Below are 288358 nucleotides of genomic sequence, written 5' to 3'. Positions count from 1 at the left end.
CTCCCCCCGGCACGGGGCAGTTCCAGCAAATTGCGCTGCCAGTGCTTCTGAAAAATGGCATTGAAACGGAGCAAGAATTGGGGCCGTAATGCATAACTGCACTTAGCCTGCGTAAAATCACACAAGTCTCCTAACCTAGAGTCCCCCCACAGCACACAAACACTTTTCTGGCCCTGCTTTTCAGGAGAAACGTGCTCCTGCTCCCATCCTGAGGGGAAAAGGAAGATCTTGTATCTGGCTTCCAGAGGTTTGGCATCCAGGGGGCCCACAGGTGCCCCCAGGGGAGTTGTACCACTTCTCCAGACCGCCTTCTCTCCAGCCAAAAACTGCTGCTAACACAGACCAAGATGCAGGCTCTCTGGCACGCTGGCACTGAGCAAGGGAGCTGCTTTACCTGTGCATCCACACACCGTCTGGCACTCACAAAACACTCTCAGCAGTGGCTCCCTTGAGCTCACATGGAGAAAATGTAAGGACATCACGTAAGGAAAAGTAGGACACAAAGGCACCCAAAAAGTAAAAGCGCTGCCGGTACCCACTGGGACTCAGCTCTGCTGCCCCGTCAGGTCTCCCCAAAAAAGAAAAGGCAGTTTTGCCAAAACAAGACAATAAAACAAGGTAGCGCGGCAGGAGCTGCCGGCCATCAGTAGTGCGCTGAGAGGCCCACGGTCTGGGTTAGCATGTGCATAGCTAACAAGAACATCCCACACAAAATACAAAAAATGGAAAGTTCATGCTTTCCTTCTCTCCCTAAATTTTGCACGTCTTTAACACGACACAGGCACGTTTCACCGAGTCAGCACTTTCAGTGGACACTGCCACACAGCTGCATTGGGCTCACTCCTCAGCCCTGCTTTTAATTCCTTGTCCGGGGCATCGTGTCCAGCACCAAGTGGCATGTGTCCTTCGACCACCTTTAATGCCCTGCCCAGGTCCCTGGTACCTGCCTCTCTTCTGCAGCATTGAATTTTTTTTTTTTCTTTTTAAAATTAAAAATCCCCTTGCTTTTATCATCCCAAACATGACCCAAAGCACCACCAAGCTCTTGCATCTGCTTTACGGTGACGCATTTTATTGCCTGGAGGTCCCCTCTTTATCTTCCCCTAAGCCGCTTTGCTTTGGCTTTGCCAGAGACAGGGTGGGGTGGGAATTACACTGCCCACCTGAGCAAGGCACCTACCCCAAACCTCTCGGTGCCGGCTCACCCAGCGCAATGTTCCCCACCCGCGGGCAGGCGTGCTGCTGTTCAGGCGGCAGTGGATATTTGGCGGGAGCGCTGCAAGGCTCCAGCTGTGCACAGCCGTGTTTTGGCACGTTACAGCTGTGGCCAAAATTGAAGCTGCCAAGGCAGGTTGTCCGGGAAGGGGATGGAAACGTGAGCAAAGCAAAGTGCTGGAGATGGAGAAATGGAGCCCATGCCAAGCGGCTGGTAAAGAAATGACTTGTGGGGGGAAAAAAAAAGCAAAACAAACCACTATTTGGCTATTTCTGTTCACAACATATCTGGAATTCCTTCTCCAATATTGTGTTTTCAAAAGGGCAAAAGCATTTTTCAACTCATATTTCATCATCAAATGGAAAAAAAAACCCCACACGTCTGTCCCCACTCTACCCACAGCTCTGCACCCCGAGCCACGTCCTCGTGCCCGCAGGGGGAGAGGGCAAGGGGCTGGGCAGGGGAGGCAATGGGACGGGGCAGGTGAAGCCGACCCCGGACGGACGGTGCTGCCCGCGGCAGGCGCTGGCAGCAGCAGAAGCAGCCCTGTGCTGTAACGATGGGCTCAACTTTGGGAGAACCAGGCTCCACACACGGGAAGAGTTCAAAAGCCCCGGGTCTGGTTTCTCTCCTCCTCTCCCATGCGTTTGCTTTTCTGTCGGGCTCTGGAGAGCTGCACCTGCCCAAAAGCGCAGGGAGCACCATGCAAGGGAGGGCCCCAGCATCCGCTGTCTGCGTAACGCCGGCCACAGGCGCGTGCAACGTTTCTCCCCGAAACCTCAAAGCAGCAGGCAGCGGTGGTGCGTGCAAGCAGTACTGTGAAACCCGAGTGTGTCCCTCCAGCTTCAGGGGGTGAGCTTCTGCTCTGCTTGTGCTGGGGACTGGGTTTGCATCGAATGCACAGAGCTCTGCTGGGGAGGGCGGGGTGCTCCGTAAATAACAACAGAAATTGTTTTTTCAGAATATACCCACAGAGAGCAACCGCGATCCCAGTGCACTGTTCATTTTTGGGGCCTATAACCCATATAATGAAGATGCAACCCAGCCCAGCAGACAAGCTAAACAGCAGGCTTCCAGATGTCCACCCCGCTCGCCCATCTCAGACTCCTAATCCCCTACTTTGTCTGAGCTCTAGCTGATTTCTGATGCGTTCAGATTATCCAGCGAGCATAACTGCTAGTGAACATCTGAATATTTCCCCCCTCCATCTCACATTTCACCTTGGAGGAGAAGCACTTTACAGAGCCCGGGCCCTTCTTTATCAAGCCAATTAGTGTAACACAAAAGCAGTGAATAGGACCAGGCAAAGCTCGACGGCCTGTAAAATCCCCAATATTTTGAGACAGGCTGAGGCCAAATATGACTGTTTTAAAAAAAAAAAAAAAAAAAAAAAAAAAAAGGAAAAGCCAAGGGTGAGTAACCGGAGCACTGGCCTTTCCAACTGCATTAAAAAGAAAACCCAGCAAACTTGACTAACATACAAGCCAGTTCATGTATCGTTAAGGAAAGTTTACAAACAGAGAGGCTCTAATTCCTTCTATAACATTGGAGGACCAAAGTTTGCGAGGAACAAAAGGAAATGATTAACAGGGGAAATATGCATGGTACAAAAAAGACTTTTTAGTCCAAAAAGGGATGTCCATATTTAGAAACACTTGATTCCTGTTGTCAGGGCCCGCTTTTTCCTGAATGCGTTTCTCCCCCGTGAAAGAAAGAAGTCACAAAGGGAGTTTGTGCACAGCCATGTCACATGCACACAGGGCACCACTGATTTTCCTCCAGGATTTAGGGAAAAATGCAAAGATTCCAGAGCAACCAAATAAATAAATAAAAATAATCATGTCCATATTTAGGAGACGGCTTCCAGCAAACCGGCAGCTCCTCCGGCAGGATCCCCTCTCCCATCACAGGCACCCCGAGCCCGTGTCGGGTGGGCTGCCCCCACGGGACCCTCCCCGCGGGGCTGCCTGAGCACACGCGTCCGCGGCGAGAGGACGGCTCTCACTTCCCCTGCGCTGCGGGGCCGGAGGCAATCCCGCTCTGGCTCATGGAGATTTGCAGCTCTGCTTTGGGAGAGGCTGTCGTCTGCCAGGTCCCCGCTCCGCTGGCGGCGGGGGCAGCTCCGCACCGTGCTCTGGCACAGCCCCCCCACCTCCGGCGACAGCCGGCGAGCGTGGCCTGGGAAGGGGTAAGTGGGGAAGAGACCCTACCAGAGGGCCTCTGAAGGGCAGGAAACTCATGTTTATAGGATGAGAATGTATATGAAGGTGCTTCCCATCCACACATTAATTAACACCCGATCTCACCCCACAGCAGCCTGTTCCTGTTCCCTGCCATGAGAAGGTGTTCCCAGCCCAGCCCAACAAGCACGCTACAGAAACCCAGCACGGTCACGGTACAGCCTAACGTATTTCATCGGCCATAACCATCTCCATGAGAGGCCCGTGCACAAGCAACAGCAAGCATTTTTGAGACCACCCGTTCCCTTTCATCTATACTAGCTGCCGAACCTTATCTCACAGGGATGGCTGTGAAATACAGCACCATATGGTGCCCGACACGGAGAGAGACCCTGCGGGCTGGATGCTGTCTGCTCAAGACCCAGGGACCCGCATCCCTCAGCCGCCTCCTGCTCTCATTTCCCACCTCCATCGTGACCACCCAGCTCCATGTGCACCGGCCGGCCCGGCACGCTCCCGGCCCGCAGCAGCTCATGCATCGTGATAGCCTCCACCCTTGCCCCGATGCTGTCGTGAGCACAAAATCTCAGGGAACAGCACCGGCGGGTGGTCTGAGCTGGCACAGAGCAACAGCCCACACCAGCTGAAGATCTTCCCTAAAGCGTCTGACTAGTGGGAAGTCACAGGCCACCTCACTCTCGAAATTTGGGAGTAAGTTACACCACCTCAAATAAGCCGCTGGGTCCGATTTGCTGGCCACGGTGTCCCCTCCTCCTGCTGCCCCCACCTCGCTGGGCAGAAGGAGAGCTGGGGCAGGGAATGGGAGGAGAGGAGGAAACGAAACAAGTGAAGAAAAGGGTCTTTAAAAGCTAAGAGATCTGTGAAACAGCACCTGGAAATAAGTGTCGCGGGGGCATTTATTTGGAGGGCTTGGGGGGGAACAGAGAGAAAATGGGGTTGGGGGCTTCTTTCCACTTCACACTTGGAAAGACCAGCCTGAACCGCTGCTGGAGAGTTGGCTTTTTAAGATGTCACCTTCCAGTAAATGAGGAGCGTCAAGAGTGATCTTCCCTGGGTCTAGAGGGGTATTTCTTGGTGCTCCCCACAGACAAGTAACTACATGTTAACAGAAAAGGCGAAGGGCTGAGCCTGTGAGGGAGACACCTTCGCTTTCTGCCCAGGCAAAGCGCTCACAGGGGACAGCGACGTACTGCAGAGACGCATGGGGAATAGTAGAAAACAAACAAGGCCAAGTCCTCCTACGTTCAAAACCATTGAAGGCCTTTTGCAAGTCGCCCCAACGTTCAAAATACCAGGTCTGGTCTAGATGATTTTTTTGCTAGACAACTCTCTCTGGTGGGGAATCACCAATGACTGAAACACGAGCGACAGTGAGGAGCGAGGGATCTTTAACTAGACAGTTTAACGCTATCTGGTCAGGTTTTATTCCACTTCCAGACAAGCCCTTGGAATAAATGGTTCTCTTTAAGACTTTTACTGACACCTTGGTCTTTGAGCTTGGTTTGAAAAACTTCCCAGCAACTTGCAAAAATTAAGTTACTATACAAAGCAACGAAATAAAGCAATAGAAGACCCAGCGCATGTTTCCTTTCGCACTCCGTGCTACTTCCCTGCTAGGGGAGCGACCTTTGCCAGGAGCTGCAGGTAGCAATACCTTAAACAACTGCAGAAGCTAAGTCCAGGGAAGATCCCCAGCCTGAGCTCTAAAGCTAAAGAGAACAAAACTTGACCAACATATTTTTTAAGAAAACTGGAGACCAAATTGCCCCTGCTTCCACCTTTCTTGAGCCTCTTTTGCGAGACCATGAATTATTGCTGGTACATCCCAGGTAATACATAGTAAAAGAGCAATCACACAGTAATGAGCAGCAGGCGAGAGGCATTTGTCTCAAGCAATCCCTCAAACCACTTCACTCTTCTACATGTATTAATTTTCTAAAATAACTTAAAGCAATCTTAAGCTTCACAAACAAGCAGTTAAAAACACTTACAAGCAATAAGCTCTTACAACAACAAAGCCAGGCCATCTTTGATTAGTATTTAAAAAAAAAAAAGAGCATTTTTCTGACTTGAAATACCTGAGGGAGCTTTACAAGGGGAGGGGCTGGGAAGAAGAAGCAACTCTATCACTCGTAGCATCCTACCTGCCTCTCTCCTTACACAGGCTTGGCTACAGCAGCGTGCACAGGCATGCGGCACCCATGCAGAGGGGCTGCTCCTGCTCCTCAGGTGTCTTGGCGCGGAGCACCCAGACAGAAGCAAGACAAGGTAGCAGATACGGGTGCAGAGCAGTGGTACTCTGCACTTCAGGGGCTCAAAAGTCAACCGCAAACACCATCAAAAAACCACCCAGTCCCACAGCAAGGCTTGGGTCCCAGCTGAGATTTTCCTGCCTGCTGGATTCAGCCAGGGACATGAAAGTCAACCGTGTCGGGGGACACAGTTACAGGACAGGCATCCCCTTACCACGATTAATACATTTTCATCTCTCAACATCAACAAGACAAAGATTTGCTTTTACACATCCCAGCCTCCAAAGGTCTTAACCCCACCACAGCACCAGTTTGCTGCTCCACACAACGCCCAGGCTCCCCAGTCCTGGGGAGGTCACTTGCCATCTCTGCTCTGGCTTAACAGACAGACTAACCCTGGTTTAACTACTTGATAGCCATTTCTGTGAGGCCGTGCCACATCCAGGAACAAGAGATGGAGGTACTCACCACCTGGGAGACGTAGCTGGCAGCTCTAGCAGGGCTGTGGCTGCTTCCTCCTGCCTAATTTAGGGATCCAGGTGCAGAAGGGTGCTCAGGGAAGAGCTCTTAGCAGTGGACAACTCCAGTCAAGATCGTTAGCACAGGCAAGGAGCCACCCCTCATCCACACCCCGCTTTAGCATGTATGTATCAGACCTATCAGAAGGATGAGATGTTTGCAGAGCGCTTTGAACACAGGTCGCCAAACATTGCCCAAGCAGGGGCAGGCACACACCGTGCTCCCACCAAAGCCCAGCCTGCTGAAAAGGGATGAAGACACCTCGTAGGGCATGAAAGCCCCCATCAGGCATGCTGGTTATTCGGTTCATTCTCCACTGCAAGCTGAAACATGTTTACAGAGCAACCATTTGGTAACGGGGTCTCCAGCACACTTTGTTTTGCAGCACAGCTGCAATTTGCAATTCAGTTTATTGCATTAAAATGTGGTGCAGCCCTAGCAGAAAGAAATAAATATGTCACTTGTCACAATTCCTCCCATTATCTTTTAGAGGAGAGCGAGCTCGGGTGAACATTCACAGAGGGGAGCGTGAGGCTTGTCAGAAAGCGAACAGCAGCACAGCCATAAATGCAGCGTCCTGCTCTCGCCCCAGCAAAGCCAGCGGGGAGGTCCCATCCCAGCCGCTTCTCCTGGTCCAAGCCCTGCTTCCCAAAACCCTCAGCAGAAGGGGGCTTACTTGGGGGATGTTTCTTTGCCTGTGGGACAACAGCCCGAGTGAGCAGAGGGAAAACATAAACTCGAGGTGGATGCCAGAATTGTGCTAGAGGCTGGAAGCGAAAAGCCATTCACCTGCCACCACCTGAGCCAGAGCCAACAGAAGCCCTCGCACCTTGCTGCTGTTCCTGCAGGGTTTATTAGGAGTGAATAAAACTATATAAAAATCAGCCGTTCAAAGGGAGCAGATGAGAGACGTTTTGACTCTGCCTGTATCCCCAGTGCGATCCCCAAAGCAGACTCGCACCTTCCTATGGACCTCCGTTAGAGCTGCAGCCGTTGGCTGCTAATTGATTCAATATGCATTTGGACTAGGATTTTTAATTAATTTTATTACAGAAAAATTAATGCACTGCTTCCCCACAGATGCATTAGGATACCGACATGAGCAGTAGGAAACCATCCTGCAGCACGGTTTTCGTTGTGACTGCTTCTGGGGAGCTAACCCCACACCAGCAGTGGGGCTTTCCCGATGCAGTCCCTCCCCCGGAGCCCCCCCTCTAGTCTAAGGGCTCACTTTCAGCTCACACCAAGTATTTACCACGTTTCAACTGAATTTAGAAATGTATAGGCTACAGAGCAGCGGGAGAGCATCGTTCCTCTGCCTCCCCGGGTCGTGCTAATAGACTGCCGGGCTCGTTTTTGGCAGAGGCAGGCTCTGGCCTGCAGAGAGCAGTTCGGCAGCCCCGATCATCCCATCGCCCCCCAGATGGTTTGATTTCAGTGGGATGCGGTGCATTTTTTGGTAGCGACTGTGTTCTCAAGACTATGTATAGTCCTGAGTGCAAATCAAACGGTACCGACCACGGGCAATGACCTGCATGACGAGGGCCCGTGCTGCCGGGCAGCACCCCGCCTGCCTCTGCCCATCTCTGCACCATGTCCAGCGCCTGCCCCGCATCAGCACCGCAGATGCTTTCCCTTGAGCAAAAGCTCTCACACCTCTGCCACTGTTTTAGGCATCCAGCGGGACCACCCCACCCAGTCGAGCCATCCTCTGCCTCCCCAGAGCGGCGAGCAGGCTTTAACAGCCGCGGTACCGGCACCGTCCCTTTTGCTTAACGGAGCCCCTCGTCCTCACAGCCTGCCGCAGCCTGACTTCAGCAGGCATGCAGGATGCAACAAATCGCATTTTGGGAACACAAGTAGTCTCAGTCTCGTAGTCAGCTCTGTCTAATTCATGCAAGGAAGAGCCTCTCTTCCTCCCTCCCCTCCCTTTCCCCAAATCTATTTTATCATTACCCTTCTCTACATATAATGGAGTTAATAAGAGACATATTTACTCTGCTTGGCTTGGGACTAAAGTCAAACTAGAAGTTTTAGTGGTACAGCAGCCCAAAGCAGAAATGTCTGCTCTGAAACACCACAAGCATTTCAAAGCAGAGAGAAAGAGCATTTGGAGGGTGTTCTATCAAAAAAATGGAGCTGGGTGAAATTAAGCAGTTCCCGATATTTGAGATGACATCTCAGAACACACAAACCAGTGGTGGTGGGGGGTGGGGGAAATAATGTGTTATTTATATACATTCACACTATGGTATTTATCAATGGCAGAGCACTGGGGGAAGAAACATCATCACTACATCTGCAATATCCAAATTTGAGTCCCCGGAGTCCTGCACTAGCATTGTATTGAACAGCATCCCTGAGCCATGCCATATTTTAGAAATTTGCAGAGCAGGAATAGGTAGTGCACTGTAAGGTCCAAGACCTTAATCAAGCCCTGCAACTCGATAGATTTCCAATATAACGAAGACAAAGAGGTGTCAGCTCTAGTTCTTATTTGCTAATACTATCAACTAGGGGCTCAGCTCACTAGCAGTTAATTCAAAGCCAAGCTCGATTTGCACAGCAGTGATCTACACTAATTCCCATATGCGGCTAAGGGAAGATTTTGCCAACTAGACAATAGAAACAGTATTACAGCTCCTGAAATGATGCCATTGCTTTTCTCTTCTACTCCACCACTTCCCCATCAAACATCCATGTGCTGGAATCTCCAGTCATCTCCTCCCTTCCATCAGAAGATGTGCAGAAAGGGTAGCGAATACAAAGGTACCTATTTCTTTTCCAGATGCAGCTTTATTGAGGCTTTTAAAATGCAACTTCCCATAAAATGGGGGCCAATTTCACACAGTTTTTTGAGCATTAAAGACACTAAGAATTGCCATAATTAAGCAATTATAGAAGTATTTTCTAAGTGATCCAACTGTAACTTAGCCTTAAAAAAAAAAGTTGCTGCATGTTGCTATGTTTCATGAAAGTTTATTAGCTTGCTTCCCCAATACCAAGTTTTGCTTGGTTTTGCTTTCAGGTTCTAGTCTATCTCAACACTAGATCAGACTGTTTTGCCAAGATACTGTGGGTGTTGAGAAGTCACAGGAAGCCAGACATGCTACCCAATTAGGCAACGAAGCAGTTTTATCCACATTAGAAGCAGTTACTGCCTGTAAGCCTGGCCCTCATTAATCTGCAGTTTGGCTCAAATGAAGCCGTGGTAGCAGCCCGTACCCACAGTTTACACTAATGAGTTACCCTGTCCTCTTAAGTCAGCTGCACATGGCAGCCCACAACTTTGACCTGCTATTAATGCAAGTATCCTCACACCCCCATCTCCTCCTCGCTGCCAAGCAAACACTGGCTGCTAACTACAGCCAGCACAAGGAAGGAATTCAAGGGTAGCGAGGGGCTGCTATCGTTTTCCCATTCGCGCAGTTTCTGTGCTAAGGAAAAATGAGGTTAGAGTCGCCGTTAAGAGACCAGGTATTACCTTTCCCTTCCAAGGGCTGCAAAACATCCCCAGTTTGGATTTGGAAAGATGGCAAGACTGCAACGCGGCCAGCTGGTCACCAAAGGGGAAAGAGAGACCTGCGTCACTCCCCCAACCCACCTCACAGCAACCAATTCCTATTAAAACCTCCATCGTCAGAGGAAGGACACAGACTAAGTACCTGCGCCAACGCTCCTACTTCAGCAGGGAGTTAGACTAGGCGCCTGGCTCCTGCCACGAATTAAGATGCTAGAAAAAACCACAAGTCTGAAACAGTTTAACACAGGACAAAAAAGGCACATTTTAATATGTACAGCAATGCATTTGGGCTATAAATTTACCCAACACAACTGAAAAAAAATCCAAACTATGCTTTTATACTTATTCCATGGTGTCAGCCTCATTCCTAGCCACCTACCTTTCTCTGCATCTCTGAATGCTGCTATATACACACACAAACAAACAATTACGTCATGAATGTTCATTTAGGCTCCCAAGTTCAAGTAATAAAGTTCAAACTTGCATAGCATCTTATGCCACTCAGCCATAAACAGTTACGATTGCATATTAGCTGGAGCAGCCATCTCTTTCAATTCAGCCAGTTTTGGCTGGCCACCATTTATTTATTTTTTTTAATTTTTTTTTTTTTTATCCTTGAGTCAGAATGTTTCCTAAGTCACCAGCCCTGAGGGATGCCACAGACTTCAAAATGAACCTCTTGCTGTTAAGATCTTTTTAAACCAGAAATTTAGAGTGTTGTCAAGAACAGTTTTAAAAATGTAATACTGTTTATTTTGCTTCAAAAACATTTCAGCATTCTAAACATACAAAAAAAACAGAACGTTGCAAATTCGTTTAAGTACAGAGTGTTTTTGAACTTCAGTTGCTGCACTGGCTCTTCACTTAGTTGACGATGAAGAGATGTCTACAGTTTCAGTTTAAAAACTACCGCACTTAACTAAAAAAATCCATACACTTCTCATGCCAGCTGAACCCCCTTCCACAACTAAGAATGGCAGCAGAATGCTATTTCACTATATACAGAAAGACAACTTTAAGCTAAATGGACGCCCACTGTAGTGTAAATAGATCTACCCTCACAGTGCATGCTTTGGGCCATGGCACCCCAGGGAACGTACAGCCTTTCCAAGTAATCACTGCTCCTCTAAGGCATCATAACTCTAAGCATGTACCACAAGAATCTGTCTAGTTTTTACAAACTATAGATATGTACAGTTTATAACCCAGGATTTTCTAGCCAATAACCATATAGTAACACCACCTTACAAATTAAAAAAATGCTTGAAACATTTTTAAATGCTTTGTTACACCAACAGCAAAGTGCACAGAGTTAGGAGAACACTAGAGCGCCTTTTCATTTTAAAAATGTTTGGAAATATGTACAACTTTGATACAGTTTCAGGGTGCTCACTACACCCATGGCCACTTCATGTAAACCAGTTACAATTTCTAGAGCACTTTTAGAAACTACAACGCGATCGGAATCCAAATTTTTTTTTAATTAAGCCTAATAAGGGCAAGAGACACCATCTCAAATAAGAGGTGCTTCATTTATGGTGTTTCCCCTACTCTATGGTATTCACATGGAGACAAGTATTGTACAGTTTTATTCATCATCATCATCTTCATCCTCCTCTTCTTCATCCTCCTCCTCCTCTTCGTCTTCTTCCTCTACCTTTTTCCGAGCAGCTTTGGTTGCTGCTCCCTTTGCGCCATCAAACTTTCCTTTAGACTTGTAGTCTGCAACATCCTGCAAAGTCAAGGGGATGTCTTAATTTGCTCTAAGCAGCAAACACATACAGCATTTGTACAGCAGCAGGCGTTAACGTAAAGGGACTGGCCTTCCACAGCTGCACCCCCAAAAGGGGAGACAGCCAGCATTACAGCACACAGGTACGCAGACACCTAAGCATACTCCACTGCCTCCGGATGATGGAGGCCTCGAACCCTGCGTTCAGTTATTTCTTTGAGGAGGAGAAGAGAACCCAGCCTCTCTTAAGTTTCCTGCTAACGGGACAAAGCTCCTTCAACAGCACAGCAAGCCCCTTGCTGGAGCAACACGAGCAGCCGCTGCTGCACATCGCTGGGGGAAAGCTCTCCCTCCTCGCTGGAATCTGCCCGCGGCTCTCTAACCTACTCTGTCCCAACGTACGCAAAGTTCGGCTACGTAGCACGCAGCGCAAGAAGAGGTCTGTAAGCTGGAGATGCTCGCTACGCTGGGGCCACCTTAGCTGGGTCCATGTTACAGAAACACATTGACACGAGAGCCGGTATGGAAGAGGCACAAGTGAAAACTAGCCTTACCTTCTCGTACTTCTCCTTCAGTTTAGCTGCCTTATTATTATAAGGCTGCTTTTCACCATCACTGAGGTTGTTCCACATTTCGCCCAGTTTCTTTGCTACATCCCCGATGGATATGCCAGGGTTTGTGGACTTGATCTTGGGGCGGAACTCTGAACAGAAGAGGAAGAAGCCAGACCTTGGGGAGAAGCACCAGAGGACAGTCAGCACCACAGCAGCATGCCCAGGGAACATCCCCTTCCTCCGTCCCTCACCCACAACATTCACACATGCACTCACACACTGAGTACAAACACTTTTTTTTTTTTACTAAAAAACAAACAAAAAACAAACCCCAAACACACCACAAACCCAAATATGTTTTGATTTTACTGGGGCCCAGACCTGCAGCCCAATGCTGTTTTTAATCAAGTGCTGTCTATCCCCCCCACCCAATTTCATCTTAGATACACAAGTCTCACTGTGACCCAGTCATTTCCATGTCTTCCATCACTACGAGTTTAAGGGTGCCAAGTACTGACAATTCCTGTTAGTGCTCTACATGCTAAAGATCGCAAGCTGCCCAGAAGATTTACAAGACAGTACCAGTAAGCTATGAATATTACCAATACTGCTATACCAACAGTATATGCCCCATCTACTTCTTTTATGGAAACCTATCAGCTGTGTTACAGCGTGTGAAAACAAACCAAAATATTTGTGCATTGAATGCCTCCAAGTTACTTACGGTGGTCGTTTTGGGGCATTGGGGTCCTTCTTCTTCTTGCCACCCTTAGCTGGTCCGTAGTCCTTCATTTCTCTATCATATCGTACCTTATCAGCCTTCGCCATTTCATCAAATTTAGCCTTCTCCTTGCTTGACATGGTCTAAAAAACCAAAAAACAAGACACCGAACCTGTGATTACCCAACTGTTCAATAGCTCGCAAACTTTAAGTAAACAAGCCAACACATACTGACTCGATAGGGGAGTTTCGGAATTTGTTTGTTTTCTAACTGGACCACCTTGGGGACGAAGGTCCTGTACCGGGGACCGCAGCCACAGCTGGCATACTCAGCGAGAGGGAAGCAACAGGAATGGGACAAGCACAGCCAGACTCCTCCTCGAGGACACAGGCCTGGAGGGAGGCAGCTGCTGAAGGGCACTGCTTGGGAACAGGAAAAAAGGCCAGGCTGTAGCAAAACCACCTAAACGGGCAGATACACTGGGCTGAAGCCTTCATGATCATTACAGGAGTCAGCAGCACCCGATCAATGGCTGGGACGCCTTGCCAAGAACAGCACACAGACCAGAACAGCACCGGCTCCCTTCGTGTTCAGACACACGCACGTCATCCTAGCAGATACCATAAGAAGTTATCCCTTCAGGGAGCCACAAATTAAGGTACCTTCCACCTCTCCGAGCACTTCTTGGAAAACTCTGCAAAGTTGACTGGAACCTCTGGGTTCTTTTTCTTATGTTCCTCACGGCACGTCTGCACAAAGAAGGCATAGGCAGACATCTTGCCCTTGGGCTTCTTCGGATCACCTTTAGCCATCTTGACTCTGTAGGGAAGAGGGAAAAAGGAGAAAAAACAACAAGTGAATGCATGTATGGATGAATGTGTATATGTACGTGTGTATACATATACAGTGTGCATATATTTATATGCACACACACCACCATCCCCTGAAGTGATGTCCCATCAGTAACGCATCCCTTTCTTCCCCCCAACACCTCCTACCATCCCCAATACAGAGACTTAAATTGGTCTTCCTTGACACTTGGGCTGCAGACTTGAGCCAAGTGAAACTGGTCACTGGATTTAAGTTTTACACTGATAAATATTTACATCATGTCCAAAGACTGGAGACAGGCTATTAAATACACATACTTCTGCCCATTAAGAGTTATGTATGAACTAATATAAAGTATTTGTTTTAGTTGGCTACCACACTGGGGCTTGAGTGGCATGCACGGTGCCAGGCAATGACTTATCCCTTTAGTAGCTGGAGTTCACATGTCAGCAGCTGCCGTCCAGGTAGAAAGGCAGGACAGATTGTTCCCCCCGTAAAAGTGCCATAACCTTTCATATATAAAAGGTGTGCGGAGAGAGGCTAGTTTTACACACAATAGGACCCGCGGAGCTCTGCGAGGTGAGCGGCGCTTGCTCTTGCTCCACCAAGTGACACATGTTCGGAGGCGTAGTGGTCAGTGCAAAGATGTGATTAGCAAGTCACCGCGAGGGTGATGCTAACTTTTGGGCTGTATTTCTCTCGCCCTCTTCCGTATTATTTCCCCCCCGCCCCCAAAAAAAAAATTCCCGCAGCAATATTTCCTATTCACAGCTCCTCAAGCGTTTGAAAATTTAATTTTTATTAGCACGACGTTAATATTTAATTGCGCCTATTAACCCCCCGTGCGCAGCAAAAGCGGCTTCGAGCCGCCCTCTCCCGCCGCGGCCGCTCCCGGAGCCCGGCGGGACCCCCGCTCCCGCCCGAAAGCCCCCCGCAGCAGAGGGGAAGCCCGCCTAAGCGGGGCATAAAGCGGCGGGGCAGGAGCGCGGAGCGGGGCCGGGGCCGCCGCCTGCTCCCGAAGTTGGGGGCGAGCGGCCCGCCGCGGCCGGCCCGGCCTCCGCCGCGCTCCGCTCCGCTCCCCTCCCGCCATCTTCTCCCCCCCAAGGTCACGGCGGCGGCCGGGCTCGGCGGCGCGGGGCGCGGGCACCTGCGGCGGGGCCGGGGCCGGCGGGCGGAGGGGGCAGCGGCGGCTCCGCCAGACGCCAATAATTCATCTTCCATTTTGTGAAAAGCCTCCTGATGAAAGAAAGTGCCCCTGAAATGCGGCGGGGCGGCGGGCGGGGGCGCCGGGGGCCGGGCGGCGGGGGGCGCGGGGCGCCGGCCCGGCCCCGGGCGGCCGGTGCGAGCGGCAGCGGGAGCGGCGGCGGCCGCGCTCCGCGCCCAGGGCCGGCCCCGCTCGCTAAGATGGCTTCTCCCGGCGCCGCCGCCGCGCCGCCGAACAAAGCCGCGCTCCCCCTCCGCCGCGCTCGGCCCCCCGCGCCCGCCGCCCCCGGCCGCCGGCCCCGCCAAAACGCCGCCCCCGCCGCGAAGGGGCTCCCCGCTCGGCCCCCCGCCGGGCGGCGGGGGCGGCGGGGCCGGGGCGCGGGCGGGAGGCGCCCCCCCCCCGGCCCCTGCCTAGCGCAGCGCTCTCTAACAAAGGCTCCCGTGCAGCCATTATCGCCGCCGCTACGCTCCTCCGCGCCGCCAGAAAAAGAGTGCGGAGAGCCCCGGGGCGGCCCCCCGGCGCCCGGCCGAGGGCGCGGGGCGGTGGGGAGAGAGGAGCCGGGGCGAAAGCGAAAGGTTTGAGCCCCCTGCGGGGCGCCGGGAAGGAGATTTCCCCCGCCGCGACCCCCCTCCCCATCCCTATGCCGCTTACACGTCTTTCTTCCCTTCGCCGGGGCTCTCCAGCGCCAGCCATATTAATGCCCACAGCACGGGCGGCGCGGCGCGGGGAAGAGGCGATGCGGGGCCCCGCCGCGGGCGCAGCCCCGCCGGAGACACCTTCCCGGGCAGGGGAAGAGCGGCGGAGGCAGAGGCGAAGGGATCGGGGGAGTTTGGAGGCGGCGGCGGCGAGAAAAAAACTGCTTCGCCGGGACAGACGGGCGCAGCGCGCAGGGTTTATCCCTGTCAGATGCTAAAGCGACAGCCATATTAATGCAGAATAAACAGCGGGGACGGCATTGCGCACGGCCAACAACTTTCCCACCGCCGCCAGCCCCACCGAGCCCACCCGGGGGAAAGGGGCAAATAAAAGCCGAGGGCGCCGCGCGTTTTGCCGTGCGACATTAGGAGGCGGCAGAGAAAAATCCCTGCCCATGCGGGGGAGAAGAGGAGTTAGTCCCGGTGTAGTTGCTGCACCAGCCATATTACTCTCGGCGGCACGGGAGCCCGGCGCGGAGAAACCGGGCTGCACCGGGGACAGGTAGCCCCTCCGCGCCGGGGGGGGCTCCCGGCGGGGCAGGGGAGGAGGACGGGGGGCAAACGCTGCGCCTCGCCCGCTGCCCGCCGCCCCGCCAGCTGCGCGCAGCATCTGCCCCGGCACCGCCGATCCCCTCGCGAGCGGGGAAGAAAGTTTTGGGTGATTTTTCCGATTTTTTTTTTAATTAAAAAAAAAAAACACACCCTCGGAGAAAGGAAGGCAGGAACGGAAAACAAAAAAAAAAATAATAAAAAAAAAGCCCGGGGCAGGCAGAGCAGAGGGGCGACGGCGCGGGGGCAGGGCGGGGCGGCGGCGGGGCGGGCAGGGGGCAGCCGCCCCCCGAAAAGTTGCGGCGGGGCTGCACGTACCTGTATTGTTCGCGGTAGTGTGGACAGGAGCTGGAGCGCAGGGCACGACGCGGGGCTCGGCGCGGCTCAGCCTCGCGTTGGCTGCCTACGAGAGCGGCCTGATTGGCTGCGGGGCTCTGCCGTTTAAAACAACCTCCTCGCCCGCTCATTGGCGCGCCGCCTCATGAATATTAAGCGCGGCGGCGCGGCGGTTGGCCGGCGCGGGTGAGGTCATTCATTCAAAACGAGCGCCCGCCGGGGAAAGGGGAGCTCGGTGGCGCGCGCCGGCGGGGCGGGGGGGGGGAGAGAAAGTTGGCGCGAGGTGGGCGCGCGCCGCTGCGCGCCCCGCGGAACCTCCGCCCCGGGAGGGAGGGAGCGAGCGCTGCGGCCGGTGGCCGGGAAACTGCCCTCGCCACGTGGTCGCGGCTGCCCGGGGGAGCCGGTTGCCCCGTTCACCGCGGAAGGGTCCGGGGCCGTGCGCGGGGTCGCTGCCCGGCGGAGAGCCGCGGCGGTGGGCAGCGAAGGGCGGCTGCGGCTCCGCACGCTGCCCGCGGAGGTGCCCTCCTGCAGATGAGAGCCGCTGCGAGAGCGGGGGGACGAGGGGAGCCGCCTCCGCGGGGAGCCGCGGAGCAACAGGGACGAGGGCCAGCTACGGCAGCGTGCCGGCGGAGAGGGGGAACCCCCGGCCTGCAGTAGCCCTTCAGCGCTAATTTCTGCCCTGAAGCCGTCAGGGCCCGATTCCAGTTTCAACGGCACTGCTTGCAGAGCCGGTTACTACTGTGCGTAAGAGGGAGGGAGCCGAGCCCAAAATAAACTCCGCTGACCGTCCCGGCACAGGATGGATGGAAAAGGAACTACAGAGCAAGAAACTGTGTTTGTTGGGGGGGATCGGGGAGTTTTACCCGCTCATTCATCAAATAAAACACCAGAACAATTAACTTGAATTAGTACATCTAACCTACTTCCACAATTTGTTTGGTATTAACTTTCTAGGATTTGGTTGTTATTATAGAGGCTGGTTGTATACAAGGAAATCCGTAAACATGCCCTTCTGACTGAAACCAACCCAGCGTGGCTCTGGGGCCGAGGGGCAAGGGCTCCTTTGGCTCTCTTGAAAGAGCTATTTCGTATAGGGCGGCTGCCAAATGGTTAAACTGGTATTAGTGGCTGACCACAATTGTTGGTTGGCTCGGAAAAAAGAGCTGTTATTTTAAGGCTAGAGCGGTAAGACTCAGAAACCACCGCATACTGTTACGGGCTGGGCGTAACTGCCACTCTTCTTTTATGATAGCCAGAAGAAACAGTTGCCCTCTTTAAGGAATAGATAGTGAAAAGAAGCCTCCACCCTGGGCTGAGATGCTGGCAGGCAGCGCGGTTTGCCAGATACTGCCCTGTGGAAGCGCTTATGGCTATAACAACATATGGTCACAGGTTGCCTTTGCCGGAAGAGATCAAAACAGAACGGCTGATGAGACATAGAGGAGTGCCAACCTCCTGCTGACAGATCCACTGCGAAGCGTGCAGAATTTCACCCAGGATTTTAGCCAAAGTCCTGCCTGGATTTCTCCCTTAGGGTACACCTTCTCAGCTGGTCTAGCGAGCACCCAAATCCAATTGTCATCCATATGCAGAACTGCTGAGGCTTATAGAGACCTTACACCCGTGTCCTTGGGCTTTCCAAGGCATATATGGTAAAACCAGTCTTACTAGCCTCTCGCCCTATTTCTACCTTCTAAAACCAAAAGCTTAAAACAAGGGGTTCATTCATAAACATTAATGAGGCTACCTGAGGGACTGTATTCCGTAGCATCATCATAAAATAAGACAAGCAATACTACTGCAGGATAATCTCTTTGTAGCTGTCAAATATCCCTCTCACCTATTTTTAGAGATACTTTAAAGTGTTTCAAACTAGTTGAATAATTAAGGCTTTTTTTTCTTGGCTCTGGAGGTGCACAATTTTTTGATCTGAAGCACTTTCTTTCTTGAACCACAATCTCATCCTGCAGAGCGCACCAAGCTGGGAGCATTACAAAGGCGAGGGGTGGCAGCCCTGATGGACTGGCTTGCTTAGGAGCTTGCTTAGGACAGGCATGTGGCATCGAATGCGCAGTCCTGCTAGTCATCTCCAGAGCATCCCTCCCATTTCTCATAGGCCAAGGGAAACATTCCCTAAGACGCTTGTTCTAGGAAGGCCAGGAAAGTTTTCACAGCTGGTCAAGGGGCAAAGGAGATATTTTGGTAGCTGAGAGACAGCTGGGTTGAAGGTTTTGTCCTAGCACTCGCAGCATGGTTTTGAAAGCAGTGGAGGGCTGAGTAGCAAATGGGTGAACATAACCCCCATAGGGAAAGCTTCTACTCACCCCCAGAATTGCCTGAAATTCTCCTGCAGTGCCCTCCGCCCTGCGCATTGCACCTGGCCCCCGCATCTGAGCGCTTTCCTGCAGTGCACCAAGAAAACAGCCTGGAGAGTTGGCTGAGCAAATCTAACCTCTTGCTGCAACCCCTTCCAGGGCATGCAGTCCCACTTCCTCCCACACCCCAGCTCTGGCCTTCACCTGACCCCTCTGGGAGCCAAGGCAGCTCGCTAACCTAGCAAAAAATAAATAAACAAAGCCCAAAATTCATCCTCCTTTTTTGCCGGGTTAGTTTTCTGCTGGATTAGCAGACTGAACCAGCGTACCAAGGAGTCAGGCGAGTACCGGAGCCGAGGCAAAGGAGGGTGCAGAAGCGTACAGCCAGGAGCAGGGACACACTCCTAAAAAGTGTGGGTTTGGCAAATTTTAGGGGTTTTGTTTGTTTGTTTTAATATTATAGATTACTGTGTATTTATGCTACAGGAAGCATGAGAAGAAAACCAAAACTAAAAGAAATTTCAGGATGCCTGGCTCTTGGCACAGAAGGCAGCAAGGTTTGCAACGATGCTAGGAGAGCTCAATGCATAGTCTTGTACCTTCCCTTCAGAAAGTTCTGACCTGATCCCCACCATGATTGCTACAGGCGGGATTTATTTTGCAAACACATGCTACGTTTTTAAGCAACTGTCAGCCATACCCTGCATCCCACAGCAGGGATCCAGGCCAGGCCATACCTTGAATATAAGGACCGAGGCATAAAATTTGGTTCAAGGTCCCATAGCAAGCAGACAGCTTCCAATACTTGCAGTAGCTTGTTGCTGAGAAGGTTGACCGCAAAGTCCTGTCCCAGCTGGCGTCGCCAAAGACTGAAGGCTTCTGGCCCACGTACATCATGTTGGCGCTGTCCAGGAAATGGCAGAGATGCAAACAGCTGAGGCCATGTCATTACGTGCCAAGATGGAATGACATCTCCTCTTCAGCTAGAGAAGATAGAACAGGGAGGCTGCTGTGAAAAAATCTGGAGTCACCAAGGAGTCCTCCAACAAATCAACGGATTACATAAATACACTTTAAATTCAGGGAAGTCATCCATGGTTACAAATTCAATGTCTTCTTCTGCTCCCTAGAATTGCCTGAGGTCTAGAGTAAGTTCACCTATTCTTCAGCCAACAGCCAGATCTCATCTGAACACTCAGCGACAGCTTGGTGGGGTCTGCCTTCTCACAGCCCTGTCCTGCTCCGGTTGTGTCAAATGGCTAGCAAAATAAAGCCCACCACGTATTTAAGCTGTTCAGAAATCAGAAGTGCTGAAAAGAACCAGAGAGATAACTGATCTTTGCGGAACACTGTATGATGGGTGTAGTAAGGAAACTGCATCCTCGCCACCACTGATCAGCTCCACAGCTCATCCAGCCATTCTCACAATGTACCTCGACCATCTCGTTCCCATCGGTGAGACCATGAATGCCTCGGAGGGATCCTGGAGGACAACAACTGTGTGTAAAAGATTGGTCCTCAAGACCTTTAACAAGCTTCCCAGTCTGAATCCAGATTGTCTTGCTGTAGAAAGTTAGCCTGACATTAACTTATACTTGACCTCTTACTAGTTTCACTAGGCATTTGCTCAGCACTTGGGATGATTTCGGCCAAACGGTTGATTTGAATTGATGTCATGTCCTTACTGGGCTTGTCCAATATTGGTTAGAGCACATTGTGCTTGTTGTGTTGGCTATCTTGATCATGGGTAGCCTACTAATAGCTAGGAAGAGGCTGGTATGAATTCACACATTGAAATTTCAAAGCACCTCAGTGAATTAGAAACACACCAGTCACAGAAAAATGACTAGAGCCCTCGATGCAATGAAACCTCAAAATGAGCTACTGTGTCTGAAAAGCTTCCCAAACGTACATGATCATTTCCAGGAAGAATAAAACAGTTTCCTCGTTCCCATTTTGGAGGGGCAGCTCACATACACAGTGCATTGCCAAAGCAGTTTCCTTACTGAGGAGCTTCTTGGGCTCAGATTCGGCGGCATCACTGGGAATAGCCACAGAAGTTCTTCTGGTATGCAGCATACATGCTTGGAGGTGTGCTATTTCACCCCATCAGCCTTCATTTTCCAGTGCTGATACCTGCGTTTCCACCTTCTCTCTGCCAGCCGATGCAGGTATCAGAAAGCCAAGAAAGTCTGCAGGGGCAAGTAACTGCAATGAGGTATTGGATACCAACACAGCATCAGTCCTTTTGCCCTTTACCCAGCTTTGGAATATGTTGAACCCATGACTGTGTGGTTAAATTAGGAGCACCCATGTTGTTGTGCTCCTGACCACCGCACTGGGGAGTCTGTTTGAGGCAAGGAGTACAGGAGGCATCAAGAAATCTCACTGGAAAGCCTGGGGCCATCTGTCTGCTGTCCTCCTAAGCTAAGGAGTAATTTTCTGAGGCCTTCTAGGCCACAGAATGCCGTTGAGTCACAGGAAAAATAGTAGTCTCCCAAGAAAAAAACATGCTTGCTGTTCACGGGGTGAGGAAGTTCAGGAAAACATTTCTGATAAATATTCAGTTCTATCAGGTATGCAACTCCGTTCCCATGAAATGTTTTTTCAAGCAACCTGGACAACCAATGTCAGCACGCTAAAGATGTGCTCAGGGCCCTGGTAGAAACACCGGAGAGGGGGCTACCCCCCTCTGTCGCGAGGGGTTAGCTACAAGGCAGGCATGGGCAGAAGGGTCCTTTCCACCAGCCCCATTCACAGCCCTTCCCCGAGGCTGGGACCGCACCGGGCTCGGACGGTTTGCAGGCAGCTGAACTCCAGCACACCAGCTCTGTGAAATGGTCCTAGCGTAGACACAGCAATCCCGGCACATCGTCATATGTTCCTCAACGCGGCGTATCAAACCATCCTGCCCTTAGCAAAGCCAGTTATTCCATTGTGGTCAGTAAGCTGCAGTTTAAGCAGTATAATTACAACTGCATTTGACGATTCCACTTCTGCCTGGATCGCATCTCTTCGCAACCCTTACCCACTGGCAAAATTCTCTAGTGAAGACTTGACCCGAATGAAAAGGCTGATATAAATACATCCGTAGGGTTCTGCCAGCAATTAGGAATAAGGGCGGGGGGAAATCCCTCCTAGGAATCTAACAAAGCCAGGAAACCTTTTTAAGCAGAACCAGCCTATCAGAGTGACAGAGTTGACATTTAAGGTTGGATGGACAATAGCGACATGAAAAGTGTTAAATGACCTGTTCATCTCAACAGCATATTCATTAGGCTAGCTAGGGGGCTGTTTCAAAAGCCTTCAGTTTGGACCTAGCTTCTCCCATCACTGACCTTCTGTGTTAACATGCAATAGAGATGAAGAGGCTCAATTAACCCTTCTCTAGCTGGTATAGTCGAAAGCTGTTTGCAGAGGTTTGATTTACAAGAGCTTTTTTTTTTTTTTTTAAATCAAGAGTTTGACTTCAGTAAAGATGAGGAGGAATCCCTCCGTATGAAACCCTCCCAGTCTTACAACACGTGGGATTTCCACACATGGATTTTCTGATGCCCACGGCCTGAGGCTGAATTCCAAGTCCTGTAACTATAGTAAAATATTTGTAATTGCTCACTGGGATCTCAGCCAGTGAGAATATTTCCTCTTTAACCTATGAAACAAAAAGAGTTATCTTAAATACGTGCTGAAAGTAGAAAATAAAATTAGCAATGGTGTTTAAGGAGCTTGCCAGCATGTAAGTTCAGAGAGACAGAGGTTAATCTGATCCCAATTCAACTATGGGAAACCTAATGTTCCAACAATTAAAATATTAGTCCAGATGAACAGGTGACCCCCCCAAATCCCCTAATGGGGTGGCACAGCCTGTTATCCCCTGTAGCCATATCCCATTAAGCTGACACCTCTGCAGGAGTAGGATACACTCCCAGTTGCACACACAAAATTAATTATTGTCAAATGCACTTCATGGGGACCGAGGTGAGAAATACAAGCTAAAATAATTGACAGTCATATTAGGCAGCAGTTCAAAACTTCCTTGCAGTATAACCACAGGCAAGATAAACAGAAACTCACGGTTACCTTCACAGGTGGGCTCCCCCCGCTTCTTGTCATGTCATCCCCACTCCTCTCGGCTTTTTTCTTCCTTTCTCTCCCTTCTCCCCCTCCTGTCTTTGCTTCCCTTCACACCTCGGCCCTGGCTCTTTCCCAGCACACGCTGCCAAGCTGCCCAGGGGGTGGCAGGCAGGCAGTTTGCCCCTGCACACCTGCTCCAAGAGATTTGCCACCGCAGTACAGCACCTCCTACGCTACCAGACTCCTGGAAATTGCGTGCCCCCTGCATACTGCCTCCTTCCATTCCCGCTTGTCTCTGCTCCCGCATCTAACACATCCTTCCTGCCACAACACACGTTCTTCAGGCGTCTCCTTCCATCCTCAGCTACCACAGGACCATCTGCTTCCACGTATCTTCTTTTTAAAGAGGCACTATCCCAAACCTTGTAAACCCCAAGCGACCTGGCATATGAGCAACGAGCAAAATTCAACTTCAGAAGGGCGTTTTTGCTTCCATTTTGTATGCAAAGAGCCACACTCAAAAAAATTAGAGGCACTGAAAAAAAAAAAAAAAGCATTTATCTGCCTAACCCACCAAGCCAAATACTAAAAGTAGGAAGACAGGACCACTGGAAACAATCTCTGCAAGTTTCCCATAGAATTCAGAGGAGATGGAATCTAGATGTAATTTTAAAGGAGAAGATTGTAAGTGTTTTCCTTGCACTTTAATTGGCAAGTAATCAAGACCACATTCAATGCAACACAAGTTCTTGCAATCACGCTGTGACAGCAGACCAAGAAACTCTATTAGGAATCCAATCCAATTACAACCCAACAGCAGTCCAGCAAAGGACTAGATATCAAGGGAGGCATGACCCCACATTAGAAAGAAGCTGGTGATGACACGGCTAAGGTGTAGTTCAGACACCACTGAAGTGACACTAACAGAAGCAATCAGAAGGGCTGGTGCTGGGACAAGAAAGCTGCCACCGGATACTTATTTCACAGTCCCGAAATGTTGCTGTAGTTAGAGTTGCTTTCAGATTGTCAAATAACTGTTGCCAAAACCATTAATACCCCCCCACACACACATTTTGTGTTCAGCAATATCTGAACACAAAAGTGTATCCTTTTCTCTTTGGCCACCCTGCCACTGTCCACACTTGAAAACAGGACTAGGGCAGCACACAGCATACAGACAAGATGATACCTTAAAACCACTCACGTTCAAACGAATGAAAGAGGAGAATGTTCTGCAGGAAGCATAATCTTGGTGCTACACTATCTCACAACACGGTTCTGAATGAGGCTTTGGGTCTGGCCACGGTTTGTAACTTAAGGACAGGCTGCCTGTCTCCAGATGCCCGTGTCACTGCTGCGACGGGGAGTGACGTACAAAGCCCTTGGCTAGAGAGAAGGAGGAACAAGTTTTCTCCGCAGGAACTGTGAACCCAGTGCTCGGTCTCTTCCCCGCCTGGTCAGGCTGCCGGGCGATCAGCTGCGGGCGTGCATTGTGCAGACCAGCTGTTCTGGCTGGCATCTGGAGCAGGTTGAAGGTCTGGGTGTAAGAAAACAAGGAGAGCGTTGGGCGATTCCAGCCTGGTGGGGAAACACGCTGCTAGCACAACAGGGCTTTAAGAGGGGTTAAAAATCTAATTGTTAGAAAAGACATAAATGATACAGGTCCTGCAAAGGCGGAGATTAAGCAGGTTTTCTTGATCTGTGACCTGGGACATAAGATCTCCCACTTATTGCCCACTGCTAGGTTATAAGATCTCCAGGAATCTGGAGAAATAGGAATTGAATAGAAATAGAATAATACATTGCCCATGCACATGTAGACTCCCAAAAAGCAAGGGAAAAAATGTAAATTTAATTTCTAAGTATTTACAGTTTAGGAGAACATTTAATTGGTTGTAAAAAAAAACCCACCAGGGTGACACTGCACAAGATGATTCTTGGCTTGTCTTCAAAGGGTTAGGTTAGGACCTTCAGTTAAAAAGGGAATGAGAAACACTGGCTCACGAAAGCTCTCAAAGTCCCTTAAGCTTCCCCCACTCTCCCCCATGACCCCTCTGTCCCCTATACACGTTTTCTTCTCATAAATTTGTTCAGAAAATATCGTTTCCTTTTTGGTATCAGTTTGGTGCTATCACTTCACCATAGCAACAGACAGCAAACAGCAGCTCGAACAACTGGAAGTTGTTGGCTGACTCAGGTAGGCTCTCATCCTGCAGCAGGCTTGAGTGACTCTCTGCTTTTGGAAAAACGATCAGTTGCATAATTCTAGATTTAATTCCACTGAAAGAGAATATACACAATTAACTAAATGCCACCAATTAAGCTATCAAGAAGGCAGGAATATTTTCAGTCACTGCGCTTTGTATGCAGCTACACTGTAATCAAGGTATGACAGCCGCTCCTGTAGACACACCAAGCTACTTTTAAAGTAACTCCCTCAAGTCTTGGAGACAGACGTGGACCACAAACCCCACCGGGGCAGATGAGTCCATCCCAGGCAGTTCCCCTGCATACAACTCTGTGCTGGCACGGGCCAGCTGCCAGCAGTGCCCGAGCTACCAGAGCCCTGGGGGGGAGATTTTGTGAAAGACCAAGAGTCCAGGTCACTCCCAAGCAATGCCCAGCAGTGAGGATGGGTCTGAGCTAAGACACCAGAGCACGATCTGAAGCCGATGAGGCTCCATCCTGCTGCTAGGCCGTGGAGGTATTACACTCAGCAGGACAGCAGGGAGATAAAGAAGTCAACAGGATGATGAAGCAATGAAGGAGGGGAAGGGGAGTGTTGCAATGCACGGTTGGGACTTACATGAATATCTTCACATTACTGAAAAGCATGGGAGAGTCGTAGACTGTGACAAGGTATCCAACTCAGGTTGCTCCCACCAGATGCTTACATCTATCCTGGATGATGTGGAAGGAACAATTTATTTGGGGGAAAATTTAAGAGTAAAGGGTGTAGATTTCTGCCAAGTGCTCCTGAATTGGTCTTCTTGCTTTACATTCATTGAACATCTGCTTTGTTAACATATTTAATCCCTGTTTTGCATAGGAGTGTAGGAACATTACAATGAGTGAATAGCAAATATATTTACAGTGAAATTGCTTTTAAAATTGTATAATTTATGTGTGCATATATTATTTATAGAGACACACATATGTATACATACATACATTGAGAATCGCTTTACAGTTAAAGGAAGGTGAACTTCCTCCAAAAAATTTGCAACTATTTCCATTTTCTATTAGGTTCGTTAACCCATTTTAGGTTTAAAAGACAATGTCTATTGAGATTGGGGTATACCTTTCATCAAAGATTCCACTGAAGTCAATTAACTTTTTTTTTAATTACAACTTCTCATATCAAGACAAAGGTGTTTGATACCATTCTCATAAGATGTCTCAGCTTTGTCCTTTTCCCCAACTAAAAGTAGATGCCTTTCAAAGAAAAACAGCTTCAATCACAAAAGAAAGACAAACATACTGAAAAGATTTAAACAAAATAAAAAAAAATTAAAATCTGCCAAAACTTCCTTCCCTGTATCATCAGAGACAGCACATTTTCAGGATGTCAGCAGCAGCCCAGTGTATCTGGCATTTAAAAATATCCAAATAGCTTAGACCTTGCACAGCCCTGGCTGTTCTTTAATTTATAAACTAGTGTCCAAATCCTGACCTCCAGTTACAAAACCCCACTGAATTCACGAGAATTTCACAGATGAAATTCAGGACAGAATTCACCTTTGTGTTGCTTAATTATAATTGGCCCTTAGTATATTGGTTGGTGGGAGATGTTTTTTTCCCACCACTTCATAAACTGATGAGAGAAAAATTTAGTAACTAAAAATGTTTTTCAGAATCCTGTTTTCCTTCGGAAAAAAGTGTAATTATATGGAAATGGCAAAGTTATTTGGTCTTACTGTGAACATGGTAACTGTGATCTCTGGGTCATCTTGTGCTCTTTCTGTCTTTCCATCAGCTCATTTGTTTTCCACGTGGCTGCTTGTATATATACAATTGTCTCTGGTTATCATATGCTGAACATGATTGTTACGTGCTCAGATTTATTCCCAGCATGAAAATTATTTGAAGACGGGTGGAATGAGGGGGAGAAACACAGGCATCATTTGAGGAACTCACACAGTAGAGTGCTCAAGGGCTTCCTTTCAGATTTGCCTTCCCTGCCAAGAAAAAGCATTGTTACAGTGACAGCCAAGAGGCGTGTGTTACAACAGGAAAATCATATGGGATGCAAAATTAAAATCTCAATCACAGGTGAAAAATCAAGGCAGCAGGGGAGTGTATATACAGCACTGCTCTTTTCTCCCTGCCTCCTAGAAAAAGTTGCAAATGCCTTATCCTTACTGAGGTGATACTGTAAGATGGCCAATGCCTAAAGCAGGGTAGCTAAGCACCCTCCCAGCACCGCATCCGTTCGCAGCACGGTGTAGCTTGGGCTCTGTTCAGAGCAAGAGAGGAGCGACTCTCCAGTCACCGCCTAGCTTCACTGCACTGAGACCTGCCGGTACTCCACCAGCCTGGATCCCTGGTCCTGTCAGGTCTGCAACTCTAACCAGCTGTCTCCCACCTGACAAACTGTCACCACTCGGAAGGAGCTTGGACTGCACCTGCAGCAGGGGCAGCAAGCCAAAGAGGTCACCCCTTCCACCCGGGCAGCAGCCGACGGCCCCTTCCAGCCCCGAGCTCACAGACCACCTCCTCTGCCAGCACAGGCGGACCTACGACAGGTCTTACTGTCCCATCCCATCAAAGGCAGAGCGCGACTTTCCCGTCCCCAAGCCAGCGCGGCCGCACGGGCAGTATTTTGCAGCACGGCTGGAGCGCCAGCGTGACTTGTACGCCATGTCACCGTTTCCGCAGAGGAGCGCGGGGGCCGACACCTACACTCAGCCGAGGATTCGGGTCGTGCCCGATGACAATGTAAGGACAAACTTGTCCAGGCCGTGCAGATCCAGATAGCAATCAGGTGGGATTTCTCCACCCGCAGACCACTGTATTTCTGAATGGCAGATTATGCTCCTCAGCTTCCTCTACTCCCAGCTACTCAGCATTTCTCCCCTGTTGTAGCAATTCTGGCCGACAACCCTCAGTACTACTTACCCTCTTTGGATAATCACACCCTTACAGTACCTCTCGCAGCCTAATGTTTTACAATGAAATCTGAGAAGGTCTGAATAATCCTAATAGCAGTTCGGCAGTGGCACTCGCACAATTATTATATAAAAGGTAAGTGTGCTCCTACCAGCCCTCCATTTAAATTTATAGTGATTGGTTCCATACAGTAACATGGTAAATGAAAAAAATCCCCCAGCCTTCTTTTAAGAGGTTTATAGTAAATAAAAAATGCCGACGGCTGTGTGTTGGCCCCCAGCCTGTCAGCTCTCTGTGCAGGAAGGGGATTCAGGCTCCCTTTCCTAGGCACGCATAAAATGCCGGGTGATATACGGCTCTGCTCTGTGAGGAGCGCGGCTGCAGCGAAAGCCAGAGGAACTCAGGCTGCTGGTCCTAAGGAAACCTCCGCAAATCCGGGCTGGAAGGGCCGAGGCAGAAATCACCCGCGCTCTCCTGCAGCCTGCTTTCCCAGTACACTCCAGCATCTTTTCAGGGTTTGGCGATGCACCATTTCCCAGGTACAAGGCAGCGAGGAGTTGAATCCCTGATTAATTCGATGCACAGCGCCCTTACCGTATTGAACAAAAGCTGGCAACTCTGTCAGGTGTGGCGAGTATCGTCTGAATTATTTTTTGCACAAGGAACACAGACCTTGATAAGGTTTTTAAACTATCTCCAGAGACTAAAGGCCCCTCTGTCGTTCTGAATTTAGACTGCAGGGAAGACAGGTCTTCACTCGTGAGATTTTAATTTCAGTAGCTGCACAAGTAACTTTAGAAAATACGCCTTGGGTCTGATCCTGACTCTTACTGAAGTCAAAGGCCAAGATCCTGTGCAAGTTAATGGGAAGAAAGGTGTGATTCTGCTACACAAAGCCAAGCGTCCAGGGGATGCTCAGCCCTATCGCGCTGCGAAGTTCATTGCTCCTGGGTGAGAACACCAAGGTGCCCGCTCCTCTGTGCTCCTCCTAGCTGAAGCCACCCTGGCAGCCTGCAGGCCCCCTTCTGCCCCGCACCACAAGAGCCCACACCACAGCCTCAGGGGGAAGAACAGCCAGTACGAGCCACGCTGTCCCCAGTTCGTTGCATATGTGGAAGGCTTTGGAAGTACTGATCAGCGAGAACTGCCCACGGCTGCTCCCCCCAGACCAGCTCCAAGAAGGGTCCTGCAGCTGCGTCAATCAGCACAGGCACCAGAGAGGTCTACATCACCTTTACACTCCCTACATCACCTTTACATTGCCTGCATTGCCTTTGTGCTGCCCAGACCTTCCTCCCTTGCCATGAGCCTGCCATCTCTGCTCCTGGTGAGGAAGGAAGGGCAAATCCTTCAGTTTTTCACACCTTCATCAAGCTGTTTCTCCAACGGCACTCAACACCCTTGCACTGCCACAGTGTCTTGACCAAGGGCACTTCCCAGTGGGCTCCACCACCCAGACTGGCCGCAGCTGCTGGATGGTATGTCTCGGAAACTGCCCCTGCATGGAGCCTGGCCACCAGGACCTGCTCAGCAGAGCCCCTGGCCCACATGGGAGCTCAGGAGAAGGTCAGCAGATGGTGGGATCAGCCAAGGGGAACTTGCTCGTTGTCATCAGGGAAGGTGATTCTCTCCCCCAAGACATCCTGTGCTGCCACAGAGCAGCACGTGGGCCAACAAGGACCAACTCAGCAACAAGGAGCCAGAGGTGAGTCGAGGAGTCCATAAGCACTGGCTGGGAGAGAGAACCAGCGTGTCTGACCCCAGGAAGCTCAGTTTTTCCACTAGTTTAGCAGCTGCGGTAGGTCCCAAACCCCTTGTTTTTGTCTGAAGCTGCTCCTGACCATGGCAGGTCAGGGGAGATGCTGGCCTCTCCTTCCTCCCTTCACCACATCTCTGAGATGGTGCAACCAAGAGGACTAAGAGCCATCATCCACCCGGGGCCCACTCTCTCCAGAGCAGTGGGGTTACTGGGGCATCCCCCAGGCTCTGCTGCAGCCTTCCCATGATGGCTGGCACAATGAGTACACACAACTGGATACCACTGCGTTGGTGTGGGACGAATCATTCCAGCCAAGAGTACGCACCCTAACAAGGAGGAAAGAGTCTCCCCTGTTTTCCCATCACGTTCCTCCCCATCCGTTTCCTCCTTAAAATAAATAAACAAACGAAGGCATTGCTGGCTGAGCCTCGACCCTACACAGCCCATACTACTCACAGGTCCCTGCTGCTCCCTGGCGAGGCCCCTCTCCCCCAGACCCGTCAGACCTGCCTCCCTAACCCTGGTGCAGCCTTTCCCCTCGCACACCCACGTAGGGGATATTGCCTGTCCCCTAATTTGTTGGGATTTCACAGCAAGAAGTGAATGCCAGTGTTTCTATGAAGGGGGGGAGAGTCACCAGCCGTGCAACATCCAGTGACAGATCCCAGCTCCTGGCGTAGCCAGCCGTGGCTAGTGTCTACCTGACAATGACTTCGTTAATGCATTTCAAGACTCACCCCATACTTAGAGAAATTCTCCTCTCCCTACAAGAGGACACAAAGCAGAACTGGCCAGTTTGCACCTCTCAAGGCATACTGGGTGGTCAGTGGTGAATCCGAGTGCAGGAAGGGGTCTGCAAAACTGCATTTGTAAATCCCTCAGTGGGAGAAGTTATAGTTCCCCCTCCCCCTGCTTACAGGATCTCTAGCGTCAGGGGCTTTACACTCCAGTGGCACGCTCCCAGTGTTCCTTGCACATCTGCTGAACTAAGGTAAAACCAGACACTGCAGAGCTGTGATTTATATCACCAGGGTAAGGCGCTGCTGGAGAGGTCCCTCCCTGCTGCAGGAGGAATACGCACTCACTTCTTTTCTTTCTCTCCTCACGCATCCTGCCCTTGCGATCACTGCACAGTTGCAGAGGGGAAGCCTGTTGTGAGATTGTCACCGCTCCTCCTCCTTTTGCAGCGTCCAGAAATCCCAAGGCCTGTGGCTACTGTGCAACCCTGCAAAGGCACCAGGCAGAAGAAAGGCCCAGGCATCCCTGCTACAGTCCCTGCCGCACCGTACCCCCAGACCTCAGTGCTTTGGAGCAGCAGAGGCAGCTTCACCTCTCACAAGTGCTAACTGGATGCTCAAAGAGCTCCATCAGAGCTGGCCAGCTAGCTTGGCTGCAAGAAGGGTTAACTCGGTGGAAGAAGGCAGAGAAATAAAAGGCCTTCCTTTCTCTGTTTGTCAGGCAACAGGTCACACACGCTTGCAGACAGATCCCAAAGCCTGTCTCTGCTCTCACATTTCCTCTCTTCCTTTCCCTGACACTTTCCTGATACATCTTCTTGTGCACTTTGCTCAGCTTTCGAAGTAACACTCCTCCCTGCTTGTTCTCCTTCCCACTCCTTGTCACTGGAGTCCTGCTGCTGTCATCACACTCCCATCAGACTTCTCCTTTCAACTCTGCGTTTCCACGCTGTCTCTCCCAACTGTCACATACGCTTCTGGTTCAAACATCTGTTCCTCCCCCTCCCGGGGAAGTTACTCCAAAACATGCTGCTTTCTGTCTGAATGGCAGGAAGGATAGATTTGGTTGTACACGTGGTGCTACACAACCATCCGTGCTGCCAAGTGAAAGGCTCCTCTTCTGTGATTTGGTCACATCAATTCCCAGGGCTGCAGGCTCAGTCCCTCCTTATTCTGCCAGGGTGAAGAACAAGAAGCCTATTTCTTGCATCCTGCAGCCCAGTTGCTCAGGGCTAACAGCCTCTGCTGTGCAGGGAAGCAAAGGAGAGGGATACTTGCTGCCCTGCACAGAAGGAAGGTCTGCACGATCATTTTCTGTAACAGGGTAAACGGATGCCCCTGCAAGAATGACTCAGCTCCGTGGTGGTACAGGGAGGTGCGCGTTTCGCAATGCCAGCAAGGGACTGACCACTGACAGGAGCAATGTGACTACCCAGCGCCTACTAGCTACTGTTGCCCAGTGCTCTCAAAGGGCTTGCGCCCTTGCATGGAAGACTCAGGCCAGTGCTGAATACAGACATAGGGGTTAACCCAGGCAGTATGCCCAGCAAGATGTCCTGCACAGTCTGCGAGCATCTCAGGGCTTGGAGGCAGAGCACATTTCCAGGTCTCTGCAGCAGGCCACGGCAGCCCCGCTGCCTGCACGCCCAGCTCTGCTAGCAGCCCTTGAACTGCCCAGCCTCACTGACGCCACAGGGAGGCAGGGGAGCGATCATGGCAGGAAGAACAACTGGTCTCTGGCCTCCTCCTTGCTCTGTCCCCATGCGCTGGCTGGAGGCACGGCCGTCGTGCAGGAGCAGCGTGCCTCAGCAGCAGCGTTACTTTGTCTCCATGCTCAGACAGACAGAAACCCCAAATCTAGTTCTGCATAAAACCTCAGGGTAGAAAACGACATTCCAGTCCTTGGGTCTTTCCGTCTTTCTCCAAAGCATTCGGTGTCACTCCGCAGAGACAGCGACTGGAGCTGTGGAGGGTCTCTGGTCACACTTCACCCAGTGATCCTCTGCTTCAGGCAGAGGGAGGACTGCAAGCCTGCGCTATACATCCACCATCACACCAGCACCGGCTCCTTCGACACCTCAGCTCAGCCTTCCCCGCGGGCTGGGTATCGGTTGCCAGCACGTGCCACGCAGCGCATGCGAGTGCCCGAGGCCGCTCCATACCCATGGCAAGCCTCTGAACAAACGGTGCAGCTGGTCACGAACCACTTGAGTTCACACAGGTGAAGCGGTCGGTTCCTCTGTTAGTGCGGTCACTGAGAGTCCCTCCTTTCATAGGGAAAATTGGTCTTTCATGGGCTTCAGGCACATCCCCAAACCAGGTGTCAGAACTTAGAGAAGAAGGTTCAGAGGGTTTTTGTTACTGGTGGTAAGTTCTGCCCGTAGCTGCAACCCCAGTGAAGAAAGTGAAATGTAGTTTCTATTCTATTCCCTTTTCAGCTGCTTATAAGTTTCTCAAACAGATTCCTATTCAGGGTGAAATGTTCAGTGCTTGGTCTCAGCTCAGAGATGATTTCTTTTATTTCCCCCTGCAGGAACTGTGAGCAAAATACTAAATGCAGTAGATTTGGAGTTTGGGGAGCACGAGCAATCAGATATTTCCCCCTCGTTCCCTCTGATACCATATGTTCCAGTTGGAAATTTTACACTTGCATACTGGTAACTCGTAAATGGTGGAGATGATAGACTTCAAATGTTCTCATTGAGAAGCAGAAAACAAACCCAGATTTAACAAAATAATTGGTTCAATACTGTTAAGATGAGTTTAAAGAATTCTGATAATGCTTTTCCCTTCCCCGGTGTCCCAGGAGGGACAAGTACACATGTTTTATTTTAATCTACGTGCTATAATTTTAAGGATAGCTGACACAAGGTGGTCTTTGTTAAGATGTATCTATTTGCTTTGAAATCCAAAGAAGTTCAGCGCTTACAGGCTGCCAGAAATCACAGACCTATTATTCAAAGAACTTTTGAGCTCTGCTGTCAAAACCATCAGAAGTCTGTAAGCTGAACAGCTCCCATTCAATGCATTTTTGTGCTCATTTGCAAACTCTTTGGTGGGATTGCTTGGAGCTTTATCCCCCTCAACCCCAAACTAATTTAGAACTAAAGGCAGAGAAGCCCAGTGTTCTTGTACTGGCATGTCTGGAAAACCCAGCCTGCCAGAAGCAACAGCACCCTAATCATCCTCACCCACAATGCTGGCTAGGTCACCTTATATGTCACACACTCGGGGTTTTTTACTTCAAAGTCAGCCCTGCAAGCCCCATGCAAGCTTTGGATAACCTATTCATACTCTACATGTTGGTATAAATACATAAGTTTATAAGACACAGTCAATGAACTTTGAGCGCAGGTACATCCTCATCACAAGTGCTCAATCATTATTAAATTCATTCATGCACGTAGGTGGTTAGATACCTTATCTTTTCCAGGGGCAGGTTTCCTAAGGGGATGTAGGGAGGCAATATCCCTCCGTCCCTTCTCCCATTACCACTGCATGGCATGGATGTCCTTTTGTATGTGGCTGGGGAGTTACTGAACAGCTGCCCAGCCCATCTTGCTTTCCCCGCTCCATCCGTGGTCCTGTTTCCAGCCAAGAGAGTCACTACTGACAGCTCGCACGTATTTAACAACTTGGGCAGCAGATCACTACCAAAACAGAGTAGCACATCATGGCATAATAAAACAGCATACAAAATCACCCTGTTTGGGCAAGGAAGTCTCATGACCTGAAACTCACCAAACACAAGGGCTGGCAGACCATCGAGGAAGCAGATGATGGCTCTCTTCCAATCGCACTGACCAAAGTGACCCAGCAGCCACCTGGAACACAGCAAGAGATGAAACCTCTTTGGCAAGCAGCTCCCAGCCTGTTCTCTGCCTCCACGGCATCTGGCACAAGCTAGTTTCACATCTAGAGCTCTTGATCACTTTGATCTCTCAGATAGTTATGTACCTTAATGATTCATGATTGTTACTCAAGTCCCACCTGCAAGCAAGGAAGCCTCCACACCGGTCTGCTAACACTATGGGATAGCTGTGGGCTCGCTTCCCCAGCCTCCTGGGAGCTACTTCCTTACACCAGTCTCACAGCATGGTGATTCTCTTAAGTGCTATGGATTAATCGTGGCTTATGCCAGTGGGAGGGAGAGAATAATCAAGTCCTGTGTCCTCACCTTCTGAGCTACTGGTACTGCTCTGATCTTCTTCATACTTTGAAGTGGTTTATTCTGGTCAGGTTGGTAGAATTACTTTGCTTCTGTATCCTTAAGCTCTGGTCATTCTTTGCTGTAATTCCTTGCAGCGGCTTCTGGAAAGGTGTTTTTCTCCCTCCACTCCCCACAATAAATGAGTTTGTCACTTGAAATATACTGCCAATGTGTTACATGTCCCATAGTGTTTGTGGTTATATCAGAAGTGTTTGCTTATAGCACCATAATTCAGCAATATCTTGATTACAGGAGAGATGGTGTTGTAACTCACTGTGGCTAGAGAGAATATTATTTTTCTTTTCCTTTAATATAAAATGTTGATTTTCAGTCAATACAGTGAAAGAAAAAAGTGCAGTTGTTGCCCTAGTAACCAGCTGCCTTGTAAACCGTAAGATGTTAGGAGCACAAGGTGTTAATTGTTCCAAGTGCTGCTTGTGGTCAGGGATAAAAGCTAGAATGGGAGAGATCATAAGAAACATCTGGGAAGATAAAGTCAGCTGGTCTCTGCTTGGAGAAAGCCTAGACAACAGCAAGTGGAGAGACCAGGCAAGGAGAAGTAACGCTGGCACCAGAGGAGCAGAATGAACTGAATTGTGGCCGTGTGTGAAAGCATCCCTGAGCGAAGCCTCTGAGAGCATGACACACTTCTGGGAGCCTGACGGGTTTTTACCAGGCACACTCAGAGTTCAGCACCTCCACCACCAGATGTAGCAGCTTTTCCTGCCACTGCTCATTCCTTCCTCCTGACCAGACCCGTCTCCATTTCCCCTTCTGCTCCGTGTCCTGGGGATTCCGTGTGCTGTGCTCCAGGAGGCTCCTTCCCATGTGCTACTCAGCATGAATTGATGCCTGTCCTGCAGAAGGTGCCACCGCCTCTCTGCAGAGCGTTTCCTCCACTGGCGCAGGCCAGGACAGAGCACCCTGCCTGTCACATACCTACCTGTGTCACAACACAACTTCATTGCCCTGCTGAGCAGCTCTTGCTTTCCCGCTCCTTGCACAGCACAGCACGCAACATCTCCCTGGCTGCTCCTGCCGCACGCTCGTCCTGGCCATGCTGTCTGCTGAGAAGTGGGAGCAGTTGATTGCCCGGAGGGCAGACTGAACTCCACAAAGCATCTGTGTTTCTGCCCCAGTCTCCTACAAGACAGAGCCCCTCGACTCCAGTAGGCTGCATGCTGAGGCTGGGAAAGCAGCACCAGAAGGGCTCCTTCTGCAAGAGGCCTCTAAGGGAGAAAGACTGCATGAGGGCTTCTCTCCCATGTCTCTCCTCTCTCTAAGATGAAAGCAAGCTGGCAAGACAGCAGCCTCATGCTCTGCAGCATCTGCCACCTCTCCCTCCCCCCCCGCCCCTGCAAACTGGAGAGCAAACACGAATTCTGCGAGATCTGGAGGAAAGTTTTCTACTTTAGCCCTTTTTAGCCATTTACCTGCCCTGGATGCCCACTGAACCTGCCAGTATCTGCATTCCCTTAGGAAATAAAGGCAAGGAGCACAGAAAAAGCAGCATATTTATAAGCTAAGCCCCTCCCAGGGGCAGGGTTATGCTAATCAGGGAGGCTCTGTCCCCGCATGGTACATGGATTACACATACACGATAGTAACATATGGAGAGGAGGGCTCACGTTCAGCACACCACTGCCCTCTCCGGCACACATGGCTGGAGGCTTTCACACCACGCGTTAGCCACGGGCACTCAAGAACAGAGGGGCAAGGCCAAGCTCCCGCTTTGACCTGTAGAGGAAAAGGATGGGACACCAGGATTGGTGCCCCCTTGGGATCCAGTTTCCAGGGATATATTCCTGATGTCTCATTAACTTCTGGGGGGAATTTTTTCCCCCTGTTGTTTTTATTTATTAACTCTTGGTGTTTACACTTGGTAATAAAGCCATATATCGCAGTGAGCCACACCACAAAGCCCCGTATGCAATCTAATGATGTGTCACTCTGGTGATGAAGACTACGTCTAGCTACACAACCTTCATGTAAAATTAGAGGTACTCTTGCTCCCCCTGGTACAGTTGCCTGTGATAATGCAGCTATCTCCATCTCAGCACAGCCTAACGTAGACCTCTGCCACTGACCAGGGCTGGGATTTCTGCCATGCATCCTTTACACTAAGAAAACACAGTTTGAGCGAATAAAGCTGAGAAACCGTGAATTTTTCCAAGTGGAGAGTGCCTGGGCAGCACTTCATATAGCAGAGCTGCATTTAAATTGGGGTCTGTGGGTAAGACTGAAAAATAAAGATGAATGGGTTTGGTTGGGTAATTAGATAATAAAATTGAAGGCTCTGGAGTTTAGCCCAGGAATATAATCCAGTATATGTGGCTGGTTAGCCTGCTCCCTCTCCTACTGCTAGCAGCACCATCTTAACCTGGCAAGGAGATCTGCCCTTCACATGGAGTCCAAAGACAGAAATGCTTTTGGGTAGCACAGCCCGTGTAGCAGCACAGGATCGGAGGCACAGGATCAATCCTGCCCTCCGTCAGTTTGCCAGCAGCTGGTTTTGTTCCCCATGCGCGAGGCAGGGCTGCAGAGAGGTGCTGCAGGACTCGAGGTGGGCTTGCCTGCTGCTATAGCAGTACCCGTGACTCTGCACAGCAGAACAAACCCCATCCCAGGCAGGGTTTGCAGGAGGCTCTGTGTTTGGTAGGAGCACAGTGCAAGTGTTTAGGGGCCGGCAACCTGGCTGACAGCTTGGGGGCTTCACACAGCTCATTTGGGCACAGTGCAAGTCATCCCATGGGTGGGTGCGAGGGAGACCTCTGCTCAGGGCCCACCAGGGTAAAGCGGGCTCAGGCTCAGAGCTATGTTGGGACAGAGCCGGAGCTAACTCTCATGCATACCTCGTTGTGCCAGTAAATACTAACGTGGCTATGTGGAGGGTAGTGTCTAAGGGGGGAAAGGGCAGCACAGCCAATCTGAAAGGAAAACTGAGGTTGGTTTTGCTTTCTGGAGCAACTGCTTTCCTACATTCAGCTTTCAAATTGCTGCAGAACTGAAAAGCAAAGCAGAGGCAAGTTCTCTTTGACTTGGGAAATCCTTCAAAAATAAAGCAAACCCATTTTGAAAGGCAGACTTTGTCAGCTGCCCTATTTTTAGGATTGACTCCTACAGGTCCTTCCTTCAATGATAGCAGTTTTGCCTGAGCAATGACTAGGGACTGCAGGATTTAGGCTTTTAATAAAGCAATTGTGTAATTAAAAATAAATGGGTCTCTAGTGTCACTATTTAAAAGAAAAGAAAACTTAGATCAAATAAGGCATTTCTTTCTTTTTGGTTTAGTCTACTTGGATCATGCAGAGCTTTAATGACGCAGTCACAAATGTTGTATTTAAAAGGCCTCTTAGTTGCTGAGAAGAGCCCCAGGAGAGGGCTATTAACTGGCCAAATTAGGCTATTTATTTTTGTGAGTTTTGCAAGTTTGAAAAAGAGAGGCACATTTTCACTTAGGAGAGTGATATTTCAAATAGGTCACAGGAAACTCTGGCAGGCGGGGAGCAAAGCAGAGCGTCAGTAGGAAAACATTAACCAGAGACATTTTGCAAGTGCAAGTCGACATTTGGGTTCCTAATGGCTTCTGAAGTCCATTCAAAAATCTTTTCAGCGGATGTAAAATAGGGGCAAGGCACCGCAGCTGTGCAGGAGCCCTGGCCTAATCCTGAAAGCCTTTAAAACGGCAGAGCTGTGCCTGCGGGTGCTGCTGCGAGAGAACCCCGTGCTGTCAGCACAGCCGACGAGCTCGGCAGTAAGTGTTGGAAGGAGACGGACTCTGCCTGTTGGTTAGGAGATAGCTGGTGCTTGCACAGATGGCCGGTCAGTCCTGAAATTTCACTGTACCTTTCCCTTCTCCAGCTTTGATTTTGATGCTTCAGACAATCAATGAACTTAATTTTCCTCTCACATAATCACAGCCCAGAGCAAATCAGGAGTGACTTCAGTAAATCCCGCAAAGCAAGCTGTGTACGCACCTTAAGAATCAGGCCCAATACTTTTTACATGCCTGAGGCTGGTTGGAAAAGGTCCCTCCCGACCACCTCAAGGGGCATGGCACGTGCTCATCAATAGCACACCATTTCCTTCTTTTCAAATCTGCAAACAGAATCAATTAAGTTAAAGTCCACTCCAGAGTGATTCACATGAAGTTACGTTGAAGGACTGGCCCATCTCCCGTTGACTTCAGCAGCTCAGGATGAAGCTACTCAGGAGCTAAAGAAGGCTCTGGGGCAACGTTGGGCTGTCACTGGGTCCTGTCCCTGCTCCAGCAGGGCTGGGGTCCCTTGAGCTGCCCCCACATAAGTGACAAGAGCACCACTGCATCTACACATGATGGAAAGGCTTTGCAGGATCAGGATCAAGATGAGAAAATAAATGATATAATGAGATAATAACAAGCAGTGTTCCTAGAAAGTGATGTCTAATGGGTTCTTCTTGATGGATTGTAAACCCACCAGTCATACAAGTCATAAAACAAAATCAAAGTTAAAGAAAAAGTAACCATATACTTATTAGAGCAATCTTTCTCTTCCTCAAGTTTTTTTCCCATATGAACTGGTTAATTGAGGACTCAGAGGACTGGTATGTCAGAAGCTGCGACTGTCACATCAGTGCTTTGGTCAGTGAATAACAAATCTCTATCAAAACACCTTTCCTTGACTGTGGCGGGCCAGGCCATCAGTAACACGTTCTCCTCCTCCGGCTGGGTAACCATGTGGAGTCACAGGCATTTTGTGCCCCGCATTTCCACAGGACTGCAGGTTTTTACAGTGCAGACGAACCAGCGTTTTACTGGATCAGAATGAGGGAGCTGGCACTGGAGCAAAGGGAGCTGAAAGGGAAATATGGAGCACGCAACTTCACCGAAAACCTTGTCAGTCGATACACAAAACATCGAACGGACCTGACCCCTAGCTTTATTCTTCCCGTAATTGTTGTACTCTGTCCTACTAACATAAAACAAGCCATCCCACCCCACACAAAACCCAACCAAAACCAGGAGGGGTTTCTGGCATGGTGAGGCCACGGGCTGGACTGTGAACACCACTGTATGCTCAGCAAGAGAAAACCAGGGGTAGAGAGAGTCCCTCCAGCCGTGCCAAGAAGGAACCGCTGCTCCGGCCTGTGTCACCGGTGGTGTGTGACAGGGCAGGCATTAAAGCACACACTGTTTTGCAGAGGTGAGGAGGGAATTTATAGGGACAGGGAAAAGACAAACATGTCACTTGTCCATTTGGCATGAAAGGAGCTATAAATATTGTGACAATTGTCTCCAGGAACCCAGGACAACCTCTGCCCTGACTCGCAACCACACGCTGTCCCTTTGGACTTTACTGAAGCTATTCAGGTTGCAAGTCACCAGCTCAGCTGGCTCAATTGTCTGTTATTCCCTTTAAAAATACCCTGGTGAAAGCAGCCCTTTCCAAGGGGATAGGGAGGCTGGTTCTCTGTCTCAGAGAAACCTGCTGAAGCTCCAGTTTTGCTCATCGCCCAGTTGTACGCTGCTGTTCTCCAGCTGGACCTTGTGTCTGCTCCAGTGTGGTAATGCCTCCAGATCTACTCTGCGAATTAGCTTAGCCCGGCAATATTTATTTAGCAGATAAAACTTTGATGCTGCTCCTGTAGAAATAGTTTGCAATATATTAACAAGGCCATAATATTAGTCAAAAGCATTCCTCATGCGCCCTCAAATGTTTGGCATAAAAGAAGCAGCAGATGCCAAAGGTCACAAAGCAAATTGAGTCCTTATGAGAAGTTAACCATTAGATAAAGAAGAAGGATGAGGATGATCTGGGGGTACCATAAACCACTCTTTCATCCAGGACCTTGCAGTTCACAGCGTGCTGTGTATAATACGTGCGAGGATACCGCTTAAAACAACTAAAGACGGGTCCAAGTCCGTCAAGACACAAAGAAATAATTCATCAACTTCCCATGGATGGGCACAAAGCAAACCATGCCACAGTGCAGTCCCGGGACAAGTAAGTGTTTCTGGACGCCTGCATAAACGGCGCACCGCCCACCTGGCTGAGACGGGGCTTTCAGGAAGCCCTGCAGGGATTTGGGTCACTCTTCCTTTCCCTAAACCGCCAGCTCCCCGCCAAGCCGCCGGGACACCTTCTCCCGCCGCTCCCCTCCCGGGCACGGCCACTGCAGCAGCCCCCGGCCGACACCAGCCACAAAATGGTGGCTCCTGGCCCCACCGCCATGCTGGGGGCGAGAGGGGAGGCCCCGCCGGCGGCCGGGCTGCCTTCCCCAGCAAAGGGCAAAGACATTTCTCGTGGCGGCGGGGGCTGGCAATGCCCACTGCAGAAAGCTCTCCTTTGCCTGTTTTCTTTTTGTCTCTGTTTCCCCATTCAGGAAAAAGCTTCTGTCACAACAGCTGCTGATTCATTTTCTGACTTGGTGCCGAGCGTGCCAGACATAACATTCATTTGCTGCCAAAGTGGTAAAAACAATGACTTACCAGCTCATTTTTCTTCAGTTGATTATGTTGGGGGGGGGGGAGGGGAGGGGAGAAAGGAGCTTTAATTAAAATTAGATAAGGAGGAGAATAAATCCACTGAGATGCAAAGAGCAATGCTCTGCAAGGGAGGAAAGGGGAGAGCGTCTGCGGCTGTGCGGGAATACCCATCACCAAAGAAACAACAACAAAGGGGTCCATGTTCAATGGCGAGGGACTCTGTGGTCACTTGCCCTTCACCAACTTCTTCTCTCTACGCTTTCCACCTGTCAGGTGTCAACAGCTTCCCAGACCTGTGACTCTCAGATCCGACACGATGCTTTCCGGACTGAGAGGAGAGAAGCCACCCAAAGTTGGCTCTGATGAGGGCAGACAAATATACTGGTCTTTGATCCTTCCCATCTTTCTTTCCTGACTTTTTCCTGGGATGAAGGAGTCCCACCATCAACATTTATTTGTTTCTTGAAACATTGACTAATGATTTGCCCAGTAGACAGAATCCACACCCAACCCATGTTTTGGAGTTGCTGAGGACAGCGGTGATTGGACTGAGATTTTGGCTTGCCTGTTCGACATTAGAGACAAAAGAGCCAAGTCTGGACCTGATGCGTAAAGGCTGACCTGTTAGACTCTCCAGTGTTTTTCTCAGTATTTGACAGGGTGCTTTGGACACATGGGAATTAAGCTGATCCATATTCCCTGACCTCAGTCATATGCCACAGGTCATATTTGGAAATAGCTCACTAGGTCACTAACTCTCATGGCAAACATCCAAGTGAAGCTTAGATGCCAAGAAAACAATGGCACCCATAGCCTGACCACAGTATTGTCCCACCAATGTTTAGCAACAAATTAATTTCCTAACAGACTGGCCCATCTGCAACCAACACAGAGGAAACAGCACTGTGGCCTAGTTCTGCTGGCCAAAATGGATGGACAATGGATGGACTTAATGGATGGATGGATGGATGGATGGATGGAAAAATGGATGGACTTAAATACTCATGTATTTAAGTTCTCTAATCTTTCTATTACGAGTTAGAGTAGAACATAGCACAGTGAAGTGCTGATCCCCCACCTGAAGGCTTTGGCTCCACCATCTTCAAGTAACAGCCAAACCAAGCTGCTGTCCTCCAAGTAGTTCATTCCCATGGGGTTTGTTTCAGGTCTTATTTGGAAATGAATGGAAGTCAACTAGTGCAAGGAAGTGCAGAAGAGTCATGGTAACCAGAGCCAGGGTGAGGACCAGCTATGGAAGAACCATCCAAAGCCACTATCCCAACACTACCATTATCATCAAGTCTGATGATAAAGAAGAGGCTAAGTCATTCAGAGCACTAGAGGCTGCAAGAGAGATTTTTAAGGCAGCTGAAGAACAGTCATTCCACAGGTCTCTGGCTAACTGTGTGGTGAGACAATATGATTCAAACCAAGGACTCATCAAGGACTCTTTATCTAAGGTCCGGTAACCACTCCAAACATATGAGAAGGAAAAGCCCGACCTTTATACTTAGGAAGCTCTTGCATTCTTTGCTTTAAATGGTTGTTTGCTCTCTCTACTTGAGGGGAGTACAAAGAATGGCTATTTGGGAATGCAAAACCCAGGATCAAGAAGTCATCCTTGTTCACCAGAGGAAATGAAATAGACACTAGAGAACCTCTTAAGTAGGAATGAAGGATTTTCAAGAATACCAAATGAGGCACCTAGTTACCACCAACAAGCCACTGAAAAAGCTGTCCACCTTCCTGGAATATTTTTGGAAATCCACCTCATTATGTCAACTTCTATTCAGAACCTGAAGAGAATATTTTCACCACCATCCTCTCACAGAACAGGGAAGAAGGGGTTTGAGATCTCTTACGTTCTCTGCTCTTCTCTCTGCTACACAACTAAACTACTTTTTGCTTGACTTGATCTACCCGCATCATTTCACAAGGGCTTGTACACACTGTCCCTTGGATGACATTGCTAAATTACTTCACTATAGCAAAATATAAGTATTTAACAAAATCTCCAACTCAACCAACCATGTTATGAGAACACCCACCAAGAAAGATTTCTCCCTCCCATTGCCTTTTGCTGATTCAGATCCTACAGAATGCAATGCTGCACTGCAGAGCAATGCTCATGCTGTGGATCAACATATCTGACCATCCAGAGACACCCTGCTCTTCTTGGCTTCAGTTGGACCTGTAGTTTCTCAGCACCTTTGCAAATTAAGCCTAGAAACTAACACATTAAATTGTATTGCTGCATAAGGACCTTCATTTCCAGGCTTTTATCTGCAGGAATGATATTGCCATTCTATACACTAGACTTGTTTTTGTAATCCTATGGTTCATCAGAAGTTTTTATGTTAATACCGAATCAGAAATAATACACATGTGATTCATAATAATATAACTGAATGGCTGCACTGAATGTATTGTAAGAAATTCTGGTTAGGAAAAAAACTCATTAAAGAAATAGTGACTACTATTATCCCACTGCATATATTGTTCTACTGGTAAGTTTCCTTGAGTAGTTTCTTTAATTAGCAATTTGATATTTTGAAATCGTGTGATCTCCACCACACACAATTTGTAGAACAGACTTGGCTGGCAATACAGAGGAAAACAAGCAATCTTTTCAGAGTTTGCATCTCTAGGGCATATCTTGTCATTTTCTAGCTATTCAGCTGCTGTATATATGTGTATAACATGGTGACACTGTTCTTGTGGGATTTTGATTCTTAAAAGTTACATAGATAAAGAGCTTTTTTATTGGAACAGAATATATTTTCTTTTTTTTTTCCTTGAGAAAATCTGCATAAAAATATTTGCATAACTTTGGGCTATTCGAATAGAAGGTGTTGACCCCAGCTGTGTTCTAGTGAATGAATCATTTATGTAGGAGCTCATTGCACAGAACGTATGGTATTTTATCTTTGCTGGTTTTCTGCCAAATACAGTCTGTAACAATTTTTCCCCTTTGCCACATTTGCCGCTTGATATCCTCTAAAATATACCAGCTCCAAGTGTGAGAAAGCAAAACAGATTCTGGGCCCGCTCTGGCTGAGAGCTCTTTGTATGGATACTCCTGTGCTGGCACCGAGGCGCCCTCGCTTTTGGAGAACATCCACTCCAGATCTGGGATCTCCTTGCACTGAATGCTTTGAATCAACGTTGATTTAAAGTTCATTGAAATCTGCAGGGAACTGCAAAAGCCCAGGAGCAAGCACAGAAACAGGGATACTCTTCATATACAAAATAGGAGCTGCCCCGAAGCAGAGGGACAAACTTCCACTACCTCGAACATCCTAAGCTCTGCACCTGCAGGGAAAGCCTGGAGGAAGGGAGGATGTTTATGCCATAGCTCTACTCCGTTACGACTGTCCTCCAGGTATCACTTAAGTGGTATTTTGGCAAGACATATTTCTACCCGCAAGGGCAGGGAACAAGATTATTTCATTAAGTGACTGAGGCACTGCATGGCCAAAGCCACTATTACACTAGGTTTGATTTGAAACGGTAAGCGAGAGGTCAGACTCTCTCAACACTGATCTCCCCGGGGAGAAGAGATAAGGTGGAGTGCTAAGATTTCCACGCTCCCACATGCGTAGATAAGGTCTGAATGAGCAGCCTCATCCGTAGGCTGCTTCCCTAAGCATTTTTTTATAGCTTACACTGGAAACCCTCATACCTCTCTACACTGAATCACATAATTACGGTTTCCACAAGAAATCCAAAGCAGGATCTCCTCCCACAAAATTTCCTCTCACCTGCACTCCTTTCATCACTGAAGATGACTGTTTGTCAGCACTACCTCTACTGCTGAGAGAGTTCACAAGCAGCTCAATTTAGCAGCCGGCGGAGGCGAGAATATTCCCCCATGTGCAAGCTTCTAAAATGCTCACCCCGATTTTGTATGGCATGAACATCTCCACGAGGAGCCGTTCGTTCAGGACACGTTTTCAGTCTTGGTGCGTTCTCCCTGATAAGCAAGGAACCCCTTTTACAACAGACAGCCTCCATCATCGGGAGGTTACCTTCCAGTTTCCCAGGAAAACCTTGCTCAGGTGGAGACATTGCAGAGGGGATGCAGCCCCATTAATCTCTACCACCCCAGCTTCCTCATGCCTGATCTGTTCTCCGTCATAGGAGGCTCCCTCTTCATTACACCCTTCCTCCCACGTGCAACAGAAACTTAGTAGCCTGGCTAAACCTGACCCTGGGTGAACACTGAACACAGCCAAGATGCTGCTCTGAAAGTCACCAGTTAATTCGTCTTTCAGAAGCAGATTATTTCTGATGTGAAAGGTTTGCTCCCATCCCCTCAAATCAGCAAGCTGGGGTTTATATACAGCTCTGCAAGAAGGCTCTTCCTGAGAGAGTCACCCAAGCCCTTACATTGACACATGTGCCAATGTTATAGGCAGAGTTGAAAGCACTACTGTAATTACAGTTGACTATTGTATAACTCCAGTTTTGGTTGCTCATAACTTCATCTATAATTAATTGTTTGGGCTGAAAGTTTCTCCAGCTGGGTTTGGCCTCAGGCTAAACTTTTTCATTTCAGCTGAAATAGCTCAAGTCTTTCCCAAGAATATGTTTAAGGAAAAATACTCTCTTTTGCCCCTGTTAAAAGGATCTTTTTGTCATTTACTGAAATGCTCTCACATCTCCATGCTTCTAAAAGCAGTACCTTGAAATACTGGCAAACTCGACTGCTGTGAAATACATGTCTCTTCATATTCTCAGAGGGAAAAAATGACCATAATTTGCCTGTTTTCAGCCTCAGACTTCATATATATATATTTGCTGTTTACACATGTGCAGCAGAGATCCAGCGGCTACTTTGACTGTCCTCAGTGCTGAGCAAGCTTGGTGCCCCACTGTGCCAGAGACACCGGTGAGGCAATACATGCAGCATCCGACCGTGACCAAGGATGCTCCTGCGGCTGCAGGGTTTGGTAGGGCTTTCATTGCAAATGTGCCCTTTGGCTGCAGGGCCTCTGTGGTACCAGGCCAGAAGAGGGCTGGGAGACAGTCCAAGCTGAGCGAGGATACGGACGCTACATCTCAGTGAACACTGGGGAAATAACTACTAAAAAGAGCCCGTGATCAGCCTATCTCCAGAGCAAGGTCTGACCTGTAGGCAATGAAGATGACCCTGGGTGCACATGGAGCAGCGAAGACAAGGCAAAATATTCAAGAGTTGTTCAGTAAACAGCTGCTGTCTGTCCTGGTTACCCAAAGAGATGGAGGTGGAGAAAATGAGTACATGATCACTCATTAAAAAGAGCACAGCACAACTCAACAGGCCTGAACGCAATCTGCGTGAACAACCTTAACTTAACATTTCCTTCTTCTGGAATATCTGAACTTGAAACCTTATGACAGACTAAAGATGTTGTACCCACTTTCAGAAGGGGTACGCACCCAGTGACTTCTGGTCATGCAGAAGACAGGCAGAAAGCACGTCTCAGTATGGAGGACAAACCCCAGAAACATGGGAAGGGAAGTCTTGAAAAACCTGAACGAAAAAATGCAAACTACTTCATTAAAATCTGTACCAACCCAATAGAGTCCAGAGATGTCGTTAAGAAAAAAGAAAACCCAGTGCTCAACTGCCTAGGAGCTAACTGGAAAAGCAAAATGGGTCCACTCTAATGCAGAAATTAAAACACTTAGAGACAGTTCTTACTACTCTGTGAACATGAGTCAGTACAAGTGAAAATGGTGCACAGATGGGCCAGCACAGAAGCAACAGAAGTGCCGTGATATTTACAAGGGGGAAAAAAAAATCTTCCCTTACAAGTGTAAATATACCAGAGAAATCATCCACTCGCAGCACAAACCAGGGCTTTGATGTAGCAAACACTCCCACCAGGGACAGCACTGGCTGCGCCGGGAGGAGTAGGGATGGTAGACGTTGCATCTGGAAGACAGTAGGCTCACAGCACTGAGCTTTCCCAAGGAGACACAACACGCAGAAACACGCCAGATGACATGTACCATTTTATAGTCTTTATGCAACCAGCAGCAAGGGGCCAGGCACTGTCCCAGGCCACAGAGAGATGCTAAGAAGGGAAGAACCGTGGTAAGTGTTGGCTCTAACACCTGGCGACAGCAGCGTGAGAGCCCCACTCACACAGCCTGGGCTCCAGATGCACGCAGCCTGTGCACCTCAGCCCAAGGCAGACCGCAGCCGCCCGTGCCACAAGCAATGCAACAGCTTCAAGACACGCGAGTCAAAGCTGGTGTTGTTCCGCACAGAGCCAGGCAGGTGGCATTTGGGGTCCCCCGGCCTCTCCCGGAGCAGCAACAACACATGGGGTCTCTTTCTCCAGCCTCTCCCAGGCTGCCCATCAGTGCAAGCTGCTCGGCTCACAGCACAGCCACGGGGCTCAGCTCTCTGAGCAAATCGCATTTCTCCCCACCCGTCTTCCCCTCACCTGTAAAACGGCGGTAACAATATTCACACTTCTGCAGTTGGCTCAAGATGGGGGAATGAAAACTTAATTATCATCAGTGCTATTCCCCAAGGAACAGCTCACGGCCTGACCGTGGCAGGAACGGCAACAGAGTCCAAAGAGCAGGCTGAGCTGCCAGAGCGGAGCTGCAGGAGATAGCACAAACCTCACCCCAGCAGTAAGAAGGTCTGACAGCTTTGAATGGGAAAGAAACGGCTTCCCCATCACTTATGAACTTGCTTACAGTGAATTATCACAGAATTCCATAATGGGTTTCCAAGCGGGTCAACCAAACTCCTTCCTGTTCAGCTGCTCTGACCGCTGACCCTGCAGAGGCACACGCGCTTGTGTTGTACAGGAAAACCATTTTTAAACAATAAAAACAACTTTCAGAACCTCTCACCTCCCCCGGGTCCCTCTAACAACTTTTGTGGGTTTGTGCTACATTGTCTCACTCTCGAAGACTTTTTTTCCCCTGGTGTTGTGTGAAAGACCAGAGCACAGCAGGAGAAATTAATTAACTGAGCAGACAGCAATTCTGCCATCAAATGAACAAAATGAAAGAGTAACAGAGACTTACACTTATAGTCACCCCTAAGTGTTTCACATGACAACAGCAGGGAAAACACAGTCCAGACTGTTGTTTTAATGTTGATAATATCCCAAAATCTGCAGCGCTTACTAATTTCTCAGTGGAAATAAAACCTTTGACATCAGTGGGAATTCTGTCTGGGCATGGAAGTTGGTTGTTACATTACGGTCTAGCAAGAAGAGTCTGTTTTGATGGTAAGATCTTTAGCACAAAGATAGTTCCTCTCTATGCCTGCCCAGAGCGCCAGGATGACAAGCAGAGGACAAAACTTCGGTCGAATTGCGTTAGACCTGAATACATTCGTGCACACGCATGCTTTCTGCCAGCGCCGGTGCTATTCTGTCTTCGCTACGGGCAGGGTTAATACTTTGCAATCACCTGCCGGCAGCCGGAGTTCTGCCCGACGTGTCAGCCCGCTCTGCTGGGTAGCGTTTGCTCTTTGCGTCTGAGCGGGCTTGTTATTGCCGCACGCATCGCGCTCGAACACAGACCGGGACTGGACAAAACAAGGCTGTTAAATTCCCCCAAAGTCAGGAAGATGTTAAAGAATAGGAGGTGAGGGGGGAGGGAAGAGGGGTAAGGAAAGCATTATGATCACAGCAACAGTAAGAGAGAAAGGAAAAGAGTTAAAATTAAGACAGGAAAAAAATTCAAAGCCGTACGAGCGTAAAACGGAATCACTTCAGGCATATGTCAAAATAGTGTCAGATCTTTTTCTGTTCATTAAGTCAGCAGTTAAACACCCACCAGCTCCGCTTTTTGCTAGCCCTGGAGTTTTGCTGCACCTGGAGATCCACTCTATGCCATCATCAGTAGAACCAACTGGGCTTGTAGGCAAATAACCTCGTTGAAGAGCACGTTGGGTGAACCCTTCCACGCTGACTCGTGTTATCATGAGGTCCACCAGCAGGGGTCAGGTCACATACTCCATTCGGTGGAGACCAGCCCAGAGCCGGGACCAGAGCACAGCAAGAACCGTGGAAAAAGGGCCCGAATTTTATAGATTTTCCTATTTTTAAGTCACACATAATAGCGCTTACTACAAGTCCCCAGGGTTTGATAAAAAGAAAATTACCCCCATAATACTAAGTTGAAAACATCAAATTCATACCTATCCAGCTAATGTGGTAGAGATTACCAGCCTGTAGTGAGCCTGAACAGTCCCAACAAGGGAACAACTGTGCGCTGGTCGGAGAAGAACTTGTCCATCTCCAGCACCGGGGGTTTCTAAATGTCTCTCACATTTACAGGAGAGTCACAGAGAAAGTACCAGACACATGAGCACTTTTCTATAGGGTTTTGAACCTGTGACAAAATTTAATATAAAATCACTGCCCAATTACTAAGTTTTATGGTGTGGTTAAAAAAAAAAAACCCACACACAATAACTTAAGAACAATCCCAAACTTTTTGGATTTTATAAGTGTTAGTTTCCTTTTTTGTACATAACTTCTGTTACACTTGACGGAACTTTTCCATTGCAGGTAGAATGATGAGTAAACAAGCAAAACCTTATTTACAGAAGAGGGCTAACATCGTACAAGACAGAGTGTATATTAGACTGAGACCACAGTAATTTCCTAGGACTGTATTTAGACGAAAGAGTCTGGGTTTTTTAGTGGTTTTGGCCTCAAAACCTTTCCCAAGGGACATGTACAATTTAGCTGTGCTGAAAGTCTCCTTTAGGCTCAGGAGCCAAGAAGATACAGTCATCTCTCTTCTCCAAGGGCCAGCATCCAGGATTTGGCAACAAAACTGCTTTCCTCCCAAGCAGTATCAGCCCTGAGTCATACCTGCTCTCTGCCAGTGCTCACCCCACCGTTGTACTAACCCAGCCACATAGATCATGCCTGTCCAGTGCGAGGGAAAAAACACCAAGCAGACACCTTGATTGCCTGACACTACCTGTTCTGCACTCAAATTTCCACACTTCTCAGTCTGAATAAGGCTGCTTTATGCACCATTTTATTACTGCAGGTAATACTGCACACTCTCAGCAACAGGAACAAAGATTTTGGTGAAAGCAAGTTTGTTTGTTTGAGGGTTTGGGGTTTTTTTCCCCTTAAAAAATAATAAATTCTCCCCGTTTGTAACTATGAACATTCCTCGCCAGTCCTCAGTCAGCCAAAAAACACATGAGGTCTTTCTGAAAAACTAAGTTCTGTGCGACGAAGTTATTAACTGCTGGGAAAGGCAGCAAAGCTCTTTTACAGCTGTTCATTGATCCACTGAACGTCACCTTACACTCTGTAGCCCCTTTTGGATTCTGCAGACTCCTGGAGTAGGCTGAGAAAAAAATAAAAACCTTGGCCAGAGCAGTTACGCTGCTTCTTGAGACATGTTTTCTTTGGGTTCAGGCCTCAGATTGTCAGCCAGCGATTTCTGTCCCTGGTGGAAAATTAAAAAAAAATGAAAACACCAGGTTTTTCTGCTTTTCAGGAATCTAGGGAACAAACATGAGTTTCTAATGTGTTTGTGAAAGATGTGAATTGACCCCAATGCCCCAGCGTCCTTCCATTTGAGATCACAGTTATTCTGAGAAAATAAAGTCCCGAACATCTCTGCCCGTGAGTCCTGCTGCCAGAAGAGCAGCGCAGCGTCCGGCGCTCGACCAGCGCGGTCCCAGCAACACGATGCTGGGAAGCGGGAGAGGAGGCAGCCTGGCCACGCCGGCTCCCGTGTAGCACTGGGGACCTCCAGGCACCCTGCAAGGCACACCCCTGCGCACACGCCGGTCGTGCTGCCATGGAAGGGGAGAGCCTGGTCCACCCAATGCCAAAGTCCCCATCGCTGACACTTGAGCGTGTCCACATGATGGCTTTAATAACTCTCGGAAACCTTTCACATAGGCACCGTGACTTGTGTCAGTTACTCCGGTTTCAAACAGGTGCACGTAAGCCTTGTTTTTAGCAATTGGCTATCATCCCGGAGTAGACGAGGTCAGAATTAATTTTCTCTACTTAATTTACGATTCAACATTTTTATTCTAAAACTGTACACTGATGCTTGGGGACCAGCAGGTGCATTTAATCAGTACATAAACCATACCCAAGCAGTCCTGTTTCTTCTCATTCCTGCACTCTCTAGCACGAGCACACCATTCCTCACACCCAATCTGCTGTTTAGCTTGCTTTCCTCTTTCCCTTTTAAATGGCACAGACAGCTGATGAAGAGCCAGGCACTCACCTTGACCCAGACTCGAAGCTCCATCAGACTTTCTCAGCAGGAACAGCCAGGCTTGAAATGAGAGGTAATGCTTGGCAGGTGCTCCCAGGGGACTGGCCAAAAATAAATGCACTCTCCAGTTAATTTCCATCCGAGTACTACTAACATTTCTCCTTTAAGCGTGCAGCTAAAGCATTTGATTTACGCAAGGCGAGGAGGTTCTGTATTTGTTTGCAGTAGCAGTGGCAGACCCAGCACACAACAGGGAATATTCAGACCCATTTTAAGCACCTGCGTAAGGTGCCCATGCTCCCCATACCGACAAGGGATCTTTTAGGGTGTGATTCAGAGCCCTGTAATTAGGAACCTGCCTCTCACCTTTGATTATAGCAGGAGTCTAGACATCTAATTTAGGCAGAGAAATGACATACTTAAAATTAGCTTGCAAAAATACCTCCCAATGCATCAGTTCTGCAAGGAACCAGACCGGAGGCTCTCTGGGAAGATGGTTATGGCGAGCAGTACTGGGCACCTGGCAGGCGGCGAGAAGCGGAGTAAGTCTGTTTACAGGGAGCTCTACTCAGCCGTGACTTCCACCAGGCGAGCCACCGCAGCCAGCCACAGCACGCCGCGGGCTGGGGGGCAGCCGAGCCCCGAAGACCCCCAGCCGCTTCCCTCAGCTCAGCTGCTGGCATTGAAGGAGGAAAGTCTGTTGGACCTCAGCTCTGGCACAGGACCAGAGCCGGCGGCCCAGCGACCCGCCAGCCCAGTGCCCGGGGAAACCTACCCCTTCCTTCTCCACGGTGATGCAGCTGTGACGGAAGAGACTGGGAATATCCCCGAGTCCTTTAACCGCAGGGCTGCTGGGGTGGTGCAGGCTAAGGGCTATTTGTAGCCTTGCCATCTCATACTACTGCTTGCCTTTTTTTTTTTTTTTTTTTTAAAGGAACCACTTGGATCATAACTTTAATCAAGACTTTAGAAAACAAGGCATTTAGAAAATTTGACCAGATGTGTTCCAGCTTCATAAGGGAATTTAAAAGACCCCCAAATTAGCAAATTTTTTACTTCAAAAAGAATTGTATTTGGAAACAGGGCCATAAAACAACAATACCTCAGGCAGGAGATGGACACAGGTGGAAATGTAATTCAGCCTCTGAAATTGCTCATTTTAAATTGTGTATAGTATTTTCATTTTCCATCACAGATAACTGTGTGGCAAGGCTATGCATTGCTACATGACAGCTCATTCTGCTTTTAAAACAGCAGCACTTCAGTAGCAGCTAAATTGATGCTTTTTATGTGTCCATCACTTATCAAGGGTAATTGATTAGTGCCTGTGAGGGGCTCGGAGATCTAACGGATTACATGTTCTGAGCCTGCTAAATTATTTGAATAGATTTAGGAAGAAAAAGATTCTCAATCAGATTTTTGTCTGACCCAGCATTAGCTCTCCTGATCAGCATTTCCCCTTCCCTTTAAACATGCTTTTGCTCAGAGAGACAAAAGCATGCTAAGCCCAGGGAGCAGATTTTCAAAGGCAGCGAGAGGAGTTAAGCATGATACCTGTTAAAGCATAATGGGAAGCAAGTATATTTTCCCACAGAAAGTTTCTCCGATGGCTGTTTATTCCGCTATGTAAAGATTACAGCTTTAATGTAGCTCGAGAGAAGAAAATGAAAAGGTCATAGCCCCCGCGAGCCTGGAGGAAAGCGATCCAACGGGAAGACGGCACTGCGCTCCTGGACAACATAACGCGTGCGAGGCTCCGGCCTCGGCGCGGGCACATCCTCTGCGGAGCAACTGGAAGGGTTGAAGCCTGGGCTGCCTGCCTTAAACGCGCCCGAACCAAGAATAGCCTGGGCTCCCGGGCACAGGTCAGGCGATGCTGAGTCACTTGCTGGCCAGGCCCCAGGCCCTCCACCTGCCTCGGGCTCAGCCTCCCTTAAAGACACGACTGGTGCCCAGCGCACACAGCCCCAGCTCCGGCTGGGCACGACGGGCCAGCGACGGCACCCTCGGATGTCGGGGCGCTTCAGCCAGATGACTGGTTCCAACATGAATTCCCGGTTTGTACCACCCCGTTTCCCTCCAGCTTCGGAGCGCAGCGCTGCTGCTGCCTTCCTGCCAATTAAATGCTACATTCATACATTTCTTTGTAATTATGAATCAACTCACAAGCATTGGTGCGCGCCCCGGGCTCGCACAGAACGGCAAACAATGTACTGTCATGGGTTGCATCAGCTGCTGCGATGCTCCCTCATGCCTTCAGGCTTGCTAAAGCTGATCTAACTCTAATATAATAGCCTTTTTACCCGCCTCCTCCCCCAACAATTACCAGAGGCTTGGAAAGCCATTGAAATGCAAATAGCTGATGGAGAGGTTATAGGGGAACCAGACTGGGAAGGTACAAATGTGGTCCTGCTACTTTCCTTTAGTTTGACTCGAACGGGACTGTAATCCTGAATTTCTCTTTGTATAAATAGGAAGAGAGGCAATATTGTGAATGCACGGACGGCCTTGTATAGCAGCTGAACTGCATCTTCTCCAGCTTAGCTTCTCTGTAATCCGGGCCCCCTGTTACTCCCGTTAGTTGCTGCAGCAGCAGAGGGAATTGCACAGTACAGAAGCGTCTGCAGCTGCGATGGCATGATACGAGCGTGCTGAACTACGCCAACTTACTGAAAACCGCTCTGGTGCGGGTTTTAGAGACCTTCCCCCCGGAAGGTTTGTGGAAGGCAAGGCACTGGGAGCCACGGAGCCTGCAATCTTCTGCGTGGCCATAGATGAAAATCAGCAATAGAGCATCCCTCGCCCTGCTATCCCACCACATCCTTCAACCTGGGCACTTCTAAAGAGGACTGTAACTCCTCCGCGGTCTGTTTGCTCACTATCTTTTCAAGTGATGTTCCCACCAAGGACCAAAAGTACTGTGCGGACCCAAGGCAGTCCCGACACTCGGCTGGAGCAGCCGGGGCACAGCAGTATCTCCCAACTGCTGTAAGGTGGGGTGGGACTAGGACAACCCAGGCACTTCTTCAGGCTTTGGTCCCCACTAAGGCTTTAGGAATTCCTCCCAAATATAGGCAGCACCCTCACCCCCTTTTCTGTAGTGAAACAACCTATAAATATCAACAAAGAGGATATTTACTGTATTATTAACAATTCCCTCCCTCCATTTAAAAGAGGTGTAGAGAAGAGGGTCCAGCACCTGGTGCACATGAACTACAAGGGGCAGCTTGTTCGCTTTGGCAAGGAGGTGGCCGAGGGCAGATCTAGTCGCGGCTTACAGCTACTTAAGGGCTGTTATTAAGATGACAAAGCCAAACTCTTCTTGGCAGTGGCAGGCAACACAACAGGGGCTGACGGCCAAAGAAGTGGTCTGGGAGGGTCAGACCGGACCCAGGAGAATCTCCTTCACCGGACAGTGGGGCAGCACTGCTGTAGGTCCCTCAGGGAGGTGGGGAGCCTCCATCCCTGGATGTTTTCAACTCCCCACCAGAGAAAGCCGTGGCTGATGTGACCTGCTGTCCGTGGGTCCCGCTCCGAGGGGGCGTTTGGGCTAGAGACCTCCAGAGGTCGCTTCCAGCCAACATTTCTGTGGCTCCGTAACCTCCTCATTAAAAACTTGGCATTGAAGGGTGAAATTGCATCCGCTCCCTCCCCTGTGCTTCTGCGGAGCCCCTTCCCGGGAGCGGGGCAGAGCACCCACGCCCGGCACCATCGCCCCGTCCCGGCACCGCTGCTGCACCCCCAGCCGCCCCTCACGGCTCCCACGGCCCCCGGGGTCCTGCCCGCCGCCCCTCACGGCTCCCACGGCCGCCGGGGGTCCTGCCCGCCGCCCCTCACGGCTCCCACGGCCCCCGGGGGTCCTGCCCGCCGCCCCTCACGGCTCCCACGGCCCCCGGGGTCCTGCCCGCCGGGCCCTCCCCGCCCCGCCCGCCGCTACAGCGCATCACATCCAGGCAGCAGCAACCCAAGCCCCCGCGCAGGCTTCCTGCGCATCCCCTCGTCGCTGCCTGCAGCGCGGATCCTCCCCACTTCGGTGAGTACGTCTGGGGCCGAGCCCCGCGGCGGCCAGGGCACACGCCCGGCGGGAGGATGGCGCCGGGGCCGAGCTGGCAGGGACGGGTCTTCGCCGCGACGGGAAGAGGCGGGCGGGACACGGAGCGGCCCAGCGCGGCAGCCGCCGGTGCCGGGGCTCCGCCGCTCCCCGGAGGCGACCCGCCCCGCCGAGGCCGGGGCCTGGGCCTGAGCCTGGGCCGGGGCTGGTGCCAGACCCGCGGCCGGGCGAGAGCGCGGCCCGGCGGCTGCGGGGGCCGGCGGCGCCGTGCGCCCGCCCCGTCCCGCCCCGCCCCGCCCCGGCGGAGGCAGGCGGGCGCGCCCGCGGCAGAAGCGCAGCCCCGCCGCGACATGGCCGGCCGCCGCCTCCTGGGGCTGCTCCTCGCCTTCGCCGCGCTGCTGGGCGCAGGTAGGGCGGCCCGGCCGCCGGCGCCGCGGGGAGGGGGCGGCCCGGGGGGGGTCCCGCGGGGCGCGGCGGGGGGCGCGGCGCGGTGTGCGCATGATCGCGGCGCCGGGCCCGGCCCAGGCACGGCGGCAACCCCCTCCCCGTGCGCCCGGGGTCACCCCGCAGGATCCACCCCCGAGGGGAAACCCCCGCGGAGGTTGCAGCCCCCCCCCCCGCTCCGCCGTGGGGCTCCCCGGGTTGGATGCACCCCCGGCAGCGGGCAGCCTTCCCCGGGGAGGGGGGGGGGGGTGGTTCGCGGGGCCGGGGAGATGCACCCCCGAGGAGGGTCCCTGGCAGGGGCCCCCAGGAGGACGCACCGCCTCGGGGATCGCCCCTGGGGGGGCCGCACCTCCCCCGGGGCCGCACCCTGCGCAGAGCACCCCGGCACTGCAGCGGATGGCGGGACGCCAGCCTGCGCAGCGGGGCCCGGCCCGGCCGGGGCCGCTCCCTGGTACCCCCGCTTCCCCCCGGACCCCCGCGCCTGGGCTCTCACCGTCCCCCGGTAGCGCCTGTCCCTTCTGCCCCGCTCGGCGGCTGGGGATGCTCCTGCACAGGTATCGGGCAGATACGATGGCTCCGGACCCGTCATTAGATGACGATGCTGGTGGTTAAAGCATCTCCGAATGCAGCCTGTGCCTCTTTGTGAGGAAGTGTCACAGCGATGTTTAAACAAAACGTGCGGTGCTGCAGGTATAAGGCTCCGTAGCAGCCTGTGTCTCGCATAATCCAAAACAGAGGGAGTCACAGAGTCATCGTGAAAGGAGTTTGGTTTTGTCTCTCTGCTTACTGAGCTGTTGGATTAGCGGATTCTCTGTGTGACCCAAATGCCTCTGGCTGCTGGTTGTATTCTCACTCTTTTTTAGTCCCACTGCTATTTCTGCAGATCAGAATAGTCTGACCCAGAAATCAGTCCCAGCTGGATAGCAACTAGGAAGATAGGGAAAAAATACCACTCTTTTTGGGGGGGGAGGAGGGAGGAATTAAAATCAATGCAAGGCTTACCACAACTCTTTGCCTCCTTAAAAAAAAAAAAAAGTACTTTTAAAAAGCTGTTTGTTGGAATAGAAAAAAGTCCTCTTAAAGGTTCTACAGAGAAAATAGACAGCGGTTATGTAAAAGGCCTTGGGAAAGTTTTTCTCAAAAAATCTGCTATTAGGTAGGAGGCACCCATCAAACACAGATCGGTTAAGGGATATTAGCATCAAAACGAAGAGTGAGCTGGGCCACCAGCAGCTTTTGCTGTTGGAAGAGATTAGGTTTACCATGAGTCAGCCTGGAATTAATCTCCGTTTGCGTTAGGTACTTACCTGCTCGTGCACCTGGAAGGGTAGCAGCATGGTACAGAGTTGCTTACGCTCACCAGTGTAGCAGCTATATTTTTAATTGGTGGATATCGGTTTGACAGGCTGTGCTAAGAGGCTGTGCATAAAGTCCTGATTTTAGATTAAAATTTTAAAAAAAATTTGATTAGTCAGCAGTAAAGCTATTTGCATTCTGTGTTGTTTGCAATGTGGGCAACGAAAAATGCTGTTCTGTTTCATTTTGGAGCTCTGGGCTGCAGGGTCCAGCTCTTAAATATCCTTGGCTGTGTTTGTATCAAAATGAATTTCACTGAAACGTTCATAAATCATTCCTGCCAGCGCGAGGCTTCACAGGTAATTGAACAACATTAAGTTCAGCTCCTGTCTGAGCTGCTTTAAATTGCCTCTCCGTGGAAATAACTATATAAAGGTAAGCGGGCTCTGCACTTGCAACCTCTTCTGCGCGGAGCCCTGCTGACACCGGACGCGTAGAAACGAGGTACTGGTGCGCAGCTTCAGCCTTCCCATGTGGCCTCCGGTTCCTCTCCCGGTGTTTCAGTATTTTGGTAGTGGCTCTCTCGACCCACAGGTGGGTGCCTGCTCCTCCTTCTGTCTCCCTCCCAAATGTTTTGGAGCAGTTTTGCAGTGCCCTGACAGAGGCTCAGAGAGCCCTTCCCCACCTGAGCGCTGAACTGGCCTTTTGGGTACCAGGGCGGCCTCCCCACTGTTATCCCGTGCCCACAGGAAAATATCAGGTGGTGGTAAGGGAGCAGGTTTCTGAGACAGGGCTTTCTGCCCCAGCTCCTCAGTACAGCAGCAACAGAAATAAAATTTCTTCATTGCCTCTATTCGCTGGCTTTTTTTTGGCTTCTTGTTCTGAAACAGTCTTCCCAGTTCTGCCGACAGTGGGTCGCAGACAGCCCAGTCTCTTGCAAGCTCGGAGGTTTACAAATTACCAAGAACCAAGGATAGCAAACTAGAAGATAAAATCATTACTTAGTGTGATTCCTGCAGCTGAGGTCCGGATCCACCACTGACACAAGAATAATGTGCATCTTGGCTGCGGCTGTCCAGTAAAGCAGGAACAAACCCCCACTTTTTAATTGAAAAAATATGGTAGGTTTTAGGTTTCCCTTTGGTCAAGTTCCACTGCATTTCCCTTTGGTCAAATTCCACTGCGTTTCCCTTCACATACGACTGTGAGCTTCGGCGCCTGGTGGGCTATAGGACACAGCCGTGCTGCATCCGTCCGCGCATCCGAGCTGCCGTGCTCCCTCCGCCCTCACCGCCCGTCTGGCCGTGGGTGCAATGCTGGAAATAGGAATTGCTCGCAGGGCACCAAGCCGTTTTCCAGTGCTGCTAAACTCCAGCGTATTCCCGCAGTGCGGTGGGGGGCAGAAACATTACAGTATTTTGAGGCGGTGAGGAAACCAAACACCCTGCAGCTGGAGCAGCAGCCAGAGGCGAGCGTTCCCGATGCTAGCGTGTTGCATGATGTTTTAAATGCACGGATCTGTGGCTTTTCCAGAAAGTAGTTCTGTTTGAGGCATCCAGGCTTAGCCACATGTTTGTGAAAATGATAAGGAAAACAGTCAAACAAGGAACTTTCCACGGGCATTTTTTTCCCCTCTCCTGTCCTCACTCTCGTGGTAAGCCAGTACAGAAATGCACTGATGAGTTTTCATGGAAAGATGGCAAATTTGACGTTTGAGGTCAGTGTTCTTGCAGGGAGCGCAAGGTTACCTCTTACAGGCCAGGCAGAAGGGGCACGTCCAGATTTTGTGCTTTAGGTTGTGTAAGAAAAGCTTGAAGAAAAACTTCACGATTACAAACCAGCAATGAGAATAGTTGGGCATGTCCTCCAAAGTTGCAATATCAGCAGTGACAGGCGACTTTGTGTTGTCATCCCGTGTCTTAATAGACAGCGTCTCACAGATCACCTCTCCTCTCAAGTGTGACTACAATATCCCACCAGCAATTACAATAATTACTTAAATGTGAAAGTAATATTAGACAGTATAATTAGCTATTTATAACTGTTGCACAGATGGCTGCAGTCACTGCAGGCAGCTCCTCTGCACAGTCTCTGCACAACGGTGCCCAACCGAGAGCGCACAGAAAGCAGAAAGGAGCCAGCCCTTTTCCAGATGTTTTTCCAGGTGTCCAGGGCTCCACTTTGCTGTGGGCAGCGGTGGATGCAGCTGGCAGAAAAGGGGGTGCCGGTGCCAGGTGACCTGCCGGCTCTGCGCCCGTCACTTGCCAGGGTCGCTCGCCACGGTTGTGCCGGGAGAGTTGCAGGGAGGAATTATTTGGAGTAGAAGCGAAAGCCTTGGTTTGGCGTTGCTGTCGAAACTGAAGCAGATAGCAGCGTTGTGTAAAGCGTTTACCTGTGCTAAAAATCTTAGTTGTAATACATTATTACGTTATTAAATTTATAGTTACTAGGTATCAGCAGCAAGTCAAAGTAATACATTTAAAGAATGATTTGTACTTTGATAGCGTCTTTAGCACATATGACAAAGCGGGAGAAGCTAAATTGGTTTTCTTACAAATTATCTCTGATCTTTGAACAAGTATGCATTAATTAAATGTGCCATGCCCAGATATTTATGTACAGAGCTTTGGAAATAATTAATTTCCATGCCTCTGCTTGTATTTTGGAACTTTTTCGTCTACAAGCCTAGCGATAGCTGTGCTTGGAAATGGCCGTTTAACTCTTGGTTTTTTTCATTCTACAAAAATGTAATTTTTTCCTTACATCTGTTGCAACCGTTTCAGCGCTTAAAGCACATAAAACAGAAGAGTCTATTGATCTCCAGTGTTGACTAGAATAAACTTTTAGGACTGTTCAGTTTAAAAACAAATTTGTTTCTCCTTGGAAAAATATCTCCTGGAGGTTTAAGGCATTGACTTTACAATTAACAAAAGGAAAGACCGGGGTTTTATTAGACAGTGCTTCTGAAGCCACTCTAATAACAAAACATATGTTTAATAAACTACATAACACTGATGGCAAAGAGAAAACCTTTGCAATAATTCCTTTGTAATCTGATTGATATAATTCACAATTGGTGGAAGAACTTGAATAGAGGAAAATGGGAGAAGATGAAGGTGGCATATCAAAACGCAGGACATGAAAGGACGTTTTTGAAAATGAAACTTCAAAGTTAGGGATCCAGATGCTGGATTTGGTAGCTGTGATTTGGGATGTGAGCACAAGAACGCGTTTGCTGAGTGAACGGCGCTTTCAAGAAGAAAACAGAGAGCCCCAATACAAGCCCATTAGCCGCTGCAAAGCGAGAGGCAAACACTTTCTGTACACTTGTGGGGATTTCAGTGGAGCCGCACAGGGTCAGGTTTGGTTTTGATCTTCTGAAGCTCAGCCTACCGGTGTGATGTGGATAAAGTTAATGCTAACGCATACTTACGAAACTGTCATCTTGCCACTCCAAAATCCTTTTTCATTGCTTTCCAACCTTGTCTGGGAAACACTGAAAATTATTGTGGTAGGAGTACCAGGGCCACAGGAAGAAAGCTGATGCTGAGTCAAGCTCCTCTTCCCTGAGATACCCAGCCACATGAACAGCACCTTCAGGGAAGGAGTGGGCCAGGTCTGCTGTAGGGATTCAGTGCTGGCACAGCACATACATGTAGAAACGCCAAAGAAAGCAAAACCAGAGGCATTGGTGAGATTTTGGAGGCGGCGGCTCAGACAGGGAGGTGGGATGCTGTGAACAGCATCATTCTGCTGTTGGAAGGTTCCACAGGCTGGCACGGGGCTATCTCCAACAAACAAAGCGCTGTGAAAAGAGAATTGCTTGGCATTTTGCTTGCCCTTTGAAATGCTCTCCTTGCCCATGTGCAAAGAAATCTGGATAGAAAGAACTTGTCAAAGTTGGAAGAACCTTGCTGAAATCCCGCTTCAGAAGAACACGCTCCTGGCTGGGTGTTTAGGGGTAACTGCAGTGCAGGCTCCAGGAGGGTAAGAGGCAAAAGCTAAACAAGCAGAAGAGGTTTCCAGCCCCAGCTGTGGGTGACAAAGGAGGTGCTTGTGCTGCAGATGGGACGTTAGCTATGTGATAAGATTTTGAACAGCACATTGATCTGTGACCATAAAGCTTTGTCTGCTGACAAACGTGTGCTTTTAGGGGTAGGAGCTTAGGGAAAAGTCTCTAGCTCTATATCAGACCTCTATATGACCTATTGGGGATGAAAGCAAGCAGCTTGGTGGAGCACATGTCTCCATGATGACCAGCCACCTCCATTCAGGTGTCCCTGCTACTGCAGGACTTGGGTTGTCTTTCCAGACAATACGATCTGAGCAAAGCTAATGCCAGACCCCGTCTACGTCATTTGGAGCAAAATCCTCCCCAGGTCCCATCCTGTCATCCGGTACATAGCATTCCTCTCAGAGATTTGCATAATTTCCACTACAGAGCCTGAGCCTACCCTGGGGTACGCTCTTGTGCCATGAAGAGGTAGAGAGACCAAGAATTGGTGAAACTTCCCCCTTGTCCAGCACATTTTCCCACCCTGGAAGTTCTTTTGGCCAGAGAAATCCCCATGCAGCCTGATGCCAATGCAATGCCAGGCTGAAGAGGTTGCAGCCTCCCAAAGCTGAACCATCCGGGCGATGCTTCCAGCTGGTGCAAGCCTGCCCTGAGCATCCCCCTCGCCCCCAGGCAAAGCCCTGGTTTCTGACCCAGGAACAGGCTGGTTTCTAACCCAGGGGCTTCAGCTGGGGCGGGTGTTCAGCCTGGCCCTGCTCCCCGGGCATCAGCTACTGCTGCTGGTGACAGACTGTCTCACGCACTGTCAAGAGGCACTGAGCGGATGCCATGCAGTTTGTGTGTAATTATTTGCCAGGAAACCGGAATTCATTATTTCTAAAAATCCATAGGACAGCACTAAGCTTTGAGCCCATGTGTGTTTTTAAAAGTGCACACAGATCCCAATACATGTCTTTGGCCTCATGCAGAAAAGAGAGCATTTTTAAGTGAGGTTAAACATATGTTTAGAAAAAAGGCGTATTCCTTCTTTCCCTTTTGTAATGGTGGTCTTAACTGAGTGAATGATTTAGATACTTTTGCAGAGGAAATCTCAGAGCCTTAACGCTTGAATTAAAGTAACAGTTTACAAACAGTTGGTTTTCTTAAATGTTGGTGCTATTTCCTCCACAAGTAGGGTCAGAGAGAGCGAGAGACCTGATGGTGGATTTCTCTTTGAACTCAGTGAGCTCCTATTTTTATGTTTAAGTTGTTTCATGCCACATCAATAGCAAATGGTGCTCTGGTTATAAGGCAGCTGTTCCCCCTGGTGATGGGAGGCAAAACCAGGTAGCTGTGCACCTCCTTCATCTAGAAAAGTGTTTTCTCTCAGGATTAAACGTCTGTCTTTCATGACTTAAAAAATTTTAAGTCATGACATTTTAAATTATAGTCATGAAATAATTTTTAAAAAGACCCATGAAATTCTGTGACAAAAACTTTCAGAATTTGTCCTGATAAGTTGTCATTGACTTAACAGAAACACTTTTTTCCTCTGGCAGCAGCATTTCAGCATACCTTTCCCACCTGGATAACAGAGGACCCTGCTTTTGCCTCCTAGTAGCGCGTTTGGGAGGTGATGGGAACACAGCGGGCGCTCCCCAGCCGGATGCGGCGCAGGCTCTGGGTAGAGCTGGCTTTACCTCCCCAGTCGCAGACGCAGCCTGTGCTGGGCACGGGAAGCAGCAGAGGCTGGACGCACACCCCGAACTCTGCTTCCCAGGGGACTTCGCCAAACTCCTCTGTGAAAGCAAGGAGCCAAACCTACCTTATTGAAAATGAGCTGGTGCAAAAGGCTGAGGGACGTGGCACGGCTTCCCGCCACAGGCTTGACCAGCAGCTTCCCTTGCCGTGGGCGAGCCAAGAGGGGTGGTCTTGCAGCTGCCAGGCTGCGTGGGGGTGGCCTGGCCCAGCTGGCCACGGCCGGTGGTTAAAAATCACTGCCCATTCCTGCACCACCTCTCAAAATTACCTCCAGCAGATCTCTGCTGCTGCTTCCTACTTGGGGGGGCTGCAGCCCCCCACCCTGTTGTCTCTCCGTGCTGGAAGCCCCTTCCCCTGGCAGGACGGCGCGGTCCCTTGGCAGCACCGCCTGGGTCTGCGATGCTGCGGGGAGCAGGGAGCCACCTCGCCCAAAGCAGCGGGGAGCGGGAGCGCGGCCGGGCGAGCCCTGCGTGTCCCGGTGCACCCGAGGCGGGGAGGCTGCAGACAGCGAGCAGCGGAGGCTGGATCCTCAGCAAGTCCCCGCCCCGATCCGAATACCCGATATTTGCACAGTGAGGTGCCGTGGAAAGGCAAGCAGGCAGTGGCAGGCGCTGCGCTGCAGCAGCGGCCAGGCAGGAGCCCTGCATTGCAGGCTGCAGTGACAGGGAGCAGACAAATGCCCTCGGCCAGAGGAGAGGGCTGTAACCCCCCATGAACTCCCAGGGCCTCGCTCCATCTGTCAGCATCGCCCAAGTCTTCATTTCCACTGCCGCTCCGCTTCCGATTTTAAATAGCACAGTACGACAGGAGCAGCACATCCCAAGTGATGAACCAGCATTTTTACTGTGTAATTCCCTATTTACCTACTTTTAACTACAGCATCTTCTCTTGATCTTTATCTGATGAGAGCAATCTCTTTCCATCGGGAATCAGGTGATAAGCATTTAATCTCCCGCTTCAGTTTTCTTTGGGCTCCTGCATCGCTGGCTTTGTCATCAGTTGTTCCGTGCTGGGTTATGAACAAAATGCTTTCATGCCACAATTTGTTGTCTGGTTGATAAACAGGTGTCTTTGGCCCTGGGCAAATTTGTAGTCATTACTTAACGTGTAAGCATAAATCAGGTGGCTGATGTGAACGTACCATGTAATGTTTCTGGGAGGACAGCATGCAGGAGAACTTTAGAGCACCTCAATTTTCAGCCCTGCACCCACAGTCATATAAGGAAAAGGAACTTGCTGTGTTTTCTGACCTTCACTGGGGATCACGAACCGAGTGAGTTGGGGTCCGTGTTTCCCCCCCTGCCCCTGGTGAGGCTGGGCTGGGCGAAGGCCGGGGCAGCGCACCTGGACACAGGTGGTGCCAGGGCTGCCCCCAAAGTGGGTTCAGCTCAGATCCTGCCTCCTGCTCCCAGCTGCTTTTCCCTGGCAGGGCTGGCTCTTGGCATTACCGCACCGGGCCACGGCTCTCTGCCCTCTGCTGTGGGAAACCAGGCTGGCACCTGCTCGAGAGCGGGGTCCCGGCACCCCCCACCTCCCCTTCCCTTGCTGCAGGAGCAGTAATCCAGTTCTCCAGTGGACCACTGCACCTGGAGAGGGACAAACCTGAGTCCTGGATGACACTGTTGGTTCTTCTGACCTGAGAAAGTCACCTTTAACCATGCCCTAACCTGTGCAGTAGGGTCAGCGCTAGTTTCCCCTCTGCCACTTGCAAAGTGGTTGGGGGTCTGGGAATAAAAAAAATGATGCCATCCACATCCTTTCCCCTTTAGGTAAAATAAATTGTTCTTCCGTAAAAAAAACCAAACCAAACCAACAGCAAAAGAGTGAAAAGAAGAAACAACTCCCTTTCCCATCAGATGCACCTTTGAATGAGGGTTACCTGGGGTATTTTCCCAGAGTCCCAGGGAGGGTCAGAGATTTGCTTTCTAGGCTCAGTGGCAGAGCTCCTGGTAGGGCTGGGACAGGGTGAGCTCCCCCTGCCCTCATTCGCCCTTGGCCACAATGTCCCTGTACCCAACCCAGGCACAGAAAGCTGGGCATCTTCCCATCCTCATGACAGGTACAGCTGGGCTCAGGCACTGCCCAGAAAGGGAGGAACCTTAAATACTTGTGCTCAAAACCTTCCGGCCTTTTGCTCTTGATGCAATTGATCTGGGACTAATTGAAAGCAGGTTTTGGCAATGCTGCGGCAGAGACCTCTTTGACACAAACCTCAAAGAACGATTATCTTATTAAAGTTGCTTAGAAAACGTCGCCTGCTCTACGCACAGAGATGTCAGAGAGCCTTGGAAACCTTGAAAGCTTTGAGTGCTGATACTGAAGAAAACCGTTTTGATTGGCATCTTGTATTGCCAGAACAGGGCTACCTGCTTTTCAGCCATGCTGGGGTGGAAGAAGACCTGGTGAAATGTTTGTTTCACGTGGGGTCAGAGAGAGGACGATGCTGTGGAGCCAGAGATGGGGCAGAGCTGGTCAGCCGCTGCCGGTCCCAGGCATCATGTGGGAAACGCCGATGCGAAGCCTTTCCTAGCTCTGGTAGCACTGCCCTTGACAGGGCTTTGCTTTCACTCCAAGCTGTCGAGGGTTCGTGCCAGCACCCAGAGGTGTTCGTCTGTCCATGGTGGGGGTGCTGCTCTGGCCAATGCTTTTGGCAGTGCTTTGGGGAGCCTGGGGTGCACGAGTGGGTCACGGAGCTGCTGGTCTCCTGCGGAGCTGCGGGCTCCAGCCCAGCCTGGGGCTTTGCAGCCTCCCGGGAGGCAGAAGCTTTTATTCAGCGGATCAAACCCTTACAGTCCCTGTACCGAGCTTGCTGCTGGGGGTGATGTAGTTCATGGCGCTGTGCAGCCATGCTCCTCCTTGGGGTTGTCCCCAAAGAGTGGGGTGGGAATCGTGTTAAAGGAGACGCAAGGGCCCTTCGCTGTGCCGCAAGCACTGGGGCTGTGGCCGGCGCCCTGCCAGCCTGCAGGGACAGGACGGTCCCTTGGGCACTGGAGCTCCTCCATGGCCTTGCTGCTGCTACACCAACTTCTGTCACGTTGTGTGGCAGCGGCCGATGTGACATGACGCATGGCGCGGGCCCCTCCTTCCCCCCCCACCTTGCACGTGGCCGTGGGCTGGGCACCCCCCCAAACAGATGTTGTGTGAGTGCCCACGGGTGCTCGGTACGTCACCCCCAGGATTAGGCCCTCTCTGAGGGGCCAGCTGGCGCTTGCAGCCCCCTCCCGCTCGCAGCTTTAACGCGGCGACGCGGCGACGCGCCGACACTGACACCAGCAGAGCGGTGAAATGCGTCGAAACACTTCATTTCCCTCCGACAGCAAATTTGCTCCTTTGCATCTCAGTCCCTAAGCGTGTGGAGAAAGATCCCTTTGCCATGCTCCTGCAGCCGCCGAGCCGGCAGCCCTGTGCTGGTTTGAAAAGCAAAATCAAGTGGCAGCAACCGAGCCACTCCGCTAATATCCCTTCTCATCTCATTTTTTGAATAAAACGTGGAAATACGGTAATCACCACCGGTTTGAGTCGGTGGGACTGAGAGCAAATGAAAGAGAAATGTTGGGAAGAAGGAGAAAGTTGGGACAAAAGTTTATCATGAAGAAATGCCTCTGAATTTGAGGGTGCTTTCTGCCCCTTAGGGAGCCGGCTGGGTGATCACAGGGGCTGGTGGGTTTGGTGGTGGAGGTTGGTGGTGAGTTTGGTGATGGAGGTTGGTGGGTTTGGTGATGGAGACTGATGGATTTGATGGTGGAGGCTGGTGAGTTTGGTGGTGGAGGGTGGTGGGTTTGATGGTGAAGGCTGGTGGGTTTGGTGATGGAGGCTGGTGGGTTTGATGGTGGAGGCTGGTGGGTTTGCTGGTGGAAGCTGCCGTTGCTCCAAGAAGGACAGCAGTGGGGGAAGAGCAGCCTGGCGGCAAAGCTCATCCTTCTGCAGACAGGTCTGGAGCAGGGGCTCTTCTCACATGCCAAAATTCAGGAGGAAGAGGCCAGCACCTCTCATCAGACCTCAGCTTTCGAGGTTTCCTTGCAGCCTCCATGCAGGTGCACCTGGTAAATACCACGGGCTCTCTGTGAGCCAGTTACCAGATGTGTCTGTTGGGAAAGAGGAGACGAGGGCGCTTCCCTCCGGGGTTTTAAATCTTGCTGTGGAGGAGTGAGAAAGGCTGTGCGAGATGGCAGCAGATGACAAACTCCTCCCCACGGTGTTTTTTGTCTGGTCTCTGCAGAGTGACCTGCCAGCAGCTCCCAGTGCGGCCGCGGCAGCAGAGGCTGAGCCGCCGGCTGCTCCCTGGGGCTGTGGGACACGGTAGGGTGTGCGGGGCAGTGCTGCTTCTTCGGGTGCTCTGGGAGCAACCTGGAGGTCTGTCCTTCCACCCGAGGTGGGAAGAAGACACGTTCGGACCTTCGGGCAGCCCTTGGCATTCGGTGCCTGGTGGGGCAGCTCCCGGCGAGGGCTTGCCTTCTCCTGCTCGCCAGGACGGTGGCCTTTCTGTCCCGGCCCCACATCGTGGTGCTAACGGTATCTGCTGAGAAGGAGCCTGGAGCCCACCAGATGCAGGCTGGTTTTGCTGGTTGTGTTTTCCTTACCACCTCCATCACTCTTGCTGGGTGCCAAGCATATCGGGTGCTGCTGCCGAATAATTTAAATTACTCCTAGTAAGCCTTGAAATCGAATTGCAACAGACATCTGCTTCTCGTCCGGCTGTCCCGGCGCACAAACGCAGAATTATCCTGTGGCTTAAAAACCCAGCGGAGGTGCGTTGCCCTGAGCTGCAGACAGCAGTGCTTGTGCGGGGGCCGTGCTGCCCGTCCTGCCCCATGCGGCGTGCCCAGCCCGGCTCTCCCCGCCGCTCGGGCAGCCCAAGGAGAGGGCAGAACTGGGGCTGTTGTGGAGCTGAGGCTCCCGGCAGGACCGGGCAGCGCAGAGGGCAGCGGGGGCGACGGAGCCTGCGTGGGTCACGGCGGCGGCGCGCTGGCTTTAGCGGAGGCTTTTAGGCATTTCCTAATAGGTTTCAAACATAACCACCATTAGTCCCTCCACAAAGAGAAAGTCTTCATTATGCAAATTCTCATCTTAAAGCTTTATTCGTGTGCTTCCTGGCAGGCTTTCCTTTAATCTCAAGAGCAAGATTGCTTGGAATTACCATATACCCTTGTTAATTGCATTTAAAAAAAAAATTCAGCAGAGGTTGTTTTTGCCATAATCAAGAGTGATTTTGATTAGTACTTCTGGAAATCAAAATGTTTCGCTGGGAATGGAGAACAAGGACAGCAGCGTTACCTCGTCCCCTGCAAGGAGCAGGGGCCATCCCAGTCGGGGGGCTGCGTCCCACCGCTCTCAGCCGGCCGTGCCCCGGCCCGGGGCCACGTACCCCCGGCGTCAGCCGTCAGTCCCGCTGCCGCGGCGGGTGCGGGGGGCTGAGTTTCTCCCTCACGTCACTTCCCAGCAGAGCTCTGCGTCCCCTCGCCGCGGCAGGCTGCCGGCAGGGATGTTTGTGCAGGGGCACGTCCCTGGGCAGTCTGTCTTCCCTGGCAGCGGCCGAGGAGCTGGAGGAAGTTCCGAGTCTGCTTTTCAAGGCAGAGCTAACTTCAGGAGGGGGTCTGTGTTCAGGAGACAGCCTGGGCCTGTCTCTGGAGAGAAGTGCAGCTGCAGTGAAGCTGTCCTTACCTGCCCGGCCTGCCAGCGCTGCTCCCAGAGACCGTCCGTAACGCCCCAGCTCCGAGGAGCTCTGCTCTCCCTACGCACGTAGAGCTGTGCTTTGGTCTTAGTAGTCAGCAAGAACTCGAGATTTGCAAGCAACTTGGCACTTAAATTTGCAAGTAAATTTCCCGTGTGTTTGGCAGGCAGCTGGGGCCGGTGCCCAGGCAGTGGTGGTGGAGAGCGTTGGCGAGTCTGAAGCTCTGGTCTGTGCTGGCCGGGATCCCGGCTCTGGCCGGCAGCGGTGTGCCGTCGCCTGCTCCAGGAGAGGTCCCTGGGGACCCCCGGTGCTGCCAGAGGCACCCCAGCTGCTGCAGAGCAGACCTGCGCCCGCAGAGGAGCAGCCGGTTGCTCCCCGCAGACCTTTGGGGCTGTATCTTTGCTGAGACAGCAGGAAACGCCGCTGCAAGGATGCAGTCCGGCACCAGCAGCGTGACACGGCCCCGCACCCAAAAACCCTCCATCCCCAGCGCCCTGCCCAGAGGTGCCAGCGCAGCGGTGGGTGCCCTGTGCGGGGAACGGCCTGCCTGTGCCGACACCGTAGCTCAGAGCCAAAAAGACGAGGTTGGTCGCTGGGGAGACCCTGGTGCTTTCAGTTACCTCGGCACACGCTTTCCTCCCGCTCTCCCACCCGCTGCCCGCCGCGTCGCTCCTAAGGTAGATGTATAAAAGTCAGGCAGTTTGAATTACTTTCCGCTGCCCTTGTACCTGCTTTGCATTCTCCCGTAATCTCCCAGGCTGTCAATCTCATACTGTCGCGGGCTCTCAATTCCCAGGGAAGCTAAACATATATATGTATTGCACAAAGAGATCCGTGGGCTGGCGCTAAAAATGGAATACACCTCACTCCGAGTGCTGCAGACGGCCTAGCAATATACTGGGTGTGAATTATGATACTGTAATTCAAGCTTTGTCAAACAGTGGGGCTTAATTAGAATATATATATAATTGTAAAAACTAAAAAGCTGACGAGTACAATTGCGCGTTTGAGCTGCCTGCTACAGAAAATAATGAGGAGAGAATACATTAAGGCACAAAACCCTTCTACCTTCAAAGAGCAGCTAGCGCTGATTAAAAATACCCCCGGCAAGGCGAGGGGACTCGGCGAGAGGCGGGGGAGCCCGTGGCGCCGGCTCGGCCATAACTCTCACCTCCGTTTTACAGCCTTCACCCAGCACAGCTGCAGCCTTGGGGTCCCCCCACCTCCCCGCTCTGGTGTTGGGGGATTCGTATTAGGTACCACGAGATGTCCTGGCTTGGTTTCTTTTTATTGCCATATTAAAGAAAAATATGGAAAACATGTCTTGTTTGCCTGTTTTCCCCCCACCGGAGACCTGCAGTCCCACGGATGCTCCAGCACCGTGCAGCACCGGTACGCGACCGCTTCTCGGCCAGCCGGCGTGCAGGGCTCGCTTCGCCTCCCCGCTGCCCTGGGGATGCACGTTTGCTCCCAGCAGCCAGAGACAAGAGTCCTGCCAAGGACCCAGTGCAAGGGTGGGGAAAAAACACCCCAAACTAGTCTAGTCATCAACCCCGGCGAAGATCCCGTACTGCTCCCTGACATCGAGCAACCAGCGGAGGATGATTTTGCGTATCAGTGATTTTATAGTTCTGTAACAGGTTGCAGGCAGCGTGGGTACATCTTACAGGGGAGGTGAAACGTCAGGGTGTGCAGGACCTCGACCGCTGAGCATGCATTACAGACAAACACCTCGGCAGCGGGCTGCTTGTGAGCTGTAGTACGTAGGAATGTGCCCCAGCTTCTCGCGGAGAGTGTAAACCCTTAATATAAAGATACTCTGTGTTGTGCTTGGGTTCCCATCAGAGGATGGGCTTTGGGACCCCGGGACACCCACTCCTTCGGCAATCGTGGAGTGGGACTGGGACCCCAGAAGCAAAGGGATTTGCATGAGACAGTGCAGGGAGCAGCAGCGCTGCCTCCCGAAAAACTGCATTTGCAATGCTGGTTGGGTTTTATGCGTCTGGCTGTGAAGTGCCTGGTTTGTTACCGCTTAATAACTGCATAAAAGAATAAGGAGGAGAGCGTTCAGTTCTTATCTGTCGGAGTGAGCAGGCAAGTTTGCACGCCTTTGACGGCAGTGCTTGGTTATTGATCCATAGAAGGTGTAATATGTCTCTATAACACCTTTTGCATAAAATAAAGATGTTGTCAGCTTCAATTAACTGGCAATCTATTATTAATCCTTGCCAATGCCTAGGGGATTCCTGGGTTTAGATTTCCCTGGAAAACGATCTCGGTTTGCCATGGGCAGTGGTGGGAAAGCCCTGGGAAACGGGCTGTGCCAAGCGCCGCAGCTCCTAGGGAAGGTTTTACCGGGTGATTCAGGGTGTCGACACTTTCCCTAACCTTCGGGCAGGCTGCGTGCACGCCGCTCCCCGGCCAGGGGATTCCCCCGGGATGCAGGTGCAGCCCAGGACACGTCAGCGGTTGCTGTTTTACATCAGCCCCGCGAGGATGGAGGGCCCTGAGCACCTTTCACCCCCCGGACCCGCTGGGGTGCCAGCTGGCTCTTTGGAGGGTGATTTTGGAAGCGGCACCCTCCTCTCGTCCTGCGGTGAGAGATTCTCTGCAGGGCTGTGGCCCCGCTGGGGGGGCATCTCCATGCAGCCCCGGGAACCCCGTAGCCCTTCAGCAGAGGAGTGGGCGAGCTGCACGCACCCCCACGGCCGCCCGCTGCCCCTCACTTTGCATTTGGGCTCCTACGTCAAAGGTGAAGCACAGGGAGGATGCGCTAACGGCAGGGCTCGGCGTGCAGCAAATCAGTGCCCTTCTTAACATTTACTTAATCACGGAGAGCAGAGGGAGCGGGGGGAGAGGGAAGGGACGGCTCCTAGCATACCAATGCAAGTCTTGGTGCCGCCACCATATCCCTCCTGCCAGCTCGCCCTGCCCGCCGCAGAGGCAGGGGGAACTGAAATCAAACGCGGCGACGGCACATTTCCCCCAGTCAGGTTTGTAGCGCTTCTCATCCCGCCAGAGACGCGCCGTGGTTTTCCCCTTCCACCTTTTTTTAAACACAGTTTAAAATAGAAGGACGAGAATGACGGAGCCCCGCTGGTTCCTGAAAATCCAGTGAAGGCTGGGGAGCAAGCCATGCTGGGAAAGGGAGCCTGCAGGAACTTGCTGGAGTGGCAAGCTTGGGAGGGTTGGCCACAGCAGTAATGAGCTTGTGGGGTCTCAGCAGGGATGTGCTGGTGGTTTGGCAGCACGCCGTGCAAGTGCTAGAGCTGGGCAGGTGGACGGTCTTGCACGTTCCTTACTTTGCTCCTTTGCGCTCGCAGACCACTTGATAACCCTGTGGCTTCATTCGGGCTGTCGGAGCGGAAGAGCATCGCCTGTCTCACAGCACCAATATTTTGCCAGCAAGAAGGCCCAAGAGGCAAATATTTTGGCAAGGGAGTGGAGGGGCGCGCGGGGAGGCTGAGGGTGCCAAGCACAGCCCTGCCATGCTGCTGTGCTGAGCAAGGGGCTCGGCCGTGTGCCTCGCCCCGTGGATTTCACACGGTGGTGACTGGGCTCCGCCTGCCATGGGGCATCGCTCGCTGCCGGCCGTGCCTCCGGGCTCACAGGGGAGTGTTGGCATCCTTCATCTCGAGCAGAAACGCAGGCGTGGGCTGGGACATGTATTACTTACACACACACCCCCAGCAGCAGCTTAACGCCGAGCGCTTTGCCAGAGGAGAGAAGCCCATAGCAACTTTCCAGCTATAAGACCCTGCATTTAAATCACCCCCAGGTTTGCTGAGTGTACATTTAAATAGACGGCAAATGAAATGAGATGTGATGTGTGAGTAAGTGAAACCGGAGCTGGAGGTGTTGCAGTACTTAGTGACCACTCTTGGTAAAAGTTTTTCACCGAAATGCTGATACCTGCTTTCTGATGGACTGGTGCCTTCCTGTTGTTATTGTCCTTGTCAGTAAAGCTTTAAATTTATTCATGAAGCACACTAGAGCTCAGGTGGCAATAGCTAAATCCATTTAGCAGTAGGAATAAGAGGAAAGCCATTTTAATGTTGTCTTGCAGTGCTGCAGTACTTAGCAAACCCAAAGGATATTAATTACTCAGCATGCTCTGAGATGTAAAAGCATGAATTTATCAAGACAAATACATTCAGAACTAGGGTAAGTCAACAGTAATTAACGCGATGCAAAAAAAGACGGAGAAAGGAAGGATTAGCTGGCCCTATCGCAGGAGAACACGGCATAGCACCAAGTTATCCCCAGGATATTATAAAGTGACTGGAGTTGTGGTGAGGCATCTCTAACAAAAAAATCTGCCTGTGCCTGTGAGGTGTATCCCTGGCATGGGGGCTTGGTCCCGGTTTGCATTACCAAGGCAGAATGATGCAGGCGGTCTCTGAAACGCTAAGTTGTGCTCGGCAGCCAGCAGCAGCTTTTTCATACGAAGCCTTTGATGTTGGAAGGCACTTGCGAAGAAGGGGTGCATAGGGCTTTTTTGGTTTTCACCGAATTTGTCTGCGCTGTCCCAATGTTTTCATGGTGTTTAGCAAACGTATAATCGTGAGCACAGCCACAGATGAGTGGCAGCTCGAGATGAATTGGTAGGCTCTCCTTGACAAATTTAAGCGTAGCATGTGTTTTTATACCGCATCCATTAGGGCAGACAAATGGAAAATCCAGAGATGACTGCTCTGCAATTTAACAGTCACAGCATTCAGAGAAGGCCGATGTCTTCCTCATCGCTGATGATGGGTCAGGTTCAGACAAAAGCAGAAAGCCCTTTAAAAACTAAAGCAATTTGAGCAAACGAGTCTAGCCGTGCCGTATGTAAAGGCGGTTCACTTTGTGCGGAGCGAGTACAACCAGTGCTGATTCTTTGTCTCCAGGTCATGGGGACGACTCAGGTGAATTAAGGCTAGAAGATGCCCTGTATGACCTCAGCACCAAGCAACGTAAGTCCCATTTATTTGTTCTTTCTTAAAGAGGAGAAAACAGATGTTAATAGATGCAATTTGTTCTTTGGGATCTGATGGTGGTGGGAGGGTGGTGGAGGATATGGGCTACCTCATCGTCCGCCCAGGGAGATGCAGCTTGGTCCGGGCTTGCCAACGGGTGGGACTGGGATCGTCCTGGAGAAGCTGGTTGCTGACCTTGTGCCCTTCGCTTTCTGATTCCCGTGAGCAAACTGCAGAGGCACACCAGTGCTTTGGCATAGCAACAGCACTGACCACATCTTTTTGGCTTCCTTGCCTGCGTTAGTTACACCTACCATCAACGTGCCCCTGTTTGCCTGGAAGGTAATGCATTAACCGCTCTCCTTCTCCTTCCCAGCGGGTGAGGGCAAGCTGCTGAGCCCAGCCAGGCCGGGGCAGCGCCGGCTCCTTCCCTGGTCCCGCTGCAACGCGGTGCTTGGGGAAAGCAAACGGCGCGTTGGGTTGTTGCTTTGCTTCGCTTAATTTCAAGTGTAACCCGTCAGTTCAAGGAAACTCATTTCTGAAGGGGGTGCCTTGCTGCTGGCATGCTGATGTTTAATATTTGGCTTTGAAATATATAGTTTTTACGTAAGTCGGGGCTGGGCTGTGTCACTGGGGGGACAGTGGTGCCTGGCAGAGCTCAGCCTCGGGCCTGGCAGAAACAGCGGCGAGGTCAGGGGGCTGGCGGGGGGTTTGCACCACCCTGGGCGAGGAAATTCAGCGGAGCAGCTCTCATTTTACACCCAAAAGAGATGACCCAACCGCCAGCGCAGCAGCTGAAGGGAGGAGGCTCGTCTCCCTCCCAGGGGCACGTCGCACGCCTCCCCCCGGGCCGAGGGCTGAGCCCAAGCCGGGTCTGCACCTGGACACGTCCCCGGCTCCCCTTCACTGCCCGGCTGCGGAGGCACCATGGCAGGGTTGCAAACGCCAGCGCCCAGGACCCCTTGCTGCCTTGCCCATCCCTCCCCATGTGGTCCATGGTGACCGTCCCCAGACCTAGCACCCGGCCGGGCAGTAGCGGGGAGCGTCTGCAAGCGATGCTGGCCCCTGTGATCACACAAAATACACCTAGAAGTACTTAAGTGAAAGCTATAACAGGCTTTGAAACCTCTTAATATAGTCTTAACAACACACAGACACTTGTGCTGTGTTACATTGGGGTTTCCGTGGAATAAAGAGTCAGGATGCTCTGTGCATCGCTCCTGCGGCCTGCCGGGTTCAGCAGGAGGGGGATAGGATAGACCATGGGGTATCAGACTTGGTCACGGGTCTGAGGGATCTCATCTAGGATTTTGCAAGCCCTTTAATACAGTATGTGGGGAGACCTGGTTAGAAACACCTAACAGCCACCTCGTGCAGAGGGAAAGCAGCGTTTCCCCAGCGAGTCCCAGCCGTGAGCAGGGGGAAGAGGCAGCGCTCCTGGCAGCCTCCCCGGCTGCTGCATCCCGCTCTGGCTTCATCGCATCAGCCCCAGAATAAAGCAAACGAAGGGTCTGGAGTCGGGTCACATCAAACCGTACTGGCACACTGGAAATGAAGCCCAGCAGAAGCACTCCGGTATTCAGAGACGCAAATGGAAATTAATGGGAATAGAGCAGCCACAACTCTTGCTCATAATTTATTCATATACTTGGTAATGCTAGCCACTATTAATAGATAGTGGTTTACAGGGGGTGAAAAAAAAAAACAAATCAACCCCCCGAAGGCTGACTGTAGCTTGTTTTAGACCAGGAGTGGCCAGGGGAGCTGGGATCTGAGCATCGGGGTGTCACCAAAATTCCTCCAGCTGACAGGGAGCCTCCCGTACATAACGCAGCACTGGAAATTACCTGTCATTTAACTAACCGACTGGGCAGGGGACCACAAAACATTGGCAGCTTACTCTTCTTTTCCACGCTGTTTGGTACATTATCTGCCCTTGCTCTGTTTGCTGCTGTCTCCGGGAGTCTTAATTCAGAGCAGTTTATTACAGCTCTCTGCTTTCCGCGTGGCGGGGTGCCGGCCTGCTCGGCGGCAGCGGTCGGCCCCAGGCGCAGCCGTGCCCCGCGGAGCTCTGGGTTCAGTCCCGCACGGGGCTGCAGCCGCCCGCCCTCGCGCGCAGGCAGCCCCGCGCCCCGCGCCGTGCGCCTGGGGTTCGTGGCTCTGGGCTCTGAGACCAGCAATGGTCAGCTGGAAAGCTCGTGGTGAAATCTTTGCCATTTATTCTCAAACCAGAAGTGACACATTTTCGGTGATGGCCATGACTAACATTTTCCTCCCTGTCTGTTTTGTCACAGCCACTCCCAAGGGCCCCAGAAAGCCGGCAGGTGGGACAGGTGAGACCTTCTTGCGTGCGTATCCTTTAAGCACAGCGTGGGGTTTGCTTCCCATGGGGGTTTGAACCGTGTGAGCCCCCCGTGGGCTGCGTGCGTGTGGCTGGGTGCTGCTGCCTTAGCAGAGGCTGTGGGACACCTTCGCTTGCCGGCGTGCCTATGTGTACTACTCCCATACGGCCGAAGTAAATGCAATATTGATATTTCTGTCCATGCTGAAGGTGAGTGGCAGTGGAGCATTTACGGCCAATGCTGAATTCCGCACACTTTGCAGTATCCTAATGGAAAAGACACAAATCACTGCTCAGCTACACAAGGGCTTTTGTTTCTGGCTGCATGGCACCTGCTAGCTTTCCTTCCAGGAGGGAGCCCAGAGGATATATCCCTTCCTTTTTTTACTCCAAGATATCCCCGACCTCCATGAAAGGCCCAGCCTGGTGACATTTCCCCATCCAGGGAAAAATGTCTCTCCGACTGTTTGTGCCTGTCAGATGTGCTGGCTGGCCGGCTCCACAGCACCTGCCCCGGTTGAGGAAGCTCCCTTAAATTCTCCTGCTTTTCATTGCCGGCAGCTCCTCTGGCTCAGTTCTGGCCAAACATACCTACTTAAATATAGCACGGTCACAAGAGCCGAGGGTTGCTCAACCCCGCCGGAGGAGCCTGAAATAAACTGCTGCGGGGGAACACTTGGAAGTGAATCTGCTTGCCCCTGCATGAGGATCTTGGCACAAATTTAAGCAAATCTGACTGTCCAGCTCCTTGGCCACCGTAGTCTTTGCTAGGGACAAGAAAAGCCAAGTGCCAGAAGCACGCGCAGGGCTTCAGCCTTTGGATCGCAGCCCGAATGAGAGGCCGTTTGATCCAATAAACTCTCCCCAGGAAACAGATGTGTGCCGAGGCCGAGGCTTCATCTCGGCGAGTTTCTTCGTCCCCAAGGAGTGCTTTTTGGATGAGTGATGCCCTGGCCCCTCTCCCGTGCATGCTCTGCTCAGCCTAGGGTCACTCATGGGCGGCCGTGCAGGGAGCAGAGCGGGTCCCAGCCACCGGCTCGATCCCCACAGCACCTTCTCGTCTGCACCATCTCTCAGGAGATGCCACAGGACACCAGCGGGTCTCACCCCCAAACGCATTATTTTGGGGTTGCTCGGGCTGGGAGTGGGCGGCAGCCACAGCTCGGATGGGGAGGCTTGAACGATGGCCAGCTGGTCTGGAGGCTCTGCGGTACGGTTGCGATTGAGCAGCGGAGCAGCTGGACGCCCTTTTCAGCTCCACGGGCGCCGGTGGCCTCCGGCAGTGGTGCAAGGTTGCTCGCACAGCACCCGCAGGGCTGCGCGCGGGGGATGCGTGCTGAAAGCCTCGCACCGTCCCCACAAACGATGGGGGTTTTAACGATCCCTTCTCTCCTGCAACAGGCTTTGATTTGGCTGATTACTTTGACACCCCTCTGGAGACTACCACCAAACCAGCCAAGCCGACTCCGAAGCCCTTCCCCAGGCCAGGGAAGCCAGGTACTGCGGAGCTCCCCCGCGCCCCAGGGAGGGTGCACGTGTGCTTGCCCTCAGGGCTCCAGATGGGGGAAAACGCTCCCCAGGATAACTGGGAGCCGTCCCGGCAGCCGGGAGGCTGGGATCGGGCATTGACAGATGAGCTCCGGCAAGTTTTCATGACCACCAACAGGTGACTTTGAAAAGCGAGGACCAGCTCCTCCTGCTCCGCTGTCATGGCGGAGCCGGCAGAGGAGATGCTCCAGGCTCTCGCTGACATGCCAGGAGGGTCAGCACCAGCATTTCGCCATCCTCCCTCCCTCGCTGCCCACGTGCCCCTGTGTGAGCCATATCAGGGGGCTTCGGCAAGCAGCATTTGTAAAAGGTTTTAACCAGAATGGAGCTGTACGCTGCTACTAGGTGGGAGATTTCATCGCCAAAGTAGCACATCCTTAAGTATCGTTTCAGTGGTGCCTGCTCCTGCTCCTGCATGCCGTGGGTAGCCAGCGGGGGTGGCCCGGGGCTGCCCTCGCGATGGCAGAGCTCGCGTGAGCGGGTGTCAGCGTGCGTCCCGCCAGCAGCGTGTTTGGGGGGTTTTCTTGGCAGCCCTGCTTGTCCCCTTCTCAAATTCAAGCCCCACTGACACGTGGCCTGGCACAGGGGATCCCCACAAAGGTGCCCGTCACCCACACCGAGTGCTCAAGCGTCCCTGGGGCACCAACGGGCAGGGGATGGCCCCGGTGTCGGGGGCAGCTGAAGTTGTGGAGAGACCAGAGCCCTGAACCGCCCCAGCACAGCCACCGTCTCCCTGCGGGGAGGGGTTCCCCTCCCAGCACTTGTGCAAATGCACGTTTCAGAGCGTAACGTCATTTTGGTCTCTTTTTTTTTTCCCTCCCTGCAGACAACAGCTTTTGGGATGTCATCCGCACCACCACGACCAAGCAGCCAAAAACTACGAGGGCCCCCCCCAAGCATAACCCAGGTGAGCGTGAGCTCCCCAGCCCCCGCAGCTTCACCCCGGCTCTGCTGCCAGAGGCTTCGGGATGTGCCGTGAAGGCGGCGCTGCCCCTCGCCCTGCTATTTCCAGCCTCTAGTCTGTTTGGTCACAGGAGACACCTAGGAAAAATAAATAAATAAAAAAACACACGGCAGACGGTATCTGAGCATTACCCTGCACTTCCCTGGTGCCCTCGGCGGCTCCTCGACCGTTTTGCATTCCTCTGCCTGTTTTAAGGCTGTGGGCTTGCTGCCCTCCCCGGCACGGCAGGGCACGGCGCGGCACGGCACAGCCCAGCCGTGCCAGGCTCCACTGACGCACCGGTCCCGCAGGCTCAGGGCACCCTGTCAGCCGGCCGCTTTGCTGCCTGCTCAGGCAGAGTTTTGGCAAAAGGCGCTCCCAGGCTTAAAAAACCAAAAAAGCCATTTTGGATCAGAATAAACTAAGGTGCAAGCTGGCGGGAGGGCTGAGGAGCTCAGGTTGGCTCCGTGCCACGGTTTTAGCCACCGTTTAGCGCAGGCGATAGCTGCGCCGGGCTGCTCAGCATACCAACTGGGCGCTTCACGGAGGAAAATAACACCGAGCGATCGAGTCGCGGGCCGGCCCAGCCAGCGTGCCAGCGCGCGCAGCCGCCTCCTTCCCCTCCGCTGGCTGGGCCCTTGGGAACACCTCTTCGGCTCTGGCCTTTTCTACCCGGCTTGATTTATCCGACTGCCTGCCGCTCAAGCCACGGCGCGAGACTTTCTGCGGGAAGACCACAACGTTTCTCACTGCAGCGGCGCAGAGGCATGAAACAGAATGGGTTCGGAAGACCTGCCACGATGCTGCACAGCAAAACTGGGAGACGCTTGTGTCGGGGGCTTCGTCTCTTGCTGGCACTTTTCCCTGGCAAAGCTGAGCCTTTCCTTGATTAATTGCAGAGTTCCCCAGCCTGCAGCCAGCACTGCTAACCCCCGTGTTGTTTTCTAGCAAAGAATCCTATGGATTTGGACTTGGCTGATGCCCTTGATGATAAGAACGATGGGAAAGATGCTGGGAGGCCAGACGTAAGGCCAGGTGAAGGTACGTTGACTTCCCCTCTCCCTCCTGCTTGCCACCAGCCGCGCAGTCCCCCGGGACCTGCGGGATATCGTGCCCGGCCCCTCCCGGGAAGAGACTCTCACTGCCAGACACCATCCCTGCCAAGCGACGGGGTAAGGAGAAACGGAGGCGCTGCCTTGTCCGAGGCTCCTGCCTGCCGCCAGCACCCCGCCGCCCCTGCCCTGCCCGCGCAGGTGTTTCCGCAGGCAGCGCAGCCCCTTCTCCAGGGCCGCGGGAGGGACGGAGCCCCTGCCTCGACAGTCTGTGGCAGAGAGGGGCTCTGCCTAACGACCTGTTGCCTGTCTGCAGGTTTCTTTCCCAGGGTCTCTTCTGACCCATTAAATTGCGGGGATTGTGTTAAGTTCCCCCTCGTCCCCGTACCTGACAGCTATTTAACCGAGGGCATGTGCTGTTGGGGTTCACAGTCGTTGCCAAGACATAAATCTAGAGCAGGCTTAAGTCCTGGCATAACATACGCTGTGGGCTGGGAGATCTCTGAAATACTCCAGTGAATGAATCATTTGTCTACGAGGATTGTTCCCCTGAGCACTTGAGCTAGAAAACAGACTTTGCACGGCTAGTTTATTGATGTCGAGATGGCCGTATACCCTGCTCACACATGTAATTAATAGTCAGATATTTTATTAGATTGTATTAACTAGGTGACTTGTCTGCACTTTGATATTCTGGGCTTGTTGAGGTTTCAGACTCCTGCAGGAAAGGTTGAGGTGTTGAACTGCTGGAACGTGGCACCGGTCACAAACCAGCACACGCGGTCCCCCGGCATTGCTGCACCCTGGACTGCCCAGGACCTCTCCCGGTTCTGGCACAGTCAGGGTTTATTTTCTTTATACACTCATTACTAAGCCCATAAATCTGTTTTTTGTGGTAAGCTGGTGAATAAGGCAGTCTCTTCCAGGCTGTTAAGGCAAAGGTAACCCTTCCCAAGGCGCAGCGTCGGAGAAGGAGCCTTTTCTGGCTCGGCATTGGGTCTCTTCTCCCATCACGCGCCCCAAGGCTCCCTCTGGGAGTGGAGCCCGGGGCTTCAACAGCTCCACTCATTCAGCTGCTGATTCCCAGACCGTGCTTCTCTGCGCCTATCCTGCACGAATTAAACATTCCCGCTGCAACCGTGTCAGAGATAACTTTTTCACCTGTACCGAGCCGTGCTGGTGCTCCGGTCTTCCACTGGAGCTGCCCTGTCCCTCCGGGAAGGAGGAGGGTCTGCTCCCTGCCTGCAGGGCCCTGGGCCAGGCTGGCGCTGCCAGGGGCTCACCAGAGGCAGGGCGAGGCCGTGCCGGTCCCCGCAGCACGGCCACTGCACACAGAAACCGCTTCTTCCTCCCTCCTCCTCTGCCAGCTGAGGCTGAGCAGCCAAAACGTTTCATGAACTCGTAAATACGTCAGTCATTTTTGTTAAAAAAAATAATATAGTAGTATTTAAACTTTGATTCAGGGGTATTCCTTTCAAGCTAGACAAAGTCAATTATTACCTCTTTTATGAGCTTAAAATAATTTGGGGTTAAATGTTTTGTTAGCATTTGGTAATTGTGAGAGAAACAGAACTGCTTATTAACCAGTCCCTGTTCTCGCTGGGGATGGAGTAGCTGGCTGGCTGGGAGCTGCTGGTTTAAATGGGTGTAAAAACCCCTGCTCTGGGCCCTGCTGCACAGAAAGCCCCACACGGCTCTTCAAAATAGATGGAGAGTTTCAGAGAAAAGACTCAAATGAATAGAGCGGCCTCCGTCTGCCCAGGAAAGAAACATTTCCCCAGGAGCGGGGGTTTGCGGGAGGCCAGTCCCTCCCTGGGTGCGTGATGTGCGCAGGTGACCCCCACCCAGAATCCCCCAAAAGTCCCGTTTCCAGGCCCTGCCCATCCAAAGGCACTCGGTTTTTGGGATCCCTCTCATCCCAGGCAAGGCACACACTGTATTTCCTTCCTGTTCTGTTGTTTTCTAGGCAGCTCTGGCTGCGGTCGCCCTCCCAGGAAGGCAGCTTTGGTGTTTTGCTGGGTGAATTTGGCTTTTGCGGGTTGAGAGAGCGAGCTCCCCTGCTGCCACGGAGCACACGGGAAGCCCGTGCCAGCTCTCCACAGGGAAGCCCGTGGCCGCTGCCTCCCCGTGGGGCCGTGTCTCCCTTCAGGTGCCAACCACCATTTGTTCTTGCGTTATTTTCAAAGCATTTTCAGACGACGACCTGGCTGGCATCGTGGATGGCGGCTACAGCCCGGACAAGAACAAAGGTAAGTGGTGACCTGCGTGCATTTGTTTGCTTTAGCAGTCGCGTCTCGGGCAATAACCACGGTATCAGCCAGCCTCCTAGGAACTGCCTTGTGCAGAGCAGCGCTCGCCTTCTCGACGGGGGCACGCACACGGGGAAAGGGGGTGTCTCAGGGGAACACGTAGTTTTTGGCCTCCACAGTCACGCCTCGTGCCAGCAGTTGGAGCTGCTTAGTTTTGGTCCCGTGGAGGCTGCGCAGCTCCAGCTGCCACCAGGGCAGATGGGACCCACATCTCCCTGCCACTGCAAAAGCAGACGCCTGCCCCTGTGCCGTGAGGGGGCACAAGCCTTCGTTTGCCTTCCACCACGCGACCACTGATGGTTGAAACAAGGAGGAAACCCAGCAACAATCGGATAAGCCTGTGCATTTGCGAGGATCCACAGCATTAAATATTAAAAGCAGTCAAGTAAAGAGATGAACACCACAAGCCCAATCAACATTTAATGAATCCCTGTGCCAAGGACAAACCACATCGGAGGCATTAATACAATGCTGACCTGCTTCCATAAATTCAGGATGCGAGTGACTTGGTAAGGACTGCAGCTTCCAGCAGGAGCGGCTTCTCCTCCCAGCCCAGTTTCTCTGGGGAAGGTGATGTTAAAACAGACTTCAGGCCAAGTGAAGGTTCCTTGACATTATGGAGCTCAGCCAGTCACCTCCCTGTGACGGCACAAGTACGCTGCGTGACTCTGACAATGTTTCATTTGTCCTCTCTTTACACCGAGAGCAGCGCGGGACAGAGGTGAGGTTAGCTGTTGTGCTGGCAGAGGCTCTGCCCAAAGCTCCCCCAAGCGCGGGCGGTGGGAGAGAGGAGCAGCTTCGGACCCCTCTGAGGAGCGGCGACGAGCTGCCCCGGGCGGCGGTGCGGGGCAGCGGAGGCACTGCACCCCACGGGGGCATACGCTCGCCCCCGGCCCAGGGCTGCCCCCGGGGCTGCACTGCCGCCCCTCCCGGCCTGCCTGCTCCCTCCTGGGCTGCCGGCTGCCGTAGTGGGGAGAGCAGAGGGGCTCGGGGCCGCTGATGGGCTCTTGTCTTTTGCAGGTGCCGGGGGCGGCACTGACAGCAACTATGGCGGAGGTAGGTACCGCTGGGATGGGACAGGATGGGTGGTGCGTGTGCCCCTGCCGCATGGCACCCCGCTCTCTCTGCACCCCGCAGGCGGAGTGGCAGAGACAGGGACGATCGCCGGCATCGCCAGCGCTCTGGCCATGGCGCTCATCGGGGCCGTCTCCAGCTACATCTCCTACCAGCAGAAGAAGTTCTGCTTCAGCATCCAGCGTAAGTCCCCCCCAAGCACCTCGGGGGCACAGGGCAAGCACCCCCCTCTTTGCCCCGTGAACCCCACTGCCATTTTTCAGCCTGGAGAGAGGCAGGGGTGTCAGGCATCCAGTGACCTGGAGCTGGCAGAGCAGAGCCCTTCCCTCCCCCCAGCCCCGACCATGGGCCATTGAGCCCCCCTGCCCCGTCAGGCGTTGCACAGGCAGGGCCCCCCAGCAACAAGAGCCCCGGGACCCACTGCCATCCTGGAGGATGCACACAGCCCCTCGCACGCACCCACCGACAGCAGCAGCCAAGGACCAAAACACAGACACCAAACAGGGTAAATATAGAAAAAAACCACCACACCCCAAAATAAACAAACCAAAAACCCCCCAAAATCTCAGCAAGAGGTAAAAACTCACCAGGCAGCAGCAAGGGAAGCACAGCAAGCACCTGCAACCACGGCTGTCGGGCCACGAGCTGCTACAGCCGTGGGTGACACAGCCTCCCCACCCTGCCACAGGGGTGCAGCAGTCGCTGCAAGGAGGTGAAAATTAAGCAGCAAAGCTCCCTATTCCCAGAAAATGCCTTTTGCACGAGCTGCCTCATGAAGTTGCTCGGTATAAGCGTGCAGGAGGTGTCCCGACAGCCTCACCCCACGGCACCGGCCTGGCCACGGTGGGCTGCTGCAGCCTGTTACGGGGTGGCTGCAAACAGCTGGAAAAAGCTCTTTTTAAATTAATCAAATGAAATCTCCTGCGAGTCTCCTTTGCTCTGGGGGAAGGGTGTTCGGGGTTGGAAATTTCTGCTGGAATCCATCTATTTTCCCGGTTGTGCCTGAAACAAACAGGAACATTTTGGTAAATTAGATCAGCGGGAAAAGTCAAATGAATGTGATGGAATGAAACACCCTTGTATATTCCCCCCACTTAAATGATATTTTGGCAAGAATAAATAATTAAAAAAAAAAGAGTAAAGGCTTTGATGAGGGGGAAGCTGAGAGACACAAAGCCCCAGAAAGGCGGCAGGAAATTAAAGTTAATTATAAAGGAGGATTAATTTAAGCCATCAGACATGGCATGCTGGGCTAATGTCAGGCCTTAGATGCATTGCAATGCATGACAGAAATCTAAGAGCTGTCAGCCACTGCAAAAGTGGCTTTTTATTGAAAAACATAAATTGCATTTGGTGTTATCCCAGCAAAACACATGGGGGAGGCAGCGGTGGTGTGTAATGACCACTCGCTTGAAGCTCGGAGGGACAGGCTCGGCTTTTTCCCTTGCCCAGCCGTCCTTCTGTGGTGGCGAGGCTGCGGCTCCGTTTCTTGGGTTTGAGCCCCTTCGGACGAGCATTTGCCGATGCCACTAAGGGATGCGTACAACGCTGCCTCAGGGTCTTTATCCCGCTTTCTGTTCTCACGCCGCCTCTCCCGCTCGCCAGCCGAGCCCTGCGCTGTGGCCCAGCCTCTCCGCGTCCCTCTGCCCTCAGCCTCCCTGCCCGGGCCGGACAGGGGCTCCCGCCTCCGTGCCTTGGCCAGCCCCAGGCCGCACCGTCTGTGCTCCGTGGCGTTTTGGGGGGCTTTTTTAGCCGGTCGCAGAAGCGTGTCTTCTCTCACGCACCGCGGAGGCTGCGGCCGCCCCGTTGCTGCCTGAGGGCTCCCGTCGCGCTGCCTGGCCTCGGCCCGGCACCGTTCCCCGCCTCCCTCCCTCCCTCCGTCCCGTGAGGTGCGGGCGAGCCCCGTCAAAACCTGGTGGCGAGGCACGGCGGGTCCCTGCCGCACCTCGCGCTGCATTTAGATGCATATAAAGTTGAGATGCCTACAAGTTGCGTGGTGCATGGCCGCAGCCTGCCTTTGCAAACCGGCACGGCCCCCTCCCCTTGCCCGCTCCCTCCCTAAGGGGACGCGGCGCTTAGCGCAGCGCTCCCGTCTCCGCCGCTCTCCGGAGAGGTCCTTTAGAGGAGCTGCAGAGGACGACTGAGGTCCGTGGCACACCCCAGGCAGTCTTAGCTCATCTTCTGCAGCCCTGAGCTGGACCGTGGCGAGCGGTGCCCCCCCTTCCCCTTGCGCTCCCTCTTGCTGCGCCTGGCAGCCGCCCCGCAGCGCCCAGCCTTGCCCCTTGGCCTGGGCTGCACCTGTTGCAAACACTGGAAACTTCTTTGCATGTAAATAAGGGACTTATTCGGGATTTGACACCCCACTGGGATCCTGCTTCGTCACCGCAGCCCTGCTCTAAACTGCTTCTTGCAGCTCTGCATAACTTAGCTTTTAATGAGAACGATACCGTCTCTCTACGCTTAGACGCAGCCCCGCTGCACAGCAGTCCCGTCCGGAAGACGAACCTACCCCATGCACTTCTCCTAGCTGAGCGCCTTAGCACGGTAATTAGCCTTGCTGCTTTGCATGATAAAGATGAAGCAAGAGACTCCGAAAAAAGGGCTGCTGCTCGAAGCTGTGCCTTCTAGGCAAGCCTCTGTGGTCACTTTAAAATCCAGCAAGGCTTTCTCAGCACTGTTTATGGTTTACTGATGTGTCTGTACTGCCGTTAATGCAGAGGAGGTTCCGAAAAGGCATCTTAGCTTTTACAGCAGATAGGCCCATTACCGGAGTTTTTAAGGCATCAAAGAAATCATTTTTACTTCCTACCCTCCCATCTCACTGTCTTTATTGTTCCTTCTCAGAGGGACTTAACGCGGAATATGTGAAAGGAGAAAACATGGAAGCTGTTGTAAGCGAGGAACCCCAAGGTGAGAACCTTGCATTCCTTACCCTGTCTGCATCTGGCCACAAAAGCAGCTTTACTGAGGGACTTTAAGAAAGTCCCTCGTGCTGGACTGAGCTGCCGTGTCTCTTTGATGAAGACACCACTTAGGTGATGCTGCAGCTTTTTGTGAAACACCCACCACAGTGGTTTTTCCCCTTTGCTGCACACAAAGGAAAGCCATGGTAAGAGACCAAGGAGCTCATGCTGCAGACGATGGCAGTTCATATTTAGCTTTCATGTTTTCAGCCATCGAGAGTGTCTTATACAAGAAAAGCATGATCCTTCTTTCAGTGACAGATAATCAAGGCTGCTGCAAAGGCTTTTCCAATGTCACATACAACCAACCAGTACTGGGCACCCGTTGCTTGCGCTCTGCTTCCATCGTGTGCTATTGTACTCATTATTTTCCTTTCTTTCTCCCTAGTTAAATATTCAGTACTGGAAACACAGTCAGCAGAACCACCAAAACAAGACAGTGCGAAGATTTAGAGCATGACCCAGGGCTAGAAAAGAATCAGTCAGCAGCAAACGGAGATCTTACATGCTTGTAATTTAGCTTTTTATTTAATTTGACTCCAAAGCTATTCGATGTGTATTTAGGCTTGAACTGGCTTCTTGTTGCTCTAGGCTTTAGGGTTAGAGTGGTAGTATGTGTTTATTTTTTTTAAAGAGGTACATGTTTACATTGAAGTAATATTGTAGGTTTGATGTCCAGTTATATGCAAACCAACAGAAGGTGCTTCAGCAGTCGTCGATTTTCAATTAAGGGACAAGGTCTTTTTCGAGGAGCAGAAGAGCTTACAGGTGTGAGGACAGTGAAGTGCCTGTAAATAGCAATCCAAAGCAAACCATTCAGAGCCCTTTGTAAAGCACCTCCAGCCAACTTCTGCCATCAGCTATGGGCATGTCACTTCCAACGGCGGTGATGAAAACTGCACATTTCCTGAGGGTAGATTGAGGTCCTTAGTGTAGCTACACCTAAAAATAAAGTGCCTATGGGTAGGTCCTCAGGCGGGGCCTCGGGCTGAGGCAGGTGACTCCCTCCTCAGAAGCCAGGAGTTGAGGATGCTTCACCACCACGCAGTGCTGGGCTTGTAACCACATGAAAGGACCCGATTTTCATGCCCAGTCATAAATACAGGTAATAGCAGCGTGTGCAGTGTTCACTTTTAGCAAATACCATTTGAATGCTTGGCTATGCTAGAGACCAGAATGGAGCTGAAGCTGCCCAGTGGTACAGTTTGTCTGTGTGACATGAGATACATTGTCACTGAAATGAAAAGTGTGTGTTTGGATGCTTCCAAGGACAGATCTCATTCACACTAGAACAAATTACAGATCTAACCCAAAAGAAAATAAAGAAAGTAGGTATCCGTTAAGACCTGTGACACTCACTGCCACAAGAGAAGTCAAGCTTAGCGAGATACAGTCCCCCCACCTTCTCCTGCAATCATTAACGCAACCATTGAGAGCACTCCCTGGCACCCGAGGCAGAAAAAGGATATAAAGCTTCGTTCTTTGTGTCACCGACTAACCTTTAGAAAAGGCAGCATCTCCTGCGAGGATGGGTCCTCCATCACCGTCCTGCATGGGGTTCCTGCAGCTTCCTGGGAAGCATCGGGCTGCGAGCGGTGCTCAGCGGGACACTGGGCTACCACCACGACAGCACCCCGACCCCGCGCGGGTGCTCGTGCAACCCTCTTCAATGTTGTGGCACCAGTGTCGAGACCTGACCTTCACTATGTTGCAAGAATTTGTGTTTGTATTTCTCATCTCTCCCCAACCCTTTTTTATCGCTGCTAAAATGTGGATACTACCACTTTCTGATACATTTATCCAAATCAATGATTGCTTAAAAAGCATGCTCTCAAGTGAAGGAAAATTCACTTTACGTGGTGTAAGAGGTACTCATTATTTATCTATAAACCTGAAATGTGTGCATTTTGTACTGTTTTGCAAATCCCATATTTTGTGAATGTGTATTTTAAAAAAGCCTTTCCAGTTTGATGTACAAATTCACAGCTTTCAGGTAGACACGACGTACAGAAGGCCTTGCCAGGAGGTCAGTCAGCCTAGGAGCACTGCTGCCTAACAGCTCCATTTGAAAGGCAATTGCCTAGTAACATGGCTAAGTATTTTGCAATAGCTGCACAATTCTTTATGCTCTTTTTAACACTTGCAGTTTTTAAGCCTTACACTAGCTCTAACAGAACAGCTGCAGTGTTTTATAAGGGAGACAGGTTCTAGGGATATATGGTGCCTCACGTGTATTCAGAACGCCTACGCTGCAACACTACTGCTGCTTTGTTTTATGAATGTGTTTGGACTAGAAAACAAAAATATTTCATTATTGGCTGCTGGGAGAGTGGAAGCGGAGGAAATAGAGATGGGATACACTGTGTTCGCTTACTGCCCGAGAAGGGTTTTCACGGAGGAAGCGTGGTCTGCAGGATTCGGATCATCACGTGCAGGAGCTCAGACACCAACAAAGCCACGCAGCTGAGTTTGTGCATCTCCATTCCCAAGCACTGTCGCCTGTTTTTCTTTCTTAGCCAAACACATTTGAAAACTATAGCATGAAAAATCTTTTTAGAAAGTTATTGTAGATGAAGTGTTACAACATGGCATTGATGAACACTAGGAGCCGTTCTCCTAGCTTAGATCAAGTGACTGTAATTCCGTTTCTCCTTTTGCCGATGATGATGTTTTCTGTAGATGCAGATCATCGGTTTTACTGCATTTCTGCATTCGTGCCCTCCCTGTTTGTCTAGCGGACAGTGCCATGGAGCGTCCAGCACTGCTTAAAGAATATAGTGCCTACCCCTCCTTTGGGAAACTCTTACACTAGAACATATGAGAAACACGTGTCTAATTCACCAAGACTGCAGTTTAAAAGGGGGGGGGGGGGAGACAAAAAAGCTCTTTCACTGAAAAAAACTACATGGTTTTTAGAACTCAGAAGTTGCTCCTTTCCCCAAGGCCTTTTCTATGACTTTGGTGAATATTTACACCTTAGTGTAATTTCTAGGTATGTGGAAAACTATAAATGCACAGTGAAAGGGAGCACTTTTTCAAAAATTTCCAGTAACAGAATTCAAGATCTCTTTCTCTAGGATTTAAAATAGGAAAATATTGACAAATACCCCAGTAAAGAAATTAAACTTGGTCTTCTTTTCAAAACTGGACAAAAGTAAGTCTTAATGTGCTAAATGTCAGTAAAGGCTCCATTGCTTTTTATTGCAGTCTGTCTCCTTCTCCATCTGAACTGTCAGACCAGTCTCTGAGAAAAAGGGAGTTTATGTATCACCTATATTTTAAGTATTGTAGCAACTGAGAGGATTCCTGTGTGTTTTCCTAGTAGTGATCCAAGTTCTGAAACACCTGACCCAGCACTGACCTCTCTAACTACTTCCATTTAATTAGTATCTATTCTCTTTAAATCTGGATATGGAATTTTTAAAAATCCTGCACTTTAAGGTCTGTATACCTGGTATGAACTTTCTCATCCTTTATTAAAAAAGGCCATAAAACACTGGAAAACCGGGATTTTTTTTTCTCATGAGTCCAAAACTCTATATACAGCTGCCCTGTACTTATGTACTACCTGTGCTGTGAGCTCTTATCACACCTCACTTCTTCAGCTTAACTAAAGCTATTTTTAATAACGTGATTCAGAAAAGGTTTCTCAATTACAGAGAAAACAGAGAATTGAAAGAATTTAACTAGCTCTTTTCCTGTTGTTTATTCTATCAATTACTTGCATTTTCCTTTGGCAATACTGCAGTAGTTTCTTCATTTGAGATTTGGCAATACTGTAGTAGTTTCTTTGTTTTAGATTCTTCAGTTGAGAATACTCTGACATGAATTTCAGATACTCTGGCACTATGAACTCAGTCATTTTCATGCAACCCCACTAATGAACCCTTACAAGTGCTATATTGTCATTCTTAACTACACATTTGTTGTGATAAAAGTGGAATTAGTCCATAATACCATTTCAAATTCTGAAAAAGTAAGATGAGTCGACAGGCTAAGGCTTTAAAAATCTGCTGCTGCAACAAAGGAGGTTCAGGAACAAATGAAGTTCAGAAACGGTATTGTGAAATTAGAGAATCCTTTCTTTGCAGTGAAGTCCTTACTTAAAAGCGAGGCATATTGTTTGCTGATGCAGAAGCGATCCATACCAAATGAAGGTTGAACGTTACGCTGTACGAAAATAAGATCCATTTTGCTAATGTGCATGTAAGGATCATGGGGGTAAAAATCAGAATTTGACTATCATTGGAAAACACCGAATAAAACAAGTTGACTAGTAAAACATTTTAGACTTGATTTTTTGTGGGTTTTTTCATGTTGGAAGTAAACTGCAAATGGTGGGCTACATCCTTATTGTACATCACCTCTTCTATAACTACATAAAGACTTTGATTAAAAAAAACCAAATCAGACTGGACTTTGTGAGAAAACAAGTATCATTATGAAAACTTTAATTTCGTGGTAAAAATGAAGTATTCGTGCACGTGCATGCGCTCTCCTCCGGTCACCCAGCAGCGGAACTCCAGGCAGTGGCCCGTGCCCTGGCTGCACTCAGCACGGCTGCCTGCGGGCCCTTTCGCCACCCCAGGCTTCCTCCAGTTTTCTTTGGAATTGCACATCCAGTAGATGAATCTCCCATGCAGCACAAAATAAGCTTTTGACCTTTGTATAACGATGCAGTGCTTAGTCTCGTAGTCAAAAAAGGTGGTTTGTATTTCAAACTAGCCAATTCTGATTCATACTTCTTGTAGAAATAAAATTCTTTCTTCCCCACTGCACAAGATCTGGCAGTGAAAAGATCTCTAATACGATACCCACTTAGCTCAGCAGATGTGATCTCTCAGCAAACGGACATTCCTTTTTGCTTTCTAACATAAATGCTTCACGTGGGCAATACTCTAAATTGCCCATTTTACTTTGTCCTCTGCTGTGGGGCTCAGTGAATGGGAGTTGCTGATCCCTTATTTCCAGCTTTTAGAGAACCAGCCATTCTTGGTGTTACTACATACATACAGCATGTGAATTAGTACAGCTTTTCTTGGAAAATAAGAGAAAAATCAAACACTTCTTGTTTAAAGCTTTAACTCCTTGAGAGGAAGGCTGCCTATGCAGGGAACAAAACCAGGCAGATAGGCATGTTTACCAGCTTTAAAAGCCGCCTTCCATTTTAATGAAACAACAAAAAAATTATTTTTATCTACAAAGGAGGAAAAAGTGTCATTCAGCTCTGAAACAGGACTAAAATGGCAAAGTGTCTGATACTGATGATTCACTTAACTTACTTTACAATCAAAAAATGTTTCGGTTGGTTACCAAGGCTTCAGTCCATTCTGGGACAATAGGAAAACCCTACAGGTCAAATTTAACTGCTTGCTGTCTTTGCAGATTCTCTTTATACTCAGCAGAGTCAAAACCAAAAACCAAACCAAAAGAAGATTCAGCTTTTGAATCAGAAATTAATAGTTCTGTTCCAGGTGCATCAGACAGGGAACGGGGTTCTGCTCTTTCCTCAACCAGTTCAATACTGCCTTATTAAAAAAGGAAAAATAATGACAGAATTAGCTGTTAAATCAATAAGAAAAAAAATCTGATTATCAGGAATCGGACTGAGTACAAAGACAGTCCCCTCTTCAATATAAAACTATACTTTAATTAGCATATACGGGCTATATAATACCTTTGAAAATTTCCGTGCTAAGTACGTACAAAAACATCCATTGTGCTTACACATATTCCAGCAGGACCCCTCCCGCAGTGCTCTCCCTTCAGATCAGAGAAGACTCGCCGAGCTGTGTTGAAACTTGTGGATAAACAGCCAGTCAGTTGAAATAACTGGTATTCTTCTATGCAAAACCGAATTCTCAGATTTTAGCTCTAGGAATCTAAGCTTTAAAAATCTCAGAATGCCCAAGCTAATCCAGTCATCACTTTTATAATAATTATAGAGAAAATGTTGTGATTATTAGCAGCAATAAAGAGGAAAACTTCAAAAGATTTTCTTTAGCACTGCATTTTAGAGATAATGTGCTTTACTTTAACATACAGTTAAAATGTCAAGGAAATGCAAAGTATGGAAGAGTTTAATTCAATACCAGCTCAACATATTTTGGCAATGTAAAATTCACTGCTGGCATACTGTTCAGCAGAACCATTTTTACATCTTTCATCTATTTATAAAAAGCCTGACGTTGATTAAGAGATGCAACATCGCAAGCCTTCCTAAACTTTGTTCTTGTAGGTGAGTATCTATTATAAAACGCATTCACTATAATAAAAAGGACACGTTGAAATACCCTGCACTGCACAGTAAACTTGTAAGACTGGATACAGCACATTAGCCTTTCCAGTTGAAGTTGCAAACGTGCTCAGCAGCTCACCTTACTTGTTAACTATATGCTACATATATGAATGCAGAGAAACAGGAAAGCGCCATCGCATATTAAGAACAAATGTGCACTAATAAACGAATACTCACAGACAGTAAAAGCCACAATCAGCATATAGAATCAATTGGCGCTTAAGAAGGGGGCTTAATTCCCACCAGCAGAACTTGGAGCAATACAAGCACGAGTCAAAAAGCAGAGCTGCAGTATTTAAGTGCCCTAAGGAGAAGAACCCGATTCTCATGAAACACAGTGAGGAAAACAATCCAGGGAAAATTTTCAGCATGCACCATTTCTGGGCCTTCCAAGAAGGCCACTGAATAATTTTTTAAAAGGTTGGATGTTATGGTAATCAAATCTCTCTGATATGAATATTTTTGGGAGGGATGAAAGAAAGTTGGGAATGTATCTTTTATATGAAAACACAGTTAGATTATTCACTTTATAGAAAAAAATGCTAGCGGCAATTTAAAAAAACAAAAAGTCAAGAGGCTTTATTTCAAGAAAACCAATTAAGATCATATTATTTAAAAACTTTGTCAAACAAAGTCATTACAAGTTAAGGTCTTCAAAAGAGTTTGGACAGGCAGGATCCATTTTCTGAACTTACAGCTTAAAACCATGGGAGTATGCATATGTTTAACATCACATACACATGTGTATAAATGGACACAGCTTTGCATTTTGTGTGTACACTTTAAAACAAAACACGCTTAACAAAATGTGGAGCTATACAGACTATACAATTTACACAGCTGGGTGTCATTCCAACCCCAAATATTACCATTTGCTAGAAAACAAACTTTTACTTTGTACAAGACTTTGACATGAGTAAGTTCGCCCCTCGCTCAGGAGGCTGAAACTGCACAATAAGCTAAACAGTCAAAAGACTTTATTTCAACTTGTACAAAAGGCATTAAAAAAACTAAAATACATGCTTTACCAAATATATTACATCATACAAGTCAGTGTGGTGTAGTTGATAAATCCAGCTTCACTTCATCCACTTTTAATGGCATATTTAGTCAAAATGTAAAACTGACTACACTGGAAAACATCTATTTTAAAATCCATTTCCAAGTGCATTAATTACCTAAAAAAAAATAAATTGCTCTAGCGAAAAAAAAAGGTGTATTACTGAGTGAAATAAGGAGCTCCCATTCAGAAAAACGTTCTGTGTTCCGTGTAAGCATCATGTGGCATTTAATCTGATTCTCTCAACCAGGCATGGTACCCTAGGCAGTGTGAGAGGCATTTTTGTCTGCTTGGCAGATGGATTCCTTTTTAGGATGGTTAAATTGTTAGTTGCTCAAAACAAAGTTTAATTTCACAATTGGTGATTTAGCTAGAGATGTCAAAACACATGTGGGAACTGCCAACAAGAAAATATATCACATCTATTGAAGCTCTTTTTGGCCTCATCATGATAATATCAGACACAGAGTAAGGCATGTAGATCATAGCAATTACAAGTCACTCACAATCCTTTTGAGATGGGAAAAGTACTTCACCCTCCTCTCACAAATTTTTTCACACAGCTTTTGTTACACATCACACAGAGGTGTGCACTGGCGTGGCTGAATGGGAAGGAGATGAACCTCTATCAGAGGAGGAAGAAATGGATCGTGTAGCAGCTTCCCGCTGCAAATCTTCAACCTTCTTCTGAAGCTCCGTCCGGATGGTGAGGAGCTCTTTAAGATTTTGGTGGATTGGAACCTGCCGGGTGAAGAAAGAAAAGGCTTACTTTGAATCTCACAGTGAGTTATCTTCTCAAGCATGCTTCCACTGTTTCCTCCAGTAACACAAGGAATCCAACACCTATGAATTTCAGTATATCAATATTTAGGGAAAGTGTTTCTTTAGTCATTTGAAATGAAACATTTCAGCAAACTGTCCCTTTCTAACACCACAGTTGGCAGGAAACCTATCCAAAAGACTGTTTGCAAATGGTCTTGATGGGATACCAAACATACTCCAATAAATGTACTCCTATCCCTTTATCAATACCACTTTCAGCTGAACTTAAACTGCTTCTCCCGGGAGCTATTTCTCCTGCCTGTTGGGACAGAACTTATTTTGTAAGGAGAGTAGAGTTCACAAAGCTGGCTCCATATGGAGCATCTTGTTATTCTTCTAACCAGGCATCTTTCCAAGAGTCTGACCCCTTCCAGCTTGTCAGTGAGAAAAGTGAGCCAAGTGAGTTGTGCTTGTGGTGGACCTCCCAGTCACACTCTGATGAACCTTTCGTAGAAGTGGATCAGGTTTCTGCCTCTACTTCTGACAGTGCCCAAAAAGCACCAGAGATGCACCACTCTGCATCAGACTTCTTGGCATTTTTCACGCTTATCTGGAACATTCAACTATATCATGGCCAAAGGAAGATGCAAGCCACACTGGTTTTTGCAGCTGGATCTGTTATCTCAGACAAGCACAGAGAGACCTCCCCTTCATCCAAATGCCACAGAAAGGCCAAAACAGTTTGACTGTAAATTGCTTTTAATTTATTTTATCCTGTATAAACTCTAATTGTTTACAGCTTTTGGAAAGACCAAGATGGGAAAATAATTTAATTGGGCTGGCGAGACAATCATGGGGAAATGCAGCAATGGGAAATCTATGGATTGCTAGATGTTGTAAGTAATTTATACCCGGGGATTCTGGAATGCCAGGCTCCAGGGAACTGCATTCACCCCCGACTGCTTCCTACTGCTTGAAAGTGATTACAGGGCTGGGATGCACACCTGAGCACGAAATTCTCACACAGTGCTACATGAAGAAGATATCAAAAACCAGAAAGGGTTTCTCTTCTTGCCATCAACTCACAACGCAGTCACAATTTATGTTTTTGTGAATTTAGGCTTTAAAGAAAGTTCACCAAAAATCCATGCATTTGATTTTGACATTTTCAAAATCTAACGCTCGTGTTTCTGAAACAGGAAAATACCATTTCATTTCTAATTTTAGTTCTAACTTAAAAAGAATAAAATAGCATCAAACAGTCTAGTTTAGGTCAGCACCTTTTTGGCCATATGCTTTTTTCTTGTTTGTGGCTTAGCCCATGAACAGAAACTTCAGTGCATTCACAAAGTGCTGCTCCCAGTACTCTGGGAGTCATCAATTCATCCAGCATACCATCTACAGCAATTTTAAAAGCATAACTTTTTGAGTCTTCAGCAGAACAATCGCTGCACACCACCAAGCTCCCAATGACCCTGGGGTCCTGCCTTCGCTGTGCAAACTTCTCCTGCATGAGGCCACAAGTCTACAGACAACAGCCTCCTTCACTATTCAAACACAAAGCACAGCCTCCAGAAAGCCAATCTCATTTTTCTGAGGTGGTCTACAGAAAATGTATATACACCTAAAAAGATGGCAAAACTGAGTCTGGTGATGAAGTTTGTCCAAGATGCTGTAATACACACTACGTAAAATTCAAATTTCACTGAAGACCAAGACTTTCTGGAATTAGCACTCCACTTCTATTTTTTTTTTCTTTCCTCAAGTAAAAGATCCCTTTCTTATACACTCCCACTTCAGATTTCTTCTTTATGAAGACATTTTCCTGAAACACTTAGGTCTGTAACAGAGTGATTTACCATTGGTACCATTAGTCACGCAAGCCCTGGGTCACGGGAGATTTGTACACCTGATTTCTGCACGGCTTAATCATAATTCAGCATAACAGGCCAATTTCTCTTAGACACCTTTCACAGGGGCATTAGCCCGTGTGTTCCACTGCACAATGCTCAAACACTCATAAAAAGCAGTTCCATACAACTGGCTTTTGGGGAACCCACTACAAATCCTTTCAGGATACACTACACAAAAGCCGCTGCAGAACTTGGCACGCTGTGTAAAGTGCTTCAAGGAGGAAAAGTGTGGCTGCACATCTCAATCCTTCTTCTGCATTCCCCCAGAACCTAATTCAACAAGGCACATGCTCAAACTTAGACATAACCGCTGTTCTCCCCACACATCCACCTCAAAGAACAGGACCGTCTTTAAATAAATTAGCTAAATAACAATAATGACATTTTAAAAATCTGTGTATATTCAAGTCACACAAAAAACCTCTTCAACATTAAGGTTGCGAAATTATGCTTTGTCCTGTTTTCGGCTGGGATAGAGTTAATTTTCTTCCTAGTAGCTGGTCTAGTGCTGTGTTTTGGATTTAGCATGTGAATAAGGTGATAACACACTTGATGTTTTAGTTGTTGCTAAGCAGTGTTTATACTAAGTCAAGGACTTTTCAGCTTCCCATGCTGCCAGCGAGGAGGTGCACAAGAAGCTGTGAAGGAGCACAGCAAGGACAGCTGACCCAAACTGGCCAAAGGGCTATTCCATACCATATGGCGTCATGCTCAGTATAGAAACTGGGGGGAGTTGGCTGGGGGGCAGCGATCGCTGCTCGGGGACGGGCTGGGCATTGGTCAGCAGGTGGTGAGCAGTTGCATCACTTGGGGTTTTTTTTCCCTGGGTTTTGTTTCTCTCTCTCTCTTGTTGTTCTCCTTTTAATCACTTATTATTATTATTAATAATATCAATATTATTATTATTATTATATTTTATTTCAGTTATTAAACTGTTATTGTCTCAACCCATGAGTTTTCTTACTTTTGCTCTTCTGATTCTCTCCCCCATCCCACTGGGGGGAGAGAGTGAGCGAGGGGCTGCGTGGTGCTCAGTTGCCAGCTGGGGTTAAACCACGACATGCTCTCAAAAAATTAGGAGGTGTCAGAATGAACATTACTTCTCCAAACTAAATTCAGCCTTCCTGTACATCTGTATAAAATTGTTGGTTAAATAAACATTAAAATACTAGCTTCCCCCTTGTATTCCTCATTTATTCAGTGCACAGTTTGATGCTGTTCAGTTAGTGAGCAGTTATTCAATATTTAGTTTTCTTTGCAGTGTCTGACCCCGTCCTTTATTTATTCTTCTGAAATTAAAACGCTTAGCTTTCCTTTTCTTTACTTCCACCTCGTGTCAAGAAACAAATTTATTTCTGCAGCACCCTAATGAGGTATGGGAGTACTAACACTCCACTTTTACAGACAAGGACCTGAAGCAAGCATCACCTAATTTTGGATAGCTTGATCTCAAACTGGTTTAACAGAGAACTTAGGAATTCCGCAGTTCGGCCTTGTGGGTATCAAGCAGGACACCCAGTAAATAAGGAGCACACACATGGTGACCACTCTGCTCCAGGTGATCTCCCTTGCAACAGAGGAATCCTGTGGCAAAAGCAGGGAGAAGCTTCATTTCTCCAGAGCAGCATCCTGCTCCCTCCCCCACGGGACAATTTTTCTTTGTCTGCAGCCATGCTCCCTCCAGCCTGCTCTCTCAGATTGTATCCCATGGGTTGAACAGAAAGCAAAGACCTCCAACACTTGGAGCATTATTCACTCCTGGTTCCTATTCCCAGTTCGTCACAACTCTCATAGACTCTGTATTAAATCCATCTCTCAGTCCTTTTACTCTCATTTATTCTCAGTCCTTGAGAATTCACGGAGATTGTTGCAGCCTCAGACCTCCAAATTGGATGAATTTCTTCCAGGATATGACCAGGCACATTTCTGAAACATAATCTCTCTTACTAAAATCTCACGTTTGCCCTAGAGATGGAATATTTAGAGAAAAACAGCCCCTCGCCTCAACAAAAGAAGTCTACAATACCAATATTTTCATATGGGAAAACATTTTTCTTAGTCACATTCTCATAAGCAACTGAGCCTTCTTGGATGAAGTTTTACAAAACAATTCAGTCAGACACATGCTTGGTGACTCAATACAAATCATTAAAATCTGGCAAAGCTGTAAGCAAGGCAGAGGAGGGTCTTACAATGGAAAAAAAAAAGGGTCACCTTTAAGATGTTGGCCATCTTTTAATAAGTGCATGTTAAGATGTAAACACTGCAAGACAGTTCTACATAAACATCATCATGCCATTTCATATGGTAGTGTAAACACGAATGGTTTTCTAATGTCAAGTCTTTCCCAAGAAAAGATTCTTGTTCCTTGCCATTTAACACAGCATCATGTAGATGCACATTGATGTAAAACAATACAATTCCAAAAACAGATGTCACAGTAAACTGCTGATACATACTTCAATTTCACGAAATAACATGTCAAATTCAGTCTAGAGAAATCTTTAGCACTTTCAGAGTATTTTCAAGCAGCTGACAATAACTGATTTATTAGTGATAAAGGTCGATGTTAGAATTACATACTCATAGGGTAAGAAAAAGGTGGTATAGGCAGCTGACAGATATAAAAATATATTATAGAAGTTCTTATAAAAAGACCTGAAAAGCAGCCTGGCCTGAGGAGCTGTGTTTTCCCCCAGATGTCTTCAACTCTGCTACCGTAACTTCCCTTTTCTGAAAAAAGCATCAAATTCAAATGTGAAAGAATGAAAAGTTAGACAATGGTGCTAGAGGGAAAAAGGGGAAAATGCCCAAAACAAAGCTCCAACCTCAACTCACGTGTATTATTTTTTTTTTAACGAAACAATTAAGAGAACCAAATAGAACTGGAATTATGCAGCTTTCTGGAAGCCTCCTTCCATCTTGGAAGGAGGAGGAAGAGTAAGAGGACGAAGCATCTTCAAATTAATGCTGTCACAAAAGCCATTAAAATAATAATAAAAAAGAAGTTTAGTTCATTTCCACATTTCCTAAAGACTTATTCCCAGGCAGATCTGTTGCTGCCAGTGTTTCCTCATACCATCCTGTGCAAATTCTTACAGATAACTATCTCCATTTTTGTCACTTCACAACACTATATTTCAGCGTGCGATTCCTCCCTCAAACAAAGCCTTCTTCAGAAGGAAATGGGTCCAACAACCTTCACAATAACACCTGTAATGGCTTGCTGTGAATGAGGTTCTCCTTTACTTTGCCACTGTTTAGAATAAAAGGAAGTGGAAGAGTGACAGATTCTGTAAGGAACAAGAAGTTTGGAGAAGATCTTTTACTGAAAGATCTTGTTACCACCTTAACCCTGGAATTGTATACTCGCACAGCACAAGTAGTGTCTCCACGACAAGCTTTTATTACAGTCTTGTTAAGAAATCATATAATCGATTTGACTGAGATGAATTAGTTGGGAGTTTGACAGCAGATGTACTGTTTTCTACTCTCTCATCCTGCCTCTCAAATTAGGAGTGGAAGCTCAAAAGATGACTCTGGATCCACCACCCAGTCGCATTCAAGTTATTTTTTGCTGCTCTACTCCACTGTATCAATACCAGATTTTCAGAAGAGCGTGCATCCTTTCCTTTGTAACACCAGCTTCCCAGCGTGTTGCCGCAGCAATGCTGCTAGGCGACACCCAGCCGCTACAGCCAGCTACAGCATTTCTGTCCATACTCCAGGGGAAAGCAAAGACCTACTTCTGCTGCACAAGAGGAGCCTACACAGATGAAACCTAACGCGGCAGTGCATCTGCGGTTTTGTTGGGCTGGAAAATTGGCTGGGCCATTGGCTAGGTCTTCAGGATGGTTTTCACATGTTATTTAAACTATTACCTCAATGTGCTGAAAAACAATAAATTTCATTTCCGTTATTTAACAAAATATTCCAGTAAAAAAAAAAAAAAGGTGACCGTACCACAACAGATTTTGGTTGGGTTAACCTCATTAAAAAATTCTGTCATTTGACTATTTATAAGAAATAAAATTAGATTTCTCTAATCACATAAAATTTACTAAAAACAGATTACAAATTGATCAATCCAAAACAAAACTGGCATTTACATCTACTACAGCTAGCAATACAATCCAAGCAGGGACAAGAGTAAGGACTTTGCCAGCAGCACTAAGTAGTGGGGATAAGGGCCTGGATCCTTGGGAAATCTGACCTTGCTCCAGGCATTAACCAAAAGCTGGCCCTGTAAAAGCTGGAGAAGAGTTTACCTGCAACACCTTGAGATTTTTCAGTGGGTTTTTTTTCCTTTTAATTGCTACTGTAATATTGACTCAGAAACTAAGAAGAGTATGACTGACACTGCATGTTGTTCCCCTCCCTAACTCATAACCAACTTCTTCCAGCCACTTACCCAAACCCTGTGTCCCTAGTCCTTTTACCCGTCCTGAACAATACCCTTAGCACTAAAGATATGCTTTAAAGACTTATCCCAGTTGTCTGTGATTCTAGCATCTTTTTGTTTGGTTTTAAGCTCTCACCAAGTTTTGTAGTCCTTTCCCATTCAAATCCCCTTTTTTATTCCATTATCCCTCTCTCACTGAGTTATCTTAAGGAACTATTTTTTTGTAAATAAATAACAAAACAAAATCAACTCATCAGGAACATATTATTTAGGGAAGGTCTTAGGTTTCTCTAGCCTTTTAACAATTTGCATTTTTGCCCATTTCAACATTCTTCTAAGTTTCCAGTCCAACTTTTCTGCATCAAGCCATGATTAAACTTGGGACCTGATCCCCCTCCTCATACAATCTATTCACCTGTATCTACTTTCTACTCCTGCACTTCCCTGGTACTTGCTGCTTCTCCCTTCCCTTCCTTATCTATGATATTGCCAGTTGTACTGTCTCTCCAGAGAGTTTCTTCTCCCTGGTATTAGCAGCCTCTTTCCCCTGTAATGATATGATTCTCCCACTGCTAGTGATACTTGCAATATTTGAAACCCCACACCCAACCAGTAAAAAACAGCAAAATGCTCCAAAAATGAGTGAGCTAAGTAACGTTCTTCACTCAGAAAGAACCGATTGTAGGTTCCTGCAAATTAACCAGTTAAAATGGGTGGGGTTTTATTTTCCTGATTAGCTAGCTTTGCTGCCTATTTCATTCAAAAGCAGATACCTTTCCTACACTTCAAAGATAAGGTACCTACTGCCTATAATGAGCTGAAAAATACTTAGAACACTGCCAAAGAAACATTCCTTATTGCTTAAAAGACCACTGATATGAAACCATTTTTTAAACTGGATTATCCATCGAAAGCAGAACCTGGTGTACTGTAACTCTCAGAATGTGCCACTTCACAGTTAGAATAAATTATTCCTGCTGGGTAAGGACTTGAGGAAAGCTGAAGTTGTTTTTTTTTAATTATACCCACACAGAAACTACAATTATGCTATGCAATATACATACTACAACACATAAAAAACATCTAGACATAAGACAGCCTCATTTCCTAAAAAATGCAAACCTTCCTTTTCACAGAATTACTACAGTTCACTTTCAGTATTGATTTTCAGGTTTTCATTCCCAAGTAATCCTTCAGGATTCTGGAGTGCTTTTTGGATAGCAAAATTTGTCAACACAAGGATAGGTATAAAAGAAATTATAATAGCTACTCACTTATAGTACCGCCAAGTCTTAATTGGATGGATATCTACTGTGTATTACTGTACTAGCTCAAGGACAGTCATTCACATGAAAATTGTTCAACAGTGAATGCATTTTGTCTTGTTGCAAGTATACTTTATCTATTTTAGCAACAGGGGAGAAAGGCTGCAGAGGAAAATGGTTATTTTAAATTCATTGCTTGACTTAAGACTGTCAGTTTTTCAAAACCCTATTCTGTGCATTGGAAAGACAACAGTATCTTTCACTTGAGTTTTTTGTTCCTCTTCATGAAGAGCTGGAACTCTGACAGACTTGCTTTTAAAACCTAGTTAACAGTATACTCATAGAAAAAGGCAATCTCAAATGATGAAAACAGCAGTTTTCAACGATAATCAATACTTCCACACTTATTGTAGAGGTATGCTCCTGGGAAACCAAGCAAAACCCCCGGCCTTCTGGAAAAGCAATGACTAGCAAACAGAAATTATGAATCCTACCATGTGGGAACTGGAACAGAGGTTTTTGCAAACTGCATAGGTTTCCAGACTCAGGAAACTCTACACGCTACAAGCTGATGCCATTGCTTGTTAAAACCTACAGCCCATTTAGGTTTAGACATCTGATAGATTAGAGCAATGCTTTGACTGCTTGCTCTTCAAAATATGTTAGAAACTCCCTAAAATGAAGACTATTTGTACGGTACTAGTTTCTCCCTTTCTGTGCATGTTCTGATGCTGTGCTCATTACAGGATATCAATCTTTTTTTTTCTTAAATAACTACAGATTCTTTCAGCACACAGGAAAAGCAGTTAGTCTTTATTTTATTCCATATCAATTGAATGCTCAGAGTTTTATCTGCAGATGTAAGTTACCTGCAGTAAATCAGACTCTGGAAATCTTGACTTAGACACACAAATAGAGAGAAACTATCAGGTACTGTAAGAAACTTGCCTTGTCTCACAAGAAACTTGGTGGTAAATGCAGGGGTGAAATCTCCTTAGCTAGGGCAACACTCAGCTACCTAACCCACAAGGTGATTCCTTCTCCTGACATCTCCTGCCTCATTCTTTCATGCAAAAAGATGGACTCAAGACCATGGATTGCAGACCAGCAATGCCAGGCACTTCTGGAGCCATATGATGGCTTTGTCTTGCCACAAAATGGTGTTAAATCATATGTATGAACTTTGAAAATATTACAACCAATGTCAACGTGCTCAGAGAAGAAAATGCCGGGCAACTTGACTGAAGGCAGGTATAAATAATATGAACACCCCATGTGCCAGACAGTAAGTTCTATCCTGTTATGTGCAGGATAAAGTATCTCAGTAATTATGTTTTCCAGTTTATTCTCAACAATTTTTCCAGCAATGCTTAGCATCTTATTTGTTCTTTTAAATATGCAATATTTTGTGTTTATTAACACTGAAGTTCAGCTGACTTCTAATCACTCAACTGTTCAACACATCAAATCCTTCTACAATTCTATACACAGCATAAAAAAAAAGCAGCAATCATTGTAACCTATTTATATGCTTTCCAGATCATTTCTGTATATACTGGACAAACAGTTATTAATTCCTACCTTTTCCTTCCTGTTTTTTAAGCCAGCTGTTAACCTATGAACAGACTTTACCTGGCTTTTCATGAAAGCTCCAAAGACTGCCTTTAGCAGACGATCCCATTCCAGTAGCTGAATTGAATTTCTAGGTTATAGATGGTGCTAGCCTTATATTCTGGATGGAAGTCCACACAGACAAAGAAAAGAATGAATTTGAAAAACTTATAGGGATTCCTATGATATTATCTCTAGCACAGCGGTCAAATTTCCAGAACAGAGCTTGAAGAAAAATTAGCAGGCATAGATAAATAAATAAATAAATAAATAAAAACAAGTTTAAGCCCTGTACTCCAAGTGTTAAAATGTCATTTCCTGGAAGACATAAAAACAACCAAACATACCCTAATGGACTATGTAAATTTTGTGACTGAAATACATTCTTTTTCTTGCCTCTCACATAGGAAGGCACAGCTTGAATTGAAAGGACCAGAACTTTTACTCATGCTCTGCATGTATGAATGATAAGAGTATTAGTTCAAAAATACTGCCCCTGCAGAAGTCATATTCAGAAAAATCATTTGTTGTGTTTTCCCCACCTTCCAGAGTTGCCCAAGCAGATAACTAACTGACATCTGGCAGCCAGAACTCCTCAGACCAGTGTAAAGAAGAGGTCTGAATAACTACATAGGAAAGGAAAGAGAAATATATGATATCAACTGGAAAAATTCAAAAGCATCATACAATCTTATCTATTCCAGACTAGTAGGGTCATCTGTAAGTCCAGTAGCAGGTACCCACAGAGCACACACCTCTGTATGAGAGAATGAAAGAGCTTATCTGCCACATGTCATATACAAATGCACATTTCTCCAACCCAAGGAAAGGGCAAATCTGAAAAAAACCCCTCTTCTCAGTCAATGAACTCATAAATAAGATAGGACTAAAGTCTATCTAATTTTCTTGGGACAAGAAGTCAATAATGATCTAACACCTCCAAACTGAAACCAAGGAACTTTTTATTTCACTTAAGAATTAGAATGACCTTGTTGAAGCACAGGTTAGCAAAAAGGGAATCTACAAGATGTCCACATTTAACCTAGAATTTTCCATGCTGTTCACTTCTCAGACACTTGAGCTTTGAACCCTATGGAAGGAGACTGTGTGTCACCTAGTTGCACAGCATCTATTGCAATATGGCTGTAATCCTAAAATGAGGCTCTTGATGCAAATAAACACCATCAAAACCACCAATTCATCCTTCCACAAAACTTAGATAGAACTGAAGATACATAATTATAAGCAATCTTTTCTTTACAGAACATAAGAATAACTCTGAACTCTATATGTCCTAGTGCAATGACTAGTATGATCAGACCTTACTGTACTGTTAGAGGTCTGATGAAACACCAATATTGGAAGACAGTACCACAACGCAAAAATAAATGCTTATATGCAGTTAGCATTCAGTAATTTTCAAATTAAAAAAATTAAAGGTGATATATGCTCATTTCCAATAGAAAAGTCAATGAAGTGCAACGATTAACTTCTCTCAGTCCATTTAAAAATTCAAGCCTCACTCACTAATAAAGCTGAAATTAGAAAACCTAAAATATCGCCTCAAACCAAAAACTGTCCTTTTGCTCTTGCGAGTTTTCTCTCCCATAATATAAAGATTGTTGATAATGGGTATCAAACATCCATTCCAATTATATTAAAGGACTATTCTTCATCTTCCCTTAAACTCATGTAATTAGGCATTTCTCCTTTTTGGTGAGCTCCTAGAAAACAATAAATATTTTCTAGTTTTCTAAAGAAGTTTTTGCAGCTGATAAAACAGTACATGAGGTTGCCTTGAATTGCTATTCATCAGAGAGCTCTTCATTAACATTAAATATTTAACTTTCTCTTATTCCAGTTGAAAAACAAGAACCACATTAAAAGTTATTCAACAAAAACACCTTTTCTCAGTAGGCGGAGATGCCCATTCTTTTAATAAATCCGCTGATTGTTTAAGAAATCTTCTCACTGAAGATAAGTGAAGACCTGCTGGGCGTTGCAATGGTGATTGTCTTTTTGCAGTTACTGAATGGGTGTGAATGTTACTGAATCAGCTAGCAGGGTGTGAAACTAGACCATGCAAATACAAAAGAAAGCAAACTCAGTATATTGTAATTACAGAGACTATTATTTACTTGTTTGCATGAGTTTGTGCTTTCATAATTAGTTTGGAGAACACAATTCTGCAACAAAATTCTGCAATGTATCCAAGTAGATGTGAAACACTTCTGAATATTTGTCACAAATATCACATAAATTCATGCAAGAGACAAGAGGAAAGGCATGATGTATCTTCACAAGACAAAGCTAATGTGGTAGATCTAAAAAGTCAAAATAGTTGTATTAGTTCTTCAAGAAAAGAAGGTGGTAGTAAAGTTAAGGCAGTTACCAGGATCATCAAAGTTTGTTACCTTCAACCTGCTGATCTGAGGGACTTGTTCTTAAAGGCCAATGAAGATCAATGATTCACACGTGCTAGAGTGCCTGACTGCTCTCTAACAGAGAAGCAGTGAGCAGAGTTTGCCACTAAGTATATGGCAGTTCTGATATTTTCTCATTATGTCATCTCTTCCCCGCCATCTCTTTTGGACCGGGACTAGCTTTCATGTGTGTTTACAAAACCTGCTCACTTTCAGGGCCTATAGATCTCAATTAAATACAAGTAATAAACTGACACTGCTGCAGGTAGATTATACTAAAACGTGCATAAACCATGCAAATGTTTTTCAGCAAACTGGCTAAGGGAAAGGTGATATTTTGCTACAAAGTAGTTGACAATTTTACTTTAAAACCATAAAGATTAAAATACACCATCTTTCAAGTTTTAACACATGCTAACACCTAACAGGTACCTAACAGTCATAGGACTACATCAACCAAAATAGACCAAGTAAGGGAAACAAAGCAGCTCAGAGGAAACATCTCAGTGAGAAAGCAAGCAATCCAGATTTTTCCAGGACCTTAAAAGGTATTTCTCAGATGCCTGGACTTCTACCAGTGTACTGTCCTTGAAACTTACCTTGGAACACCATCTTTTACAACAGCCTCTGACTTGTGGGTGTCTAATAAATTTGAAACTCACGTCTCATTCTAACTGCTAGAAGATGAAAGCAGCTTTCGAGCAGTCACTTAATACAGGTAATTTATCATAATATGCTTGGGGGTACCTTGGAATGTTACCTTAATAAAGAGATGGTGTAGCACCCTCAGATATATTATGGCTGTGACACAAACCGAATGTTCTTTCTTCAGACTTCTAAGCATGAGAGCATATGGAGTATTTGTCTGATGAGATTTAGAGATTTATCTGAATAGCAGACATTACTTATAAGAACAAATACTGGATGAATCAAGGAGCATGTATAGGGAGTGTTTAATCTTTAGCACTGCCAGCTTGAAACTGTAAAGGTCAATTGAAAACAAGCATCTATGTGATGCTAAGTTTAGAGAGCCTACAAAATGAGTCGGTATGTAGTCCAATTCTTTCAGAAACTGCTGCTATATTTTATATCATTGTTGGTAAAGGGCAAAACATGATTAAAAACAAAGGTACACTAAACTCTACAAGAAGGTTAAGGCAATAAAGTATTAAAAAGTGTTACAAAGTATTATAGAAGTGTTATAAAAGTAATCTTCTGACAACAGAGACTGTTAATCTGTTACCTTCCACAAGCCAATAAAGTGATATTGTAACTCCCTATTCTACTGGTGACTTTAATGAAAACATCATTTTATCGAGTCTGAATACATTCCGCATCTTCTTCGAGAAAATCACCTTTTTCCCTATCAGCTGAAATACGTGCAACAGATGAGCACTTTTGAAATTAAATACTGCATTTGACACTATGAAAAATAATTTTTTTTTTTACTCTCTGTGCTCTTCACTGAAACGTAAAAGTCATGTGAAAGCTCATACCTGAGGCCGCATCCTTGGGTTCCATCTGACGTAGTAGTTCACCCATAGTTCCAAATGGTTCAGACTGGCAACAGGATACAGAACATGGTTTTCATAGTTTACGTAGAAAGGATTTGTGAACTCATCTAACTGGCTGTTTATATAGGACCACAGCGATATAGTCTTTGTGCTTACCTCCTGATTGAAAAAAAAAAAAAAAATTATATGGATTGCAAAACCTTAAAATATTAGGTTAATATCTACATATCAGTAATTTTGTCTGTGAAATTTACCTTATCTACTAGAAAACTGCAAGCGCTCTGAGAACACTTCCAGTAGCTGATCATTAAACAGCCTTAAAACTTTAGCAAAACATTTGAACACTTAATCTGGTCCAAGGCTAACTGAAAAAGGAGATTCAGGCATGTTATTTTCAGAGACACTAAGGTCTAGTTGAGCAAAAGAAAGCTGTACTGCTTGTAATTTACAGCAATGTTTACAGCTACTGAAATGTATAGTTACACAGCAACTAAAAAAAAAAAAATTAAATTAGCTTTGACAAGAAAATCAGTGAAGAGATATGTAGTTCGGAAGATCCAAAACAGCATCCGTGAAAAATAATTATTCAGTTCTCCCTCTCACACTATTTGCTCCTATCAATTGCTATTATGCTTTAAAATGCTTATTTTATCTTTATTTGCACTTCTGAAAGTTGTATTATTCTAAAAGTAATCAGCATAATCATGGTTAGATCAAAGATTGGAAATCTGAACTTGCATCAGATTTATCTTGCAATTTTACACTCCTTCGTGTTGTAAAGCATGTGTTTCTACTACCGCTGTGTCTTAAATTGCATTTCTTTATTGAGAATTGCATCTGACTATTATTCATTTATGAAAGAAAGCTGTCTGGAAACCCTGCATTTGCTGAGAACATGTTATTCAGCTCCATCTTGTGGTATTTACATGCAACTTTTTCCCTACAGACACAGTAGAGACAAACCAAAAACATAGCAAAGCTAAATATGGCAAGGAATTGTTACTTGCTTTAAAAAATATGAAGTATTAAAAACAACAAAGCCAAAAGTAAGCAAAAGTGTACTTGGAAGATTAAAAAACTTTTAAAAACTTTTTTGTCCAAACTCTAAGTATTTCATTGAGTCCTAACTTCATTCATTTAGATATTTTATATTTCCGTAGCCTTCAACCGTAAGTTCCATCTAATTATGTCCTAAAGTGACCTGCAAAGTCATCCATAGGAGTTCCTTTGGAAATAGCAAAAAAAATGCTAATATAATTTGATAATGATTATTTAAAATTGTATATGTTGGCTAGAAATATCTGAAAGAGGACTTTCTAAAACCCTCAAGAACCCTCAAGAACAGATAATAACTAAAGAAAAGTAAGTGCCACCTCATTTAATAGCAGGGCATTCAGTATATATTTCTGATACCATGAAATTTCATGTCTGCATTGTCTTTTAAGACTATGTGACAAACGTATCCAAAAACACAGCTCGGATGTTCTTAAGTCTTGTATTCTAAGCATTTTCATATAAACTCAACAAATTAAGAATGTGTATTACACTAATTATTTACCTCTTTTAATCTCTCTTTTTCACAGTTGCATAAGAAAGTCCCAAAGAGACAACTATAAAGGTGATCCAGAATGGTGATCAAAAATAACTCGTTGAATTCAAAGGCTGCAGGAAACTGAAATTAAAAAATTGGTAAAATTACTTCAAACTTTAAGTAGTGTAGAAAGGAAGAAACTCAGACACAATAAATATCCAAAAGATTCAGATAAGATTTTTTTCTTATTTAGTGACTATTTTCAGGAAAACTCAGCAATTTCAGTAACTCCCATTGCAATAATACATTTCAGCTACATACTGCTTTATAAATACTCCTCGGAGACAAACTTTACATTCTTTATGCAAGTATACTAGAATACAAACATAGAAACATTAGCTAATGTGAAACTGGTGACACAAAGCAATCCATTTTAAGGAGCTCTAGCAGTATTCTGTTCTAACGCACCCCAAACTGTCTTCAACATGTGCTTTATTTTTGTTACAGGTCAATAAATCGTGGGGGGTTTTTTTGGGGGGGAAGATGATGATGACATTTAAGAGATTTATTTCCTATTCTAACATGCAATGAATTGGATAATAAAGACTACTGGACATACAATGTGCTTAACATATATTTAAAATGTTTCTTTCACTTTCTACCCAGGTAAGTTACTTTTCTCCATTTTACCCCTTGAGTTTACCATCAACTATGTACAATAAGCCTTTAATCCCTCTTCTTTTACATTGGAAAGTAAATCCTGTACATCTGAACTCAAAGAACTGTTATTCCGCTAAGCACCACTACGTATTTTATTTGCAAGCAGAGGTTACCTGGTACATTCTAGGAAAAAGAGTTAGAAATTTGAAAACACTCAAAATGTTTAAGATACATCTTAATCTGTAGCACTCTAAAAATCATAAAGGAAGAAATTAATGCAAACTGCATGGGCTGCTACCTATTCAGACGGAAAAGGTCCTTCTTCAATCAAATTTTATGATAGGACTACATATGGCAACTGCTTGATGTGTCAAAATAACTTTGCATTCAGTATGACAAGGGTCTCAAACAGAGATATGGAATGATAAACATTTAGGAGAAAAAAAATGTAGAAGACTACAGGAAAATTTAAGAAGTAGCATTTCTCTCCTTACCATGAAAGAGAATCTTATAAGAGACTAATTTTCAGGACAAATGAAACAAATTTAGTTCATTCCCACTAAAGGAGTAAATCTTTACAGAAGTCTAAAATGCAAAGTTACAGTTTCATAAGGAAGAATTTCCTGCTATATGGAGAAATCTCAAGTCAGTATTTCAGATCTGAAGAAAGCACTGGTTTCTGTTATGTGCCACTGAAGAATACTGAACACCTTGGCATGAGTGACTCAAGAGCTACTTTAAATAAAAAAAAAACGACGACAAGTATAGCTAGGAGGAATAACAGAGCAATTGGGACTGTGGATGAACTAGCTGATCCAGAAATTCCTCTCAGTGTCATCTGTGATTTATGAAGGGCAAATGTTTATTCATGTTGAAAGTAAAGAGTTGAATAAGACACAATGGGTGTGCTTGTATCAAACCCAGAAAGATCTAAGTTTTAAGCAATGTTATTTTTAAAGAAGATTGATTTAAGTCAAACATTGCAAAAACATTCTCTTTCCAAGACTTCTCAAGCTAAGATATGCCAACTTTCAACTGAAAATTTTGAGTAAGGAAATTATCAATATCATGGCTCACAAAATGAATGGGAGCCTTCCTTCTTCTGACTCTGCTATGGATTACGCAGTGTTCAACAGCACAGCGTGCTCACACTGGGGCTTCTCTCTCAAATCACTGGTTTGTTTTCAGTCACCTAGCCATTTGTTTTCATAAAACATATAGGAACTTAAGATTATAAAATTCTCTTTTTTAGTTAAGTTCAAAAGTTATCACTTACAGCACTTCCTTATCTCTAGGAAATCACGCCAGAAACTCAATTACAATACAATGATGTTAACAACACAGCTATGATTTTAAAAAAGTATGAACAGAACTTGATAAGCAGGCATGCTGAACCAAGTCAGGAGAAAATTCAGTGGGTCTCAGACCTCAGTCTCCTGCATCCAGCCCAAAGCAGCAATCAGATACAGAGAGCAAAAATAATTTGCAAAGGATCAAAATGATATGTGGAAATAACTTTGAAGACAAAGCCTCTCCTAAAGGGACTCTCTTTAACTGAACGCACTTAATGAGCCTTGTCACATTAGGGTTCTGTGTTGTGACGGGTCCATACTAATCAGACGGATGCCGACATGGCCACTATTCCAATCCAGTGAAGCATATTCAAAATTCCATACATCAGTGGTTGCACTCCAACTAATTTATTAATAAGTGATAGCACTTTATTGAAACCCTGTCTTTGGATACAAGAGTTGTACTGTTGGAGCTGATGTATCAAGACTGTAAAGCTTCAATTACCGCTGCTGAAAAATCACTGACCTAAAAATGGTTTCCTCTGTAGTTCCAAGCCCATTAGCGTCTGTTTGAAGATTCAGGTGGAAAAATTCCCCAAATGAAAATTTACTTCTTGTCAAATCCACTAATTGTGAGAGAACACATGGGTCATTAAAATCGCCCACTTGATGCTGCTGGAGTTGTTGGGGGTTTTTGTAAAGGAGGTATTTAAAAGAAGAATTCTCTTGTTTAAAAGTCTGATGATGCCAAGTGGCATCTGATTCAGAGACATGCAAAATAAACTTGCTTTTTAATCAATGAACTCATTCTGTACTACAGTAACATTTAAAGTTGAAACACTTCACGGAACAGTTCTTATGATTGTGAGACTTGACTGAATTTGGTTAACTGAACACTAGATATCATAACAGAGTACACTACTGAAACTAGTGAAAAATGCATCTCTGGCAACAGATGACATCCGGTAACAAACAGGATGCAACTTTCTACCAACTTTAAACATACCTTCCTCTTCTGTGGGTACTGTGCATGAAAGGTAGAAAGCTACTACTTGAGCTGCAATGCTACATGCAAATTTTACAGTTTTGTTTAATTTTTAACAGGGCATCCGTATTTCATCAGATCACATGTGGCCTTTCCAATTTGACATCTGCTATTCAAAATCACCAGAATTTACTAACAGAGGAGGGAAATCACTTCACCATATGTTTTTTATCAAAATCTGATATCAATGTACTTCTCTCAAGTTCTTTATTACTGTATTTGTGTGTCATGAAGACCATAAAAAACAAGGGAAAATACAAGGCTGTCAAGGATTACGTTTCATTGTCTGAAGCTATCCGGAAATTTGTATCTTAGTGGGAAGTTAGAGATTGTCTCACTGTATTAAGTCAACTGTTTTCAGAATGTAATTCTCAGAACCCGAAAGAGAAAATTTGCTTGCTTTGAGGCAATGCCCAAACCCAAGCCCTTACACCCTCCTGCAGTCACTAACACTTATTTAAGCTTTGAAACATTTTGCATATGTTTACCATGGATTCTAAAGCATGAAGCTAGCGCTGTTTTACAAGCAAGTGACCTACACAAGGATAAAACAGAATCCTGGTTTTCATAGGTCCATGTCAAGGTAATCACAATTTTCACATCTATTCCCTAGGTGTTGAAGTCAACTAAAAAATAAAAATAAGTGGGCAAGAACTCTCCAAGAATGACGTTTTCAATTTTTTTTCCTGCTGTAACATTAATGATTTTTCAATGCCACTGCTGTTCATGAATTTCAGAACAGTTTCTGGATCCAGGTTTTGAACAGATGTGGTATTGGCAAAATGTTTCACAGATTCCTCCCCACCCTCCATCCCTTTTTTTTTTTTTAAAACTAGAGGGAACTAAATTGTTTATAGCAAGAAATAGGAGGCAGCAAGGGAGATCACAAAAATAGAAGAGGCTGCTCTCAATTAAGGATCTCCCCAGAGGACTTTTTTTTCCTACCAGGTGTTTAGAACTGCTTCTCTTTGCTATTGTTATTAGCTTTCCTCTGAGAGAGGGGCAGAATTTTTCATTTATTTTCTCCAGCCATACTAAACACCACGTTAATGCTGAAAGCCATACTAAACAGCACACTAATGCTGAAATAGAGATACACAGAAAGAGAAAGTCTTCAAGGGACTCTGGACAAGGGCCCAATATTACAGCAGGGAACTTTCATAAAGCACCAAAGACGACTGTTTTCAATATAAGTTTTGGAAACTATGATGTAAGTTTTTAAGAACCATGTTCAGAACAAGAAGACTAAGGTAAGAGAGGTAAGAGATCTGGGAGTGCTAGCATCATATGGAACCAGACTGTTACCCTCCTCTCTTCAAAACAAATCACATACTGTACAGACTTCAGTATAATAGCTTTTATCATAAGAGTGCAGATCTATGTTAGGCTCCAAGGAGAAAAAAAAAAAAAAAGAGGGGAAAAAAAGGAGTCAAGCACTTCTAATTTACTTGGAAATAAAGTCTTCATGTGGACAACCTATTTCAGTAACCCCATTAAAGAACAGCAATATAAAAGCTCAGAAAAATCTTAAGTTTATGCTCATGGAGGTACAAATAAGGAAAATGAAGGCTAAAGCCTTTTCATAATTTAACATATTAAAAAAAAAATTGAGAATTTTCATATTTGCTATCTTAAATATCACTAATTTCAAAGATCTCCCCTGATCCAGAGGTAAAAGCAGTGTTGGAAGTAAGAAAGCTTATCTGAGAATAGGCTTGTATGTCAGAAATGCTGTCCTGTATGTACAATGATGCCAACATTAACTTTTATTTCACATTTGAGACATACATAGAAGAACCCTCTCCTCCCCTCAGTTCAAAACCAGTTTGCTGTTTCTTAAGGACAATATAAATCCATATGAACATTCACTCCACCAGTGAACATGCAATGCAAATCATTTATCTCATCAATAACCCTCATTTACGTAATCAGAGAATCCTTTGAAAGCCTATTTTAAACAAAAAGGATTCCTGGTATTTTGGTTTCAAGTCAGTACTTCTACTCTAGTTCCTTGTACCTTACTTTGAGCAAAAAGTTTCCCTATGTGTGCATGGTGCAGCCATAGCACGACCAACTTTAGGAAAACACTTCACTGCTCTGCAAAGGAATGTGTTCTCCTACATGAATTACGTTTCCAACATAAAGACTGAGACCCCATAGAAATATACTCTTAAGCATCTTACCTGCTTTGTCATTTGCCAAACACAGTCGATGAACTGAAGGAAAATGGGAGATCTGTCTGCATCAGCATGATCATCATCTCCATGTCCTACTCGCTGAAAGTCAAACCAAACTTTTAATTTCAGTCTAGTGTATTTACAGTACCATCCCAACACTTTAAAGCTGAGTAACTTAAGCTTTAAGTTACTAACTAAAGCTTAAATATGTTCCCATGCTGAACAAGACAAGCAAATCTTCCATAATGCTAACCTGTATTTTTCAACTACCAAAAATGCATCCCAATATTCACTTATGGACGTGCCTTTGCTGTTGAGCAGAGCTGGAAAGACACTTGGTCAACAAAGCTGTGCCAGTTGCTTCCCCATCTTTCACTGCACAGCCATTTATTTCTACCAGTGGGTCAAACTGGTAGGTATTTACTAAGACTGTTCTGAAACAACGATTATTCCATATCCACCTGCCATAACTCCACGTCATTTCTCCTAAACCATCTTAGAGCAGAGCCCACAAAATGTCATAATAATTTATGTCCTAATTCCCCACTAGCCCATGTGTTAAATAAACACTTCAACCTTAAATCAGAGTAATGGTTCCAGCAATTTTACCTTCTAGACACCTTAATTGTTTTCCTTGTTTCTCCATTCATAAGATTGTTAAAGATGAAGCAATGTGTTACAATCCCTCTTCCTCATAAAAAAGCCATGTGATTTTTTTTAACCATTATGTTCAAGCCACTTAATTCTTATTTACTTTATATTATACCTCACACACAGATTTCCTGTTAACAATAAACAGGTCACAATTCTCTGACAAACTCACACCATTAAAAGAAGGACACCTGAGATAATAACTAAAATGCAGCAGAGTACTGTGAGAAAACACGTTTTTCAAAATAAAAGCCTTGAAGGTGACAAACTGCACACTAAATCTTTCAGCTTACCATTGCAAATCGGTGTCCAAAACTTATCCATTCTTTCTCTATCAGAACTTCAAAACCCTTGATAGTTCTGTAATAGCTGTCCAGCATAAGCATAGCTAGTGCAGTAAGCTGTGCAGTTCGATCCCAACCATCACTGCAATGTACCACTACAGATGTTTTACCAGATTCAATTTTATCTGCAATTCTTACTGCTCCGGCAAGAAGCATCTTGAATAAACAAACAAACAAACGAGCATATTAAACACTGACCAAAACTCTACCAAAATAAAAAGTTATAATTTTATATTCTTAAGGTCAATATATTTAAAAATTTCAGATTAATTACATAACCATCTGGATGACATTGCTTTAAATTAGAGATTTCCAAACGGTGGTATGCATACTCCTAGAGGTACAAAAACTGTGCACACTCTGTTGTCCAGGAGAGAGTTCTTACCAGTTCTCCATTGTTAGTAGCACATAGCAAAAGAACCTGGGAATCCCTTCTCTAAATTAAATCTGAAATTCTGTATCATGATGAAAAGACACAAATACTGTAACCTATTCCAAAGGCTGAACGTTCAATGTTTTCAAAGTTCATTTTCACAGTAATCAATCACTCATTGTAATAACATTCTTCCTCAGCTTTCAGGTCTCAACTACTAAGTTTAGAGAAAGGGACAAACCATCCAGCTAATCGAAATCAAAACACAACCCAAACAAAGCCGAAACCCCTGGCTGGGAGCCTGTGTCGATTTGTTGGTGCATGAAGTATACATTGTATTCAACCCATGAGCAGACCATTAATAGCGTGGATTCAGAAGCACACTGGAGAGCAAAGGACAGAGATGGCACAGGACTGACATCACCTGTGTGAACTTGTTACTCTTCTCCCCCACAAAAAAATCCTCTCTTGTTCTCTCATGCCACTCTGTAGTTTTTTAAAAACTTGAATAAACTCTCTCCTGTGAAGATTTGTCTCTGTAACATGATCTATCACGGCACTGAAAAATACATGAAAAAACCCAACCACTAGAACAGGACCACAGGAGAAATTCCTATTCTGCAATCCCACATAAGGAAAACGGAATCTCCCAAAATACTTGCATCTTTCCCTTCCCAGGCATGTAAAAACATCTTCTGGGAAGTAGGAAAGCCAGCATCCACTGGAGAAGCTGTGCACAAGAGCAGTCTTCAAAGCTATTTCAAGAACCACATTTTAGAGACAATTTTCATTGATTATATCTTTCATTGATTGTATCTTTTATGGTAAAACTGAAGGATGCCAGGATGGAAATATCAGGAAACAATACAAAAGCTTCTATGGGAGAACACAGCTTGTGGTCTGAACTAGTTAATTGCCAATTACTTCAGTTACAAAGCTCTACTGCACTAAAAAAGTGCAAATATTAAAACAGTTTAGTCTTCAATAAAAGCAGAAAACTAATCTATGTAACATACAGGTATGCAATAGCTTGCTCTAAATTGTCCTAAAGAGAACACAGATGCCTCTGAAGGAGTACAGCTGAATATAAAAGGATAGAACAGATACAGGCAATAAGCAGAGAATGGGAGACAGAAAACAGCGTTACTATTAATTCAGTAAATATCTGTGGAGTAGGTGAAGCACTTTATTCTACTTTGGACAAAAGCCTTTAGAAAACAGCTTCTTCCACAAACTATTATTATTCTTTATAGATGTTTCAAAACTTAGCAACCATCACAGTGTTTCAGTTAGGGCTCCTAATGAATAACTGGCTTTGGATTGGTTTAGAAAATGTGAATTGGTTTAAAAATAATAGCAAAAGTTCTACCCTGAAAGACAGAAAGTACCCTGGAGGGCATGAGGAAATATCCTGGGTGTGCAAAAAGCACCAAGTGACTCTACTCCTGTTGTTACTACTGTCTTCACACACGCAGAATGTTACTGGTGCCCCCCCGGACCATCTTCGAAGTGCTGGGGGTGCCCAGTGCTAGGAAGGTGAATTTGCAGTAATGCATCGCATTAAACTGGGACACAATCACGCTGGCCTGAGCCCAGAAAACAGAAGATGCGTTAGAGTAAAGCTGTGGATTTGTTAATTGCTATTACAAGCCAAATCAAATAGGCAAGGAAGGCAAGCAATTCTTGGATAAAAGCACAGGGAGATACTATCAACACTGTTACCACAGTAATGGCAGCTTTTAAGAAATCAGGCTGCAGTTTGTGCTGTCAGTGCCGTAACGCAAAGTGTCATGTAAGGGACAGATTCATTAATGTTACATGCGTGTCAACTCTTTAAAATAATTTAAATGAAATTTCAAATTGCTATGCTATTGTCATCTGTGCAACAGTGGTATCACTGTCCACCTTTGACATGGTCTAAGCCCAGGAACCCCACTGAAGTCAATATCAATGAAAGGTGACCATTGGCCCAAACAACTCCACTTTCAAAAACGCACTATTGTGTTTAAGGCCAGGCTGGTAAGAAAAGGTTTCCAGATACTCAGATTCCCAAAGCTGTTTGAAATAGTCCAACTTCAAGAGAACAAGAAAATTAAACTGTTCCAAAAAGATCATTAAATCCGTTCAATTCTTAATTTAAGTGTTTGCTCCCTCTACTGGTTCTCCTGCAGCAGTTAGCAAGCACTAGTTAAGAGGAGTAAAACTGAAGAGCAATCCCAAATATGTTTTGCATGGGTGACATTTGAGCCAGTTGCTAATGAAACAAATTCCACTCCATCCATATTCATCATAAACAGGGGAGTGAATGTGGTAATGAAATAATCTATTCTAAAAGCATTTCAGAGGTTAGTGAAACAGACTGTAAAACTGAGTATGGCAGTGATTTATTTTAATATTATGTTAAATAATAGAGCAGATTATAACCCAGTAGAGCACTGACTATAAACAGCCCATGAAAATGTAGGTGCCCGACACATGAACAGTAACACTGCATTGAAGGAGGGAAGGATAAGAAAGACTGCAGAATTTACAGTCAAGTCCTTTTGGCAGTTGTTCAAATATAATCTGAAGTTCCCAGGGCATTCTTCCAAAAAGCAGGGATAACCCTGGACTGCTCACAAACATTCCCTCTCAAGAAAATAAAACATTGTCCAACACTAAATACGATACTGTGCCATCAGGAATTAACTCGTTACCTACCAATACATAAAACTGGAAATACAAAGTTGTTTATGGAATGCTTAAAATGCTATGATCTAAATGACCATTTAAAAATTAAGCTTTTTAACAAGATTATTCTGATCAAAGCAACATGCTTAAATCTAAACATTATTTCAGTAATATTTTCAGAAATGCAAGTTAAAAATAGGGTTTAAAAGAAACAATTTATTTTTCACATCAAAAGTATTTTACCCTTATATATTCCAGCCAATGTGTGGAGTCCACATTTGATAACCACCGAGTCTCATCAATAGTAGGATAAACTATTTCTTTAAGTTTACGCAGGGATTCTCTCATTACATGTATATTATGAATTTCCAGAAAGACCAGCTCTGCATTTGGGTAGGCACTTTCACTTTCATATCCTCCACCTTTTGCCTGTCATTCAAAAAGTAAAAACAGACAAAGAAAAGAGCATGTACAGGACTCCAGTATGAGGTTGAGAGAGTTATTTTGGTCAGGTTTCAGGATTTTCTGAGAGAAAGGATTATTTTAGCACTAATAAAAACATATTTTTGGCTTTTGTTTTTCTAAGAAGCACTAGGGTATTTTTTTTAGGTGAAAGAAATTCTAATTATAATAGGATACAATTGATAATACATTCATATACCTTTTCCTTTTTACTGCTGAAACCTTTGGTCTTCTGTGGGCTTTACTGCATCATTTCTCAGCTATGTCTTGGTGCTGCTTTTAATTCCTGCTTGCCTTTCCAAAATGCTACAAGCAACTCACCTTCCCTCCCATGCCCTCTTTCCAGACCCTTTTTTATCTCTTTTCAACATCAAGTTCTCCTCATCCTCATCTCTTAGTCAATCTTCAGCCTTGCTATAAAGATAGAACTACTAATGCTAGTTATGATACCAACCTACCTTGTTTGTATCTGCAACACTATTCTGTCTGGCATCAAAGATGATAAGTTTATGTGACTGAGCGTTGGCATCCATTATTGTCTGCAAATATTTTTCATCTTCTTTACAACGCTTATCATTTGGGCCTACTGATGGCTGACTGCATCGTGTTATTGTTGCTTGGCTCTCAGGATGAATCCAGGATAACACCTGGAATAAAAGAAAATTATTTTAGTTTACTACACTACTGTAAAAGCAGCAGGCCAGAGTGCAATCAGATAATCACACTGCCTACATGGTATTATTTCCTGGCAAATCAACAAATGCAAATTTAAGGACAAGCTGATGCAAAACCATATTGACAGCACACTAGCACTGCTCATCCCAAATCTGGGCTTGAAATACAATTCTAATGATTCTAAACATTTTAGCTTTTATTTCTAATAAAAACTAAGCCTGCTACTGCATCTTACTAATTAGAAAAAAAAGAACAACGGAGGAAGAAAAACTGCTTCCATGTTGAAGTCTATGGACCTGTACACTACCTTGCTAAGCAGATCTATAGCATGAAAACTGTCACCATCTAACATATTTAAAGGGATTCTTACGCTACCTGAAAAACTTGTCTATTCTCAAGAAAACCATACACCAAATCAGAACACAAGCTAATATATGAATTAGCATCAGATACCATTGTGACTTAGAAGTGTTAACTCCAAACAAAAATTGATTACACGGCACAATTACCAAGCAATTAGACTCCTATTTGAGTTGCTCTCTTCAGTTCTAAACCCATTAAGCCTAATTCTTCATTCTTGCCCCCCCCCCTTCAGGAAGGAAGCCGGCCCACTATTATTTAAAAAAAAGTCTAAAAGAACTCTGAAAATTTCTTATAAGCTACAAATTTGTAAAGCACTTATATCTCCTTGTAAAAGTTTCACTTACTGGAACTCTGCCTTTTGCTCTAAACGCTGCCACTTTTGAGAGGTCATCATCCTTTACACTGGTTGGCACAACAAGAATAGCAGGGTATGTATCACAAAGCTCATAGGTGCTATTAATTTTGGATATTTTCCAACTCTCATTGGGCAAGCCCTGTATGAAAGCAAAAACATTTTTGTATTTTTCAGGTTAGACCTTTACATATCTGAGTTTGGGATGATGATAACTTTTATATGCTACGTACATTTTTAAAAAAAGCGTGCCCACATTTTTCTTTTCAATAAGCTATAAACTTTAGGACTTCATATTGAACCATAAACCAAAACACTAAAATTCTGTCCTATTTATTATCTCTAAAACCGATATGCAAAATAACCATTTGAATAAGCTGCACACTCAGATAAAAAGTGATCAAATAGTGAAATAAAAATACTTTTGCAACTAGGGAACTGCAGATTTACAACGACAAACTATGGTTACTCATCTGTTTAATGCTGCTTATTCAAACCCAAATTTTTATAAGGCCTATATTTTCTAGAAACAGCACTTGGAAAATATGGACGTAAGAATGCATGTTAAGATAGACCAATTTGTTCAAGTACTCAGCACCTGTTATCTCCATCAACTTTAGCAGGCGCTCAACACCCTCAAAGTCAGGCCACTTGCATTTTATTATCTAAACATGAGATCCAGACAGTATCTGTATGTAGCTACAGATGAAATTTTGAATTTTCTTTAATATTTTTTTTCTTGTTTAAATGGTTCTGGGGGAGATGGAGAAAAGAATAATACACCAAGTACTTATATAACTTACCTGCCTCTTATATTCTGCCATTGGATCATACACTTTCCAGCCGTTAACAGCAAACTTTTCTTTATAGCTGAATGCAAAAAGAGGCTAAAGACAACAAAGGAAAGGCATAAATTACTGTCTGATGGGCTGTATGCACAATAAGCTCCAAAACAGTGAACCTTCTAATATTGCAAACGTAACACTTCTAAAACTCTTTAACAGCAGACATAAAACCTTCAGTCAAGATTGGACAACACTGTGCTAGAAAGACAATGGAAGACAGTTTCCTCCTTCAAGTACATGCTATATAATTAGCAAAATCAAGATAGGAAACAGAGAGAGTTGAAGTTACTTGCCTATGATCATACAACACATCAATGGCAAAGCCAGGATGAGAAAATTGGTCTCTTACCCCCCAACCAGTTCCTTATCCATACAAGCAAATGAAATAGCATTCTGCAGCTAACTAATAATAAGACTAATTGTAATTATTTGTTGTTTTAGACAGAACTTCTAGACTGAATTATCTACTGCAGAAAATAAAGTCAATACATACATATTTTTAATCAGCAACATTAGGCAAATCTAGATCTCAAGGGTCATGTACAAATTAACTAACTTCACCGATAGCAGGACATAGCATGTTTTACGAATTAATGCAAAAAGGAAATAGGGTCAGAGTAGCTTGCCTGCTCTGTAATATATTTTATGAATCAACATTTCAATGTTTGTTATACAGCCCTTGTATTTCCCCACCTACACTTTCCAAAAAGAGGAGAGCCAGTGACAGCCTTCTCTACATCTTAAAACTTACCAGCCCATTAGAAACAGGAAATGCGCGTGTTACAAGGTTTTCAAAAATCTCCAATCTGTTTTGCTCTTCCTGTTTATAGGCCAGCCGCAAATTTCTCATATCCTGTCAAAAATAAGTTACACTACTTTACTCTATGATAAATTTTAAAAAAAAAAGCAGTCATAAGAAATTTCATTGAAGGAAGACATATATGTAGCACTAAGTCACTGACATCATCTAACCCACATTAGAACAGAGTTCTGTAAGCGTTCATATCAATGACTAGGATTGTCATTAGAGTTGCTAGATATCAAAATAGCCATTTTTCCTTTGAATTCACTCTTGAGACAAAAGGCAGAAGTGTTTAAGACTGCAAGTATCATAAGAGGAATTGAAATACATTATCTAATGAAGCAGGGTTGAAATACAGGGAACTGATCAGACAGAAAAACAGCACACGTGCATGCAGATTACTCTTACAGAAAAATGAAATGAAAATACTTTAATATGAATAAATGTCTACCATGCCATACCTTGCAAACTATTTCTATACCACACGAGTTGTCTCCGTGACTCTGTACTCCAATTTTTTCAACTCTACTTATGACTCCAAGGGGAACATCAACAACAAAAGGTGGATCCTGAAATTTGTATATAAAACAAATGAATTTTGTTACATTAGGAGAAACACAAACTAGTATTATTCATGTATGTTTCATTAGAGTCAACTATAATTCCTCTTTAATAGACTGCTGTGGAACATCATACTTCACTTACAGCAAATTTGTCATTTTCTGAAATCTACTTCAGCAACATTCCTACCTGAAACAATATGCAGATAGATAGCAAAGTCTTACCCTTTCAACACTTTTGATATACATTCTGAAGTCCGTCACTGTTAGTGTACCACTGACTGCTCCCATAAATGGACAGATATACATAACATCTTTAGCTGGAAAACAGACCAATTAAAGCTTTGTTTTACTATTACAGACATTTGTTCCATAAAAATCTATTTCCATTTAAAAATAGCAAGATTTTTGCAGTTCCGTAAGATTGTGATGCTTGACCTCTACAGGAAAGCCTACTCTTCAGATGCTGTCAGGACCAAAAGAGCTGTCTTTAACTCAACAATGAAAACAATCAAATTCCTCAGTCCCACTGCTGCTCAGCAACTACTGAGCAACTGGGGCTGGGCTCAGCTAGCAGGGGCCGCAGTAAGGGCAGGTAGGTAACAAAGCACCCTGCTGGTATTCTTAACTGCAGGTGGCTCTGGTCTTTGCCCTGCGGCATAATGCACCCACACTCACCTCAGAGAGAGAGCATCCAAATGGGCAATTACTGATGTGTACACAACTGACCTCGAGTAATTCAGTTATATGCCCATATCTTCATTTTCACTTTTATTTGAAAGAGCTAGTATTCTTTTCTAGCCAAGTACCGTACTGCTGATGCAGAACTTGCCATCACAGGTCAAAGTGAAATAAATCTCATTAGGAACTAGAAACTAAGTTTTCCATAACTTCATCTTCTTTTCTATCACAATTTTGAAGCTTTTGAATCTATGAAGTATCCTTGGCATCCCCAAGCAGAAATACAACCCACACACCTATATGGAACAAACTAACCCTTGAAAGAAAATGATTTATCTATATGGAACAAGTCATCCTCTGGAACTGATTTCTCTTTCCTACATTTGGATTTAAAAGACAAAGAAAAGAAATCCACATCAAATCAGCTAACCTAAAGTGGCATTAAATTAAAATAACAAAAGTCAAAAGGAAATAATATTCTGTTTTTAAATAAACTAGTGATTAAATAGTATTCAGTGTAGTGCTCAATAGTATGCTTACCAATAACTTTGATTGATTCTCCAGGAAAAAGTGGAGCCTCTTCCATCTGTGCTAGTTTGTTTCCATCCCGCAGTGCCTGGCAGAAATCCAAAACCATGAGTAAATCTCACTTTCCATCTGTACTACATGGATACATTTTGATGCAAAGTGCTTTTACTACCAGATTACTGGAACACAAGAAGTGTATCTTTTTTTACAAGGCACAACTGAATAAAACCGTAGCATAGTAAAAAACCCAACAAACACAAAATTCAGTATTATAAATATTACACAGACATATGTTAGTAACATATTAGTAATAAAGCTTTTATGCAACAATTAGTTTCACATGCTAGCTACACATAGCATACAAAAATATGAACAATAAGATCAGCCCAAATTTGTAATTAATAATCTGTTAGTCTTTTGCTAAATGCAGGTATTGTTTTGGGTATTTTATCTACTTGAGAACATTTTAAAGCTCTTAGTAAATTTTTTTCTATTCTTAATGTTGTTTATTTAATATTTGAGTATTTTCACCTGAGAGAATTATATGGCAGAAGCTTTATTTATTTAACATTCTAACTTTTTATTTTTGATACCAAGAACTCAGAAGCACCCCACGATGCTCTATTTCAATCAATACCCTACTGAGAGTGCCACAGATTATGGAAGAGGTCCATGACAGGAATTTTGGATCCAGAAGGTCAGATTAAGAATGAAGTAATAATGAAATATAGAAGAACAATTAGCAATTTTAAAATAAGGGCTAGTTCCATAAATTTTCATTTAGGTAAATGGCTTCATTCCTGAATGATACAAGATGGATCTTTTGGGTCCTTCATTAGCAGCTAAGATTTACAACGTGCTAAAGATTTTAATTAAGAATAAAAGGGTTTGCAGGACTTTTAAGGACCATGTGAGAAAGTGATCTCTCTCAGGTCAACATGGTGAGATATTAAGGTTTCATTTTTTTACATCCTGAAGTGAGAATAAATAGAATAGGCTATGTTACAGTAAACAAATAACTCTTCCCTTGCATCACAGCTCTGCTCCACATACAAATAATCGGTAGGATCTGTCTGCCTCCAAACAAACTATGACAAGCCCTCATTAATAAATAATTTCTAAAGATATTTAAATTGATCTCTGGCTTTAGATTTTCTTGGAAACTAACAGAATTTTATATTCAGCACCCAATCACAAAAGATGATGTGTAGAGAATTAGCCAATACTTACAAACTTAGAAGGACGGATGTGCTTAGATAGGGGCTTACATGCAATATTACATTTCAGACTACATGACATTACACGAAAACCCTACCTAGCACATAACCAGTTAACACACTAAATGCTTTCTATGGATTCTCTTCCATGAGAAATATAAGATTTGTATGTACTGTACAAGTACTGATATATAGTACCTTGCTACACAGTTAATGAATGAAAGATGAGTAAAACTTGCCACCTGATCAGGTTCTGCTTCAGAATGATAGCCATTGTGTCCATCCTGAATCTCCTGCATTGCATGAGGCAGCAGTAGGGCAAGAGAGAAGTAACAGGAAAAAACATGCAGACAACAAGTGAAAGGACAAAACCTTTTCTTTTTTGTTTCTGTTTTTTTCTTTCCTTAAAAAGACAGCATATACTTTAATTCCAGTTTAGCTATTCAAACTCTTCCACTCCTGGCACAAACTGCTTTCCACAGAAAGGAATCCAAGCTATTAGCACGATGCTTTTAATGTTATTTGGCACAACACAAAATGAAAAATTTAATCCCTTTTTCACAAAAGAGTCAGTGCTGGTAGATAAGAACATAAAAGTATGTACTGTCTTTTTAAGACAAACAACCTTACAGTGAAGAAAATGAATTCAAAGTATGCCACATGCTTATCAATAGAAGAAATTGAGTACAGCTTGCAATGGTAGCATTAGGGGGAAACTCATGCAGTCTTTCAAGGAAAAAATAGGTTGACATCAAATAGAAGTATCTAGACAATCTGAAAAATGCTTTACTGTGTAAAACATGTTTTAATTGAACTTTCAGTTTTATGGTTTCGCATATTTTTCCAGCAACTTCTGTGTTGTTGCTGGAAACCTAGTCAGTAACTTTACAGAACCTAAAATTACTCCTCATAGCAAAATATGCAAACAATTCACAGTTTTATGTTAATTTATTTTTGCATCATATTGGCAGCAAATCCTGAATATTAATTAAATCTCTTTAATAAACATAAGGTGCCTATGCACTCCAGAGAGAAGCACAAATGTCACAGGGTCACAAAAAGTAAGTCTTTTAATATGTTCAGCCAAAATTTTTCTTCCATCTTCTTTCTTTATTAACTGGAGAGAAGTTGTGTTCATGACAGTCTATTATTCCCAGCTCACATGCAAACAACTTCTCACTTGATAGACTGTAAAACCAGCCTCAGTCTAAATTTACAAATGTTTGCTAAAGTCAGTTTTTCTTTTTACAGAACCCTCAAAAAAGAAAAACTTAGAAGAAGGACTTCAGATACCTTCAGATAATTTGAACTCTATAAGAGTTTTAAAAGTTGTAATTAATTAAAAAACTCTTTCAAATTATAAAGGACTCCTAACATTTACGTATTGGTGGAATTCTGTTATATAGAAATTACTTAAATTTCAGACCATAAAAATGTTGTTTCTGAAATTAAAGCAAAGTAGATATTGTGATCTTTGGAAGAAAACCAGAAGGACAACCAGCAAATACACCAAAAGATTTTAAATAAATGAAAGAGAGAGAAGCACAGCAGATCATTCAAAGATCAAAGCCTTTACAAAGGCTGAACGAAAACAATCAATTTTTGTTACTCAACTCAGACGAATTATTTCAAGAGTTAGCTATCAAAAAAAAAAAAAAAGATCAACTTGTGGATTTGTATGATTGGACTAAACACATCATTTTCAAATATGTAAACAACGGATGAGAAAAAGAAATCATTCAGACTTCATCTCTTGGCTTGAGACTGAACAAGAGGTCTTTGTTTGAATAAAAGTGTTAGACACATTTCATGAACAATGTCAGAACGCTATCCAGATCATTTCTCACTCCATAAATGTTACTAAGAGAGAGGGACGAGAAAACAAGGCATGGCCTTTTTATATGTCCAATGAACAATGGGCAAGACCTAGTCTCAAAATTATCGTTAAAAAGATGCAGGTCATTGCACTAGTGTCTAACTTCAAACTTAACTTTCAATCCTACTACAGGGTGGTAACATTTAAGGTAAAACATGTACAAAGGCAAGCATGAATTGGTATCTTATTTAAACAGGATAGACAAAGACATAACGCTTTTACCACTAATATTCTTTAGCATAGATAACACGTTAGAGCTGCTAATACAGTACTCCATAGTCCGAAGCATTTAAGCCTCAGTTGCAAGCATCCATTTTGTCAAAATTAATGTAATAAAATTGAAGTTAGTATTGCACATTCATAACATAATTCAAAAATACTGCTCTCTTACACATTGACTTTTATTGCTCACGAAAACATTGTAACGTATATAAAGCATTTCTATGGCAAAGAAGCTGTTGCACTGCATAGCAAAATGGTCTGACTGGTTCATAAAAACCATTAATGAAGTAAAGAAGAACACTTGACACACCAAGATCTCACACAGCACAAAAGACAAACAGGTAGGAGGCCGTTTCAGTGCTAGCCAAAGGTAATCTTACCCGTATAACAGGCCTCCTGTACACCTGTTAGTTAAAATATAAAATGTTATCCAACAAAACACACAGATTTGATTTGTTAAAGATATTATATCTTACTTCATCAGATTTTTAAAAGAACTCTACTTCCAAACTTTTTAATTATAGCCGAATTTTGAACGAACAAAACAAAACTATGCAGATCTAGTAGCTCTCCTTTGCAGAATTGTTTAGGTTTAAAAACGATCTAGCTACTTCATTTTAGTGACGTAGCAAATACCAAGCTCTTTTGAAACATTCATTCCTAATCACCCTTTTATCCAGTTACAATGTGCTATTGTGGAAAGAGAAGAAAGAGCCTGATAATCCTTCTAGGTGGAAGACAATAAGCCAGCAATAACAGCCATGAAGTATCACCACCATGCTTTTAGATTCAAATGGCAAAATAAGGATAGCGACAACTCTCCTCAACTTATTTCTGAAGGCATCTACATTCAGCTACTATAACCTAAGCAATTTTCCTTTATATGAACCCCTCATTCAAGAACATGCTCCAGGCAGAGAGTATGTCAGAGAAGACGTACACAGCAGAGTTCAAACTCAGAGTGAGATCATGTTGCTGTAGGGTTTAGCAAGCAAGAGCTCACTCCGTGCTCTCCAGTTTTGACGATTTCATTTGCAGCCACTTTGCTTCCCCCTCCCCTAAATTACAGTCTGGTAAGGTAAGTTACACCGAGTAACATGAGTAACACCATTAGATACAAGAATCGATATATTTACCTGGTTTTGCAAACATATTGATTGAAACATTAAAAAAAAGGATGAAAGAAAGAATAAAGCAGTGAGTTCCTGGCAAATCCAGCAGAAAGCAACAGAACTGCCTAACCAGTTCCAGAAGCAAACACACACATCTGGCCCTACCTGAAGTTTCTAAGTTGTTGTAAGATAGTCTCTAAATGCAGCAATTCGAGATAACCAAGGTAACGAAGACCCAGAAAAATTGATCAGCGTTCATCAAAAGGGAAAGATGTCTCAAAGGAAAACTGAGTTATAAATGAGCATTATCTTTTTACATGTGAATTCCATAGTAATAATGAATAAACCCAGCCTGTTAGTGGTGCTGACTAAGCAACTAATTGTACCACTGAACCTCTGCAGAAGCTAAGTGCAAAGGAAACCCTCTCCTAAAACATAGGCACCGCTTCACAAGATACTGGTCCTGAACGTAACTAAAGATATTCTAGGATAAGAAATTCCATGATGTTATACACAAATGTGGGATTTCAAATCACAGCAATGTAATGATGCCAAATACAATTTATATACAAAAATTCTGAATGTCATCAGGCTTAAATTTTTTTCTTTCATTTCTAAGAAACGGAGAATGAAGTAGAATTTTAATTAGGCCTTAAAAGACTTATTCCTGTTAAATAATATCCAAGATGAGTTTGGTATAGAGAAGTAGGTTATTTAGAATTCAAAAGTGCTCTTTATTCCAGAGGAATGCATTCTAACTCAGAGATAAACTGAACACCAAGCTTACACACTTGGATTTTACTAAAATGAAGTCCTTGATCTACAGGGCAAATACAACATCGACAGCTGTAATGCAAGGTTTCCCACAATGTTTTATCAAAGATGTTAGCCTTGACCTGAAGCAAGCATTTGCAATTCAGCTGCCACAGTATGGAAGAGCTACACTTTTTATGAGTATAAGCTGCTGACTGTGCCAATAGTGTGAAACTCTGTGAGGTGAATTTTTAAGTGGACTACGGTCAAAAACATTTTGTGGATTCATCTTCAGGCTTGGGCTGAATCTGACCTGCTGTCACAGAATCTAAAATATGCTGTTTCTGGACAACAAACTTTTTAATCACAGGGCATATTAGAAAATAATTTAAAGTCTAATTAAAAAAAAAAGATAAAAACCTCATTTAGCCATTTTGCATGAAGACCATGAAACTGCTTCAAATTTAGGAAGAAAAAAGGATCTAGATAGCAGCAGCCTGGGTTTCGTAAAGGGACTTCAAACACAGATGACTTTTTGTCAATTTGTAAGAGAAGGAAAACTACATATGCTCCACTCTTGTTAGTTCAGTTGGCTGGCTGCATACAGGAAATGGCAAACGAGCATGAAAGAACAGGGGTAAAAAAGCATAATGCACCCTGTCAGGTAAACCATACTGTGCAACCATTACCTTAGTGACAAACATGTTGCTGGGAGGGAATGAAAAAAGGTGATTTTTTTGTTTGTTTGACGTTAAATTCTCTGTCTCTGGTGAAACCCCATGAAAAATGATAGTCATTTAAGTTCTTTGCACGGTCACAAAGACATATGCATTTATTTTTTGTGAAATCTGGAGAGCTTAGTTTTGTAGTCTGAATGACACACACTAGAAACAATTTCAACTTGTAACTATTAATCTACTTTACCAAAATTTTTTTATGTAGTAATCAAAAGAAAAGACAACTCGCTTTTGGCATTTTATTCAAAACATTGACTTTTAATTTTCCTTTCACCTCTTTCTTAATTTTTATTCTGTAGACTTCAATGCCACTATTCTAAATACGGAGGAAAACACAAAGCAGAGTCAAAAGACTCCTACGCATAATGACATGTTTCTAGTTCTGAAACATTCAGCAATCACTTCAGTACTTACCACCTGATAATCAAGGTAGCAAGGACTTTCCTGATCATTCACTCTTTTATCTTAAAGAAATCAATGCATTCCTCAAGTCACTTACCCTGTAGTCTCTGGACACAGCTTCTGATGGGACAGACCCTGAAATCTGACTAGAAATGGTTGCAGCTATCAGCTGTTTACACCATTCCACATGGGATCCAGTCGGGCTACAAAAACAGAACATTTAAAATTATTTAGCAGTAATTCAAAATGTACATTGAAACTAGCAAAGCAACTGCGCACATGCAGAAAACAAGACCATAAATGACCGCTAACACCATAAAAATTAGCTTGCTTTGTGGGCAGAATGCAACTATTTTGCTGATCAAATTAGGGAAAAGAATTTTACTAGATCTTATCAGAGATGTAGAGCTGTCAGTAGGTTAAAAGTGAGGTTAGGGTCCTCGGAACTTGTAAAAATGTTGGTTTCCTTATCCAGTGTCATTTTTTTTCACCATTCACACATTTTTTTCTTAAAGCCATCCATGGAATGAATTTGGTCAAGTAATAGGAAACTCCTTACACTTTCCTTATTATTATTTCCTGATTATCCAGTAAATCCTCAAAATTAAATTACTCTATGCTAGTATTTAACAATTTAAACAACGCTAGTGTTGTATTCTATTTTAATATTAAGTGTAGAAAATGCATGTTTTCTAAAGGGTAACTTCTAGTTAGCCATATTTTTTTCCTATTCATAAAATAATCTCTGAATAATATTCAGGACGGGCCTTCCCAGGCCACAGCAAGGAATTCTGCAGCGTAGGGCGTTTATAAGAACCCTAAAGACAAAGCATCTGAACAGCAGAATTGCACTAAATTCCAGATGATGCGCTGTGAGAACAGTCACCTGAACTAATGCTGCTTACAAATAACATAGCATTGAGAGTGAGAAGCAATTACATAGTTCATTGCCAGCCACTTTGAAGTGTGCTAGGTCTGCTTCAACACATGCCAGTATCCAAGGAAAGACTAGGAATGCCAGAGGGAACTGTTCCCTGAATGCTACGGCAGCCTCAGCTGATGCTGTAGATAACTGCCATTTTTTCAAACAGTTTAGCTGGGCTCTTCTACAGATTCAATGCTTATTCGGAAGTCAAATACAGAAAGAAAAATTTAATTCATTTTTAGAATTCGTTCATAAACTAGCTTTGGATTCTGTGAGTTTCCTGTGACATTGACGTGAATAACTACGTACGCATACCCAGCACCCAACCGGTGCACCACAACTTGGACATTAAGAGGGTGGGATAATGGCATAAGATGACCAATTACTACTTAACTAGAGGTCTTGTCTTACATTAACTCTGCTAGGACAGGTAGATATAAGGTGAAGATGCATGCAACAACCTCACACCTGAAATGAAAGCTCTTTCAGAACTTTTCTGATAAATTTTAGTAGCTTTCTAAAAGTACCTGCAAAATTCTACACAGTACTAGATCACAAAACGTTGGTTTGCAACTAAAACGCATCTATGATATTGCTGCTTGAACAACAAAGATAACTCTCAGGTTAGTGCTGAACTCAAGTCCAGATTCATTTAGAGAAACTTTTCACTTAAGTTTTGCAAGAGTGCATGAGCTAAACCCTACAGTAATCCTTTTCTGATCTCATTTATTTCTCCTTCTCTCACATCTCTTAATTTCTAGTGCGTCTCTTTAAGGTTTGCCCAAGTTTGTTTCCAAATAAGCACTTACTTGTTAATTAAGAAAAGGATTTATTTTTCTATGACTTATCTTCACCAGGAATCACTACATCAACAAAGTTAATAGCAGCAAGAGAACGAATGTGAATGCAGGTCCATCTCCTACGATCAGTGTCTCAGGATGCATCAGCGTACCACAGGATGCTGACCATCGGGATGTGACTTATCACCGTCTGTCAAGGGGGACACGTACCCACCCGTACACTTTTCATTCTGTCTCATCTGAGGTCAAGCACGTTAGCGTAGCCTGGTACAACCGTACTGGCAAATAAATGAATTAAATAACAAACGGATATTATAACTTTCCCAGGCTAGAACAAGATTAGGAGGAGAAAGAAAGAAAGAAAGATGAAAATTAAGATGAGAAAGCACATTAATAAGGAACATAAAGATGTAAGTTTTGGTGATAGAAAATGGACATTTGATTTCCACCTTCACTAGAATGATGTAAAACTCCAGGATTCTCCTAAACAGAAAAGAGAGAGAATATGGAGACTGGAACCTGGCACTGATTTTTAAATGCAGTCTTTTTTCTTTATTTTTCATCCGCGTGAAATTTCCGTTAGTTTCTACTCCTTGTTTAAGGATTTTTAAACGCAGCTCTGAAGTCTGCCTCCAGCTGGAAACTTCTGAAGAAAGGAATTACCCTGCCAGCGGCGGCTGAACTACATGGGGTAACACCTGGCGCCCAGCTCCTGCGCACCCACCCCGGGAAACCCCGCCACCCTGCAGCCAGCCGGGCACCTGCACCGAGACACAAAGCCTTCACAGGGGGACACACCGGGGGACACACCATACTGCTTTGGGACAGCTACACCTCTGCAGAGGAAATACACGCTTGCGTGGAAAAAAAAAAACGGGAATAAAGACTTAAAATCTGAGGACGGTCTCACTCGAGCTTGCAAAGACGAGAAGCTACGCACTGCCCAAAAAACCCCGGGCCAAAATCCTGCAGGCAGCCCCAGCCTTCGCAAAACCGGCGACGTTACTGACGAAAAGCACACAACCGCAAGCAGGAAACTTTGACAACGGCCAGTCCCCTCGCCGAGGAAAACCCGCCGTTAGCCCGCGCGGTGACACGAACAGAAACCCCCCAGGTTCGCGTTACAGGGGCTGGCTGGGCTCCGCGCCGCCGCACCCGCCGGCGGCACCGCTTCCGCTTCCACGCCGGTTTCGGGGCGCGGGGCGGCGGCGGGGAGGCCGCCCCAAGGCCGGGGGCCGCGCCCCGCGGAGGCGCGGGCCGAGGGGCGCCCGCCGCCGCCTCCCGCCGGCCGGGCAAGGCCGCGGCGCCCCGCACCGAGCGCGGGAAGCGGAGCCCCCTCTCCCGCCGCCCGCCCTTCGCCGCTGGCTCCGCTCACCTGTCCAGCGTCTCCGTGCTGGCCTGCCGCGACCCTGCCCCCGCCGCCGCGGCGCCCCCCGCCCGCACGCCTCGCCGGCTCACGCCGCCGCCCTCCACCGCCGGCCCAGCCGCCGCCGCCGCCCGCTCCATGTTTCCGGCCGCCGGCGGGACGCGCTGCGCCGCCGGGATGGCGGACTGCCGCCCCTCCGCGGCGCACCCCCGGCCCGGCCCGGCCCGGCGCGGCCCTGCCGCCTCAGCCCGGCCCGCTCGGGCGCCGGCGGCGGCCGAGAGCTGTCACCTGGCGGCGGGGCTTACCCACAGGCCTCCGCGCCGCCGCGAGGGCGGGCAGCGGCCCCGCGCGGCGGGGGAAGGCCGGGCTGCAGCCGCCCCGCGCCGCCGGCTCCGCGGGGCCCGGCCCGGGCGCTGAGGGGAGGACAGGGCCCGCGGGCCCCCCTCACGGCCTGCCCCCTTCAGCCGCGGGCAGCCCGCGCCGCCGGGAGAGGGGGGCCGACAGCAGCAGCCCGTTTCAGCGTTCCATTAAAACGTCTGTCGGAGGCAAAGGGTTTAAAACTGACATCTTTATTTTTTCCCCTTCACACACATACACGGCCGACGGCTGTTAAGCTCGCCCCCCCCGCCCCAAAGTCGCTTGACAAATGACACCCGGCTCCAGCGCAGTCCTGCGGTATCCAGCCAGGGCGGCCGACACTTCGTTCAGGAGCAGCAAGGAGTACGCGAGGAGGGTCCTGGTCAGTTATATATAAAAACCTGTTTTCTCAAGCACGACAGACAATGCTCACTGTGAGACAAAAAACTGAACTCAAGGCAGAGTTTAAAAATACATCAAAAGGAGGTAGTACACAAATCATTTCTAGGGTATACCCATAACAGTGATGCTGGGGTGGATAAGGCATAAGCAAATAAAGGCAGCATTCAACAAATAAACTTTCTAAATAAGTAACTGAAGCCCAGCACAAAAACTAGGTTATCTTCTCAGGTCCACGGAAGTAAGAATACAGAAAGGAAAAAACTAAAATAGCGTTCCGAGATGGATATTTCATATTGGATATCGGGCATTTGACGTTCACATCCCAGCCCTGCTTTTTTACCCCTCCTGGAAAAGGCACTCAGCGCCTGGACCTCTCTCACTCACCACCTCGACAGCTTCCCCAGGTTTGTTCCTGGCTGCGACAGCTACAAGAGGGCACCGACTGTAGTTAACGGGTCAGCTGCGGCACCCGCTGCTGTGCGCAGGGGACCGGAGGTGCCCTTCAGATACAGTGTATGCATGCAGTGCATTGCAGAATGACAGCCCAGATCACGCGTTTAAGTGGAAAGAAGAGTTTCCTGTTAACGTTGATCAGTTTGTATACCTACATTCACAACTTTAAAGTAGTATCTTACAGAAAGTATTGGATTAAAAACACTGCTATGTTTGCCTAATATTGCCATGTAAAAATAGAATTAAAACAAGTATCTTATCTGTTGACTTGAAAAAAATCCAAGCCCGCACAGAGCTATGTTAGAGAGCTTAAAAGACTGCAATTTGACTGAACCAGTAATACGAAGAATGGTATATATGTAATGAAGCAAGTGCAAAAAGATCCGTTCCATTATATTACACTTTCCCAAATGCAATAGGTTATCATGTAGTGTTTACACAGTAAAAACTATTAGATTTTCTGAACTTCTCCACACTGCTCAGAGATGTCACCAATACGTTCAACTCAAATACAGAAACTTTAAATATTCTAATAAAAATAGCTTTTTTTTTTTTATAAACCACAAGTAAGTAGAAGGCAAATATACCAGAGTATGCATAGCTTTCAAAATGCAAAGTATATCACGAACAATTGAGTATCCTTCTTCATTTATCTGATGTAATGCATCTTATTTACCTTAACAAGGCAAGATTTTAGGACAATGTTGTTATTTTGGAAACACATACTGAAGAACATTGACGGGAGAATGAAATTTAGAGGACAAAAATAAGTCATATAAATCCTGTGTATTTAGAACACACGTGCCGTATGCTCTGAGCTTCCCTGAAAAAAATAGTGCAATTCAGTGTATATACTGAATTAAATCAAGAGGCGGTATACTTTTATTCCTTTGAAAAAATACTGTTCTAGAAATATTCAGATGTCCTCTAAACTTTGACTTATTTTATGGAACTATAGCTTTAAATTTAGTTTTCATATGCAAAATATTTACACTTTATAAACTTGCAGAATTTCTAATAAACTATATTATATATACTTAAACAAATCTTAATTTATATATAATCCTATTATATCTTGCAGATCAAAACTCACCACATGTACAATAATTTACAATGACAGAAGCCTCAAGCATCAAAATATCTCCTTTAAAATAACAATATTAGATAGAGTCCTCTACAGATTCTGAATTGCAGTACTTCCTGGATTGCCTGAATACCATTAAACTTCTGAGAATATGCAAAATTTTAATTAAATATCAAGTAGCAAGGTTTGTGCTGTTATAAGAAATGCTTGCAACTATGTAAAAAACACCTGAAAGGAACAAATCAAAGGTTTACAAGAAGCCTCTGAAATGAAGGCTTAAAACCAGAATTCACGGGAAGGTTCAATGTAAATGCACACATTATATGCAAATCTTGAATACTGAAGTCCCTCAAATGCTTAATAATAAATTTGTTGAACAAAAGTTAAATTAAACAGTAAGCTATAAATGTACAGGTTTTCAACAGTATTTATAACTGAAAATTTTTGCCTACTTTGGTATAAAAGCTCCTTTAAACAGGCACATTTACTTTTAGAAGACAAACGCAAGCTTTAATACTATGGCTATTGCTGGATATTTAAGCAAGGTCTCTGTGGGTCTGTTTTTAATTATATAAACCTTCTTTAGAACCATTTTATTCTCTATTAATCCAAAGAACCAATATTGCCAACAGCGATAATTTGTAATATACTTTTAGTGCTGAACAGTTAGCCAAAACAGGACTTCTCAGAATCCAGTACAATTGTAATTTGTTAAAAAAAATTTACAATAAAAAATAGGTTTTTCTTTTATTTTGATATCTACTGAACTATTTGAACCTTTTAATTAGAAGCCTATCAGTGAAATCCCTTCCATATTTTTATTTCAAAAAAGGAGAATTTGGAATTCTCAGGTAACTAGAAAATTTCAACACTTATCTCTGAAATCTTACAATATAATTTTTCTCTCATGAACTCCACAGATGTATTCCTAACAGGAATATACACATCCCTAATTTTACACAATGTGAATATTCCTATTGCCATTAACGTGTTTATTCACGACATGTAAGACTGAGCATGAATTTCCTTATAGGAACATGACCTACAATGTAATAAATTAAAGCATTCTTATGAAAACAATAAATCATTTTAATTTCAGTTGTACCAGACTTTCCAAAATAACTCTTAAAGCCCTCCATAACTAGAAGTTGATTAATAATGTTCCCAGTCCACAGGTTCTGAAAGGCACGTAACTGAAGAGTTGGTTTTGTTTGTTTTGAAGTTCTCCTCAAACGAAGACAGTCTAAAATAATTTGTGTTAGGACAGTCTAACGTAAGGCATTAAAATATTCCTCTTTATGCTATAGATCTATGTTAAGCACCACTTGCTATTACAGTATAGAACGAAGCCAACATTTTCTTCAAAAATGTGTTTGTACTTGGGACATCATTTGTGAGGGAGATGCTGATGAGGCTGATGAATTGGATATCTTAGAATTATTTGTGATCTGTAGTTCTTCAAGTCTCCTTATATAATCATCACGTAACGCAAGGAGCTCCATGTAACGCTGCTCCACTGGATTTGGCTGCTAGAAAGAGATCTATATTAGTCTTATCACTTCAGTCCAACTACTTTGATACAGTTAGGCTGCTGTAGTATTTGTGTTTTCCTGGCATTACTCAGGATTTGTAGCTTCCAACATACGCAGCAAGTTGTAGCTAAACAGAAATATTTATTCCTATAATGCAAGAGCCCTCTGCCTTCCAGTTGTTCTCATCCAAGGGAAATCTTTACACAAAACAGTTCTTCGTACCTCAATAAAATCAGCCAGCACTTCCTGGAGCATACGGATTTTATTTTCTTATTATCTAATATTGTGTGGAAGATAGGTGTGAATACCTTGTCCAAAGCTTTTCTCTTCTTGACTTATTAAAAGCTTTTAGATTCCAGAGGTCAGATGTCTCATCATCTTCCCTAAAAACAGTGTTTAGGCACACTGACTATTTTAGCTACACTGATCAGATTAAGATGAAATCCATGCCTTCAGATGAAATAATTTCCCTTACTGATGAAATTAAACTTCAGTTTTTAATAGTAAACTTGTAACTTTGTGTAAATAAACAAGTTAAGTAAATGCAAAACTTTATTAGTGAATTCTGTAAGGAAACTTGACTGTGTTTAAAATCAACTGCCCTACCTTTCAGGAGATTACTCACAGAAAGAGCATCTTAACTGTTTCCATTTTAAGCTTTGCTTCCATTTTCAGATAGAGTAATGAAACAAGTGGAAAAGTAGTATTACAAATGTCCAAGGCAGATACAGAGCCTAATGTTACTTTCAGCTGTACATACCTGTCAAGAAGTTGCTGCTGTTTCACAGTTAACTGCCTGTAATTAAAAGCTATTAGCAGTGCAGTTTCAGGAGCAAATGTAAACGCCTCACCAGTTCAAAACCAGCTGAACCGGCACTCTTAAGTGCACCACTCACTACGCACCCCAGATGAGGACGGCAATGAATGTTGAAGCAACTGTGGAAGCTGGATCAATGACTAAATAAATGTAGGTACTAAAACGATTAGAGATGTAGGGTTAATGATGTTGCTAGTAACAGACCAGACTCCTCATTAGACTGAAGTCTGATGCAGAACATGCTTCTAAGTAATAGCACTAAAAAAGGTAATCAAAAAACTGGTTCAGGCCACATGTCCACTGTTCAGTTGCTTAAGTCAAGATGAAGCATAAATTTCATGTGCAGCAAAAAAAAAAAAGTTGCATTTTGTAGATAAAAATAGTGAAAGTGAGGGACCGGTAGTAGCAACATAGAAGATTATCACATGGGTTTGCATTTCTAAGAAGAAACTCCTGCCAAAAATCTTTCCTGAAGAATGGTAAAGTGCATTTTTAAGTAGATTTACAGCTAATTTGCATGTCCTATAATCCTTCACTTTTCTAAAATAAATCTTTGGATTCACCTTTTGCAAAATGCCCTCATGTTTCACAGCAAGCAACAAAAGCTTTAAAACTAGAACTTCAAATTAAAACTGGCAACATACTTGTAAGAAAATACAGCAAACTGTCTGGCTTTCTTGCAGCCTCTGAAGTGTTGTAAATAAGACAGGAGATCAGCTGCAGAAAAGAAAGTGCATTGCTTGAAAACTCCTGATTCATTCCAGGGGCTGGATTGTGAAGACTGCTTCTGTCAGAGAAATTGCTCCTCTATCTTCTCCTACTCAGAACTCCACAACTTGTTAAGAAGGACAAATAAGTCTCTGTACACTATCTTTACACGCCACATTGCTGAGATTTCTAGCAAGATCATAACAAACATTGAGCGTCCATATATTAAACATTAAAAGCACAGAACTGAACTATGTGTAATTTGACAAAAGCTTTTCTGGGCTTCCAATCTGATTCACTTGTATAATTTTCAATAACAGCTTTCTTCCCACGGTTACACAGTGTAAACAATGTTGGGTCATCAAAGATACATAAAAAAAAAATCTTACCATAAGCCATCAATACAGTTAGTAGTTTTGAAAGAGAAAGGACCGAATAGGTCATCTTAATTTGTAAAAAGACTTCATACACTCCCTAAGAAGGAGAAAGACTAAGCAAATGCAACTAAGCGTGTTTGTGATGCTAATGCCCTAACTCTTCAGGGATCAGCAAGCCCTATTTCTAAGCGTTGTCATTCACCCTTTACTAGCATCAAATGCCCTTAAAAATGCTCCCCCAGCCCTGTACCCAAGAAAAGGGGATAGAAAGAGCTTGAGGATGACTTGATACTAAGCAGTGAAATAAGCTCAGTGTTCTGAGAAGAGCTGAGCGAGTCAAAAAAAACCCCAAAAAACCCTGAATAATCATTTTCACCTTTTTTCTCTGTCTTTACAAACATAATATTAAAAACCTGAACAGATTACAGGTACTATTCTACAAGTCAGTTATGACACAAAATCCTATTTCCGAAGTCTAAAAGCATTTTGCACATTATAGAGAATTTACTTACTTGTTGCCGAATTCTTGGGTTCCACCTGATGTAGTAATTGACCCAGAGCTCTAAATGACGCATACTGGCTACTGGATAGAGCGCTCGATTTAGCTCTTTAGTATAAAAAGGATTGGTGTATTTAGATTTTTCACTGTTTATCAAAGACCATAACGATAATGTTTTCTCAGTCACTTTCTAAAATGAAATTGAAATAAGAACAGTAAATATTTGAACAAAATAAGGAAATCCATCATAGAAGCCATGGTTACATTCTAAAATTAATACACTTCTGATTTACTTAGAAGCATAATAAGTTACTGTATTAGAAATATTCCAAAACCAGTGCTTGACAAGTATTTTAGTGACTACATAGTCTTTAAGCTATCAAAACCAAGGAATTTACCATGCAACTATTCTATAACAAGAATAAAGCCACTTCAAAACCACTGTCATACAAGGAATATAACCAAATACAATGCAACCAAAACTTTCTGTAATCGTCTAGAGTCAAGACAGCAATACAATTAAACAATCAGTGGTTTGACTAACCTCTTTTTCTCTAAGAGACTCACTGTTATACAAGAAAGTACCAAACCGGCAGCTGTACAAGTGATCCAGGATTGTAATCAAGAACTGCTCATTGAATTCAAAGGCCGTAGGAAACTAAAAACAGAAAAGACAAATTCGTTCTTTACATCGTAAAAGCAGGGAGAGATGCACATACCCTGGTGAAGAGGCTAAAGGCAGCGTTTAGAAGCCTGAGTACATCTACAAATAATTTTTAAGATAACACTTTCATATACTTTATAGCAGAGTAAGTGTTCAGATGGCATGAGGTGTTCAACTTTCTCAAACTAGTCACTGAAAAGAACTCTTCTCAAAATGAACTAACTGCCTTTAATTTCTAAAAAGAAGAATAAAATACAGAATCGTTACAGTTACATTTTCACTAGCAAGACAGAATAAGACATCCATAGTGCACTCCTTATAGTGCAGCACCATACAGGGAAATAAGGGTTTAGCTCCTAATCCTTGGCCCTAAACGGACTAAGTCTGTGGCTTTGTTTCATTACTTATTGAAAATACAACGTTTAAATCACAGCACTCAACAGCTCCCAAGCTTCCTTTTCAAGCTTTGACAAAACAACGTTTGTCCCTGTAGTTCAGGGGACAGCTTCACAAAAATAGTGAAATGAAACAACAGACCCTATTAAGATAGCTGGATGCAATTCCTGTAAAAGCATTCTGCTGGGTCACATCTCTCAATGTGTTTCTGAGAAGCCCAAGGCACACCAGCCTTGCATGCATAGCCAATGGCATATTAAGCAACATCACTACAGCTTGTATACCACTTTTAGAAATAGGGTACAGAGATGGTATGGTTTAAAAGTAAATACACTCTTTTTGACTACAGTGTCAGAGCAGAGGGGTATGCTGTCCTCTTCAAATACTTCTTTTTTTAAATAAAGATCTAGGTTTTTAATTCGGTAATCTCTTAACAATGTTACCTTCTGAAGAATGATTTAACATACCTGTTTAGACATCTGCCACACACAATCAATAAACTGGAGAAAGATGGGTGATCTGTCTGCATCAGCATGATTTTTATCACCATGGCCTATTCTCTGAAATGAAGTAATACAGCCTCCTGTTAACCAAAACAGTCTATTTTATAGCCAATAGACAGTTTCTTATTTTGCACTAAAATATTAATGCTTCTGTAATAGAGCAACCTGTTCTTATGATTTCAAAATCAGTTCTTGCACCAAGGAGGAGAGATTCAGATACACAGAAATACTGCAAAGCTGTTCCAAAGATGTCTGAGAAAAATTCCAAGGTGATAACTGGCCTTGTTATAAAAACCTGCTAGTTATTGGACAAGCAGAACTGTTAAAGTGTCCATTACTTTGCGAATAATCAAGACATATTTTGAACTACATTTATGTAATAAGGTTGTCAAAAGCCAAGTTATATACTTTGTCATCTTTTGTAATTTAAGTCACTGGAGAACCTGGATCATCAAACGATCTAGACAGATTCTCCTAACCCTTCTCCTTCCACACTTGAACCTAAAGATTCACCCTGAGGTAGGCAGGGAATATGAGTGAGCTTAAAGAAATGTTCATGTTCTTGACAGAAAATTAATGCACATTTTTAAAGTTTGGGTGAGCCGCTTATTCTGAGGAGTCCAAAGTGACAATCAAAGGAATTCTCCCCACAGACAAAAAGTAGGTTTGGTAAAAGCTGTTTCCTTCCTTTTCATATTTGATAGCTGAGGACAGATAAGAGGTTCAGGGAAAAGAGATTCTATTAACTCCATAATTCTGCTTGAATATACTTGCCCAGAGGAGGCAAAAGAAGAGCATGTATGTTGAACTAAGATGTTGTCTATCTGCCTGTAAGATAGCAGGCTTAATGTATTAAGGACGTGAAAAATGACAAAACCAGTACACTACTCCGTACAATGATTTGCAAGACAGTTTAAAATAATAGAATTGAATGGCAGGAAAGAGAGTGAGATGAGGGATTGTAGCTGAACTCAGACAACAGTAGCAAATGACTAGAAAAGCACTATAGGGAAGACAAACACATTGGCCTCCTTGCTCTCCAGTTTTCATGGTTTAAAATACGTGGCATCTGTTAACAGAGTCATACGTGCGTTCAGTAAGGAGTGAAAGTCCTTCCACTTTCACTATGGCTAGCAGTTTTAGGATGTTTGAGTATTTTCCATCTATAATTATGTCTATGTCTCATATTTCTTATATTAGAATGCACTATTAGAATGACATTCCACATAACATGCAATTTTATCATCTGGATAGTGTGCTAAGTTCGCTATACATAGAAAAGCTGGAGTAGGGAATTCCTTTTCAACAAGGAAACTTATTGTGCACTTCAAATACAGAGAGGAACTATTAAGTAGTCTACTATTTAGTTATTTGTTATTAAAACATCCAAATTGCAACCCTGGTAACATGAAAACATGAAGCTTACTCTAACCCAGACAATATAAGAAACACCCTACTCTTCTCCAACTCCCCAACTTGAGGGAAGGCATAACAACAAAAGTTTCAGAGATGAGGTTCACGAAATGCTAACTGCACCAAAATGCCTAGTCCTCACTGTTAGTTTCAACAGTTCTATCAAATAATTACCAAACTAAAACAAAGCATGTATGATCAAAATATTTTCTGCTTGCATTATCAGTTTTTATTCTACAGAACACTCCAGAAAAGGACCACCACAAGCTAAACAACCCATCAAATCAAAATACACAGTACTCCCAGAAAACAGCAGATGGCTAAAGGCGAGTGGCTTCAACCATTTCCAAAGATTACTACTTGAGTGAGCAAGTTGGGAAAATAAAATAGTAGTTTAAGCAAAAGCAAGCTATTTAAGTCACCATTACTGCTGCTACATTGTCAGAGATGAACCAGTGGACTGAGCTAGTCATCTGGAAGGGGTGTAAGAGTCCTACCTCACTAATAGGAGAAAAACATTACCTGTTGAGAGAGAACAAACTCCTTTGATTACTCAAACTAAAATCAATGGTTTAATAAAAAGAATCAGATTATTCGAATTTATTCATAATGGTAAAGGACTCACAGCTCTCTCTTTTTAAGCTCTGTGTTAAACCATAACATATGTGCTAGACTACAAGTCTCCTAGTTATACAATCTAATTTTATCTGCATCATGACTATAACGTTTGTTAAAGATACAAAATAAAATATGAGAATAAAAAGGCAAGCCAGTGTTTTCCTGTGGCTGTACCAAGGCAGAATACTTCAAAAGGTTTATATAACACATCACTACCAGCACACTACAGGTAAGTACACAAAAAACTGGACTACAGCAGATATCACTCCCAGCAATCAAAATGCAAATCTCCTAAGCCTCAAAGCACCTTTAGAATGTCAGATCAAAGATTGCCACAGCCTACAAGCACACTTAAATGGTGCAGTGATTGATGCTGAGTAGCTATACATGAATTTCCAGATGACTGAGACACTCTTGCAAATGTAAAATGGGCATGAAGTACACACATAGGTATATTTTTCCATTTCTTGATTTTTCCAGATTGCTTATTTTCCCAATTTTAGCAATATTAAGTAATATGTTTAGAATATTCCACTAGGAACAAATTGACTGTGCAAATAACTTCTACTGAAGGTGTGGAAACTTCTTACTGTGAATTACAAGGTTCAGCATCAACAAGTAACACTGTTGTAAGGCTCCCAACTTATGTTTACATATCCCAGCACACTCTCCCTGCTGTTCTCCTTCTCTAGGTTCCTCATATAGATTTCCTGGTTAAATGGTTAGCTGCCAAATTTAAGAGAAGTTCCACTAAGACTCTGAAAAGTTTCCTAACACAAACACCCTTGACTTTGCATCATACATGGGTAGGATATTAAGGAATTGCTATAGACAATTTCTACTTTATCTTCTAAGCATCCAGAAGACAACTGAACAGAACTAGAGGCGGCATTACCAGTGAGAGCCTCTTGAGAGCTATTATGACAAGTTTAGAAAATTTGGGAAGAAGCATTCAAAACATCACTTAAGACATTGGCCAGACTCATTCATCTGCTTCTCATGACATTCAAAATAGTCCAAAGGGAGGGTGAGAGAGAAGCCTCATGTCCCAGCATTCTTCTGAAAAGTTTGGGAGGACATAATTTTTTGCCTTCTCATTTTATCTGCTCAATAACCACAGTAACCCTAGCAACCTTGTGTTTTTAAAAGGGTGTAAAGGACAAAATATGAGTTCTCAGACAAAGAATAGCAAAAAAATATTAACCAAACAGGTCCAAAAACAACAGCTCTTCTCAGATTTACCTGGAAATGTTTTAAATCAGAATTCCAAAATAATGAAAAGAATTATCAAACCTTAACACAGTAAGTTTAACATTAAAAGCTTTTTAGAATGTCAGTGTTGCATGGTCCTTGCAATTATCTTCTAATTCTTACCGATGCAAATTTGTGTCCAAAGCTTATCCACTCTTTTTGCACTAGAACTTCAAAGCCTTCAACTGTTCTGTAGTAGCTGTCTAGCATCAACATGGCCAGCGACGTTAGCTGTGCTGTCCGGTCCCAGCCATCACTGCAGTGAACCACCACAGAGCTCCTTCCTGAGGATACCTTGTCTGCCACTTGAATAGCCCCTGTCAAGACAAGCTAGCAAAGAGGAACAGACACCAAACAACACAGATTAGTGTTATCATTTGAACAAAAATAAATTGATTTCTTTGTATCTACACAGTATCTAAATTGATACTGTTTCCATTAAAAGACCTAAAGAGCATGGTGTAGTTAATTGGAAAAGAATTTTCTAGGAGATCAAGTAAATTTCTTGTATAAAAATAGGGAAACAGATTGGTTCCCTAATCCCTTAGTAAGATCTAATTCATCTCATAGCAAATTCTTAAAAAATGGGGCAGAAAACAGTAACCTTGATAAACCGAAGAACATAAGCTTCTTTTTTAAAGAAAGAGAGGATTTGCCATAGGATATACTCTCTAAAAATTCTGTATTTCATTTGGCTCCTTTCTTTGAACTAAATTACTGAAATATCTCTGTTGTTGGAAAAAGGAACTTGTACCCTTCTAATATGCTTATTTTCCAAATATTAACTTAAAATGAAAATATTATGAAGTAGGATTCATTATATAATACTCTAAATACTTTTGCACAGCTGTACTTGAAGCAAAAGGTCCAAAGGTCAACTAGTAAGAACACTGGTGAATTACCAGTTTAAGTATTTTATTTGTGCTACAAGATGAAGATTACAAAATCTACAAATAAATTTACAATATTTATTTACAAAACCATAATTCACACAGGAGTCACATACATACTGACAACTAAAGTAATTACTAATCCTTCACAATGACAGTTATCTGTAGTCCTGTATTGCTAGAAACAAATCAGTTCTCACACATGTAAAGACAATCAGACTAACAATGCATTCCTCTATTAAAGTCTGACATTTGACTTGGGGCAGACAATATCTGTTGAATTTCACCTGCTGTTGCTTAGTAATGATAGCTCATAACATAGTCTAAGACTAGTTGGCAAAAAGCCAACACTCAGTGATGCTGGGTTTTTTAGTTCAAGTAGTTTGATGTGTTCCATATCAGGACTATCTCAAAGTCTAGCAAAGAAAGCAAGTCTGATATGACAGATTTGGACAAACATTATTTCAAACAAACAGCGAAAAGTTACCTTTATATGTTCTAACCAATGGGTTGATTCCAGACTCGACAACCAGTGTGATTCTTCCACATTAGGATAAACAATGTCCTTCAACTTCTTCAAAGATTCCCGCATTACATGAATATTATGAATGTCCAAGAAGAAAAGTTCTGCATTGGGATATGCATCTTCACCTTCATATCCTCCCCCAGTTGCCTACAAACAAGAGATCTAAAATTAACTTTAGTCATATATACACTGTTGTAGCAGCTTTTCAACAGAGCAAGAAGGGACTGAATTTTATTTATACTTTATGTTGTAGTTGGGCAATATACGATCTTAGTTGCTTGTTTAAAACATCAGTCTCAGATACAAGCTTTGGAGGGGCAAATGCTGGAGAAGAATACTTGGGGGCTTTCCCTTGTCCAAAGGGACAAAGTGTATTAAGTATAACACATGGCCAGAAAGACATTCAAGTTGCTCCAGCTAGCCTAGTTCCTTTCAAAACCTCAAGGGAGTAACCTTAAAAGGGAAAATTAATTATTTTAGATTAATGCTAAGAGGTTGTTTGTACTGTTGGGCCTGAAGGCATTCAAATAGGATTGAACTAGCCAGGTAAGGGACAGTGGGCCAGCAGCACATCAGTCAGGACTCAGACTGCTTTGAGAATAAGACGACATTTGTACCTTCCTCATTACTTTTGAGATTCATGGTGGAAACAGCTTTTCCTTGACCAACTGACATTACAATGTCAATATTTTTTTCTTCATTTATGTCCACTTTTCCCACCAAGGATTAAACAAACTCATGATTCTGAATACAAAAGAAATCAACGTACTTCCTAGACAGATTATTAAGGTTAAATTAAAATGTAAAGTACATCACACAAAACAGCAATTATTCATAACATACTAGATCACAACTTCCAGGGAATAAAATTGCTCATTTTTTTGTTTCTGTACCAATTAGAAAGAAATACAGTCAAAAGGATTTGTCTGTTTCTTTACACCACTAATTTAAAGAGAGCAAACCTCAGGTTTATCAGTGCAAACTTGCTACAAAAAAAAAATTAAAATTCTTTGTGTTTAACCTGCCTAGTTATTTACTACTAAAATTGAACTGATATTGAAATAGATAAAAATGATAAAGTGTTTGGCCAAGTAAAATTAAATTTAAGAGTTCAGTTAAGAATAAGCTACATTTAATTTAAGAATTAAGTTCAACAATCTTAGATTCTGCCTCTAAGAAGTAAATTAGTAATAACATTAAAGTTTAAAGTAACTTTTCTAACATTAAATTTTATTGCTGAAAACTAAACACGTATTTAGATCGTTAAGAAATTAAAGAGTCACATAAGTAGAAAGTCTCTTCTACTGCTGTGCTCTCCAAACATTTAATCACCACCACAGCAGAGGATATGCCTGGTCACAAAAGGAAATGGAAAAGCCACACATATTTTAGGACACAGCACCACTGATGAGGTTTTCCGAAGATAGCTGCAAAATCACAGCATTTCCTGCAGACAGCAAAAACATGCCATGCCATGAATTGTGATAAATAAATTTTGCCTTTATAAGCCATTACAGCCACCAACTACACATCAGACAACAACCTAAAGTATGGTATGGCCTTTCCCCATTGGTACCACCTACATTTCTGTATAGTAGCACAGTATCTCTACTCTATGCTCTCTATCTCCTTCCTCAGATGTGGGGGTATTCTCAGAGCTGCCAGGCTCTGCACTAAAAGAAGTAATGATTGTATTTTTCTCTTTCCTTTGAGTATTATGAAGTCCTGGTGAGGAGTGATTGTAATTTTAGCATCAGGGCTGCTGCAACTTCTACTGACTGTGTGGTCTTGACCTATGTACAAAGAACACAGGAATGCATGAGTAGTGTAGCCCAAGATTTTGCTTATACTAATCTTCACAGCTGTTCAAGAAAACTTTTTTCAGTGCTGATCAACGCTGGCTTGCACTCTGTATGTCATTGTCCCTCAGACCCAGAAATGCACACTACTGCTTTTACTGCTGTGATTGAGAATTTCATATTTAGAAATATCAGGAGTTAATTAAAACACGAGTGAAATACGTAGACCATTTTAAAAAGCTGAAAACTGTGCTTCATACTTCAATAAGTATGTGTGTATAAGGTTTGGGCATAATACATCTTTGAAACAAATGGGGTAAAAATCTGAGTTTGTCCAAGAACTGGGGGAAAATTTAAGTTAATGTAAGAATTGACATTCCTTGCACAAAGCAAACAGAAGGATTACATGTTTTATTCACCCATAAAAATTCAGTGTGCAGAGGATAATGCAATTTGTAGAGTAAAATGCAAGAAATTGAGGAAGACCCTCAAAATATGAACCATCAGATTAAAACCTAGACAAACAGCCCCTAGGATCAAGTCTCTGAAAGAATGTGTGCTATACAAAAAAAAAAAAAAGCAGCCTTATTTCTTGCTTAATAAATTATATTCTCTATTATAGAGAAGAGGGCTGTAAAGGTACAGATGCATGCATTTAAGTTGCACAGAGCAAAACACTAACATTATTGTCCCTCTTGAATTCTGAAGCAACTTAACATTTGTTCCATATAAACCTCCTATACACAAACAAGTTTTACTATTTCATATTCCTTTCAGCACAAACATTGAAGAGGACTCATTCCACTAAATTAGTGTTAATTTTGTGCCAATAAAACTATTCAGAAGCTAGAATTCTTTCTCTCCCAGATAAGCACGCTCATCGTTTCACTAAGATCTCAAACCCTCTTGAGCTCATCTCTCTCATGCTCTTTGCTGTGCAGACACACAACTTCACTAGTAAGTACTGAAGAGCATATCCACTTCATTTGTGCTTGAAGTTCAGTGAGTAAGGGACTATCCTAGACATGGAGGGAGTGAAGTTGGTACATTCTCATATGAAGAAAGAATTAAACTTGTGTCCTTCACCGCCTCTCCCTAACCAGGCTCTTCATATAAACATGGAGCACATCCATGTCTGCTGTGCTCTGTGCCAAACACAACACTGACACACTGTGACGAGCATTATCTGAGTATGCCTGAACAACGTGGTCCTCAGAGTTGAGGGGGGCGGGGGGGCAATCAAGGCACAGGGACACCTTTTCTTCTTGAAAGGTTGGACCAGATGGTCTTTCTAGGTCCCTTCCAATCTGGGCTGCTCTATGATTCTGATCCCATTTAGGCTTTGATTGTGGATTAGCAAAGAAATGGTCACTTTGTCAGATGGAAACACTACTTCTGTTACTACACTTACCACCTACAGGGACCTAGGGAAGAACAGGCATCTAGGTATCCAAGATCATACCCATACTGCTGTTTAGAGTGCAAACCCCCAAATTAACTTACTCATCACTTTCTCTTTATTTGCTGGATGCCTGGATAGGTCTGAAGTGGTTCATGTAATGGTTAGGAAGAACCAAACAAAGGATGCCTGTCAGTGGGCTTGGCTTTATGCACACAGCCTTTCCAGCACAGAATTTTCGCAGAGGATATGAAGCAGAACTGTGGCTTGCACAGAGGTGGCATGTCATTCCAACAGAGAACATGCTCTACAGCTCAGCCTACATCTGCCTCACAGTGCAGAGTGTAGTCATACCTGATTTCAGTCCCATGCTAAGATCTGTGCTTGACTGGTAACGGACAGGGTAAAGCATGTCTGGAAATCCACATATAGTCCTGAAACCCTGCGTATGACCTGCTTTAGGCACTCATGTCCTTTCATGGCCTTGAGCTGCAGTATTTGATTATGTAAACATATGTTTGATTATATACATTTATCTACATTAAGATTACTACTGTTCCCAAAAACCTCCTCACAGAAAACTTCAAACTAAGTCTCCTCCCTACCCACCCCCCCACCCCAAATAAGGCTATTAAGCATCTGTTTACCTTGTTTGCGACTGCATTGACATTGGGCCTAGCATCATAGATGGTCAGTTTTGAGATCTGCCCGTTAGCCTCCCTGATGATATCAAGATATCTTTCATCATCTTTATTCCGTTTGCCACTCATTCCAACAAGGGGTTGACTGCAGCGCATAACAACAGCTTGAGTCTCTGGATGAATCCATGACAGAACCTAGTGAAAAACACATCAGAAGAAATACATTCTATTAAAAAATTACAACTTAAAATTTAAAGTTACATTCTTTAAAATAGATAATATGAAAATTAACACTTTTTATTTTATTTCTTCAAAAGATAATCCCCAGACATCTCATCTGCTTCCACTTTAGTCTCATAAAACTTAATAATAATCTTTAAAAGAGTTAATTCTCTTACATATTTAACTTACTGAAATTATACTTACCTATATAATCCAGTGTATTTTAATATTTTCCTACAAGTCTTAGGTTGCACAAATAATTCTGAAAAGCAAACTGGAAACAAACATAGCAATGCCTGCTGAAACTAAGAAACAATTCAGAAGAATGAACTCATTGTAGAAACGGTGACTAAGATGCTCCAATTCTACAAGAACAACTTTTCCCTTTTTTTGGATAAGGAAGGAAAGTTGAACCTTTCTGCAGGATCTTGAATGTTCCCCCTTCTCTTTAAAGTACATTTTGTTCCTCAGCCCTCTTTACAAAGAGGACACACTGGAACAGAGCGCATGCTGCCGTTGCTGTTCTTCTGAGCCAGAGGGGACTTACCACAAACAAGAGACAGTGAGCTGCCCAGGGAACAGATTGCAGTGCAAGAGATTAAAGGTAAGCACCCCAAGAAGCAGGCAAAAACTCCAACTTCATCACTGAAGAATATTAAGAAAGAGTATTCCCACCCAGTCTGAAAGTGGTGGGTTACAGAGTGAAAGAACATCAGAGTTAAAAAAAAAAAATCCTCAGAAAGTATTCACTCCTGAAATACAACCCTAAGTTGTATATCTAGAAACGAGACCTGTCAGTGTGTGTACGGCTGAGTATGATTGGTTATTTCCTGACAAGAATAAAATTACTATTACCAAGGAAATGACTCTCACTGTGCAGGCATACAAAAGCCCTGTCATGAATTTTGATATGACAGAGAAGATACAGCTAGGTTATAAGAACTGCATGCACACACTATATATTTAACATATATATTTTACATACATATGTGTGTAATGTATATAGTAAATTTATAATTATAGGCCTAGCCTGTCAGTAAATACCATCTCTAATAAAGACTTATCATACTGAGTTTCACATCTGTTTGAAATTAACTGAGATTCAAGGCAGCCTTCTGATACTAGCTAAGAATCTAGCACCTCTTCTGAGTTTGCCAAATGGAAATATTAGTTAAAACAGATTGTATTGTGATAGAAATTAATATTTTCTATAGTGCCATAAAGAGCCAATACATAAAAATTCTCTTACCTCAAAGAATTTTAGTTACAGAAATATACTGAAAAGTCAAATGGGTTTATCTTAAACTCCACAGCCCAATTTAAAGGACTAAAAAGCCCAAGAATTCACTACAGAGACTATGCATGAAGTCTTAGTTTAGGACTGACCATTGGAAGTATGTTTAAATGCCACATGGTTTGCTTACAAGAGGATAACATTTGCTATCACTTTTTATGTGCACTTATCCAACAGTAGTCAGCAAACTAGTACAGATGGCAGTCTAAGGCTCATACTTCATTAAGAAAAGGGCATCTGCAATGCTGGCAGTCATTACTAGAAAAGTCAAGTTAAAACCGATGAAGTTGGAATGGGTGATTGTTGTGGGGGAAAAACGGAAATGTGGCTTGGCCAAGACACTAATTTCAAGCAGTCAAAAACCGCCAGCCAATCAAAACTATTTTGCTGTAACCATTTCCAAAAAAAGCATCCTCTGTGTTGTGTTCAGCAAAAAGTTGTTTGGATGCATACTTAAAACTAGCTACACTATAAGGTAACTTTCATCACATAATACTCACCGGGATTCTATTTCGGGACCTAAAGGCAGCAACTTTCTTGAGATCATCATCTGTTGCATTATATGGCACTACTAAGAGCGACGGATACGTGTCACACAGTCCGTAATGTTCATTAATAAAAGTTACTCGCCACCGTTCATTAGGCAGTCCCTAAAATGTAACACAAAGTTTTTCAAGGTACTTTTGGCTGTACAAACAATAAATCTACTCTTGAATTTTACATGACATTATGGCCACATGGTGGCAACAACCTACCAATTTAACCTAACTACAGTAGTGTTTCAAAACAATAGAAGAAAAAAGATTACAAGACCACACAAAACAGCTCACTGCTGATGGATTCACAGCCTTAAACAATTGCAGAGATGTCTCATATACTCTTACATACACAACTCTATTCTTACAAAAAGTTTCAAAACAATGATTAAAACTAGTAGACATATTTCTTTAACTGTGGGATTGAGGAAAGAAAATTGCCTTCTCTCCTCCCTCAAAGCTCTGCCTTTCCATTTTGCCTGCTAAAAAGAGACTACGATCCTGAGAAGACGGGGGAGAAAGTTTCACCTCAATCTTTCTTCCCTGTAGCCTCATACTGCCTTCAGGTTATAAATAAGATTCAGGGTATCTTTCTTATTGAGAAACATAACTTTTAGTTGCAGTCTGCTCAGTAAGGCATTTCACAAACAGTAGCCAGGAAACGGAGAAAGACTGATAAGCCCTCCACACATGCACAGTGGGGTTTGTGCGGGTGTTTGTATTTTACCTTTTTTGGGTCTTAAGCCTCTAAACCTTGAACCAAAAAACTACGGAGGGGAAAAAAAAAATCGAAGGAAATCCTTATTGTTTGCTATTTAAATTGTTTTTAAAAAACATGTCATATTTAAAGCAAAAATAAATAGTCTAAAAGACATTTTAAAATTCAATATCTCATCCCCTTTCATTGACATTTTCCTAAAATCACCTAAAGAGCAAAGTAGAATACTAACAGACATATAAATAACTTCTGTAAAGCAATGCTGTTTCTAAAATAAGCTGCTTTTTTTTTTCCCTTTCACTTCAGGAAGAAGTAGACCAAATCAAAGACCAAATAAAATCTACATTTAGGACACTGCAGTTACATATTTGGCACATTCTCCCAGCCCCCTGCTCACTTAACAGTGGCACATTGTAAGAGGTATCAATAACTTCCTTCAAAGAGCAAAGACTACCTTCCTGTGACATTCTAATTTTTTTTAAAGGTTCCAGTGTTTTATTTCTCTTCTTCACTTTTTTCAAGTTGTATTTCCATCTTCTCCCATTCTCAGCTCCCCCCACAAAAGAGCTGATAAGAGAAATGTACAAACAATAATTCATCTATATAAGTTGTCAGATATGAAAGCACCAGGCAACTGCAACTTTAATAACTCACTTGTCTCCTGTATTCAGACATTGGATTGTACACCATCCATCCATTTTCAGAAAACTTTTCTTCATTTGCAAATGCAAAAAACCCCTGTGGGATGTAAAAGAAACTTATTACACCAAACTATGACTGAAAGTGGCAAATATGAGGGCTCATCATCAGTTACACCCTAATGCCTGCCAGAAAATAGGACTGACTTTTCCATGCCAGCCTCATTCTCTCCATTTAAATCTGATATTTATAAGACTGTAAAGCAAAGAGCAAGAAGTAACAAACAATACAGATCTGCTAATGGAATAATGAAAACATGACAACAGTTAAAACAAGAAGTGACAATATAATAAAAATTACAAAGCTTAAACCTTTGGATTTTTTTACTGTCAGGAGGTTGAAATGGTTTAAAATTGTTTATATCAGTTTATTTCCCGTATTTCACATCCTCACCAAATAAACTACCGTCTTCTCACCAAAATTTCTCTAATATGTACAGCTACAATTACTACATAAAATATTAGACACTAAGTTGAAAGTGTAAAAAGGCTTTAATTGCTATTCATTGCCATTAGGAAGCAGCTTGCTTTCTGCATCCCCTCCCCAATTGATCCTTACCAACAGAAATTGAGTTTACTGTAAAACTCCATGAAAATTAAAAAGTTGCCATTGAAAATGAAACAAAATATGTTGTTAGTAGGTTACACTACCTACTTTTCTCTTGCTTTGTTGCCCACTCTCAAGACTCATTTATACAATACAGCATCCTCACCCAGGATTCTGACAACTTCCTCATACCTTTTAGCTTCCTTCTCCTTTCAACCGTTTCCAAGCAGGCTGTATTACCTAACTAACTGCATTTTTCCTTCGTTTGTTTTCACAGTTTATGATAAAGCAAAAGTAATGTTTATTTTAAGAATCTCCTTCCCTGAGAAAATTTATTTTGGTGGCTTACGAATTCTTCAGATGCCAATTGGAGCATGAAACTAAGTTGTTTCAAAAAAAAAAAAAAAAAAGAAAACGCAGAAGAGAACGTGTTGTCCTAACTGAGCAACAGCAGCCAGAGCAGAAAGCATTCGAGAGCCCATCATAGCTCATTTGTAACAAAAAAAGCTAAAAGTCTCCTAGCTATTCAAACACATTAAAAGAAGAAATTGAATGCTAAACTGAACATCCCAAATCTACACCATTTTCACAGGCGTAGACCTGAACTAAACAGAAATGCAGAAAACCTGGCAAGCCAAGAAAAAAAATCATGGTTCTAAGGTGCCATGATTATGCCTACAGAGGTAAGGCAATGCTTCATAAGTGCACCATAGGCCCAGATGGAGGTTTCTTTAGATCTTATGAAGCCAGACCCTGACGGCTCAAGGCAATTCTGTTTAGCCCAATATGTTACAATGGTTTAAACAGCAAACAGCTCTAATCAAAACACAAAACTGAATTCCTCCAAAAGGAGGAGTTTTTTTCCTCATGTATTTCAAATCAACAAGTATTTTAAAGGGATGTTACTGCTCACACAAGATACTTTATCCCACTAGTTTTAGAAACTGGAATTTTAAATTAAATCAGTATTTTAGAGCAAGTACATTCATGGGCAAGTTTGCAGAAGTAAACAATGCATTCCCAAGTTGTGTTTTCTGAATGTCTTCACCATTTTTAAAGGGGTAGACCTTCAGTGTAACTAAACATTACAGATTCTTTTGACTAAGTAAACTGCTATCAACTGGGATGGAGGGAGAGATGAAGAAAGGAAAAGGAAAGAGGTGGACATCAACTGTATCAGAAAAAAACCCATTCCATTAGAAGCAGATGCAAGTATCAGAAGTGAAGCAGAAAAACTGAAAAGGTTGTTTATTTGTTTTAATTGCAAATAGGAATACAGCAAAACAGGAATATCACTATCTAAAGCAGTAGATGCAACTGATTTTCTGAACTATTAATAAATGGCTACACACAAGAACCACCCCCTCCTCCCCAAAGGAATTTGCTATATCCCGAAGAGCAACTATGCTAAGAATTCACCAAGGAACCAGAGACAAAGGAGAATCTTATAACAGTAGGAAACAGAAACACTGGAATCCTAACAGATCACTTAAAAGATGCCTCAAAGGCAGGAATATGTTATTTAAGTTGCTACTTACTGCAAGTTTCCTGGTGAGAATTTAAAAATTACCTAGCTTAAGCCCCAATAAGTAAAATACATGAGCTTACTACAGTGCACTGTGATAGCTGTCACATAGAAGATGTTACTGATAAAAAAATAAAAAAGGTGCTGCTCCAAACTAGAAATAAAAAAATGGCCCCTAGGCTGCTCATGTTACCCATAAAATAATCCACAAGAAATCAGATAGAAAAGTGTATTTTGTTTTCACCTTTTAAAAAACAGGGTTAAATTTACTATGCATGAGGAGGAGATGGACAGAATCCTTTCTGAAAGAGCATTGTCCTACTATGTATGGCATGTTTCATTTAAAACCCTTAGCTACAGCAGCTTTACCACATCTGCTGCAAAAGCTTTCAGTCACACAACCCACAACTATTAAAGCTGACAATTAAGCTTCACCAGTTCTGTTGACATTCCAGGTAGTGCAAATTCTTCCTATATTGCTCAAGAAAAAAAAAAGTCATTAGTAGCATGGATCAACCAGCAAAAACCTGAAGTCTAACAAATAACAGGACACTACAACAAATGCAAAGGTGTATGGAGCAAAGCTTGGACTTAGATTTTTATATGAGCAATTCAGAGAAAACTCTTGAAACTCCAACAAGAACAGTATTTAAAAATGAACAGTATCTAAAAACCTGAAGACTAAAATTTATTTTTCTTCTGCAAGAGTTGACTAAATTATAACAAAAATTTATACACACACATTTATATGTGCACATTGTGTACAGACTGTACAGTTAATCTGGTTACTACTGAAAGTCTTACTCATTGTAGAAAAGAGACTAAAAATCTGAATCCCGCCCCCAACGGCCTTCCACTTAAGACTTGATATTTCAAGTCTTGAGATATTCTGTGAAGATGGCCTGAACTTTAGTCCAGGTTAAATGCTAGAGTCTGAAATACAGCAACATCCCCACCCTACCTTAGGCCCATCTCTCGCAACAAAATACATGAAGCAATATACAAAGTTTCAAAGAGCTGAAATGCTTTCTTTTCCACTCTGACAATGATAGCATGGTTCCATTCAACAATATATAGTAATTCAATTATAATTCAATATATAGTAATTCAACAATATACAAGTAATTTCTCAACCTAAGATTTTCGTACTTTCACATCCACTTAAGCAGCTAATTAGATGAAAGTAAAATTTGTATCCCTCTATGTATTCCAACATGACACAGGAGAAAAGTCAGAGTAGGAGAACTCTGCATACATTTATACTCATTTCATATAGTTCTATTTAATTTCAAGCTACAGTTTAACTTCAGTGTAACAACCAACCCACATTTATAACATTTTACTACTAGGAATCATTCTTAAGCAAACATAAGATATATGCTTGGATACAATTGTATTTTCTTTCTTGTGTCAGTACAAGCCATATTTAGCACATGTTTGTACATTACTTTTATTTATTAGAAACAAAATGTGATAATGAGCAATCTGAAGTAATTTCTATTGAATAACATTCTTTGTTGAATTGGACCTTTTATTATCATGATGCACCAAATTGACAAACCCCATTATAGTGAACAAATCAATGTGATAAATACATATTTAGATCCCAGAAGGGTTTGTTATAGTTCAGGTAAGCTTCACATCTGCACTAACGACTCGCATATTTCCATTTTTGTCCTCAATAACCCAAGATTACAGATTAAATGCAGTGCATTTGTATCTGTATGTTTTGATTAACTTAACATTGCTGAAGCTTTCACATCACAGTGCACATAATCTGAATGCAATTCTACAGTACAGCAGGCAAATGGGACAGAAAGAAATTATGGGAAGAAGAAATTATGCCATTTACAATATATTCTGCATAGGTTCTCGTATCACTTGACTTAAGATTTGAGAGGTGCTATCTTAGTAAAAATACATGGCTTAGCTTTATGTGGATACACGTTCCTTCATATTAGTGCCCCTCACATACACAAACCTCTCACGTCAGGATGAAAACAGGGAAGCCACTTCACTGCCCACAGGCATTTAGTACAGACCAGCTGGGTGTATATTAGTATCCTTCAGAGTGCAGAGGAAGGTCGGAGAAGCAAACTACATGACCAGCTATAGGAATCGCATGACTCCACAAAGCAGAAAAGCCCTGTCAACCTCTCTCAGTGCGTCATTACGCACACACGCAAGCCTTTCAAATACCAGAGTACAATAAAAAGTTGGCCAGTTCCGCTCCATGCCTTCTTCACACATCTTTCCTTCCTTCCACATCTATGGTACATCCCTGCTAAACCCTCTTTCTCCCCAAACAATACTTTAGGTACTCTGAGCCTCCACCCTAACCTCCACTCATTTCTTTCTTCACTCCACACACAAAATTCCATTCCCTTCTCTCATCATTAATCCTGCCTCTCCAACAAAAAACACTTCTCCGCAGCTCCTATTGCACCCAGCCTATTTTCCCAGGAATTAAATCAACTGCAGCCTCATTAGATGTGTTTAAATTCGACAACAATGGTTGGAAATTAAAAAAAATAAAACCTACACAGAAGAGACATTCAGGTTCAGAACAATATTGCAGTAAAATAAAAGTGTGGTTTGTTTTTTTTTTTAATCATGAACAGGCTTTTTAAAATCACGAATATATAATCAGAAAGCATAACTGTGGTTTGTACAGGTATACCTGAGCCAACTCTAGATTAGTTTGGTTGGATACTGACTAAGTACAAGCAACAATACAAGTTTCAGGCAGCAAGCTTGAGCCTCCTCTCAGCCCTGAGACCAGCTAGCCGAAAGCCACTTGAATAAAGTGCAAGTTTACCTTAAGTTATACTGATTACTGGTTTTATCTCACATCTTGGGTTCAAAGCAGGATAGTTTGCAATCACTTCCCATGTACTGACCATATCTGTTCTAAGTTTGATGGAAATTAGTGCTACATGTCTGATGGAAGGCCATCAATTCCTAGTAGTCTATCAACTAATTAAAAATCAGTTTCAAATCCTTTTCAGCTGCCATTGGAAATAGAAGAAATCAAGGGAAGAATTAAAGAGGTAAGAAATAAAAAAAAAGTTTAGTAAATCACCACTCAGAAAACTTATGGGGTGCAAGGCTTGTGACTGACCAATACCTGTAATTGGTAAAAACAAGTAAGACTTATAATACATCAGTTAAGATTTTTGCAAAAGCAAATTAAAGCCTCTTTGCATAGAATGGAAGTAGGGATTTCACTGCAGATCCATAGTCTAAAAGCAGAAGGCTACTACTTCACTTTAAAAAAGACTTTCAAATCTTGTAACATTTTTGGTAAGCTACTTTTTATGCTTCGCTGTGCAAATAATTCTGTTTACTTCCTTGCAGGTGCTAACCTGCAATTTCAACACACACGGTCTCTTTTTCAGTCCTCCTACAGACTAAATGTTTGCCTTCAACATTCAATTTATCATAACCATTCTGCACACAAAAATAGTATGTGATACACTGGTTGCTCACAACACAACATAGTTCTGCGAGATAAAGCAGCTGCAATCTGACAATACAGTTTGGCAAGCAGCCTATTTACAAATAGTTATATATTTGCTCTATTTATGGAATCATAGTACAGAAATACATGTTCTACTTGTACATGAGCATATAACATATATACATTTTATTAAATATTTGACCAATCTTTATGCATTACAAAAGAAGAAAGCAGCAAAACCAGAATAAGAAGGTGTTACACACATGCAAAGTTAATTGTTTTTTTTTTAACTTACTGGTTTATGCTTTTCATATATTATAAAAATCACTAAGCTTTTACTCAGTGAAAAGGCTGTCAGTTTCTCAGCATGTTTAAAAATAAAGATATCATTATCCTTGCCTTTAATACGCCATTACTACCACTCAGCCAGTTACATCTTACCTGTTCATCTAAAAACTAAGATCAGACATTGTAGTATTTACATAATTAACTTCTGATCACTTGCAAATATGGTAACCTTACGCCATTATTGCACTGAGACTGACATAAGTCATTCAGAGAAGCCTTAAGTAAAAATATTTTTTGCAAAATCAAGTGCTCCATCAGATAGGCACCTATGCCAGGCCTCACTACCATCTAAAATCATCTTTGTAGATCCAATAGCAACACTGGCATGATCTGATTCTCAGACATTTTAAACTACCAGGATAACTAGCTACACTGGGAGTGGGAGAGGTCAAAGTCAGAGAGCATGACTACCAGTGTCTCTCATCAAAATTGGCATTCCCACAGAGCTATCATGGTTAGAAATAAATGCGCATCATGCAGGTATTATGGTGGCGAATAATCTATAAAAATGATGATGTGTAGTTTCAAGATAAGATCAGGAAGTGAAGCAGCTGCTATGCAGAAACTAAACTACAGAGACTAAATATATCTCATCTTTTGTGGGGTACTACAAACATTTAATTTTGGGAGGTCTGGTTTTGGGGTTTTTTTGTTTTGTTTTTTGTTTGTTTTTTTTTTTTAAGTTTTTGAAAACGCTTTCAGCAACAATTTTCTTTCAATTAGCACAAGTTTGCAATGCAACAGAGGATTATGGATAGCAGCTGTTTGTTCCATATCAACTAAGCTGTCAGTCAGACGACCTATCAGATTTTACATTATGTTATTGATTCAAGGAGATCTGAACCCAACCTATGCTCAAACTGGAGAGACATGAGAATTAGCTTCTGGAAGTAAGCACGGAGGACAATGTTGAGACACTGACAAACAGTTGCGAACAGACCTGTGATTTATTACAGGCTCTCAAACACTGCTGTTGGGATGGTGATGGAGAAAAATCTTGAAAACAATAAGTACACTCCACTCAGAAATAATGTTTTGGGCTGTATTTACCATCCCTTTGTCTGAGAATGGAATAGCATGAAGAAAACAGAAGCAAGGAATCTCTAAAAGTACTTGTTTAGGATCAGCTCTAAAGATATGGTTCCACTACAGATAAAAATCTGTCAGATTTCTATCTGACTAAATGTAAAAATACAGATAAAAATCAGGTAAAAATACAGATAAAAATACAGATAAAAATCAGATGATGCCTTCTTTCCACCGCAGAGCTGCACCAGCATCAGTGCTGCTGAACCAGCTGAAGATCAAGGATGCAGTTCCACAAGGTGGTCTGAGCAAAATTACCAGTTTAACACTGCCAAAAATAGGACATCCCTCTCTCTTCTCTCCTGCCTGCTCCCTGTTCCACTCACATGCCCTCTCTTGTACTGGTTCTGGTGCATACTGATTTCAAACCAAGTCTCCTAAAATTATTAAAAGTGGCACAAGACTAACTCAGAAAACAGAATATTTTGTGCTGGATAAGTGAGCTACATTGGCATACTTAGTGATTATACAACTGTCAGTTTGGTATAAAAAGAATAAACCACCACATGGCTGGAATGTAGAGAGGAGGCCAGAGAAAAGCAAGAGCTCAGCATTTGAGGAGCAGAGGGTTGCCATCTTCACGCAGCTGTCACGTGAAGCCACAGCACGTTCTTTATAAAAGATGTCCCTGATCGAGCTGGCTGCATGGTCAGAGCGTTAGCGTACGTTCAAAGTAGAAGGCAGGCATGCACAGCCCAGACATACTGTCATATTCAGACAGTGAAACCTTGTTCTAAACCAGCCACTGAAAGAGGCAGTCCCATCATTCCTCTTCATTCACATCCACCCACAGATGCCCCGACGCCATCCTCACATCGGGCTAACAAGACTGAGGAAATGACTCAGGGTAAAGCTTTTATTTTTTTCTCCTTGTTTAGCTTTAGTCCCTTTCAGTTCCCTATCTGGTTCATCATGCAGCCTCAAACTCATGCAGGGAAAACCAAGGCAGGAATGAACAACCAGGCAGAAACACCCACCTTTGGCAGGATCAATTTAAACCGCTTGCTGATATACTGTGAAAGCACACCAAAAATATCACACACTCGCTTAACTCATTTTAAAGTTAAGGGCTCATTCACATTGTGACATTAGAAAATAAGGACAGGTGCAACTTCATGATATAGCATAGGCTCACTTTATTTCACTCCAAAGTAATCATAATTTCTAATGGTTATACCCTGCTCTCCAGACATAGGTAAGAGATATAAAGTATGGCTGTTCTCCATATTGTTACTATCTCCCAAGTTTTGTGCTTTACTGAATCTGAAGGCAAAATTACCTGTCTTGACTGAGCCTTTTGTTATTGAGCATAACTTTTACTGGCAAGTTACATTCGAAATGGGCCATAATGATGAGCTTTACTAGGCTCAACAGGTGCAACAAATAAAGCAGGAAGCGTACTACTCCACACATTACTCACTACCATCACTACACAGGAACATCAGGTCTTTTTGGATGACAAAACCTAAGTCCACATCTCATCACCATGTTATTCAAGCCCTGTAGTTAGATTGGACACCATAAAAAAAAAATCCCACAAGGGACTGTCCTAAGTCAGTTACAACTTAATTTGTCCACATTCACTACATGCAAATCCACACAGGTCCTCAATGTAAGGAAAACAAAAATTCTTCACCATGAGAATGATTAAATATGGGATGAGATTGCCCAGAGACATGATGGAATCTACCTTGCAGGAAATATTCAAGACTAGGCTTGACTGTGCCCTGGCTAACCTAACGTAAGGCCCTACTTGCAAGAGAAGCCTGGACCAGATGATGTCCAGAAGCCCCTTTTGACCTAAACTTCTCTATAATTTGATATTTCTACATATAGTTTTCTCTCTCTTTTCCATCATCCTTTGGAATGGTTATGCTTTCAATCATTCTCTATTGTAAGATGTATAAAATGCCAGCAGTAGAGTTAGAGATATATTCACTTCTTCTACAACAGTTTTCTTCGTGAGTACACAACTGTTAGATTTCTACCCAAATGTAGAAATCTCAGTTTCATTTCTTAAGACCTATTTGTCAACACTACAAAATATTCTAAACAAAAGCATTTCTTTTTCCTTATGCTTTCATTCCACAGACTGTTTGCATACAGAATGCAAAATTTCTGCAAAAAAAGTTTTAAACAATTAAATGTTTATAGAGTATAGCCCATTGGTTGACATATATCTTCGGAGAAGGAAATAAGATTCTTGCTGCAGCCTCATATGCTCAACAATTCTCTGAACAAAGTTCTTAAAAATTCATAGTGGAGGCCTCCAACATTTTGTGAAGAGAGCTCTTATACAAGTATCCTAAATGAAAACACCCCAATAAAACGTAAACTGAATTTTACAAAAGACAAAAATAAAGCATTTACTAAAGAGATGTCAAAATGATCCACCAAGCACAGTACACAGATTTCAGCAAAAAAAGGGAAGATAATGGTTAGTTAACATCATTGTCGCTCAGTTCCTTCCATATGATTTTTAACCTGAAATAAATGTGTAATTCATTACTGTATTATCTGTCTGTTATATTTTTTTATCAGTTTCATCAATCAAACAAGTGTTGTCTTACCATTACTTCTTTTCCTGAAGTAAAACTCTTGGTGATTCATAGTTATCATTGCCTTGGAGACTGCCCGATAGTTTAACATTTTCAAGAAATCAAGTAAGGCATGTACTACTCTATTTTCTAATTAGGGAGGAAAACTTGCAGTCTCTAAGCAATGAAATCTGTATGGACGAGAGGTGCTCGGTAGTTTACCTGAAGTATAGTATATAGCATCCATAATTTTACAAATACATAGATGTAAATGTTGTAAATGTACAAAATAAAAACATTAATTCTCTTTATGCTGACACCAGATTCTGTGGTTATTCTTTTTAAGCAGCCACGATGTCCAGTTAGTTAATTGGCAAGAACTCTGCATTAAGATAACTCAATAGGGTAAATGATGTAACTTACCAAGTTATGTGACAGGGGAAAAGCATATTTTGTCAGGACTTCAAATATATCTCTTCTACTGTGCCCTTCTTGTTTTAAGGCAAACCGTAAATTTCTCATATCCTAAAACAAAGGCATTATCTTTTAAGTGAACCAAAGCAGTAAGATACTTTTATCTGATGTACAAATGCTATATTATACACTAAACATGATTTAGAATCTGCTTGCAACACACCTCAAACTATTGTGAATGTTCAGTTTTATTTCTTCTCCCATAAAATAGAATAGAGCATAAGAATTCTACAAATAAAGGAGTACCACATTCTGTGCGTTGCAAACGCTGCTTTGGCATAAAGCCATCAGAAATGACTGTATCTGATTCACTAAAAAGTCTCATGGGCTATTGAATGTTTGCAGGATGGGAGTTACTCTATGTTTTCAAAATGAAAATTTGCCAATAATCTCTCTAGACTACATTGTCCCTAGCTATTTTCTCATCACTAATGTCAAAAATAAGCAATCTGCGCATTAACTACTAAGAATCAAATGTGTATACATAATCCATTAATGAGTCAAAGCATCCTGAATTATCCACTGGGAACTACCGATGACCATATTTTTTCATGACAACATAATTTTTTTGTGAGACTAAGGAAATAGAGATAGCTGTTACATAAGCTTTTCACTGCCTTTACAGCTTACAAACCCCCCATTTTGAGGTGTTCTTCAAAGATTTTAGGATTATAAAAAAATTACTTTTAGAACAAATGAAATAATGAAGAAATGCAGGAATAACGCCCTAGAACAAGACTACTGTGCAAAACCTCTTGTCAAGTAGTGATTTGGAAAGGAAGACCAATCCCTCTCCTCGCATGCAGAGAGGACAGTTAAATAGCCCTTTATACAAAAGGTATTTCCCTGTCCAGTTCCAAAAAGCTCTTTTTAAATTCAGCTGTGAGGAACATGTGTTTTTTCATTCCTATAAAATAGTTAAGTAGTGAGAAAAGGAACCTCCAGATTTCATTTCCTATTGAATTACTGGAAAGTCTTACTTTACAGGTTATATCTAATCCATAAGAGTTCTCTCCTCTGCTTGAAGCTCCTCCCATTTTTTCAATCCTTGAAATTACGCCCAATGGAACATTCAATACCACAACTGGATCCTGCAAGGAAAGTTTGAGTAAGGAAAGGATTAATCTGAAAAGACGACTCAAGCAAAACATTATTATGCATTCTAGAATAGAAAGCAGACATGAAACATATACAGGAAGCAAAAGTGTGTTTCTGTGTTTGATTGAGTCTCACCTCCCAACATGTTATGAAGTCTGTACGGTCACTCCACAGCCTTGAACATCATCCAATTTAACATGCAACAAAAATACTTCATGCCTAATACAGTATGCAGGGAAGAAAGGTGGCAACACCCTAAAAGATGCTTTCTGCTACATACTTCTGATTGCCTCTGCTTGCTAAGACTGCTTTATTGATATACAGAATAAAGTAGAACAAAATGAAAAAGCGATTACTAGTACAGTCAGCCAGAACCAGAAATACCTCAGTTCAATAGTCCTAAAACCTTATTAAAAAAAAAATTACGAAACAGATAACAAGCGCATTTTATTCTCTTTCATGTTGCTGCTTATCGAACAGACTACTACTCCCCCCACCCATGTGAGGTTCTATTGATCTAAGTATTTTTCTTTTCCAACAGCAAGGACAATCAAAATCTTGGTTTACTGATAGCCATTTTAAGAACTATTGCACATCATTAGTTGCTGCCCTTGATCTATCACAGAATAAGTGTAAAGGGAACAGCTATCAAAAAGGCTCCAACAGACAAAAGATAAAGGTATCAGTTCAGTGTAAGTGATTAAACTGTAATTTTACCAGGAAAAAAAATTTTAAAAAAAAATTAAAAATCACACTTTTACAACACATTTAACTTTAAAGAACTTCCATTTTTATATGGACTTCTCAATGGTACATAGGCAATTACTATTTAGTCATTACACAATTAAGATATGGTTATTACAAACATGACAGACCATTTCAAGTAAAAAGCCTCCCATGCAATTCCATAAGCATACATGTGCCAAAACTAAAACAAATGAACTGGCCACAAAATAAATCAAAGGCAGTGGGGGTGAAGGGAAGGGGGTTTAAAGCCAACTCATCCCACAGAAGTAATTGTGGCATATTACTCACATTTTCCACACTTCTTAGGTACAGCCTGTAGTTTGTGATGTACACTCTTCCTTTAACAGGGCCGTTAAATGGACACATATAAATAACATCCTTGTCTGTAAGAAATGCAGCATTTCTTAAAGATTGCAAAAAAATCAGAGCTAAGGACAGCATCAGTTAAGTAGCAGTAAAATAGAGAGCACTGCACTCGTACGAGCCTCTCAGAGATGAATGAATTTAAAAAGTAATAAATCTGAATTTTGTCCACTTGAATTATTAAGAAAATGTGAAAGTTCCATATACTAAAACTTGCCCAAATTAAATCAGCAGATTTCAGTAGCCTTCCCTAGTTACATTTGTGTTTTTCTCTTTCTCGGCAGTACATGGGAGAGGGCAGGACATAAAACAGCGAGTAGATTTTAAGTCCTCTCTGTGATTACTGAACCAGTCTATTCACTATCCTAGAACAAAAACATTCTTCTGTTGATACTATTACATCTTTCAGTGCTCTGTAACCGATTCTGCATTGAAGTACGTAGTTCAAGTTGTAAAGTGTTTAGGGAACTCACCATCCTGAAGAGAAACATTACATTTCAATTTGAGGCAATCAAATGCAGCAGGGCCATCAGCAGTGTTTCAGCAAGGACAGTAACAAAATGAGTACTAACACATACTACTCAAGAAAGAAATATTTAACTGAAGCAATGCTATTAAAGGCTGAAGTGAAGCACTACAAACCACCTATTTCTCCCTGTCCACTAATTTCTTTAGCCCAGTCTATTTATCTGCCTTCCACGAAAAGCACCCTCCTTCCAGTGTGCTGCCCCAAAGCACAGACAATTTTCATAAGGATCATATCAAACATTCATCTTAGTCCCACACCCTCTCCCTCATGCCTTCCCCACAATTTTCCTCTTTAAAAACGTAACTACTCCCTCTGAATCACCACTTTGGTTTTACCTCAGCCAATCTTGTTTACAAACCTACCTAACAAATCCTCGGGCAGGGGGCAAGCAGAAGCTTCACAAATAAAAGACAGACCACTTTCAGTTGCATTCTGATACCTCAACACAAACTTCCATGAGTGGAAAGCTCCATTCCAGGAAGAGCCTCCATCAAGTAAGAAACCACTGTACACAATACATTAATCTTCCTTATGCTACAACATTACTGTATGTGAAGGCTAACAAGTGCATAGTAGCTACGTGCATGCCATGTTGTGTCAAGGAAGCATAAGATTATACTTAGGGTAGTCACCGTTTGGGATAAGGTTCCACACTACTGTACAAGATATCAATACATAGTGGGTGGCATGTAGAAGTCTCTTGACTTTTGAAAGCTTGGAGGGGCTGTCATCACTAGACATGTGCTACTTAGTCTGTAGATACAATTATGACACATTTGACTTGCAATTTCTTTCTATCAGAGGATCTGCCATGTGTGGAAACCAAGATTTTAAAGACTTAAGTTATTGTTATAAGTGATAAAAAGTCCCTATTGCAATTACTTAAAAAAATTCATGACATTTTAGCATGACTTACCCCTGCCCCCAGCCCAAACCAGCCCAAATTATGAAACAATCCAGTAAGATACATGTATATGCCAGACTCCTAAACATACACTGCATTAGGCAGCTATATAGCTCCATACCTGTAACTCTAGTCTCTCCTGGCAGACGAGGTATTTCTTCGTTTTGTTCCCAGTTAGTTCCATCTTTTAGAGTCTAAAGAAAGAGAAGTACAACAGCACATCATATTTTATTTACAATTCCTTCAAGTTCCAGATTAAAAAAAAAATCTTAAAGGTAATTTCTGCAAGGGAAAGAAGAGGTTTTTCCACAGTAGAAATTGACAGACTGAACCAAAAAAGGAACTCACCACTATCCTGTACTGCAACTATTAAACATTTAAAGGTTGAACAGATCTGAAACATAGGTATGTTTTAGTCTTTCTCCTTCTAAAAGGATAGTTAACTATATTTATATTAAATTGGAATTAAATTTCTATACTGTAAGTTCTCTGAAAGTTTTGTGCATTTAATTTTCCAAGTATGCTGGGCTTGGAAGAACAAATCAACTGAAATCACTTAAGCAACTAACAACTATTACACACAATCTGCTCATTTTTGCCTCTCCCACATTCATTAGTTTTTAAGAATGATTAAAGGAAAATAATCTTTGTTTTTGAAAAGTTTAAAAAGCTAAATAAAATCTTAGTTTCTGTTTTCTTGCATGCAGGTTACATTTTCTTCAGCCACACAGCATCAAAAAGCAGAGGGGAATGCCATTTAGATTGCTTTAATGTATTTCCCACTACAGATGAACATTTTAAAAAACTGAGCCAGATAAACATAACTAGGTGTAACTTATCAATTGCAGTACAGAATCTTTCTACAGCATTGAAGTGCCAAAAATTTTCAAGAATGCCACAGAATATTTCAATGTAGAAAGCAAGGATAAGAGTAAGTATATTAAAATTGATTTTAAGATGGCTCTCATAACTTGTGATACAGAAAGTATTTCACCCATCCACTCTGAAAGATTTTTAAATCAACTCAGTTAACTGCATTAGAATTTTAGCAATAAAAATAAGTATATACATTCAAGAAAAAAGTCATTCAGATACTCAATTTTCTACCCAAATATGGAAGATTATGATCTCTGGGACCTCTGACATAAAAAACATGAAAAAATTTACACTCACCCTTTTACTTGAGGAACTCTCCAAGGAGTTTGAATTATATTTAGGTGTTGATGATGAGGCCATACCGGGTATCTGATGAGAAAGCACAAATTGGAGACTTAAACTTCCTCTTGGATTACATATTATTTACAGGAGAGACTGTAGACTTTGGAGCTCCACAGGTAGACATCAAGAGCTTCCAAGAATGTTTTGCAAGTTACTATTAATTTAAAAAATTACACAATGCCTTGTAATTGAAGGTCACTATTTAAAAGCATCCAAATCAAAAAAGAAATTCATTACTAGCTCTGGGATTGATTCTTATTATAAGAAATATTCTGACTCAAGCTATATTTTGGAATTCAGTTGTTTGAATACTATTATTAGTTCAGTCAACAGACATTAGAGTGCTTGTTTTAAGCAACAGGATACATATACTATGAAATGCAACCTACTTGGAGCATTTGTATTAAGACTTCATTTAGGAAAACAGAAACTATAAAATCATTGCACAGCTCTTGAAATCACAACCATGTCAATACACTCAAGTGTTTCAAGTTGAGAGAGAGAGAGAGAGAGAGAGAGAGAGGGAAAAAGCAGGAGTTCCACAGTACTTCTAAATTTAAAAACAACCCCTCATTTCCTAAACTGAAACTTCAGTTAGCACACCAGAAGGGGGAGTGTCCAGCCTTCTGGTCTGAATAGCCTTGATATGTTTAAAGGAAAAGGATTTTATTTTTTTTTAAATGGTATTGATTAAAGACAGAATCACATGATACAGGATTCATCTCCTTAATAATTTCCTGACATTGCACAAGGGATCTCTAGAACAAACACTGGGAAAATGCTCATACTTGAAGTTACTCCAAACAGTAACCTCGTACCAAATTATACTTCCCTTTCACTACTCACACACCCTTCATCAAGCCGACTGGACATTGTGCAGCAATCTTGAAGAGGTTTTGTTTGTTTGTTTGTTTGTGGGGGGGTGGGTGGTGGTGTTGGTGATTACAGACCACACAATCTTTGTTTCTATTCCATAAATGAATCACTGTAGCCTTAAATAAGCACTTTCTCTCCCCTCTCAACACTGAAAAAAGTTTGCACAGATCTCTCTGCACCATGACAAACCAGCCCATGCTCCTGCGTAACAGTGGGCTCACAGTGACACTGCAACAGTCCTACACAAGCAGTAGCGAAAGATTAAACTGCAAGATCCAAAATGCCTTGAAGTCACTATAACGATACAGGAATGCCTCTGTGCAGGAAGAAGGTGGGAAACCACAACCTGAAGTTCTACTGGTTTGTTACCTCCTTACAGAGCCCAAGTCTTCCATATCTCATAAAGAAAACGTAGGAAACCTGACATCATGTTTAAAACTGTAATATTCAGTGATACAGCTTATCAGTATAAAAATCACACACCGCCACAAAAAAAAAAAAAAGAAGAAAGGAACCCACATTAAGTTGAAAAATGAAGAAAAATGCTTTTGAATGCCACAGAGCCTGTGTGGCCCTGTCACATGGAGGTATTACTTCCTTTCTGCGTGTCCGGCAGTCTCAGCTCTCTCCAAACACTGAAACAGAGGGGTCCTGAATTAATTTTAGTGCAAGGCCAACAATTCAAATGAAAAGCTATTAGCAATCAACATTAAATCGTTGTTCTTTCAAACTACCTCCACAGAAAAACTATTGCAACATTGGAGACTAATGTTTTGAATATAAAACTTAGAAGATTAAAAGAAGATATTTTCACAGTTTTTCCTTCCTTGCAATATCTTACATACTATAACACTTAAGGTAAATTTAACATTTTCTATATTGCCATGTTAAATTGTGAACATCCAATATTTGTTCAGATTACTTTCCTTAATTTATAGAAGATTAAGTTTTCCAATAGCCAGATATTTATAAAGGTAAAAGGTATATTTATTCAGAAGCTTGTTTTAAAATGTTTTCCATATGAAGTGGTTTTTGTTCATATTTTAAGTGAGAAATACCAGGAGAGACAGAGACAAAGGCACAGCAGCCCCAGGTTTCTACGTCAGCATAGAAAGTGGTTTTAACTAGAGCTCACATAAATTTAAGTTAAGGCTGCACCAGCCATGAGAGACAAGTGAGCATAAACAAGCCCTAGTAAAGTTACTTTTAAAAGATGTGGCAACCCTGAATAGGTCTGCACTGCAAAATGGAAATTTTGACTGCAGCAGGTACAGGCACACCCAAGCTAGCTGTTGATCTTGCAACCGCAGCTACTCCACCAGCGAAGCCACAGAAAGACAAGCTCCAGCAGAGGTCACACGAGCCCACCCAGGATCCTGGACACTCACCTTGGTGCCAACCCACTGCTTAAGCTTCTAAGAACAAAAGATTGTTTGGACATTCCTTGTGCCTTTCAACACTACCTCCAATCGTAGCATACTGCTGCTCGCACAGGGAACAGTAGGAAGTGTTTTAAAAGCCTTGCTTTCTATATTATTTCCTCCCTTACGGCCCATTCACTAAGTTTTGGCTGAACTGTAGCATTACATGAGGTGAGCTACGATTCCGAAATAATCATCTGACTCCAGAACACTGACTATAACTTATCCAAACCTCAGTGTAAATTAAAAGGAATAAGCAGAGATCCTTTTGGATTCTCAGAAAAATTCCTCTTTGCAGAACCTGACAATACAGCGGGACAGAGCTCTCCTGCCCTCCACTCTGCCACCCCACTAGGCCACTTCAAACAAAAAAGATATCTGTGCAGCTCTCGAAGCAGACCTTTGTGAGCGTGTTTCTGTGTACGTAAGTTTACTTTGTGTAAAATTCCCCCAACTGTCCATGAGACTGATTTCTTTAAACATACTTTACAGGGAGAATTAATTCACTCACTGACTTCAATTTCTATAGAATATTTCAATATAGAATTACAACCAACTACTCTGTTTCATTTCCAACACTTTAATGATGCAAATTAGACTTATTCAGAACTAAGCTGAATAAATATGTATTGAAAGTAAGGTGTTATCTGTCAGATTTTTTTTTCTTAAATCCATCGCACATCTTCACTAAAATTAACGCAAGTTATTTCATCAGTATGTAAGTAGAAGAATTATTTTAATGCTACCTAAATTTTGCTTTGAAACCCAATCGCACTTTAAAAACCCAAATACTACTAAGCACATTTATAACAACCCATGTTTCCCTGATTTCTATACGTAAACTATGGTCAAGTAATTAAACTTTACATTATATAACACCCATTAGACAGCATTTAGAACAGTGTCCACTTTTGGACCCCAGTACAGGACAGGCACCGATAAACTGCAGCGAGTTCAGCAGAGCGTCACCAAGAGGACCAGGACCTGGAGCGCCTGTCCCATAATGAGAGGCTGAGGGAGCTGGGAATTGCTCAGCCTGAAGAAGAGACAGCTTCAGTGGGACCTCACACCTGCCCACCAGCACCTTTGAGGTGGTAACTGAGAAGACAGAGCCAGGGTCCTCAAAGCAGTGAGTGATGAGAGGACAAGACACAACAGAAACCGAAACAAACCAGATTCCAGCTTAATTTAAGGAAAAAAAACCCCTACTTTTGCACCTTAAGGGCAGTCAGGCAGTGAAAACAGGGCCCAGGGAGGTTGCAGTCTCCATCCTCAGAGGTTTTTAAGACCCAACTGAATAAAGCTTTGAGCAACTGGGTCTGATCCTGCTTTGAGCAAGAGGTTGAACTAGAGATCTCCTGAAGTCCCTTCCAACCTGAATTACTCTATGCTTCTGCGATCTTCAGGCAACAGACAAGATTAAGTTCTCGTTTAAAAATACCCATTAAACAAGGACACACCCTTAAAGAAGTGGACTCCTCTATATCAAAAGAGCAAACAAGTTTTCAAAAACATTTAAAATGAACATGAAATATTTCCTTTTATAATATTATATTTCTTTTTCTGTCAAATCGTAGAAGCAGCTTCTGGCAACCTCCCAAAGTAATATTGCCATGAACAATTCAAAAACATACTCCATCATAGTCTTAAAATAGCTACAACTTTCTCATTATCACGGAGCAGCAGCAGTCCTTCCACACAGGGAAAAATCTTGCAAGTAGTTTTCCACTGCAAACACATTTTATTCCCCAGTATCACCCATATGTACTTCTGTACTTGCACAAAAATTGAAAACCATACAAACCTCATGCTTGTCAGCAGCTGAACAGAAATACAATTACTCTGCAAATTTAAAACAAATCAGACAACTTTGTTTATGATATTCTGCAGTTATAAACAGTTGAACATTCTTCCCTGAATCTAGAATAGCAAGGAAACAAAGCAATTTTACTGGTTTTAACTTGAACTAATAAACAAAGCTTTGTTAAAGTTACCAGAACTTAATATAGTAACACTACCAAGAAATGTAGGCTCCAATGATCTTACAATAACAATTAAACTACTTGGGATCTGTATTTTCATTAAAGATATTTACATTTGTGCTTCCTAGGATTTATGGGAATGGAGGCACAACAACATTTGAAAGGGTAGGCACTGAAGGCCAGATTTTAAGAAGTTAATTCAAGGATCCTGTCTGCTCTTTATGAATAAATGTCAACAGACACAAGCATATGCCCACACAGAAAATCTAAATTAACTTTAAAACATGTAAATAAGCTTTTGAGAAACATGAAATGACAAGCTACTCTTTCCTTAAGGTTCTTCACTGCCAACAGGTTAGAGGATGTGTGCAGTGCAGCTTGGAAAGACCACCAAGACTCATAAATTGGGTTTAGATTGACAACAGCCTGGTGAAACTAGTTCTCATTGTTTATGACCCAGGAACAAATTAAGCTCATTTGACATTTTGCTGGTCCTTTTAAGGCTTCATCTTCACACCAGAATCACATCAAATAATTTGTAACTATTGTATAACTGAGCCATGCTTGTGTCAACCTAAAATCTTTACACGTATAAAGAACTAGTTTGTGCCCAAGCACAACATAATCTGCATCTGCCAAAGGATTACTAGCACAAACATCTGAGATCAAGTAAACTGCATCAAGTAAATTGCGAGCACCACTTTCCAGGTATTTAATATTTTGATCCTCCATCACTTAATTAAAACTTTGGAAAAAAGCACTTTCAAATTTGTAACTACAACATTTGGAGCAACAACAATTTTGACAACACATAATGGTAAAATGAAGTTTTTAACTTTGCATAGTCTATAATGTTCAATATGTTAATCTGGAAAGATTGAGGAAATTAAACTGCTAAATTACCACACAGAGAAGACATTTACAGAATATACTGAGTAAGAGGTAAACATGATGAAAAAACATTAGTGACACATATTATTAGAGTTGAAACAGGTTGGGGGTTTTTTTTTTGTGTATATATATATATATATATAAAATATGTAAGGGCAACTGGATAAGCATGAGAATTATTTGCTTTTACCAGAATCAGATTTATCAATACAGTAAAAATTAACACAAAAAAGTTCAACTGAACATTTTCTAGAAGCATTCTCATTTCTGTCACACATCAATAACGATGACACAGGATAACACCAAAGTTCTCATAATCCTGCTCCAGATAATGATTTGTGCAAGAATGAAGAAAGTCTGTGCATCTCCAAGGCCTCCCCTAAAAATACAGTTACAAAATTTATGAAGCCCCTGCATTTGCTGTCATAGTAATTCAGAAAACAAATTAGAGCTCTTCTAAAAAGAGTTACAATTACAACTGGACAATTATATGACACATGAAAGAGATCAATGCACTGGATTAATCATTTAAGATTTGCAAGGCATCTGCCAGTCTAGATAAAAGTGAAGTTATTTTCATAGTTGGACCTGATACCAAATAAGGAATTATTTCAAAGAGAAGAAAAATAGTATTATATTAGTAAACAATTTTTCACTGTGTTTGAGAGGCACGTGTAAGTTAGTGCGGGTATATAGAAAAAGCTGCTTGCACCCTCATTTCAATAGAAGATGTGAAAAATGAAAAAGCAGGTTTGTAATGACAAGGTATGCTGGTGTTACACAAAAATTGTAGTTTTATTTGGTACAGTAACAACCTACAGAACCAGTATGAATATACTGCCTTGTGCTTCCCATAATATAATTAAAAGCATAAAATACAAAGTCCTTAAAAACAAAACAACATCTGTCTGCACCACAACTGGACAGAAGAGATAACACATAACACACAGGTTTTCAGAAATAACATATAGAATAGAGCAGAACTCTAGGAATTTCTAAGACAGTAGCAAAATTAAGTTAAGACAACCATGAAGGGAGAAGAAAAAAAAAGTATTTCACTCTAAGTATTAAGCAGAAAGAAACATAAATCCTTTTAAAAAATATATATGGAAAAGCAACAGTCTTGAAGGGTCAAGCCAACAACAGCATCTAAGCTATCATATCAGAGAGTCACAGAAATAAGCATCAGCAGCTTTAACACTAGTAAATGAGCATTTAATCTAATGAAGTCAAGAGTAGTCATTCATCTCATTAAAGGTTAATAAAATTTTAGAATTAGATATAAAGATATACAGGGATACAAAACAAGTCACAAGAAAGGTCTACAGCAATGAAGGCAGTCTTCCAGACATCAGCTGTCCCTAACGAAATAGCAGCAATCAACCAAAAAGAAACACAGTGAGATCAAAGTGCCACAAACAACTAATCAAGTCCATAGAAATAAATACATCTCTTTCACACTCATTTAACCAGTTATATTTTAGCACAAAGGAACTATATTCAATAACAGAAACAAAAATAAGGTAGCAGAAGTCTCCAAAGTTTAACAAAGCTACAAAAAAATAAGTAGCATAAGGCAGAGCATTCCAGTTTCAAACAGAGGAAGTTAAAAAAAAACAAACCACCTAAAAACCCACAGAAAATCCATACCACAGAAATACTGGGGTTTTTTTATTTCCTTTGGAAATAATTAAAAAAAAACGTAAAAACTTTCTGCGACAGTGAAAGATACCAATGCAGGCGGTTTTTAGAAGCAAAACTCTATTTTTTTAAAATAAACATAGCATAGTTTGGGTTGGAAGGGACCTTTAAAGGTCATCTAGTTCAAGCCCCTGCAATGAGCAAGGACATCTTCAACTAGATCAGGTTGCTCAGAGCCCCGTCCAACCCGACCTTGAATGTTTCCAGGCATGGGGCATCAACCACCTCTCTGGGCAACCTGTTCCAGTGTTTCACCACCCTCATTGTAAAAAATTCCTTCCTTATAACTAGTCTGAATCTACCCTCTTTAGTTTAAAACCATTACTCCTTCTCCTATCACAACAGGCCCTGCTAAAAGGTTTGTCCCCATCTTTCTTATAAGCCCCCTTTAAGTACTGAAAGGCTGCAATAAGGTCTCCCTGGAGCCTCCTCTTCTCCAGGCTGAACAAACCCAACTCTCTCAGCCTTTCCTCATAGGAGAGGCGTTCCATTCATCTGATCATTAAATATAATGATGTCACTCATGCACTCAGACCTGATACATTTAGACTACTTCACTAAAAAAGAGATGTTAACATTTTAAAGTCATACAGTACTGACATCAAAAACATGCCTAGAGCAATGCCAATTCAGACACCAGAGTTACATGTATTTACTTGTAGCCAGTGGCAATTACCTGTTGTTTGTTATGCAACTGATGGCAAACAGAAAGAAAGGAAAACTCACTTACCTCTGAGATGTAAGAATCATTTAAACAGGAAAAAGAGGCTCTATTAAACCACTTAAGAGAGCACTTATGATTTCTTACCATCAGTGTTCAAGGCCAAATCATACCTATGATATACACCAACAAACCACCTTTGCACATCCAGTCATAAGCTTCTACCTGTACTTATTCCAGAGTGGATCTTTGGAGTCAACATGGATTGCTAAAACACAGAATCTCCCATTTCTTCTGTACCATCACAGTTACAGGGTGTAAAATCCTTCCCAGTGCAACCTCTTAGTAATGGAGTCTGCAGCCCTTACCTTTCCTCAAGTGGATCCTCACGATTCTACTGATCTGAGACTGGATTATGCTGCTAGTGGGTCTTCTCCCTTAATGTCTAAATGATACTCCCCATTCACATGTACTTACTAAATCTACATTTTCCAGGCAAACCATATGAGCTTTCAAGTCTCTTTCAAAGCCTTCTCAATTCAAGCCATAATAACTACAACACAAAAAGCATGCCAGCAGTACAAGCCTCAATGGGATACTGTACACATAGAATGCATACTAGTATTTGCCCTTCTGAAGTTTCTAAGTCAGTTAATCAAGTTAATCAGTAATGCATTATAAAAAATTTCTGTATCCTATAAAAAAAAAAGTATCACTTACAAAAAAACTTGCAACCTGGAGCTACCTGTTTGCTAAACGCCAATTCTCCACCAGGCTTCCTGTCTTTAAGAAAAATGCACTCCAGAATCCCTCATGTTGCCAATTCTCTGCTAGACTGTGAATGGCAAGCTGTACCGCTCAACACGGACTGCTGAATTTGTTTGCGAAGAATCAGAGACGCACTCTCTCCCAGAAAAAGCATCCTCTTGTTCCCTAATGTGCCCTGTATTTGAAAGGGCAAGTCATTGCCCCCAAAGGACTCAATATGAACAAGTGCAAATGACAAAAGTTCACAACAGTCAAGTGACTGCTAATTCAGCAAACAAATTAGTGCGCCAGTTGCCTGCCCACTCCTATTTTATAGACTTACTATACCAGGTAGTTTTGAAGATATTAGAAGGAAGACCTTGCACTAACAAAAAAATAATATCCTGACAATGAATTTCTACAAATGGCAGCAAGTAGCAACACCTTGGCAGAAAGTTTGGCAAATATTTTCTCAGTGCCATCAGATCCTATGCACTTCTATGTATATGTTTCTTTAAAAAAAAAAAATCTTGCAGCTTGTACATGGAAGCCAGGTATTGAACAAATAATAGCTGGAGGGAGTAAAAAAATCTCAGTTCTGTCTTGATTGATATTTGTCCTGTCTCCATTTGCAGGTTTTCTTTTACTGTCTTAACTTCTCATGGAATTTGACTCCCAACCTGTTTTCAAAGTAAATCACAACTTCCAACAAGACCTAACATAAAAGTTTGTAACATTACTTTTTCTAATTATCAAGCCAATTGCTTCCTCCTTTCAAATTATATTGAAAATGTAGCTTAGGGTGATATCCCTGGCTTTTATCCCAGCAAGCTTTCTTGTAAGAGAATTACAAGCTCTCTCACAAAGACAGATGATACAGTAGGACACATGCCAGCATGGACACTAAGTAACTTATCTGCTGATGGACTCTGATCTCTTAGTTAGATATTTCTCATGCTTTATATCACAGTAACAAGGAAAAGCAGCACCTACTTCAGTGGTAATAAATATAATTTGCTAAGTCCTGTTTTCTAGCAATTGTCAGAGGTCTATTCCTTCTAATTTATGCTAACAATTATTTCTGTCCACTTGTACTCACTTATTGCTTCTCCTGTATTTGTTCTATGCATCATATCTTTCTCTTGCCATGATTATATTTTTTCCTGACTTTTTCTTAATATTTACTCTGGTAACTGAGTTCTAAAGTGGAAGTTCAGTCACGTGAGTGGATCAAGGAAAGTAGTAGTTTTCCCTCTATGCATGTAGCCCTGTACAGCAAGTAGCTGTTAGATCTAGCTAGATTAGGTGGCATGACAGAAGTGAGTGGGTTTTTTTAGGAACCATTTGTCACATTACCTCTAGAATCAGCATTACATCTGCAGGAAACTTATGCCTGAAGGCTGATCTGTGGTTTTCTAAACCCACCCAGTCTATTTTCTCTACTCTGCATCCCCTGCAGGGAATGTATACCTCCCACATTGTCAAAAGCTGATGCAGTTGACAGGAAAGCCTATGGGATAGCAAATACAGCTTCAAAGTTTTCTATTAAGAAAGCCTTCAGTTGCTCTCTGCTCATTCTTCTTGAAAGACATCCCCTTAGGCCACTGTAGTTCTATTGCTAAAGATTTAACTGATGATGCCACAAGAGAAATGGAAATTGTATCTGTTATATAATGATATACTGTATTAAAAAAATGACACTGTAACAGTTAAAATGACATCCCCTACTCAGTCTTTCCTCCAACTTTCCTTTAAGAATGTGTACAACCCATGCATCAGACTCATCCTCTTTCATCTGCTGTGTTTAGTTCCTTCTTCCACTACATAAATTGCTTCTCTGAATACACATAATACCATGGAGAAAGTACCATTCTGAGTTTGTCTCTGTTTAAAAAGAAGTGGACTAAGGACTACGATGAAGCATCTACAAAACGTTCTTTGCTTCAGTCCCTAAAAAAGGGGAGATTGGGACTATCCTGCCTAAATCATCCATGGGGCAGCACCATACTTCTGGGTGTGCTCTCTTTCAAGTAACAGGCAGGTAGTTTGCCGGGCACAGAAAGTCTGATACTTTTGTATTCCACATCTGCCTATGTATGTTATGCATTAATGCATCCAGTCACATCACACAGAGTCTCTGGCATACAGCCCTTCCATTCATTATATGCAACAACCCAGCAAAGAGGTTGCGCACCAATTACTTAGATTTTGTTGAAAAACACACACCTCATCTTACACAAAACTGTAACCCGGTCTACTTGAAAACACTTACTTTTGTTTTCTCTTGCTCAGAAGCCTCCAGGTTTAATAAGTCATTTCAGTTGTAGAAAATATAGAGATGCCCACTTCAGTGTGAGATGAGAGGACAACAGTGTGTTCATTCCTTCAACTTTCAAACAACATTTGACTTTTGTGCCATAGCTGGCCCCTGACAGGAACAGAACAGGTAGGAAGACATTGTTAGCACTGCCAGAATATTTCAATTTACATTACTTTTTTAAAAACTTCAGAAAGGAAGCAAAACCCCAGAATAGTTGCTACTAAAAAAGCCCTGGAGAAAGGAAACAAACAGTACTAGTTCTTTTTACATTTTATCTTGTGTCAGGTGGTTTGGCATCAAGTCATTGGAACTGAGAAGAACGTTCTCTTCTAAAACTTGAAAATACAGTTTTGAAATGTTTCTAATGTGTAAATCTTACGCAGAGTTTTAACCATGCTTATGTTCCCCCTACATATTTGGGCATCTTTCTGCACACAGTTAAGCATTTCCTCTCTCGTCCATTCCCAAAGAATACTGCCATTTATTTGTTTCTTTTCCCAAATACGTTCAGGAATGACTTCATATGAAAGCTGCTATGCAACTTGGCAAAGTCAGAAGGAACAGACCATGAAACAAAACTTATTTTTACATGACCAAGTTCTTAGAAAAATTAGGATGTTGTCTCCTTGAAAAGAACACACACAATATTAAAGATTTACAGTTACTTCTCATTAAATTAGTTTTGCATTCTAAATTAACTATTGTTAGTTAACACTGTAACTCTACATATCAGGAATACATTAACACTAGAGTTTGCTCAACCTCAGTGATGCTACAAGCCCATCTCTTTGGCAAGTATGTCTTTTGGAAGTTTCCTTCTGACCAAGCATAGAATGATAAACAGCACAAAAAGAGAAAATTCTGCATTTTATTGAAAAAACCTCTATATCTCATCTCTTGTGATGTTTGCCACACAATGAAGCTACATACAGCCCCAAAAGTTCTGTGCGTTAAGGCTTGTTGTGCTTACCAGCTTTGTTAATAACTATACAGCCTAACTTTTTTAACCTCCTAAACCACAAATTAACATTAAAAAGAAAACTATAGCAGGAAAGAGGTTCTGGTTTTGCACAGTGCTAATCCTGTGCCACAAGGTACCTGCCCTTCAAATCTGGTTAATGATAAACAAATATGACTACTAGCAAGCAATGAACACAATACTGCCCCAAAACAGGTATTATGCAGTAGAGCCAAGGTACTTTTTAAACATGTATAGTTTTGATTAGTACCTATTGAGACAAGTCAATCCACTTGACATCTACACAATTTTAAAACTTAATCTGCCTATGTTGCTTTCTATAGCACCAAGAAAAATAGGGATTTCTGTGGAAAGAAAAAAAGCCAATACCTTTCTTATGCTCTTAATTACATGCACATCTGAAAAAAAACCCCCACAAAACCAAACAAACAAACCAGAAAACACCAATCACACAAAGTAGGAATTATGCTTTTTGACCACCATAGCACAAAGACCAGCAAGCAGAAACAGTCTGTCATCTTCAAGAGTAATTTCTTGGTTTAAATCAACTAAAACATTTGCTCTGAAATGGAAGGGTTCAGCTTTTCAGCCGTGAACACTGAAAGAACTCACATGCTTCAGACCAAAATTTATGCCAGTCAGAAATGAATACTACAGTGACTTAAAAGTCTGAAAGCGAATCAAGAGCACTCGGAATATTTTCATATCACAGGAGATAATTTCTTTTTACGGGAAAGGTAGAAATTACAGTTCAAAGGTGTCTTTGCTAAGCCATGACACTGGGCTATGGACTTCAGCAGCGCCTCGCTTCCAGATCGATTCAGCGCGTCAGGGCGCGAGTCAGGAGAAGCCGGAGCCGAGCAGCAACAAACAGCCCCAGCAGCCGAGTCCCAGCAGCCACAGGGCCCCGCCGGCCGCTTCGCGGTTGGCGGCCGCAGGTGACTGCCGGCAGGCGGGCAGGCACCGCGGCCCGCCGGGGATGCGGGGCTCCCAAAGCGCTCGGGGCGGCAAGGGGGGCCCTCACAAAAGCCTCCAGCAACCCCCAGACCACCCCGGCAGGCGAAGCGGCGAGCGACGCGAGGTGTGCCGCGCCCTGAGGGAGAGGGGCTGGGCCGGAGGGAAGGCCCAGGCCGGCAGCAGCCCCCGCCTGGGCATCCTGGCGGGGGGCCGGGGCCGGGGCCGGGGCCGGGAGGAAAGGATCCCCGGCGCGGGGAGGGGCCGGGGGTGCGGGGACAGGGGCGGAGCCCGCCGGAGTAGCCCCGCCGCCCAACCCGGGCCCCACGGAGACTCACCGCGACGCGGCCGCCCTCGCCGTCGCGGGCCCGAGTGCGGCGCCCAGCGCTCCCCGCCCCGCGCGGGCCCGCCTCGCCCGCTCACGTGACGGGCCGGCTCCCGCCCCTCCCCGCGGGGCGGTTCCCCGGTGCCTGCCGGGAGGTGTAGTCCGCGGGGCCGCGGGGGCTGCCGGGAGCTGTAGTCCCAGAGGGCGGTGCTCGCGGCCGAGGGGCGGTGGCGGGAAACAGCGGCCTCGGGCCGTGAGGGGGGACGGGCCGCGCCCGCGGAGCCCCGCGCTCGCCGCCCCGCGGGGCCGTGGGCAGCTCGGGGCTGTTAGCAGCACCGCCCCTCGCCACGCAGGGCTTTCCTGAGTGAAACAGCCGGGAAAAAAGGAGGGAAGGAAAGGAAGACACGGGACACGCGTGCGGTGTGAAGCAGATCGAGTTGATCAATTCATGGCGGTTAATGATCAGAGACATCCCAGCGGCCCAAGCCTTCTGGATGCCCCTTGACTACAAATAAACACTGATAAGAAGTAAAATAATTGGTGATGCAGGTGCCAGGAGGATTATTCATGTAAGATTTAAAAAAAAAAAATCCTTTATAAAATGGCCCATTGCCACCGTGCAAAGAGCAGCTGTGTACATCTAGAGGGCGAGGTGGTGATGCGGGGATCCTTTGCTGTCTAATGCTATGTGCTGTCAGGAAAAGGGGATCTGTGATATTATAAAACATTTCTGATGTTATAAAACATATTTTTGAGTTACACAACAACAGTGTCCAGCTTCTCCGGTGGCGTGGACAGCCCTAACTTGTTCCCCTGCCAGTGGAGGGACAATGCCTCTCCCTGCTCCCAGGACTGGATACCATGCAAGAGCTGGTCAAAGATAAAAGATAAAGAAAATAGTATAAAACAAAAGTAACCTTGGGTTTCTTCATGATCCCAAGCAATTAGGAGCTTCATACTCGGTTTAACCCAAATCTCGCAGCTCTAGCAGCACCCGCCTCACACCAGCACAGTGCCGGCACGAGCTGCTTTGAGAGGAGGATCGTCACCTGCCAGTTTGCAAGCGTCATACCAACAACCATCGCCTCTGCTCTTCCGTATCTTCCTGAAAAAAGGTCTTTCTCTAGTTTAATTTTGGCAGTCATTTGTTGTCTATGAACAAATCGTCACACCATCTGAAGAGCTGACTCTGAGCTAAAGGCGCTTTGAGGTCAACCATGGATTTGTACCAGACAAGATGTACTTTCCAAAGGAGCCACAAGACAATAATTTAAAAATTAATTTTATTCATTACTTTTAGGTGTCTCCTTTACTATAAACAATTTACATCTGGAATTCCAAAAACTTTAGAAAATCAAAACCAAAAAACCACAAGGGAATTGGGCTGGTGCCTCTTATGATGGAAAAATGTTTCTGGAGTAAAAAATATTTTTCTACAAGAAGCATGGAACTGCGTGTTTTACATTAAGAAGCAGAAGCACCAAGCAGTGGGCAAAAGGAGATGAAATGTTAGTTCACCTCCCTCATGCAGGCAATCTTGTTGTTGTCTTATGGTACGATATGCCTTTGCTTCTGACATCATCCTTTCCGTAAAGACTAGCTAGAAAATTCACTGATGCAATTTTGAAGTCTTGCTTTGATTGATTCCAGTGTGGTATTTCCAACTGTAAATAATAAATCAGTGTATTGGTTTATATATATACATTTATATGTATAGGTATACATTTATTGGTCTACATAGATGTGTGTATATACACACAGAGGATCCTTCTTATTTGATCATTCATTCAAGGTTTCATTCAGATCACATTTTAAAGCTTTTCTCTGTCATCATGAAGAGACTAGAAAGATATTTTTTTTGCCTTACTCATTTCTGACACTTCGTGGCTCATATCACTAAAAGTGCTCTCCACAAATGCTCTCATAAATTTCTTCCCATCAGTTTTGTCCTAGATCTGTTCCAACCTGGCTTATGCCCCTTGCATTTCTTTAAAAAGACAAAGTCTCAAACAGCCTCTTGCTCATATGACCTTTAGTGATCGCAACTATTATTCCACCCTAATCTGTCAAGTGAAATACTCTCCACCCTTGTTCGGTGACCATCCTCTCCCTTTTTTTCCTCGCACATTTCTAACCCACCTACTTGCACATATTTGAGGGGCTTTTTCTTACATGCCTTCCAGCTTCCAGTAGATATTAACCAGGCCTTTCCCCTTGGGTCGCTCCTCTAGCCACTCCACGTTTTATCCCCAGATAATGTGTACTACAACCACAGTTCAAACAACAATTTCCACTCAGATTTTTCACAGCTATGCTTCTTCACTGCAGGTTGGCATGCTTTCCTAACTAAACTCTTGGCTTGTGTCTCTATTCCCTTCTCATGACTGTTCAGTGGGACTTCACCTTCTGCTGCATGCAGACACAAATGCCCTGTGAGTCCCACACCTGCATGGTCAGACGCCCGAAGATGATGTGAACTGGAAGAAACATGCTTTGAGTCGCCTGACTGATGATTCAGCTGATGGCTATTTGGAACTGCAAGAGCATACATTATTAAAGTTTTGCGTGAGAGTGGGGTTCTGGGATGTTTAGGCTGTCTCTGTATTGCTGAGCCTGGTCCTCGTTCTTTTGTATTGCAGCATATGGTGCCTGGGTCGTAATCAGCCCAGACGGCACACAAATACTCCAGCCTCCAATCCCTGGACCATCTGGATAAAAACTGGTTAATTGACAACCCTAATGTCATTTTAAGCTCAGTACAGTTAAAATAGTGTTGAGTCTTCTCCCACAAGTACTCTCTACTTTATCTATTACGCTATTATCTGCCTGTATGTGATCATCTTTGACTCAGACCTTTCCCTAGCCCTTTATGTTCAGACTATGGCTAAATCTGTCCATATAGCTAAAACTCCCATCTTCTCAAATCTCAATTACTGCAACATCCTTTCTTTTGGCCTTGGAAAATATAACCTTGTCTTGCTCATACTTATTGAGAATGCTGCTACAAAGACCATTCTTCTTTGTCATTTTCACTGTGGCGTTCCTCTCTTTTCATCCCTGTGCTGGCTCAGCCTACTCTATCATGTCGATCCTTACCTACATCTCTTTACTTTGGAAGGCCCCGGCAGCCTGTCTTCACCTTACTTGCCATTTCCATTCACTGCTGAGATCTAACTGCAGCTCCAGTCAGCTCATGATGCCAGTTTTCACAGCCCATGTGTAATATGTTTAAACAGGTTCTTTTGTGCATTCTTTTGGCTGCCTTTTATTTCCAAGGATCCTATAAACAGCCCAAAAGTTACTGATAATTTTTTTTCAAAACTCTCCTTAAAACTTTTCTTTCCTGTAATGTCTACAATACAGTGTCACATTTCTTTATGTTGCCTCTCCTGCCTGTATTCCTCAGTTCTCCCATTTCATGCGGTGTAAAGCTCTCAGGGCAGGACCATACTTTGTGTTGATTCTGATCCATAGCAGGGTCTTGTAGCACTATGGTAATGCAAATAATAAATACACATGTGGAACTGAGATGCCAGGGAGAACCTAGGTATTATGAGACTGATGACAACAAAGTGCAATTTGGGAGCATAACCATACCTGATAATAATATTAACTTGTTTTTCTACTATTCTGGAGAGTAGGAGGGCAAAACTAAGTGGAGGTGGGGAGTCTGCATCTCTAAATCAAGCCCATAGGTCAAGCTAAAGATGGTTTATATCCATCTACCTCACAACAATTTTCACTTGGTTATAGTTGCTGTTGTGACAGATAAAATGGAAAAGACAACGTAGTGTTAAACATATCATACATACATAGGTACATCTGTATGTTCACATGTGTACATTTTTTTTTCCTTTTATGAGTTAGATATTAGAAAAGATATGGTATATCAGTGATTCTTTCACTTTTCTAGCACTGTGCCACTTACACCCTTTGTTTCCTGTTACTGTCCTTTGTTTGCTAACTTGATGTTTATTTTTGTCTCTGCTAAACAAAGACTGCCAGATTTAATGCTTTTAAGCTGTACTTTAAGACCTCTTTAACCTATTTCTATCTAGCTTTTCCCTCAATTAGCCTAATCATTTCTTTATTAAGTAACATGTTACCAAATAAAACACCTATAGCACCCTAAAAAAAAAGATCTGCCCCTTGCTGCTTGACTCACAATAGCAATAAGGTGAGTTATATAAGAGGCTAGTTGTATTTCTGGATCCTGCGGCTCCCAGGGGCTGGAAATAGCAATTGTATTTTGGGAACCATTTTCAGAAACACTGACTGAATGTACATACTTGCTATTGTGAAATCAGGCAGATGCTAGCTTTCAGATACCTAGCTTTTGCATGCACAGTACTGCTGTCACCAAAACCTGGCACATGGCAACTGAAGCATACATATATATGTTTATAGATACGTATATATATATATATATATACACATCTGCTGTGACTAGTAGACAGATACCTCCTGTTAGATGATGATTCTTTGTCTTCAAAGACAGAGAAAATTAATATCAGGTACTTGCTGATTCTATATTTAGGTAGAAAAAAAACCCATTATTTTCTCCTTGCAAATATTAGAAGCAGTTAGTATGTTTTATTAGAGAAATAGCTGCATTTCACAAGAAGGCAAACTCATTCTCACATGTATCATACCTAATTTGCATAGTAAGTAAAAGGTTTTAAGAGAAGTGGAATGAATTTGGATGAAAAGAACCAAACAAATGGAAATTAGTAATATCCACTGAATTACCAGAACTGTTAGTGGAATTGATTTTAGTACCGTCAGAACAATGCCCCAAATTAAGAGAAATAGAATAAAATCCTCTTAAATTAAATAGCACACAAAGGAATAAGCTACCAGTACACTTAAATGTAAACTGCAATAGAAAGTTACCTGTTAAATGTGTAAATATAGCTCATAAAACAGAAGGACCTTTTAGAGTAATACCTGTTAAGTGCTTTGCTTTTGCTCTGTGCTCTGAAGTTCTCCGAAGGGCTGAGGTTTCATTCAAATCCCCAAAGGACTCTAGTGACACGGGGCAGCTGAGACTGCAGCAGTGAAGTGATTAAAGTTACAATACCTTGTAAAGCATAGCACGTTGGCATCAAACAGTTTTATCAGCGTAAAAAAACTGTGTAAGATGGACCCCCCAACACCCTCCTTCTGTTGTCAAGGTCCACGCATGTACAACTTAAGCTACAGTAGTGTCTGAATCACTTAAAATTAAGCATGTAAGAGTTACTTTAAGCATTATTTTAAATATGCCAATTAGCACAACAGAGATGGGCTGACAGAACAGAGTTAGTACATGCTCTATTCAGAAATACTCTTTGTTTTATAGTACAGGAGTCATGGCAGCTGATAGGGCAGGAAGGGAAACATTTTCGCCAGCATTTACTACTCACTGTGGAGTATTTGTGCGTCTTGAAACACAGCACAGCCCCTCTCAGCTGTCATCCCTCAACAAAGAGGAGTCTGCTCTAAAGTTTGGACAAGCTCCAGGTAGCAGGCTGCAGTTGCTGAATGCCGAAGAATCCCAAGGTCACAGGACCAGCCAGAGAGCCTGCAGAAAGATCAGCACTGGGAAAGCCCTTCCCCTTTCCTCTTTAGAAACACACATCTGTTTAGATCAGAACATATTTTTGCTTGATTTCCGTGATAGTATTTGGTGTCATATTGTCAACAGAAGTGACTGCTTATGCAGGATAGGAAATCAATGAGTTGGCAAGCTGTTCCAGGCACCACTACCCACCAGAGCTTTACTGATTTCTCTCTGTAAAGCCCAGTTGATCCATTAATTCGGAAGAAATTCTGCGCTCTCAGGTGTTGGTGATGAACTCCAGGTTGGATTCAAGTCTGTGTCAGCAGAGGCTGCCAGTGCATAGCTAGAGGAATTGAGAATATGGTTTCTTTTGGGTTCTCCAAAGCCCAATGCTTTATTGCTTTTGGTTTAATTCAAATTTCCCCTGACTATGTTTTGTAGGGAAAATGGATCTAAACTTGTTATTCTAAGGTGTTTATTCTTTGTAAAAAAAAGGAAAACCCACCACCACAGTCAGTTTGCCTGAATATGTCATGGTGGGGAGAAGAGAAACTGGGTTTCAGATGCAATTTTTTTTCCCATTGTTGGAGAAAATTGCCATTTATTGGCAGGATTAAAAATAACTGGCATTCATGGTATTAGCAGGAATCTCCGTTGCAGCAGTCAATGAGGTTTTTCTCTTAACTCCTGCAGGACCAAGGATCATTCCCATGGGACTGAAAGAGCCATGCTACTGGGGATCAGCTAGCGTGGCTCATCTTTGCACTCTGGTGAGTAGGAGAAAATCATTTTATATGAAGCAGAAATTCTTTACAGAATCACAGAATCACAGAATCATATAGGTTGGAAAAGACCTTTAAGATCATCGAGTCCAACCGTAAACCTAACACTACCAAGACCACCACTATACCATGTCCCTAAGCACCTCATCCAAACGTCTTTTAAATACCTCCAGGGATGGCGACTCAACCACTTCCCTGGGCAGTCTGTTCCAATGCTTGATAACCCTTTCAGTGAAGTAAAATTTCCTAATATCCCGTCTAAACCTCCCCTGGTGCAACTTGACGCCATTTCCTCTTGTCCTATCACTTGTTACTTGGGAGAAGAGACCAACACCCACCTCGCTACAACCTCCTTTCAGGTAGTTGTACGGAGTGATAAGGTCTCCCCTCAGCCTCCTTTTCTCCAGGGTAAACAACCCCAGTTCCCTCAGCCGCTCCTCATCAGACTTGTGCTCCAGACCCTTCACCAGCTTCGTTGCCCTTCTCTGGACATGCTCCAGCACCTCAATGTCTCTCTTGTAGTGAGGGGTCCAAAACCGAACACAGTATTCGAGGTGTGGCCTCACCAGTGCCCAGTACAGGGTCACGATTAAGTCCCTAGTCCTGCTGGCCATGCTATTTTTGATACAATGTTGATCTAATGAGTGAAACAAAACCCCTCTCAGCTCTGCAAAATCACTGAGACAAGTGCGGTCTTCAGAAGCACTGAATATCGCATCAGATGCTGAGTTAGGTTTCTTCAGACAATTAGCAAAGCTTCAAGCAGCCACCTGAAAGAAATAATGGCTTTTATTGGGGCTAATGCAGTCATTTCTTCCATGAAGCTTCTTGTGAATAATTCTTGCTGGAAAAATTGTACATGATTTCTTTTCATTTATATTTTAATGCAATTTATTATACAACAGCGACCTCCATTCAGGGTTCAGAAGATCAGAGTACTTACAGTAATCTTCACAGCACTTTGTATCTCCAGCTACAGCTTACATTCACAGCATGAAAAGAATAAGAAGTTAATGTACCAAATCAGAAAGTCTCTGTGTGGCAGTGTTAATCTCAGTGTTGAGTTATTATTTATTAGTAGTATTATGGTAGTGTCTAGAGACCAGGGCCTCATTGCGTTGGGCACTGCATAAAATACACAAAGAATATATTTGCTCTCTACAATAGCTCACGGTTTAAGTTTGAGGATGATTTGAGGACATGGACAAGAGGTACTACAGCTATCGTTACTGCTGCAGCCAGAGGCAAAACTCTTTTCATGCTTATTGTGGATGCTGACACCAGGAATAAAATTACCTACTGACAGACAATTAAAATGAAAACATTATTCCGGGATCAGACTTCAAGGTTCAAGAAGATGAAAAGAGCCTCCCTGTCTGATTTCACGCCAGGCCAAGCACAGTTGCAGATGGTGGCTTGCTACACTCTTGGGTACATTAGCCATCCATAAGAAGCTCAAGAGGTGTCAGGCGTTTGAGCTTCTAAACCAGTCAATCATGGAGATGTCCACAAGCTGAAACTGGGTAAAATGGTGAAGCAGTTACACATCACTATCAGTCAGAGAGTGCTGGAAAAGTGTGTGCCTGTGATGGTAGATCTACATGTGGCTTAGCATGTTAGCTTTTGGCATAGCAGCTGGAAATGTGGGCATGTTTTCTGGCTTACGCACTGGTAACCATTCCAGGATGCAATCACCTTTTTTGCTACCTCAAGTAAATAACGTTTGGCTCCTCTCTGTTGAATGTTGTATTTATATTACAACTCACTTCTAGCCAGTTTCCTCCGAGAATGAGTCTGATGCAATAATTTCTGCGTGTGCCTGGGCACCTCCCCACTAGGTGATTTTGAACTGTTGGTTAATTGTACCAAATTCAAAATACACTAGGGGTCTCAAGATGATTAAGTTTCACAGAGTAGACAGCCAGGGAGAAGGGGGTCACTATCCAAATACTCACCAGTTCACCTCTTACAGCCTTGGATTCCCATCAGCAATGCTTTACAGCCAGAGATGGCAGTCCACAGGTTATTGTCATGTGTGTGAAGGACTATCTGAAGAAAATAAAGGAAATGTATAAGCGTGTGAGGAGATATTAAAAACAAACAAACAAACAAACAAAGAAAAAACCCCCCCAAACCCAAACAAAGTCCAAAAAAGCATGCCTTACTTAGAAAGTCAGAACAGCTATAAATGCCAGATCTGTAAGAAATCACTTCCACTGTTCGGGGAAAAACTGGTAAAGTAACACGTTAAAGCTGAATTGCGAATTCAAGAGCAGATACTCTCCTGGAGTACTCATGTAGCTGAACAGCATGAACTCAGTCTCTGAGTGGCTGCAGATAATTACAAATGCACAATTGCCCACACAAATTGTGAGACACCAACAAAACACTAATTTTCCAGGTAGATTCAGAGCATGGCCTGAAAGTCATTGGTGTAAAAACTCATTTCCCTTTTCAGCAAGGGACTGGGTTCTCAGTCACTCAAGCAGCAAAACTCAGCCTGTCGCAGCCAAGCATTTACAAGTATTTAGTTTAAATTTTTCTTTGGATACTCAGTCACCTGCCACAGGCAGCGGGAACTGCTGCTTTTGCCCTGAAAAGGCCAGCTGTAGGCTAATCTGCTTTGCGTGGGCTGTGCTGTGTGGGGAGCGGGTGCTGCAGGAGGCTGCTACGGTACCAGGAGGCTCTTTGATCTGGTTGACACAGTAAAGCAAAGACATGGGACTAATAATAATACTTGGCACTTTTACAGTCCTAGCTGCTCAAAGCACTTTATCAGTGTTAACCAATTACCCCTCAAACTATCTCTGTGGAAGAGGGACTATCTCAATTTTATGGGTAGGTAAACTGAGGTGCAGAGCTTGGCTGGGACACTCGCAGCCTCTGATTTACAGTGACGAGCAGGCCACTGGGATAGAACACTGTCCCAAACGAAGGAAGGGGCTCTGCAGAGCAGCGAAGGAGTATCCCATGGCAAATCGGCTGTGCAAACCCACCCGACCACATTCCCAGCTCTCCACTACAAAGAGGCACCATTACATTTCTGCATGAGCACAGGCTCCGGGGGAGGTGACTGTGCCACAGGATTTAGGGAAAGGTCATCCCTGTGCAGAGGGGTCACTTCAGGCTGTAAGTGACGTCCTAGCCATGACATCTGTCTCCAGCGCATTCATGCACCCTCCCTCCATCCTTCATTTCAGGTTCACCCCAGGTGATGTTACATTCACAGCAGTCCCACTTCGGCAACGTGGCCACGGCCAGCCTGGCATTAGCGTGGTGCTGCTGCACCCTGCTACCCAGAGCAGCGACAGTCCCCCAGCCCACGCGGGAGGAGCTGTGCAGCACTGAGCACTGAGGCACATGTCCGCCATCCCCACTGTGAATGGGCACCTCCTGCTTCCTCTGGAGATGGATCAGAACTCAGATCTGTCCCATTTCTCCTGCTCGATCCCCACAGGTCCTCTTTCCCCTCCTAGCTGCCTGGGTACTTGCTGCGTTAGCGTGGTTTACTGTGGGATACTACTGCATTATTTTAACCACAGGTCATAAGCCAAAAACCTTAGCAGAGTAGAGATCTGTAGGTTTGGAGCAGAAGTAGGACTCCACCTGCTCTTCAAGATGCGCAGGTGGCACTTTCAAAGAGTTTGTTGGCAGGGATATTGGCCAAGAAGAGTGAACCACTCACATTTTCACCGTGAGGCCAGCCCCTCTGGCAGGGCGAGATGTGCTGTGTCCCAGAGCTGGGAACAAGGTGCTGAGTAAAGCGAAGAGCTTGCACAGAAGATAGGTGACATCGATGGCTCATCCTCCACTGCCTACCTGCCAGGCTGCATGTTCTCCCCGGCCAGAATGAGCCAACTGGCTCTTGAGGTTGGAAAATTAAGACACCGAGGGGCCTGACTCACAGTCCCATTTTGCCCACAACAGGCCATACAGAAACAACCAGCTTATCCTCCCAGATCTGTAAAACTAAGTCCAGACTTGTGCACAGCTACCGACGGTAATACACAGCCCACTGGCCATGAAACATGGCTGCCGGTCTGCTTAACTACACTTGAAAAATCCTACTGGTGTCTGCCTGCCTCGTTAGGTACTTAAATATCTTTGGGATTCGAGTCCTGAGCCTTTTGTGCCTCACAGTCCCCTGCTGCTAATGGACATCATCAACTATCCTGAAAGGGCAGAGGAAAAAATATATATTTATTAAAAATTGTGAGGCTCAAACAGGGGGTTAATGGGAACTGCTTAGGCAAATAGCGTAGCCAGCTAATAGGTGAAAGAGAATAATAATTTATGGGCTGAGAAGAGGAAAGGAACACAGGTCCTGGTCTGCCAGGTAATTCTGTTTCCCGGCTGCCATACAAAGCCAGCAGGGCTGACAAGGAGCAGTCTGTAAACTTGAAACAAAACATGTTTCTGCAGCTGGATGGAGTCAAGCACAGCTCTATATTAGCAAAGAAAAAAAGAGATTTCACAGCTTTATAGCTTCGGGCTGGCTTCCCCCAGGGAGTGAAAATAGGCCAGTCTCACCACCTCCTGCCACTGCCCCAGGTCTTGTCTGTCCCGGCCATTCGTCAAACACAGCACAGCTCCAGGACGTGAAACCAAGCAGGGTCAGCACTCGGGTCCTTTTGCTCCTTGGAAAGGGATTAAGACAACATCAGAACAATTGAAATGTCCTTTTTAGATACAAATCTGACTTTGAGCTTAAAATGGCATTTCTCTTTTCTTCTCCAACCAGATGTTTAAATCTCAGACACTAAATTGCAGCATCATAAACCTTGATAAGGACAAAAACAAAGTGATGCACAAAACCCAGGAACTTCTCACTGGTTTCTGGCCCTGACACATGTGAGAGCAGCAGCAGGGTTCAGCCGCGCAGCAAAGGGCCCTTTGGGCTGTGGGGACAAATCATTGCTGTAGCTGTGGGTTGTTTTAATTGACACATAGCCATGATGCAACCCAGACCACTGTCATGCCAACCTCGAGAAAAAGAAAAACCGTCGCTACTTCCTGAGCTCAGGAAAGCAAAGCAGTTGGGCTCCGTGTCCCCGCCACGTGCATGCTCATGCATGCTTGGCTACACAGAGGGCACGCAGCCCAACGCCAACAGCCCAACACCAACACCCACAGCCCAACGCAGACAGCGTGAGCCCTTGTTAGGCAAATGGCTGCCTGAGGATGAAAACCAAGTCCCAGACCTGCCACGTAACGGGAAATGCATCAAGATGTGTATAAAACAGCGTATTTGTTCTGCGCAGTGCTACAAACCCATCGAGTGAGCGGGGAGGGAGGAAAGAAAATGGCTGTGATTAACTACAGCTCTACTGGTTTCAGCCTGGTTGCTTTAATAAGGCGCCTTTCCCCGGTTTTATGCGGGATTGTACACAGGAGGCCTCTTGACCAGCCAGAGTTTTAAGTTCTCAGTAACTCCTGCAGCTGCCAACCAGTACTTGTGTTTTAGCTTGCCCAGGAGAGACCCTTATTGGTATTTAAAACACCTCACTCTCTTCCAGACTCTTTCCTTTTTTTTTTTTTACATTTGCTGTATATACAGCAGGGAATAGAAGGTGAAACAGGCATTAATTTGACATTAAGCACCAAAACCTGAGCTCAGCCTGAATAGATGGCTGGGCAGATGTGCCAGGGCCAAGTGCCCCCCCGGGAGCACGTGCCGCCTGCCCCGCAGCGCAGACACGTGGCAGGAGAGGCAGCAGAGGCGGCGCAGCGGCCAGCCGCTCGCCCTCACGCCTTCCCTCGTCCTTGCCTTGCCCAGCACCCAGGTGCCAGCGCGGAGCGGGTCCTCTCCCGGGGCCACCCTGCACACATGCGGTGCCTCTCCCGCAGCGCGGGGCCGTCAGGGCAGGCCCACGGGGCAAGTGCCAGCCTCTCGCCAGGTGCTCGCTCCTGCTCCCCAGCTGGTGTAAATCAGGGGTTACCCTGCTGCAGGCAGTGGAATAGCTCCTGATTTACAACATCCTACACAAGAGGAGAACTTGACCTTACACTTCAACATCAGTGCAGCTTCCTTTGTTGAAAGCTTCTTAAGCAAGACATGTAATCAATCCTGGAGAGCCACCGAGCAGCAGAGCTCTGCGTGAGTCAGGGCCAGGCTTCCTGGGGAAACTGCCTGATCCAGGCTCATGACATCTATTCCTAGGCGCTCCCTGCATGCTTTCTGATAGGAATGAGTGTGTTTGTTTTTCTGTTTTGCCTTTGTCAAAAATGGGCTGCTTTAGATTAATACAATCCACAAAGAGAATTTTTCCGTAATAAGTCTGCCTTACCTATGCTACTAACCTTTCAGACAGACAGGCTTTTAGTGAGCTCAGGTCTTTGGAAATTCTGGCCTTTATAGGCATTTGATGTTATTTTAGAATCCAAGAGGAAAAAGCTTACTGCCTTGCCTCTGTTTTCATGGCCATAATTATGAGGGCAGTCTGGTGACGTAACTTGTTTGGGAAATAAATGATAGCTTTCAACAGCGAGTGCTGTCAGACACTTCGTTCCTTGTAACTATTTTAGAAATCCAAATTCATTTTGCGCTTCCACGGCACCAGATGCTGCTCTTATTTATGCTTGTGTAAGTCCCGTGCTACACCACTGCCTTCAGGAGACCTATTCCGTGTTTACACTGCCTGCAGGGCAGCAGAATCTGGCTCGCGGCATAAGTCTACGTATGCCTTGTGGTGTGATCTGCTCGTCCGGTAAATGCAATGGGAGAACCGTGCAGACATATTTAGTCTTGCTCCCTCACTAGTTGTAACTATTCACCTTAGTGATACCGACCACGAAAGCAAAGGCAGGATCAGACTTTGAGCATTTTCACACTTTAAACAGAGAGAAGAAAAGGGGAAGGCAAAGCACAGACAAAGGTATTTTTTGCAGAACAAAACAGACAATTTATTGTGATAGAGACATTACCTGTTACAGCCTGACACCAACCAGAGCTGCAGTGCTAGTGCTCCAGTTGCTGAAATGTTAGCCCGCGGTCATCATGCCTTCACCCTGCACGTCCCTGCGCTTTGTGCTCCAGCCCGAGCTGCCTGCTGACCCGAGGGAGAGGCAGCAGCCCAGCTCTTGGGCTGCAACCCAAGCAGAGCGCTGGCCATTGCGGTTATGTGCCAACCCCCCAGAAGATATGTTTAAGAATCATCGGTTACAAGTACAACCAGAGACAGCAAGATAATAGTAACACTTAGTCCTGTTCTTCCCAGCTTGATACACTCCTGACTCCTCACAGCACCTCTGTGGCAAGGAAGGATCATCGTTCCCTCTTGAGATGTGAGGAACTGGGATACGGAGGGGTGAAAACCGCTACCGGCTCAAAAGCTAGACAAAAAAAAGAGTTAAAACAAGTGGGTACACAACTCAGGTACAAGATAAACTGTTTTCCATAAATTCTGTGGGAAACAGTTGGCTTTTGAAGACGTGTCCCCCCCCAGTGTTTGTAACCCAGATCCTACAGAAGTGAAAAGCTGAAAGGTGCATTGACACAAGGAAAACGAAGAATGCAAAGAGGGCATTTATTTTTATGTTTATTAATATCCTAAAGAAGAGCATGTGGGCAGGAGCCTTCTCTGCCATCTGTGACCGCCGTGCTGCCGGCCCGGAGGGGCCGGGCGCTGCTGGCTCCCCGCGCTGTGGGCAGGCCCGCTGCCCCACGGAGCAGCACCGGCCCGGCCGCAGCCAGCGCTGCTCCCTGGCAGGACGCAGCTCACGACGGAAGAGCTGCTGAAACCGTGCCAGCGCTCACAGCCAAACAAACTCACCTTTGTCCTCGCCACAGACGTACGCAGAGGCATTTCTCCCCCTCTCTGCTGTCTGGAGGCGAGTCGGCATTTCTGTCTCATGCAGACACTTGCCGAGTTTTACAGCGTGTTTTGGGCAATTGTTTGGTGGGGCTGATTTCCTTTGCTGGAAAAACTGGCTTCTTTCCTCCTCGCCCTGGTTTCACGCAAGTACGTGCCATTCTGGAGATCAAGCCGGTTAGGGGCCATTCCCCTTGGAGCCTCTTGCACCGCGAGGACCCACCTTCGCCGTCAGGAAGCCACACGGACCTCGGACGAGGCCTGGGGTGGTTGTGCTTGGGAGAGGTCTCCTGCCTGCCTGAGCACTGTCAGCAGAGCTTGCACCCGACTGCTTTAAACGCTGACTCTCCCCTCTCATTTTTGAGGTCAGGAGCTGTTTTCTGCCATCCGGCTCTGGAGAAAAGGCTTCTAGAAGGACTCACTCCAGGGTGGGGACAGCCTTGCCAAACCCCTCCCTCCAGCGTGGACCGATTTGAGGGAGATCCCCCCAGGAGACTTCCTCAGGCTTGCTGTGCCCACAGCGTGCCCAGGACAAAGGGCAGCACTGACACGTCTTCTCCACCAGCCCTGGGAAGCTGGGGCGGCATCTGGCTCTGTTTAAATGAGGCAATTTTAGCTACAGATTCTATTTGTGCATTTATTTAAGATTGCTAAAATTTTCCTGTTCCTTCCTACCCCTCCTCCGAGCCGAGCCTCCCCCAGGGCAGGCACCAGCTCTCCCGTCGGAGGATTGCTGTGTCCGAGGAGCGAGATGCTGTACCCGCCACCACCCTCGCAGGCCTCGCTGAACGAGCAAGGTGGGACCGCGCCGTGGCCCCCCAGCCCTCCTCGCCGCCTCACACTGGGCACGGCTTTATTGGCTGATGGGCCAACTGATACGGGCATTTGGAAACAAGAACTGTCACTTAAATAAACACGGTGCTACGTAGAAAAGCCCCAACAGATATTAATTTCACATTCACCTATAATGACACTGGAAAAGGAGAGCGGGCCTAAGAAATCCCATCTTAAAATAAAATTAAAGCCTGCTTCTATTCTTCGTCTAGCCCATTTCTTCTACTAACAGCACACCCGCATTTGTACATGTTATTAGGTTGATGTCGTAGCATCCCGGACAAATCAAATTAATTCAAATATCTGCAGGTACGAGACGTTGTAGCTGAGAAATGAGCACATGAAGTATATGCAATTTTCCCCTGGCAGTTTATTATGGTATGAAGAAAAAAACATTCTGTGCTTGAAGCTGACGTTATATTACAAATGTATTGCGAAGTATGACGTGACTATTAAAATATGATTACACAAAGTATGAACATTTTAAGAAGTTTACAGTACAGTGAATCTTTTATAAACAGACTCTTAAATATACATAGGACAATAGTAGCTGACAGAAAAACATCAAAAATTAACTATTAATGTTTATAGACTTTTCCCCTGAAAAAAGTCTCACATTAAAACAGAAATTATGAAAAGCCTTAAAACCAGGAACAAATCACCTGTACACTACAAATATACATGGCAGAGGTACGCAAACCAGAGCTACCTTTTTGGGAAGGGTGCGGTCGCCAGGGAGGCTCGGCAGCGCCTGCCCAGCGCCTCCTCTCCGGCGCAGCCCACGCCGGGCAGCGCAGCGCCTCGCCGCCCGCGACGCCCAGACGCACGCACACGGCACCAGCACACGCTCACTGCAGGACAACGGTCGACGCGCTGTCGGTGTCCAAGCGACCTGCTGGAGTGTATCAAGTTGAGAACGTGCCCGGAATCTTGCAAATGGATCTCTGCGGGCAGATCCCTGAATGCACTGGGAGCCCGGATGGGACCTACATACCAGAATGGGGCTGCGAGACTGAGCTACGAGGGAATCAGCAGCTCCTTTTATGGATTTTATTTTTTTTAATGCAACTTTTCAATCTTTCCTCTTGATATGGGAGAACAGATGCCACATCTGACTTCTGCTTAGTCTGGTTGCAATGACACCCCTAGTTCATGTGTTAAGTTATGTCAAAAACATAAGTATTTTATGCTGTAATACACAGTATTACTGAAACTAACAATATTATTTGCATATTTATAACAAGGTATAATGAAATCCCTATAATAAAACCAAAAGTTATGCTATAGATTTATTTACAAACAGTCCAGCAAAGAAGTATAAATACTTCTACGTTTAAGGTTTAGGAAAACATAATTTACAAAATATTCAAATATATACAGTCATCTGAAAAACTGCCAATATTAAACTTTGATGCAGGCAAAGAATTGGCTGAGTCTATTCATTCTGCATTGAAAGAGGCGGCGGCTTTCATGGGTTGTCTGTTATGTTCAAAAGCCATACGTATGTTATTTACAACGAGACTGCTTCTCTCCGAGCTAAACATGTCCGGAGCTTTGAGCGTGCTGTCCCAAAATGTCGTCTATCATTGTCAGATTGTTCAACCACTCTTCGTCGTTGCTGCTGCTGTTCTTCATGAGGGAGTCGAGGAAGTCAGTGTCACTGCAGTTTGCGGGCATGATGGAATTGCTGTGCTGGGACACAAAGTCATACTGCGGCAGCTCGGCAGCGGCGCTCATCCTGTTGAAGGCATCGGGCGGCTGGCCCGTGGAAGGGTAGCTCGGCGGGCCAAGGCCCGAGGCAGGATTGAGCTGGTTAAAACTGGACACTCCTTGTGGCATTGATTTCATAACATTCATAGCTGGCAACGGTCCTCTGGTTAAATTGTGTCTCAAGTTCTGATTACTCATTGAGCTCAAGCCCTGGCCAGACTGCCCCATGCTCAGTTTTTGCATCTGTCTGACCTGGACGCCGGGAGCGATCTGATTAGGCGGCACTACGGCCTGTTGGGAGAACTGCTGCCCCGGTGCACTTGGTCTCACGTTCTGTTTGGAGAAGAGAGTGTTACCAGAGAACTGCTGCATGCTGGTATCCATTTGGCTTTGATTTGGCATTCTTGGCACAGCGGTCGGCGTCCACATCTGGGCAGATGAGTTGGGGTAAACGTTAGGGATTCTTGGCATACTCGGCTGCCTCAAGTGTTGCTGAGTTGCAGAGTGATTTGCTAAGGGACCAGAACTGAAGCCTGCCATCGGCATTCCCGGCCGCACGGCAGAGTGGCTATGTACTGTTTGGCACCCCGAGTTCATGCCCAGCGAGTTCTGGCTCGGCCGCAGCGGGATGTTAAAGTCAGAATTAGGCGGAAAAATCCCCTGCTGCTTGCCGGGGTTGTGTGGAATCATCACCATCGTCCCGCTGCTCTGGCTGGCGGTGGCTGGGGCCATGCCAGAGCCCAAGGTGCTCTGGAGCATGGCTGGATTAGACGGCAGCATGCGGTGGTTGGGTGGAGGAGCTGGCATCACCTGGCTGCAGTCGGCGGGAATGGGCTGCTGCACGGCTGCATACAAAGAGACATGTTAGCCGGTGGGCGCACGTTCACCCCGGAAACATGGCAGAGCCTTAAAAGGCTGCTGCTCCGTCTTTGTCTTTTGTTACATGGGCCTCTCCTCTGTGTTCTTTGTAACAGAGTTATTACTGGAGCGATAAGGAAATGGGTGAATCTCATGATATGTGATAAAATGTGAAATGCTTTTATTTCAGGGCAGAGAATCATTAAGCGCCCTGTATTTAATCAGACCCCAGGCCCTGGCCCCTCGAGGCTTTTCATAGCATGCCGTTTCCCTCCTTACCTTGAAACTGATTTATCTGCTGAGCTGCAAACAAACTCCTCTGCTCAGATGTTACTCCCAGCATGTTTTGTCTCTGCTTTTCCTGGAAAACAAGGGGCATAATAGTCGAGTTGCAGTCTCTTGATAAGCAAGAATAGCAGCAGACACTTGAAGCGTACCCAGTGTCATCATTAACAACCTCTCTCGTACACACACACCTCTGATGAGACTCAGCCCAGACAGTTCATTTCAGACCGGATCTTAATTGCTCACATGCCCCTTCTTGCAAAGGTGTCCTGACAACAGCCCAGCATTAGGAAGCGCAGCCTTCAGCAGACGCTTTGCAGGTGGCCTGAGGCCCAAGGGAAGCTGGACGAACATGGAGACCCTCACATTCACCAGCTTATGAGTGAAGTGCAGCACAGCCAGAGGCTACAGGAATCCTGGCGTCTCCCCAGCGCCTCTCATGCTGACTATTTGGACGTGTTCTCTGAAGTACCGGATCCGGGGACAAAAGGTGCCCAAAAGTCTATTAGTGAAGAGAATCTGTGGCAGCATTGCAGGGACACATTGACAAACGGGAGACTGCTGGTGGCCATTACCCTGTCTGAAGGATGGCTCTGCTCGTGTGTACCATCACCTTTTGTGCTGGTTGCCGCTTCTAACCAGAACATCGCAGTGAGCCACAGGAAGCCAGGGATCCTTAGCAGGTGCTCCCTGAGCAAGGCATTGCTGGCTTTCTCCAAGTGACCTGATTTGCGTCTCCCACCATTTAACCCCGGAACCTGCCACCACACGTGCATCCCTGCTGTGGACAGCAGCTGTGAGCTGGGGAACTCTCTGTGGACAGTGGGAGCTGAGGCCTGGCTGAACTCCCGCTGTGTTAGAGCAGCACAGATAAGCTTGAAGCCAACTGGTGACAAGGAGGCAGAATTGGTTTTGAAAGGGAGTTTGATCAGTGAGCAGGCCAGTACTCAGCTGAGGGTTTTACTGAGCTACTTCTCATCTCATTTCCCATCCAAAGAAATGAGCCTCCTTGACCCAAATCCAGCAGCACACTCAGAAAGTCAGAGGCACATGTTCAGTGCCTCACCCAACTCGTCTGTGGGATTCCCCCATCCCTGCTCCTTCACACAGCATGTTACAAAGCTCGTACAGGAACTTCTGTTGCTAGAGAGACCAGCAAAGTCCCGGACAAACTGGAGTCTTAACATCTGCTCTGGTAAATCCTCAGGGAACCAGAGGGAAAGGCAAGCATGGAGAACATCTCTCCTGGGGCTGACTCACTCCCCAAGCCTCCCTTCTCTGCATCTTCCCTCCCAACTCTGCGGCTGACCAAGGATGACGGCAATGATACGGAGGTGACTGAATCCTTCCTTTGCATACGAGTGGGCAGATCTGCACTCGGACTTGCTGAGCAGCACTTGGCTGTGGCCTCTCTTGGGCATGACATCCTGGACTCACCACAGCCCTAGTCTGACTCAACCCAGCAATTCCAGGGTCACTCCTTAGTGTTTGCTTACTGGTGATTTCCCCATTCCAGTTAGTCCTGTCCTTCCCAGTGAGGTGGACAGCACAGGAACCCACAGAGGCACTCGGCATCGTACCTGCATCAGCTGTCGTTTCATTATTTGCTGCTTCAGTAAATGGTTCCTCATCGTGTACCCATTCACCGTGGCTGGTGCCGGCACAGAGCCTCCGCTTGGGATGGAGCCCGGCTCCTGAAGTCTGGCAACAATTCCAGCATTTTGATCCTGCCAAGAAAGATGAAAAAAGATAATTAATCTCATCAGGGAGATAACAACAGAAGCCCTTATCCTCTCTGCTGATGCCCTCTCTCTGGTCTTTGGCTGTCTCAAGGCCAAAACACCTTGTGGATTCACATGGACCCACATGTCACGGTGGGGACAGCGAGGGGCAGGGGACTGCTCTGAGAATCAGCACAAGAAGAAGCGAGAGAAGCAAAAGGTTAATCCAAAATTCTTTGTGACTAGCCCAAGGCTACAGGACTGATTCACTACCATTACTGGAGTCACATGGCTGCCTGGCTGGCAGAAGGGATGTGAGTAAAGCGTCACATTTCCCACCAGTTCCCCAACTGTTACACTGAAAGACATAAGGAAAGAAAAGTTGCACCAGGGTAGGATTTGGCAATTGTATATAAAGGAGAAGCCTACAGTAAAAGGAAACAGCAAATTAAAGGCAGAAGAAGGGAAAAGGTGCCATCAGACCAGGAACCTGGGAAGATGGGGAAGATGTGGGCCTGGGATTGAAGTGGTTCTTGTGGGTTGCATGATCGGACAAACGCAGAGAGCTAACTGTGAAAGGAGAGGAGAACATGCAAAAACGCAGGGTCAGGTCATGGCCAGGCACAAATCAGTAATGCAGTGGGCCTGATTCCTGGCTGGTGCAAACTGGCCTCGCTGTAAGTCCTCAATGAAAGACCCGAGTTGACTTTCACCAGCTGAGGACTTGCCTCCAAAGAAAGAGCATTGTGGGGAGAAGAGAAAAAAAATTTCACAAGAACACGATGAAGACACAACCCAAAAGGGAAAAAAAAAATTAAAAAATACTGAAGTCTAAACATCTTAGGAGCTGGCAGGTAGTCAGGGAAATACAAGTGAAAAACGAGGGAAGAAGTCAAGGCCTCACTGAGGACAAGATTCTGTAAGTGCTGTACCCAGGAACAGCAGTACCAATGTATTCCCCTTTCTCCATTTTCACATCCAGCTTCTACATTATTTATGATGTTTTGTTATTATTGGCAGGGAGAAGTATGTATATTATATCCAGCATCCTTAGCTGGGCCATGCTTCCTTTGTTTTCAGAATGGAAGCCCACATCCTTTGTTTGAGAATCAATGTTATCAGGAGATAAGCAAGAAGAAAATGGTTGTTGCCTTTTGACATCTGATAATTAGAAGCATGCTCAGATGAAGAAAACAGGATACGAGCCATGTTTCAGAGTGGCCAGAAGAAAGCCTTGGAAGGCATTTGTCACCAGGCAAGCTTCTCGGGCCTGGGGCACCTTTCCACAGCAGCTTCACCATAAGGAATCACCCCAGTCCTTCCAAGATATTCTTTGCAAGAGCGATTACCAAGAAGCTCACTGAAATTACTCATTTTTACGGTGCCTCCTTTTGTTGTAGCACTTCAGTCTATTATGCAAAAGCACAATTGATGAAATGTAAATGCCCGCTAGATAATTTACTAAAAGACACAAACCTGCAGCTCATCACTGCTCTCATTATCATTCCTATTCATGGGCAGTCTCATAAGACTAGACTTTATTACTGGTGCTTTGCTTACAATTCTGCTGGACATCTCTCCTCCTCCCCCTTCCCTCCTCCCCATTTTACTCCCTCTCTCCCACAGAAAAAGAGGGAGGGGAGGAAAAAAGTAAATATGATTTACTACAGATGTAAATATGAAAGTTCATGTAAAGCTAGCACTCTGCTTTCATGTCAGACAGGATTCTGCAGCCATAGTTAAGCTTTGAATAATGCAGATTGCCTCTAGGGGAATATTTGAAAGTGCAGGGATTCAGTTTGTGTACTCTGCCCATGAAAGACACTGAAATGTTCATACCACCAAAATCCCTGCCATCTATCCAATTTCCTCCAAACTTGTCTTGTTGCGTGCAGAGGGTCTGTGCTTACTGAAGCAAATGAGTTTAGTGCAAGGACAATCATTCTGATGTCTCGCTCAGGGCTATTGCATTAACAAGTCATAACATTAAAGTCTCTTTTCCTAATCATGTCCACCTCATTCTAATTTCTCCTAAGCATCATCAAGAAAATAATGTTGATTTTTCCATATTATTAATGGTAAAGAAGTGTAAATCACATTACTAATTGCGGCTCTTGTGCTGTGGCAGTACAACAGCTTAATTATATGGGACTTTCTGCAGGCACCCTATAGCAATAATGACAATCAGCGAAGTTCATTTGCAAATACACAGAATGGGTTGCTGAGTTTTTCAGAGCAAAGTTGTATAACACTTAATTAGCCAGTAAAGAAACAATCTATAGATATAAATTTGGCTTTTGGGGAAATTAGGACAAAATAGCATAGATGGGAAGACAAGGAACGAATTCAAATTCTTGCGTTCTACAGTTCACATTTAGGTTAAGCCAAAAAAGAAAAAAGAAAAAGAAAAAGGGAAAAGTTCACTCTTTTCACCACTAGTGGGAACTACTGTATTCCCTTACAATAAAAAATAACCACTTAAACGTCATGACTAAGAATAGCTCTGGTGTAGTCGAAAGGACACTGCTATCTGTACCAAAGGTTAATGAACTTTAAACATTTTTCCTTTTCATCACTCCCCAAGAAAAATCACTTTCCTTCCCATAGTAAGGCCAAGCCAAACAAGCCATAATCTTAACTTGTCTATAGTTTGGACTATTCCATTTTAAAATCCAGGAAGACAGCAAAGAGAGGAGGATTCTAGTGTCGAAGTTGGGAACGATGGGAGTGGGTGTTCACACCCAAAGGGCTGTGTGGCTGAGCCAGCTGTACGCTACACTGCAGGGTACAGATGGCTACACGGCATTCTTATTCAACTTTTAAAAAAATGTGTTTGCATGTAGGTATCGGGTTTTTGCCATTCTTCCCTCCAAAAATGCATATTAAAACATCAAATGGGCAGAATTCCTAACCAAACGGCATGCCATGCAGACCTGGAATTGGAGAGCATGTGATTCTGTTGCTAGGCAAACGGTCGCCCAGCAGGTCCGGAGCTCCTGCCGCCCTCCCTGGCCTTTCCGATGTGGCAATTGCTCTTCAAAAAGGCACTGGGGCTAGCTTCGTGGTTTTGACTTAGTATCTCGTGCACTTAGTTTCGAGAGCAAGCAGGAAAGAACCAGGTTCCAGGCTTGCAGGAATGCGTACTGTTTGTGTCCGCCTTCAGCCACTGACTGTAATTGCAAAAGCCACTGCCAGCCCAGTGAAACCAGTCTCTCCCAGCCGGTGCGCAGCAGCAGGCTGTTCAGGCTGGGCAAACGCATCTGCAGATTACTGCGTCCAACCGTACTGGGCAGGGGTCTGGTCCAACAAAACATTCGGGCACACACTTAATGCAAAGTGTGCAACCAGTCCCACGGAGACCCACCACGTATATTTATGAATCTCCATCCTTCTAAAAATCCGCCGATGAGCTCAACCTGCCCTGCCCATCTGATTCCATACGAGATGCACGACTGCAGTAAATAAGCGTGGAGATGAATTGTTCTGTGTGAACGCGGTTGATAAACTCCAGTCCTCAGCACTTAGTTATATATCCAGTAATCACTTTGTGGCTTCACTTAAGCGAGAATGAAGAAATTTATGGCCCCAAATTCCTCTGAATCCTCATTAACAAACAGTCCAAAAAGAATTTAAAAGCAAGATTTTCTGAGGATCTGAGCTGGAGCTTTAATCGCTCTTTGGCAAATATGTAAAAATCCCTCTAATCTTTAATAAAGAGCATTCATTGTTTTTTAGGACTATGTGAAAACACTAAACTCATTTATCATTATTAAACTTTCCCATCTGCTCTTACGGTGTAACTCCAAAGAATATAACAAAGAAATGTACATGTTAAATTGTATTGACTTAAGCCCAGAGCTATTGGAGATGTACAATTTATTTCAGTGAGGGCATGGAGGGGACTGCAGGCTGCTAGACAGAGTCATTTGTCCAATGCTGAAAAGACAGTTATCTGCACCAAAATGGCTCTTGGAAAGGCACATTTGCTTTATAAGAAATAAGCTGCCAGGTGAGACCATTCAGCATTATGTTACAGACCCAGACAATAAAACTAAGCCATGAATTTCAATAGTTAACAGATGGACTAATTAGAGACTGAATTCTTTGTGGTTCTAACAGATAACCAGGTCACAGCAAGGTTACTGAAAGAGAGATAGGCAGCTTTGCAAATTTCGGTAGATATTTGCAGAGTCGGGGAAGAACTGCACTTCCTAACTGAAAGCATTAGCAGCAGTGGAAGAACAGAGACGTGTCTAATTAAAAATGCATATAGTACCTGCATTTTAAAAGTTTCTTCCATTTCAAAAGGCACTGCTGATTTGAGAAATATTCCCTCCACTTTCAATGCGGCATCCAGCTGAATCCAGTAATTATAGAGCTTAAAACAGAAGAGGTGGTGAGATGAGCCACAGCACCCCAGCATAAAAGGAAAAGACCAAAGGAAATGGGTCGCTCAGGGTAGATGTTTGCTGTAAATACGAGAAAGGGACAAACTGCTTTTTCCACCACGGTTTTTTTTTTGTAACCAAAGATAACTTAGCTTGAAGTATTTACCGAGACATCACACAGTTAAAAAAAAAACAAAAACAAAACAAAACAGAGAGGAAACACATGGTTACAGGACTTGACAAGAGCCTGTGCTACTGCTCAGCTCTGAGGCCCTGGCTGCTCGGCCAGGGACTCTGGGTGGATCCGTATTCACAGCAGATACAGCTATTCTCCAGGGGTGGGGTGAAGTTTCATTAACCGAGTTTTGTTCTGTATTTTAAGAACATCTGTTACGTATGGGGAGTTCTGCGCTCTGCTGAGGAAATGCAAATACTGGTTTCAAACTAATGCCTCTGCATTTCCCTGTGCTTCCGCCTGCCCGCCGGTGCATCGCCTCCTGTCTGGTAGGTGCGCTGCATCTCCGGGGTCGGGCTTTCATGCCGGGGCAGCACTTTGCTCGGAAGTCCAGGACTAAGACTCCTAGGCACGACGACTCCACAAATACTACAAACTAAGCAATTAAAACACTAATAGTATTAAAGTCGCCTCACCCACAGAATTTCATGGTTGTAAGAGTTTCATGTTTAGACCTACAGAGAAGCCACAATAGACTCCCGGTGTCTAGTAACCTTGTGTGGCCCCACAGAAAACCTTGATGCCACTGTTACAAAGGAGGATCCACAACTGTTAATCCAAGTAGATACTAAGATGGTGAATCTGTTTGGCCAATGCATACAAACAAAGCAGGCAAAATCCAGGGTCATGGTTTGGCAGAATGATCGCGTCAGCCCACTCAAGAGTGTGATGTCTGTGAGATGCCATGATCATTTGCTTCACCCAGAAGTCAGGGGTTATGTGTGCTTCTTGCCTCTGCTTCTTGCCTTTAACAAAACTCTCCGTTTGCTCTTTGGAAGTTTTCTGTCTTTTCTCTCTCCTCTATTCTGCTCACAAATCAGAGATGCTCTTCAAGATAAAACAGCCTTTCAGTTCAGAAACGCTCCAAAGCTTTTTGTTTGTTTGCGTGTTTGTTTTAACACAATGTATGAACATTGATAAAACAAACCGTGCAGCTCAGTGGATCCTTTTTTTACCCATCTTTCACCCATTTACTTGATATACAAGCATGTGAAATACTACCAGACTCAAGTTTCTAAGCTTATCTTGGGGGCTGTCAGTCAGGAAATAGCTTTGTTTGAAGACTGTAAGTGATCCATGGGTATACGGTTTTGTTAAAAAAAAAAGTTCTTTTAAGTTTTTCTTTCTTTTCATATGGCACGAGCATGCACAGCTTCCTTCAAAGGTAGTCCTCCTTCTTTGCTAGGAGCAATGACAAGATCACCACACCTGGCTAGCAATTGTATCAGGATCTCCTCCCTTCAAGCAAAGCAGATGAAACACTAATTTCCCTATAGCTGCTCTTACACTGCATGCTGTTCAAAACAAAACAAAATCCTATCAAAGTATCCAAAGTGCTTTTAAAAATGCACCCAGAATTTTAATAAGATGGAAACTGAGTCCACTTCCCCTCTTAAAAAAATTAATGAAATTAGTTAAAGCTTTTGTGCAAAGACTCTACCAATATTTTCAGAGCTGGTTTCATCCATCAAAACATGCCGTTAAAGAGCAGCAGCAATCAGAGCAACAGAAAGACAGAAAATCCAGAGTGAGTTATTGCAACAGTGATTTTTCTCTTAGATGAAAATGCATCCTTTAGCAGGCAACTTGAAATCAAGCTGTGATGCTGTTACCAGCACCATGTTGTTAGAAAGAACATGGGAAACGGCTTTGGGAGGAGCCAAGAGCCTGAGGCACAACACGGATGGGAGAGTTGGTGTATCACAGACACACAACCTCCCAGGGACTGCGGTGCTGATGAGGAGGCACTATCAAGACTCCAGAAACAGCAGCTCCCTTTGGCCCAGATGAACTCCCAGGCCATGGGTGAAGGCAGCCCAGAGAACAGCTTTGCTCCACCATCCCGAGTGAAAGGCAAACCTTTCAGCAGGACTAGAGACCCACAGAGGCTCTGCCGGCCCCCTGATAGCAATGGGACCTGGGTACTCGCAGTGTTAACACACTTTTCTTCCACCTAAAAGCAATGCTTGAGGGCTGGACTCATCCCCACCAGTCTTTGTACCACCATACTTTAACATAAACTGTATCTGATATTGTTTTTATGTGTATACACCCAAAGATGCAGAGATGGGTGTTTTGTACCTGTCTATATAACATATAGTCAAGATCCAAAATTGAATTCTCTGCAAAGAACAAAATATTTATATTTGGCTTGTACAGCTATCATGATTCTCCAACCCTTGACACCAAGCTCTCGCTCCCATGGAGGGCAGCTCGCCTATAAATTCAATGAGATAATCTAAAACTGTATTTATCTCACCCAATTTCGGCTGGTAGTCCTTCTGCCTGTCTCTACAAGGTTGCGCTAGCTGTGATGACAAACTACAACATCTCGTATCTATAAAGTGGTTTGACTCAAGTAATCCTTGTGTTATGTCAAGGCATGCTCTCAGAGGTGTCAATGAGATTCAAAAGGAGTCGGGTTAGCTCAACACCCGGCAGAAGCTGCTACAGAGAAATGCAATGACTGGCTGGTGAATTTATGTATTAGGAAGAGCGGAAAAGATCTGATCCAAAAAAAGTGAAGATTTCACTCCAAAAAAGTGAAAGTCAGGAAATCTTGAGCCAATGGGAGAAATCAGTTCTCTACCTGCCCATTTCTGAAAAGCTCTGCGAACTGCAGTGAGGTGGTCTGGATCACAGAGATTTGGGAATCCCTTGATTTCTCTAAGTTAACGTTTCCATGAATTTCTTTTTCCTTTTCATGCAAAGGTTCAATTTGCAGAGGCAGATGCCCAAGTCTTGTTAACTTGCAATAGCAGTTGGCTGCCTAACCGCTTCTGAGAAGCCCTTTGCATGAAAACCTGCCCACATGCAAAACCCAACAGTATATACTCCTGATTTCTCATGTAAGTGCACAAACAAAGCACGCTCTGGCACAAAGTATCACATCACTTTTTCAGTATTAAACCTCTCGCAAGCTTACTTTTTCCTAACAGATGAAACTACTCAAACACCTACAATGCTTGTGTCAGATCATCTGCCCAATCAGGTGCCAAAAATCACCACCATGACTTACAAAACAAAATGCAGCAATAAATAATATGCTGAAATAATGGATACAAAGTAGGCTGTGACTAGGTAGTCCTCATGATCAAATTTTTAAAACCAAGATATTGACATGTTAAAAAAGAAAAATGTATTAAGGTGACCTTGAGTATGGGGAACAAGGAGCAATCCCATTATTTTTTTAAATGGAAATTATTATTAAAACACCCGAAGCTGAACTGCTGTAACCAAGTCAACTCAATCTCCCCTTAAAAATTCCTTTTTTCCCCTTCCATTCAGATTGTATTTACAAACTGTAGATGTCTCATTTTTTTCTTGTGTCATTTCATTATTACAGAGTTGAGATCACTAGCCATCTGCAGCTTCATTTCATCAAGCTCTGATTTGTCCTTGGAGCAAGGTCATCCGGGACAAGAACATAAAATGCTGCTTTCCTCAACTGACAGTTCTTTATGCCTTCCTGTAAATATTCCCCACTAATTTTAAATAATTTTACCACTTCATACTCCCCCTCACACACACTGAAAAGGCTGATATACACGCATATTAATAAGGATCTTGTCATTTAACCACTGCATGACATATTAGAAGCAATTAATGGTGTTTATTTGCTGATAACATAGGCATTTCGAACTCCAGCTCAAGAATCCTTGGTAGCTTCATGTGACTTGTAGGATATTAGCTATGGGTCAGAAGTTGGGACCCCCCCTTTCAGCATTAGCATACGCTTGGAGCGACTCTGTTTTCCATCAAGCAGAAAAAAAATGCAGTCAATGCACAAAAATTACCAGCTGCTATATACCCTATGGTGGGTGAGCGATAATAAAACATCACTAGGTGTATGTGGGTTCATTCATCGAAATCAATAGACCGGTAAGGAAAGATTTTCAGACGCATCACACAATGTTCCAAGCTAAAAACAAAGAAAACGGAACATGGAATTTCTACTCGGATCAGATTTGACTTGCCATAAATTCTGGAGCATCTTCTCCAAAGCAGAGACTGCTGCTCTGGATTACGGCAAAACCAAACCAACGAAAAAAAAAAAAAAGCAGGGTAAATTGAGAGTCTTCATTAGCACAATCATAAAGCAACAGGGAATAACTGAGTGATTGAGAGTAATCAGCACTAGCTCTGGGGGTCAGTCTCCCCCCGGTCTCTGGCTGCAGATGCTGGCAACAGCAGACTGAAGGTGCCGGCTCTAATCTCCAACTCAAGGTGCGTATCTTTTGGCACCTGGAAAATTCACTATTGGGCTGATGTAGTGGATTCTGAGATAAGCTCTGCTGTACGCAGCCATCTGGCTCACAAATAACGGTGTGAGAGTTTTTACCTGTGTGCCTTTAACAGCTCCAATAGTCCTAGACATAAAGACGTGCACATCATAGAGGTCTGGTTGCAAACACACCTGCATGTATGCTGTGCAGATAGGCACACGAGCCTCCGATGAGTTTACTTGCACAAGCAAGTGTCCCTTGGACACACAGCGGAGGGTTAGCTCATGAGACTGTGAGCATGCAATTTGTCAGAAGGAGACGGAGAAAATGGGATCATTAAAGGTGAACTCCCAAGCCACCTCTAAAGGGGATGATCTTGAATAGTGAGTTTGTTTCGTGACTGAGTCACAGGATAATAGCCGGTCGTATGGACTCGGGCTCACATGAGCAGGTTCAGTTTCCAGTTCCATCATACATAGTTTCTTCAGGTGACTATGGACAAGTCGCTTCATTTCTCCCTCTGTCTCAGTTTCCCCCAAAATGGATTAAAGTTACTCCCTGAATAGGAGGATGAGGGTCAGTTCCCAGGGCAGCGTGGAGGTTACGTCGTCCGCCTCCTGAAACGGTGCCTCTGCCATGCTCTCGGGTTATGACCCCGAAGACCTGCAGCAGAACCGCGCTCCAGGCTGCTCACCGGCCAGAGGTGGAAGGGCTTTTTCTGCTTCACTCCGCATACGAGATTTTGTCATGTCCTCCTCTCTGCATCTCTCCTCCGGGTCCAGCCACAGCTGCTTGCATCTCAGAACAGCACTAAACTACACCAACTCGTAATGGTCCCCTAGGGCCTGTAACCTGGCTGCACAGACCAGTGGAGCGCAGCATGTCCCGGCCACACACCCCGTGATCCCATGACTCGCCCCTTACGTGCCAGCAAAAGAAGCAGCTGCAACAACTATGGACATCGCCGCACCTGGAGAATCCCCTGGTGCCCAGCTGGGAGCTGTGTAAAGAGGGCTGTGTGCTAGGAGAAGTCAGCCCTATGTTTTGACTGGTAAGAAAAAGGAGAAGAGGCTGGCTGAGGTAGTTATGGGTGAGAATCCTAGGATTTTCCTGCAAGTCCCACCTGATATCTTATTGTGAGAACTTTTACTGCAGTGAGAACAGTCCTGCTTCACTCCACATCCTCTCCCGCATCCCTGGCTTCTGCCTCCTTCCATCCCCATTATATATCCTTCTCGTTCATTTACACGGCAGAAGATACTGTTCATTCAAAATTTACCCACAAAGAAAAAACCATCCAAGTGCCTCCAAATACCATCTTCTCAAATCAGCCATTTTCAGTTTCCCTGACATTCTGTGGGATTTTGGTGCCTCTGTCACTTAAGATAATAGGAGTCTAGGAAACATGTGCCTTTGAACATTTGGCCAGCCACACTTTGGCCGTAAGGAAAGAGGGAAGCGTATAAAAGAAGCGAGGAGGCTGGAGCGGGTCCATGTTCCCTGCGAGGCAGAGATGCTGCAGAGTACTCGCAAGCGTTTCTTCCGTGGAGACACCGCATGTCAACAGTTAACTTCCCTTTGTTCCCATCCAAATGATTAAGGTTACAAGCTTGCCTGGTGACATCACCAGAGTTTAAACATGCTGGATATGGTCCAGGGAGCCAAAGTTATTGCTGACCCCATGGTTACTGATCCGCTCCGCAAGTAGCTGATGTCTGCTCTCACTTTATGAATTATTTAATGGGTTAAAGATTGGTCAGATCTTCTTTATGCAACATACAGCTATACAGTGGGCAGGAGGACATAAACATGCATTAACAAGGTTAAAGTCATATACTGTAACTACACTGTCTGTTTTCAGCTTGCAGCTTTATTGACTTAATCATGCCGGCACCGCAGCCAACAAATCATTAAATCCATTCCATTCTTTTGCTGGTTACCAACCACAAAAACAGAGGCAGGCAAACACGGAGCAAATCTCGGAGGGGGTGGGGAGCAGCGGCGGGGTGCGGGGCAGGGGGAGAACAGTGGGATCACTATGGAGTGCCGCGCTGGCCTGTCACTGCCAGCACAAAGACGCCAAATCTGTCTTTACGGACTAAGTGGTTTCATGGTTTAAAGTGACACACTCATTTGTTCCTGTTTTGCAATGATTATAGAAAAGAAGAAGCGGGGAGAGGCGGGGGGGAATAAAAAGCAAACTGAGCTTCTTCATACTGTAACAGCGTGCGTGTGTGTGTGCGTCCTTGCAGAGCCACAGATCTCATCTGCAAGCACACCCCAGGGCCAGGGCAGAGGAGATCTGGACACTCGCGGCACCCCAGGGGTCTGGGGCTCCGCACCGCACTCCCTGCTAATCTGCAGTGAAATGCAGGCACAATTAAGAGTTCAGCGAAAAAGAAAAAAGACATGGAGCATTAAATCAGTCCTCCTATTGCCCTCCAGGAGCAACTCTGACCATCACGAGCAATGAGAGAAGTCCCCGTTTTCAGACTGAAGTAACAGCTTCACTTTCAGACAAATGCTTTAATTTTTGACCTGGCACTTACTGTAACTTTTCACATCCTCGTCCAGGCCCCCCCAGCAGCTCCCTGATTGTCAGCAGTGCAGAGAACGCAGGTGCCCACTGCAGTCAGCAGATTGCCAAAATACTGTTTCTAGGTGGTTAGTTCAAGACAACCAGATTTGAAAACGGAGCTGTCAGCTTATCGGTTTTGAACCCGTAAGATCTTTATTTGTCACTGCTGTCGTCCCCATTCATTTCTTGATGGAAATCATCTTCTCTATCACCATAAAATACAAGTGGCTTGTTCTGCGCTAGGGGAGCATCACATCAGGACACGGCTCCTCTGTGGTACAAGCAGGCTATGGAGGAAGAATTCAGCATGAACTCTTGGAAACCTTCAGACATCAGGGTGTTTTGCTTCCTTTAGAGATGCTAGACACAGCCTATCTGCAGGCTTTCCTCCTCTGAGAGAACACGAAATAAGCTCCCCCTTTCTGGGGAAGACTCAGCTACACCAGGAGAGATTCCTGGCCCATTTCTATCTATTATGAAAAGAAGGAGCGGCCAACAAGCTCCCTTTTCTTCACCTTCTGGGTACAGGCTGCTTAGAGCTCCCTGTAAGCATAAGCCAGATTTTGGCATCCTACCAATGCAGGGGCTTGGCAGATAAATTTGCACCTTGTCCTGAGATACACCACTGCAGACCTTTTTGAACACCATCATTATTTGGTTTTATAGTTGTTTTCTTTAGACCCAAACAAGCCTTCTTACAGCTTGAGTTCCAACCTTGCCTTCTTTTGTTTACTGGTCTCCAGATCCCTATCACCCAGAGATGTCTCCTGGCTCCATACATTCCAAATAAACATATCATTACTCGGTGCAGGAGTCAGCCAGAATTCCTCTTGGAAACAGCCGCCAGAGAAGAGCCTGTCCCCCAGCCGCTCGCCCGCGGTACTGAGGCGGTGGAACACCATCAAAGGTACGTCTTTCCAGCCACCGCACTGGAAAACCAGACAGAAACGAAAATGCTTTCTGAAGCAAACTCAGCTATTTAAGGCACCTATATGACTTTCAACTTCACAGACCTTTGTATATTGGATCACCACAGCTGCTGCTGCTTCCAAAGATGGAGAATAAAGGTACCTCCAGCAGACAAGGGCCAAGCCTAAGCGTGTTGTCCAGGCTTCCCTCACCACAGACCATCCATCACATCTCGGACGTGCACATTAGGGTGAGGTGACATTACCCTCTAAAGATCTTTTCCTCCACTGGCCACAGGAGGAGCCTAAATGATGGAGCAGGAAGATGAATCCCAACCAGTCACAGAGGAAGGCTGACAATGGAGAGTGCTAAACCCACATCTCACAAGTCCCAAACCAGCGCTTAACCACGCAACTATTTTGCCTTTTGCCCCGGCTTCAGCAGCCCTGTCTCCACGGCTTGTGCCGTGGGTAAAGCAGAGCGAGCTCCGCTTTACCCTGCTAACGCGACCTCCCACTGCTGAATCCCAGCTCCGCAGCGCTCCCTGCCACCGTGCACCCACCTTCCCATTTGTGTGTGCTCGCAGGCCCAAGCTGGCAAAGCGAGGGCTTGTGTGATGGGTGCGTCAGCCTGGAGAGCATCTTATCGTTGACCTGTGCTTATCGAGAGAACATGGAAATGCAGAGGAGGCTCCACTGCCGCTGTCATTAGCCAACAAGCTGCTTCAAAGGGAAGTGACAGTTGTGGTGATGTTTTAGGACCGACACACCCAGCTGGGAGTAACACACCAGTTGGGCTATTTATAATCCCTGATTCTAGAGTCTTAAAATAGCACTGCTTTTATTTTTACATTTTTAGGCACGCTTGTATATTTAAGCAACTCCATTCGCAGGCTCCACATCAAACCCATCACAGCCAGTCTTGGAAATGAGAGATGGTGCTCCATGCCTCCCCACTGAAAGCAGAGGTGAATTCCCCTCTCCCCATGGCCCTTCTCTCCTTGTCCAATGCGATTAGAGTCCCCAGGCCTATTTCCACATATTTTTACATATAGACTGGCTCTTCCAAATGCACAAAGCAAGGGACATGCAGCATCTGCCTGCAAACATCCAAGTGCAGCAGAGTGGCAGAGGTGTTTCACAGACTGCAGTACATGGCCACACATGTGCTGCTCTTACCGACAGACCCAGCAAAGTCTCTGAAGGAGTTAATGGGTCCTACAATAAAGCAATCCTGATTGTTTGTATTTTTCTTAAAAAACAAAGGTCAATATACAAAAGTAGTCAAACAAACCACGGCTGCACGTCCGAAAGGAGAGCTCTCTATGGCCTCGGCCCAGGCGTAGCTATTTGTTCTCTGCTCCCTGGTGCCACAATGTACCTTGGCTGGCATTTCTTAATGACTGGAGCATCCATGCGCTCTTTGTAAAACAATTAGAAAATATTCAGGGCAGGAGAAAAAATTCCTTGCACAGCCAAGGCTCCGGCAGACTGCATAGGTGTCAAATGGTAAATCGTTAGGCGTTTTGTTTTAATTGCAAAGTTATTTATACCCTGGAACTTGTTATTAACATAGGAAAAAACAGAACCCATTGTTACCCATAATTACAGGGACTATTATGGAACTGCAAAAGCATGGATGGCCCCAGCCAGACCACCCCTCCTTTGGCAGCAGTGACTGGCATGGGGAGGAACATTAAACAGAGGCCCCATCTTAAGATACTTTCAGCCAAGAGCTTCACGGGGGTCGGTCCCAACATGTGAACCCCAATTCCTGCGCTGAGCCTCACTCCCCGGCACCCCTCCTCCCGCCTCTGGCCACCTCCCTGGCACAAAGCAGGGGTACTCTGGGGAGAGGGTACTGCAGGGGTGCAATCCCACCCTTCCCTATCGGCAAATCCTTTCTGACCAAGGGGCACACGGATAGGACACATCCTGGATTTGGCCTGGAGTTGCATAACCATCCTTGTTAAAATTCAGGATTAACAGGTTATATTTTCATTTGCGAGATTGTTATCTGCCCCGAGAAAGGTTTCCGATTTCACCAGCACTAATCAGGACGCCACAATGGATTTCCGGTCTCGGCAATGAGGCTCAAGAGCCTTTGTAGCTTGTGGAGCCGGTTTTAAGTCAAATCTAACTGGCAGAGCTATTGTAGGCTGCATGTTGAACAGATTAAAAAAAAAAGTCACTTACATGCTACTGTACCTTATTTCCAAATCCATTTCTTACAGACATAAATCCCTCTGACCACCAAAGCATCTGGTAGCTGCGCTACCTTTCCAGGAATGACACCCTCCATCTCTCCAGCGGCCCTGAGCAAAGATCCCCGTCAGAGTTTTGTGCCTCAAAAGAACATTGCCAAAACCCCCCACTGGTGACCACCTCAAGTTCTGGTTTATGCTGTTAAGGGTATGATAAAAAAATAAGCAGCAAATACGTCCGGTATAAAGAGCTTAGCGTGCCATGACAGCCCGTGCTCCCGAACAACGCGGGTCTGCACGCCCCGTGTCGTACTGTCGGCTCACCGGGGCACTCCATGTTTTAATGCTGTCACCCAGACACGACACCCTGGCAGAGGAGATGCAGTCGGCCTAGGAGGACAGTCAAGTACGAAACTACTGATGCCATAATTATAACTGGGAGGCCAAACAGGCTCCCGAGAGAGACTATCTTTGTGGACAGAGAGGGGAAAGGCTCATTGACGACTGGCTTTACCAGATGAGTAAATTAGACCTGGGTTATAGCCTTCTTGTTCTCCCCCTGCCTCCGCCCCCAAGGGCTGTGTGAGTCAGTGGAACTGGAGGGAAAATATACACTAAATTCTACAAGTGCAGGAATTAAAGAGACATCTACAAAGCTTGCCTCTGGCAGTCGATACCAGCTGCAAAATTGGGTTAGCTTGACATTGCTGCTGGAGGTGAACAGAGCCAGGAAGGCTGGCTGAGCAGCGGACGAGCAAAGCCCCTCTCTGCAAACCAGGTGAGCGGAAAGCTGACTGCAGTCTCATTGCCCAGGCACGGAAACACGTTTTTAAATGTTTAAATCCAGGAGTGGAGTGAGAGCGATTAGGAAAGCAAACTCTGTTTCCTGCACAAACACGAGGTTCGGACAGTTTGGGATTATGAGATACATGCAACTCTGCAAGTCTGGTCTGAGCCAGTTTTCGAGGGCTGGAGACCCCTGCAAGTTCTCTGAGGTTCAAAAAAGCTTTTCCGTTAATAGCCAGGTCAAGAACATTTCAGTGTCACAGCTCTTTTACTGGTGCGAGCACCACCAAATCAACCCCAGCTGACATTCGCGCTGCCAGGCACCAGTCTGGGAGATCTCTGTACACTGTATCGCAGCTCCAGGGAGGAAATCTCACGTCTCGTAAATCCTGCGGCGGGGAGTGCCACATCGCAGGGGGTCGTCCGAAGGCTGTCCTGGCTTGGCCGCTCGGATGGGATGCCAGGACCTGCCAGCGGTGACACCCAGCTGCCTCTCCCGAAAGGATGCCACTCGAGACGTCTGCCTGTCACTGCCCTGTCCTCGTCCCAGCCTGCCCCTTGCCACAAGCAGCGTTCCGAAACCACTGTACAAACTAACCCAGAAAAGAGCGACAAATTACTAGGTTACGCCGAAGAGTCTTTTTTTCCTTAATACTTTCCTTTCTCTCCCCGTTTGCTGCTGGACTTTGGGGAAGGGTGTAAAGGCCGATAAAAATGAGTCCAGAAACCTTCGATACTTCTCCCCGAGCTGGCGAGGTTTCCTTGGGGCTAGAGCTGCGGCTGCTGCCGGGGTCAGCTGGGAGGAGGGAGAGGAGGGCAGGGAGGGAGAAGGGGAAAAAATGAACAGCTGCAAAGCAATTAAGCCTGCCTCTCTGCCTTACTGTCCAAAGCAGGCAGGCAATCTAATTCAGCCTGGTGCCTCTCTTCCTTCAGCCGTCTGGTGCCTGCCTGGGATTCAGGAAAGGGGCTGTCTGACTGCCCACTTTGTCTCCCGAGCCAAAGGGGCCCTTCCCAGCCACGATTTCCAAAGGAAAGAGATCTTGGCTGGCGGTGTCTCTTCTTTTCTGAGAAAAACATGCGCCGAATGTAGCGGCAGCAGCTTTATAACCCTCTCCTGCCCTTCCTCAGCAAACAACCAAAGTGGAGTTGGAGCAAGAAAATGACCCCGCTGGCTCCTGCGCTCAGCACTTGTCTCCCAGCACAATGAATCAATTACCATCCGATCATTATTGTGGTAACTGTATCTTTCACAAGCAAGATTTTATATAGAGATAGAATAGGATGTTTTCTGCTGTTTCCTTCCTGTCATTCCAATCACGAACTACTGTTAAAAATACAATGCATTTCAAGTCTGTCATATTTGCAAGCATGTGTTCCAGCTTCCCCGCTGAACGGCTGCTCTTTTGTTTTCTGCACAGTGTAGGTACGGAGGAACAGCGATAAAGGGAAGCCCATAGGGCAACTGGGTTAGGAACTCACACAGGGCATATAGAGAAGGTCATCTCATTTTCATGCTCCTAATATCAGGGATTACTTTAATTCCTTATTCTGGCCAACTGTTGCAGTTTATAATCTATGGCGCAGGACTCCTTTCAGCATGTCTAAGGTGGTAGTTGTTCTGACATTTCTTCAGAAATTGGCAAAAATATTTCAGTTGGACAATGTCAGTGCGGCAGGAAAAGCCTTTTAGTACCCAGTCAGAAGGAGAAAATAGGCTCTGTTAGGAGAACAGAGTACAAGTCATCTTTGCTTTCAGTTAAGTTTGACAGTAATCTAGACAGCAGGTAGGTACCTTCCCTCTAGCTGAATCAAGACAGAAATGGGCAAAAATGTGTATTTTCAATGCAGCTAGACAGCACTTTGTCTTAGGAAAAGCCTCAATACTGTTATCATAAGCAGAAAGAACTAAGAAATCACAGAGAGCAAGATTTTATTATAAAGTATGAAATTTGAGGAAAGTCTGTAAGCTAAAGCACAGTAGTTTTATATATTGTGTAAACCTAGAATGGAGCAGCATACCCAAGTCAGGAGTCCCTTTCTAATCTCATTCCACATAGGGTCCCTGATGAAGGTCACAGTTCTTTTTAAAATTAAAATTTATAGACGTATGGACATATGACATCTATGTAGGAAAAAGCTCAGACTCTGGACTGGGCATGAAATGGATTTGTCCATTTCTCCCCTCGCTGCCCATATTTTTTCTTAGTAAAAAAAGTTCTTATTAAATGGTCAGTTTTTCTTTTTTTTTTTTTTTTTTTAAAGTAAAATACAACATAAATAAATGTTGGGGATTTTAGACAAAGTCCTAAACTATGGGAAAACACCAATATGTCTAGCAAAACTTTTTTCAGTTAAAGATTTACTCACATTTCAGGACCTTCACACAGTCTGTGGTGATGTTATCAGCATTTCTCTGTTCTTGCTGACCTTAAGCACTCTTAAACGATTAAATACATACTAGTTTCTGATAACAGAATGCCATTCACATTTCAGTAACAATTCACTTTAATGAGATAAGAACTTATACATCAAATTACTCTATCTCTGTTTGAGAGATATTAGCACACTTTGGGGAACTGTAGAATCATAAATAATGACATCAAGAGTCCAACGCTATTCCTGGAGAACTTGTAACTCCTGGTTACATCAATAGCAATTTGAGATGTGTAAGGATTGCAAAATCAGATGTTAATCTGCAGAGAACAACACAGGTATGGGCAGTCTGCATTTTTGCCTTAAGCAAACAAGAACCAACAAGACTATTAATGAGAGAAACCAGCACCAGTTGCTAACTGCACGTATAAACAGGCATTAAAAACAACTGTACTCTTTAAGTGAGTCATGACATCGTAAACAAAACTTTTACAAGAAACCTAATGTTGTTTACAAATTTCCCATTTACATATTTCTTTAATTCTTTGCTTCCCACTCATAACATGTGTGCCAACCTCAGCAAAGCGAGCTGCAAGAGACGGAAACCCGATGCTTAAATTAAAAAACACAGAATCAGCGATATTGACTCGGGCACCTCCTGTTAACAGGTTCTCCGCTTTTTCTGCAGTCGAATAGCTAATGCAATCTAAACACAGAGCTTCTTATCAAACAAAGACAAGATTACTCAGCTTTCTCCTGGCACTGGGAGACTCAGCTCTGTAGATCCTGGAGGCCGCTCTCCGGCGCAGGCTGGGTCGGACTGGGGAGCGGCCACGCTGCCTTCAGCACTCCCCCGGCACGGCACGCCGCGCCGCTCGGCGCTATGGCGAGCCAAGGACGAAAAATACAGCAGGAATTGCTTAATTCCAGCTCTAAATGAGCTCAGCGGGGAATCTAAACAGTCAAGTCAATTGCCAGAATCTGCACTTTTCAACCTCGTTCTGCTCCTTTGATCAGACTGAATTTTGAGCTACGGCGATTAATGGACTAATAGAGGAAGTCACAGGGTATCTCTTGGGAGAAGAGGGAAAGGAAAAAAGAAGTATCTCATCCTTGTTATGCATCTATTCTGCTAAACGCCACATTTCCACGGAGAAAACTAAAATGCTGCTACGGAAAGTGTGCTGACTGAGCTGGAAAGGAGGAGAAAAAGGGGGCCGTATGAAACAAAAAAAATAATGCTCATCCGATCATTCATTCATTGCTTAAACACGCCCTTCGGAGCAATGGTAAAAGAAAACAGACTACCCAAACACAAGTGCCATGTAAACTACCCTTCAATCCAGTACAGTAACAGTTTATACTTATTAATGCCAGAGAGTAAAGGAAATATTAAACACATTTATTATGCAAAGAGAAGCTTCCAAAAGCCCTGAGTATTTAAATGTTGAGAGAAACGGATTTGTTCATGACAGGGATACACACTACTGGTATCCCAGGATAGCATGTCCTTGTCTTTCTGAAAGGGAAGAAACACATGAACATTAGCAGCCTGCAATCACAAAAGAAACAGAGAGGGGAAAAGTCTTTCTTAAGAATTTTTTTTTCCTCGTTTGCTTTTGTTATTGCTGTGCCCAAGAGGAGGGGGCAGCTTTTCTTCCTGCAAGGGGCAAATTTTGCTTCTGCAATTCACGACTGTAAAAAACAAACCCCAGAGGACTGCAAATAATCACTGGACTGATTAAAACATAAACTTATTCAAAGTTTGGCACGTTTACAAAATGCTGGTACGAAAATAAAAACAGAAAAGCCAAAAATAATTCAAATGTAAACTTGAGCGAAGGTAGGAACAGTGCATGAAAGCTTCCAACTCTCTCTTTTTTTGTCATAGCACTAATATGCCATTGCCAATGATTGCTGTGCCCTGTGCCGCATCCTTCTCCTCCACCTTTGGTCTTTCTTGAGCATACAAAGACATACGTACGTGATTCACTCTGCTCTCAGAAATAATCCTGGAGTCGTCCTGGGATGACCTGCCACTGTGTAAATTTAGGTGTGTGTGTTTGAATCTTTACAAGATCAAGCTGTTATTGTAATGTCTTAGACCAGGATCTCATGCTATTTTGTCTACATTACAGGGCTTATCCTCCTTGTGGGTCTCTCATTAATTCTGTAATGGGGAAAAATAGCTTGGCACAGCTTGTCCATAACCTGCATTCACATCTGCATCTGTCTGACGCTGACCGTATTACGTTTTCATTACTTCAATGAGAAATGTTAAAGAATTTTGCTGGTTATATAGAGAATATTATTTATGCTAAAGTAATGTATTTCCTATCTTCTTCTTTTAACACTCCCATATGCAAAGGGTTAAATTGTAATATAGGATTACTTTTTGTTAACAGTAGTGCTTTTAAGAATTACATACTGATCATGATAATATTTTCCTTTAAATATGCTATAAAAATTTAACTTTAAAACGTACATGTAATAGAGTGATTAGCCTTCAAAGCCCGAAGAAGTGCTGCTACATTCTGATTGTGGATTTCTATCAATTATTAGTGCCGGCTGCTTGAAATAGTCCAAAGTGCTCACGACAGAAATATTACGCAGCCAGCACGGCAGACTGATACGCTTCCTAAATGTACAGGTTTTGAAGACAGCTCATAATAGTGTTTGGCTTTCAAACCTTAATGTTAACAGCTTTGATGGGACTGCTTCTAATTTGTATTTAAGACCCATTACCTCTTCCTCTAAGCAATCTTCGTGAAACATCATTTGTTCTAGGGGGATATTTGCCATCCAGCGCAGCTCTGTAATGGCCGTTAATTCACACCATTTTGCTTGCTCCTGTATTAATCAGCAAACTGTGAATCATCCCAGTGTTTCCAGACTCGCAGATGTACGAGAGAACCACCGAGGCCAGTTCAGTTTCTCTCCCCATTCAGACACGGAGACAATATCAGTTCCTGTTTACAGCCACGGCTTTGTTTTCCCCCACCCACACACTGAAATTTCTCCAAAATGCCCAGAGAAAAAGAAAAAGAGACTGAGTTCATTTTACCAGGAAAGTTATTTCTAGGTATCGCATCCGAAACAAAACATGTTTGTACTTTTATTCTGTGTGCAGTGTTTACTGCAGCGAGGCAGAAATGACAGGGGAGCAGAGCAGAAGGACCAAGTAGGCTGCTCCAGTCCCCCACCCTGCCGAGCCGCCGTCCGGCGCCAGGCACAGGGTTTAACAGCATCTGAAGCACTCTCTTATTTATTTGGTTGCTTTTTATCCTAATTGTTAAATTAGACTTCGGTTCTGTAAGTATTTCTGCCTTGTGGAATACAGACGTAATTTCAGACTACTACAACGCAACACTAGGTAGAAACCCCCCCAAAAATCAAGGGTACAAACCATGCTCTCGCACTATCACTGCAAAAAGTGTTAAAATTAATTATTAATTTAGGCATCAAATTTGAGGTAGTAAGAAGGGCATGGTTTTAGGGAAGTGTGCACATTCTCTGAAAGCCAGGCTGCTTTTAGCTCAAAATAAGCTCCCCAAACTGCCATTTACTGAGAAAGATACAGAAAATCCAGATAACAAACAAACCTATCTTCCACAAATGTGGGAAAAAATGGAATGAAGATGTTCTGATATTAATGGGAATTTACAGCACAGATGAAATGAGTTCGGTGTACAATAGGGTCATGGAAACCATTTCCTCATTGCTATTCATCAGCATGCCGTGCCGTGAACGCACCTTTTCAACGTAAGAATTATGGGTGTACTGACTTGTAAGTGAGGATGCAAGTAGTGTGCCTTACCCATCACTAACCACTATTCACGTCGTTATTTTTAAGGATGATACACAGAAGGAAGTTATGGCATTCATTATGAAGCCAAACAGCGAGAAGGACCCTGAGCCTTTCCCTAGATTCCTACGATGTTTATAACTTCATTGCATCTAGGGACACAGTTGAGAAAAAAAAAGATGTTCAAAACCTTTTGCTCAACTGCTTGTAAATTAAAGATTTCTGCATATGGATGGGTTTTTTTGTGGTAGTAAAGAAAGCAAAATGGGTTGCTTGAAAAAAAAAGAAAGCAAGAAAATCTGCAGTTGGGACCTGATAGCCCAGGAAAACTTGTGAGGACTGCTACCAAGCTGCCTAGAAAACCCGAGAGAAACTGCCTACCTAGGCTGGCAGGATCAGAGCGGTTTTGGTACAAATGGGTGTCAGAATATGGTTTCACATCAAATGAATCAGACACTTTTTAGCGTGATACCACCACTTTCTCTACACCTTTGAGAGAAGAGGTTCTCTCCCACCCCCCGCTGCAGAGCAGAAGGAAACAACTGTCTGTTGCTTAAAGCTCAAAACCACAAAAGCAAGGGGTTTTTTAGAGTTAATGCAGAACCTCTGTGCGACGGCACACTCTGCTCCGCTCACCCCGCGGCTGTACGGCCCTGCCGGGAGTGGAGCGGGGCTACGGCACTGACAGCCTGGGTCCTGGGCACCAGGAAACTCACTGAAAGCAGCCTGCCAGGCTGAAATTCAGCGCCGTGTCCTAAATTTCTCTGGGATAAGTCACATTTCCATCTACGTGTTCACAGGACATAAGTACTACTTCCTCTTGTCTTTCTCCACCGAAAACCCGGACAATACCACGTCAGCCCGCACACACATCGCTTCATCGTCCTGCAGGTAACGAAGAGCAAGACTTTCTTGAACGCCTGCCAGCACCCCTTGCTGGTGTTCATAGTACCACCCGAGTCTCTTTTTTCTTTCCAAGTGGATTTTAATTTGTCCAGCGTGAGATTCCCATAGAGTTGTCTGTGTCCTAAGTGCTAAATTGCTGGCAGCACGTCTTCCATTTTATTAAGCAGGTCGTAACTAAGGGAAGACCCGGCTGGATTGAGGAAAGCGCTGCAGCTTTGATGTAGCGTCCACATTAATTTCAGATCCGAAAGGAAGGCGATGGTGAGGGTGGGGGAGGATGCTCCCTACATGGTGTTCGGAAGGATTTGGTCTGTTTACAAGCTTCTCCTCCTCAGATCGCTTCCCCTAATGATGTGCTATGTGGCGTCCAAAAGTGCTTTCAGCACAAAAGATAGCTAAACTGGAAGGAATGATGAGTGCATTAGGCAGAGCTGCTAGAAATAGCAATGCCTGTAAACATCTTAAAATACAAGCCAAAGAACTGGGAAGGTTAAAACATGGCTACAAGGGCTCCACTACAACAGGGAAATGATTTGAAATATCTGTAATCTAACAGAAGAAGACAACACACGCGATTTAAAAAACACTGCAAAAGAGCAATGGGCTAAGAAGATCAGATGTGAACAAAGTTTTTTATCTTGGTTACTGCACTTCTGAAAATGTTGTATAACTGTTGGCATGTTGAGGCCAAACATCCCATTTCTTTCCACAAGTTTACTCCTTACTTTCCAAAGCTTATCTTACATTATTTAATCGCAGGGGAGGGAGGGGAAGGGAGAAGATGGCAGTCCAATAGTTTCAGTCAAGCTCCTTTCAGACTCTCTTGAAAGAAGGAAGGGGAGAATCTCCAAGTTTGAAAAAAAATATCAACTCAGTTGCAAGTGCACAGATAAATATAAATTCAGAAATGACCATTCAAGAAGACGTTTTTACATCTGTGGAGAGGTCAGCTCAGCCTTATTGCTCTCTGTAATCCAGATTCATCACCAGCTTCCTTTATTCGCCTATTCAGAGGCACTTAATTAGCTGAAGGGCTTGTTGCTTTGCCTTCAAAAGCTCTCCACTCCCTCAAAGGCTTTGCTTCGGTATTGTGCTACCACTGCCCTTTGAAATCAAATCTGTTTTTCTTCTCCACAGCATTAGTAAAAGAAAAAAAAAGTAATATTTTAAAAACTTTTTCCAAAGAGAAGAGAAAAGAAAAGAAAAGAAAAGAAAAGAAAAGAAAAGAAAAGAAAAGAAAAGAAAAGAAAAGAAAAGAAAAGAAAAGAAAAGAAAAGAAAAAGAAAAGAAAAAGAAAAGAAAAAGAAAAGAAAAAGAAAAAGAAAAAGAAAAGAAAAAGAAAAAGAAAAAGAAAAAGAAAAAGAAAAAGAAAAGAAAAGAAAAGAAAAGAAAAGAAAAGAAAAGAGAAAAGAAAAATAAGATGACGGGGAAATACCAGCGGAACTTCATTCAAAGTGGCTTTAAAGAGAAGTTTGACAGTTAAAGAAAAAGGCGGGGGGGAACTGCAGATGAAATCTGGCCAGTAGTTCTGCTCTTATTAATAATACATGAAACTGTAGTTGTTTTATGTGTTAGGAAGACTCTTCATGACACCTTGGAAATCCCAAATAAAACATGATTTTTCCCTGTGCTTACAAGAGGACTGTATGTACTCAGATGCTGTGGGCTGTGTTCTCTGCTTTTCCAAACTCTTAATCAATCTGCATCAGAGCTTATAAACATAAAGTGCTGCTGAATCAGAACAGTCTCAGATCTAACAGTTACGGTGCGCTGACTTTCCACGGGCAGAAATAACTTCACCTAACATAGGACACCCAGGAATCAGTCTGTGGTATTAACATTTCTGTTTATATTAATAAAAGCTGTATTTTGTATTCCATTATATTTATTTAACCTTTGACATCTAAGCTCTGGGTCAGTTTGCTCTTTATAACAGTGCATTTCTTCTTCACTTTTGTTTCTGTATTTAGAGAACTCATGCTCAGAAACAAGATTTTTTTGTTTAATTCCCCCCCCCCAGTATATTTAATCTAGCTCAGGGGTTTTGGTGTTTCTCTGCAACCTATAATTTGCTCTGCCAAATCAGATACTGTATTGCTGCTTTTACCACAGTTAAAGAAACACTGTCAAGTCCTTTTCAAAGGTTTTTTTAGTCTTCAGCATGTTCTTCACTATCTCATATGCAGTCCACATGTAGTAAAATATAGGCATTTTTACTGCAAATAGTATTATTTTTCTCTCTGTCTCTTCTCCTATCATTTTTCCTCTACCATCATTTTTGGCAATGGAGCTGAAACAAATATACCCTTCACTGACAATCCAGTATACGACTATCTGGATGTCAGCAGGAATGCAGAGAGCTCTAAGAATAGCACGTTTGGTTCCTGCAGCGCAAGCGGAGCTCAGAAATGCACAGTGTGTCCCACCCAAACAATGGCTATTTATTAGCTACATCCCCCCAACAAAACAACCTTTTAAGTTGTGTTTTGGTTTTCAACATTATACACGCAGAGCAGTGGGCAATTCTGCCCTCCTCCCCGAGACTCTCCAATTTTAACTCGGACAAAGTTGGGCTTGGAAAAGTAATGGCCACCCAAAGCGTTTCTTTTATTCCAGTCTGACTGAAACGGCAAAGATCACCAGCTCATTTTCCTGCCTTCAGGGGAACCCTCCTTTCTGTTCGCAAAGACCTGTGTCTGTTCCTATATTGGCAGGAGAGAAAGAAGAGCTCTTCTGGAAGCAGTGATGTCGTAGCAGCATTGCTGACCGCAGAATTGGGCCCAATATATCTGACATGCCAGGAGATCTGCAAGTACAAACTGTATTTAGACATGAAAATCCGGGAGATGCCCAACTATTCAACCCGCCTGGGCAAATGCAGCTTTTCACGCACCCAGAAACAGCCAATAAAGTCAAGTGGCTAAGCTTAAGCCCAGAAAACAGCGTGTGATAGTTTTGCAGACTATCTTTGACTCTCTGGCATTTACTACCATCTTTATATTGTGGATTTATGAGCCCAGACCTTTGAGTATAATGTCACTCAGCAAGTATCAGTCCTACATGAGTAAAATGAAAACCTGCACGTATCCACAAGAGCAATGTTAGCACCACCAGGCTTTGCAATATCGCACAATGCAAACTGTCAGTGCCTCAATCAATATCCGTCAAAGCTCAACAATAAAGACATAGTGCTTCAGATGGGAAAAATTAGCCCTTATCAGATTTACCAGTTGTCCAGGCAATACAGGATCTGGGATGCAGACTGATTACGCTTAGGAGGTATTAAGTACAAAAATGGTAGAGCTGTGAGGCGCCACTGGTAACGCAGCTTTTGGAATGCGGAGTCTTTCCTTTAATACGCATTAAAACAACAGCAAAAAGCTCACTCTGGGTGTATGTCCCAGCCGCTGCTCTCTTCCCCATGTTGCTCGGCCTGCTACAAGGATCAAATTTCATGGTTTATTGTTCTCCCTCCAACTGGCCACCATCCACATTCTTCTTCTGTACAAAGCTGCACCTCTTGCTCCAAAGGAGACAGCACTATGCCTTCTTTTTATAAATTTTAGTCACATTTACAAACACACACACAGAGTAAGGGGGTGACTTTTAAACACTAAACAACATTCCAGGGAATGCTGTTATTTTTCTTTGAGTGAATTTCTGTGAATGAGGCTAAAAAAAGGCAATTTTCCACCAGAAGGTTACTAATTTCTGAAGATGCAGAAGTTGTCTCCCCTGAAGATGCAGAAGTTGTCTCCCCTGTCTTCTGAATCTTTAACATTTTGCCTCTTAATGAAACAACTGCTCTATGCCTGAAAAGTCCAATTTATCACCCGCCTCGGGAGAGAACTGGCACCAAGATTCTGCAAAGCTCAAATTCAGCTCCAGGTACGCTGCTGGCAATCAAAACCACAGTCACTGCAGCTGCTTCGCTGTAACGGAGTAAAATTGGTACACAGCAGGTCGGGTCCAAAATTTCAGTATCAATGTCTCAATGTAAATAAGAAATCTATTGCAGACAAACAACAGCTCTACATGCTAGATTCAAAGAAACATAGGAAGTATCCCAGAATTTTAAGGTTGCCTACCTAGAATATTTTTTTCCATGTCATTTTTCTTTTAATTCAGCACTCAGGACCCATTTTCTTCTATGAGATTTGCAGTAAAGTTATCAAAAACCTAACAAAATGTTCAACTCCTGAACATCCACCATCTTTCTTCGGCAGCTCAACAGACTGTAAAACTGAAGCACTGTCATCTGGTGTATAACTATGGTAATAAGTCTGACTTGTAAAATGAGGGAGGCACCATAAGTTTACCTAACTAGGCTGAAAATGTAAAACGCTCAGCACCTGTAACCATTGTCTTAACTGTCCTTGATCTTTACTGATAGCGGCCAAATTATAATAACTCTCTCTCTGACAGTGAGAATCAGCTAAAAATGCAGCACAGGCAGAGCACTAGGAAAGCTGCTGGAAGAGGGGCTATTTGGCCAATTAAAGAGACTCACTGAAGGAATTCCCCCCCCCCTTTTTTTTTTTGGCTAATCATTGATGAAGGGGGTTCAGAGGTGTAAGACAAAAATGCAAACCAGGGAAAACTAGGGCACAGGAAACCTCAGGAATCCAACAGGGACGTGGCAACTCCACACACCCAGCAGGGGAGCCAGAAAAAAATATGTGCTCAAAGGTTATGGACATATGATCAAAAGCGATCATGTTACTGCAGTTAACAACTTACCAGCCATCATCCGAGATGCAGTAAAACACCGTGAATGTATTCTTCACCCACACTGCCTCCAGAGTAAAACATCTGATGGGCAGTAATTCATGAAGCTGCAGCAACTTACTCACTTTCACTCGTATGTCCATCCATACTCCTAGATCCCAAGCCAGCAAGACCCTCTACTTCGTGGTTACTTTGGGTCCCACCGAACACAAACAGGGTCCTCACGTGCTTAAAGCAACGTAATTGCTTCAGGCCTTTGTTGAATTGGGGGCCTCATATTGATAACCCTTTAGAGTCAACTATATATGCCATATTGTTACATGTTATGTATTTGGATAAGCAAATTCAGCAAGTCACCAGTCCTTCCCAGTGTCTGGTTTAAGCTGCTGTATCGGAGCAAGGGAGTACTGAGCATGCACAACTTGGAAAAGAGTCGATCCTAAAGTGGCACGGTGGAAACGCACCTCATTGATTTACCACTAAGAAGCTGACGTTTAGTAAGTATCCCCTTATTTCTCATTGCTATCATAGGACAAGGTTACACCAAGTCACCTACATTGGAGAAATCCACCTCTATAAGAACCAGTCACTTAGCAGGGAAGAAGAGCAAAGAAACCCAGGCTCTGGAGTGTATTCCCCAGCTAAGCACCATGCTCTTGAGCAGATCCTAGCAGAGCTTCAGAGATCAACCTCTGATTTGCTGGGTGAGAAGTGTTTCAGTCCTTCACGAGGAGCTGATGGAGTGCCTGTGTGCACAGCTAAGCAGCTTGGAGGATTCTGCTTCCAAAGTGTTGGTTCACCCTAACAAGGTACTTGGCTTTGGTGGTGAGGTTCAATCTGTTTCCTACTGTTCGTCCTAACAAAAAGATAGCTATTTATTCCTCATACCCAGGCTGCTCTCAGACTGAGTCCCCAAGCCCTTCCTTGCGCTTAAGTCCCCGCTCACGGTAAATCTCTCTTATCTGGGGTAGTAGCGGACAGCGCTTCGCACTGCTCCTTGAGTCTCAGGAAGAAGGCTGCTGGAGAGAAATCTGGGCTGTGTCTCACTCCGGCCAGCTGCATTTTTGCATTTACCAGCTTGGTTGGTATCGCAGATCAACAAAGGGTGGGGACTGGCCCTCATCCAAAGCAGGGCATTGCTTCTGGCAAATGCTGGTAACAGGTATTTCAAGTCTGCCCCTTTGTACTGTTTGACCTGCTGTCCATGAAGGAGTCATATTTTAACTTCACTTCTTGCCCCACCTGATCTTTTCTAGCCTCAGAAGCATAACACAGAGCTGAATTTGTTGAAGGGCACTAAGAAAAAAAATATATTCCCACTAAAAAGATGATGGAAAACATGTTATGGGAACATCCTTACAGCTTACAATATAAGCTAAATAAGAATATCACCTATACACATAAAAATAGTTTATTTTAGTGGTATGAAATGTGTTTTGCCTAATAGCATAAAGTTCTCCACTGGGCTAGAAGAGACAATGCGTGGTGGAATTACAGTACATTTCAACTGAAGAAATAAAGTTACTTCTGATAACACCAGGATGTTGTTACCGCCTTGTCCTTGTATACACTGTGCACACCCCAGAAGTTTAGCGATGTCGCATTTGAAACACAAAGGAAAGTAAAAATAAGAAAATAAACGACTCGATATTTTCACATAAGCCCTATAAGACAGAAGAGACGTTCTCACCTGTCTGCTTTGAGAGGGCAGTGTGGCAGGCTGCATGTGTCTCTGCATCCGATGTGGCTGTATCAGCTGTCGAAACTGCTGCTGGAGAAACTGGCTATTGTTAGCCTGCTGGGACTGCTGCGTGGCTGGAGACTGCTGCTGCTGCTGCTGCTGCTGCTGGAGATAGTGAATGAGAGACTGCTGCCCTTGTCCTGCTGTCAGAGGTGACATCTTTTGAGTCGCGGACTCTGAGGCAAAGTGAGACAGTGGTTTGGTGTTATTGAAAGAGAACTGGTCTTGGCTAACAGGGCTCTCATTCACCAGACCTGGCTGTAAGCTACTGGATGGCTGTTGCATAATTATGTTCATGTTTTTGGACTGGTTTGTAGTCATTGATTTAAAAAGCGAGCTCTGCATACTTGTGGGGTTGCTGGTGGGAGTGATGTTAGAGATTAATGTACCTTGAGGACTGAAGGGCTGCTGATGCAGAGCTGGGCTCGACAGCTTTTCTGGCCTGTATGGTGGAGAAGGTCCAGTATTTGTGGAGGCCATGCTGGCAACCAAGTTGTTCTGTGGACTTTTGATGTTGTTGGCTGGTAAGCTGGCTGCCGTCAGGGTGGGCAGCATGGAGCTCTGCGGGCTGAAGGGCTGCTGGTTCAGAGCTGGGCTGGAGAGCTTCTCAGACCCATAAGGAGGAGAGGGGCCATTAGATGGGGTGCTGCTGGAAGTCATGCTTGAAAGCAGAGTGTTTTGAGGACTCTGAATGTTGTTTCCTGGTAAATTATTAGCAGGCATGCCAGACACCATAACATTTTGAGGACTGAATGGTTGATGGTGTGGGGATGATCCTGCCCTGTAAGGCGGAGAGAGACCAGGAGGAGACATAGTTGGCCAGCTGGGAGCCTGTACTTGTTGCTTAGTCGTAGACACCTGCTTGCTAGCTGCCAGCTGCTTTAGCTGCTGAGCGTGCCAGTTGGAGCCAGGTATGTTGGGTAAGGGTACTGGAAGCATAGGTGGTGGCTGGTTCTTGCTCTGAGCTGCTGTAGAGATGGGCGATGCAGCAGGTTTGTTTGAGGGAGGAACTTGGAAGTTAGCTCCAGCAGATGATGGTCTCATCTGAGGAGATCCTCCACTGGTTGGATTGCAGCCCGGAGAAAAATCTTTGTTAGCAACGTGGTTCTCCAAGTGGGAATTCTGTGGGGAGGACTTTGGAGTGGTACTTATGCTTGGTTGAGAATGACTCAGCCCAAGTGGCTCTTCAGCCTTGCTGCACAAAATCTTCTCCAGATCCAGATCATTGGGAGAAGGATCAGGCATTTTCGTCAGCTCTTCCAACAGATCTTGCAGCTCTTGGTCCACAGACTGTAAGCTGTTTCCTTTCTCATCATAGTGGACAATGTTATTGTTTTGCCCTCCTATTGACCCCTTCTGATTTATTTCCGTGTTGGGTGGCACTGAAAACGGGGAACCAATGCCACCGCCATTCATGTGATTGTTTTCGAGGAGCACTGGATGACCTGCGACTCCCAGGGAAGAAGCGCTGTGACTGGCGGAGAACGGAGAACTTTGCATTTCTGGACACGCCACGTTGGGATTGGCACCCTGGCCCATGGCAAGGTTTACGTCATCAAGACAAAGTCTTTTACTGTCATTTGGGAAAATGACATCAGGCATGCCACTGGAGGCAGGAGAACTATCATCTTCCAGTTTTCTTTTAATGGATCCCTGTAACTGGGAAAATAAAAAAGGAAGAAGAAAGGATCTGTTATTGACCTTATTCTAACATGCTCTGAAGCTCCATACTGTAACACTGGGTTGGAGATAAAGAAAATTAAATCTTACAATTAAAAAACCAATCATGCGAGACAAATTCAATCAGGATTTAAGTGGGTGCGACTTCACTGAAATCAAAAGAGTTATAGTCAGACAAAGGCTAAATCTCACATGTTGGCCTTAAAACAGATGTTAAGGCTATAAAACACTGTCTGTCATGTGAACTGTAATAGAAGTTTTTTAAATAATGTCTGGTACCATTTCAATTAAGACATTATACTCCCTGAATAACAAACATGCCAACATTTTTATGGTAACATTTTTTAGGTCTAAACAATGGCAGATCTGAGTGAAACCCTGGACTGAGTTTAGTGACCTTCTACCAGTGACTTGGATTAAATTCAGACCTGAGACAACTAAATTGTTTTACATTCTTCATAGGCAGAACATCTGAAATAACTGACATACTTTCTAAACAAACCAAAACAAAACAAATTCTCAACTATCTATCTAAACAGACTTTCAAGCTTCCTAATCACAGATGTTTTAGATTTCAGAAACCAGTAAATAAGTCTAAGGCAGTACGGGCTTTGTTCTTTTGAAGGATTGCAACTCATTCATAAAAATGGAAGTGTTTTCAAAATACAATTATATAAATACCTTGTTCTACAAGAAATGGTAGAGTTGTAAATCCACAAATCTTAGGGAAAAAAACCTGCCTTATGCATACAAAGAAAGTGAAACTGAAAACAATGCTTCTAATACTAATTCAGCGTGATATGGCAATCTCTTCCAAATATAATCATCTGTGGCTTTCAATTTTAACAAGCATGACCTGTATGTCATAGGATTAATCAGACATTAACATTGCTGCTTCAAGTTAAGGGAAATAAGCATTATGTCCTTGTTTATCAATAGAGGGAGGGAGCATTTAGAAAAGTATCTAATCAGCAATGGGAAAACCATAGAAAGTCACTGTTCCTCTAAGCCGGCTCACAGTAAAGCCTCTCCCAGCCCTGGCCTACAACTGCAAGTGCTGCCAGTCATTCACTGCCATGAGAATAATTCACATCTGGGAACAGCTCATATCACCAGAAAAGCCCCACCACCTAACCCCAGTGTAACCAGCCCACTCTAGGGCTGTGGTGGGTATGACCAACTCCTCAATTGGACTCTAATCATTAAGCACATCACAGTTTTGCCTAAGGGTCACCATGCAATGGCCAGCAACTTTGGTGCTCTCAGACGACAGTGTCACAGGACGATCGCTGTAGGGTGTGCGGGGGCTGCAGGGCACAAGGTGGGCACCCCTTGTGCGGCTCCTTCTGCAATGTGCACATGAACGTCGCTGTGCAAACAGCCAATGTCCACCCCTAAATTCAGCCTATGTTCAGGCAATCGACCACAAACGTGCATTGTTCTGACCTGGGAACATGGGAGAGCTGCCTGGTGGCTCAGTCAGCTGGGCTCACATGAGTGCTCTCTCATCACTTGCTTCTAAATTGGTAGGCAGAGAGAAGATTGCAGATTTGTACCTACAGTTGCTCAGGCTATAGATGCAGTTTAGGATTAGTATTAGACATTGCCATGCTAGTATCCAGCTTACACAGACATTTGGAGGAGAGGGAGAGGATCCAAGTTAATTGTGTATGATCATCATGGCAGATGGAAAAGTAGGTCTGCATACTACGGAGAGCTGCTGATCAGGTTTTAGGAGGAGTTCACCTACCCTCCATCAACAGACACAGAAGTTTGGAATGGCATTGTGGCACGGAGACCTTTTTATGTGGATATTTTCCCCCTCCCCTCTAAGAGTTATCCCTTACTAGAGCAATCAGTGCTTCTCTCCAGTTGCATTGCTTTAACACGGGCTGCACTCAAAAACCACTGGCAAGCGAGAAGCAACGCTGAGTGGGGAGCGTTGCTTTCAGTGCACCGTTCAGTGGTTGCCTGACAGCCCTCTTCGGTCAGCAGTGCTGCGCGTGGTTTGAATCGTTGCTCTGCGAGGCACCGCCTTTACATCACAGCCAGAGACAGCTGAAGCATCAGCGATTTGATTATTCCTCTGGGCTGATGAGGCCAAAATTTGCTTAGCTTTAGGAAATGGAACAAGGCCTAAAACTTCTCCCAAGTGTTGGTCTAATGATGGATGAAATTGTTTTCCTTCATTTTCTTTGCTAAAACTAAGCCAGAGTTGCGTGTTTCGACAGATGTTGCCCTGTGTAGGCTGAAACATGTTGGTAGAGCATAACTACATGTATCTAAAGCCAGACATGTATAAAGAATCTTTACAGGGGCTTCACACACCCAAAATAAACACAGCGTGTTCCCAGGTTGCACCCTGGGAACCTTCGGGCAGGAAGTGGTGGGGATCTCCCACACTTGGCCAGCTGACATGCTGGCATGCATGCCCTTGCCAGTGCTTCTTTTGCCATAGGACATTCCTATGCTCTGAGTTACTGGGGAAAAATCTGGGCTTTGTAAACACTTTGAAAATAGTTTTTTAACTGTTGCACTGGGGAGTCAATGTGATGGGAAAACAAAACTCCATTTCCCCAAGACTATTACTAGATATAAACAGATAAAATAAGACCATAGCTTTCAGATGGCATGGGCATTCCAAAACTGGGACAGGATTTTTAAATAGGATGCTGTTGCTTAGCCCTTGTGAGAAGCCTGGCTGTAAGAGAGGAAGTGAAATTAGCTGGGTGTTATGTTCTCTTGAAAAGCAAGACTCCTATTTCCCAGGTGAATATTTGCACAAGGACCATAAAATCCAGAAGACCAATTTCCCCCAGTGCAGGCAGGTATAACCCAACACAATTTAGCAGCATTGCTTTTGCTTAAGATAGATTTGACTGCAGCCCCAAATTTGAGAGAGAAAGATACAATCCTTAAAGCAACTCAACAAATCATAGAACAGTTTTGGTTAGAAGGGACATCTGGGTATCACCAGCCCTCTGCTTCACGTACATCACAAATGAAAAAAATAGACGACAGCATTTCACCAGGCACTTAAGTATGAAGTATCAACTACATACAGAAATCCCGTCTTGGGCTGGACGGGCTAGCTGAGAGGTTTGCTTCAGCATTCCCCAGCGAAACACCGTGGCTGTTACTCCCGTGCAGCACGCTCTGTGCTGCTGCTGTCTGTGAGGAGCCAGCATTTTTCTCCCCAGCTCCCAGCGACTGCTCTGCATGAACGTGCCACCATGGCAGCCCTGACCAGTGCAGGGGACAGTAATGCAGTTTCGTACTACGGGGACGCTGGCTGGCTCGGACATGCTAAGAACAACGGTGGCAGGAGATTGTCAGCAAGGCGCTACGACTTTTAGGACCAGGAGCTCCTGACCTAACTCATTCAAGAAGCTGCTCGTTGCCCATCATTCATCCAGTACTCTTAGACGTCTCAAGACCATCTCTTTAAAACCTATCTATCCTTTTCTAGACTCTTCCCTTACTAAAAACATTTTTACTGCCCCTTCCCTTCGTCTGGCCCTGGATTCCCCAGGAAGGAGCTGATTTATTCCAACTCTTTCTCCCCTTCTTCAAGAGGGCTTATGCTATTTGACAAAATCAACAGAAATAAGAAGAGCACCAAAATACGTTCTTCCCCTTTCTCTGCTGAGTAGTATACTGGTCAGCTCTGTTTCAAACTGAATACCTGACAAGTGAATAGAAATATTTTAAAATATAAAAACACACTTAAGCTGACTGGAGGTTGTATGTGGCTAAGTATGGGAAAGCTTCATTCATATGTGCAAGCAAGGACAAAGCCGACAAGCAACAAATGGGCTGTTGTGACCTTGTCAAAATTCATTAAAATGCATTAGCATGCACAGGCTAACTTCCGTTTGGGAATACCTGGGAAACAAAGGCAGGCCCTCCGATTTGGGGAATATCTGATTATGAGGTCTCCACTATCTCAGGTTTGCTTTCAGAAGTGAGAGTGCCGTGATCCCAGCACCACTGTCCTCTCAAAACCAACAGGCTATCTTTGTGGGAAAGACCCAAGTTAGAAACGAGTAGCGCTGCTAGCTCGCAATGGCAGTATAACAAGAATAAATAATAACTGTTTACCCTGCTCCGTCTAAGGAAGCTATACAGCTGTGGTTACAAACATCTAATTTGTCACAGGCTACCTCTTCGCACAGAACCGATTCCCTACGTGCAGGCAGACTGCTCCACAGGCTTCTCTTGTTGCAAGGACGAAAAGGCAGACTCGGCAAGGAAAACTAGTCCTCGGCTGCACCCTCTCCTCGACTGAGCTCTCTGAAGTTGCCTGCTCGGGTGACTTTTGGTCAGGCATTTTCCAAACTCAGGAGGTGGTGCTGGCCTTGCGTAACTTACTATTTCTCAATGAAGGGAGAAAGGAAGGCTGGAAGTGGGGCAGACCGAGGCAGAGAGATCAAATTGTTAATAAATATACACTGTAGTGGTTCCATTGGGTTTTAATAACCAACCAAACGGCCATCTCTGGACTGGCTCCCTGCCTCGCTGTCACTCAGCCTTCCTCCTTTCTTTAATACATCAGCTGTCCTCAGTTGCCACTCCAGCTCTGCACGTGAGCCAGGCTGCCCATGGCCCTGCCGCCAGCCCCTCTTAATTCTCCACCCGTCACTTGCTCCTTCCCCTGCATGGTATCTGGGAGGGAAGAGCCACCGTGGCCCACTCGGGAGACCCTCTTTTCTCCAGCCTTGCAACGATCCCTCTTCCGCCAGAAAAAAGCCAAATCTAACCAGAGATTCCTATTTAGGTCACCGTAATGCAGAAATGAGAGAGAGGAAAAACGTTAGGCGAGGTATTTCTGTGCCTCTTCCTGGCTTCTGCAGCCTGTCAGAGATTCAAACCTTGATCTACAGCAACCGCAGGGTGCTGATTATTGATCTGCAACCACCCCATCCCACTCACTGCCATTGAGAGATCCAACCTACAGCAGCGATTCCCACACCTACGCAACTTCTTCAAGCGAGAACCAAGCCTGACGGGACGCTGCCATTTTCCGCCGAAGGGGAACTGCCGCTGCGCCACGTTCCCCTTCGGCGGCTAGTCCACCTACCCCTGTCTCCAGCGTGCAACATCAGTGCTGGAGACTCTCTTGATTTAACAGCATGAAATCCATGGATCCATGACTGGGATATCCAGAATGGGAGTCAGATAACCTTCTTTCACTGGGAATCTCAAGACCCTTGTAACTCTTGGGAAATCCCACGTGTTGGCTTTTCTGTTTGTTTGATTGAAGAAAAGCGAGAAGTGATGGTAAATGGAGACGGGGCAGGTGGGCAAAATTTCAGTCTCACCACAGACACTGGGATTTGCTAGTCTTGCGGCAGCTTTGTACAAAGCCTTGCAGACCAAGACCTGGGGAATCCAGGTCACCAACGGCTGCTAAGATCTGGCATATCTGAATTGTTTTGACAGAGAGAGCACATTTAATTTTTGGTGGAAGGGCTGAGCAACGCAGAAGCCCGAGACGAGTAGAAGTCTTTTTCCCAGTATTTTTTCAAGGTATATTGCAAACTGTTTTTTCCCTCTGCAAAGTATAAAAACTGAGTCTAAGGTTTGCTCAACTGAGCTGACCAGAGAATCTATCACTCTCTGTCTCTTTCAAACACTAGACACTGCCAAAACTGGAAGTATGTATTTGCCAGAGGCAAACTGTTTGCAGCATTCAGCGATCAAGACTTCAGTCTCTGTGGCTTCAACAAGCTTCAGCGAGAGCTATCTGCCCATCAGCCCAAAATGTTTATATCTGTTCTGACAAAAACAGTCATGTAATGAAAAAATGAATCTGGCTATTTTCCATATAAAACATGAAAACTTCACAAATTTTTCTCCTGTGCCTTAAATACATGATTTGGAAAGGTTTGTGCTCTCTATTGCTCATTTATCCACACTCTAGATAGATTTTAACATCCTACAGTTGAGGACAGTTCACGAAAAAGAGGTGAGAATTTGACTGTGTGTTTGAAGGCTGCAAAGTAGATCTGATATAATATTATCTTTTAAACGGCAGCAGTTACTTGCAGCTCTGCTTGAACTATCAGACGTGCTGCTTTCGGTAGCAGGCTGGCTTGCACATGAGCAACAAACCCCAAATGCTCATGGGCAAAGATCCCATTGAACTACAGCAGAACCTGGGACTGCATTAAGTGCATTTAGCACATCTGCAAGTTTCCATTCGTGCATGCTGGCTGCAGTTTGGTAAGAGAAACTCACATTATATATCTGAATCCAAGAAAAAATGCCTCCTGCTGACCAGTGAGTAGCCAAAGCAGTCCATGACTGCGAGGAACAGAAACTATGCTTTATCAAAGTCACATCTCAGGCTACAAGGAGAACTCAAGGAGCCTCAAGCAATTAAAAATAACATTCACTTTCTCCATACTCAGATTAAACATAAGCTAAAAATCACATTCTTCCTACTGCTTTAGGCTGTTTGACGCTTCTGATTTCAAGCTATTTCAGCATGGATGGACGTAAAATTGTCATTTCACATTGTCAGGAAAGAGATCACATCGCGATTCCAAGCTACCAGAGATGTGTTTCACTATGCTTAAAAATCGCAATACTGCAACTCGTCAGCTAAGGAGTACCAGAGTAAAGTCTGCTTTGGGGTCTGTTGGGTATTTGTAGCCTGGAAAGGTGGCAGATCCGTTTGTAATGAGGTGTGGTAGTGGAGAAAGGATTATGAATAGGGAAAATTCATGGGATGGATTTCCTTCTATTCATCACGCTCATGGAAATAGGCAACTGGAGGGGAGGATGTAGGAAGAGGAACTGGGGACGTGAGCAGTCATTTTAGCTATGAAAGGACATTGGTTATTAGCTAGCTTGTATGCATTATGTGGATTATTTTTACCTGGAACTACAGCTTCTCCCAATTTATAATTTACAGTGGCAATATGAAATCTGCCATCTTTGGAACAAGCATATTAACATAGATTGGAAGTTGCTAGTTAGGCTATGCACATGTAAAATGCCTCCTAAAGACCGCTGCTGCATTTGTAGAATTTGATCTCCCATCAGTACAGCAAACATCAGTTGACTTGGTGGGACTGTGCTGTGATCCTTTGCCCCGCTACTGTCACCACTCATTGTGATCTTCTCCAGTTATTCCCTCCGTAAATCAGGAACCTCAAGCTGTGTTAAAAGAGAAAGCAAGCAAGGCATGTGCTTTCCCTTAATAAAGGTGGCAACGCTGCCTGTTGTGGGTGCAAAAATATAGGAGCTAACAGGGCAGTTGCTCCCATGCCTGTATGCATCACCTGGACCCGGGCTGACAGACGCACCTCGTGTACGTCGCCAGAGCCCACGACAAGAGGTTTTGCTTGCTTGCACTGTCGCTCTGGAGCTGCGATCAATCCCCCTCCCTGTTACGCTGCTGCAGTACAACAGGTCTCTTGTCTGACTGTTGGATACGTGAACTTCTCAACGGTGACTGCCGACCTGGCACTTTCTTTCGTCTACGTGGCCTTCTTCCCCAAGTCACCATGCAGCATAGGAGGTAATCCTGGCTGCAGATACTCAGAAAAGCATCGTTTTGCTGGTAAGCGCAAAAATCCAAAACATCATGACTGTGCAAAACCGGAAAGAAGTGATCTTACAATAAGCTTAAACCACAGAAACTAACAGGAAATTCAACCTGGACTACCAAGAGCCTAAAGTATTAGCTTTTTTTCTAAATCTTAACCAAAAATTAAAGGGAAGGAAATACTACAGTTATGATTGTCTTATACCGATTTGTGTGAATGTAGTTACGCTCATAATGACAGCAATCTATCTGATGTACATATCCTGCTTTAAACTGCAACACCTTACAGGGTATACAGCAGCAAGTTCGTGAACAAGGTTCTTCTGACTACCCCTGTGTAAAATTACAGGCAACATCACTAATGTCCATGTGAAGGTATCAATGGAGGATCAGTTCCAAGGAGAAAAAAACATAGTCAAGAATATACCTGTTTGGCCATCCCACACAAGCCAGCCACATGCAAGAGACCAAGTAACATTCACTGTAAAGAAAAGAAAAAAGAAAAAAACCCCGAACCAGTAGCTTTGCTCCTTTTCAGGTCAGACAGGATTACCAATCTCATTTAAAAGGCACCAACAGAGATCTGCCCTATCAAAACAAATGTTCAGAGTCTTCCCATCTTGTCTTTCCTTAGCAATTCACCTGCTTTCAGGATTAATGGCACTGTTAAAATGGAAATTTTTCCAGGAGAAAAATTGCTGTTGACAAATGGATCTGGAGGAACAGGACTACTGCTTGCTCCTGTGTTGTACTGCTAGCAGGAGATCTCTGTACAGATGCCTCTTAATTAGTCATCTGAAGACTTACAGCAATCACATCACGCATATTGTTTGGCTGTAACTTCCACATTCCATTTAATGACAAGTGTTATTAACTAGACAGCTGAAGACAGAACAAGTTCTCTGCCTCTCGGTTTTTAAGCTGTAGTACAAGAGCTTTTCTTTCATATCTGGCTGTAAATCAAGATCAATCTTAGACTCAACGCCTTTCCATCAGTATTACCTCATCTTACCTCATCTTACCTCAGTTTTAATACCAGCAGTATTGTTTTATATCTTTTTTTATAGTCCATTAATTTCAAAGTCCTATGGAACACTTTGCAGTAATTTTGTAGACTACATTAATTTCTCATGGCAATAGCTAGGCTGGAGAATTGCAGATCCTCTCCACTAAGAAAAAAAGTGATGGTTTTGCTACTTGGGTCTACCGGGATTTGAAAGATACTTTTCTCTCTCCTTTTGCAGCCCCTAACACTGGCATAGTTATGCAATGACCACAAGTTAACAGGAGCTAAGTATAAGAAACAGGCTGTATATGTTCCTAAATTATGAGGTAGGTTTACCATTTACTAGATAACCAGATAAAACCCAGTCTGACACTTCTTTTCTGCTACATATTGCATTATTTTTTAAAATCCCAGAAGACTTACTCCTGTGGTTTTATCAAACTACAGGTTCCATTTTGTCAAAAGGTATGGTTGGGGAATTAACAGCCTGGAGGCAAAGCCTTCAATTAGGTCAAACCTGGGGCCAAAAAGCTCTCCAATTCTCAGAGCAATAAGAAACAACGGGATTTCAGTCTGAAAAAAAGGCATTTTTGTTTCCACAGCTGAAGTACTCACACTTACTCCCCAAATACCAGCTGCAGCCTCACCTGGGTGGCTGCACCTGAACGCTGACTCTGGGCAGCCTTACGCCTTCTGTCTCGGAAAGCACTGCATTACTGCATCCAGAGCTCTTCTCTAGGCTTGGCGGGGGACAAAACATTTAAAAGACCAGTTTGAAGTTTCTCCTAAGTAGTATCAGAAACTGGAGCACAACTCCAAGAAGGATGGAACAAACGGGCAAGGACAGGAAACGCCCTGAACGGCTCCTCTCCCACCCATTCATCCAGGGCCTTTGTTAGCCTCCTGCATGTTCCTCTGCCTTTCAAAAAATGAAACAATAAACAGGATATTGATTAATACAGAACCATAAAAACAAGCCTCACTTAGAGTAAAAAGATCATTAATCTAGTGAGTCTCACTGAACCTGGGTGTAGAGAGAAGTCTTTATACAGCCAGCAGCAGAAGTGTTTTGTAAAGCAGAAGAGTCTGGTAGTGAGTATTTAATTTGTTTCCAACTACTTCACTTTATCCTACTACTTTCATCTTTACCTACACAGCAGCTCCACTATTCTCAGCATGCGTTAACTGGACTAGGAACACGGTTCATTGCCAACATGTTACTTGTAGGCTTCCTGCCTCCTGGACCAGCGAGACGACCAGACCAGCATGCAGCTCTGGCTCCTACAACACACACTCTTCAAACAGTATGTGTTACTTACCCAGGGACCTTTAAAAGGATTCTGCAGAATAGTGGTACTAAAAACCCAAAACCCAACACAGACCATCGCCCCACCCCTGAAGCCCTCATCCTGTATAAAGCCATTGAAATCCTGGCCTCAGTGGAACAATTACTTTGGGACACTGACTTCAGCAGGGATGGGATTTCACTTTTTGCTCTTTCATTATTATTAACTACAGGAGTGAATGAAAAATACACAGGATTTGGAGAAATTCTCTCCAGCAGAAAACGCAATGCTTAAGTTACTGGGTTTTTAACCGGAGAACCTCGCGACTTGCTATAGATACCAGTTCCCCTCTGTCCTAGAAGCAATGTTAATCACACATTCATCACTGCAAATTGACAACATAAATGCTGACTTGTGCAAACAATGTTAGAGAAAATGGTGTTCTTGCTGCAGAAGTAAATTACACAGCCTTTCAAGCTTTCTACACTTCCCAGTTTTACGTAAACTCTAATTTCTAAGCCTTTGTTCTGCCTTTAAAGGTCATACAGTTGAAAGCTATGAAGCATAGCATGTGTTCCCACTGATATTAAAATACTGTTTACTAAATCATGCATATAAATGTAAAGAAGAAACTGTTTGCAACCTACTGCGTTAATAAGAGCTGATTTATCAGACAACATGGTTCCAAGTATCAACATGTGGAATGTAAAAATCTGATCTCAATCACGCAACGTGATTTTTTTTGTTGTTTTTTGAAGTCTCCACATTGCCATGCAATCACACTAACTTCTGATGACACCGTATTTGACTGATTAAACTCTTAATCTTGCCAATGCTTAACTTCAGGAATACAAGCGGTCTTTTTAGATTCGAGCATATGATTGCACATTTGCAAGCTCAGGATTTCATTTGCATATTCAAATTGCAAAACTGCATCTTCCCTTTGTCTGTGTAAGGCCAACTATAGCGCTCCAAATGCTAAACAACCACCGTAGAGCTGGACAGTATTTTTAGCATCTCTAGGGTGCACTTCTATCTTTAGCGGCTGTGTTCACAAACAATCCCACAGGACACTGCATAGCTAACATAGCTCGGGCTCTTCACCACATTCAATTTTTCTCCCAAAACATGGTGAAAGCAGACTATACAACAGGCCAGTTCCGGACCTGCCAAAGTTTCCTTAGACGCAGCGTCTTGAGCAGAGCAGAACTATATCAAAGTACTAAAGCATTAAAATATTGCAGCATTCTGCTCTGGAGTGGGGATGGAGGTTGCCGGGACTTCCTCCAGGGAAAATACAGCTCTACGCTCCAAGTTTGCACTGTGTAGATAAATCAAAGAGGACAGTGAAGGATTTCTGCATGTCGTTTCCTAGCAGGATGTGCCCATGGGTTCATGGCAAATTTCTGGTCAAAGCTTAACCCTGCAAGAGAAGTTAATAATTGAACTTGCCAAATCATCACAATTTCTAAATCCAACTGCGTCTTGTTTTTACAAAGAGGCATATTAAACCAGTGAGCCATTTTATTAGACTCATGCTCATGTAACAAAAACATGTGTTAGCTCTTGAGTGCCAAGTATCATCCTGGAGGGTTACCAATCCCTGTTACAGATTTTGTAGCCAGACTGCAGTTATCTGTCATAACAGAGGAGGTAGTTTTGAATACACAGAATGAAGCATGCTGCTCGGTTCGGGAATAACTTACGTGGTCCTGGTCTCTTTGTAAAACTCTAGGAAGGAGATGTACTGCAGGGTGAAAAAAAGAGCTTGAAACTCACTGCTGACTGTAGTGGGACTATCTCGCAGAAGCCTCCTGGATGGCTGGGGCACGGCCCCAAGCTTGCTCCTTCATTCCCTAGAGGAACTTTTGAAATGCAGCACCACCAGCTCCAACACGCAACTACAGCAGCTGGGTCAAGTCTGAGTGCATAGGAAACGTTTTCACAGTCATCTCTATGAGGCGTTTCAAAACTATAGGTTTACCACAAAGAGAGAAAAAACTCGTCACGGGAATGGCAGTATTAATCAGATAATTGACCTTTGAAGCTTCAAATCTGAAATGCTTTCCACACCGAGCTGGAGCTGCATATGGAGACAATAGCCTCCGATATCTTGATTTACAGAGGAAGTACTGATGGAATCCCATATATCCTGTTAATGGTGAAGGGAAGGGAATTATGTAAAGGAACTATTTTTTTCATTAAGTGCCTTAGCCGAGGTTTGCAGATGAGCCTAGACACTTGGGTCCAGTTTAATTTCAAGGGGATAAGATAACCTGAAAACCCTTACAAAACCTTAGACCTTGTGAGTGCTTCACAAATGGGCTCCTCATTTCCCCATTTACACTTCTCTTCTCTCCCATTACTACATGCTCTCAAACACTCTGTTATTAAAATTCTTTAAATGATAATGGGACTTTCCAAACAAACTGTGTTCATTAGCGTCCTCTACCCTACCACAGGTATGGCCGTATGTCTGGGAGGTGTGAGAACTGGGGAAACAGCATCAGGGCTAGGAGGGTGTCCTTGGCTCTCCGGCAGCACCAGAGCAAGGCTGAGATGCACAGGAGGCAGCGGCCAGGCAGCAGCACGTACTGTGCACTAGGTCTACAATACACACCTGCGGTTTTTCTTCTTTTTTTTTTTGTCAGAGTTATTTTTTCTTTTTAAGCATAGCACATGTTCAATCAAGAATATCACAGTTATTCATTCAAAGCGTTCACATTATGTAACATGAGCATCAGGTTAAGGAGAAAAGAAAAAAAAACGCAAGTACTTTTTTTTTTTCTGAGCCCTTTCTTACAGGACTTAATTTTTAAATGAATAGAGGCTTCCCCTCCACCCAGGATGCAAGGCTGTCATCCTGGGGTATGGTCCTCATCCTACTAAGGGCTCCTCAACTGAAAACCGTGGGTTGCAAGACTTGGCCTTTACTAAGAAACAATGATATTACAGGAAAACTCACTGCATACTTTCGAACATCAACAGTAAATTACCCTTCCATTTTCTAATACAGACACGATGTCTGGAGTTGAGCAAACACATTCTTGAAAGGTCAGAACACTTAAACTGTATGTACCTAGTTTGGGATGAAAAAAACTGTTGTTGCCTTTTAGTTATGACATTTCAGTTTACCCACAAGAATTACACTACTTCCCCTAAAAGTTTTCAAGCCCAAGAACATGCTTTTCTCTCGGTGTTGGAAAGTGAAGGTAAAACTCTTTTTCTGTATTAACTTATCGCAGCTGGCACCGAATCCAGTGATTTGTCAAGAATACAGCCATTCCTCCCCAAAGGGCTTCAGCCGCCAGCAGACGCATGCGTGGGGAAGCCCTGTCCACCTTCGAGGAGAAGGGGCTGGGGCAACCCGCCCTGCCCAGATAGCAGCCGATGGCGAGTCACTGCCAGGCGAGCCACATGCGACCAAACTTTGCAAACCTGAAAGAACTATGAAATCTCCTAAAATGCAGAGCTGGAGGGCAGGTAGCTCTTCATTTTTTCTGAAAGAATGGGAGGAACTTCCTCTTTCAGTTACAGTTACATGGTCTAGTGAGGATATAACTGCTGTAACGATCAGGAAACGACTGTCATGTCGGATGGCACTATGAAGCGTTACTGGGGAGCTGCAAGGACCTTGCAAACTGGGGACAAAAGTTTGGATTTGCTGGAAGTGCTCTGATCTGTCACTAAACACAGTGTTGTGTCCACCGTCAAGTTTCAGGGCGTTAAGGGAATTGAAGGAACACCAGTTTAACCTTAGCCCAAAGAGGTGAGGTTTGCTTCATTTCAACAGAGCTGCTTGAGGTCACTTCATCCCTTTAGACCGTATTCCTTCCCTGGGGCTCAGACATCCCGAAGCCAAGGCTGCACTGAGCTGGCTCTGGGACTAATGAGCGCGGGTGAGCACTGTGTTAATGCGACCCACCGCAACGGGCCACGCTGGGACCTCAGCAGAACATTGTGTGCACTGTGCGAGGTAGCTTCAGCAATCTCAAGCTGAATTGCACCAAGAGAAACTCCCCTTAGCTTATTCAGTGCTGGTGAACAGGGACGTCTTGGGCTCGGTAAGATGACTGTCCCCTATATTATGAAATGACGGCCCCCCAAGTGGAAGTTGCTGAACTCCAGCTGAGAAGCACTGACTGACTGCGAATGCAATGGAGATTGAAACAGGTTAGCCACTAAAAAGTGGTTGAGGGTAAACACTTTATTTCATATTGGCACAGAGGCTGTCAGGTACTGCTTTGTAGAAGGGAACGCAACTTCTTCAAATGGACTAACTTGAGCTCTTCCAACTGCTTACCATGGCTGCAACCCCTCACCTCCATCCTTACCACTATGCAAAGCTCCCAACAGCTTAGCTTTGGTCCGTGACAGTATTTCCAGGCATACATCATGAGCATCGATATGCATTTCACAAGTCTCCCATTCCCAAGTTCCTAATGGAGAGCCGACTTCTCTTCCAAACCAAATTTTCGGTAGAGTCCATCCTAGTGCCCACCAGCAGCATTGGTACCACACTGTGGCGCGGCGCGTACCTAGCCCAGTACACCTCATCCCAGCACTGTGGTTGCTTTGGAGGGAGAAAGCTCCAGTTCTTCAAAACACCTATTTCCTATTGAAGTTGCCTGCAGGGACTGCAAAGAAACCGTACCTGGTTTCCTGTGCTTCAGTCACTAGGTTTGCCAGACATGATATAGGAAATGGGCAGGAAACGTCAACCTTACGTATCGCAGTAATTCTTCCCCTTCCCTCCATGCCACGTCTGAGCCACACACCGAGACCTGGCCTTGCACTTTTTAGTGCAGCCTTTCTTACACAAACATTTGAGTCAGATCTAGAGCCAAAACCAAATAAAAAGCCAAACACATTGCCTAATTATTTTTTTAATGAAAAAGGCTGACACCCTGTTTCACACCTATTTGTACACAAATCTAAAACAAACTGCGCATTTTTAACTGCATGAATTTTGTAAGAGCAACAAAAATTAAAAAACTCTACCTATTTTTTACTCCTTCTGGTACCAGTGTAAAGACTGTTAAAGAACTGATATTCCTGGCGCTCTACACAGACGTGAGAGGTGCTGATGCACAAAAAAGGTGTACTATGATTAAGCACATGAGTTAGGAGGTTTCAGCTGTTATGTTTCTCCCTTTCCATTTTACAGCCATCTTAATTTTGCTTCCATTAAAAAATCCAAGGCAGAAAACCAACAAAGATGTAGTCCTTCACCTTGCTTCTTTGCGCAATCATTTGGACAATGGATGTAAAACAGTACTTTTCTAACCTGGCAGTATTTTATATTCACTTTATCCAGCTGTAAATGACAGCATAAAGAGTAAGGAAGTAGAATCAGATACAGCATGTATTTCTCTAATAAAACTACCCCTCTTTTCCTCTTAAACAACTTAAATTGAAATACAATTTTCCACTTTTGTTTCCCCATTATTATATATGAACAGGGAAAGATAAATGTCAAGTGCATCTTTAAAGGAAAAATGCACCACAATTTATCAGTCCTCCAATAAAAAAAAAATCTCCTTCTTCTGGATTAGTCCTTTCTTTTTACAATAGTTGTCTTACCCGCTTGTAGTTTCTCTTTACTGCCACAAAAACATGCCTTATCATATCACTGGAGAATCTACAGACCCTAACTGATCATCCAGGATCTTCCAGATCATGCCATTTGTACTGCTGATCATTTTTGAAACATCAAGTCTATATTATATTTGGTCACAGCCAGTTAAGAATTAACTCACAATACTGCACCCAGTTTGAAGTACTTTGTGTTAGTACACAACAAGACACCAAAAATAATGCATGGGAGAAATGGGGTGACATTTGATTTAAGGAAGTTTCTTCTGCAGCTGCACACTGCGTGTTCCCTTACACGGCGTTTCCTGATTTTTGCAAGACAAATCTGTTCTGTAACAAGACAGACTCTAAGTCAGAAGTGTCAATATGAGTAACTCCCTGAAAATAAACTTTGCTCATTTACGATACAGCATTTCTAATGTGGGACGTGAAACCGAACTGCGGGGAAGGAGCTTATTGGGTTGCCTGCAAGCGAGCTGCACCGACGGCAAAGCGCAAGGCCCGATTCCTCAACCCAGCGAAGAAAACGTGATTCCCTGCAAGAACTGCGGCGCGGGCCGATCGGACGCCGTGTCACCACGTTTGCTCACCGAGCAGTTGCACAAGACGAGATTCCCCTTGCCAGCAAGCGCGGCCCGCGCCCGGGGCGGCAGGGCTGCCGCGGCGCCCGGCGGGACGGGGCTCTGCCGGGAGGGCGGCTCTGGCAGCTCTTGCACGACTCTGAAAACCACCAGCGCATCGGGACTGCCCATTTAATTATGCCAAAATGGAGCGGCCACGGGATTCCTAGACAGCTCTCGCATTGCCGCGCTCGGGATCCCTCGTTGCCACATATTAGTTTTGGGTTTCTGAAAGACGTTGAACTTGGGTTTTTTCCCCTACAATGTGTAGAAGCTCATGGATTGAATGGGAGGGAAGGAGGATTAACCACAAGCGCATTTCCTTTCCTCGTTAATGGTTTGTGCTTAACTCTAAGGGTAATCCAAGAACAAGGAGGAATTTTTGTTACCTCTTAAAAATGTGTTTATGCGTATCTCCATATAAGAAAGCAGCAGCAGCCTTCACCAGCACATAATACATTCCTGGCTTCTGAAGCACACGGCTGTCAAACAACTAAATAGTTTTAATAGAAACCTGGTCCATTAACGAGCTGAACCATCAAATAGTCACGTGAGAACAGCAAACAACCCCAGGAAGAGCTGCTGTCTTTCCATGCTGAACAAAAAGCTATTTACAGTAAGAGAAATAATGCATCCTCTAATGCTTCTTTGCCTCCCTCTCCAACACATTTGCACACAACTTTCCTGATACAAATTTAAAGAAGCAAAACTTGCCTTTTTCTACGCTCTCTTGTTCCTGGGTGCTCCTCCGTGCAGAGGTCCTCCCAGGACCCATTTTGCCACATTCCAGTGCCACCTGCAGATCTCATCGGGTCCGAGCCCTGCACTGCCTCACGCATCGCACACATTTCTGTTTGCGTATCTCAGTGCTTGTCAGTAATATTTTTTTCAATAAAAGCAAACTTGGTCTTTTCCTCTCTGAAATCTGTCTTTGCGATATTCTATCTGCAGAATCATCTCTATTCTGTTTTATAACTGGACCTGGGCTGCTGAAACAACTGGAAACTTTTCAGCTGATTTCAGTGGGCGTTTCTCTGCATATCTACTCACAGTTAGCTCTTTTGAGAATGAAATGATCGCCACATCTTTTATAACGATACCAGCGCTTATTCTCACCTGCCACATACCTGTGCATATAAAGGGATTTTATTGTTTCTGCCCTCACCATATTTGACTTTTTTCAAACCCCATGTGCAATACAAAGAACTGCACTGCACGGAAGAGAAAGTATGTGTCTAACACAAACATTTATAATTCCAAAGCTTCAGACAACAATCGAGATAAACCTAGCATCAACTGCAGTGCAAGCTGTGCCATGCGATTCAAAGGGGGCCCTGAAGGTGCAATTTGCATTTAATGTTTTTGCCGTTAGCTCAAGCTTTAGGTGAAACAAAAAAACCCTCATTAGACAGGTGGAATAAACCGAAGGTGAAGTCTGCGGCACTCCTACTCGGTGAGGGAAGAACCACGCTCACTTGACAGGCAAGGTGATGCTACATCATGTGATAAAGATTTAATTTCTGTAATTTTTATTGCTGAAAAAGGATCAATCCCCCACATTTTAAGTATATTCATCAAGGAATTCCTAACAACAGTAAATCTGCATGCAGTGCTTTCCTCAGATCTTTTGCCTTCCGCATATAGGACAGCTGCTTTCCAGCCAAAGCACTGGGCTATAGAAATGGGCTGCTCTGATTTATAACTGAGGTGTTTAAAATCAGGCAATCTAATTATCGACTTGATAGTCCACAACGTCTGCAGTCAGCTAAATTTAAAAAATGCAAAATATTGACAAGATCAGACAAATACATAATGAGGAAGTTATTAAAATGCAAATTGCCTGCCTTCTGGTATTGCTGTGGTGTACGGCACAGGACCCCAGAGCCTGCATCTAGCCCCGGCCTCCCTCTAACTTCATGCTGCTTATGAGCGGGGAGAGAAATGGAGCTGGGGAAAAGGAATGGGCAGAGCTATGAGAGGGAGCTGGATGGGCCCCCACATCATGGGGACCCCCAAAGAGAGGCAGTGACTGCATGGGCGGGAGGCGTTGCGATGCGTAAGGAACAGGCGGCCCCGCGCACACGGGACCTCAGACCTTGACGGGCTTTCAGAAAGGCCCTGGCCGCCCAGGGAAGCCTGACAACAGCAGTTCAGGGCCAGGTCTTCTTTGGAGAACAGCCAGAAGTGGAAACTTTTTGCAAGTTGGTGAACTTGACATCAAAATTCACGAAAGGCACTGCTTTAAGATTTAGTTAAAAAAACCCAAAGTCCAAAGAAAGGATGTGATGGAAATCCTCTCTATCCAGCCTGTCCCAGGATGCTCGGACCAGGCTTTAAGAAGAGAAAGGCCAGTGCCCTGATCTGGTTTGAGAAGTCCTAGCTGGAAGGTGAAAGAGGGTATCATTACAAGCCATCTAATTCCCTCCTTTCTCATCTCTGCCCCCAACTTCTTCTTCTCATTTAAATAGCCTTCTAATCCTGCGGACTGTCTAGTATATGCTTATTATTTCACCTTGCAGACACATTCTTGTAAGTCTGAGGGCTGCATATCTGTCTGGATGTCTATAATAGAACAAGTAAAATAATACCATTCCCAGCTGTGGGCTGGATGATCTAAGCCCCCACCAGGAGAAAACTTTGACGGATATTATAATTTTATGCAATGCATTTCAATCATGTTAATATTTCTGTAACAATCTCTAAAAACTATGCCAATATAGACAGTGACGCCCAATTAACAGGCAAATACTACGGGGGAGGTTAAATGCTAATTTTATGTTGGCATTTAGCCTAAGAACTTCATTATGCCATCCTCTATTTTAAACTGTCCCACCTTGTGCTGTGCTGCTGTCCATTCTTAGTCAGTATTACATGAATCACAGTTAATTCCTTGCAAGACAGACTGGGTCACAACCGTATGGTGCTAGATGCCTGCCTAAAACCAGAAGAAAAGATGGTCCCTGCCCCCAGGAGCTTGCGGTAGCTCTGAAGCTAAGCTTTACCGACTCTTGGAAGGGAGATCTGGTGCAGGGCGTTAAAGCGATGGTTCAGGCAGACGGAGGTGGCTACTCGGTGCTCTGGAAACGCATCAAGAGGAAAAGGACTCTGCAGCGATACATCTCCACTGAATATTGGCCCTTTCCAGTGTCTGGTTAGGAGCGTCCCTCGGCGGTGTGGAGTCAGGCAGGCAAAAGGCTGCTGAGCCTCCCTGGCCGTTAGTGAGCAGCACCGACACAAAGCCACTCCTTTATCTCATCTTTCAGATAAATAAAATCCAAAATAGATGGAGCTTAACACACACAGATAACAGCAAAGGTACAGAAACAAATTGAAAAATACTACAGCATACTTGCAGCTACAGCCAGGACTGTGGTAAAGCTGTATTGAATTTCCAAAGAAATTAGATGCCTCGTTAACTGTGGATAGATGCACAACTGCCCAAATTTAAACTTCCCCCTTTCCCCAGCTCACAACAGTCATTACAAATCATGCAGCTGAATGAAAGCTGAAAAAGCACTTGGAGCTCAGCAATTTTGCTGTGTTGAGTCCAATAATAAATGAGGGAAGAGGGGTGGCAGCACTGATAATCTTTATATCAAAACCACATTTTCTGCAAAGCAACCTACTACTGTTCATATGTAAAATACATCATGATGCTAGTAGGGAACGAACTGTCCTGCATTTTACAGATAGTCATTTTATTACAGATTCCCCCTGATTGTGACTCAGAAAACAAACGCTTCATGCATCCTTTCTTTTTAATAAATGCACAAGACACACAACATGGCTGGGTTATGTTACGCTGCTCTAGACAGTGGTTTAAAATGCAGTGTTGGAGGGATATTTCTACTGTGCAGTATCACACATAAATTATTAACAAAAGTTAAGGCATGAAAGCAGAGCAAAGCTTCATCTGTCCGACTCAAGTCAGCTCCTGAAACATGCTGAGTATCATCCCCCTGTTCCCCAGTCAAATGGGCTGGAGGCAGCACGGTACCCAGGAGCCCTGGTCCCTGCGGTATCTCCTCCTGCTCTTCCCATCTTTCTTCCTGAAGCAATTAAAAAATCTTGAAGCCTTCTTGGCAAGCCGATTTTTCCTCTTCTCTCACTCCCTCCAAAGCAACAATGGCTAGGTGGGGTTTAGTTTTGTAAGTGCTAGGTCTTTTTCCTAAAGCTAAAAATGTTTGGATAGATGTGAGCAGCCTTGACCACGTGCAGGAAAATCTAGTCCATTGCTTATCAGTCGATTTGGCTTCACACCAAGAGTAACACACTGCTATAAAGGGCCAACACAGTGTGAAAAAGGAGCTGTTCTACTAGAATACACTCCGTTAATTCTGGTTGAACTGACATTCTCCTAGGACAACGGCTCAGAACGCGTTTAGACTATTGTACTAAGCGTGGCAGGGAACAGAGCAGCAGGCTGGCTTCTCTCTGTCACTAAACAAGAGGCAGACCAAAAAAAAAGAAAAAAAAACCCTCTTGAAAATCAAATGTGGGACAAACCCTCACAGCATCATCTTTCACCAAAATAATATGTCAGGTTTTAAACAAAAATCCCCACCACTGTAGCAAGAAAAAAACACTGAAAAGTCAAAAATTCCAGGCTCGCTACACTTACTGTAATTGTCCTTTATAAGAAGAGCCCTCTAGTTATGTGAAATGACATTACCTCAGAGCCCCAGGCTCCCCGAGCTCTGCACAGGAAGGAAGCAGCCACACATCTCTTTAAGAGCCGTTTCCTCTCTGCTCTATTAATTTCGGAGATTAAGCAAGCCACTCCTTTGTGGCATAATAGAGCAAGATAGAGCCATTGTGTTTGCGGAGAGTCCTGCTCACTGTTTTTCTACCTTTGAGCGCGGGGGATGCCTTAGGACTTTATTCTCAGATGAAAAGCCAGAAAACTCCTAGCAGCCCTAAAGCCCCCCTTCTTCTTAAATTCCGGTTTCAGCACATGAGAAGGCAGCAGCTCCATCCCTCTCCCCACCGCTGGTAAGGATTTCAGTGTCTCATTGACACAGTTCAGGACAGGAGAAAAACCCAGTCGCACAGATGAGGAATTCTCTTTTCAAGGGCCCTGAATCAACAGGACTTATTTAATCAGGATTTTTTTGCCTGGACACACGCATCCCACCTCCCTGTCCCTCCCTGCAGGGTTGAAGCTGAGGCACTAAATTTACCACATTTTTTTCTTTTCTTTTTAAAAAAAATTTATACATCCTTTTTGCTCTTTTGCCTTCACAGCACAAAATCCCTTCAGCTCGTACCAGATGCCTGATGACCTTTAATAATACAGAGGCCACCGCCTCTCCTTTTCAAAGACTATCAACACATCTGATGTTGGAGCCTGGGATTACACAGGCTACCGAAGTGACCACCAGCCGACCAGAGCCTCAGCTATTCCTGAAGTTTTCTTGAAGGAAGAAGAGAGAAGCAGGAGAAGATTCCGCCAGTGCCAGAGCGAGTCGGGATCCCCACTCCGAGCCTGGGCTCTCAAATTTCCTTCTAAAGCGCACGCAGATGATTTATCCTCAAGTTTGCAGTTTTCTTTCCAGACTGTTAAGCAAACGAGGTTGGAAACACAGGACCTTTTTGGAGTCCACTGCCATAGGAAATACCGCTTTGCGGGGGCGCACAAAGCTGCAGAATCCTTGAGACTAGTTCACATTTTTTACAGTGTGTAAACACGGCCTTTACTAAATAGAAATGCCATCAGCAGCAGATGGATTTCTTTAGGGGGAGGAGGAAAAAGATAACACACGCTCAGAGCTTTCGAGCATCAGAAGCAGCGGGAGAAAGAGCGATCTCCTGGCTGGAGCAGGAGCGCGTGAGCCAGAACCCTGTTCCTGCGGTACCTTCCCCTGCAACGCAGAGTCAGGAACACAAAACCCATCCAGATAAAACAATTTGCCTATTCAGCAGCTTTCTTTTCATGAGCTGCTTCATCTTTGCAGGCTGTGCCCCCACCCCCCTGCCTTCCTAGTCGCCAACTGAAAACTTCAGAGAGAAAAGGAGAAAGGAGTTGTTCAGACAAAGGCCTGATTCTCTGCAAGAGAAGGGCACGCACACCAGAAAACACGGTCACGGTGTTTTGGGCACGGTGCTGGCAAGTGACTCTGCCGGTAGTGGTAGGAGTCTGCTCCCCAGGCTCTGCTCCAGGCTTTGGGACCCCGCCATAATCAAAAAGGAGGGAGCTGTAGCTCCTGCACCCGCAGCACCGGCAGCCTGGATTTGGTCCTGGCCAAGGCTGCCCGCTGGGTATTTGCGATCTCCGCACCTTCCCCGAAAAGCTACGTGGGGCAGGTTCCTCCCAAAGTTTTCCCTGCCTGTTGCCAATGGAAATCTTAACCCTTTCCAGAGATTTTTCTTCTGGGGTGGCCCCTGCAGAAGTGTTTTTTTAATGATTTTTTTTTTTTTTAACTATTAAACAGAGATACTCTTCTGATGTATGAATGTAAATCGCCAGTTCATATTACAGAGGTGACTCAACAGCATTTAGATGCCAACATGTAGTTACTTCTGGACAGAGCAGGATGTGATTCAGCAACTACAGGCAAGTAGCAGTGTATCCCTTGCATCCTCTGGACTCCTTTTTTCTTAATAAATTAAACTAAAATTCAGTTTAGTCATTTTTACTTTGGACTTTTTTTTTTATTACAGTCACTATTGATCTAACATCATACACACCTCTTATCCCTCTCCTCCAGTATTCAGAAGACCTATGAGGAATCATAGTATTGCCACACATCAATACCACTAAATAAATCCTGCGCCCAGCATCACATCAGTCTTAGCCTCTGAAAAGCTTTCTTCCCCATATTATCAAAATTTCACCCAAAACGCAGCCCCCACCACACCCGTCTTACACCAACAGCTGGAAGCAGCTTCTCTGTCGCTCTGTCCCGTTACGACCGTGCCAGAGCAGGGCACGTCAGCCGCCTCCGGCCCGTGGACCCTGCTCCGTGGGCAGAGCTTGGAAGAATACTGTCCTCTTCCACTCACAGACATGGGCTGCTGGGGAAGAGCAGAGATAAGGCGATTGCAAAACACAGGTGAAACATTTATTTTTCCTGTGTTCCCTGTGAGGTGCAGGAGGTAACTGACTGCACTTGCAAATATCAACCTATGAAGTTGAGCAAGCAGAAGCCCCGGCTGGCAGTGCGGATGCAGAGGGTGCACAAGCATGCTGGCGGGGCCATGCCCGGCGCCTGGACGTGCTCCTTAAAGTCTTCTCTAGAGCAGTTTTGAGTGTCTTCATGAACTGCATGAAGGCAGAAGTGTTTCTCTTTACATAGCGCTTTGCATCAAGCCTGGCGGGGGGGAAGCAAACTACCTGAGCCGTCTTGGAAGATCTAACAGGCAGAATTTATTAGTTTTAATATTAAAATATTAAAAAATCTACTCTGATCATAAACTCAGGGGCTTTGAGTCACTGGAGAAAGAGACATGGATTTTTTTCAAATGTAATTTTGGAGTTTAGAAGCCCAGAATAAGTGGCAATATTAAAATCATCAGTCAAAGCAACCCTGTCTCCAACATACAAACCTCTTCTCACATCTTCTATAAAGGCAAATCTTATTCTCATATTGCCTTTATGCCAAACCCAACAAAGGAAACAAGCGTGTTCTTTGCCACCCACTTCACCAAGGGATTGCCAGAGGGGTCTCTCCACAAGGTTATCCTTGTGTCCGGGTGTAGCTCCCTGGCCTGAAGAGACTGTGCACCACTTCCAGGGATTAAGTGGAATTTGGTGGCAGGGAAGGTCTGGACCAGGACTTTGCATTAGAGAAAATATCATGCTTATTGGAAGGTGTTTTGGATCCCAACTCTGGAAAACAGCTAGCCATCTACGTACACCTCACCTGCACAACAAACCTGCATCGGATTAGTTAAAAGTGTGAACTTAAGCTCCTTGTATAAGAACACTTTTTCTAAAGTATAATAATGGCCTATTGGCTTTCATTTAAATTGGTTCCTAATGGAGGTAAATCAAATGAAAAGGAATGGTTTTGCCCAGCCTGTCTAAACCACAGCATACACCAGCAGATAAGGAGTGTAACTACCTTGTTCAGACAAGACCTGAGTCCTCCTGATTGAAATTCTGTCCTGAACATAAACAGTTTACCTTTCAGATGTGTTAAATCTCAGCTCTGCCATGCAATAGTTACCTTCAAATAGGGTAAAAGCAAAACACAATAGAAGTAAACTGCATAAACAGTGCTCAGCGCTCTATAGGCACTTTGAGAAAAAAAAAGGAAAAAAAAATTAAATTAATTGGAGCACAATCACTTCAAAATGTGGTAGTTCAGAAAAAATTACCAGCCTTTCTTTGCAAAAGGAAATATCCTTCTAATGCTTTGCAAGAAACAAAAGCAGGCGCAAGGAATTATGGTGATAAGCTAAAAATTGTTCAGCTCTAAAAACAGATTGTAAAGCGAAGGGGAAAACTCCTAGGGAAAGCTGAGAAGAAGGTTTCTTAATCTTACGCTGAAGGGTTGTAAACGTGCAAGCTCAATACCTCACAACCCTTTTTGAGTAAATAAAGGCTTAAAATGTTCTTTCTTTAGCGTGACTGAATTCCTTTCCAATGTGACCTCAACATGCCATTCCTCTATCTTTATCTGCCGACACAGCAGAGCTGTTGACCTTTCACCAATGACCTGCGCAATCAATAAACAGCCGACAAACTATCTCAACAGAAATGCTCCACGGACAAGTTTCTCCCTCTCTCGCTCTCTACGCCGTCGAGCTCTGCCGTTCCTGAACTTTTCCTCGGGCCCTCGGCTGTGCATCAGCGTGACTTAACAAACACCACGGGGCTCAGAAATACGTTTTCTTGGGCATTCCCTATCCAAACATATTAAACTTGTAAGTGGTTTTGCTGTTGTTTGCAGTCCCACAAACTGCTTTCATGTTACGTGCAGGACCTACAAGATCTCTACCTCATGCCAAGCACTTCATGTTGACTTCCAAGGACAGAATCCAAATTCACATAACTCAAATATGCACAAACTGTTGGAGACTAAGATCGTAACTTCAGAAAATAAAAAAATCTTATTAAAGACTTGCCCCAACACCAGCTGGCAAAGTCTCATCTTGAAGAACTTCATTAAACAAAAAAATTAACACAGACAATTACGGATGCCTAGAATAAGAAAAGAAATTAAGGCAGGTCAGAAAATACTAGCGTTATATCATGGATGTCTTTCAGATGACTTCCAGTGTTACAAATTCTGTTGTACTGTTACACTACATGAAAAAGGATCTAATGCAACGTTTCTGTCAGTATGATTTAAGAAAGCACTGTATGCATTTTGACTCCAACAGATCTGTATTTTAAAGGTATTAGAAAACGGGGAACCAGTAAAGTGCTGCAATGTGTTTTACTGGGGTACAGAAAAGAGAACAATCATTCCCTGGAGTGCTTACAGCAAACATACTGAAGCATTGATCAAGATCTGAGAAGCCAAAAGAATGAAAACTATTAGAGACCAGCCATAAGCAGAAATGAAACTAATTAGTCCATAGAGTCTTTATCAAACTGAGTGAACACAAAGGTAAAGCAGAGGTGCAAGTACTGAAAAGGAACTTAAGATTATTAAAACTGAAAGAGTAACAGTTTAAAGAGCTTATTCCCATGACATCTAAAATGCTTAATAGAGATGGAGTTTCTCTCTCTCTATATACATACACACATACATATTAACTTTTCTTAGTGTATATGTATTTTTATATATATAAAATCTAAGGAACACTTGCAATGGCTCTTAAAATGTTAATAATATTTGCTGATGCAAGACAGCTGAAATTTCAAAACCCAATAAGCCTGCTAAAGTTTCTTCAAAATACTACTTTCTTATATGTTCCACATACTCCAGGAGATTGGTTTATTGTTTCTCTCCCCACCACTTAAAAAAATTGGTAGCATGATTACAACTGTGTTTTGAATTGTTCTGTTAAATTAATAACATAAATCAGTATTAAGTGGAGCATAACACAACACGCTTTTATACAGATTTTTTTTCAGTCTCTAACGTGAAAGTATGTTCACGGTGCATTTTAGGACCCATTAGTGGCAAAGATTAGCTCTTTAAAGGGCAGTGGCAGCAAAATTTTAGTAAAAGTGATCAGGTGATTATCCTGCTCATTACAGAAGTGAGAGCGTTCACATTATTACCTGCACAGCAGAGAGCTGAAATGCACATAGCAGCTCTGATTTATTTATTTATTCTTAATATAAACAAGTAAGCATGGTTCAAATTGCAGTATTTAACAGACTGCATTGATGGATCAAGACAATATTCCACCGAACTTAAGCTTCAAGCAAACAAGAGCTATCAAAGCCTTTGATTAAAAAACCCTTGGTCTTTCTCATTTGAGTCCAGATCTTACAGCCCGATCCTCCAAGCAGGATTTCATAGGCAGGAGCCCCTGCATTTCACCGGCACTTGGCCTGCTTTCATCCATGGTCAGGTGCCTGCAAGAGCTGCTGAGGCTCTCTGCAAGCACAAGAGAGTCACCTGCACCAACCCCCAGGTATTTCTGACGCATCTGCTAATCACTTGGTGAAGTGAAAGAATACACGCTTCAGATTTCTACCTGTTAGAGATATTTCTCAGTGGGAGAGTGGGAGTCAAATCTCCTGTTTGGGATTGCTTAATCAAACTGGCACAGATTTCCAGCCTAGGGTGTCTGCAGCCCAGGACCAGGAAACACAGCTTCCAGAAAAGGCAGGCATCCCTCTTGTCTGGTTTGTAAGTGCAGGACACAGGCATCAAGGCAGGATGCGGGGTCAGGAAAGGAAGTGGGATGGCTCCGCCAGATGAGGTAGAGATGCAACCAGGAGCCCTTGGCTACCAGCCATGGTCCTCACCTGGCTCACGCTGTGACCGAAGCCGCATCACTCCCACCACGCTGCGTGGTCACAGTGCTCTGACGAGGGGGACGAGCTGTGACTAATATAGGTGGAAGAAAATGCAAGCCCACCTTCCCTTTTTTTTTCCTCCCAGAATGTGCAGAAAGCCCTCTCCAGAAGAGTGCAGAAAGCACTCTCCAGGTCAAAGCTATGTGGGAATATCCGAGCTGTGCTGGGGTTTTGGGTTTCGCTTTTGGGTTGGTTTTTTTTTCCTTTTCTTTTTTTTTTTTTCTTTTAATCTAGGTGGCAAGAATTGAAAGTGCTGCTTAAGAAGAAAATAACAATGCAAAACTGGAGAAGCACTGTAAGTAGGTATATTAATAAACAGGCTCCTAATTTCTTATCTTTGATGGTATTCAGTACTATTTTAAATATTCTCAAAAGAATCACAAACATACAGAAGGTCATATATAAAATCCCCGATGAAGCAATTTAATGCTAAATTAAAGCTGAAACTAGGTAAGCCCAACTCTTGGGATCTTGGGTATTTTCAAAGACTAGAATAGAATCAACACTACCCAAGAACACCGTGTGTTTTTCAGATTTTTAAATATTTATTTCCTAAATTAAATAGAGTAGGTTTAGCTGGTTCTTACAGCTTAGCAGGAAACAATTTAATTTCCAAGCCAATTGTATATTGACAGTTGGCAACAATGGTTTTACTGCATAAAAAGAGAATGGGAAAATGGTTGTGCATTTCTGAAATGCTTCCAGAAAATTTCCTTTGAGAACATGTTCAGTGAAAAGTATACAAACAGGCATTAAACATGAATGTAATTTAATAAACATCCACTCGGCTATATGGTGTGATAAATAGGTAATAAGTATATAATACAGGCATTTAGCTTTCAGCTTCCAAAGAAGCTGGAAGCTAAAACAATAATACTTTCATTAGACTCTCCTGCCTGGCATCAAGAGCCAATTTCCACCTATTAATATGGATTTCTATTACCTGCCTTGTGAATACTGTTAACCCATTTATCAAGCAAGAAGCCGTACTTTTGTCACTTATTACAAGCAGAAGGGGAGCAGAAGGATTGCAAAACCATGTAACATTAGAGCATCAGATTAAATCATTTGACCTAGAAGATAAAAACATTCCACTTACATTTAAAATGGAAAAAAAAAAAACCCAGCCCTGCTCATATTACAGCTAATAAGACCTCTTGCAGGATCAAATCTTTCCTTGCTGCGTCAGAAGAAAAAAAAAAATCACTGTCTGCAGACTAATTGTAAACTCGGTGCATGTGTAATTAAACATGCCTCATTGGTTCTCTTGATATGTCAATAGTGGGTAGGAGGAGGTTGATTTAAGTTAAACGACTCAAGTCTTACTGAACATTTGCCCCTTTCTGTGTCCTCTAAGCAAAGCATCATTTAACAGAACAACCTCAGCCAAATATGAGGAGCTCGGAATTAAGTGTTTATTATTCAGATTACAGCGGTGCCCAAAACACGCCAGGCACTTTTCTAAGCGCAGAGGGAGGCGCCGGGACAGATCCCTTTCTCGGCTCCTGATTTACGCCAAGAGCAAACGTGCCCTCCGAGCACGGAGCCCCTCTCCTGCTGCCCTCCCCCAGCGGCCCAGGAGATGAATGGAGGGGCTATGGTGCTAGCGCAGGGATGACGGGCACGCATCTATTCATTACAGGTTTGTGGCTAAACACACTAAATGCCCACTTTCCCACAGTGCCAAAGTCTCCTTGTCCTCACACCCGGTTCTCAGCTGCAGCAAGCTGCACCTAGCAGCTAATGGGTCCAAATGAGCATTTAGCGTTAGCCCCCCCGTTATCTCACTGCTCCACCACTCATCTTCCTGCTAGGGTATTAAGACCATAAAATTTTTCTTGCTATTCACACTGGATCAGATTGTAAAACGTCTGCTTCCACGCCTATGATAAAAGCTCCACAATATCCACCTCACCCACTTTCTCTGGAGCGATGACCCAGGAGAAGTACTTGTATTCCTCCCACTCTATACATCTCAGCTACAGATGCCAAAAATACTTAAGACCTCAATTCACAAGGGAGAGACAGGATCCGGTAAAGCAGCAGAATGCAAGCAAAGTTTCTGAAGTTATAATACTTCAAATTTTCTGGTCTCCATCCAGGGGAGTCATTGAAGATACGTGAATTCTTCAGCTGGGATGTCTCTGCTATCCTTGCCTCATTCTCTACTGCTGTAACTCAGCAAACCTAGTTCACTTGACTTAACAGCTTAGTGCCGGTTTACCCCCCTCACCTGGCTGTTCTCGTTTTGATTCAATTTTGTCAAGCCCCTGAAGTCTCCCAATGTGTTTCTTTTGGTAAGACTTCCATATGACTTCCAGGCCTGGCACGGCAGAGAGCTTCCTGCCCCACACGGTCCAGTGGAGCCAAGGGACCTCCAAAACTCCTACTGAGGAAAGAACATTTCTCTTCTCCTTCTCTGAAATCTCGCAGTGATCAGTAAGTTAGTGAGTTACTCAGAAGTCATTGAGCAATCAGGCTGCTCATTATACTCGTCAATTAAATTATTACCATGAGTAATTAATTCTCAGGGCAGTACTACAGGTTGGCCAATCTTACATCCTTTTCAAAGAACTGGAAGAAGTACTGCAGCTTTGTGAAACAGATTTTGAATTCCGCTCATACTCTCGGGGAGTCATTTTATCCTGTATTTTACCTTTTTGCACACTGCAAGTTCATCCATACCCATTTCTTTCTCAGTGGTCCTTTAATCCTTTTCTGTTCATGCTACAGCTCAGCACAAGGACGGGCGTATTTCTATAAGCCATGTACTCAGGAGGCTCTATCAATATGCATGCATGGTGCAAGGAAGAAACATATTTCTGCTGAAGAAGAATCAGAAGTTGGGGTCAGACGTTTTATATTTTAGCCAGATTTTGATAAGACATATTAGGAATTCATAGGGCTTTTATCATTTTCTACAGCAAGAGGATTAGACCCTATGCTGACAAGAGCAAGAACATAAATTGTTAAAAGAAATATGCACCACACTGAAATACAGTAAAGCACCTGGAAGACATAGCACACTGTCTGATAAAACACTATAAGCACTTTCAAATTCAAACCAGTGATGACTTGCCGAGTCAGTGCTTAATTTGTCTGCCAGAGCCAAAATTACAATGACTTCTGTTCTAATGCTCAAAAATGCAACAGAAGTGCAAAGGGAAGCCATGATTTAAACCATGGCCTCACACAACAGCAGATGCTTAGGTCACAGGACCGAAAGAAACAGTGAGAACCTTTATTTGGATTCAAAAATTTTGTCCGGCAAGCTTGAAATATTGATAGAAAGACTCAAGTCTTAATTAAAAAAAAAAGTTTTTTGTTTTTTTTTTTCCCCAAATTCAAGGAAAGGTAAAGATATTGACTCAATAATAGTAACAATCTCCCTCCTGTCTGAAGAAGGACCCCAAAACCAAAAAGCATCTCAAATTCATCCTTCTTCCCCCTAAAATATTTAGAGTGCTGCAAATGTGCTAGAAACTAAATGACTTTTTGTACTGAACTTCTAAACCCCTTGACTTTTAATAAGGTCGTGCATCATTTGATTTTAATTACAGATTTTTTTATCCCTTAAATTTGACTAAAAATGATGTGATTTACAAAGCAAACAAGCCAGTTAAACAAAGCTAATTAAATTCACTAGAGACAGCCTTGCTTTTCCCCTCAGTGAGTGTTTATTTCAGCTCCCAGTGCTCTGATAGCTCCTGACAGCTTGCTGGGACACAAGAAAGAAGTAGGTCAGGGTAAGCCGGAATCAGCAACAGAGGATCCCATTAGACAGGCTTGTAGGGTAATACGGAGATCGAGGAAGTGTGTGATGTAGTGACAGTGTTAGAGACACATAACAAACAGCCTGAGGACAGCCTCCAGCAGAACCGGTACATTTATCTTCTCTGTGTTATAATGACCCCTCATACAGCTTATCCAGGTTGTGGTTTCTCGTACAAGAGGTGCTGTATAAACCTAATGACAAAAAAGCGCTCATGGTTTGCAAGATGATGCCGAGCCAGAGGCAGCACTAGCAGAGGCTCTGCTCCCACTGAGCCCTCGCCCTTCGGGTTCCGGAGCCTGCCGGCTTCCAGGGGCAGGCAGCTCTTCACAGACCCAGGATACGTCCCCCCTCGCTCCAGCTGGGAACGCAGCAAGGAACCTCACTGCGCACAGAGATCAAAAGAGAGTAAGGCTGGTTTCTCCTAACCAGCTTGTGAAACGTTACACTGATGATTATGGTTGAGGTGCCTACACTGGATCCGAAACTATCAAGCACCCCGTAGCAAGAAAAGCTGCCGTGGCAGCTAGGGAGCACAGCAAAACCACGTTATGGGGCACAAAAGACGCCTGCTTCTTACGGAGCTGGTGGCTGGGGGCTCCCGATGAACCACCCCCGAGGTTCCTCTGTGCCGTCTGAACTGGCAGGAGGGCTTGGGTTTGTCTTCTCGTACCGCAGCACCACGGCCTTCGGGAGCAGGTACTGGCAGACAAGAGAGGCTGAGAAACCTGTGGTTTCTGCGGGCTTTCCCAGCTGGGATCGCTGTGTAATGAAGAACATCAGCAGAACCAGGGAGGAGAACAAAACCAAAAAGACCAAAGTGATCAATGCAAAATATAAAATGCTTTATGTTTCTATTACTGTATTAGATTATTTAATATAAAGTGTATTTTTGCTGGATACGTGTATATACCTGGACACTCGCTAATGCAACTCTTCCCTCCCGAAGAAAAGGATAAGAGTATTTATTTTTTAAGTGCCTTGGCCATAAGAGCAGAAATCAGTGTCATAAACTCTGCAGTGTAATATTAAGTCAGAGGCAAGCGGAAAAGCAGAGCTCTCACTCTCCTTGTTCTCATGACTACTGCTCATACCATTAAAAGTTCGAAGTCTCTCCCCCCATCTCTGGCAGCGCTGTACAGACCCCAAACATTTCAGTTATGAGAGTCAATTTCTCAGCCTTACACACACAGCCAGAGAGATTCTCCTCAACTCCAAACTGTGTTGCTTACATTACAGAGAGAGCGCGAGCGTGTGCTATCTCAGAAAATAGGTACGTTTGACAGGAACAATTTAAACCGCCATGGGCATAAACAAACACAAATGGAGAATGTTGTTTTATTTTGTTCAGAGCTCAATACATTCACTTTGCTCCGAGATGTCTCCAGCATCCACTTTACTCGAAGTGCCCGAGCGACTCCGTTTTCAGAACCAATGGAGGCCGTACTGATAAAACGGCTCGCGTTATTTCAGGAGTTTAATTTTTGTCGCCCTGACTTCATTTTCATGTTTATTCAATAAGAGTGCGTCATGTTCAGCATTTCTCCCCGTCTTTGTCTGTAGTTACAATCTTTCTGCAACACAATTCACCTCCTGCGCTAGCAGTGCTTCCGGCTCTTCAGGGGGTCACACTATATGGTCCCTTGCACCCACCCATTTTACGACACAACACATCCCTTTCCTGCAATTTTTACTTAAGCAGACAGTTCCACTGAGTTCACAGAGGTTTCGTCCGAGTGACGCCTATTTGCTCCAACCCTGAGCACCTAGGTAAAATCCCTACCCGGTTAAATGTCCTAAGGAAAAACACGCGTGTCCGAATGAAAATATGCATTAAGATAAAAGCATTAAAATAAAGGAAGACGATGAGAATGATCAGAGCAGCACTGCCTGTGAGGAAGGAAGGAAGCTTTTAACAGCACTAAAATATAAAATTGATTTGTACACATATTTGATAAAAATCAATACAATTAGCAAGTAACTGAATACTAGAAAGGGAAATTGATTGCTTGAGGGCCCAGAGGACTCAGGGCAATCAGTCCATTCTTCTAGCTCCTCCACTCTTAATAAAAATTTACTTTTTCATAATCCTGCCTGAACTCTTTGCCCATTAATAATGCCGCTAAATAGCTCTTCTTTTAGCACTGTTATTGCAGACCTGCTTGAATTACATTTAGAGGCAGTTTCGAGTGGCATGTCCTGGCCATTTTGCTCTCTGCAGCACAAACCTCCCAGCAATAGCATAAAAGAATACTGGCTAATGAACGGGAGCACGGGAACCCTTGAGAAGAGCTTATAAAATTAAGTACCAAAGTTTAAATAAACGGATTACCATAGAATTGATTTGCTACATCAATTTGGTCAGCTTTTGCTGATACATCATTCCTTCCTCAAAGGAGAAGAGCCACCGTTTCAAAACAACTAATTAAACATTTTGAGCCATGGCCTTACAAGGAGAGCAGGGCTACATTGCTCTGCTCTCCTGTCTCCCTTCTCTCGCCGAGTGATTCCTCACTGCAGCGTAAAAATCGTTACTCCATGTGAAACAGGAGACTGAATTTATAGTCAAATCTAGACTAAATGAAGTGGCTTCTACAGCCGCCATCTCTGAGCAGATTCCACTTGCAGCCAAGGGCATCTTCTCTTCCTTCATTAAGGTGGGACTGGAGGAACTGCAACGCAACGGCTCTTCCCCGCACAGAGGGAGGGAGGCTCCGGGCTCGGCCGGCGCTGCCTCTCCGGGGGAGGATTTCCATGACAGTCAGCTGGCTGTACAATCTGATAGAGGGTGCACACAACTACGCATCTACAAAGGAGGTTTCTCTTTCAAAAGGTCAGATGCTTTCTCAGATAAGAACTTTCTCAGATGTTGAGCTTTGTCCACTGACTCATCTTGATAGGAAGCTCTTTAAACCAAAAACTACCTTTGGGCCCTCAACAGCCTCTCTGCCAGTGTGCCGTTCAGGGTGACACAGCCTGGGTGACACAGGGTGACACAGGGTAACTAGGGCCCTGATTCAGCAATGCACTTGCGCATATACTTAAATGGAGCATATACTTAAATGGATACCTAAATGGAGCTACTTATGAGTAGCCCTATCCAAGCCAAAGATAAACAAATAATTTTTCCATATTAGTGAGACCACTTGCATGCTTAAAATTCAACAATATAATTTAAGCACTTTCTAGTGCATCTCCAAAGGAACATCTCCAGAAGTCATTGTATGCACCTGATCATATTCACTCCAGCAGAAACTCTTTTACTCCGGAAATCTCGACACATACTTATGTCTCCAATGGTCCAGCCGGACCAGTGACTAAACCGAGCCATTATATCAGCCGACGAGAAGGTCCACGGATGCTTTGCAACTCAAGCAGCAACCTGTGGTGATGCCTCCATAAGGGTGGATGAGAGACTGCAGTGCCAAGGGAGGAGAACAGTGCATCCCTCAGCGGGGCACCAGCCTAAGTGCCACAGGTGCAGCTGCAACATCTGCTACGCTGCCTCACTAAATTCTTATGATGTTCTTACTCAAAAGTTTGTCCTGCTGCTTCTTCTTACAAAGAAGAGACATTAGTCTGGACACAGACTAAGAGAAACCAGAAATTACAGTTTCAACACTGGCCTTCTTTGTAACCATGAGCAAACTACTTTAATCTCTTTGCTTCAGTTTCCCTGCCTTTATTAATAACGCAGAGACAGTAAAACTTATTTCACCTAACTAATACATCTTTTCTGAAGATGAAATGCTTGTTCTGTGTAAAGTACTTGGAAGATGAAAGGCATCAAGTAAATATTAATCATAGTCACCACACCTACCAACAGGATCTCTAGTACGCTGATTTGGATCCGTGTTTTGAAGAGTCTCTCTTTGTGCAATTCAGGAACTATGCTTTCCTGGAGTAGTAGAGCTGAATTAAAGCTAATCAAGAATTCCCACGTTAATCGGCCTTCTAGCCTTCAGAAGATCATAAGAAGGATGATGCTTCCATTTCAAAAGACAGCACAGTGCCACAGAATGAATTACATCAAACTGGCTGAAGCCCATTTACAGCATGGTCATGGAGGAAACTATAGTTCATCCACCAACATTCATCTTAGAGCATACACACTTGTAAATCAGCTCCTATTCAATAATGAAATGTCAAGTGACTCATTCTTTCTACGTGTAAAAAAGCTCTCAGAGAGAACTAAAGAATCTTTTACTTTCCCGTCTGCCTTTATAAACACTGAATTACGTCTCCTTACTTCAGAGAAGCTACAATGCTTCAGAGGTAGCTGCAAAAGAGAACATTACCATCTTAGGTCAACAGAAGCCAAGGCCACCTTAAGATCCCAAATTTCTGTTGAAGGAGATTTGGGAAGATGGTTTGTTAGCAGCTCAGCTGATCTTCTGAACCACCTTCCCGGGCACAGCGAGGTGCACTGATCTCAGACGTGCCCACGGGGCTGGCCCGGGCAAGGCTAGCGATGCCGCACCGGGCGCTTCTGCTGTTCCACATGGGTCAAGTGCCAGATTATTTACTTCATGCCTTAAGCAACCTCTGCAGCCCAAACTCAGCTCATGCAACCCTAGCTGTCCTGCTGGCGGTAACCAGCAGGTTAGCCAGGTGAAAGCGGTCTTCACTATTTCTGCCTGCACCAGTGAATTTACACAACAAGGACAGCAGCGCAGACATACCTTGACTTTGGTCCCAGTGTTAGCACCGGCTCAAAGCCAACCGGCACGTACCGCAGCTGCACACTGAATAGCAGTTGCATGCTTTGGTCAGCTGTTCAGAGGCTGGGCTGCCCAAGCACTGCGCTCGCCCAAAGAAAAATCCTTCTAACAAAATAAACCAAACCAACACGTGCCCGTGCTCACAGGGCAATCAAAGGTGTGCAGCCCCGGCACCGTGCCTGCTCCCTGCCACAGCCGTGCCTGCCTCTGAAGGGTTGACACAGGGTTAGCTCCCTGGAGCATCTCTTCACTGCTGCTAAGAGAGTCCAATTTCTCCGGCAGAGCAATCACAACAAAGGTATGAAAGCAAGAGTACACGGAAAAAAAGAAGAGTTGCAAACTTAAAAAAGACAATGGAGATAAAGAGAAGCACCGTCTGTAGGTCAGTGTTGAGGGAGCACAGAACGAGTTTGCACACAGGAAACACTTACTGCTTGAGTGGAAGCAGTCGGAGACGCTGGACCTGGCGGACCAGGCACATGAGGGATCCCAGCCCTCCCGAGGTGGGCCCGGACCTGCCGTGCCTCCATCCTCCCCCCAGCCACCTGCCCAGCTTCCTCAGCTCTCCCTCTGTCTCCTTGGCTTTGCCCTCCCTTCAGTCCCAGCTCGTCCCTGCTCTCTCTCCCCTACCATTGCCTCCTCGTACTTTGGACCTCTTCACCTCTGCGCCCCGAGGTCCCTGGCTCTCCATCGGCGGCTCGGGCAGCACCAGCCCGCGCAGCTGGGCCAGCCAGCGCCGCAGAGCAGCTCCGCTGGCGCCCGCAGCCCTGGTCCACCTCCTCGCCAGGATCCAGCGTACGCATAAACAAACAAATTACACTACAGACACACAGCTATGCTCCAAAAGGAAATGACCGCTGGATGTTATTGCTTAACCCTTCTTAATAATGAGCATGTATTTCTTGAAAATATATGCCACCTAATCCACTTGGCATTGCAAACATGTACAACAGGAGGGTAATTTAAGTTAATCAAGCCCTAAGCTGCACGCGAAGTTTAACAGTTTGCTTCACTACGTTTTGGGTAGCAGATGGCAAAGCACTCGGTGGTACGTTTTCTGCAGTCCTCGTACAAAGCCCTATACCTGTTTCTGTTCCGGATGTGAATGCCAACAAAGCATTCACTTTGCTGGACTAGCTGAAGGCTGCAAAATGGGTGACCATTTTAAATCCTGAAATAATAGACATGTAGTTACCAATATAGATGCTCCAAACAGAGGATTCGTGAGCAGCCAGAATCGGTCATTTACCAGCTAGTTTGCCATTACTGCCATTCTTAGATATGATAAAATTAAAGCTACAGGCTGGCATAAGACTTCTGGTAATTAATCCGCGCCTTATCTGCACGAGTACCAACATCCAAAATCAGTTCCATGCGCGCTAGTAGTAGGGGTTTTCTAACACAGCAGCACTTGACACTGTTGCTGTAGCTCACAATATTGCTATGCCCGCTGCCCTTACAAAGGACTCCAGACTGTACGTAGCCTGGCATGTGGGCATCGGAAACCAGTCCGAGTGGATGACTTGGATTTCAAACGGCCTCTGTGGACAGTCACTCAAATGCTCTATTTCCGACCAGATTTTGGGGGGCTGGAGTAGCGGGAGAGAAGAGCTGACAAGGGGAAAAAAAGAATTTGTAGATGATGTGTAGAGCCAGAATGATTTTCAAGAAAGGGCAATTAGACTGCCTAGGTCAAGCTTTTTGCAGGTATGTTAGAGTGACTGGGAAGCAAAGGGGTGAGCAATAAACAGTTCAGCTTGCGACATTCGAGATTTTCATAATTTATAACCAAGAGAAGACACGCACTTCTTCAAAACACAGAGCGCAGCCCCCAGCATCCAATTAATGGTGGTGTGTACAGTGAACATCCTTGCACTAATTGACTGGTCCAATAGTCACGGCTGCCCCCCAGCATTTCTGGAAGTAGCATTTCTGCAGCAGCACCGTGCAGAAATGCTTCACATTTATTAACTTGTTTGCTTTTGATTGTTGGATTGGTTCCCCATTCCCAAGGCGCTTAGATTTATTCTTTTAGCTTAACACTACCAAGTAATCAAATCACTCTGTTACAGCTGACAGACTGTAGGAGCCCTGAAGGGGAGAGGAGAGTGGCATCAGAAGAAACATCTACATTTTCTCTTACATCCTTCACACTTGCCCTAAACTTTAGATTTGACTCATCTATATCTCTGGAATTCAAGAATATTGAACTTTAACTGACATGGGAAGATATCTGAAGATGCAAGACTTTCACTTGAAATTAAGGCTGATCTACCTTCTGGGATCAGGGACCAAGATTCACTTCTCATAAAGACTGAAAAGCCCAAACGCACTCTCCTTCTGCTTCAAGTCAAACACAAGTGTTGCTGCAACCAAGAAAACATCCTTCCAACGCTATGTAAAGTTCAAACCAACCAATCCATAAATAAGAGGAGGAGATGAGATGGAGGATTCAAACACGCCTTTGTGCCCTTCCATCAAATGCGGAGAATAGGTAAGAACAGGAAGACAAAGCAGATGGCTCAGAGAGTCAAGAATAATATGGAAATTGAGAAAAAGGGCATGCCTTTGGTTGGATTTTGACTGTGTCTCTTCAGTACAGTTTATTTTCAGCTTTATGCAATGCAATATTAGAAAATGCTTAGCACACAACCCTTGATGTGGAAGACAAAGAGAATTTTTTTGATTTAGACAATTCCAATGTCCTTGTCTAATGTTACCCAATGCAAAATTAGAAAGAAATTAGTGCTTGCATGGTCCTGTGTGTTTAAAAATAATTTGAATGACCCACTGCTTAAAGTATGGACAGGGTCCTCTGTTATTAAAATCCAAACATATTTCATTTTAGACTCTACTCAAACTGACAGGGTAAAGCTTGAAGAAAATCCCCCAACAGTTTTTTTTTAATCGAGAAAAACAACAAAACAAAACTTCATGGGGCCTGTGATCAAATAATCTTACAGCGCTTGGACTTAATACACCAACAATGTCAGGCATTTCAATGCAGTAGCATCAAAACTAGATATTTACCGCTTGGTAGTGAGTAACCCTTTGAAAAGGGAGGAACAAAAATTCCTTTTTAATGAGTCACCATTTGGCAGTCAGAGATCAAAACCTTTTGCCTGTATTTCTGACTGCAAGATTGTATATACTTGGGTTTTTTTTCAGTCTGTGTGACTTTATTTAAATCAACACAGTTAATTAAGAAAATAAGTAAGTTAAAGGAACAGGAAGAGTGAACTCCTTAAAAGTACCTGACCATCAGCATGATCTACTGGGTTACTGAAATACCGGATGAATTCAGAAATTATTTCTGTATATAAATTTGGAATTGTGAAAATCCTAGTAAGATTTAAAGTAACTAGTCAAAGCAAAATGAAATTATACTCAGTACCTATTCTGATAACCACATGAAATGACTGTTGCATAATTATTCTTAAACTAATGAAAATGTTTACATACTAAGTGTTACATACTAATATATGGGGAAAAAGCTTCTTGTGTGTGACTGGAACTGCATATGACAAATGTCTTCGTAAAATATTCATTCGTTTACCTTTGCCCCAAACTTAACCTATGTAGATCTGTGACGGAGAACGAAACATTAAAATACATGCCTGAGAGTAGATGCTATTTTTGTCTTTAAATATTTTCTTTCCCTCTATATCAAATTCTGAAGTTTCAGCAAAAAGGAAGATCCTATGATGGGGGGGGGGGCAGGGAGGGGGGATAAAAAATCCACCTGCTTTGACATTATAGCCAAAGCAAAGAAATAAAACTATCATTCACACTGAGGGGGTCTTAGAGTAAGATGTACCTGCCTTTATTTTGAATATAATTTCCAACTGTGTGAGAAGTCCCTAAAGACCTCAGCTAGTAATAAGCACTTACGATTTACAAAATATTTAACTAGGTAAGGATGCTTAGTGTGAAGGTTAAGGTAAAACACCATTATCCCCATTTTACAATGGACAAGTAAGAACCTGGGAACTATTTACTCCAAAAATTGCCTCCGCCTCTGGAGGCCTGTGGGGCTACAGATATTCAGACCCTTTAAAAAAAAATCTTGACCATTTTGAAATTAGAGTAGGCAGTATTCAGGCTTGGCTTCTACCTTAGGAAATCTCCAAATTGTTACACGAAAACTCATATCGACAAAAATTAGAGCAGGGACTTACCACTCACTCCACACAGCCATCAAACAGCCACCCCGTGTACATCAACTACTTCTGATGAGCAAAAGCGTCTCCATACCTTACTGTCAGCTCACTGAACCATCCCATCCCTTACATCAGTTGATCTTAATTTATGTTCAATTTCCATGTAGATTGGAAGTTATTAGAGTAAATAATTACAGTAACTGGTTACAGTTTGGGAACTGAGAGAACTCAAGAAAGAATTCAGAGAAATAACCTGATCTACTACTGTAAAGAGAATCAATCATCCATCTCCTTCCATTAGTCTTTTTGGCAATCCTGTGTCACTGTTGTCACAAGCCTGGATAATGATGCCACATTAATTCTCCTTTTGAGAAAGGACTACAAGATTTGACTCGGTAACCGTGTCCTATCTGACCTTGGGGAATCTTTGGGGAAAGTTTCCCATCAAATGCAGTTACAGTTTTTACTGAAGGAGAATTACTGAGTTGGGCCCGTCCTCTGTAACTCAAATGCATGACACAAAAATATACAACCAATCTTCTGTTTCCACCAGAAATAAATCGTCAGTACATAACCAACGATTTTGCAGATCCAACCCTATGTGAGAAATTACATTTTCAAAGTCATTTCAACAAGCCTGCTCAGAGGTGATGGACACGGGGCAGAACGAAGAGACAGCTACTGCAAATTTCTTATGTAACAACAACAGTTCTTTTAACTCCACTTACCTAAACCGGAGGTAGGCTGCATTTCCCAATCCAAACCTTCCCAAAGGAAAAAAGACCCTTCACTGTAAATACTACAGAACACAGAACTGGAAAAGAAGAACTTCATCCTATGTTTCCTAACAGAAACAGATTCACTCCCTTCCTTCAAGACTAGACACTGCTCTCAATGCAACGTGAACTGCGGCATCGCTGATGTCAGTGTGAGCAGGCAGAAGAGGACATATGGCCTTTTGTACTGTTCCCAAGATGCCGCGTGTTAAAAAAAAAAATTTTCAAAAATCATTATCCAGGCTGGAAGAAAGCCAAGCCATCGTAAATGTTTGTTTATTGCGATTTGGAAGATCTTTTCAGAAAAAACAACAAACTACTCTTAGACATGTAATCCTAAACCCAAATGGTGGATGGGAATCAAGCAGAAACCATGCATTATTTGGGGGAAACCATGAATTATTTTGGGGAAACTTTTGCTGCCATGCTTATTTGTGTATTTCTCTGTAACTAGATATCATTTCTATTACTGTGGCTATGACTAACAAGTTAACAACACTATTTACACTAGTACTGTTGTATCATTAGAAACAACAAGATTATGTACTTTAATTCTAATGCCAGCACAATTATTTTAACACCAAGTGTGTCAGATCTGACTCTGTACCCCCTAAATTAATTTCAGAGTAGTGGCTAAATAAAATGACATACTTCTTTGTGCTTTTGTTATAACACGCTCATGTGCAGCAAACTGTGAAGAAAATGTAGTAATTAGAGGTTAAATTAATCCCTGACAGACAGGCAGCTTAGTAAAGCTGGGCCCTCTTCAGAAAACATAGCATAAAGCTTGCCAGTCTTTCAGCATTAGGCACAAAGAACAGGGAAGATTGGCAAGTCCCTCACCACTGCAATCCAACCAAAGGGTAACGCTGAAAAGTCAGAGTAAGTCTTCGAGCAGCCAATGCTACCAGGCAGATCTTGTGACAAATGTGATTTAGAGCTCCAAGCAATTGTTGCTGCAGCCGCTCTAACTGCCTGATCAGGATCAACCACTTGAAATTAAAGACAGCCTTTTGCACAGCAGAACAGGCTTCTAACCGCCGTATAATCAACCTCGAGACGTTAATAAAAGCTAACAATGGCATTATATTTCACAACATAACTAGAAAGTTACCTCGCTGCTTCTGATTTCAATGCAGGTAATGGATTTCATTGCCCACAACAGAGTAAAGGCGCCGTGTTATTCTGAAAACAATAAATAGGTATGTCTCGGGTAGGTGTAACTCCCGAACCTGCTCGGAGTTCTGAGGTACTTAATTCTAGAGAAAAAGAAACTTCCGCAGAAATGCAAAAGAAAAACAATGCAAGACAAAAGAGGCAGCCAGATCACGTTGATGATATCCACTAATTATTTCTTTCTGTGCATGTCAACAGAAGTAAATGTTTTTTCCGATCTCTCTAGCCGTGGCACGACAAAAGTAGCTGGTTTTCAAATCCCTGCAAATACAGCCTGCTATCAGCAGGGGAGAAACTGAAGGGTGCTTGCTCTGTGCTGTGCAAAAAGCGCCCTGGCTTCCCCGCGCTGACAAACCCTGGCGCAGGACCTGCGGACGCACCACCGCGACCGTCCCACTTGACTTACACCGTACCTCCAAAGGTGGAAGGTGCAAAAACTGGCTTCCCCCTGGGCTAGCACTGATGCCACTCAATAGATTGCCTGACATGGGGTGAAACAATAACATAGTTAACACCCTCCCCTGCAGAGGTAATCTATATCATGCCTGCGACAGGCTGAGCCCCCAGCTGTCCCTGCCTGAACGGGAACGCACAACAGGCAGCTGCGGTTGGCTCACCAGGTAAATTCAAAAGAAAAAGAAAAAAAAGGAAAAAGCCTGTATTACAATTAAAGTAAAAGCAAAACGGGGGGCTGGCGGAGATTGCAGATCATGTGTGGGAGTGCATTAACATCACCGGTATTTCCGTACTACCCAGATCATCAATTACTAACAAATTAGGACATGCCTGATGGGGTACTTATGTAACACTTCTTTATCAATAAACTGCCAAGTCCCTTGCAGGGAAAAGCAGAGCGGATTTCAACAAGTCATAATACGACACCTCCCTTTGGACAGGGTACGACGATGAATTCTGGTTTCCCCCTCCGCAGCCCGGCCACCCACTCCCCAGGAGCAATTTTGGCCACGCTCGCAGCCCGGCGCGCACCCCAGCCTCCTGTGCGCAGCAGCCCTTTAATCAGGTCAGCGCTTGTCAATGGCTCATTGTAGCGATGAGGCAGCGCTCGGAGGAAAGGGCCATACGAAATCCCGCATCCCCCTGCATCTCCCACGCCTGGGCCCCACTGGGGGATGGAAACAGCCCCACTGGCCCCGCGGAAACAGCCACTGGCCGCACGCTCCCTGGGCACAGCCTACTTCCCCCAGCCAGTCCAGCTGGCTTGGCTGCGTGGTAGGGAGGGGAGGAAGGAAACCCACAACTCTTTCCCCTGCTCTACCCTTTGGGCACAACTGTTCCTCCACAGGAGCAAAGGGCCAGCTAAAATTCCGCCTGCAGAGACGACATCCTTCGCCCTGCTTCGCTTCCATTTCACTTCTTCCACCAGGTGAGAGTGAGCAGGGTGGGGGGCAGGCAACAATCCCCCTTCCCTACTCAAGGGCCTGATCCTTGAGCCCTTGATTCTAGGGTCAAATCTGAGTCTCATCTACTATAAAATGAAAAAGGGCTGCTAGGCTGGGCCCTGATAGGAGAAAGACTGGTGTACTCTCCTACTGCCCGGCCTAACAAACACCTTTCAGTTCATCCAAGATGCACACCAAAGTAAACAGCTCTAAAAAGAGCTACTGCAACTTTGCAAGTAAATGCTGCACAAAATAAGTGTTTTCCTCTTGAAGGAAAGTAATGACTTACTAATACATGTTCTTCCATTTAAAAAATGAAAATTATTATCAGTGAGGAAGCCTCCCAAGAGGAATAAAGACTCCGCATAGCTCATTGGCATTTGCTAGTTATCCCTCTCTGACTGCATCCCTCTCCGGCAGCACAACTGGTGACTTCGAAAACGATGGAGTCCTGTCCCAAGAGCCATGAGCCCTGCTTACGCTGTCACCCTGAGATATACTTCCATTTTGAACAGAGCTAACAGGACGGTCCGTAGCAACTGCAATGAAAAATACCTACCAGAAGACAAGGACATAAAGTGAAACCTTTAACTGACACAGACTTCAATTTTCTGTGCAAAGCACTAGCAGTAATAATAAAGAACATGGGAAGGAGACCGTGATGCAAGCACAGACTGTTTTGCAAAGTTTCCCTTCAGCTGCTGGCAGCCCTGAAATGGGTTACAGAAAGTTAAAACTGTGTTATTGATCACTGCCTATTTTGCAGGGCTGTTTTTTTTTTTTAAATAAAACAGCATCGTTCTTTTGCTATTTTCACTTAAAACAATACTCCAGTATCTTCCAATATCCGGTCCAATCCAAAACAACACTAATGAGGGTAGTACTAAACGCCTAAACAGTTTCTTCACATATTTGTTAAGCAATCGCCTTTTCGAGTGCACCCCTTTTACGGGTGCGCAAAACAAAACTTACTATGAGTACACCACGGTATCGTGCACATTTGGCATTGTACAGCAATGCTCCGAAGTTCCCCTTCAAAATTACTGGCAAGGAAGGAAGTTGTGCATAATTTTAGCACTCAACATCTGAAAAAATTAGAACAGTCCCAACTGTTCTTTGAGATGTATAAAAGAACAGTTGAAAAACTTACAGTTGACTGGTGCTACCTAGGTTACCCGTCAATGGCATTGAAACTGGTATATTATTAAGAGAGGTGTATGATGGGAATTGGTTTATTGTGCTGATCCATAGTAACCAACTCCTGTTCGTCCATCATTTATCTCTCTCACCAGCGACATATGGGTTTGTCTATTCACACTCTCAGCATTCTCTCTGCTCCAACAAACAGTCAGCCTTTTCTGCTGGGATAAGGAGGTTTTTTAGTTACATCCATTATGTGCGTATCAACATTTATGGCAGGAAGATAATTGCCAAAGAGCTCAGGGGGATAAAAGCTCCCTCTTTATAACACAAACCCCCTTAAAAAATCAATATTGATATAAAGCAGTTCAACACAAAGCCTTGGTGTCTTCTGCTTCCTTCAGTTCAAAATACTTCTTTTTTTTTCACATAGCAAGTCAAACTGGAACATCAGGTAGAAAGCCTTGGTAATGAGTTACACTACTGCTCTTTCCATAGAGGAAGAAATAGCAGTGTACAATGTTAATTGTTCCTTAAAGAAGCGAGTGGCAAATGTGTCAGATATAGAGAGGGTTCCTTGGAGAGGCGCCAGCATCATTTGAACTGATTTAACTATCTTTATTTGGAGACCATAGCAATTACTAATGAATTGTAACTTATAGTCACCTTCGCCTAAATGTTGAAAAACGCTGGCACTCAGAAACAGCCAGCACGAGGGAACAATGAAGACCTGGGGATCCTGCCTTTTTCCCTATTTAAGGAGCTCAAACCACCTTCTACTACTCCATCCCCCGGTTTGGATAAATCCATTTGTCACAGCTTCTGCAAGATTTACTTCACTTTCCCATGGCTACGTACTCATAAAAGTTATTTTAAGGCGACTTTCATCAGAGTAGCAAGTAACATAGAACATTTATTGATTAAATGACTGGGAACCAGTGAGTTGCACTGTACTTAACCTACAGGACGACTCAGGGATTTTACTTACTGTTATCCTTGCCCTTGTGTTACCTTCTGCCTTCCTAACTTTTGTCTCTCTCATGAAGCCAGTTCCTACGTCAGTCCTTGTTGCATGCAGGCAGGTTAGCGACCATTTAAGTCAGGGCAAGAGCGTGAGCCTGACACCTTGGATCACGAACTCCTGCAGCAGATCTTCCTGTATGTTCAGAAAGCATCTAGCACGATGGCTCCCTAATCCCATTTTAAATCTCTGATGCTACCACCCTGTAACATTTGTAACAAGGTCAGTAAAAAACCCAAACCAAACACACTGTATTTATAAAACACTTCTACCTGTGTAACAGGAAGCCATACAAAAGAATTAAAAAAACCACAACTGCCTCCTGTAATTACTAATCCCCCCCCCCAAACCCTTTAACTTTAGCTTTAACCTTAGCTTTAAAAAAATCCAAGGGACTTTGCAGGTTCGAACTACTTAGTTACAAGGGACTAAAAGTGAAGCCCTGTCAATATTTGCTCTTCTGATTCTGAAGTATTAGTTAAAAGGATTAAAAATAGAGATGAAAAACCTCAAGTTAAAAAAAACAACCCTCTGAAAATAAAAAGCTAAATTAAATTTGAGCTGCTCAATTCTAAACATTAAACAGCTTTTCACTCGCTCCAGAGGAGCTGTTAACTGCATGTCACCTGCCTTACAATATATACTATTTGTTTTTTATCCCTGAGCAACAGACTATTTCCTGGTTGAGTTTAAAAACTCAGTGACGTTCCAATTTCAGCCCACACATGTGTGTCACTGTCAACGTCAGTGGCAGGAAAACATTAGAAGTCACCCCTTGCTAATGCTTTCCTAACATGGAATTTCCTTGTATCTCACTCCCTGAGCCCACCTCCTCCCTTCAGCTGCGAGCAGCTTTCCCAAATTGCTTCCCCCCCTCCCCTTCCAAACATATGGCAGGGAGAGAGAACTGAAAATGGTCAGTGCCAGAACGAGAGCGCTGCTTTTTTAGGTGCTGGCGTGTAACTTGCTCGAACTGCTCTCGCCTGCCTTCACCGTGCGGGGCGCGGCCGCAGGCAGGCAGGGAGCCCGGCAGGCAGGCAGGGAGCCCGGCAGGCAGCCCCGGGCGAGGGGCTTCTCCCCCCGACGGGCGCGCTTCCCTCCCGGGCACCCGGCGCCCCCCGCCCCGCTCTTCCTCTACTTGCAGCCGGCTTCTCGCACGGTAACGCACAAAAACCCGTTCCGGCGGGTAGCCCGGTTTGGGGGTGGCGGGGAAAAGCCGCCGCCGGCGCAGAGGGGGCCGCGGCCCCGCTTCTCCGGGGGACGTCGGTGCGCCCGCCGCCGGGCGGGGGGGTCGGGGGGAGGCAGCAAACAGCTGCTGGGTCCGGCAGGTTCAAGGCCGTTCCGGCTCCCTCTCTCCCGGAGGCGCCATATGGTCCCTCTCGCACATCAGCAGCTTTATTTCCCCGTCAGCTCGGCCCGGAGGGGGAAGCTCCGGGAGGGGCAGCCCCCCTCTGCCCCCCCCGGCCCCCGGGGGCACGGCCACCGGGCATTACCCGCGGATTACGGGGCTAAGAAGGGAAACACTCACATTATATAACCGGGGGAGTATTTCGCCCCTCCCGGCGCTCCCACACCCCTCCCTCCCTCCCAAGCCGGGGCGGCCGCACGGCAGCGGGGGGAGCCGGCGCCTCCGCCCCCGGCTCGGGGAAGGGGCCAGACGCCGCTAATCGCCCCGCTGGCGGGTCGGGGGAGGGACTGCGGGGTCCCCCCCCGGAGCCGGAGGAGGCGGCGGCGGCGGCAGGCTCTTCGTGCAGCGCCCGTGCCAGGAGGCTCCCTACGCGCGGCCGGTGCCGACAGGCTCATCTGCTTCCGACGGGAAGAGGCGAGGCCATCACGCGTCCGCGCACTGCGCCGGGGACCTGCCCAGCCGATCGCGGCGGGCAGCGGCCGCGGCTCCGCGGCGCCTCCCGGCCCCCGCTGCCCTGCGCCGGGCTCCGCCGCCTCCCCCCGCCGCCCTGCCGGGAGCACCGTGGAAAACAAAAGCGGCCTTTTAATTTATTGTTCCGGGGGGGGGGGGCGGTGTGAAAGGAAACCAAAGCCCGTTTTCTTCCAAGAAACGGCCGTTCTCCCCGGGATCCCTCCGAGTCACCCTGGTGACAACCCCCCGCCAGCCAAACCCGAACAAAAGCCGCGGTGCCCCCGGCCCCGGCGCTCCCCCGGGCCGAGCAACAGGCCGGGAAGGCGGCGGAGGAGGGACCGGGAGGAGGGATCGCCTCTTGACTGGGGGAAGAGGGGCAGCCCCTGCCTTAGAAGGAGACGTGGGACCGAGTCAGCGAGCGCCTTGTTTACCCTGCAATTGCTCTAAACCCCGATCGTAATCACAGGATGAGAAACCAAAACAGTTTAAATCGTGAGTCAGCATACATTTTATTTCAAATACATGTATAGCCTCGGAGAGGGCGGCAAACGCGCCGCGTTTGCACCGTCTCCCTCACTTTGGGGCTATTCCCGTTTCGAGAAGCGCACACAGGCAGGCAACCTCGCCAAAAAGGAGGCTGAATGCTGGGCTCCACACTCTTTTCAGGAATAACCGAGGGCTCCTCCTGGCCTCGGCGGAGCCTTTTGTTCAGAATCCTGCCTACACAACGTGCGCTCCAGACTCCCGAAATAACCAGGCACGCCGCTGCCAACACACGTACCAGGAGTTACTAAAAAATAATCCCGACACAGGCCAGCACTAGCCCCTCTACGGGCGACACCTTCCCGCAGCGGTCCCCTTGCCGTGATGGGTCCGCCCTTCCCCGCCCGTCTGAGCTAAGTTCGGACGGCCCCGCGCCGGCCGAGCGAGCCCGGCTGCCCTGCACCGGCAGGCGGGGAGCGTGCGGCGCCGGCCGCTCCGCCCGCTCCCCGTCCCGCTCGCCCCGGGCCGCCGCCGCTTCGCCCCGGCCGCGGCCGGCAGCATCCCCCTCCTCTTCCCGCGCCCCAGCGCGTCGCCGCCCGGGCGGTGACAGGAAAGCCCCCGGAGCGTCCCCCGCCGCGGACGGGGCTCGCCGGCGTGGCTGCCCCCTCCCCGCCCGCCCCGGCCTCTCCGCCGCCGCGCACCGGCCGCCCCGCCGCCGTGCCGGAGCCCGCACCGCCCCGCAGGTCACCTTCTTCACCACCATTTTACAGCCCGCGGACCCCCTCCCTCCCGCCGCAAGCGAGAGCCTCCCTCCTCTCCCCGGACCGACATCAGCTCTCGCCAGAGAGGAGGGCGAAATCTTTACCCCAAGTTTCTGGTTCCTTCTCCGGCCGAGCCCCGGCGCAGCCCCTACGAGCCCAGAGCAGCCGGGCAAAGCCAGCGCAAGGTGGGCACTTTCTGGAACCGCGTCTGCAAACTTTACGAGCCCGGCTGAGAGCGGCTCCGGCCGCAGCCGCGCGAGTCCGGGCGAGCGACTGCTCCCAGGCTCTTTAAGTCCTTTTAAATCAACTCCTACTTTTCCAGTCCGTATCGATTTCAAATGCTACTTACTGGAATATGTGGCTCCATGCGTGGTGCTTCTACCCGCTGGGAAACCAGCAGCATCTTGGACTGGGGATCAACCGGCTTTTAGATCCACTTTGGCTGTATTTAGCAAAACCCAGCACCGCAAAGGACTCCGAGACTGTTTTCTCCTTTTAGGTTCCAGACAAGTTCATCCTGGCGTTGCAGTTTGCTAATGATTCACTGTCTGTCTCAATCTGCTCACTACATTTCCATCAACCCACAGCTTCCTCACTTAGAAGGTGGAGTTTGTGGGGTTTAAGTTACTGATAGGCATATCTAAGTGCTGTGTCACTCAAAGAGGAGGAGACACACACACACTCTCACACACATACACACACTCGCCCACACACACACACACACACACACACGAACGGCTCCAGGCTTAAAGGCGAAGTAACACTTTCTTCTCTTCAGAAGCTGGAAACCTCACAGATCCAAGGATTTTAATTTTTTTTTTTCTTCTGGGCATGAAGGCGAAAATCATGCAGCCTATGGACAGTACTTTAACACGCAGCCAGCTGCTTAGCATGTTTAGTGCCTTCTTTGTAGAGCTTCAAGTTCATTTAGTACAAAAGTAGGGTAGCTCAGAAATATACTGGCAATTCATGGGTAATTTTTTTTCCAAATCAAAGTGTACAAATCACTGAAAAGATAGCCCGAGGCATGAAGTGTAACGGTTTGAGTTATTCTTAAAAAGTGTAGTTTCCTCTCTCTTTTTGCCATTATGATACGATATTCAGGTCTCGTACCGCTCATAAAAGGGTTAAACTCATCTCACACAGGTGAACCCAGGTTACCAAGAAGGAAACAGTAGAGTTGTTTCATTTTCCCCCTTTGTGCTATGTACATACATTTTTGAAGACAGATACAATTCTGCATAGAGAGCTCCCATAAAACCACACACTTCTCATATGACTATAAATGTGCTTGTTACAAGCTGCAATCTCTGAATATTAATTTTGACAGACCATCAGCTGAAAGCTGAGAACCTATTCAGACCTCCTCTTGGGTTGTGCAGCAAGGACTGGGAAGAGCAAGCTGCAGGCAGCTAGGAGAGCACACTGGGTCCACAAATAATTGCTGGTATAATTTCATTTCATTACCTTGCTAAATCAGTACAACTGTCACTCCTGTCCTCATATGCTGGAGATGCTAGAAACTCTGTCCCAATACACTGACTCAATGGATGGGATGTGGAAGACATAGTACCGTTTCTAATAAAATGTCTAATTTTTAAAATAATTCGTAAAATAGTAATATTAGTAAATTATGCTCAACAAAATTAAGAAGAAAGTTATTTGAATAAAACTCAATTACTGTGGCTAAATACATACAAGTGGAGCCAGAATCTGGCCTCACTTTCCTGAAAGTTTTCCACACAGCAATCACCTTCAACTTCCAGTTGACTTATAGACCAAACTCATCGTTGTACCCTGAGTTAATAAATATCAGGAATATCAGTTCATCAACAGAGAAAAATTAGTTTTCACCTTTGCTGAAGCCTCTAGCTTTCCTGTGACTGCGGTAACAAGGGGCCCACTCTCCCAAGCAGTATTTGTGTTACTCCAGTTTGCATTGTTTGGAAGTCTGTTGGTTTGCTTTTCTAATGATTTTGCCTTCTGTATTATTTAAAATTACTTTGATGTATTTTGTCTATTGAAATAAAAGAAGCAAAAAACTAATAAGCTTGTGTGGGTGTGAGCACCCTGAATTCTGCAGAATTTGAGGGCTGGATCTCAAAAGGTTTCGGTGTCTAAAGGGAGGCGTATCAATGCCTGACGTTTGGGTTTGTTGGGCTGCCCAGATTGAATCTACAACCCTGCCTGAGGTGCCAGGGCTCAAACACAGCATTAGGGCATCAGCATGGGATCTAAAAGAGCCAACAGGCTGAGCAGGAGTCACCTAAAATGAGCAAGCTCAGTGGAGAGAGGCGTTCATCATGCATGAATTAAGCTCCACCTGCAAGGAGGTGCCACTGTCTGCCTGGTACGCAATGCCTGGAACCCTCCTGAAGGTATACGTGTGTGTGTAAGGGCTCCCATCTATCTGGCTGGAGTTTTTTGGACTAAAATATGCATGTATGAAACGTGTGGGAGACACAGGGATTCCCACATTCTGTGGCTATACTGGACCTACTGACAACACCACGATCAGATGATGAATGCATGGGAGGTCCATGTCAGTTTTCCTATGCAGCACCTACAATGCACACTGGTCATTTGTCCAGAAGTTTTGGACAAACCACGTCATTCGTGACTCCTGCCAGACATCTGAAGTTCCTGACAAATGGCAGGAGTCCTAAGGACTGTCATTTGCTTTGTTCACTTCATAAAACTAGACCAAAGGACTTCCCCCAGAGGAAGACAGCATGAGTAGGGTGTGTAGGAGTCCTGCCTGTACCTGCTCATGCAGCAGGAATGATGCTGCTGTCTTTAGCTGTCAAGGGGATCTGCTTGCCAGATAGTGGTTTGTGTTCTCCTCTGTAAAGTGGGATACACTCTCCGATGGAAATCAGAGAGAAGTACTTTTATCAGTTGTTAGTCCACAACAGAATTGCGGCAACATTTTCTTGTTTTGAACCTACTGGCTCAAGCTGCACAAGGTCTGGAGGTCTGGGTTTCACTCTGGCAGCCTGGTGCCCAGCGTCCCCATGCTGCCAAGCGTGGTGCTCTGGACCGATCAGGCGAAGCTGTAAGGTAGGTGCTGGGATGCTCAACAGTGTCACAACAAGGACAGGTTTGGGTGTACACAGAAGCCTGATTCCAGGCAGTGTGAGCATTTAACAAAAAAGGAACACCCTTGCAGAGATCACTCGTTTTCAGCGATGGGTAATGGCTAAGCAGGGGACTTCAGGGTTGCAATTTTGGTCTTTGGTGATTAAATTATGAGCCCTTTCTTTAGGCATATTTACTGTAGCTGACCTGGGGGAATCCCTGGCTGCTCTGGAATCAATGACAAAAATTTCACTGGCTTCTTCAGGGCAGCATTTTATCATCCTAGGTTAGGCCTACCCTAAGCAAATTGCAGACTGTCTTATTATTGTGCTTCTGTCTTATTTTGAAAAGGTGAGCTGTGGGATTCTGCAGAAAAGAGGCAATTCGAAGGTCATCAAGGCTGTTATGGCTGCAGGCTGAGGCTTGCCAGAACGTATCCTAGTACCTCAGATGCTTCCCCCAAGGCTGGGCATTGAACCTGGGCCTGACTGGCTGGGATTAATCCTGTTCTTTATCAATTTTACAGTAGTTTGCCATATTTTACTTAGCATTTTTAATATCCATAGAAAACATAATTTGCTTTGTTCACTTAATAAAACTAGCGTCATTTCTTTCCAAATAGAGATGTCTCATTCAAAAGCCAGAGTCTGAGAGCTGAGAAGTTATAACTGTATCTATAAAATAACAAACCGATGAAAGGAGTGCACTGAACTGTATATTTTCTGAAAAAAAACCCCCTGTACTCCATAGGTTTTGAAAAAGCCATATCTTTTTAGGTATCTAAGGAGAACTGTTAGTTGGAAAGCTGCAACGTGCTAAATAACTGCCCAATGTTATGTTCAGCAAGTGAAAGGATCACGCGCTCAGAGAGAATCTTGGTGAGCTGTGTGAGCAACAGGCACTGCCAATACGAGGTGGCCAGGGGCTCGAGAAAAGATTTGCATCTTTCAGGTTGGAGTGAACTAAACATGCTAAAATCTGAGCGTCCAGGTAACGTTAATGCTGGGACGCTGTTCTCCCAGGAGACCCGTGCCCGGCTCCCAGCTGGCCTCTGGGTGTTCCTGACGTCAGTAAGGACAATGAAAGTCCGAGCAGACAAGGGCTGCTCCGCGGCACGTCTTGTACACTGAAGGGAAGCAGCGACTGAGCAGGACAAGGATTCGCCACAGATTCACTGAAGCATTCACAAATTTGTCAGTGACCCAGAATCAGATGGATGGAAGTCATGTGATGCTTGCTACTTGCATGGTTTTGACCTGAAATCAGGTGAAATCAATGGCTTTGGCTGAAATACACTTTGAGTATGTGTTTATTGGGAGCTAAAAGGCAAAGCAAAGCTCGTGGGGAGTAAAATCACATGAACTGCAACAGATACACACAAGTCTTCATAAGCTAAAACAAGAGTTTGTCCTAATTCTACCGAAAACACGAACCGTTAGCACATGAGGTGCTGAGAATGAGGTGCAAAATTCAAGGGAGCGATGTATAAACTGGGATGTGGGTAACTCCCTCCCACAGCAAAGATAATTATTAGGCGGAACATAAACAGGGTGATAAGGAAGAATGTAAAAAAAGATGAAATTATTCCTCTGATAGAAAATTACAGAAAACCCACACAAATCCAAGTGTTTGCTTTCAAGGAATGAAGACAACTGTAGCATAATCGCAAGTCAGTGTAATATAAATAACAACATAAGAATTCCCATCAGATCAAAGGTTCACCTAACCAGTATTTTCTTCTGGATATCAGTGATATCCATTTTCAAAAAGTACTTAATTAAACTGTGGAGATCATTACCATGGATGGACATTTTAGAATAAATGGGTACAAAAGGGATTGGAAGTACTTACGGAGGGCAGATTCATCAGCGGCTATTTAACACAAAGGTCTGGAGGTGACCTCTGGCTCTGAACCACTAAATGCTGGAAGCTGGCAGGCGATATGAGGGGAGGAAGGACTCTCTCCGTCCATCCCTTGTGTACAAAGCAGGTTCTTTCCTAAGGGTCTAGTAGCAGCCACTTCCAGGCAGAGATGAACTGATGAACCTTAGGTTTGACTGGTCAGTATGGCATTTCTTATGCTGGATTAGATCAGTGATCTAGCTAATTGGGCATCTTGTCTCTGACCACGGGCAATAGCTGATGCTTCAGAAGATAGAAAAGAAACCTTTACTGAACAATTGCAGGACAAATTGCATGTAGCAGTGCAAGTTTCTTAGCAAGTTTCTTCCTAAGGATAGACAATTTGTAACTGGCTGATGCTCAGAACCGGGAGGGCTCGTGCCCTTTGTGTACTTCCCCCACAGTAAACTATAGTATATTGGGGATGAGATTTCTAATGCATGCAAAATTTCAATTCGTTTCTGAAACCCATTATACTATTAGCATCAGTAACATCATGCGTTGAGTAAAACAGCATCTCAGGTAATTTTTGACTGTGTTTAATTGCGTGTCCTTTTTTCCCTAGTAAAAGTATATGGGAAATACCTGAAAACAGATAAATCGCATCAATAAACAATTTTAATTTCCTCAGTAATGCTTGCCACATTAAGTAATTTTATAAGTCATGTAGAAAAATGTGTATAATTGTTAATGTATCGATTCTAATTTTTTAAAGAAACATTACTCTTAGGAAAATAGGAAGCTTCAAGGAAAATGCTTTTGTTTGTGAGCAGTTAACTAAAGGGTTTCAGCATGGCTTTCATTGATTTGGACATGAAAGAAGAACACAGTTGATCAACTTTTCCTTCAGTAGGTCATTATTTACACGAGTGTCCATGGAAAAGTGTATAGGTAAAATCATCAAAGGATGGACTGGCATGCTAACATTTCAGTGGGTACACGAACTAAATTACATAAATCAAAGTGAATACAGATTTTGTCTTTTGTACAGAAAAATGGACACGGATTTAACCAGAATCTCCGTGCTTAGGAGTTAAGAGATGACAATGCTATTAGTATTTCTTCATATTTTCACAGAAAGGTACGTAGCATAAAGTATGTAGCTTCTGCTAAAGTATAGGTTAAAATCATGTTGTTAATGTCTGCTTGGGTGCCAAATGCTTGTTCCAAATTGATCTACTTTAAGCTTATATTTTAAATACAGAAATCAATTATTTGCAGGGCTCAGAGATACACTTAAGCACATGCTTAACATTATGTATGACTTTCTCAGAAATTGGAGGGATTACTTGAGTGCTTAGCTAAGCACACAGATACATCTGCACCATCAGCACTGGTGTGATCAAGTCTCGCTTGCATGAGGCAAAATCCCAGCCCTACTGGCATCCCAAACTCGAGACCACTACTCAAAATCTTTTCATGTCAACAAAAGCCTGTTGATCTCACCCAGGCATTTCATTTTTACTTGAGTGAAATCTGGCCTGCAGGATTTAGCTCTGCAATATTTTACTTCTCTTCATCTCTACTTGCAATCAGGCCATACAAAGTTGCAAAGCGCTCTGAGCGCGGATCTCCACCATGACTGAGGCTAGGAAGCAGTGCTAGAAGAATATCAATTACCTGATGCACCTTCGTCAAGGCCAAAATATTCTATAGAAAGGCTGAACTATGACCAACATGTTTAACTGTCTTTGTACAGGACTTATGGTCATTTCACTTCTGATCGTCTTGCAGCTAGTAAGATTTTCCATTAAAAATACAGAAGATGATACAAGTGAACATAATAGCACATTTAATAGCTGTATTGTTAGCAACAATACATTGAAAAAGTTTGCTAATTAATGGCATTTCTCCAGTTCTGACTTGTGCATAAAACGTCTTCCCTCCCGATTTCCGACGTGTGCTCCCTGCGTGGCTGCTGCTGGCTTTGCCCGGTGAGCACAGACTGAGCTGGCCTTTCTCGCTGAAGGCGTTGGGCGGCAGGGGCGTGGGATGGCAGGGCGGAGGCCGCTGCACATTTCACCCGCAGCCTCAGTTACATCTAAGAATAAAAGCCATCATATGCTCAACCGAAAGTGTACATGCAAATACACAGGCATCATTTAAATGAGCCTGCGTTTGCAATGCCTGTCACTACCCAGGAGATGCCTTTTCTCCAAGTGTTACATTCGGTAGCGCTCGCACAGTTGTCAGTTGCTGCAGAGCTCCAGCAGCCAAGTGGGCACAAAAGCAGCTTCCAGCCCATGGAAGGGGTATGGGATCAGGAGCAAACAGTGACAGGTGTCACTTGCCAAATTTCCACGTTAACAATAGGCCTGGGCAATAGGATGCTCTTATTTGAGTCCTGTACCTGACTGCAAGTAAGGCACCACTCAGAAGATATAATAATGCAAAAAGGCTTAGTAATAATTCTAGCTTTGTTGTTTTCTCACTGCTGGATCATACAGTTCATACACACATGCAATGATCAGGAACGTATGGACCTGCCTCAGCTCCTCTGGAAGTCAACAGAAAGGCAGATTCTGGCTCATACCTGATAAAAGAGATTCCAAATTGCTTTAAATATCTAAGTCTGCAAAAAATGGTTCTATATTCATTATTTTTAAGGCAGGGTGACATAATTTTCTTCCCTCAGGAAACACACCTTTCTTCCTTAATTTTGCCTTTCGTTCCTAGAGTTGTCCTCTCTTTGCTAGAGCTGACACTATTTTTTAAAGCATTCTCTATTTCATGACTGTCAAACTATTTCTTCCATGCCAGATACATGGCAAAGTTACATATTCTTCAACTCAAAACAATTTACATGAATATTCATAAACTACCTGATGGCAGAATTGGCCCTGAGATTTAAAACCATAAAGCCCACAGAAACAAATGTTACCCTTTTCCCTTTGTCAGAGAGCCCTTGGATCAAGCACAGAAATTACACTTTTATGCAGTTGTCAAGAAAATGCAAAACCAATGCATGAAACATCGTATGTTCTGTTTATTAAAGAAGAGTGTCTGTGATGATACAGATATTCAGCCAGACTAGGATGTTGCCAATGTCAGTTTGTGATTTACTAGAAATTATTGATTTCAAATCTTGGTTTCCCAGGGCTACTGAGCATATCCTGTCATATAAATATGCATCCATTTGCTAGCGGCTGCAGCCTTGTATAAAAATGTGTGTTGTCTCAACTAGTGTCAGATTTCTCGAGCCAAAAAATAAAGCTCTACTTCCCTTCAGTGCAGGAACGAGTAGCAGCTATTAACATACATTTCTATGTCCAATATCAGCACGACTTGCACAACTATGGCATCCATGCAGAATTACACATTTTGTTATTAAGATTAATAAGAAGGCACTGTCCTGAGAAATTGCACCACCCTCCCCTCCGCCCCCCAAAGGAAATTACTCAAAAGATTTCACAGAGCATCTTTAAATTATGAGACAGGTACAGCCTCAGACATCTGGTATAGCTCAAGAAACAGCTTGAATTTAACTACTTTTAGGTACAGATCTGTCACGAGCAGGTTACACAACATGCAAGTGCAAAAGGATGGTGGGGACAGTAACTCTCTGTTCATTAGGGCCAAGAGTGATAGTTGAATTGCCAGCATTTGTAAAGATTAGAAAGAAAGGAGAATACTACTGTGAGCCCTTGGGAGTTTGGGCATGTGTGTTCTCTCAGCCTGTCCCCCTGGGTCCTGCTCTTCTGCCCATCTTCTGCCCCTGGACACCTGACACATTCCTGCACAGCGTTCTTTTCATTTGGCCCTACTACTCCTTAAGACTTTCTCTTGGTCCTTCTGCTGTGCTCATGCCTCTAATGCCAGCTACCCACCCTGCTGCCTTCCCTTCCCCAAGGGAAACGCTCCTGGGTGGAAATGGGTCTGTCTCTGACTTACTGCTTGCTGAACGTTGCTGCCGCCAGGACGGGCCACACCGTACTGTGGACTCGGCGGCAGGCTACCTGCCCTCTGACACTGGACTTTACAGACCAACAAAAGGGTCCGTGAGGTTTTGGACCTTTATGGTTCAGTCATTAGCTGCTTATGAAAGTTCAATGGCATCTGTGGGATTTGGTGAAGGACGCTGACAATTCCGCTGCGTGCTGTCTTTGGTGCATACCCATCTCAGTGTTCAGAGCTTGTTTTTGTTTTTATATTTTTCTCCAAAAAAGAAATCTCTGTTTTACCATCACTTTTCTCAAGTCACTTGCATGTCATAATGAGTTCTCTGTTTACTAAAATACAAAACCTTCAGGGCTGACAGCAGTGGCAGAAACGACAGAATCAACAGGATTGCATTTTCTTTTGTCTTGTCACTTCACCCTCACTTGTTTTTGTACAGTGCAGAACAGATTAACTTCAGGAACAGCAGAAAAGGGCGCAGCCCTCACACGACCAGCCAGTCTACCTTTGCAGGTAAAGCCTGCGAGAGGCAGGTGAGCCAGCTTCCCTCCCTCCCTTCTGCCATGGCTAGGGCAGCTGGGGCTGGGACGAGGGAGGCATTTCCCCTGTCAGAGGGGCGATGGCGATTACCCTGCTCTGCTCTGCAGCTCTTGGGCACCCGTTGCTATTTGGAGCAGCATCAATTGCAGGTTACATATTAAATTGAGGGAAGCTGCGTTTTGCCATGGGAGGATGGAAGAGGCGGGTGGATGGCTTCCAGTCGTAGGGGATGCCGCCTGGCTGATGCCTGCTTCATGTAAACGGTATCGCCCCACGGAAGCACGGTGATTTACACCAGTGAAGGATCAGGCCTGCTCATTCAAAGACAATTTTCAGCTGGCTTGGAAATGCACCTCTAAATTCCTTTTGAGCACTCTGGCTCTTCCTAAAGTATTTGAAAACAATTTATTCCCAGATTATGGCAAGATCTTCTTGCTCTTGCAGGAAAAAGAAAGGAGAGAGAGAGAAAAGGAAGCACTGCAACTTCCCAAGCCACTTCAGCCCTAACAGCGGTATGATCCTGAATCAATGCAGAGGGGCTGGCAGCAACAATAAGCGTTAACTGCTGCAGTGAAGGGGGCTATTTAACCTGGCTACTAGAAGTTATTTCTGCCACAGCTATTTGAACAAAACATTTGGCAATTAAATTAATTCAAGCATATCCTCTCTTTTCATGGGAAAAATGCGGGAAAAATCCAGGCAGAGAATGAATGGCATCTAGATTAATGAGGAACTGCACAAAAAGAGAAAAATAATGGTTTCGCAAATATATTAGTATTACATTCTGCGGTAGC

General features: G+C 44.5%; 5 protein-coding genes across 18 annotated transcripts; 1 reads left to right on the top strand and 4 right to left on the bottom strand.

The window, feature by feature from the left end:
- Nucleotides 1-11171: 11171 nt before the first annotated feature.
- HMGB3 (high mobility group box 3) lies at nucleotides 11172-16465 on the bottom strand. Its single transcript, XM_072877211.1, has 5 exons — nucleotides 16317-16465; nucleotides 13382-13538; nucleotides 12722-12861; nucleotides 11998-12172; nucleotides 11172-11443 (listed from the first exon to the last, which is right to left on the bottom strand). Exons 1-5 carry the CDS (start codon nucleotides 16463-16465, stop codon nucleotides 11300-11302), a joined length of 765 nt encoding a protein of 254 aa, XP_072733312.1. The 3' UTR covers nucleotides 11172-11299.
- Nucleotides 16466-55580: 39115 nt separating this feature from the next.
- Nucleotides 55581-90015, top strand: CD99L2 (CD99 molecule like 2). Of its 2 annotated transcripts, XM_072876600.1 has the most exons (11): nucleotides 55581-55687; nucleotides 73335-73400; nucleotides 75698-75736; nucleotides 77146-77241; nucleotides 78119-78199; nucleotides 79184-79276; nucleotides 81474-81536; nucleotides 82617-82652; nucleotides 82734-82853; nucleotides 85515-85580; nucleotides 86022-90015. In XM_072876600.1, exons 1-11 carry the CDS (start codon nucleotides 55630-55632, stop codon nucleotides 86084-86086), a joined length of 783 nt encoding a protein of 260 aa, XP_072732701.1. In that variant the 5' UTR covers nucleotides 55581-55629; the 3' UTR covers nucleotides 86087-90015. The 2 variants fall into 2 exon arrangements, with proteins under 2 accessions (XP_072732701.1, XP_072732700.1); XM_072876599.1 differs by lacking the exons at nucleotides 85515-85580; nucleotides 86022-90015 and adding an exon at nucleotides 85135-85313.
- Nucleotides 90016-92477: 2462 nt separating this feature from the next.
- On the bottom strand, nucleotides 92478-132641 carry MTMR1 (myotubularin related protein 1). 5 transcript variants are annotated; one of them, XM_072876593.1, is made up of 17 exons: nucleotides 132312-132635; nucleotides 129309-129414; nucleotides 126588-126611; nucleotides 122905-122980; nucleotides 121909-122003; nucleotides 121585-121692; nucleotides 121073-121174; nucleotides 120280-120363; nucleotides 119469-119618; nucleotides 118545-118733; nucleotides 117868-118053; nucleotides 114531-114737; nucleotides 113593-113685; nucleotides 108440-108553; nucleotides 106864-107040; nucleotides 98325-98399; nucleotides 92479-93732 (listed from the first exon to the last, which is right to left on the bottom strand). In XM_072876593.1, exons 1-17 carry the CDS (start codon nucleotides 132440-132442, stop codon nucleotides 93568-93570), a joined length of 2082 nt encoding a protein of 693 aa, XP_072732694.1. In that variant the 5' UTR covers nucleotides 132443-132635; the 3' UTR covers nucleotides 92479-93567. The 5 variants fall into 5 exon arrangements, with proteins under 5 accessions (XP_072732699.1, XP_072732694.1, XP_072732696.1 ...); XM_072876598.1 differs by lacking the exon at nucleotides 117868-118053 and having other exon boundaries at nucleotides 92478-93732; nucleotides 132312-132641; XM_072876595.1 differs by lacking the exon at nucleotides 126588-126611 and having other exon boundaries at nucleotides 132312-132634.
- A 227-nt stretch (nucleotides 132642-132868) lies between these two features.
- Nucleotides 132869-179904, bottom strand: MTM1 (myotubularin 1). Of its 8 annotated transcripts, none has more exons than XM_072876962.1 (17): nucleotides 179806-179904; nucleotides 177487-177642; nucleotides 168331-168446; nucleotides 166891-166962; nucleotides 165839-165911; nucleotides 164210-164304; nucleotides 163057-163167; nucleotides 162026-162127; nucleotides 152056-152139; nucleotides 150648-150797; nucleotides 148638-148826; nucleotides 144754-144939; nucleotides 143500-143706; nucleotides 140059-140151; nucleotides 139076-139189; nucleotides 138545-138721; nucleotides 132869-136127 (listed from the first exon to the last, which is right to left on the bottom strand). In XM_072876962.1, exons 4-17 carry the CDS (start codon nucleotides 166951-166953, stop codon nucleotides 135960-135962), a joined length of 1812 nt encoding a protein of 603 aa, XP_072733063.1. In that variant the 5' UTR covers nucleotides 166954-166962; nucleotides 168331-168446; nucleotides 177487-177642; nucleotides 179806-179904; the 3' UTR covers nucleotides 132869-135959. The 8 variants fall into 8 exon arrangements, with proteins under 8 accessions (XP_072733063.1, XP_072733068.1, XP_072733070.1 ...); XM_072876967.1 differs by lacking the exon at nucleotides 168331-168446 and adding an exon at nucleotides 137592-137664; XM_072876969.1 differs by lacking the exon at nucleotides 168331-168446 and adding an exon at nucleotides 137592-137664 and having other exon boundaries at nucleotides 132869-136124.
- Nucleotides 179905-195128: 15224 nt separating this feature from the next.
- Nucleotides 195129-278733, bottom strand: MAMLD1 (mastermind like domain containing 1). Of its 2 annotated transcripts, XM_072877183.1 has the most exons (6): nucleotides 278497-278732; nucleotides 228603-229872; nucleotides 228163-228389; nucleotides 199195-199341; nucleotides 197609-197690; nucleotides 195129-197316 (listed from the first exon to the last, which is right to left on the bottom strand). In XM_072877183.1, exons 1-6 carry the CDS (start codon nucleotides 278548-278550, stop codon nucleotides 196298-196300), a joined length of 2799 nt encoding a protein of 932 aa, XP_072733284.1. In that variant the 5' UTR covers nucleotides 278551-278732; the 3' UTR covers nucleotides 195129-196297. The 2 variants fall into 2 exon arrangements, with proteins under 2 accessions (XP_072733284.1, XP_072733283.1); XM_072877182.1 differs by having other exon boundaries at nucleotides 228163-229872; nucleotides 278497-278733.
- Nucleotides 278734-288358: the final 9625 nt, after the last annotated feature.

The sequence above is a fragment of the Ciconia boyciana genome, chromosome 12 (genome assembly GCF_034638445.1).
Source record: "Ciconia boyciana chromosome 12, ASM3463844v1, whole genome shotgun sequence".
Lineage (NCBI taxonomy): Eukaryota > Metazoa > Chordata > Aves > Ciconiiformes > Ciconiidae > Ciconia > Ciconia boyciana.
Note: the sequence above shows the minus strand (reverse complement) of the source record. Positions and strands in the feature narration are given on the sequence as shown.

Bases quoted from the DNA above. Each gene is read 5' to 3' on its own strand.
- HMGB3 (XM_072877211.1), bottom strand. From the start codon at position 16,465: ATGAGCGGGCGAGGAGGTTGTTTTAAACGGCAGAGCCCCGCAGCCAAT. The intron at 13,539-16,316 runs GTACGTGCAGCC...TCTTCCCTACAG, and splicing joins CACTACCGCGAACAATACAG to AGTCAAGATGGCTAAAGGTG. The intron at 11,444-11,997 runs GTAAGGCTAGTT...TTGACTTTGCAG, and splicing joins TGAAGGAGAAGTACGAGAAG to GATGTTGCAGACTACAAGTC.
- CD99L2 (XM_072876599.1), top strand. From the start codon at position 55,630: ATGGCCGGCCGCCGCCTCCTGGGGCTGCTCCTCGCCTTCGCCGCGCTG. The intron at 55,688-73,334 runs GTAGGGCGGCCC...CTTTGTCTCCAG, and splicing joins CGCCGCGCTGCTGGGCGCAG to GTCATGGGGACGACTCAGGT. The intron at 75,737-77,145 runs GTGAGACCTTCT...CTCCTGCAACAG, and splicing joins AAAGCCGGCAGGTGGGACAG to GCTTTGATTTGGCTGATTAC.
- MTMR1 (XM_072876593.1), bottom strand. From the start codon at position 132,442: ATGGAGCGGGCGGCGGCGGCGGCTGGGCCGGCGGTGGAGGGCGGCGGC. The intron at 121,693-121,908 runs GTAAGACTTTGC...TACAAATTTCAG, and splicing joins ATATCAAAAGTGTTGAAAGG to GATCCACCTTTTGTTGTTGA. The intron at 107,041-108,439 runs GTAAATAATTAG...TTTTTCAATCAG, and splicing joins AAAAAGAGAGATTAAAAGAG to GAGGTAAGCACAAAGACTAT.
- MTM1 (XM_072876962.1), bottom strand. From the start codon at position 166,953: ATGGCCTCATCATCAACACCTAAATATAATTCAAACTCCTTGGAGAGT. The intron at 165,912-166,890 runs GTGAGTGTAAAT...CTCTTTCTTTAG, and splicing joins AGAGTTCCTCAAGTAAAAGG to ACTCTAAAAGATGGAACTAA. The intron at 164,305-165,838 runs GTATGGAGCTAT...CATTTCTTACAG, and splicing joins AGGAGAGACTAGAGTTACAG to ACAAGGATGTTATTTATATG.
- MAMLD1 (XM_072877182.1), bottom strand. From the start codon at position 278,550: ATGCTGCTGGTTTCCCAGCGGGTAGAAGCACCACGCATGGAGCCACAT. The intron at 199,342-228,162 runs GTGAGAACGTCT...CTTTCTTGGCAG, and splicing joins TGCCCTCTCAAAGCAGACAG to GATCAAAATGCTGGAATTGT. The intron at 197,691-199,194 runs GTACGATGCCGA...CTTGTTTTCCAG, and splicing joins TGAAACGACAGCTGATGCAG to GAAAAGCAGAGACAAAACAT.